This window comes from Pantherophis guttatus, chromosome 7 (genome assembly GCF_059756535.1).
Source record: "Pantherophis guttatus breed Tessera chromosome 7, ASM5975653v1, whole genome shotgun sequence".
Classification (NCBI taxonomy): Eukaryota; Metazoa; Chordata; class Lepidosauria; order Squamata; family Colubridae; genus Pantherophis; species Pantherophis guttatus.
The window spans coordinates 2,560,420-2,790,000 of record NC_142069.1 but is presented as its reverse complement, the minus strand read 5'-3'; the positions used below and the strand labels follow the sequence as shown (position 1 = coordinate 2,790,000).

The window sequence follows — 229,581 nt, the reverse complement described above, 5'->3', positions numbered from 1 at the left end:
TTTCTTCTTCCTTTTTCTCTTCATTCTTTCTTTTTCTTTCTTTCTCTCTCACTCCCTTTCTTCCTTCCTTCCTTTTTCTTCCTTCCTTCCTTCCTTCCTTCCTTCCTTCCTTCCTTCCTTCCTTCCTTCTTCTTTCTTTCCTGCCTTAATTTTTACAAATAAATCAAGACAGTGAACATATATCCACACCTTCCTCTTTTCCCCATAAAAGGAGCTTTGTGAGGTGGGTTGGGCCGAGAGAGAGGGACTCACCCAAAGTCACCCAGATGGTTTTTATGGCTAAGGCAGGACTAGAACTCACTGTGTCCTGGTGATTGGCCCAAAACCACCCAGTCAGCTTTAATACCTAATGCGGGACTAGACCTCCCCGTCTCCTGGTTATTGGATCAAAGACACCCAGCTGGCTTTCATGCCTAAATCGGGACTAGAATTCCCCCGTCTCCTAGTGTTTGGCCCAAAGTCACCCAGCCAGCTCTAGAACTCCCGGTCTCCTCTTTCTTATCTGCCATTCCGACCCTGAACTGCTTTCTTTTCCCCATGTAGAACAATTGGCCGCCATTCCTGAATTCAAGAACCTGGGCCCGCTTTTCAAGTCCTCGGAGGCTGTGCAGCTGACAGAGGCCGAGACGGAGTATTTTGTCCGCTGTATTAAGCACGTCTTCTCCAATCACATTGTCTTCCAGGTAAGATAGATAGAAAGATAGATAGATAGATAGATAGATAGATAGATAGATAGATAGATAGATAGATAGATAGATAGATAGATAGGAAGATAGATAGGAAGATAGATAGATAGGCAGATAGATAGATAGATAGGCAGATAGATAGATAGATAGATAGATGATAGATAGATAGATGCATGGATGGATAGATAGATAGATAGCTAGATAGATAGATAGATAGATAGATGATAGATAAATAGATGATAGATAGATAGATAGATAGATAGATAGATAGATAGATGATAGCTAGATAGCTAGATAGATGATAGATAGATAGATGATAGATAGATAGATAGATAGATAGATAGATAGATAGATAGAAGATAGATAGATAGTTAGATAGATAGATAGATGCATGGATGGATAGATAGATAGATAGATGATAGATAGATAGATAGATGCATGGATGGATAGATAGATAGATAGATAGATGATAGATAAATAGATGATAGATAGATAGATGATAGATAGATAGATAGATAGATAGATAGATAGATAGATAGATAGATAGATAGATAGATAGATAGATAGATAGATAGATAGATATAGATGATAGATAGATAGATGATAGATAGATAGATAAAAAGCAAATATGGGGACCTAGGCAAAGTAAATTAATTGGAAAGACTTGAAGCTTGTTGAGTTTAGTTAGTATCTTCATTGTTGCCTCTGTGTAGAACCGGTGTCCAACACTGTCCCCTTTAACACCTGTGGATTTCAATCCCCAGGGGAATTCTGGGAGTTGAAGTCCACAGCGGTTAAAGGGGCCATTATTGGATATCGCTGTCACAGAGCAATGTTTCTCATCCCGAGCCCCTTTTTAAGATGTGTGGACTTCAACTCCCAGAATTCCCCAGTCAGCCAGGTGGAGAGGTATTGTCCGGATGGAAAATTTAGCACCTGGGTCCTGTGCAGAGAGGTCCCCAGGTGAAGGATCCTCCTCCTCCTCCTCCTCCTCTCCACAACTCCCTCTCCCTTCTAGCACTGATGATGTTCCCTAGTTGGGTCATGAAACGTCTGCAAGGAAACCACCAAGCTCAGAGAGCACCAACCTCGAGCTACGAAATATTCTCCTCCATTGGTTCCCTCTTGGCTGCTTGATAAACCCACCCACCTGCGCCTGGTTTTACGTCGAGAGTTCTTGCTTGTCAAAGTTAAAGCCGCTCAGCCAAGTTCTGGAACCAAGGCGTACTAGAAATCCCAACCAGGCGCTCTCCTTTTTTTTTTTTTTTTTTTAAGTTCGATTGCACCAACACCCTCAACGACCAGCTCTTGGAAAAAGTGACGGTTCAGATGGAGCCTTCGGAAGCTTACGAAGTTCTCCGCTGCATCCCGGCACCCAGCCTTTCGTACAACCAGCCGGGCATGTGCTACACGCTGGTGCGCCTGCCTCTGGATGACCCCACCGCAGGTACCGCCAGGAAGGCCTTTCTGCTCCTGATGTTCTGCCAGATGTTAATCCCTCCCTGTGGGTGCATCTCTGTCTTGGGGGTCCACCTTCCATTCCCCCCCCCCCCATTCCTCTCTCCATTTCAAGCTTTCTCGGGCCAAGCTTTCAGAAAGGCGCTAGAATTTTTTTATTTATTTATTTATTTATTTATTAGTTCGATTTATATGCCACCCTTCTCCGGAGACTCAGGGCAGCTTACAATGCTTTAAGCAATAGCCTTCATATTTAATTAATTTAATTTAATTTAATTTAATTATTTAATTTAATTAATTTTATTTTATTTATTTTATTTTTTAATTATTTTATAATTTAATTTAATTAATTTAATTTTTAATAATTTAATTTAATAATTTATTTTATTTATTTATTTTATTTAATAATTTAATTTAATTTAATTTTTTAATTTAATTTAATTTAATTTTTTAACTTAATTTAATTTAATTAATTTAATTTATATGCCACCCCTCTCCAAAGACTCAGGGCGACTGAGTCTTTTGTATATACCTGCTTAGTACGGCTTTTCGTCCCCCCCAAGCGGTGTTCTATTTTTTTATACAAAGTCAGCTTATTGCCCCCACAATCCGGGTCCTCATTTTACCTACCTTAGAAAGGATGGAAGGCCGAGTCAACCTTGAGCCTGGTGAGAATCGAACTCGCAGTAATTGCAAGCAGCTGGCAGCTGAGTGCTACTTTAACAGCAATTTTAGTCCGCTGCACCACCGAGGCTCTTCCCAGCCGCCCACCCAGCTCAGTAGCCCAAAGAGCAAATCTAGCTTAGCAAGACTTTCCCGATCTAGCCGTGGTGTTTTCTGTAACGTGCAACTAAAGAGTAGCAGTTCTGTTTTGCCCTCTCTGCAACACGTAGGGAGCATTGGTTAAGGTCGTTTGGTTAGTTCACACGTTTCCCAAACACAGACATGGCAAGAAAAGTCGTAAAACGGGGCAAAAGTCACTTAAGAAATGTCTCACTTAGCGACAGAGATGTTGGGCTCAATTGCGGTCGTAAGTCGAGGACCACCTGTCGCTCACATTTTTTTTAAAAAAAAGGACCAGTGGGTTAATCGGTCCTCCTTTTGCGCCTTGTCTCTCTGTCGCCCCCTAGTGGCGTGCACCTTTAGCTGCACGATGAAGTTCAGAGTTCGAGACTGCGATCCCAACACCGGCGTGCCGGAGGAGGACGGTTACGAGGACGAATACGTGGTAAGAGCAGGGATGAAATCCACAATTTTTTTTTTACTACCGGTTCTGTGGGCGTGGCTTGGTGGGCGTGGCAGGGGAAGGATATTGCAAAATCTCCATTCCGACTCCACTCTGAGGCCAGCCAGATTCGCCGGTTCTCCGAACTACTCAAAATTTCCGCTACCGGTTCTCCAGAACCTGTTGGATTTCACCCCTGGGTAAGACCCGGGGAGTTTACGGTCATTTGGGGGCGGGGCTTGGATCACGCAATTGCAGCCGCCATCCTGGTTTTTTTTAACCCACTTAACAACCATCTTAGCAATGGGAATTTGAGGCTCCGTTGCGGTCGTAAGTTCGAGGACTACTCGTCATTCTTTCTGGGCTTCCCTTTCCACAGCTGGAGGATCTGGAGCTCGCTCTCTCCGACCACATCCAGAGAATCCTGAAGCCGAACTTCGCCGCCGCCTGGGAGGAAGTGGGCGACGACTACGAGAAGGAGGAAACCTTCGCACTCAGCACCATTAAAAGCCTGGATGGTGAGAGGGTAGCGGCTCTTTCCATTTGGGTATTAAACCAGAAATGGGTTGAGTTTATATTTGATGGTTTTAATCTTTTTTTTATGCTTTAAGTTGCCCAGAGTCACTTTGAAACGAGGGGGGCAGCCAATAAATTTAATAAATAAGTAAACCTTGAACTGTTAGCCAATAGTCCTCGCCTTACGACCGGCTGTTTAGTAACCATTTGATTGATTGATTTATTAAAGGAAGCTGCAAGATGCTCTTTGCAGCTCCCAGCAAGGAAAAAGGGGAGTCTCCAACTGCCCATACAGGTAGTCCTCATCTTACAAGACTTCGCTTAGTGACCGTTTGAAGTTAGAACGGCCCTGAAAAAAGTGACTCATGAGCATTTTTCACACTTACGACCGTTGATCCCGTGATTGACATTCGGACAGCTTGACCACCAATTCACATTTATGACGGTTGCAGCGTCCCTGGGGGGGACGTCCCCTTTTGCAACGAGGAAAACCCAAGGGGGGAGGCCAGGTTCGCTTAATAACCGTGCGACTCATTTAACAACCGAACCAAGGTGTCAAGAAAAGTCGTAAAAAAACCCGGGGCCGAACTCATTTCACAAATTGCTCACTTAGAAACGGAAATTTTGGGCTCGGTTACAGTCGTAAGTTGAGGATTACCTGTCCCATGGACTCCCCCTTGCTCTTCTGGGGCTGCTTGGTCAACCCTCCAGAACCTCTGAATTCCTGTGTCTGGACGACTAACCCCGGGGTGGTATTACCTTTGCTACCGGTTCGCAAATGTGAGCACACGCCACCTCCGTCAAAGCGTCAAAAATGAGACGTGATGACATCCGGGCGGGTGGGCGGAGCCTCCCGCAGCAGCCACTACAGATTCGCCCGAACCGGATAGAACTGGCTGAATCCCACCACTGGACTGTTCTGTCCCGGTCTCACACAAGTACACAAACAGACAGCCGGGGGTTAAATAAACTGGCAGACAACCAATTCTTCCGATAAGAAGCTTGGCAGGAACCCAGTAGCTGCTTGCCAAGAACTTTTACTCAATAAACAAAATACCCACAGTCAAGAATTGTCCGGTTCGTAAAATAAATCCAAGGCCGATAATGTTGTTTCCAAAGATGCAATGTGACTCGATAGTAGTTAGTTTTGTCCGTCACAGAGTCTGAATGGCCACCTCACCCCCTTTTATACCCTGTGGGGTGTGGTCCAGTGACTCAGCCTAATCCCTGGCACGCCTTTTCTTCTGTTGCGCGCGCTTATCTCTGTGACGCTGGCGTGGATCCAGCCAAGACTCATTTCCCTCATCACTGTCCATCTGTGGCTGTGTGGACGTGCTTGGCCCCGGCCCTATCTCTTGCCCTTCGGCGGACACCGAAGGCATTGCCAGAGAGGAGGGTCCTGGAGAGGGAGGCCTTGCCAACTCCTCTCCTTCACTCTCGGAGTCCTCTCCTGCCGATGACACAGGCTCAGGTAACGGAGCCACAACATGGACTAACCCCAGCTGTTGTTTTTTTTTTGTCGAAATGTAGAAGCTGTGAACAACATCGTGAAGTTCCTCGGCATGCAACCTTGCGAGAGATCGGATAAAGTGCCCGAGAACAAAAATTCGCACACACTCTACCTGGCAGGTACGAACCCATCGGGAAATTAGGGGTGTGTGTGTGTGTGTGTGTGTGTGTGAGGATACTGAAGCTCCCTGCAGCTACGCAGGGCTGGGCTTCAAAAATTTTAGCAAGGGGTTCTCTGCACGGTTGCTGGGTGGCGTGGCCTAGTCGGCCTCTTGCACCACGACGGGGCGGGGGGAGGCGTTTTTGCCCTCCCCAGACTCCGGAGGCTTTTCGCGAGCCTCCGGGAGGGCGCAAACGACCTCCCCAGGCTCTGGAGGCCGGAGATGGGCCCGAACTTCCGGTAGGCCCGTTTTTCGCTCTCCGTGAGCCTCTGTGCGTGCCATATGTTTACCTGCATCCAAAATGCGCCGCGTCCATGCCTAAGGAAGAACTAGAACTCACTATCTCTCAGCGATTGGCTTAGTCACCCAGCTGGCTTTTACTCCAAGGCAGAACTAGAACTCACCATCTCCCGGGGATTGGCACAAATGTCACTCAGCCGGCTTTCACGCCTGAGGCAGAACTACAACTCACCGTCTCCTGGTTTCTCGACCTGCACTTTTCCCACTGCGCCCTACAGCCGATATTGATTGATCGATCAATCCCTTTGGGAAGACCGTGGAAGGCCATAAGATAGAGTGGTGCGGTGGCCTAGAGGTGGAGCTCTGGCCTCACAATCGGGAGGCTGCGAGTTTGATCCTAGGTAGAGGCAGATATTTCTCTCTCTGGGCACACTGAGAATAGATCTGCTGAACAAAACTCCGTATTAGTGACAGGAAGGGCATCCGGCCAGTAAACATTCAGCTCCATTTAGTTGCCCAGACTCCGGGATTATAGGGTCATTAAAAGAAGATGATGGAAGGCTCCAAGATAGTACCGTCTCATTTCTTCTGAAATCTTGAATCCCGGCCTACCTTCTCTCATTTCCTCCCTCCACCCCCAGGTATGTTCAGAGGTGGCTTAGACGTCCTGGTCAGAGCCCGACTCGCTCTTGGCGACGGCGTGACGATGCAAGTGACCGTCCGGAGCATCGTCGAAGCCCCCGTGGACGTCATCTTGGCTTCCGTCGGCTAACAGTCGTCACCCGAGCCTGCCCCATCCCCACTGGCGACTCCTCTTCCGGATCTGGGGATGGCGCGTTTATTCGGTTCGTTGCGCGATTCCCTTCGATGGTTATTCTTCTGTCAAGGAATTTTGGCATTTCTTTTGCGCACTCCAGGGTTTCTCAACCTTGGAAGCTTGAAGATGGGTGGACTTCAACTCCCAGAATCCCCCAGCCAGCAGCGCTGGCTGGGGGATTCTGGGAGTTGAAGTCCACCCATCTTCAAGCTTCCAAGGTTGAGAAACTCTGGAGTACTCGGTCGCATCTTCGTTCCGGTTATAAATTATTGCCTTTTGCGAGTAAGTTTAGAGATTGGGGTGGGGGGGTGGGGGGGACAATTTCTTCTTCTTTTTTTTTTTAAATAAAAGAGCAGTTCCTGGATTGGATTTTTATTGGCCGCCAATAAATGAGCTGTTTTCAGCACTTCCAGATGTGTTTTCGTTGGGTCTGAATCAGTGGTGGGTTTCAAAAAATTTTTATTACCAGTTCTGTGGGTGTGGCATGGCTTGGTGGGCGTGGCATGGCTTGGTGGGCGTGGCAGGGGAAGAATACTGTAAAATCTCCATTCCCACCCCACTCCAGGGGAAGGATACTGTAAAATCTCCATTCCCTTCTCACTCCAGGGGAAGGATACTGTAAAATCTCCATTCCCACCCCACTCCAGGGGAAGGATACTGTAAAATCTCCATTCCCTTCTCACTCCAGGGGAAGGATACTGTAAAATCTCCATTCCCTCCCCAATCCAGGGGAAGGATACTGCAAAATCTCCATTCCCTCCCCAATCCAGGGGAAGGATACTGTAAAATCTCCATTCCCTTCTCACTCCAGGGGAAGGATACTGTAAAATCTCCATTCCCTTCTCACTCCAGGGGAAGGATACTGTAAAATCTCCATTCCCTCCCCAATCCAGGGGAAGGATACTGCAAAATCTCCATTCCCTCCCCAATCCAGGGGAAGGATACTGTAAAATCTCCATTCCCTTCTCACTCCAGGGGAAGGATACTGTAAAATCTCCATTCCCTTCTCACTCCAGGGGAAGGATACTGCAAAATCTCCATTCCCTCCCCAATCCAGGGGAAGGATACTGTAAAATCTCCATTCCCTTCTCACTCCAGGGGAAGGATACTGCAAAATCTCCATTCCCTCCCCAATCCAGGGGAAGGATACTGTAAAATCTCCATTCCCACCCCACTCCAGGGGAAGGATACTGCAAAATCCCCATTTCCTCCTGATCAGCTGGGATTTGGGAGGCAGAGAATAGATGGGGATGGGGCCAGTCAGAATTTTTACTACCAGTTCTCCGAACTACTCAAAATTTCCGCTGCCAGTTCGCCAGAACTGGTCAGAACTGCTGAAACCCACCTCTGGTCTGAATGATAAAATGCACTCGGAATATGTCCGCGTTTCTCAGCTTTAAAATATCTGGGTTTTAAAGACTCGAAACTGGCTAGGGAATCCTGGGAGTTGAAGTCCTCTTAAAAGTTGCTTTTAAACAATGGACCAAAAACAGTTTTCTCCACCGTGAGGGGAGACCTTGGAGTGTTTCGGTTTAGGACAAAAGCCGTACTTAACCTCAATTTACAATACCGGGAGTCCTCGACTTACAACAGTTCGCTTAGTGACCGCTCAAAGTTAGGACGGCACTGAAAAAAGTTGAGTTTTTTGTCCATTTTTCACCCTTACGACTGTTTCAGCATCCCTGTAGTCATAAAACGGACATTCGGATACTTGAGAAGTGACTCACATTTATGATGGTTGCAGTGTCCTGGGGTCACGTGATTCCGTTTTGCGACCTTCTGACAAGCAAAATCAACGGGGAAGCCGGATTCACTTAACAACCGGGTTACTCATTTAACAACTGCAGCGGTTCGCTTAACAAGTGTGGCAAGGAAAGTCGTAAAACGATGACGGGGCAAAATTCACTTGAAGAAATTTCTCACTTAGCAACATCAATTTTAGGCTGAATTGTGGTCGTAAATTGAGGATGATCTGTAGTTCATTTAGTGACCGTTAAGTACAACACTACTGAAAGAAGTGACTTATGACCATTTTCCCACTTAACGACCATTGCAGCATCCTTGTGATCAAAAGTTGCTCGGCAACTGACTCATATTTATGACGGTTGCAGTGTGTCACGCAATCCCCTTTTTGCGACCTTCTGACGAACAAAGTCAACGGGGAAGCCGGATTCACTTAACAACCGTGTGACTCATGTAACTGCAATGATTCGCTTAACGACTGCAGCCAGGAAGGTCGTAAAAACGGGGCAAAACTCACCAGTGTCTCATTTCGCGACATAAATATTGGGCTCGATTGTGGTCGTAAGCCGAGGACTACCTGTAATTGGGGTGATTAAAAGGCAGCAGGGATAATTATTCACTCTTAACTCTTACGATCCAAGCTTATAAATTGGGAGCCAGGAGTCGTGGGAATAATCAAAAGAATGTCTTTATATAATGCATAGTTGCGTTCCCAAATTTACAATTTAAACGGGCAAGACCAACTTACAGAAGACGAAGCTCATCAAGGGTGCCATGAAGCGGTCCTCAGCTTACAACGGTTCATTTAGTGACTGTTCAAAGTTATGACGGTACAGGAAAAAACGACCGTTTTTCCACCACTTACGTCTGTTCCAGCATGCCTATTATCAAACTTCAGGCGTTTGGCAACTGACTCATACCGACGACGGATCGTGGCGTGCGGGTCTTGCAATCTTCCGACACGCCAAGTCAAGGGGGGAAAGCCGGATCCACTTAACCACCGGGTGATTCACTTAACGAGAAAAGTCGTAAAAATGGAGCAAAGCTCACTTGACAAATGTCTCACTTAGCAACAAGGGATTTGGGGCTCTGTTGTCGTAAGTCAAGGACTGCCTGGAGCTTGTGCGCCAATCGAGTGCTAAACGGTTGGTCCCGGGGCAAAACATTTTTGCGTCAAAATGCGTCGAGTACCAAATCCGATGCGTTTCAAAGCAGTTTGTACTAAAAGGCGATCGCGTGACCTGGGACACAACTATCTTAAATATGAATCAGGTACCAAGCGTCACTTAACCACGGGGGATGCTGCAACGGTCGTTAAGTGTGAAAAACGCTCACGGGTCCCTTTTTTTCAGTGCCGTCGTAGCTTCCAACCGTCACTAAATGAACTGTTGTCAGTCCAGGACTATCTGTACTGTTATCATCCCGATTCTGATGCACCGTCCTCATTTCTGCTCGCTTATTCACCTGGTCTTCCTCTCCCCCGCATCCTCCAGAGGCAGGATTTTTGGGGGGAGGGGGGGGCTCCCTTCAAACTGCTTCAGACCCCTCCACCACCGTCCCCGCCAATCCGTCGGCTAGATTCTGTCAATTTACTCGCCGACGCAGAGATCGCTTCAAAGGCTGATTCAACGTCGTCCGGAGTTTCCATCCGCTCTTCCCACGCTTCTCCTATTGCTCCAGAGTGCAAAATTCTCCTCAGAAGAGAGGGAACGGTTTCGGTCCGTCGTGTTTGTGGCTCAGAAGGAGTTGATGAAGTTTAAGTACGCGTTCAGAAAACCCTGAGGCTCCTCCAGTTGTGGATAATGGCTGATGTGGTCATCCAGCACCGTCACTGTCGACGTGGGAAGCAGCTGTCTGTCAAAAAAATAAAAGAGAGCAGAGGTTGTGGGGTGCTACCTCCAAGGGGCATGGGGACGAGGGGGACTAGCATCATGTCGGGGCCATTTACATGGGGAGGGTGTCAGGTTTTGAGGTCGTCTCAAATAAATTGCATTTCAAACAAAGTATTTGAAGAAAAACTGCCATTTATTAAGCACGACATTGTAACTCCGACTCCATCGCAGTCAACACTGACTTCCAGACCCAAAACCCTCCCTTTCCGTTCCCCACTCCCCTGCACTCATTGGCCATCTTCCAAGTCACTCTACCCCTAATCTACTGCTCCAGCTCAAAGGAATTTCCCCCCTCCCATCCCATCTCCTAGGGGATATTATCTCCAGGGAAAATAAGTAGGTGAAAAGTCAAACGTCCCTTTCCAGACGCCTCCGCTTCTCCTTCTTATGTCAGCACTAGAATAAATGCAGCTTGAAGTGCTGACAGAGGGTCTCTAAACTTTTAAGACTTGTGGACTTCCAACTCCCAGAATTCCCCCGCCATCCAGCTGTTCTTCAGAACTGAAGAAGCTTCTTGGAGGAGAAGCGAAACCTCTTCAAGGGAAAATTTAAAAAGTCCAGTTGCCTTTTGGGAAAAGCTTCTATAGCTAGTCCTCGAATTACAACCGTAATGCAGCCGGAAGTCGTAACACGGTTGTAAAAGAAGTAAATCACATGACTGAGCCAATTACACATTGTTTTAACGGCGTTTGTTAAGCAAACGTGACCGTCATAAGTGGGGGGCAAACACCAGTCATTAAATAAACTCCCAGCAAAGCTGGCTGGAGAATTCTGGGAGTTGAAATCCGCCAGGCTTAAAGTTGCCAAGGTTGGAGACCCCTGCTCCTGAGGCCTCCTGTTATATAGGCAGTCCTGGACTTATGACCGGCCGCTTAGCGAAGGTACGGCCTACTTGAAAAAGGATTCTTATACGGCCCTGATCTGAAGTTCCCATGGCCAACTTTGGAGGCTGGGCAAGATTGCCGCATTTATGTCTGTTTGAAGCATTCTGCAGTTGTGGGAGTGTGCTATCACAACAGGACCCTTAGAGGTCCTCTAGTCCAACCCCCAGCTCATGCAGGTGACGCTTGTCTATATACCGATGTGCAAAGATGTCGTTTTGCTTCGGATCAAGAAAAAAGAGGAAAGTCACTTTTTTGGGGGGGGGGTAAGTCCTTGAAATGTGACGGGGAGGCCCCACCCCACCCAGCTTACTTGTAAAGCGGAAGAAATTCCAGGTGAGGGTTGACCGGATCCAGTGGTCCATAAATCAGATGCACTGGGAGAGAGGAAGGGCGACACTTAAGACATTTAAGACCCAAATGAAAGCAAACGTCCGATATTTTCCCCCCCTCCCCCCCCCCCGGCTCTTACGAAGCCCGTCAAAGCTCCGAGGAGGAGCCGTTCCTACTCACAGGGAACCGAGGCGGATTGCAATGCTCCGACCCAGCGGTCTCTGTGCTGCTTCCGCTGGCTGATATAGTGTAAAAGGCTGCAAAGCAAAATTTAAGACGTGATAAGACAGGATAACGGCATGGGGAGGGACCTCAAGAGGTCTTCTAGTCCAGCCTCCTGCTCGAGCAGGAGATCCTACTGTACCAGGAGTCTTTCAACCTTGGCAACTTTAAAGGCTTGGGGACTTCCACTCCCAGAATGCCCCAGCCGACCATGCAATTTACAACATTTTTCCCCAGAAACAAATAACTTATTTCCCCCCCCCCCCAAAAAAATGAGTAGAGTAGAGTAGGGTAGGGTAGGGTAGGGTAGGATAGGATAGGATAGGATAGGAAAATGGGAATAGAATAGAATAGAATAGAATAGAATAGAATAGAATAGAATAGAATAGAATAGAATAGAATAGAATAGAATAGAATAGAATAGAATAGAATAGAATAGAAAAATGGAAAATGCAATAGAATAGAATAGAATAGAATAAAAATGGAAAATGCAATGCAATGGAATGGAATGGAATAGAATAGAATAAATAGAATAGTATAAAATAGAATAGAATAAACAGAATAGAATAGGATAGGAAAATGGGAATAGAATAGAATAGAATAGAATAGAATAGAATAGAATAGAATAGGAAAATGCAATGGAATGGAATGGGATGGGATGGAATGGAATGGAATAGAATAGAATAAATACAATAGTATAAAATAGAATAGAATAGAATAAACAATAGAATAGGATAGGATAGGATAGGATAGGATAGGAAAATGGGAATAGAACAGAACAGAATAGAATAGAATGGCAGAGTTGGAAGGGACTTTGGAGGTCTTCTAGACCAACCCCCTGCTTAGGTAGGAAACACTGATATTAGTTTAATGACCCCCACCAAAAAAAAAAAAAAAAATCAGAAAATCGGATCCGGTCGTGGGATGACCCATTACAGCCATCACATCCTACGACCATAATTGGCAGGCTCAATGACGGTCGTAAGTCGAGGACTAAACCTGTACTGCAGTTGGAGATTTAACGTCCTACCTGTCCACCACAAGGTTTCCGTCGTTTGTTCGCAGGGCTGTCCACATGTCCCACAATTCGGCCTCTGAAGGCTGGGTGTGCGGGCCGAAGACTTCAGCCAGGCTGGGGGTGGGGGGGATTCAAGACGAGATGAATCAACGTGAAGAATTCACACAGTCCAAACCCCCCCACCCCCCTCAATACTCTGGACGAGCAGTTCTCCAATCCAAATGGGCTTTCTTTCGGCTTAAATATAATCCGATTTTTTGAAGATTATTTAGGAAGATTATTTGAGCAGCCTTATTTTAGAAGAGTTTCTCAAACTTAAGACACTTGAAGACAGACATGTGGACTTCAACTCCCAGAATTCCCCATCCCAAATGCTTTAACACAGGCGGACTTCAACTCCCAGAATTCCCCAGCCAGCATGCTTTAAGATGGATGGACTTTAAACTCCCAGAATTCCCCAGCCAGTTTGCTTTAAGATGGGCGAACTTCAACTCCCAGAATTCCCCAGCTGGCATGCTTTAAGATGGATGGACTTTAAACTCCCAGAATTCCCCAGCCAGTTTGCTTTAAGATGGGTGGACTTCAACTCCCAGAATTCCCCAGCCAGCAGGCTTTAAGATGGATGGACTTTAAACTCCCAGAATTCCCCAGCCAGCCTGCTTTAAGATGGGTGGACTTCAACTCCCAGAATTCCCCAGCCAGCAGGCTTTAAGATGGATGGACTTTAAACTCCCAGAATTCCCCAGCCAGTTTGCTTTAAGATGGGCGAACTTCAACTCCCAGAATTCCCCAGCCAGCAGGCTTTAAGATGGATGGACTTTAAACTCCCAGAATTCCCCAGCCAGCCTGCTTTAAGATGGGTGGACTTCAACTCCCAGAATTCCCCAGCCAGCAGGCTTTAAGATGGATGGACTTTAAACTCCCAGAATTCCCCAGCCAGTTTGCTTTAAGATGGGCGAACTTCAACTCCCAGAATTCCCCAGCTGGCATGCTTTAAGATGGATGGACTTTAAACTCCCAGAATTCCCCAGCCAGTTTGCTTTAAGATGGGTGAACTTCAACTCCCAGAATTCCCCAGCCATCATGCTTTAAGATGGGTGGACTTCAACTCCCAGAATTCCCCAGCCATCATGCTTTAAGATGGGTGGACTTCAACTCCCAGAATCCCACAGCAAAGCATGCTTTGAGATGGGTGGACTTCAACTCCCAGAATTCCCCAGCTGGCTCAGGAATTCAGGGATTTGAAGTCCACCTCTCTTCAAATGGCCAAATTTGAGACACTCTGTTCTCAAAGAGCCAAAATCTTTTTTTTTAACGCTTTAAAATGCAAACTCACCTTTTGGTGAAGATGAAATAGTTCGTTAGGCGAGTAAGAATGGCCGATAGCAGTCCGCCATCTTTGAGAACCTGAAAAAACAGGAGGAGGACCCTTCAAACGGTTTGCATGGGGAGGAGGAAGAGGAGGAAGAGGAGGAGAAGGAAGGAAGGTTCTTCGCAGCAGCAAAAGGGAAGCTGCTAAGCAGGAAAAAAAAAATGGCTTTCCAAAATTAAAAATCCCTATTGCATCTGGCTCCAGGTTACTAAACTGGCCTCATTTTTGCCGTGTCATTTTGCGGTTCAGGACTTCCAAACATCAAAGCAGAGAAAGATCATTAAGTAACGGAGTTACCGGTTCAGTTCAGAATAAAAGGATAGGCGGGTACTCCTCGACATACGACCACAATGGAGCTCCCAGTTTCTGCTGCTAAATGAGAGACTTGTGAGGTTTGCCCCGTTCAACGACCCTTTCTTGCCGCAGTCGTTAAACGAATCACTGCCCCTCTTAAGGGAATGGTGTGGCCGTTAAATGAATCTGGCTTCCCTCTGGCTTGTCAGAAGGTCTCAACCGGGGCTCGTTTGTGGGTCGTAAATCGATGACCGCCTGGGTCACATATCAATAAATTTAACTGGTTTAATATTTAAGATTCACTCTTTGTGTGAAAAGAGAATATTCAGGAAGTAAAAATCAGCTCGCAACTTTTATTTTTTCTTCCTACGCCGACTATTTATCTACCTTCTAGGTATTTTTACTTAATCTGCTTTTTTTCAAAAAAAATAATCATAATAATAAAAGCTGTCTGTTGCAAGAAAAGTAATTTCGCAGCCAGAGTTTAAGCAGACATAACACAGACACAGAGTATTTATTCGCTAGATTACTGGCTGATCCAAAAAAGGAATTCTTCAGAAAAGAAACCTTCAACTAAACTTGGCGATTTTTCTGTTAAAGAGCACAAATTACCTTCTGGATGAATCTGGGATAATGAACTTCTGGAAAGATGCCTGCAAATTTAAGAGAGGAATGGAAATCATTTGATTTGTTCCAAAACTTTTCCAAGCCACGAAAACAAATCTTTTATCTGGGGGTGGGGGTGGGGATTATGCTATGATCAAGTGTGACAGGAGATGGGGTCGAAACAGGTCTGCGATCAAAAGGCATCGCCTAAAGTTTTAAATTGCATAAGAATCATAGGGCCGGAAGGGACCTTAGAGGTCATGTAGTCCAACCCCTGACACCGAGTAGGAGACCTTATACCATGCCGGACAAATAGCTGTCCGATCTTTTCTTAAAAAGCACCCACAACAACAGGAGGCAAACTGTTCCACTGATCCAACTGTTTTCACTGTCAGGAAATTCCTCCTCATTCTGTTGCGACCTAAGCTCACTTAGTTATTACAAGACACAATTACTCCCAAACAAACCTATTTTATAGTAACAGCTGAGAATTACTTCATTAGTCCAAATTAATTCCAAAACAAGTCCTTCAGAAGAAGTCCTTCGGGCTTCTCACAAACCTTTATCTTCTTTGGCACCCTGCCAAAGGCCTTTCTTGGCAAAGTCCCACAAGGTTCAGAAACAAGAGACACCGACTGGAAACAGATTTAGCAACGTTGCTTTCCTACAAAGAGCCCAAGAGCCTTTGCTGCTCTTTTAAGCCTTATGGGAGGGGCCAATCATCTCTTGGCCTTACTCCCGAGTCGTCCCTTTTGCTTTAGCTGCTCTTGCCTTCTGGCAGCTCTGTGTATGCGTGCACTAGGAACAGGCTCCTCCTGTTCCTCTGCCTCTCTGTTGTCCGACTCTGGGGGCTCCGGAGTCCGCGTATCGCTCCCAGATGGCCCTGGCCCCATCTCTGCCTCTGATGCAGAGCCCTCCTCCGTGTCAGGTTTCGATGCTATCTCAAAATAAATGAATTTCCAAACTGCCGATCTTTGAGGAAATTTTCTCTTTATTGAGCATAGCGATCTGATCCTGGCTCTTTCGCAGTCAGTACTGACCTTTACCCCCCAATCCCTCCCTTTCCGATCCCCAATTCTCTGCGTCTCATTGGCTATCTTCCAAGCCACTTTCCTCATCCCTTCTTCGTCAGATCACAGGAATGTCTCCCCCCTCCCATCTCCGAGGAGACAGAATCTTCAAAGGAATTAAGTAGACAAAAGTTCAAGCTTCTCCTCTCTTTATATATGTCAGTGCTGGGACGCTGACACTCCGGGCCTTCCCCAGACTCCAGGATTGGCCCTTGTTCCTCCCCAGCCTCCTCACTCTCCGACTCTGTTGCCAGCTCCACAGGCTGCTGGTGGACCACAACAGATTCCCAGATTGGATCTCCTTTGGAGATCCACTAATTGCTTCTTGTCCTGTCCCTGGGTGCAACCTCATCTTCTGTGACAGCCCCTCAAGTATCGGAAGACAGCTATCATGTCCCCCCCCCAACACCCTCTAATCCTTCTCTTCCTTAATTGTTTTCATCGTATGATTTCATTGTATTCTTTCCAGCAAGAATATGGAAAGAATCATAGAATCCTAGGGCTGGAAGGCAATCTGGAGGTCTTCTAGTCCAGCCCCCTCCTCAAGGCAGGAGTCCAGGAAATCAATTCTGGATTCAATTGTGGTCGTAAGTCGAGGATTTCCTGATCCTCGACTTGATAAATTAAGTGAGCTTTGCCTCATGTTACGACTTTAAGTGAATGACTGCAGCTGTTAAATTAGTCACACGGTTGTTAAGTGAATGACCCTGGGACACTGCAGCGGTCAAAAAATGAGTGTTTTCAAGAATCTGAATGTAAGTCATGTAACCGCAGGGATGCTACAACGGTCGTAAGTGTGAAAAACGGCCCTAAGTCACTTTTTTCAGTGGCGTTGTAACTTTGAATGGACACTAAGCGAACGGTCATAAATTTGAGGACCCCTGTACCTATAAAAGAGAGTGGGGACTTGGATACTGATGGCATATTGCCCTCTAACTTGACTGACGTCCCCTATGATGGATCCAACTGTCCTCCCACCCCCGTTTACACCCCCCCGCAAGACTCTTATGTTCCGAGTAATTTTTCAATGGGAATTTGCGGGAGATTTTTCCCATCCATCGCTTACCTCCGTTTGACAGACACAGGCTGTTGATGAGGACGCATCCCGTTCTATTCTGCTCATACCTGAAAAGTAGAGAAAACAGTGTTAAATAAGAGTTAAATATAATATAAATACAATGTAAATATAGCAATTCGTCAAAGTAATATTTTGGGAAAGTTCTGAGAACGTTGTTGTTGTGGCCTATCGGCCACCGGACCCTCCAGCAGCCGAATCAGAGGAGGAGGAGGAGGAGGAGGAGGTGTGGGAGTTGGGGTCAGCATCGAGGCAACCTGAGAGCTCCAAGGGGAAAGAAGAAATGGAGCTCTCAGAGAGAGAGAGAGAGAGAGGCGGAGCCTGGGCCGTCCGTCAGCTCTCAGGTGGAGAGTCAACAGCCCCCAGGTCTGGAGGTGGCTGATGAGGAAGAGGAGGAGCAGCTGGGTCTAGTGCCTGATGCGCAGAAGGCAGAGGAGAGGAGAGCATTGGAAATCCATGGGCCGGTCCTCGGGACGGAAGTGTTGTGGCTCCGTTACCTGAGCCTGTGTTATCGGCAGGAGAGGACTCCGAGAGTGAAGGAGAGGAGTTGGCAAGGCCTCCCTCTCCAGGACTCTCCTCTCTGGCAATGCCTTCGGTGTCCGCCGAAGGGCAAGAGATAGGCCCGGGGCCAAGCACGTCCACGCAGCCACAGGTGGACAGTAATGAGGGAGATGAGTCTTGGCTGGATCCTCGGCAGCGTCACAGAGATAAGTGCGTGCAGCAGAAGAGGAGGCGTGGCAGGGATTAGGCTGAGTCACTGGACCACACCCCACAGGGTATAAGAGAGGGTGTGGTGGCCGGTTCAGCTCTGTGACAAGCAAAAAATGGGTATCGGACGAGCTTCTTTGTATTTACTGGACTTTGTTGATTATTGTGTATTGGCTTTGTTCCCGGACGAAGGGAGAAACTCCCCCCTCGCGAGTAAAGAATACACTGGGTTGCTGCCAATTCTGATACAAGATACACTGTTGTCGGCTGAGTTCTTTAACTGTTGCCTGTCTGTGGGGGTGCGTGTGTGAGACGGGGACAGAACAGGAAGAGCCACCGCTGCTAGGGAAGTCCCACCCTAGCTCTGCGGATAAAAGGCAGGGGGCGGAGATGAATAGATGTGGGAGACAACAATTCAATTTCTGCTGGACGGACTTGTTAGCCTGCGGAGAAAGAGAAACTTTTTTGCCGGGGCTGCTGGCGCTCCTAATAAAGGAATTGTCCATCTGTCAGACTGCGGTACTGTCTCAAAATTAAATGAATTTCCAAACTGCCAATCTTTAACGAAATCTTTAATTGAGCTCAGCCACCGGATCATGACTCCGCGCGGACAAGACTGACCTTTTGCCTCCCAATCCCTCTCTTTCCAACCCCCAAGACTCTGCTTCTCATTGGCTGTCTTCCAAGTCATTCTTCAGACTTCTTTTCCCCGTCATTTCTCAGGAATGTGCCCCCTCCCCTGACCTCCACGACAACCGAGCTTCAAAGGGATTTTGCAGGCAAAAGTTTCAGAGTTTATCTTTCGCTCTCCTCTGCTCTCTATGCCAGCGTTGCAACGCCGACAGGAATATTTGAGTTCACTTCAGAGGGTTTGTTGTGTTTGGGTCACAACACTTCTGCTTTTTTTTTAACAGCAATAAGAAACATCAACTCTCAAGGCTACCTGGATTCCAGGTGTATGTATCTTAACTGAGGGTAAGCCTGGTCTCTTGCCCGAACGTTGAAATACAAATTAATAGAGGGAGTCCTCATTTAGTGACCGCGACTGAGACCAGCGATTCGGTCATTAAACAAAGCAGTAGCTCAGCGAACTCCCAACTGCGGTGACCTTCCTCCTTGCGTTGACGGACCTGTGGAGGTCATAAATGCGAGGATTGGCAGTTTTCTTCACCATCCTAAGTCACTAAACGGAGCCGTCGGTATACAAGGACTGCCTGTATTGTGACTGGGCTTGCAAGACTAAAGCCCAACCCAAACTCGAGCTTCTGCACAGGCCCCAAAAGGCAGCTCCGAACCCCAACCACCACGCTGCACAATCTCAGGAAGGTACCTGACAGTTTAAAGGTAGTCCTTGACTTACAACAATTCATTTAGCGACCGTTTGAAATTACAACCGGTTTTCACACTTAAAGACATCCCTGTGGCCATGTGATCAAAATTCAGGCGCCTACCAACCGACTCATATTTATGACGGTTGGAACATCCTAGGACACATGATAAATTATTTGTGACCTTCCCATCCAGCTTCTGACTGGGGGGGGGGAGGCAGACTTGTTTAACGACCGTATGATTCACTGAAGAACCACGGCTTAATAACCGTGGCGAAGAACGGTCGTCAAATCGGCCATGGCCCGCTTAACGACCGCCTCGCTGAGCAACGGACATCCCGCTCCCAATGGTGCTCGTAGAGCGAGGACTTCCCGTCGTCCTTGCGAGAGTTCCCACAACACCTGTAGAGCAGCTCTTGGGCGACGGTGTCTCCGTAGTCGTGCGAAAGGAGGTTGATCCGTTGATTCAGAAGGCCCAGGTGGCGTAACAGGGTTTCCACAATGCTGGCTTGTTCGAAGATGGAGTAGGCGTGAGGCCGCTGTTTGCAATGCAGAGAGAGAGAGAGAGAGAGAGAGGTGAGCACCGAGTTCGAATCAAGCCCTGTTACTTCAGGGGCCAACCTCTGAACCCTAACCTTTCAGGTTAAAACAACTAAGCCAACCACAGGGAGAGCCGAGACAGCCCCAATCAAGATGGAAGCCGCAATCGCCTCACTGAGGTGAGACCCCAGCTCGTGCGTAAAGGCCGGCGGCTTCTATCGTGTCATCATGCTGCCATCTTGAATCTTTTGACCTCCCCGGAGATGCTCCAGGTGCCTGGCAAGACTTTTCTCTCTCCCTTCTGTTAGGCCTAAGTGGGGTTTCCCCCACCTGCAAATCTGTTTTTGTAATGGTATTTATGTATTTATTTATGTCCCGCCTTTATTATTTCGGCAAATAACTCAAGGGAGCAAACATATTCAACACACTTTCTTCCTTTCTATTTTCACAACAACAGCCCTGTGAGGTGGGAGGGGCTGAAAGAGAAGGACTGGTCCAAAATCACTCAGCTGGCTTTCATACCTAAGGTGGGACTAGAACTCACAGTCTCCTGGTGATTGGTCCAAAGACACCCAGGGTCAGGTTTCGATGTCATCTCAAATAAATTGCACTCCCAAACAATTAATCTTTGCTGAGATATTCCATTTATTGAGTACGACAGATCTGGCCCCGACTCATCGTAGCCGATACTAACCCTCTGACCCCAAGCCCTTCCCTTTCCGTTCCCCAATTCTCATCTTCTCATTGGCCATCTTCCAAGTCAGTCTCCCCCCAGCTCCTGACTCCAACCCACAGGAATGTCCCCCCTCCCATCCCATCTCCTAGGAGGTATTATCTACAGAGAAAATAAATAGGTGAAAAGTCAAGCCTCGTCTTCTCTCTATGGTAGCATTTGAATGCTGACACCCAGCCAGCTTTCATGCCTAAGGCGGGACTAGAACTCCCAGTCTCCTAGTGACTGGTCCAAAGACACCCAGCCAGCTTTCATACCTAAGGCGGGACTAGAACTCCCAGTCTCCTAATGATTGGTCCAAAGACACCCAGCCAGCTTTCATGCCTAAGGCGGGACTAGAACTCACCGTCTCCTGGTGATTGGCCCAGACACCCAGCCAGTTTTCATGCCTAAGGCGGGACTAGAACTCCCAGTCTCCTAGTGATTGGTCCAAAGACACCCAGCCAACTTTCATGCCTAAGGCAGGACTAGAACTCCCAGTCTCCTAGTGACTGGTCCAAAGACACCCAGCCAGCTTTCATACCTAAGGCGGGACTAGAACTCCCAGTCTCCTAATGATTGGTCCAAAGACACCCAGTGTCAGGTTTCGATGTCATCTCAAATAAATTGCACTCCCAAACAATTAATCTTTGCTGAGATATTCCATTTATTGAGTACGACAGATCTGGCCCCGACTCATCGTAGCCGATACTAACCCTCTGACCCCAAGCCCTTCCCTTTCCGTTCCCCAATTCTCATCTTCTCATTGGCCATCTTCCAAGTCAGTCTCCCCCCAGCTCCTGACTCCAACCCACAGGAATGTCCCCCCTCCCATCCCATCTCCTAGGAGGTATTATCTACAGAGAAAATAAATAGGTGAAAAGTCAAGCCTCGTCTTCTCTCTATGGTAGCATTTGAATGCTGACACCCAGCCAGCTTTCATGCCTAAGGCGGGACTAGAACTCCCAGTCTCCTAGTGACTGGTCCAAAGACACCCAGCCAGCTTTCATACCTAAGGCGGGACTAGAACTCCCAGTCTCCTAATGATTGGTCCAAAGACACCCAGCCAGCTTTCATGCCTAAGGCGGGACTAGAACTCACCGTCTCCTGGTGATTGGCCCAAAGGCACCCAGCCAGTTTTCATGCCTAAGGCGGGACTAGAACTCCCAGTCTCCTAGTGATTGGTCCAAAGACACCCAGCCAGCTTTCATGCCTAAGGCGGGACTAGAACTCCCAGTCTCCTAGTGACTGGTCCAAAGACACCCAGCCAGCTTTCATGCCTAAGGCGGGACTAGAACTCCCAGTCTCCTAGTGATTGGTTCAAAGACACCCAGCCAGCTTTCATGCCTAAGGCATAAGTCAGATGATCAAAATTCAGATGCTTGATTTCTCTAGACTAGCCAAACCCAATTCCTGTAATCATTCTTCATACGTTTTAGTCTCCGGGCCTTTAATCATCTTAGTTGCTCTTCTCTGCCCTTTTTCCCAAAATCTCAACACCTTTTTTGTAACACGGTGACTAAAACTGCACGCGATATTCCCGTTCGGTGCTTTTGTGTCCCACTTTTGCACTATATTTTGCACTTTCAAACCCGCAAGATTCCAGTAACGTAGCCTCGCCGTTAAGACAGAATTAGCTCGCGCGATCCGTTTCCTATCTGGTCGGCTGACAATATTTGGGGAAAGAAGGAAGTGGAAGAAAGAAATGTCCTTCGAAATGTACTCACAGGCTTGTCGCTGAAGCCAAACCCCACGAAATCCAGCGCGATCACACGATGAAATCGTTGCGTCAGCCCTTCCCAAATCTGCAGCGGGACAAGAAAGAGAAGGAGGGAGGAAGGGAGGGTTGCCAATACTTCCTACGGCATCTCTACAGCCCATCCTGCCCTTATCCAACATGTCTGTCCTCCCCCCCCCCCTCACCTTGTACCAGTCGTAACTCGAGGTCGGAAATCCGTGCAATAGGACCACGATGTCCGAACTTCCGACAGCGCCGGGCGAATCTAAAGAGGCAAAGAGAAATATTCCTTAGAGAAACTCTTGGGTTCGAGCAGAGCGTACCGAAATAAAACAGAAGGTCCTCAATTTAAACGTGAAATCAATCGTGAATTCTTAACAGGGAATTGAAATAAACAGTGCGGGTGTTCGGTTTTCCAAAATTTAACAGTATTTGCAGACGAGCAAAAAGAGAACGCCATCCGAAGACCGAATTTTCAGAGGTGCATCTCTGCGTGAGGCCTCTTGCGTGTGTCAGAAGAGGACAAATTGTCCAACGTTGGGGAAAGAGTTGGCGACACACACCGAAACACGCAAGCATCATGCTCTTAATTTTGCAAAAAAAAGCAGCATGCCCCCTTGTGTTTAAAAGAATCCGCTGAACCCTGGGTGCGTTTCCCCCCCTCCACGGATATCACTGGACCACGACGTCTGCCTCTGCCAGATGTTAAACTGCAAACTTAGCCTCGACAAGCTAAGATTTACTACAAGTCTGTAGAGATTCTCAGTCCTCTAAGCCGTGGTTGTCCCAAAGGTGTTTTTTTTTCAAGAAGCAATTGGACTTTCTGGTTTTTCTTTGAAGAGGTTTCACTTCTCCTCCGAGAAGCTTCTTCAGCTCTGACTGGATGGAGGGGAATGGAAGGATTTATACTCCTTGCAGACAGCTGGTCATTTGCATCCTTTTTAGAGAGTCGTTGAGGCTACTCGGAGGTTCTTACTCGCCCGAGTAAGAAGCTTCTTGGGTGAGAAGCGAAAGGTCTTCAAAGAAAAACCAGAAAGTGCAGTGGCCTCTTGAAAAAAAAGCAACTTTGGGATAAGATTTGCTACCTTTACAGGTATTTTATTTTGCCTTTTACCCCCAAGCCTTTTAATGACCCTGGATGGCAACATGTCAAGAATCAACCTCTTTCTAAATGACGCACACACACACACACACATAAAAAAAATTCCTGGTGCTTTGAATTTAATTCAGCTCAGAAAAAGGGGTTTCGAAACAGCCAGGAGTGCAGCTCCACTCTGCAACCGATTAAAGCAGCTGCCTCAGTTTTACGGCTGTTGCGACTGCAGGAACTTTTCCGGAGAATGCCACGGCTGCTTTAATGAATTTGGGATCGGATGTCTTTAAAAAAAAAAAAAAAAAAAACCCTTCTGAATCGAACGGGCACCTCCATTCAATGACAGGAAGTCCTCGACTTACGACCGTTCGTTTAGTGACTGACGTTACAACAGCCCTGAAAAAAAGGGAGTGGTGACCGTTTTTTCGCTCCTATGACTGCTGCAGCATCCCTACGGTCACGTGATCAAAATTTGGATGCTTAGCAACCGACTCATGAAGGTTGCCGTGTCCCGGGGGGGAGGCATCACATCTTCCCCTTTTGTGACCTTCAGACGAGCTAAGTCCATGGGGAAAGTCAGATTCACTTAACGAACGAGTGACGAATTTAACCACTGCAGTGAATCACTTAACAACTGTGGCGAGAAAGGTCGTAAAACGGGGCAAAACTCCCTAAGTGTCTCGCTTAGCAACGGAAACGTTGGGCTCAATTGTGGTCGTATAAGCCGAGGACTAGGTCTATATCAAATAACCAAATGAGAGAACTGGATTCATGACACAAGCATCTACGCAACCTCTGAAAAAAATGTTGTGGGTTTTGTAGGTGAAGAAACTCCCCGAGGACCGCCAGGAATGCAGAGCCGGAGACAGCTTGGGAGGCGGGATGTGGAGGTAAACGGCAAGCAGGGGCAGCATCAGCAGACCGACTTGGATCCACCACTCTTTCATTCTGGAAGGATAGAAGGGAAGCCCCAAATAAAATGAAAATGAAAGAGAAACCAACTGCCGGCGTTGTAGGAGGAGGAATGGCAGAAGGCTGGAGGCGGCGTCAAAAGAGGAAGCAGCCTAGAATCCCTACGCAGTCACAAGCAAAGGAAGTCCAGCTTCCATTGAATTCCACAGTCCTTCTCTGCCTCCTCCTCCTCCCCACTTCTTTTTCTTCTCCTCCTCCTCTTCCGCCCCTTCTCCTTTGCAAATTCCTTTCCCTTGCAGCACTGATGATGTTACCGAGTTGGGTCATGAAACGTCTGCGAGAAAACCATCAAGCTCAGAGAGCACCATGGACCCCCACAGCCCTCCCTCCCTTCCTTCCTTCCTTTTTTCCTTCCTTCCTTCCTTCCTCTCCACAAACCCCATCTCCCTTCTAGCACTGACAATGTTACCTAGTTGGGTCACGAAACGTCTGCGAGAAAACCCTCAAGCTCAGAGAGCACCCAGGACCCCCACAGCTCTCCCTCCCTCCCTCCCTCCCTTCCTTTTTTTCCTTCCTTTCTTCCTTCCTCTCCACAAACCCCATCTCTCTTCTAACACTGACAATGTTACCTAGTTGGGTCATGAAACGTCTGCGAGAAAACCATCAAGCTCAGAGAGCACCATGGACCCCCACAGCCCTCCCTCCCTCCCTCCCTCCCTTCCTTCCTTCCTTCCTTCCTTCCTTTTTTCCTTCCTTCCTTCCTTTTTTCCTTCCTTCCTTCCTCTCCACAAACCCCATCTCCCTTCTAGCACTGACAATGTTACCCAGTTGGGTCACAAAACGTCTGTGAGAAAACCGCCAAACTCAGAGAGCACCGAGGACCCCACAGTCTCCTCCTCCTCCTCCTCCCCACTCCCTACTATCACTGATGATGTTACCTAGTTGGGTCACGAAACGTCTGTGAGAAAACCGCCAAGCTCAGAGAGCGCCAAGGACGCCCACAATTCAGCCCTGAGCTACAAATATTCTTTATTAGTGAACCCCCAAATCTTACAGAACCCTTTCAACCCCAAACAGTGCATTTTCTAGAGAGGGGGGGTGCAAATAAAACCCCCTCCTCTTTTGTCCAGCAAATGCATCACACCCCCTATTCTCTCTTTTTCTGTGTGTATTTCTTTGCAAGTTTCCACCCTCTCAAAAAAAAATTCCTTCCTTCACCCTAAAAAGAAACAAACCCGCCCCCCCATCCCGAGATTGCAGAGAAAAAAAACAGGGAGGGGGCGTCTATTCTTCCTCCCCCCACTTTCACCCCTGTCCTGGGGAAGGACGCACATGCGCTCTCGCTCACCTGAGCTACCAGTCCGGAAGAAGTCAAGAAGGCAGGCGCGTGGGGCAAAGGCGCATGCGCGTCCCCGGGCTCTCCTGCCCCCGCCCCTCGAGGAGGCTCCCGCGGGTTGCGCAGTGCGAGTTTTGCAACCGGAGGCGCGGCGGAGTTTTTTGCAAGCCGGGCAGGAGAAACGTGTGAACGGGCGGCTGCAGAGGGGGGGAAATCAGGGCTGTGGGGGTGATCCTGGGGGGAGGCGGGGCTGGATCTTTTTCTCTTTCTTTCTTTCCTCCCTCCCTCCATCTTTCTTTCTTTCTCTCTTCCTTCATTTCTTCCTTTCCCTCTCCTTTCTTTCTTTTCTTTTTCCTTTCTTCCTTTCTCTATCTTTCTCCCTCCTTTTCATATTCTTTCTCTTTCTTTCCTCCCTCCCGCCATCTTTCTTTCTCCTTTTTCTTTCTTTCCTCTCCTTTCTTTCTTTTCTTTTTCCTTTCTTCCTTTCTCTATCTCTCCCTCCTTTTCATATTCTTTCTTTCTTTCCTCCCTCCCGCCATCTTTCTTTCTCCTTTTTCTTTCTTTCCTCTTCGTTGTTTCTTTCTCCCCCCCTCCTTTTTTTGCCTCCCTTCCCTCTTCTTTCCTCCTTTCCTTTTTCTTTCTCCTTTATTTCTCTCCTGTCCTTCCTCCTTTCTCCCTCCCTTTCTTTCCTCCCTCCCTCCATCTTTCTCTTTCTCTTCCTTCGCTTCTTCCTTTCCCTCTCCTTTCTTTCTTTCCTTTCCTTTTTCCTTTCTTCCTTTTTCTCCTTTCCTTCTTTCTTTCTCTCCTTCCCTCCTTCCTTTTTCTACCTTTTTCTTATTTTCTTTTTCTTTCTTTACTCCCTCCCGCCATCTTTCTTTCTCCTTTCTTTTCTTTCTTCCTTCCTCTCCTCTTCCTTGTTTCTTTCTCTCTCCCCCTCCTCCTTTCGCTTTCCTTCCTCTTCTTTCCTTCTTCCTTTTCTTTCTCCCTCCCTCTTTTTCTTTCTTTCCTCCCTCCCTTTCTCCTTCCTTCCTTTCCTCTTCCTTCTTTCTCCCCATTCCTTCTTTTGCCTCCCTTCCTCTTCTTTCCTCCCTTCCCTTTTCTTCCTTCCTTTTTCTTTCTCCTTTCTTTCTTTCCTCTCCTTCCTCCTTTTCTTTCTCCCTCCCTTTCTTTTTCTTTCTTTCCTCCCTCCCTCCATCTTTCTCCTTTTCTTCCTTCCTTTCCTCTTCCTTCTTTCTCCCCCTTCCTTCTTTCGCCTTCCTTCCTCCCTCCCTCCCACCCTCCCTTTTCTCATTTCTTTCTCTTCTTTCTTCCTTTCCCTCTGCTTCTTTCCCTTCTTTCTTCCTCCTTCCTTCTTTCCTTTCCCCATCTCAATAAATTATAATATTAAGAGTTGCTCCTTATTAAATTGCTCTTTTTTATTTATTTTATTTTATTTTATTTTTCAATTTATATACCGCCCTTCTCCCTGAGGACTCAGGGCGGTGCACAGCCAGAATTAAAAACATGAAATACAAATATTAAAATTTGTTTTAAAATTATTTTATTTATTATTATTATTATTATTTATTATTTATTTAAAATTGTCTTAAAATTATACACGCACAACTCACTTTGCGTCCTGTCCGGTCATCAATTTATCCTTTCCAGATTCCTCCAGGCATTCTGGATAAGTGACCTTACGCCTGTAGCGTTTCTTACCTTTCTCCAATAGCTTGAAGTCTACCGGACTGCATAAATCAAGTTTTGAGGGTCAGTTTATGAGGGTCTTTGAACGCAAGTCCAGCATACAGGTAGCCCTCGAGTTACAACCCATCATTTAGTAACCGTTCAGTCAACAAGGGCACTGAAAATAGGAATTTGTGTGACCCCTGAAGCTTTAATTTTCATATTATGCATTTCATGTTGTGCATTGACAATAAAAGGTTTGAATTGAATTGCTTCAAAAACCTATAATTGCCATTTAAAATTGCTGGATCCTTTCAGACAGAGAGAAAACAAGAACCCGTGGAATGCAAGATTTGTGATTTATAAATGAAATAAATGAAGTGATTTGGAAATTTAATGTTCATATTTAGGGTTGAAAATGAGAGAATGCCAGTCCAGCACTCCAGATGGAGATGGGGAATCAGGAAAAAAAATAATAATAACCTTGGCAGCATTCACACAACCACATACACACACAAACACATTAGATGGTTTGGGATTCCAGATCCCAGAATGAGCAGCCCATACATGTGGAGACCATTTAAGTGGAAAACATCAAGGTCCTCTCGAGTTTTGAATGCAGCCACGCGGGTGAGCTGCACCCCACAGAACACGTGTGAGCGCAGAAAGGAGGAAAACGCGTGTTGGAACAAAGGCACTACTTCTTCTCCTCCGAGCCCCGCCCCTCCCGTGCAGACCCCCTCAGCGGAAGGACACCGCGGTGAAGCGTCTCCAGAGCCCCTGTTACGTCACAATCCCGCCTCAGCGCCGCTCGGAAAGGAACCCAAAACATTATAAAAAAAAAAAAACCCGAACCAAGGCGCGCGGAGGCGTCTCTCGTCACCCGGGGAAACCGCCGACGCTCGCCTTGAGCCTCGTGGGCCGCAACGCGCACGCGCGAAAAGAGAAAGCCGAACCGGGACTTTTAAAATCCGCGGGCGTGAGGGGGGGGGCGGCGACCGACTTGGCAACAGCGCTCGGAAGGAGGGGGAGGAGAGAGCGCGGATGGGCGCGGGGATCGGCCAATCGGAGGGGAGGGATGGTCTGAAGGCCGGCGCGGATTGGCCTGGCGCGGGCGCGCGGGCCCGGCGGAGGGGCGGGACGTGCGCGAGGCTGACAGTTGGGCAGGATGTCGGCGAGGAGGCGCATCGGCGACCCTGAGGTGAAATGGGGGGTCCGCCGGGGGGGGGTCGTGAGGGGGCTTCCCAGAGGGCGGGGGAGGAGGCACGTGACCCCGGGTTTAACGGGGGGGAGGTCTGAGGGGGTCCCCCAAACCGGGAAGGCCCTGAAGAGGCCCTAGAGAAGCCCCCTCCCTCAGGCCTCGTCGCTGTGGGGGGGGTCCCCAGTATCCTGAGGGAGTCGGTGAGGGGGCTGTCAATCAAACATTGGGCCCCTTTTCTTATATTTATGCGTTTCTAGTGCTTCTGAATGGGGGGGCGGCAATAAACTCAGCCAGAAAAATCGGAATTTAGCGCAAAAAATCGGGATTGGGATTTAAAACAACTATTATTGGGCTTTTTTATATAAATATGGCTCTATTTAGCCCATTTCTAGGGGCTTCAGGCCCATAAGTAGCGCCCCTGGCTTTCTTTGCCATTACAACAACCCTGCGAGGTAGGCCGGGTTGAGAGGGACCGGCTCCAAATCACTCAAAAGAGCCTCCCTGGATGAAGAGGGGGGGAGGAGGAGGAATACAGGCAAATCCTGGGTGTTCGAAGTTACATCGGCACTGTGAAATGGGACTTAGGAGCCTCGGTCCTCGCACTTATGACCGTTGCTGCATCCCCACATTTGCAGGGTTGAATTTTGGACGCTTGGCAACTGCTTCAGACAAGCAAAGTCAGTGTGTGGGGGGGAGAGAGATTCACTTAATGACCCCATTGACTTTACCTGTCGGAAAGTCGCAAAAGGGGATCACATCACCCCCGAGACGCTGCAACGGTCATAAATGTGAATCGGTCGACAAGAGTCTGAATTTTGATCACTGTCGGGATGCTGCGACAGTCGTTAAGTGCGAGGACTGCTCATACGTCAGTTTAACATGCCGGCATAACTTCGGACGCAAAAAAACACGCTCGTGAGTGGGTGGGGGCTTTGTGGTCTCCGAAGCAGAACATCCAGATTTCCGTTGTTAAGTAAAATATTCGTTGAGTGGGTTTTGCGACCATTTTACGACCTCTCTTGCCACAGTTGTGAAGTGAATGGCGGCAGTTGATAAGTGAGTAACCTGGTTGTTAAGTGAATCTGGCTTCCCCCCCGGTGACTTTGCTTGTCAGAAGCTGAAGAAGCTTCTTGGATGAGAAGCGAAACGTCTTCAACGAAAAACCAGTTGCCTTTTGGAAGAAAAAAAGCACCTTTGCGACATTAACTCCAAGGTTAACATCACACCCACAATCACAATCAAGAAACTGCCAAAGAGCCAACAGTAAACAGCCCAACCAAGGAACCTCTAAGATGACTCACACCAACACTGAAAGGGCAAGCCACCAGAATATAAACTGACAGCAAACCACACTCCTTAGTAGCACTGATGATGTTACCTAGTTGGGTCACGAAACGTCTGCAAAAAAACAAGCAAGCTCATAGAGCAGCATGTCAACCCTGAGCTACAAATGTTCTCCTTGAAGAGTAGAAGCTCCTTAGATCCTGCAGCTCAGCTATTTGGGCTGGAGAGCCTGACTTTGAGTCACCTGGTCACTTGCAGCCATTTTAGAGAGTCGTTGAGGCCACTTGGAGGGAGGACAGAGATAAACCTCCAAGTGGCCTCAACGGCTCTCTAAAATGGCTGCAAATGACCAGCTGTCTACAAGAAGTATTAATCCTTCCCTTCCCCACCATCCAGTCAGAGCTGAAGAAGCTTCTTGGATGGGAAGCAAAATGTCTTCAAAGAAAAACCAGCAAGTCCAGTTGCCTTTTGAAGAAAAAAAGAAAGCACCTTCACGACTCCTTTTTATTAATTATTTAATTCATCTGTGAATTCTGTCCTCCAGAAATTGGATGGTGGTAGACATTCCTGAAATTGAAATTCTTAAGCAGAAAGTAGACTAACCTGGTTTGCTTGAAATATGTTGAAATTTAGTTCCCACGGCTGTAGTAATACATTTGGCAGGGTAGTACCAAGTTAGTATAGGTGGCATGAGGCCAGGTATCTCCCTGTGAGAGGCCCTGAAATTACAGTTTTCCTCTTTCTGGGAATGCCTTTTATGCATGCTGATTGGCATCAAGAAACACACTAGATTAACTCAAATAACCAGTTTTTTAGTTGATGCAATATACTGAGCCAAAATTTAACCAAATATACAGCTTTATACAACATATTAGCTACACACACACACAAAAAGGATTAGAACTAACCAAGTTTAGCAATGTAGTCTCCAGTGGTGGAATTCTAATTTTTTTACTACTGGTGGCTTGGTGGGTGTGGTGTGGCTTGGTGGGCGTGGCAGGGGAAGGATATTGCAAAATCTCCATTCCCACTCCACTCTGGGGCCACTGGTTCTCCGAACTACTCAAAATTTCTGCTACCGGTTCTCCAGAACCTGCTGGATTTTACCCCTGAGTCTAACCCCTTAGCTTGATTTGTTTGCACAAATATTGTGAAATCAGGATTGTTAAGCAAATTGTAACAGGGTTTTATTCAACACTAAGCCCAAAGTATCTTAAAAAGGTTAAATCATGGCAACTGGACCAAAGTCAGAGACTTTCTGCCTAACTACATAATTTTTTATTTTGACTGATGAAATTACGTGGATGAGTAACAAAATGTCTCAGATTAACATACTTTGGTCTAGTTGCCATGATTTCATCTCTTTTAGATACTTTTGTCCTGGATGATGTAGTCTTCATTGACATAGGAAGTCCAGAGCAATTAGATACAGGTAGTCCTCAGTTTATGGCCACAGTTGGGAGCAAAATTTCCATTGGTAAGTGAGGTGATTTTTAAATGAGTCATGACAATTTTATTAACTTCCTTTTTTTTGCTGCGGTTGTTAAGTGAATCACTGCCGCTATTAAGTGAATCACACAGTTAAGTGAATCTGGCTTCCCCCGTTTAGAAGATAGTTGAGCACTGTGAGGCAACATTATACATTTGGATTCCCCCGTGAATAAAATTAATCCATTGGAAAAAAAAAAAAAAGTTGCCAATCAAAAATAAAAAAAAAAAACCTGGCAAATGAAACCAAACAGATTGGATTATGGCTTAGTGTAATGTGTGAAAACATAATAGGCTTTCTCTTCTTTTTTTTCCTCAACATGCTGGAATTGTAGACGTTGGGGAGGAACAGCAGATACTGCTTCCCCAAGAGGAAAATATTAGGATGCAACTGAGGGGTGTGTGTGTGTATACACACACACACACAAACACACACAGGAGAGAGAGGGAGAGAAAGAGAGTGTACACAGGTAGTCCTTGACATATGACTACAATTGAGCCCCAAATTTCATTTGCTAAGCAAGAGAGTGTTGCCCATTTTACGACCTTTCTTGCCAATGTTGTTAAGTGAACCACTGTAGCTGTTAAGTTAGTCCCACAGTTGTAAGGTGAATCTTGGCTTGTTAGAATATTGCAAAAGGCCCCCAGGACACTGCGACCGTCATAAATAAATAACTATGAGTCAGTTGCCAAGCATCCCAATTTTGATTATGTCACTTGCAGTGGTTGTAAGTGTGGAACATGGTCATAAATCACTTTTTTTTTCAGCACCATTGTAACTTAGAATGGTTGTAAGTCAAGGACTACCTGTATCAACTTTGAGTGTTTCAGCATCATGTATCTTTTAGTGTGGTGGTTCTGCGGTCTTCGTTTTCAAAAGTTGTGTGCATATCGCAATCATACTATTTTTCCCTTCTTCCTGGGTAATTATCTGATGGTTTTCTTTTCACTTTCTCCCCCTCCCGGTAAGCAGTTCTTGACCAAAAGGATCCCACAGAATCCTAAATACCAGCATGTAAAAACTCGCCTTGACACCGGTAAGTTGAAATCTGCTTTTTTGAGGGGGTGGGGGGAGAGGTTTGAAGGGACAGCAAAATGCTTAAGCGTTTTTCATTTGATAATCCAAGCGCTAAACTTCGTGTGAGAAGCTGTGACTTCACCCAGAGAGTGTGTGCACTATGAGATCAGAGCATGAGGGCCACAATGGCTGCCAGGAATGGGTTGCCCTTGACTGTGGGGTCCTTGGTGCTCTATGACCTTGGACCTTTTCTTACAGGCGTTTCGTGACCCAACTAGGTAACATCATCAGTGCTAGTAAGGAGTGGGATTTGCTCTCACTTTATATTCTTAATGGCTTGCTCTGATGATGTTACCTCATTTGGGCAATGAAACATCTGCAGGAAAACAGCCAAGCTTTTAGAGCACCAAGGACCCCTCATATACTCCTTTACTGGAGACATTTCATTACCCAACTAGGTAACATCATCAGTTCTAGAAGGGAGTGGAGCGTGCAAAGTGGAGAAGGAGGAAGACTGGTCCTTGGTGCTTTGTGAGCTGGTGGTGGTTCCCTACATTTAATTACCCAACTAGGTAACAACATCAATGCTGGAGGGGAGACAGGAAGACAACAACAGCAACATTGACAACTGTGGGGTCCTTGGTGCTCTCTGAGCTTGGTTGTTTTCTTGCAGACATTTCATTATCCAACTAGGTAATATCATAATTTTTGCTGGTCATTGACCGAATAAATATCGATTGGTTCCTGCGTGCGCCTGGCAAAATAAATAACAAGCCCAATCCTGAAGCCGGCTTTCTTTTCTTAGCCTTATTAACATAATCTATTCTTGAGAGGACAAAAATAGGCAAGGGAAAAAAAGTCTTCAGAGGACTTTGGAGAGGAATATGCGAGAAATAAATACATATTTCAAAGCACCCAAAGCCAGACTCGGCAGTTCTGAGGATATTTCTGATTTTCCAGCCCTGCTAATCCTGTTAATTACACATAAATTATTTGGAATAAAAACAGATGGCTGAGCTGAGTTTTTGGTAAAGATTGTCATCTCTTTCCTAAGTGCCTTACTGAGTGTCTTTTCTTCCACAGGTAGCAGTATGACCAAGTACACTGAAAAACTAGAAGAGATCAAGAGAAGTGAGTACCGTAACAAGAACTCAAATGTCTAAAATCAGCTCTATAATCACGGGGTCACAGACTAGTCCAGTGTTTCTCAAACTTAGCAACTTTAAAATGTGTGGAATGCCCCAGCCAGCATGGCCACTGATTTACAAATTGCTTTACAAAAAAGACACTTTTTATTTTTACTTTTATTCATTTATTAGAATTTTATCCAACCTTTCTTACTTTATAAGTAACTGAAGGAGATGAACATACCTAATGCCCTTTCATCCTTCTATTTTCCCCGTCACAACAACTATGTGAGGTGAGTTGGACTGAAAGAGAGTGATTGGCCCAAGTCACCCAGCCAGCTTTTGTGGTTAAGGTGAGACTAGAACTCCCTGTCTCCTGGTGATTGGCCCACAGTCATCCAGCATCTTACATGCATAAAGTAGGACTAGAACTTATAGTCTCCTGATGATTGGCCCAAGTCACTCAGCCAGCTTTCATGCCCAAGGCGGGACTAGAACTCACCATCACCTGATTTCTAGGCCAGGACTTTTACCACTACACCAAACTGGCTCTTTCCCCCTCCTGTTTCCTCCTCATTCATTTACTTTCCTCCTGAGCTTCCACAAGCGCCATGAAGACCCATCTTACAACTTTCCGTCATCTTCCCACAATAATTTAACTCCTGTGCTTTGGTATCATAATCTGGCCACACCTTCATTAATTAGAACTAGAAAATTCCCCCCCCCCTCCACAATGCTAACATTTCCTGCATCGTGAATTTGGGTGTGTCTGTTTTGCGCATGGGAACCGACTTAATGAACCAGGGATGGGCGCTGGGTACTTTCTATCTAGGCGTTACGAGCACCGTTCCTACGGTCTTTTTGCCACCGGCAATGTTGGCTGGTCCTGATGGAATCTGAAAAAAACATCTTAAGAGGTTTCTAAACTGCCTGCTTTGATTTTAGAACTATTGTGTCATATTGGCAGAACTTCAGGTATCCTCGTTTAAGTGTATTTTTCTTTTTAAGTGTTCTTCCTCTGTGCTGTTCATCCTGACTGCTTCGTTCGGCTGAAAGAGCTGGTTTCATAACATCCTCCTTTTAACGGAGGGCTTTTGTGTGCTGAAACACTAGCCGTGGTTGGTTGTGACACTGTCACAATCCTTGCTGTGTTTCTATCCGTTTTTTGTTTTTGCTTTGAACTCTCTACTCCGCACTCCTGGTGTGCCTTTTCTCTTAGCCTTGCATTGTGCTTCAACTCTGCTTAGGTGGCAAAGTGTGCCCTTTGAGTGAATGAGCACCTTGTGTGTGGCTTTAGGTAACTGAGCTTTCTCAGGGATATATGAGACTGTACGAGGCAATCTGAAAAGCCCACACAGGGTTGCTTCTGTCTTCCTTCTGTAACTTGAGTCAAGTCGTAAAAAAGGCTGGAAAATCAAAACCAAGGCGCCCACAGGTGCCGTCCTCACTTGCCTCTCTGACATACAGAACCAAGAAAGAACAAGCCAACGTTATTTCTCTTTTGCAAAACCGGCATTCCCGCTGATCTGAAAGGATTTTTTTTTTTTTAAACCGGCGTTGCATCTTGGATTTAAAATGTCTGAAAACTCAAACGGATCTTCTGAATCAGCTCCAGGTAGACTGCGCTGGGGACTTGGGAGGAACTGTGATTTTTGGGCTGCTGGGATGATGGCTGTTGTAGCGGGCATCTCAGGAAGGTCTCAGATTTGGGAGACATATATGATCGTTGCTAAAATATTGGATCCAAAGGTGCAAAATTTATATGTGATTAGTCAGGAAGCTATTGCTAAATGTATCATTGTGGTTGCTTGCTTGCTTGCATTTTTTATGGGACTTTTAGCAGTAAGATATCTTGGTCTGATTGTCCACATATCTTATATATATATTTGCTGACACTTTATTTAAACTATACACTAAATAAATAAATTATTATTGTTGGTCTGATTTTGATGGGAAATCATCCTTGTTTTCAGGCTAGTCTAGTGTCAGGTGATGAAAGATTTTTTTGTAAATAGTGCCAAAATCCATTTCTGTAATAAGTCAAGTAATTCTTCTTCATTTCTTTGCTCATATTATCTGGAATTCTTATCATTCCTATTCATCAAGCCTTCGCTTGTCAGCCTAGGGAGGGCTTGGCACATGCTAAATTGTGCAATGGGGAGAAACCCTTTAAAAGAGATTGAAAGCAGAGGTGTCCAACCTGGCAACTTTAGGAACTGTGAACTTCAACTCCCAGAATTCCCCAGCCAGCCATACACAAGAGTTGAAGTCCACGGGACTTAAAGTTGTCAAGGTTGGACATTCATGCTCTCAAGGTTGCTTCAAATGGATGAAATTGAGAGCCAGTTTGGTCTAGTGGTGAAGACAGATGCTAGAAACCGGGAGACGATGAGTTCTAGTCCCACCTTAGAAATGAGAGCTGGCTGGCTGGGTGACTTTGGGCCAAGCACCAGGAGATGGTGAGTTCTAGTCTTGCTTTAGGCGTGAAAGTCCATTGAGTAACTTTGGGCTAATCATCAGGAGATGGTGAGTTCTAGTCCTGCCTTAGAAATGAGAGCTGGCTGGGTGTCTTCAAGCCAATCACCAGGAGACAGGGAGTTCTAGTCCTGCCTTAGCCCTGAAACCCAGCTTCCTGCCTTCCTTCTTCCTATTTTTACCACAATAACCCTGTGAGGGGAGCTGGGCTGACAGTGAGATGGGGCCCGAAGTCACTCTGTTGATAAGTTTTCCACCTTGACTTGTTTATAAAAATAATAAAGGCAATATATAACCGAAATAAATAAAATAAATAAATAATACACAAAGAAAACTAGATGCTCTCCTACTGAAGACACAGCTGCACTTTCAAATGACAGCTGTGGTGTAGAGTTTTCTTAAACTGGAGAACTGAGTCAAGATTACAGACATAAAGAATTTGTCATGGCAGATCTCAAATTGGGCTGAAGTTCACTTCCGTGAATTGTACGTATTTCAAAAAGCAAAACAGAGAAAAATATAGCATGTGAACTGGATTTTAGTTGCTGATTTATTTGAAAGATCTATATGGCCACCCCGTTAAAACAACTCTGGGCAGCTCACAATGTGGGACAGGGGTCTCCAAACCTGGCAGTTTTAATAAGACTTGTGGACTTCAATTCCCAGAATTCCATGTATGGCTGGTTGGGGAATTCTGGGAGTTGAAGTCCACAAGTCTTATTAAAGTGGCCACTTTGGAGACCCTGATTGTAGGAGATAAGCAGGCAGAGCCCGAGAGTATAGGGTCAAATGCATCATCAATTTGGAGTCACTGCGTTCCCATAAGAGACCCAAGTCCAGCCCCTCATGAATTCCCTTGACCCTTTTCTAGCACCAATTTGGCTTGACCATCAGCAAATCAGATTCTTGTGTACAGGTAGCATGTAATAAACTTGGGGTGTTTTGAACTCAGCTCCTGTTCCTGGTGACCTGTGCCTGAAACAATGAGTGAACTGTCTGGAAATTCCAGGTTTTTCAAAATTAAAAGCTGGGTCCTCCATTGAGTTGACGATTAACCAAATGCTCCTCTGTGTTTTGCAGATTACAGATACAAGAAAGATGAGCTCTTCAAGAGGCTAAAAGTGTCTACATTTGCCCAACTGGTATGCTCCTGGTTTTGTCCATGAATATTAAATGCTCCCCTCCCTTCCAGCTCTGGCCATCTCAGGGGGGCTGAGTGGGGTCTGTTCAGAAACCGGGTGGGGAGTGGGCTCTGTCCGCCTGCAACTTCTACAGCAGCGTTTCTCAACCCTGGCAGCCTTACATTGTCTGGACTTCAACTCACAGAATTCCCCAGCCAGCATCCCCACCCCACCCCCGCAATCCAGAATTCTGGGAGTTGAAGTCCAGACACCTTAAAAATACCCTCACTTGAGAAACATTTGATTAAGCAGCAGAAGGTTCAGTAAGTCTATTGCTATTGCTAAAGAGACAAGCACTCTTAATGTCGTTAGTTGGGGAATTCTGGGACTTGGGGTCCACACACCTTAAAAGTTGTCATGACTGAGAAACATTGTATTAGGCCACAGGTGTCAAACTCGCGGTGCCATGTTGCCGTCACGTGACATTTCACGACATTTTTTCCCCCGCAGAGCTGGGGTGGGCGTGGTCCGCGCACGACTCATCTGGCCCATGGGTCGCCAGTTTGACACCCCTGTGTAACTAGAGCTAAGCTGATTTTGCCCTTTCTTTCTCCTGCAGGTGATTCAGGTTGCCACTCTGTCGGATGAAACCTTGAAAGGGCCACCTGAAGAAGGCCAAAAACTAGATGGTGTTTATTTATTTATTAAATTTGTTTGCTGCCCATCTTGTTACAAGGCGGCTTAGAAATTAAATTCATGTTATTTTAAATTCCTATAATGGGAGGGGGTTGACTAGAAGCTTTCTGTCTTTCTTTCTTTTCTTTCTTTCTTTCTTTCTTTCTTTCTTTCTTTCTTTCTTTCTTTCTTTCTTTCTTTCTTTCTTTCTCTGTCTGTCCCTATCTATCTATCTATCTATCTATCTATCTATCTATCTATCTATCTATCTAATTTATTTGCTGCCCGTCTTGTAGTTCAAAGCGACTCCGAACAGTTTACAGCAAGATAAAGCACACAAACATTTAACAATTATTCATCTATATTGTGCTACTTTATTTTGGTACTGTTCTGTGTTTCACCTCTATCCCATTCTGGGTTGCATGTCAAGCAACAGCTACATACATTGATTAGATACACAAAATGGTTGCTTTGCATCCTGAGGCCAGAGACACATCTGAGTCCCTCTATGGAACTTGGGGGGATTTTTAAATGGGATTCTCTGTATGCAAAACCTCTGCTCTGCCTCTTATCAGATGCCTATGTAACAATTGATATATCTGAATGGGGGCAGCCAATTGGTTTAATGGTTTAAGACATCAGGCTAAAAACCAGGAGGCTGTGAACTCTAGTCCTGCCTTAGGCACAAATGCTAGTTGGGTGACTTTGGACCAGTCACCAAGAGACAATGAGTTCTAATCCCGCCTTAGGTGCCAAAGTTACTAGCTGGGTTACTTTGGACCCCAGAAGACTGAATTCTAGTCCTGCAGATATGAAAGCCAGCTAGGTGACTCTTGCCCAATCAACAGGAACCTATGAGTTCTAATCCTGTCTCAAAAGCTGGCTGGGTGATTTTGGGCCAATCACCAGGAGGCTGTGAGTTCTAATTCCGATTTAGGCATAAAAGACAAGTAGGTGACTTTGAGCCAGTCTCTCTTTCCCAGCACAATCCACCTCTCAGGGTTGTTTTGTTGTTGGGAAAATAGGAAGAGGAAGCTGTGATGGATATGTTCTTGAGTTTTGTAAATAATAATAATAAAAATAATAATAAAAATAATAATAATAATGGTGGGATACCAATAAATATATTAAAAACCCGGATGCATTTCAAGGCCATTAGTCTTGAAGACTCCATATTCATCTTTGGATCCAGGGATTCCTGTGGCAAGGAGACAGTGGTGGGGAAAGAGAGGGCCACCGACTCCTGCTTGCGAGCCCTCCACAGAATCCTCCTGGGAGGAGCAAACTGAGATGGGCCTTGGGGGTGCTTCCAGCCTCTCGTTGTGAGCCCCGAGAGTTATGTACCCCACTTTCACTTGCCCCCTTTTCAGAAGGCGACGCGGCTCCTGCAGAGACCAGTCTCGAGATAGCAGAGACCAACGGCAAAGGCAGCCCTGAGGAGAAACCAGCCAGTCCCATCTTGTTCATCAACAACACCGGAGCTGGAGAGTCCTATCGCTCCACCTTACAGAGGTATCCGATATGCAGAGGTCTCTCCCCCCTCCCCTCCCCTCCCCTCCCTCTCTCCCCTCTCTCATCTCCTCTCCGCATGTGTATTTCCTTGATGGCTCAGTTCTTAGACAAAACTCAGAAGAGAGAGATTGACAGTACAAGGTAGTCCTCAATTTATGGCCACAATTGGACCCAACATTTCTGTTGCTAAGCAAGACAGTTGTTTAAATGAGTTTTGTCCTCCTCTCCGCAAACCCCGCTCTCTTCTAGCACTGGCGATGTTACCTAGCAAAAACGTCTTCAAAAGGAAAAAAACCCCCAGAAAGTCCAGTTGTCATCTGAAAAAGCACCTTTGGGACAACCATGACCTGGATGGTTGTAGAATCTCTACAGGCCCAAATTCTCAGCCCTTGGGGTGTGAGAATCTCCAACACCTATGATTTGGGGGTGGGGGGTGACTTTGTCCTCTCTGCTGACCACCTGAGAGACTTTCTCTCCGATACCGATAGCTGTAGAAGCCAGCAGTTTAGACCCAGCAAGGAAACCTTATTCCAGGGTTCATAACGTTTCTTCTTTCTCCCAGCGTCATCAGTGGGGTAGGTGAGCTGGACCTGGGCAAAGGCGACCCCAAGGAGACGGAGGGGACAGTTCCCAACAACGGACCTTATCCCGACTGCCCTTACCTGCTGCTGGACGTGCGAGAGCGAGATGCCTACGACCAGTGCCACCTTGTGGGAGGTGAGACAGAGGTGTTGTGGCCCGTTGGCTGCCAGCAGAGCTAGCAGAGTCAGACGAGGAGGAGATTGAGGGAGGGCCTGGGCCACCTTTGGAGCCGTTGGAAGGCTCTGAAGCAGCGGCAGAGGCAGAGCCGGGGTTCCGTCCTCCACCAGATGGAGAGGCTGCTGTCTTGGGGGCCTGAGCTGAGTTGAGCGAGAGGAACAGATGGGGCCCATCCCAGATGCACAGGAGAGGAGAGGAGAGCAAAGGAAAGCAATAAGCCGGCTCTCAGGGAAAAGCAAAAGTAGACGCTAGCCAGCCCCTCCCTGGGTGGGAAATAAATAGCAGGAGTTTGGGAGGGGCCAATTGTCAGAGAAAACCATTCATTTTCTAGTATACACCAAACAATTTGGATTCCTTGGCGAGAACCAGTTTTTCTTGGAACTAATTACGTTAGATTTTTTGTTTATCCACGTGAATAAAAGACTGTTACTGCCTTGTTATAAAAAGGGGTTTGTTTTACTCGCTTATCACTACTTGCGAAGGCTGGGTCAGAACAAAAGGCGTAGGAACTCCTCACTGTGTCCCCGCGGGGGCACTTTGTGGGAGGACAGAAGGGGCAGCCCTCCCTGCAACAGGACACTGCAATCCCGACTGAACAGGCTGCTCAGCCCCTTGTTAGAACTCCCAGCTGGCTGAGGAATTCTGGGAGTTTGAAGTCCACAAGTCTTAAAGTTGCCAAGTTTGGAGCGCCCTGCTATAGAAGCTCGGCCTCCATTTCCGTATAAGAACCTATTGCTGTGGACTCGTCCTCTGTTATTTGACCCAGGTTCCTTTGTGCCTTTTTCTAGCCTATTTGTCTTTCCTTTCAGCTCACTCCTATCCCATCGCTACTCTCTCCCGAACGATGAATCCCTACACCAACAGCATTTTGGAATACGTATCCTTTATGAAGTGATGATGTTCCCTAGCTGGGTCATGAAACGTCTGCAAGAAAACAACCAAGCTCAGAGTGTGCCAAGGACCTCTCAGAAACAGAGGGAGGAGGACTCGGGGAAGGCTGCTTCTCTATCTCTCTCTTCTCCCCACTGTTCTGCCCCAGCTACGGACCCCAAAGAACGCAGCACACACAAAATCCGTACAAACCTTAATTTACTAATTAAAGACTACTAATGAGCTTTCTTAGTAGTTGTTCGAACACAAGTACAGTTTAAATCAGTCTTTTCTGAACAAGGGCTGTTAATTTAACTTCATTAACAGCCGACAAGAATCCAAAGAATAATAACTCAATTCTGAGGCACAGTATTCCAGATAACTGTAATTTTACTGTGGTTGGCAGAATGCCCAGAAGCAATTTGCAGGAAAACTGACAAGAGAGAAACAAGAGCCAAATCAAACGTTTCTGGAATCAAGACACGAAGGAATGTGAACGAAGTTGTTCCCTGCAAATTGCATTAGTCGTCATCCTTCCTTAAATAGGCTAGGGGAGTGGCCAATTAGCCCCAAGCCTTACTCTCGAGGAGAGCTCCTCCTGAGGAGCCACTCCTGCCTTTTAACAGCTCTGTGCACTCGTGCTTCGAGAAGAGGCTCCTCCTCTTCATCCTCTTCACTTAAGGGAGGTTCTGAAGGTCCTGGCTGAATCCCTGCCTCTGGCACCACATCTTCTCCAGCCTCCTCATTGTCCGACTCGAGCGCCAGCTGCACAGGCTGCTGGCGCAGCACCACACCAGCCTCCTCACTGTCAGAATCAGCTAGTAGCTGTACAGTCCGCTGACGGGCCACAACCCCCACAGAGCTTTGGATCCTTAACCCCCTCCACCCCCTAGAAAAATGCTCACGGGAAGATTATCATCCTTTATGACGATGACGAGCGGGTGGCCAGCCAAGCAGCCAGCACCATGTGCGAGAGGGGCTTCGAGAACCTGTTCATGCTTTCTGGAGGTAGGAAGGCTCGGAGGCCTTAGGATCCACCTCCTTCCCAGCTGGGATCCACTGAAGCACAGAGAAGAGAAAGGCCAGGAAGTTGGCATTAGGGGACCGACTCTTCTCATTCCATCCCTGTAATTGGATGGAGTTTTTTAGAGTGAGAAAGAATTAGAATTCTTAGAATTAATAGAATAGAAAATAAAATAGAAAATAATAATAGAATAGAACCGTGATGGCGAACCTATGGCACGCATGCCCGAAGTGGTACACGGAGCCATGTTGCCTGGCACCCACGGCATCACCCGTTCCTCTTCTGGGTTTCTGGCGCACGACGATCAGCTGGCCATTTTGTGTGCAGCAGTGCTGGAAACTGAAAGAAGAGCTGGTCTTCTGTTTTCCTGCGTGAGCATGAGTGCCAGCTAACTGATCGTCACACGCGCATGTGCACCAGAAACCCAGAACATTAGCTTGCCAAAGTTCATTTTCGGGTGCAGACATGCGCCCTGGGCAGCTCCTCTTCCAGGTTGCGGCCCAGACATGAGCGCGTGCGCTCCCATTTCAGCAAGCACTTGGTGCCGAAAAGGTTCGCCATCATTGGAATAGAAAATAAAATTAGAATTAGAATTAGAATAGAATTCTTTATTGGCCAAGTGTGATTGGACACACAAGGAATTTGTCTCCGGTATAGAAGCTCTCAGTGTACATACAAGCAACAAGTGATAAATCATGATCATAATCATAAGATACAATCATCATAAATCATAAGATACCACACCCAGTGATAGTCAGAGGCTACCAAATAAACAGTCAACACAAATCATAATAGGATACTAAATAAAAGCAGTCAACATAAATCATGAGACACAAGCCACAAATAGGTAATAGGAAAGATGAGAAGGATAATAAGTTATACAGCCCTACTAGGTGGTTTGACATCCCAGGGCATAAGACAAGGGTTGTGAGATGTAGTTGTTTAGCCGAGTGATGGCATTCGGGGAAAAACTGTCCTTGTGTCTAGTTGTTCTGGTGTGCAGTGCTCTATAGCGTCGTTCTGAGAGTAGGAGTTGAAACACTTTATGTCAAGGATGCGAGGGGTCTGTAGATATTTTCCCAGCCCTCTTTTTGACTCGTGCAGTATACAGGTCCTCCATGGAAGGCAGGTTGGTAGCCATGGTTTTTTTCCGCAGTCCTACCTATCTTTATTTTTTGAGTCTTTCCTACCATCTTATTATCCTCCCATTCTCTCAGGTCTCCGAGTCATTGCTCAGAAGATCCCCGAAGGCCTGGTGACCGGCTCCTTCCCCGCCTCCTGCCTGGTCTCCAGTCAGCCTGGGAACACCCGGAAGAAAGCCACCCCACAGCCGCCCCTCCCCCAAACCGCCGAAAACAAGTGGAGGTTTACCGCAGAGGATCTGCAAAAGATACAGTACTACCTGCAGGAGGAACAGCTTCCCAGCGATCCTGCCAGTAAGACATTCTCTCCCCCCTCCCCCCATTTGTCTTCAGAAGCCGCAAGGCCAGAGACAACCCCCTCCCCCTTCCTGAAAGGCTGATCTGGGGGGAACTTGCGCTAAGCTTAAATAGAGTCCAGTCAGGCCACGCCGGGCTCTGCGTTAAAAGGACACATTGTCCCAAAGGTACTTTTCGTAAAGGCACCTGGACTTTCTCAGGTTTTTTTCAGTTTTTCCTGAAAACATTTTGCTTCTCATCCAAGAAGCTTCTTTGGTTCTAACTGAAGAAGAACTGGAAAATCTTCGATTAGAACTGAAGAAGCTTCTTGGATGAGAAGCGACACGTCTTCAAGGAAAAAAAGCCAAGAAAGTCCAGTTGCCTTTTGGAAAAAGCACGACTGAGCATCTCCAAAGACAATGAAGGACAAATTGTGATTCAGAGCGCACGCAACCACCCACCCAGGAGCAGATAACATGGCTGCTGTCAAGGGTTCTCAACAAATGGTCCTGGCACACCCACCCCATTGCCCTCGACAAGACCCTCATGGCAGGCCTGGCTACAGTGCTAGGCGAGCGGTCTGGTGTGTAGCTGCAATAACTTCAGACAACTGGCACATACATTGGGGCTGCCCTTCCCATCGACCCAGAGGTAGCACTGCCATGGAGCAAACGGGGTAGTAGCTGGCACATGGGGGTAGGGCTCAATTTGGGAAGGCTACCCTGTTGTCGTTCATATATGACAGTTGCAGTGTCCCTTCTTCTTCTTGTGCCAAATCCGTCATCGGACGTTGGCAATCCTATTTTTATCAACAGCAGCACGAAAAAGTGCTGAGTTTTGTCCAAACCGGTCCCTTAGATTTTGAAGCCATTAAGGTTGCTTTTCTGCCTGGACCTCCTTTGCCTTCAATCTTCCCTTGGAGGATTAAGTGAAAGATGCCGTATTTTTCCGGGTGTCGCATCCCATGTCCAAAATATTCTAACTTTTGCTTTTTTTTACGCTTTTGATGATTTCCCTTGGCTTTTCCCAGGCGGCTTATCCCCTCCTCCTTTCTGATTTTGTCAAGCCAGCTTATAGGTAACGGCCGCTCGTCAATCCACATTTCAAATGCTTCTAAGTCTCTTCAAGGGGCTTTCTGGTCAGAGACCCAACTCTCCACTCCATAGAGCAGGATCGAAAAGTGGTACAGAAAAAAAGATAGAAAAATTAGCAGTGTCCCTAATGTGGCTTTTTAATTGTGCGACAAAAGCAGAGAGCCTGGGGTCTCCAGAATGGATTGTTACTCTGGCTGGTTCGTGCGTGCGTGCGTGCGTGTGTGTGTGTGTGTGTGTGTGTCAAAAAAAGGGTGGTGCCTTCTAACTCCTGCCTGGTACTTTGTTAATGAGAGGTGATTTCTACAGATAATCCTTGATTTAACAACAGTTCGCTTAACAACCATTCGAAGTTACGACAGCACAGGAAAAAGCGACTGATGACCGTTTTCCACACTTACGACCGTTGCAGTATCTCCATGGTCACGTGATCCAAATTGAGACGCTTGCCGACTGACTCGTATTTATGACGGCTGCAGTGTCCCGGGGGTCACATAACCCAGCTTCTACTGCTAGACGGGCCCGTTGCCCTGATCGCTTCCTTCCTCTTGGTCCTTTCTCCCTAGGCCGTCTCAGCCGCGGATCGTCCGCCCGGGATTGCAAAGCCGTCGCCGTGAAGAGCAGCCAGAACCTGCCCAGCACCAACCCGGCTACGGCACCTCTCACCACCCGCTCCCTCAGCAGCAGCAGCCTGCAGAACAGGCCTTGGCGGTAGCCCGGCACCCTTTCACGAGAATAAAAGAGGGCCCGTTTCCTCAGGGCCGTTTAACCTGACAGGCCCGGCCCCTCTTTGCTTTTTAGGAAGGTAGCTTGGACGGGGGAGGGAGGAGCCTGTAAAGCACGTTTTGGGGGAGCTGAATCCCGCTGAGGGTTCCCACGTCTTTCCTCTTCCCCAAAAAACCGAAGAGGGAAAGGTACGATTTAACTCTACCCAGGCAACCAAGAACTTCTGGAGAGACCCACAGAATAACTGAACTGCACTAGAGGAAAATTAGTCCGGAGGGTGGCAGATGCAATTGGACCAGAGTTTGGGTCGAAGCAGCTGGAGAATTTCAGGGTTCAGCAAAAGGGGTTCAGAAGCTGTTTACCCCTCCCCCGCCCCCGCCCCCCCAAGGGAACTTCCCCATAATCCTTGGATATACCAGGGAAAGAGCAAAATTTGCTCCCTTCCCTGGTTTGCCTCCAAAGCTATTTGGGGCCTTAGAAAGAGAACGGGACGATCACAAAAGTCAAGCTAAGGGGATTGGGACTGTGCAATGAGAAGCCCACCCCTCTTTTTTACGCCTGGCACACTTAACAAGCAGGCAGGGCTTGGGATTCCCCATCTTGAGTTTTTTCACCCCGATGCCCCCAAACAAAAGGCAAGAATAAGATGAGGCTAAAATAAGTGGTGGTGCCAGGAGCCATCTTACGGTCTTGCTCTTTGGCCTGCTGGGATTTTTCAAGGAAGGGCCCATCCTGGTGATGGAAAAGCCCATTCCATCCACCCACTGCCCGTCCTGGCTGATTCCCTGCCCCCTTAACAATGGTACCAACGGAAAAACCCACTTGTACCACCCAGGAAGAACTGGGTGAAGGAAGAAACTGCACCCTGTATCATCCCCAGCTGGAGGGCACCAGAGCCGGAAGGCTGCTGTGGGCAGCCACAGAGGGGAGATGGGTATGGCTGAGGGGGAGCACGTGCTCCTGCCTTCCTCCTCCTTTGATGGGCCAAACTGGTAGGCGGGCAAGGAAGGGCAGGCACAATCTCCCAGCTGCTCTTCCTCCCCCAACCCCACTGGAAAGCAGCATCAGGGGCCGCATCGCAGAACAGCCAGACGGAGACTAGGGGAAATGGGCATTGCCCCCTCTCCCCACCTCACCCCAGCCCGGCCCCTTAAAAAGATGAAAGAAGCTGTGCTTCAGAGAGCAATTTAGAGCCGAATTGCACAATCCCTTCCCATCTTCCTCCCTTCTCTGCTCCTCCTTGTTGGCTGCTGAATCAGGATGAGGAAATAGCAGCCAGAGAGCCAGGTTATTTCAGGCATGGCCTGCTTTGTGCCTGGGATTAGCTCTCCAGGGTGCCAGCTAGCCTTGGTGGGGCAGCAGGACAAAGGGTCCCCCCTGCAAAGGAGCCACAGCTGACTATGTCAGAGCCTCTCTCCCCTCCACCCCCACCCACCCCCCGAGAATCCTGGCCATTTATCAGTATTTGTCCGATGCTGGAGCAATGCTTTGGGGGCTCAGAATCTGAGAACCTAAGAGGCCCCCATCAGTGTTGGGGCTGTCTCTGCTCCAGAGGCCACCCAAAGGCATCGTAATGCTGTAATTTGGATACTATCTTCATAGTGTCTTTGCTCTCTGCCTGCTCAGCTGAGCTCTTTCCATACTAGAAGCTGGCATGCACCCCTCCCTTCCTCCCTGCCATCCAATCCCTGTCCCCCTTACATTTGCTGCTGGATTCATTCATTCCCTTTGCTTAACCCCCTCTGGAGCTGAAAAAAACGTGCATCCGCTTACAGCAGGGGTCTCCAAACATGGCCACTTTTAAGACTTGTGGACGTCAACTCCCAGAATTCCCCAGCCAACCATGAGGAATTCTGGGAGTTGAAGTCCACAACTCTTAAAAGTCACCAAGTTTGGAGACCGCTGGCTTAGAGGTCAAAAATGGAGAGTCTTAACTTCCCACCTGAGAGATTTTTCCTGGATTAAAAGTTTCCCCATGCAATGATCCAAATAGATTCTTTGGAGATAAAAATATCCCCATTTGGATATCCGGGGAAATCTCTGTCTCACACCTGCACCAGGTGCTCTCTGCCCGGAAGACTCTCTTGGCCATTGCTATGAGGCTGCCCTTGTCTTGCTAAGCCAAGCTTGCTGAGTTTCAACCACCTCAAGTGATTATTTTGTTTTTGTAGAAGTGATGAACAAGAATGGACAATTCCTCCTTCAGTGCCCTTTGGTTATCATACCTGGGTCTCATTCTCCAGGACAGTGGGGTTTTTTCCCCAACCTTGGCAGCTTTAAGATGTGCAGACTCCAACTCCCAGAATTCTGACTGGGGGAATTCTGGGAGTTAAAATCCACACACCTTAAAGCTGCCAAGGTTGAGAAACTACTCCAGGATCTTCTAAAGCAGATCCAGAGACAAATCACTGGAAAACCCCAAATTTAGACAGCAAAAAAAGCCCAAAATTCAAAAAAAAATACCAGCCCTATCACCCCACTTCCCACAAGTTACTCCAAGTGTTTGCCATCCTTGGAGAACAACATCGCAGTCCTTTCGGTGATGCCCAGACCGAGTGGTATTCATGGTTTCAGGAAAAAATATATTTAAAAAGGACTGAGGCTTTATACCTTCCGATCCTATTTATCTCCCACCAACACTGATAAGCATCCCTGTATTTTTCCTCTCTGTACAGATTTGTGTAAGATGTCTATTTTTATATTAACTTAATCGTGTGGTTTTTGAAAGACTGAAGAAGGTTTGCAGGGTTTTGTTTTGGGTGTCGTTGGGTGTTTTTTTGGGGGTCCATGTTCCTGATTTTGTGCTGCGTTTCCTTGATTTGCAGACCCCAACATCTCTTGTTTGTGAGATTTTATAATTTTTAGCTACAGAGATATTTGCTTCTCAGTTATCGTAAACCGGGCTCTGCTTGGAGACACCACCCATAAATGATTGCCTGTTTCTTGCTTCCATTCGGTTATTTGAATTAGAGCCCGGGGCAAATGCTTCACGAATAGATGAGCGGCTGGCTGTAATGGTATCCCAAATCGGGGCTTCCGGGCTGTGGCCGGCTCCTTTGCAGGACAAGTCACCACAAGTTGTGAAGTTGAGATCCCAAGGATGTCTCCCCCCCCTCAACCTCGCGATTCCTCTTCTCCAGCTTCCTGATCCCACTGTCCTTCCATCCTGACCCAGTAGCAATTTCTTGGCTGTTTGAGACGAGGTTTGTGTAAATATTGTGTCTTTATTACGACCAGGTTTGCGGTTTGATGCCGGTTTTTGTTCTGTTCCCTTCTTGTTTTTAAATGTACTCAATCCACTTCTGTAAATTGTTTAGGTGAATTAGAATCCACATGTGTTTTATTCTTTAGAGTTTTGGTGTGCCTATGTTTTTGCTTTTGTTTTTAAAATGTGTGTTATTTAATGTAAATTGTTAGCACAGGTGTAACCGACCCTCAATAGGTCCTGAAAGCAGATTAGCAATGCAAGGAAAATGACCCTTCAAAACTCCGGATTTCAGGACTGTTGGGGAAAAACGGAGAAAACTTGATCGGAATCGTTGCATACGCTTCTCTTGCTTGGTAAGCCAAAGTAAACGGCTCTTCATCCTTGGCCGGTGATTTTTTTTTTCTTCCCACAATTTCTTGGGAGGGAAAAAAAAAAAAAGAGGCTGGTTGAAATCAATTCAGAAAAAACGCCGGGTTTCATCCTGTGGTTGTGGCTTTACCTGAGTAACTGTGGATCTTCTACAGAGGTTTGAAAAGAACGTTGGACGCTAAAGACTCACAATCTCTCTAGAAGCCTCGAGCGTTGGGCTCGTATCCGGAACCTTTTCATAGAACTAAGCCTGCTCTTTGGTGTGACAAATGGGCGGGATGGTGTGTTTTGAAGTTTGCCCAAAAGGACTGAACCATCCGGTGTAGCAGAAGGACGGATCATGCTACCGCCCGGATTCCTTGACCCCAAGGGACCTTGGCTGTTGGAAGATCTGACCTGCTCAGTGGATTTTGTATGCTTTATGCTCATTTAAGCTAATTAAGGCGGCGTCGGCTTCCATTTTTGTGCTGTGCCTGGCTTGCCTTTTATATGATTTGCCTCTTAATAAATACAGAACGGTGTGCTTTTCTTTTTAAGCAGGTTCATCCAGTTTCCCCAGACAAGATGCTGACACAGGTGTGAACATCTATCGCCTCTTTTAACGACGTGGACTTTAACTCCCAGAATTCGTGAGCCAGCCATCCTGGCTGAGGAATCCTGGGAGTTGAACTCCACAGGTCTTAAAAGTTGCCCAAACTGAAAAACTGTTCTAAAGCTGGAATATCTTTTTTTATTTCGGCATTGAAATAAAAATGGAGACAGCTCTATATAGGTAGTCCTCAGTTTACGGTAGTCAATGATGGTCAGGAAGCAAATCACCCAAGTGACTGACCCAATCTTAACAACCATTTCTGCAGCAGTTGTTAAGGGAATACAGCTGTCCTAAGGTAACCGCCATGGTTGTTAAGCAAGCACGCCAATCGTTAAGCGAAGTCACTGTTCGTTAGGATCAGTTTTTGCTGACAAACTGAAAGCAAATGTCAGTTTTCAGCAAAAAATGTCATGAGTCAGTTGACTAGGATGCTGCAAACGGTCGTAAAAGGAGGTCAGTTGCCCAGCGTCCAACAGGCAGTCATGTGACTTGGGGGGAGGAGGAGGCCATAGTAACCTTGGAACCGGATCATAAGTACCTTTAAGGAGGTCCGTCATAACTCTGAATAGTCACTAAGCGACCAATCGTAAGTCAAGGACTACCTTTAAAAGTCATCTGTCTGTCATACCAAAAAGTATTCCCTTCTATGGCCAGAAAGTGTCAAGTAAATAGTCCCAAAACACCACTAGAAAACTCAACCTTCGTGAACTAATCAAGGTTATCTTAACTTTTGTATTGAGTCCCTTTTGGGAGAAGGGTGGTATACAAATTAAATTAAAATAAAATAAATTTAAAAAAAAGAAAATAAAGGTGAGAAGCAACCTAGAACTAAGGAGAATTTATGTGGGGTCCTTGATGTTCTCTGAGGTTGCTTGTTTTCTTGCAGACATTTCATGACCCAAACTAGTGCAGTTTGCCGTTAGTTTATATTCCAATAATAGTCTAATAAAATAGAATATAAACTTGACAGCAAACTGCACTCCTTACTAGCACTGATGACGTTCCCTAGTTGGGTCATGAAACGTCTACAAGAAAACAAGCAACCTCAGAGAGCATCAAGGACCCTCCCCCCTTCCCCCCCCATGTCAACCCCGAGCTACAAATATTCTCCTTTATTAGTAAGGAGAAATTTCTTGGCAATGAGAAGGAATCTGTCAGCGGAACTCCTTGCCTCCAGAAGTTGTGGGTGCTTCAACATTGGAGGTTTTCGAGAAGAGATTTGTCTGAAATGCTGTATGGTTTCCTGCTTTAGGGGGTTGGACAAGAACAAGGGTCCCAAGCCCCCCAGTCTAACAAGCGAAGCCCCATCGGTGGGATGCAGGCAGCACACAAAACCACACCCGCTCCGGTCCGTGGGAAAACCGGTCCCTGGTTCCCAAAAGCTTGGGGGCTGCTGGACTAGAAGACCTCCAAGGTCCCTTCCAACTTTATTATTCTGTTCTAAGCTACTGAATCCTGAAAGGAGACCTTGTTCGAGTACTTCATAAAAGGATTTAATAACCTTTTATCTCCCGTCGCTTGGACTAGCTTAGTTCAAAAAGTGCCAGGCACAAAAAAAAAAAATAGGTCACACACACAACGGTCCAATTAAAACTGCTTTATTGCTGAAAACCCGATGCACAGGAATCTTCTCGCCTATCGGCACCTGCTAGGAGTTCAATACGGGCCGGTGAAATTCAAGGGAGGTTAAATTTAATTCGCTTGCGACTACGTAGGGATGCTAGGCTGGTCCCTCCTTTGACTCCACCTCCGGCTTCTGCCACGCGACAATTACAACAAAGGCAGCACGAGCCAATGATGCGCAAAGGGGGTTTTCGTAGGACTCAGACGCCCCTGGGTGAATCTCAAATGCGGGCTGAGGGCGGTGGCCGTGGTCGTAAGCCCAGCCCCTCCGGCTTAGTAGGGGTGGTCCCGCGTGTGCTCCATGATGACCATCAGGGCAAGCCAGGTCTCCTCTGCCGTGGGGATGATCTGGTTAGCCGGGAGCAGGAACCCGTATCGGCCCTTGTCTCTCAGCTCAAAGGTGTAGGAGTATTTAATGCCTTGGTCGTAGGTCCAGTCAACGGTGCCTCCGCTCGCTTGGTCTAGAGCCAGGAAAGAGGGGACGCAAAAGAAGACGAGCTCGTGAAAACCGTCTCTGCTATCGTAAGCCCTCTCCCTTCGAGCCCTGATGACGCTACCTAGCTGGGTCATGAAACGTCTGCAAGGAAGCACCCAAATTCTCAGAGCACAATGGATTCCACAGTCGTCGTCCTTCTAACGCTGATGATGTTTCCTAGTTAGGTAGTGAAACGTCTGCAACCAAACTCGGCACCAAGGAGTTCACACCAGTTCCTCCTCCCGCTTTCCTTTCTCCCCCTCCTCTTCCTCTTCCCGTTTACTCCATAAAGCCTACTCTCTTCTAGCCTTGATGACGTTACCTACCGGTAGTTGGGTAACGTAACGTCTTCAAGAAAACAACCAAGCTAAGAGAGGATCAAGGACTCCACCGTCCTCCTCCTCCTCCTCTCTGCAAACCCAACTCCCTCCTAGCACTGATGACGTTACTTACTTAGGTAGTGAAACGTCTGCAACCAAACTCCGCACCAAGGAGCTCACAGTAGAGCCTTGGTAGTACAGTGGTCTAAGGCACCGTGTTATTAAGCTGGTTATTAAGACCAGCTGCCTGCAATTACTGCAGATTCGAATCCCGCCAGGCTCAAGGTTGACTCAGCCTTCCATCCTTTCAAAGGTGGGTAAAATGAGGACCCAGTTTGTGGGGGCAATAAATTGATTTTATATAAATATACAGAAGTATGAAGGCTATTGCTTAACGCATTGTAAGCCGCCCTGAGTCTTCAGAGAAGGGCGGCATATAAATCAAATTAAAAAAAAAACTAGTTCTTTCTCCTCTTCCTCCCTTTCTCCTCCTCCTCTGCAAACCCCACATCCTCCTAGCGCTGATGATGTTACCTAGTTAGGTCATGAAACATCTGGAAGAAGAGCACCAAGGGCCCCAGACACCAGATTCCCAACCCAATCGAGGAGCCTCCAAAGACCCCACCAATACTAACAGAGCAGGCCTCTTGTGTGTAAACAACTACAGTGAGCACGGAGAGGGCCATTTATTTTTTCACCGAGTCTTAAAATTGCACTGGTCCTGTTGCATAACACACCTAACTGGGTTGCGGAGAAGGACGCGACGTCCTACAAGCCAGGAAACCGGATCAATTCCCCGACTCAATTAGCCGTAAGTCCAGGACTCCCTGTAATGCATCGGCTGGCCGACGGCCTTCTCCCCCTTCCCGTTTTTTGGTCACTTACAGATTGTGTTGATGATGCTGCCGTATCGGTACTTGGTCCCGTGGAGAGACTCCAGAGCGGCGACGGCCTTCTTGGCCAGGGCATCCTGGGAAAAGAAAGAACGAGAAAAAAAGGAGAGGACCGAGGAAGGGTTGAGGGTGAAGTTTAGAAGGCTTTTTTTTTTTTTCTGGCTTGACTTAGGGATGAGCAGCCGGCAGGAGAGAAGCCTTGGGGAGGAGAAATGAAGACGGCCCGTTGGGTCGTTCTACAGGTCATCCTCGACTTACGACCGCGATGGAGCCCAGCGTTTCTGTGGCTAAGCGAAACATTGGTTCAGTGAATTTTCTCCCCCGTTTTCGTCCCACCTTTCTCGTTGTTAAGTGAATGACTATAGTTGTACGGTTGGGACAGCAAAACACATTCCTTACTAGCACTGATGACGTTACCTAGGTGGGTCATGAAACGTCTGCCAAAAAAAAAAAACGCTGCCAAGCTTAGAGAGCACCCAGGACCCTTCCTCCTCCTCCTCCTCCTCTCTCCCTTTTCCCCTCCACAAACCCACTCCCTTCAGCACTGATGATGTTACCTAGCTGGGTCATGAAACGTCTGCAAGAAAAGGGGCACGCTCAGAGAGCACCAAGGACCCCTCCTGCCAACCCCAGGCTACAAATATTCTCCTTTATATATTTTAATTTTCTGAATAAAATTATATATACATACATACATACACATATATATATATTTGTCTTTTTGCATATATATATATATATATATATATATATCGGGGTGAAGTGTAAAATTTGTTACTACTGGTTCTGTGGGCGTGGCTTGGGGGTGTAATGTGACTGGGTGGGCGTGGCCAACTTTTTTTTTTTTTTTTTTTTTACTTTTCAAAGCATTTTTTCTAATGCTTTGAAAAGCCTCTGGCGATCAGGCAACTCTGCTGGGATCGTCAGAGACTTTTCAAAGCAATTTTTTTTTACCACCTCTTCGGCCAAGAGGTTGCAGAAAAAAATGCTTTGAAAAGCCTCTGACGATCCCAGCTGAGCCGCGTGATCATCAGAGGCTTTTTTTTTTTTAACTTTTAAAAGCATTTTTTCGTCGGAAGAGGTTGTAGAAAAAATGCTTTTAAAAGTTAAAAAAAAAAGCCTCTGATGATCCTGCGGCTCAGCTGGGCATAGTGGGGGTGAGGGGGGGGTGCAGGGATTTTTGCTACCGGTTCTCCGAACCACCTGCCGCCATTGCTACCGGATCAGGCAATCCGGTCCAAACCGGGAGCATTTCACCCCTGATATATATATATATATATATATATATATATATATATATATATATGCAATACGTTTCTAGTCAAGGTTTTTCCTACGTAAATCAAGATATTTGTATTGCCATAGTTCGGTGACATCTCAAATCACCACTTTCAGGCTTTATCAGACATTTTGTGTTGTCTGCTGTGAGACTTAAGGTGGTGACTTATGGTGATTTGAGATGTCACCCAACTATGGCAATACAAACATCTTGATTTACGTAGGAAAAACCCTGACTAGAAACGTATTGCATATATAATCCTACGAATAAAAGAACAATTTATATATATATATATAAAATTTTATTCAAAAGATTAAAATACAAAATCCACAGGAAATCAAAAGAAAACTAGAGGAGAACATTATATTTTTTTAAAAAATTGTGAATTTTCAGTTGCTTCTTCCGCGGAGGCTTACCAGTTCCTGGTGATCTGCCGCTTGCTCCTTGGTGTAACCGTAAGGGTAAAGGAGCATCTGGGAGTAACTGTGGATGGAGATGAAAGCCTTGATGTTGCCATGTTGCTGCACAAAATCCACAATCGCTTTCACTTCTGGTTCGGACTCCGCATACGGCCCACGGTAGGTCTCCGAGCAAGGGTTCCCACTGGCGCCAGGTCCTGCAAAGGACAACCAAGCGTGCCTTGAGGTTTTGTGGAACTGCAGGTGGTCCTCGACTTACGGCCACAATCGAGGCTCCAATTTCTGTTGCTAAGCGAGACAGTTTTGCTCCATTTTCCTGCCCCTCCCTTTTCTGGCCACGGTTGTTAAGTGAATCACTGCGGTTCTTAAGTGAGTCACTGCAGTTCTTAAGTGAGTCACACGGTCGCTAAGCGAATCCAGCTTCCCCGTTGATTTTCAGAAGGTCGCAAAAGGGGACACCCCCACTCCTTCCTGACATTGCAACAGTCATAAATACGAGTCAGGTGCCAAGGGTGTGAATTTTGATGATCTGAACACGGGGGATGCTACACTGGTCATTAAGTGTGAAAAATAGTTATTTTTTCAGTACGGTAACGACTTTGAACAGTCGCTAAATGGATGGTTGTAAATGGAGGACTAACTTTACCATGTCTGGAGACTTGAAGATGGGACAGATTAACAGAGTTGGAAGGGACCTTGTAGGTCATCTAGTCTGACCCCCGAGCTCGAGCAGGAGACCTAGCCTAGACCATTCCAGACAGGTAAGTTCTGGTGGCAAGCTGTTCCATGGGTTAATTGTTCTCACCGTCACAAAATTTCTCCTTATTTCTAGGTTTAAACGTCTCCTCGATCAGTTTCCAACCCTTGTTCCTTGTCTGGCCTTCTGGTACTTTGGGAAATGGGTTGTCCCACTCTTTTTTTTTTTTTTTTGAGTGACAGCCCCTCAAATATTGCAACCCTGCTATCATGTAATTAATTTAAGAAATTAAATCAGGGAAAATTAATGCAGATGCATCTGGGAAATCATTACATAATGATTTAGGATTTCCTGGGATTTAGGAGTCCTATTTTTCCTGAGGCAGTTTAAATTTGTATTTCTCTCTCTCTCTCTCTTTTTTTATAGCTACATCATACTGCTGGCTTCTGCAGGTAGTCCTCAACTTATAACTGCTCATTTACTGACCAGTGGTGGGATTCAAATAATTTAACAACTGGATCTCTGCCCTAATGACCAGCTGGGTAGGTGTGGCTTGGTGGTCATGTGACCCTGTGGGCGTGGCCAACTCAACGTCACTCAGGTCGATGGGCGCTTCGCTTTAGCTGTTACAATGTAATAAGGGTTAACCAGAGAGGCAGTTTCTGTAAGCAGGGCAATAAAGATTAGGCTAGAAACACCAGCAGAATGTTTCCTTCCTTACAGGATTAGCCCTGTAAAGTGGAAAAAACAAAACAAAATAAGATTTCTTCCAACAACCGGTTCTCCCGAATAGGTGCGAACTGGCTGAATCCCACCACTGCTTATGATCGTTTTCCCCACTTAACGACCGTTGCAGCATCCCCGTGGTCACGTGACCAAAATTTGGGATGCTTGGGAACTGACTCATATTTATGACGATTGCAGCATCCCTGAGTCACGTCATCCGCTTTTTGCGACCTTCTGACAAGCCAAGTCAATGGGGGAAGCCAGATTCACTTAACAACCGTGTGACTAAGCTAACAACAGCAGCGATTCCCTTCACAACTGGGGCCAAAAAGGTCATAAAACGGAGCAAGGTTCACTTAACAATGGTCTGCAACCGTCATAAATACTTGCCAGTTGCCAAGAGTCTGAGTTTCGGTCACGTGACCATGGGGGGGGGATGCTGCAACGGTCGTAAGTATGAAAAATAAGTCATAAGTCTCTTTTTTTCAGTGTCATTGCAACTTTGAACGGTCCCTAAGCGAAAGGACGTAAGTCGAGGACTACCCGCAATACTTTTGAGCTCTGTCCTGGTTTCTGAGTCCTTCCACCTGATTACTGGCTCTCTTCCCATGGATCTCCAGAGGTTGTCTCCAACTTCTTGGAGTGATGAAGTCCCCCCAGAGTTTTACCTCCAAAGCCTGCTGCCCAATTCCGGTTAGGGTCGACTCCGATGCAAGTTGACCCCTCTCGCTTCGATCTGGTCTTACGCCACATGCGGTTCTGCAAATCAGGAATGTCCATCAATAGCCACAGCCCTTCCTTCCTTCCTTCCTTCCATCCATCCATCCATCCATCCATCCATCCATCCATCCATCCATCCATTCTTTCTTCCCCTTTAGACTTACATATCCCTTCACAGGGCTTTACAACCCTCTCTAAGCAGTTTGCAGAGTCGGCATGTTAACTCCAACCATCTGGGTCCTCATTTTACTGACCGCGGAAGGATGGAAGGCAGAGTCAACTTTGAGCCGGTCAGGATCGAACTCCTGGCTGTGGGAATGCAGAATTGGCCTGCAATACTACATTCCAACCACTGCACCACCATGGCCCTTCCTTCCTTCCTTCCTTCCTTCCTTCCTTCCTTCCTTCCTTCCTTCCTTCCTTCCTTCCTTCTGCTTTCTCCTTCTTTCCTTTGTTTTTCCTTCTCTCATCCTTCCATCTCCTTCCTTCCTTTCTTCCTTCTGCTTTCTTCTTTCCTTTTTTCCCTTCTCTCATCCTTCCATCTCCTCCCTCCCTCCCTCCCTCCCTCCCTCCCTTCCTTCCTTCCTTCCTTCCTTCCTTCCTTCCTTCCTTCCTTCCTTCCTTCCTTCCTTCCCACTTAGCACTAGCTCTTATATACCGCTTCACAGCCCTCTCTAAGCGGTTTAGAGAGTCAGCCTCTTGCCCCCAACCATCTGGGTCCTCATTTTACCGACCTCGGAAGGATGGAAGGCTGAGTCAACCTTGAGCCAGTGAGATTCGAACTGCCAAATTGCAGGCAGCCGGCAGTCAGCAGAAGCAGCCTGCAGTACCACATTCTAACCACTGTGCCACCACGGCCCTTCCTTCCTTCCTTCCTTCCTTCCTTCCTTCCTTCCTTCCTTCCTTCCTTCCTTCCTTCCTTCCTTCCTTCCTTCCCAAGCAATAGCATTTAAACTTATATACCGCTTCACAGTGCTTTCCAGCCCTCTCTAAGCAATTTTCAGATTCAGCCTCTCACCCCCAACAATCTGGGTCCTCATTTTATCCACCTCAGAAAGTTGGAAAGCTGAGTCAACCTTGAGCTGGCCAGGATCGAACTCCTGGCAGCGGGCGGAGTTAGCCTGCAATACCTCATTCTCACCACTGCGCCACCACGGCTCCAATGAACATCAGAAAGAACCAGAACCTAAGGCGTTTTCATAGTGCATCTCACATTTGCCACCGAAGTCCCACCACCATAAAGAGGTACCTTGGTGTGTGTGAAAGCATAACCGTCTGGATTGGTGGCGATCTCTAAGAAGATATCGAACTGATTCAGGATGGACGTGAGAGAAGGATCCTTCCCGTTATCTTCAAAGATCTAAAGAGGATCAAAATGGGTTCAGTGGCATCCACAGAAGTGCCTTAACAGTGTGTCAGGTTTCGATATCGTCTCAAATAAAATAAATTGCATTTCCAAACAGATAGTCTTTGAAGAAATCTTTCATTTTATTAAGCACGACAATCTGCCCCGATCGTGGCGTAGCCAACTCTGACTTCCTGACCCCAAACCCTCCCTTTCCGTTCCCCAAATCTCTGCTTCTCATTGGCCTTCTTCCAATCACTCTTCCCATATCTACTACCTAAGCTCCCAGGAATGTCCCCCTTCCTCTCATCTCCTAGGGAATATTATCTTCAGGGAAAATAAGTAGGTGAAATGTCAAGCGTCCTCTTGCCAGCTGCCCCCTCTTCTCCTTCTTATGTCAGCACTAGAGGAAATGCAGGTTGAAGTGCTGACACAGTGCATTTTTGGCAGTGGCCCCCAAGTTTTTGGGCACCAGGGATCGCTTCTGTGGAGAGGGATTTCTCCGCGGACTGAAGGGGGTATGATTTTGTGTGCTGCCTACATCCCGCAGATGGGACTTCGCTTGTTTGCACGGCCCGGTTTCTGGCATGCCGTGGACTGTTATCAGTCTACAGACCGGAAATTAGGGACCCCCGATTTATGGGATCACTATGATGGGACACCCTTCACCAGGCAGCTTGTTTTAGGAGTGGAAAAATTGGGAGTGGAAAAAAAAATCTAGAAAAGATCACATTGGCAAAGTCTTTTAATTTTTTTCTTTTAGGACTAAGTGGGGGACAGGAGTGGAACAGCCATGAAATGGGGGGGGGTACAGATGTGCTGGACCTTCCCCATTTTTCCTGCATTTGGGGCAGGGGTGGGTTCTAAATTTTTTTACTACTGGGTCTGTGGGCGTGGCTTATTTTGTGGGCGTGGCTTGGTGGGGGTAATGTGACTGGGTGGGCGTGGCCAATTTTTTTTTCTTTTTTACCTTTAAAAGCATTTTTTCTATAACCCTTAAGAGGTTGCAGAAAAAAAATGCTTTTAGAAATCTCTGGCGATCAGGCAAGTCAGCTGGGATCTCCAGAGGCTTTTAAAGGCATTTTTTCAGCCGAAGAGGTTGTAGAAAAAATGCTTTTAAAAGTTTTTTAAAAAAAAAAAGCCTCTGATGAGGTGGGCGGGGTAAGCGAGCAGCGACCGGGCTGAGGACCTGTTTGGGGGCGTGGCCAGCCAATGTTATTACCGGTTCTCCGAACTACTAAAAATTTTTTACTACCGGTTCTTGTGAACCGGTGCGAACCGGGAGCAACCCACCACTGTTTTGGGGGAAATTACAGGAGTATCACCATCATCTTCTAATGACCTCATAATCCCTTGTATCGGGGTAAAGTCTGGGCAACTGAATGGAGGTGAGTGATTCCTGGCCGGATGCCCTTCCTGTTGCCAGAGCGGATTTTTGTTCGGCAGATCTATTCCCACTGTGCCCAAAGAGAAAAAAATATCTGCCTCTATCTAGGATCGAACTCACAGCCTCCTGAATGTGAGGCGAGAGCTCCCCCTCTAGGCCACTCGGAAAATTACAGGAGTATCTCTAAGAAAAAACAAGATGGTATACGTAGTTCTTTCGACTCACGATCACAATTGAGCCCCGGATTTCTTGTTGCTAGGCAAGATATTTACTAAGCAAACTTTGTTCCATTTTATGACCTTTCTTGTCACAGTGGTTAAATGAACCATCGCAGTGGTTGAGTTGTGAAATGCATCTGGCTTCCCAATGACTTTACTGGTCGCAAGAAGTGATCCTGGGACACTCATCAATAGGAGTCAGTTGCCAAGCGTCTGAATTTTGATCCGGTGACTGCAGTGGTCGTAAGCGTGAAAAATGGTCATAAATCAGTTTTTTTCCCAATGCCGTTGTAACTTGGAATGGTCACTAAATGAACTCAGCTTAGAGGACTACCTGCAGAGCCACCGTCAAGCCGCTAAACTTGAGAAACCCTGATCTAACCAAGATATGATGGTTTAGCTTTCCCCTCTCCGGTTTACAGAATGTTTGCGGCTCTTACCTTCTTTGCGAACCAAACTCCGCTGGCCTGAGTCACCCACTCGCGGGAATGGATGCCGGTGTCAATCCAGATCGCTGGCCGGTTGGTTCCCCCGGTGCTAAACTGTGCCAAGCAAAGAACAGACAGGGGCCTTAAATCCAAGCAACCCTCTTGGCTTGCGACTTGCAGGCATTTCATGACCCAACTAGGCAACATCATCAGTGTTAGAAGGGAGTGAGGAGGAGGAGGAGGAGGAGGAGAAGGAGAGGAGGAGGAGGAGGAGGAGAAGAGGAAGAGGAAGGGAAGAGGAGGGGAGGAGGAGGAGGAAGAGGAAGAGGAGGAGGAAGGAGGAAGAAAAAGAGGCGAGGAGGAGGAGGAGAAGAGGAAGAAGAGAAGGAGGGGAGGAGGAGAAGGAGAAGAGGAGGAAGAGAAGAAGAAGGAGGAGGAGGAGGAGGAAGAAGAAGAGGAGGAAGGAGGAAAGAAGAAGAGGGGAGGAGGAGAAGAGGAAGAGGAGAAGACGAGGAGGAGGAAGAAAAAGAGAAGAGGAAGAAGAGAAGGAGGGGAGGAGGAGAAGAAGAAGAGGGGAGGAGGAGAAGAGGAAGAGGAGAAGACGAGGAGGAGGAGGAAGAAAAAGAAGAGGAAGAAGAGAAGGAGGGGAGGAGGAGAAGAAGAAGAGGAGGAGGAGGAGAAAAGGAAGGGAAGAGGAGGGGAGGAGGAGGAAGAGGAAGAGGAGAAGAAGAGAGGAGGAGAAGGAGAAGAAGAAGAGGAGGAGAAAAGAAGAGGAGGAAGAAGAGGAGGAAGAAGAAAAAGAAGAGGAGGAGGAGAAGGGAGAAGGAGAAGGAGAAGAAGACTGAGAGGTCCTTGGTGCTGGGTGGTCTTGTAGATGTTTCATCACTCAACTAGGTCACATCATCAATGCCAGAAGGGAGGGTGTTTATATAATTCCCTGATGATGTTCCCTAGCTGGGTCATGAAACGTCTACAAGAAAACCACCCAGCTCAAAGCACCAGTTCAACCTTGAGCCACAAACGTTCTCCTCTCTTGGGACTTCGTTAATACCGGTGAGAAGACACGGCAATTTTTTCCCCCCCATCCATTATTTTTATTATTTATTATTTTATTTATTTGTCAAGCATGTATAAGATAACAGATATAAGTATAAACACAATTATGAAAACAGGAAACAGATACGGATCCAGAAGTCCACCCTCCAAAAACCAGCATCCAAAGGAAGACTTGCCTTCAAGACATGAATTGGACGTCCTTCGGTTGTCCGGCCAATCTCAATTTTGCTGACCAGGAAGGGTTTCGCCCGCACCAAGAGGTCCATGAAGCTGTAGATCTAGCAAGCAAAGAGAAGATGCCAAAACGGGGACTCTACTCAGGCGTGGTCTTCTCCAGAAGAACTCAACTATTTGGAATCGTAAAACGGGTGGAGAGACCACACACCGTGAGTTGAATTGTACTTACTGTATCCAAGTCGTGGTAAACAGCGAAGTTAAAATTGGTGAGTGACAATTCTGGGAATTGACGTTGACGCATCATGTGACTCCTCTCCTCATCAATCAGTTTCTGAAGGAGACAACAATGACCATCACAAAAGTCGGGGCAACCAAGGAGCTTTTATCAGATGCGTTCTCCCATCGATCCATCAAAAACTTGGCAGGAATTTCAGGAAAGCCAACACCAAAACCTTGGTCACGTTGGCCAACTCATCTGATGGAAGTTCTAGTGCAGAGGTCTTCAAACTTCAAGCTGGAGAATTCTGGGAGTTGAAGTCCACAAGTCTTCAAGCTGCCACGTTTGAAGACCTCTGTTCTAGCGGCCTAAAACTCCTTTCGAGAACTTCTTTCAATGTTTCGATCCATAACATTGACTCAACACATCTAATGGTCCGTGGAGGACACCCCTTCTTAACCCCCGGTTTTCAACCTTGAGGTAGGGTCAACTTCCTAACACTACATTTCTGGTGACAACGAGCCTAAAACAGACAGAATAACGGAGTTAGAAGTGATTTTGGAGGTCTTCTAATCCAACCCCCTGGTAACAAAGGAAATCCTATCTCCTTTGGCTTACCCAATCTCTTCTTGAAAACCTCCAGTGGTGGAGCACCCATAACTTCTATTCCACTGATAGTAGTTTTCACTATTAGGAGATTTAGGAGATTTCTCCTTAGTTCTAGGTGGGATCTCTCCTTGATTAGCTTCCATCCCTCGCTTCTTCTTCTACTACCTTCAGATGTTTTGGAGAATAGACCGAGCCCCTCGTTTTTTGGTGGCATCCCCTCAGAATTACAGTTCAATATGATTCTGTAGACTGTAGAGCTTCTCGGCCATCCAGAGGTGCTTTTTCAGGAGGCACCTGGACTCTTCCAGTTGCCTCCTGAAAAAGCACCTTTAGGACAGTTCAATAGGATCTTCTCCAAGGTACCTTGGTTCTGATTTCAGAACTTTTGAGATTACGAGAGTGGTTCTTTCCAGGACCAACACGTCCACCTGTTCGCCTTCTCAGAGCACTCACCTGAACGTTGTCGATCATGATGGAGTATTGGATGTCATTGGTCTCCAGGAAGACCTTGACCCCTTGAAGGCTGGGGAAGGGCACACGGACATCTATGGGGAGGTCGGGATGTGCCGGTGCTCGCCAGAAATCCAGCTAGGCATCAAAATGAGAATGAAGATAGATGATTATTGACATTGTCATCTTTTTTTAACGACCCCATAATAATCCCTTGCATTGGGGTGGAGTCTAGACAACGGAATGGAGTTGAGCGTTTACTGGCCGGATGCCCTTCCTGTCACCAATGCGGAGTTTTGTTCAGCAGAGATGAACTTTGGAAACACCTCCGATATAGCTCAAGAACAATTTCCTATTTCTTCGTTATTAAGGAATAACTTCGTTATTCCCTCCAGGAACCCCTGATCGTCGGCGAGGTTCTCGTTTTATCAGTACCTGAAGGTTCTCCAAAGCTTCCAGCTCCTTCAACGTCTCCACCTGAGCTTCATCAGCAGCCGTGATTCTGAGCACCTGATGTCTGCAGAGACAGGACAGAATAACAAGAGTCGGAAGGGACCCTTGGAGGTCATCTAGTCCAACCCCCCCGTCCAAGCAGGAGACCCTGCACCATTTCTGACAGATGGCAGTCCAGTCTCTTCTTGAAAACCTCCAGTGATGAAGCTCCCACAACATCCGAAGGCAACTTCTCTTCTATGGGTTGATGGTTCCCACTGTCAGAAAAGTCCTCGTTTCCAGGTTGAATCTCTCCTTGATCAGTTTCCATCCATTGTTCCTTGTCCGGCCTTCGGGTGGTTTGGAAAATAGCTTGACCCCCTCCTCTCTTTGGCAGCCCCTCAAATATTGGAAGACTGCTGTCATGTCTCCTTCTTCAATGAGTGGGTTTTCATATTTTTACATCAGTTAGGAAAAGCCAATAGACTTCTGAAAACAGGTCTAGCAAATACGGATTTAGCAGGGATGGGATTGGGGGAGTCCCTGCAATTATTGCCTGGGCCCAAGAGCCGGGACCTGGGGGATTGGTGGCAGCAGGAAACGGCCAATGAGAAGCTGGGAATGTGCGACTCAAAACAGCGCACCTTCTGACGATTGGGTATATGGGTGCCGGAGCAATTTTTGAGAATTTTCCGTTTTTCTTGCACAAGGGATGCTGTAATGCTTGCTTTCTGACACTAGGTGTCACTAGAGTGCTTTTTTGCATGGAAATGTACTCTCTAAAGCAGGGGTGGGGAATGATGGGCCTTTTATGACTTGTGGACTTCAACTCCCAGAATTCCTGAGCCAGCCATGTTAGCTCAGGAATTCTGGGAATTGAAGTCCACAAGTTATAATTTATTTATTTATTTATTTATTTTTCATATTTGTATACCGCCCTACTCCCGAGGGACTCAGGGCGGTGAACAGCCATAAATAAATACAAAGACATACAAAAGTTAAAAACTATTAAAAACTATTAAATAATTTAGGATTAGGTTCAAAGATTAAAACATCCAATTTAACTAAAAGAGATTTAAAACCCAATTTAAAGGCCAATTTAAAGGCCAATTTAAAAGGGAGAGTTAGGCCAGACCAGCCTGTTGGAATAAAAACGTTTTTAGGGCGCGGCGGAAAGTGCGTAAGTCTTGGATCCTCCGTATCTCCGGGGGGAGCTCGTTCCAGATGGCAGGTGCCATTATTATTTATTTATAATAAATAAGTACAAATACAAAATAAATCAGTACAAAATAAATAAGTACAACATTATGCATATATCCACATACGTTCTATGACCCAGAGAAACACCACAGTCTAGTCTGGATGTATCCATGAACATGGCGAGAAAAACGAACCTTGCGAGTTTACCAGACTGACGGCATAGGGAACAAAACTGTTACAGAATCTAGTCGTTCTGCTTAAAAATACTTCAAAAATCTCCTCCCAGAAGGGGAGCAACAGAAACAGACCGTGAAGTTGAGTGTGTGGGGTCTCTAACAATGCTTCAAGCGCTAAGCACAGAGCGCTTAGGAGCAGTATCCTGAATAACTGGAAGCAAATATATTATTATAATAAGTGGATATTATTATAATCTCCACTGTCCTCACCACTCTCTGTAGGGGTTTTCTATCTGAGGCGCTGCGGCCACCAAACCCAACAGGGATGCGGTTTGTTAAAAACGCTCTCCATCGTGCCTAGGTAAAAAGTGGCCAGGATAGAAGGAGAAAGATGTGGCATACATGGCAGGGGCTTTGCTTAGAGGCTGGGAAGAGAAACCCCCCCCTCAAATTATCAAACTGTCCAGCGACCGATGCTGCTAAGAGTCCGAATGTGGCACCAAGTGAACTCTTCCCCCTGTCACTGTGTCCTTTCCTATCCAAGGCCCGTTTCTACCTACCCGTCAAAGGTGTCGGTGGCAAACGCCACCGCTAGCAAAGTCGCCAAGATCACCAGGACCCTCATTGTCACCGAACGGGACACCAAATGGGAACATCTCCTCTTCCATCGCTTTTTTATACGCCCGCCTAACCCGGCCCTGTGTTGCCTTGACCATCCACAGAGGACACAGTGGCCGGCTGTCGGCTTTCTCACGGCTCTGTCGGAAAAGACACACAAATGCACACACACACACACACACACAGGGCTCACCTGCAACTCACCTGACAGGTGTTCGGGGAACACACCAGCTGCCTTGATAGGAAGGGAGGGGGGCCTCTCCTGCTTCTCTCTGCCCAAACCAGTGACGATTTCTTGCCAACACAAACCCAGCGTTACTGTACAGGTAGTCCCCGACTCACGACCGTTCGTTCAGCGATTGCTTGAGGATAAAACGGCTGTGAAAAGAAACGGGAGTTATCACTGGTCCCTGTGTTTAAAAGGGTCACAACATCGCCGCGATCAAGTGATCACCGCGATCAAGTGTGGGCCTGTATTTACAAGAGTTGCAGAGCCCTTGAATCACGTGGGCGCCAGTTGTGATCTTCCCAGCGGGCTTGCCGCAAACAACAGCCATGGGGGAAGCTGGATTCGCTTAAAGGCCGAGCGATTCGCTTAACAGCTGAAGTGATTTAGAACATAAGAGAAACAGAGCTGGAAGGGACCTTGGAGGTCCTCTAGTCCAACCCCCTGCTCAAGCAGGAAACCCTATACCCGTGATGGCGAACCTATGACACGCGTGCCACAGGTGGCATGCAGAGCCATGCCATCTGGCACGCCAGCTCAGCTCTCTAGGAGTCTCTGGAGGTTGGGGACAGCAAAAAACCGAAAGTTGGAAAACGGGCCATTTCGGGTCTCCGGAGGGCCTCCAATGGGGTGGGGAAGGCTGTTTTCACCCTCCCCAGATGCATAGAGCCAGATGAGAAAGAAAAACGGGCCTACTGGGCCATCACGTGCCAAGAGCGCGGGGGAAGGGGTGGTTGTATGCGGATGACATTAAACAGTAACATGCGCGGGGTGGGCCGCATAGAATTATGGGTTTGGGCACACACGCGCATGAATGTCCCACGCCCCCCCCCCTTCCTGGCATGCGATGGCAAAAAGGTTAGCCATCACTGCCCTATACCATTCCAGACAAATGATTGTCTCTAGTTTCTTCTTTAAAACCGTCCAGTGATGGAGCACCCACAACTTCTGGTGGCCAGCTGTTCCACTGGTTAATTGTCCTCACTGTTAGGAAGTTTCTCCTTAATTCCAGGTTGCTTCTCTCTTCCTTCGGTTGCCATCCGTTGCTTCTTCTCCTGCCTTCAGGTGCTTTGGAGAATAGGTGGACCCCCTCTTCTTTGGGGCAGCCCCTCAAATAGCGGAAGACAGTGTGATAGAATAACAGAGTTAGAAGGGTCCTTAGAGGTCTTCTAGTCCAACCTCCTGCCCAAGAAGGAGACCCTATACCATTCCAGACAAATGGATGTTCCTATGTTGGTATGGTTTATTCAATTTATTTGCTCCTAGGTTTGCCACTATTGCACAAGCTGCAAGGCCTCCCTGTTTCTTTCCATGCGCAATTCAAGGTGCTAGTCCTCATCTTTAAAGCCCTGTACGGCACAAAGACCAGGTTATCTGCGGGATCACCTTTCCCTTAAGGACCTCTCCTGGACCTATAAGATCAGATCCAGTGGGCACACCCTGAATCCCTGGGGAATTGTGGGAGTTGAAGTCCACGCCTTGCTAAGTCTGGCTGGGGAATTGTGGGAGTTGAAGTCCAGACACGTTTCAAAATGGCTGAGGTTGAGGAGAGAGCCCCTGCTCCATCGCTGAAACTTCCAAGGTCTCTCAATTTAAGACGGCAGCCCTGATTAATGATGAGAAAATCGCTCTCTGGTGCAAGGGAAAGTTTCCCAACCACGTCATGGCGGTTAATGGTTAACGGGTTGATTAATTCCCACCCAGCTCATGTGACATGAACAGATGCTCTGAATCCGAAATCTCCTGGCTCAGCATCTCTCTCTTCCTCTCTTTTTCTTTCTTTTCCTCTCTTTCTCTTTTTTCTCTCTCTTTTTCTCTTTCTGTCTTTCTTTCTCTCTTTCTCTCTTTCTCTTTTTCTTTCTTTTCCTCTCTTCTCTTCTCTCTCTTTTCTTTCTTTTTCCCTCTCTTTTTCTATTTCTCATTTCTTTCCTTTTTTTCTCTTTTTCTATCTTTCTCTCTCTCTTTTCCTCTTTTCCTCGCTTTCTCTTTTCTTTCTTTTTCCCTCTCTTTTTCTATTTCTCATTTCTTTCCTTTTTTTCTCTTTTTCTATCTTTCTCTCTCTCTTTTCCTCTTTTCCTCGCTTTCTCTTTTCTTTCTTTTTCCCTCTCTTTTTCTATTTCTCTTTTTTCTCTCTCTTTTCCTCTTTCTCTTTTCTTTCCCTTTTTTCTCTTTTTCTATCTTTCTTTCTCTCTTTTCCTCTTTTTTCTTTTTCTCTCTCTTTTTCTATTTCTCTGTCTCTTTTTTCTCTTTTTCTATCTCTCTTTCTTTTCCTCTCTTTTCCTCTGCCTTTCTCGCTTTTCTTTTTCTCTTTCTCTCTTTTCCTTGCTTTTCCTCTCTCCTTATCTTTCTTTCTCTTTTCTTTCTTTCTTCTCTTTTTCTATTTCTCTCTCTTTCTTTTCTTCTTTTCCTCTGTCTCTTTTTCTTTCCTCTCTCTTTCTCTCTCTTTTTCTTTTCCTATCTTTTCCTCTGTCTTTCTCGCTTTTTCTTTTCTTTCTCTCTTTCTCTTTCCTCTCTTTTTCTCTCTCTCCCTCTCTTTCTTTTTCTTTCTTTCTCTTCTTTTTCTTTTACTATCTTTTCCTCTGCTTCTTTCTTTCTTTCTCTTCTCTTTTCTCTTTCTCTTTTTTTCCCCATTCTTTTTCTATTTCTCTCCCTCTCCCCCCACCCCCTCTTTGTGAAGGAACACAGACACTTCTATCACAGGGCAGGGTGCCCTATTTTTAAAATGTTCCAAAGCCAGAGGCCATATTGAATTTGCCATACCAGCAGTCTCCTGATGAAATCTCTCTTTGGAAGCAGCCGATACAGAGACAGGTGGCTTTGCTGCAGGGGTGAAATCCAGCAGGTTCTGACAGATTCTGGAGAACCGGTAGCGAAAATTTTGAGTAGTTCGGAGAACCAGCAAATACCACCTCTGGCTGGCCCCAGAGTGGGGAGGGAATGGGGATTTTGCAATATCCTTCCCCTGGAGCGAGGAGGGAATGGGGATTTTGCAATATCCTTTCCCTGGAGTGGGGTGGGAATGGAGATTTTGCAGTAACCTTCCCCTGCCATGCCCACCACACCACACCCACCAAGCCACGCCCACACAGCCAGTAGTAAAAAAATGTGGATTTCACCACTGCTTTGCTGGAAATGTGCTGGATGCAAATCCCTGCATTAAAATATAACATATTTCCAAGGGATATTGGACAGCCATTTTTCTGAAATGGTCTAAAGTCTCCTGCCTGAGGAAGGGGTTGGACTAGAAGATCTCCAAGGTCCCTTCCAACTCGGTTACCCGGTTATTCTGTTCTGCTTTTTTAAACTTGTTTTGTACAGAATAGAAGTTTGCTTTCCAGGGGAGTGAACCAGCAGGGAGCGGGCCTGGCCTAAGGCAGAGATAAAGGGCTCACAAAATCCTGTGATTTTGTCACAGGAGACCCTTATTACGGCCTCTGATCTGACCCTCAATTCTCAGGGTTGCAAGTGTGCAAACAGCAGCCAGGAGTGTGAAACAATTAGGGTGCATCACTTGATAAAGTTGTGTGCAAATCGATAGATAGATTGGTCGGATGGGGGGGCACAGGGTGTGGGCAAAAAAGTCAAGATGGCAGCCATGACAATGCAATCTTTGTGTGTGTGTGTGTGTGTGTGTGTTTTATATACTGTGGCCATCCTTGGGCTTGACTGTTGTGACTTCGACCCCCGAGGCCGACTTATCGGAGGGAGAAGGCTCCGAACATGAAGGAGAGGAGTTGGCCAGGCCTCTCTCTCCAGGACCCTCCTCTCTGGCAATGCCTCAGGTGTCTCCCGAAGGAGAAGAGATTGCCTAGGAGCCAGGTATCTCCTCGTAGTCGGACAGTGACAGAGATAAGTCTTGGCTGGATCCACACCAGCGTCAGAGAGACAGGCGCACGCAGCAGAAAAGGAGGCGTGCCAGAGATTAGGCTAAATCACTGGACCACACCCACAGGGGATAAAAGGGGGTGAGGTGGCCATTCAGACTCTGTGACGGACAAAACTAAACTACTAGCGAGTCACATTGTATCTTTGAAACAACGTTATCTGCCTTGGATTTAATACGGACTGGACTTGACAATTCTTGAACTGTGTGTATCTTGTTTGGGTTTATCTGTCGGAGGAACAACCCCTCCCTCTATGAGTAAAGTTCTTGGCAAGCAGCTACTGGGTTGCTGCCAATCCTCTTATCGAAAGAATTTGTTGTCTGCCAGTTTTATTTAACCCCTGGCTGTCTATTTGTGTGCGTGTGTGAGACGGGGACAGAACATTGACCTTCTAAAGCGGGTTTCTCCATCTCTGCAACTTTTAAAATGTCTGGACTTCAAGTCCCAGAATTCCTCAGCCAGTGTCAGATGCACTCCAACTCCCAGAATTCCCTTTCCTCAGAAGCAGCCCGTTTCCTATTGGGCACATCCATCCTGCAGCTGTTTCTGATTTTTTTTTTCCTTCCTATTCCTCTGGCACAAAGGATATTGTAATACTTGCTTTCTGACACTAGATGGCACTAGAGTACTGTTTGCATCAATATGTTTTTTCTAAAGCAGCCTTTTTCAATTTATAGAATAGAATAGAATAGAATAGAATAGAATAGAATAGAATAGAATAGAATAGAATAGAATAGAATAGAATAGAATAATTTTATTGGCCAAGTGTGATTGGACACACAAGGAATTTGTCTTCGGTGCATATGCTCTCAGTGTACATAAAAGAAAAGATATGTTCATTAAGAATCATAAGGTACAACACTTAATAATAATTGTATGATTTCAAGGGCCTAGAAATCCAGAGAGGTGGCAATATGAAAGCTACATAAATCATACGCGGAAACTAAATAAAACAATATAAATCGTAAAGATACAAGCAACAAAGCTACCTCCTTTTCTACTTGCGACTATAACTTTGCTGTTTGTATCTTTGCGATTTCTATTCTTTTATTTAGTTTCCTAGTATGATTTGATTGCTTAGTTAGTATCCTATGACTGTCACGAAGTGTTGCATCTTATGATTCACGATGAATGTATTTTTATGATGGCGATGATCGTGATTTATCACTTATAGCTTTTATGCACAATGAGAGTTTATGCACCGAAGGCAAATTCTTTGTGTGTCCAATCACATTTAGCCAATAAAGAATTCTATTCTATTCTATTCTATTCTATTCTGTTCTGTCCTGTCCTGTCCTGTCCTGTCCTGTTGTTCTCTTCTCTTCTCTTCTCTTCTCTTCTCTTCTCTTCTCTTCTCTTCTCTTCTCTTCTCTTCTCTTCTCTTCTCTTCTCTTCTCTTCTCTTCTCTTCTCTTCTCTTCCCTTCCCTTCCCTTCCCTTCCCTTCCCTTCCCTTCCCATCCCTTCCCTTCCCTTCTCCTCTCCTCTCCTCTCCTCTCCTCTCCTCTGTCCTGTCCTGTCCTGTCCTGTCCTATCCTATCCTATCCTATCCTATCCTATCCTATCCTATCCTATCCTATCCTATCCTATCCCTATCCTATTTCTATTTTCTATTCTATTCTATTCTATTCTATTCTATTCTATTCTATTCTATTCTATTCTATTCTATTCTATTCTACTCTACTCTACTCTACTCTACTCTACTCTACTCTACTCTATTCTAATTATGATCTCTGATATTTTAGGGTTGTTATTTGTGACGTTATCTGTTATCGTTCCCCCATTAAGCTTCTGGAGCAGCCAAGTAAAATATCTGAACAATTCCAGATGCCAAAGTCAGTCTGAGAGCAATGACCCAATCAGCACTTCTGCTTTCTTCCATAGTCATCCATCTGGATCTTAGCAGCCATAATTTGAATATTTCCTTTGCTTCCGTATCAGGGGCATTTCCCCCATGGTCTCCACCCCACCCCCACCCCCAAAAGATCTGGGGGAATGACCTCATTTTTAAGCTGGAGTAGCCATCTGAAGGCAGACACAGGTGGACATGATCGTTGGGACACAAATGTGTTGATTGTTTTCATATAATGTCCTCGAACACGTCTTCTGATTTCTTCCAATGTATTGAACTTGGTTAGAAGTAACCAAACCAGCTGCCTTCCCTCAATTTACTAAATTACAAATAAAATTAATCAGTAAAAGGTCATTGTTGGATACAAGATGGGCGGCAAATAAATTTTATAAATTAATTAATCAACCAATCAATCTCTATAGCTCAGGGTTGACTGATGGAGTCCTTGATGCTCTCTGGACTTGGTTGATTGGGTTATTGTTTTCTGCTTGCTTGCTTGCTTGTTTGTCTGGTGTTAATCCCTGCTTTTCTATTGACTGCTGGAGAGGATGTCTTTTTTTTTGGTTGGCTTTTCTATTGTCTCTTTTGAATGGTGTGTAAATGTGACTTCTCTCTATGTGTCTGTTAGCACTGATGATGTGACCTCGTTGGGTAATGAAATATCTGCAACCAAATATCTGCAACCAAGCTCAGAGAGCACCCAGGACTTCACAAAACGAATCAAAGTTACAGGTGTTCCTCGACTTATAAATAGTTCATTTAGTGACCATTCAAAGTTACGATGGCAGTGGAAAAAGTGACTTATGACTGTTTTTCACACTTACGACTGTTGCAGCATCCTCCCATGGTCACGTGATTAAAATTTGGATGCTTGGCAACTAACTCATATTTATGACGGTTGCAGTGTCCCCGGGTCACACAATCCCCTTTTGCGACCTTCTGACGAGCAACGGGGAAGCCAGATTCACCTAACAACCATGTAACTTGCTTAACGGCAGTGATTCACTTAGCAACTGTGGAAAGGAAGTTCGTAAAATGGGGCAAAGCTGACTGAACAACTGTCTCGCTTAACAGTGGAAATTTGGGGCTCAATTGTCATCGTAAGTCGAGGACTAGCTGTATACCCAGGGCCACAAGTCACATCATTAAGAGAATCCATAGTGAAGAAAAATGAAGACAAAATCTAGAGGACAATTGGAAGCAGGATTTATTGATAAAGTGCTGAAGGAACATCTCAAGAAGGTTTAATCTACAATATTCATGTCTAGTTGTCACAGAAACCACATGAGAATTATAACAAAAAAAAAGGGAAAATTTAGGTCTGGACAACATTTGCCTTCATTCCTTAACTGCTAAATATGCTAGAACATCATTGCTCGATGACCTTCAGACAAGCTAGGATTATAACTCCCAGAATTCTCCACTGCAGTCTGGGGATGCTGGGCAATGCAGTCCCAATCCATTCAAGTAAGAAGCTTGCTGTTAAATTCGCCACCCTGTCGGGTTAGAGGATTCTGGGAGTTGTAATCCAAACACATCAGAGGCCATCACGATGAGACTGTACTGTATTTAATAAGTTTAGGCATATCAGATCCGGACTGCAAAAAAACATAGTGACCACTAGGGGGCAGCAACTGCAAAGAGATTTCTGCACCTCTGCTGCCCCCAGTGGCCATTATTTGAATTGACCTATTGATGGTTATTGAAAATCTGATTTTTCCCCCCTCTCTTTTATGGGCATCTAAAGGGATCTGTCGATCCTATCATCAGATTCCTTCTAGAGTAAGAATATGAAGCCAAAATCCTGTCTTCTCCCGGATCTTCTAGTCCTCAGTAGGGATTATCTCGCACGTGCTCCATGATCTTTTTCAGGCCCAACCACGTCTCCTGAGCAGTGGGGATGATCTGTTTGGCCGGCAAGAGGAAACCATGGCGCCCCGTGTCTCTCAGCTCAAAGGCGAAGGAGTACTTGATCCCGTAATCGTAGCTCCAGTCAATGCTTCCACCGCTGGCTTGGTCTAGAAGGAAGGCGCACGAGAACATGGGTCTAAGCAAACTTGGTTAGTTTGCATCTCTACTAGGCAGGGACAGTAGAGACCAGGGGACTTCAAACTTGGCGACTTTTAAGACTTGTGGACTTCAATTCCCAGAATTCTGCAGCCAACATGGCTGGCTGAGGATTTCTGGGAGTTGAAATCCACAAGTCTTAAAGTTGCCAATTTTGGAGAGCCCTGCTTAGACAAATCTAGAACATCTGCACCATCTACCAAATGAGCAGACTGTGGTTGTCCCAAAACACCTGGAGACCATGCGGTTCTACACCCCGGGTTTCCATTCGCACAACCTCCTTAACACGGTTGTTGAATTAATGCTTGTCCTGGATTCAGAGAATCCATTGGATTATAATGTTTTTCTGATTTCCTCATGCAGAAGACGAGGGACCCACGCAAACGATCCAGATTAAAACTAACCCAGTTTAGTATTTTTAATTTCATTACCCTATAGATACCCTATGGATTGTAGGTGATGATAGATGGATAGATAGGAGAGAGAGAGAGGGAGGGGAAGGGAGGGGGGGAGAGAGAAGCATAGATAGATAGATAGATAGATAGATAGATAGATAGATAGATAGATAGATAGATAGATACTGTGTTTCCCCGAAAATAATACCCTGTCTTATATTTTTTTGAACCCTGAAATAAGCGCTTGGCCGTATTGCCATGCGCTCAAAAGCCCGATTGGGCTTATTATCAGGGGATGTCTTATTTTGGGGGAAACAGGGTAGATAATGATTGATAGATAGATAGATAGATAGATAGACAGACAGATATAGAATGATAGAGTAGATAGACAGATATAGAATGATAGAGAGAGAGAGAGAGAGAGAAAGAGAGAGAGGTGATAGAGATAGATAGATAGATAGATAGATAGATAGATAGATAGATAGATAGATAGATAGATAGATAGAGTAGATAGACAGATATAGAATGACAGATAAGATAGACAGACAGAGAGAGAGAGAGAAAGAGAGAGAGAGATGATAGAGATAGATGATAGATAGATGAAAGATAGATAGATACAGAGAGAGAGAGAGAGAGTGGTATATAGATAAATATACATGCACATCTTCCTGCAATACGGCAAGATCTGAATATCTTCTAAAGGTACTACACTGTCCATAATCCTCTAAAAACGTGACTTCAATTCCTGGAAGAGGACTTCAACTGCATAGAACTAGTGTTTCTAAACCGTGGCAACATGAAGAGGTATGTTCTGGGTGTTGAAATCCACACCTCTTCAAGCTACCAAGAGGGAGAAACGCTGCCCCAGACCCTAAACCCTAGAACCCCCGAGCCCCCCACCCCCAAAAGAGTCCCCCCATCTGAAATACATCCCCAAACTTACAAATGACCGAGCAGATGGGCCCCACTCTATACCGGGTACCGTATAGCGACGTCAAGGCATTGGCGGCTGATTTTCCCACCATATCCTAGGAAGAAAATCAGAAATTAACCCCTTGAAAGCAGAGAATATATGCAATAAAGGGAGAGAAAAACGGGGATGACTGGACACCATAGAAAAAAAATGAATTGAAAATGAACACAACAATAGAGAGAGATAGAAGAAGGAGTAGGGAGATTGAAGGAAGGGAGAAGGAGAGAGAGGAACAGAAGAAAGGGAAGAGGAGAGGAAGAAAGGAAAGGGGAATAAGAGTAGGAGGGAAGGTTAGATGGGGGGAGGAAAGGAGGAGGGGAAGAAAGGAAGGGAGAAGGAGAGAGAGGAACAAAAAAGGAAGAAGAGAGGAAGAAAGGAAAGGGGAATAAGAGTAGGAGGGAAGGTTAGATGGGGGAGGAAAGGAGGAGGGGAAGAAAAGAGAGGAACAGAAGAAGGAAGAGGAGAGGAAGAAAGGAAAGGGGAATAAGAGTAGGAGGGAAGGTTAGATGGGGAGGAAAGGAGGAGGGGAAGAAAGGAAGGGAGAAGGAGAGAGAGGAACAGAAGAAAGGGAAGAAGAGAGGAAGAAAGGAAAGGGGATTAAGAGTAGGAGGGAAGGTTAGATGGGGGGAGGAAAGGAGGAGTGGGAGAAAGGAAGGGGAAGTAGAGAAGGAATAGGAGAGAAGGGAAGAAGAAGGTAGGAAGGACAAAAGAAGAGAGGGAGAGGAAGAGAAAGAGAAGAAAGATTGCTGTAAAACAAAAAAGATGAAATGGAAGAAAGGCGTCCCCGAACACGTTTAAATATATTAAAATAAAGATTGAATTAATAAAAAATAAAATTAAGGAGAATGCATACGATTAAGAATAGAAAAAAAAATAGAATTTGAAGGTGAAAGAAGATACTGTTTAGAAAAATATGAATAGAAAAATTAAGATTCGATTAACAAATATGGAAAAAGAACACTTTGGCAGAAATTGTAACTAAGTAAAACATATTTGGATATGATGAATTATATATGATAGGATACGATATGGTCAATACTCTATTTCAAACAATATGTATTGGGGGGGACAATAAAACTTGTCAGAAAAAGAAAGCAGAGATACGCACACAATGGGGGTCAAAAAAAAGGCAAGATGGCAGCTAGGACGATGCAACTGAAGCACTGCCGGTCGTGGGAACGCAGCCACTCAGCCGAAGGCAAGCGAACCCCACGAGGGTCACCTTCCGTGAACCCGGAGCCTTACCAGTTCTGCTGCGTCTTTAGGCTTGGTGCACTTATAGCCATAGGGGTACATCAGGAACTGGGAGTAGCTATGGATGCTGATAAAGGCCTTGATGTTCCCGTGTCTCTTGACAAAATCCACCATAGAGCGGACTTCGACTTCCGAGTTGGCGCTGGGTCCGCGGTAGGAATCGGAACAGGGGTCGTTGCTGGCGCCGGGTCCTGCCGGGGTGGAGGGAAATGCAAATGAACCCGGTCAAAACACAACTAGAATCCAAAGCAATGGCTTGGTTGTCCCCGGTTCGAACCGGTTTGCAAGAACCGGTAGTAAAACCAACGGGAGGCCCCACCCCCCGCCCCGGATGCAGTGGTGGGATTCAAATAATTTAAAAACCGGTTCTCTGCCCTAAAGACCAGCTAGGTAGGCGTGACTTGGTGGTCATGTGACTGTGTGGGCATGGCCAACTCAACGTCACTCACGTCGATGGGCGCTTCGCCTTAGCTGTTACAATGTAACAAGGGTTAACCAGAGAGGCAGTTTCTGTAAGATTAGGCTAGAAACAACACCAGAATGTTTCCTCCCTGCCTTCCTTACAGGATTAGCCCTGTAAATTGGAAAAAAACAAAATAAGATTTCTTCCAACAACCGGTTCTCCGAACTGCTTAGAAAGTTAACAACCGGTTCTCCCGAATAGGTGTGAACTGGCTGAATCCCACCACTGCCCGGATGTCGTCATCGGCAATCTGCACACACGATCCCATTGCGAACCGGTAGTAAAACCCACCCCAAGGTGCTTTACTCAAAGACCCCAATTTTCCCCAACTGGATAATAAGATGCATATTAGCACTTATCCCTGTCTAGGGTCACTCGAGAGAAATGCAGGCACTTCTCGACTTTCAACCGTTCGTTTAGCGATGGTTCAAAGTTGCAACAGCAGTGTTTCAAAATGACTGAGAACCGATATTCATGCTTATGACCCTCGTGGAGTTTTTCTTATTTCCCCCCCCCCCCCACCTCCCCAATTTTACTGGCACAAATGAAAAGAACAGAATAACAGAGTTGGAAGGTAGTGGAAATTTGGAGTAGTTCGGAGAACCGGTAAATACCACCTCTGACTGGCCCCGCCCCCATCTATTCTCTGCCTCCGGAGTCCCAGTTGATCAGGAGGAAATAGGGATTTTGCAGTAACCTTCCCCTGCCACGCCTACCAAGCCACGCCCACAGAACCAGTAGTAAAAAAAATTTGAAACCCACCACTGGTCATAGGTCACCTTTTTCAGTGCGGTTGTAACTTCAAACGGTCACAAAAGGAACTGTTGTAAGTCAAGGACTACCTAACACCAGCATCAGCCAATGCAAGAACTCGCTGCAGACAAAAGCAATGCCTAACTTACCTCCAAAGCCGGCATCCCAGTTTCGGTTGGGATCGACACCAACACACTGGCTGCCAGGGATTCTGGACCGGGTTTTTCGCCACATACGATTCTGGATCACGGAAGGGAAAGGGGTGCCGTTAGAAGCGACAACAAACCAACAATAAAATGTCATTGCGTCGAGAGGTTCTAGATCAGAGGTTTCCTCAACGGTTCCAACTTTGTGGACCGGTGGAGGGGAGAGAGGGTGGTACCGCACGAGCAGCGGACAAGTACACCCACGTGGAGCTCCATTTGTGCAAGCGGTGTGCACAGCCGGTGACGGTGCACGCACACACATTCTCACTTCTGCGAGCAGCGTGTGAGCGAGTGCACACTTCCTTTAAGTGAGCAGCAAGCAAGCGTGCACTTAAATGGAGCATGCGCGCACTCACCCGCTGCTCGCACAAGTGAGGATGTTCGTGCATGCACCTGCTCGCCGGCCGTTTCCACGACCCGGTTTCCCAACTCTTTACAGCCCATTCGTGGGCCGCAGCCCACAGGTTGGGGATAACCCTTCTTCTAGATTAATTCCCACAGTTGGCTGGGGAATTCTGGGAGTTAAGGTCCACCTATTCTGACCCAGCTCCCCAAACACGACAAACCCTCTGAAGTGAACTCAAAAGATTCCTTTATTAGGAGCGCCGGCAGCCCCGGCAAAAGTTTCTCTCTCACCGCAGGCTAACAAGTCCATCCGGCAGGGAGATGAATTGTTGTCTGCCCCATCTATTCATCTCCGCCCCCTGCCTCTTATTCCCAGAGCTAATGTGGGGCTTCGCTAGTTCTTCCGTCCCAAGGACCGGCCCATAGATTTCCACTGCTCTCCTCTCCTCTGCCTTCTGTGTGTCAGGCACCAGACCCAGCTGCTCCTCCTCTTCCTCATCAGCCACTTCCATTAATGGTGGCTGTTGACTCTCCATCGGAGGGCTGATGGATGGCCCAGGCTCCACCTCTGTCTCTCTCTCTGCCAGCTCCATTCCCTCTTCCCCCTCGGAGCTCTCAGGTTGCCTTGATGCTGACCCCGACTCCCAGGCCACCTCCTCCCCCTCCTCTGATTTGGCAGCTGGAGGGGCCAGCGGCCAACAGGCCACAACCCCGCCCCTCTTAAAGATGCCAAGGTTGGCAAATATTGATCAAGACGAGGAAAAACGAGATCTCCTGCTGCAATTCGGGATCAGATACTCACTGTGGTGTGAGAGTAGACGTATCCATCAGGGTTTGCAACCACCAGCAGAAAAATATCCATTTGGTTGAGGAGGGAGGTCAGCGACGGATCTTTCCCAAAGTCAGAAGCGATCTGGGGAGACAAAAAATTAAAAAAAAAAGTGGGGTGCAACTCCAGGGCCCACACTTTCTTTGGGGGGGAAAGTCCCCCATCTCCCCCGCAAGCATTTTTCTTTTTTGCAGCTGTTGATCCTTCCCAGAAGTTCCTTGTGGCTTCATACCCAACTACCACAAATGGCCTCCCACCGGTATCATAGAGAGGGGCTCCTCCAGGTGCCGTCGGCCAAGCAGTGTCGACTGGCGGTCCCCAGGGGGAGGGCCTTCTCTGTGGGGGCACCCACTATCTGGAACGAGCTCCCCCTGGAGATACGGAGGATCCCGGATCTGCACACTTTCCACCGTGCTCTTAAGACCCTCCTATTCCAGCAAGCCGGCCTGGCCCAATTTTCTCCCCTGTTTTAAAAATTCTTTTAAATCGAAATTTTAATCTGTTTTAAATTATTGGGATTTTTTAATTGTCTCGGGCTAAATTATTTTATCTGGTTTTAATTATGTTTCTAACTTTTGTATCTATGTATTTTATTTTGTGCCTGTTCACCGCCCTGAGTCCTTCGGGAGTAGGGCGGTATATAAATTTAATAAAAACAAAAAAAACAAACAAACAAACTTTCATCCGCACGCAGTTCGCATCCAGCTTGGGAGGGGGGGAGGGTGTCCTTCCTGTGGGGGTCAGCCCCCCCACAATAACTCTATGTCTCTGCATGGTTAAAGCCTGAAATCCTCCCGCTTCCTTGTACACAAAAGGGAGTTTTGTTCCATCCTTATTTTTGCACTTTGTTTGAGGAATAGTGCCGTGGGTATATACACCAGGAATCGGCAACCTTAAACACGCAAAGAGCCACAAAAGTCCTAACCGGAAGCCCCCCCATTCAATTCTGGAGCCGACCGGAAGTCCAGTTCCCCCACCATAGAGTCTCCTCCTAGCGCAGCGTCCTTTTTCTTCTGCTGACCGGAAGTCCGGATCCCCCACCATAGAGTCTCCTCCTAGCGCAGCGTCCTTTTTCCTCTGCTGACCGGAAGTCCGGTTCCCCCACCATAGAGTCTCCTCCTAGCGCAGCGTCCTTTTTCCTCTGCTGACCGGAAGTCCGGTTCCCCCACCATAGAGTCTCCTCCTAGCACAGCGTCCTTTTTCCTCTGCTGACCGGAAGTCCGGTTCCCCCACCATAGAGTCTCCTCCTAGCACGGCGTCCTTTTTCCTCTACCTTTCCTAACCGAAAGCTCTATCAATTGTGGAGCCAACCAGCAACAGGGAGCCGCAGCAGAGGGATGAAAGAGCCACATGCGGCTCCAGAGCCGCAGGTTGCTGACCCCTGGTATACCCCAACTTTTGGAAATTTTGCAACCTCAGCTAAGAAGCTGATCAGCCCCGCTTTGCACCCCGATATACAGGTGGGTGGTTCTCGACTTAGAACGGTTAATTTAGTGACCGTTCAAAGTGACAACAGCACTGGAAAAAAAAGCACCATGACCGGTTTTGTGTGACCGTTGGCATGGCAGCATCCTCATGGCATGGTCATGTGATCCAAAATTCAGAGGCTCGGCCACTGGCTCATATCAATGACGTTTACGGTGTCGTGCGATTCCCTTTGGCGACCGTCTGGCAAGCCAAGTCAACGGGGAAACTTGATTCACTTAACAACCGCGTTATGAACTTCACAGCTGCGGTGATTCACTTAACAACTAGAGCAAGAAAGGTCACGAAACTCACTTAAATGTTTCGCTTAACAACAGAACCGTTGGGCTCAATTACGGTCATACGTTGTGGATGACCTGACGGTGTTACCTACTTTGGGTACTGACACATCTGCAAGAAAAAAGCAAGCTCAGAGGGAATCAAGGACCCCACAGTCCTCCTCTTCCTCCTCCTCCTCCTCCTCTCCCCAACCCCCCCTTCCCTTCTAGCACTGATGATGTTCCCTAGTTGGGTCAGAAAACATCTGCGAGCACCAAAAGACCCCCTCATGAGGACTACCTCCCATCATGTGATGCCTTTAATAGTTGCCCTGCCTTGAGTGGGCGTGGCCAGTCCCTAAAGTGGGCGGAGCCAGAGAGAAACCTTCCCACCACCGCCATTCCATAGCCGCTGACCTTTTTAGCTGTCCAGAGGGCCGTGGCCTGGGACACCCATTCTCGTGCGTGAATCCCAGCATCGATCCAGATGGCAGGTCGTCTGTTTCCTCCGGTGCTGAACTGTTCGGACAGAATGTGGACTTTTACCAATAATCCGGTTTTTTTGGAAATTATTTTGCAATAAAACACCACAAAACAGCAATGCAGAATGACAGCCAACGATAGACACGATCAAATAAAAAAACAATCAAATCTAAAACTAATAGCCTAACTAATGGCCTAAATCTTCCCCCTTTTTAAATGTGGAAATTTTAAATTTTTAAATTTTAAATTCGTCTTTTTATAGGGGTATGGGTAAGGCATTTTAAATTGGGGAGCCATTTTAGATTTAATTCTGTTTTAAACGTATTTTAATTGTTTATATTGTATGTTTTTAACTTTGGCTGTTCACCGCCCCGAGTCCTTCGGGAGAGGGGGCGGTATAAAAATCTAATAAACTAAACTAAACTAAACTAATAAAACAATAAAATCTAAATTTAAAAAGCGGTGGCGCAGTGGTTAGAGTGCAGTACTGCAGGCTATTTCTTCTGACTGCTGATTGCCAGCAGTTTGGCAGCTGAAGTCCCACCAGCTCAAGTCGACTCAGCCTTCCATCCTTCCGAGGTGGGTAAAATGAGGACCCAGATGGTTGGGGGCAAAAAGTTGACTCAATAAAAGCACTGGAAGGAACGAAGGAAAGAAGGAAAGAATGAGAAAGAAGAAGGAAGGAAAGAAGGAAGGAAAGATGGAAGGAAGGAAGGAAGGAAGAAAAAGATGGATGGAAGGAAGGAAGGAGAGAGAGGAAGGGAGGAAGGAAGGAAGGAAAGAATGAGAAAGAGGAAGGAAGGAAAAGATGGATGGATGGAAGGAAGGAAGGAAGGAAAAGATGGATGGAAGGAAGGAAGGAGAGAGGAAGGAAGGAAGGAAGGAAGGAAAGATGGATGGATGGAAGGAAGGAAAGAGAGAGGAAGGGAGGAAGGAAGAATGAGAAAGAGGAAGGAGGAAAAGATGGATGGATGGATAGATGGATGGATGGAAGGAAGGAAGGAAAAGATGGATGGATGGATGAATGGAAGGAAGGAAGGAAGGAAGGAGAAAGAGAAAGGAAGGAAGGAAAAGATGAATAGATGGAAGGAAGGAAGGAAAAGATGGATGGATGGATGGATGGATGGAAGAAAGGAAGGAAGGAGAAAGAGAAAGGAAGGAAGGAAAAGATGGATAGATGGAAGGAAGGAAGGAAAAGATGGATGGATGGATGGATGGATGGATGGATGGATGGAAGGAAGGAAGGAAGGAAGGAAGGAGAGAGGAAGGGAGGAAGGAAGGGGCAAGGTGGCACAGTGGTTAGAATGCAGTATTATAGGCTGACTCTGCCGACAGCTAGCAGTTCGAATCTCACTGGCTCAAGGTTGACTCAGCCTTCCATCCTTCCGAGGTGGGTAAAATGAGGGCCCAGATTGTTGGGGCCAAGAGGCTGACTCTGTAAACCACTTAGAGAGGGCTGTGAAGCGGTATATAAATCTAAGGGCTATTGCTAATCTAAAATGGATTAGAAGTCTTCCGTGATAAGGACAGGTTGCCAAATTTATTATAGATAAGCAGTATACATAATAATAAGTTTCATTATTAAAATAATATAAAAATGGCCAGGAAAAATTGCAACAATACGAAATAATTTGTGCTTTTTCAGAGTCAGCATCTCAACGTGTACAGCAGTGATTTTTCAACCTTGGTCACTTTAAGAGGCGGGGGTGGACTTCAACTCCTAGAATCCTCCAGCCGGGGAATTCTGGGAGTTGAAGTCCACCCCTCTTAAATGCAGCCAAGGTTGAGAACCATTGGTACAGAAAATAGTTCAGTGCTAAAGTAAATCCATTTAAATCCAAATATCAGTTTAATTGCATTTAAGCCTGTGACAGATGATGATTTGTTGAATAAAGCCTTTGGAACCTGCAACGCAATAAATTAACCACTTTAAAATGTGTCTTAATAAGCATCTGAATATGATTTGCAGTTATTCTGCATTAATTTGCAATTGTAGTTATCCCCCATTGCTTTCTGACGAGCACAGTTTGAACCTGTAACCAGTTTTGTTAGCGTTTTTTTTTAATATCCTTCTAAGGCAGCCATTTCCCCCTTTAAAATACACACCCTCTCTTTGTGAATATAATACGTGTGTTCATTCTTAAGATGCTGTGCATACCAAACTGTTATGCATCTTTTTTTCAAAGATGATCTTGGTGATTTAATTCCTGGAATTGTCTTGGTCAAAATGCAGCAGTCAAAATGCAGCAATTCCTAAATCGGACCTAGTTTAATTCCCATATTATTATTTTTTTTAATTCACTTTTTAAACGCATGTGACAGTGATACTGTCGGGGTACTTGGTACCATGTCCAAGAATTTTACAAAACACATCAAGAAATTGCAGCTTTCATCATCAGTGGAACTGCAAAAAAACTGCGCTACTTGGAACATCGTACATCTTAAGAAGGTACTTGGTTGATACCTGTTCTGTCCCCGTACCACGCACGCACCCCCACAGATGGCCCAGAGTTAATAAGCCACATGACAAAACTCTTTGATGATAAAGCTGGCAGCAACCCAGTGGCTAGCTGCCAATTCAGACTTTACTCACACAAAATAAAGATTAGACTGCAAGCATTCTGATAAAGCAGGCAGAATGTCAACAATACAAGGATTAGTCCAAATGCAGTCCGATAAAGCAGGCAAAGTCCAGTAACGCAGAGATCATGGAGTATTTCCAGTTTTTGCTCATCACAAACTGAACCGGCCACCACACCCACATTTATACCCTGTGGGGTGTGGTCCAGTGACTCAGCTAATCTCTGGCACGCCTTCCCCTCTGCTGCGCACGCTTCTCCCTGCGCCTCTGCCGAGGGTCCAGCCAGCACTTATCTTCTTCATCGCTGTGCACCTGTGGCTGCGGGGACGTGCTTGGCTCTGGGCCTATCTTTTGGCCTTCGGTGTCCTCTGGAGGCATTGCCAGAGAGGAGGGTCCTGGAGAGGGAGGCCTTGCCAACTCCTCTCCTTCACTCTCAGAGTCTGCATCTGTCGATAGCCCAGGCTCAGGCAATGGAGCCACAACACTACCTAGGATGCTGGCAGCAACCCAGATCAGCCATTAGCACCAGTCACTGGTATTTGTGACACATTTTTAAATGTCCAATTGACTCATGTTTAAAGAATAAAAGTGATAATAATAATAGTGAAAATAATAACCCGTATCAACCATCAGCGCCAGTCAATAATATTGGTGCTACATTTTTAAATGTTCAGTTGACTTGAGTTTCATGTCTAATGAATAACAATTTATAATAATAATAATAATCCTCTCAAGATTTTAATACACAGACACAAATACTGTATATTACCTTGAGGACAAACATAGGTCGGTTTTCATAGGTCTTTCCAATCTGGAGTTTGCTCACAATCTCGGGGTGCTCAGTCACAATATCATCCATCGCTCGATAAATCTAAGCAGGAGAAAAAGGAGAAAAAAAGCTGCCAAAAAAGCCAACGCAGTTTTGGGCTGCATTAACAGAGGGACAGAATCAGGATCACGTGAAGTGTTGATACCACTTTATAATTCCTTGGAAAGGCCACACTTGGAATCCTGCATCCAGTTTTGGTCGCCACGATGTAAAAAAGATGTGGAGCCTCTGGAAAGAGTGCAGAGAAGAGCAACAAAGAGGATTAGGGAACTGGAGGCTAAAACATATGAAGAACGGTTGCAGGAAGTGGGTATGTCTAGTTTAAGGAAAAGAAGGACTCGGGAGGACATGATAAGCAGTCTTCCAGTATTTGAGGGGCTGCCCCAAAGAAGAGGGAGGCAAGCTATTCTCCAAAGCACCTGAGGGCAGGACAAGAAGCAATGGGTGGAAACTAATCAAGGAGAGAAGCAACCTAGAACTAAGGAGAAATTTCCTGACCGTTAGAACAATTAACCAGTGGAACAGCTTGCCACCAGAAGTTGTGAATGCTCCAACACTGGAAGTTTTTAAAAAGAGGTTGGATAACCATTTGTCTGAAGTGGTGTAGGGTTTCCTGCCAGGGCAGGGGGTTGGACTAGAAGACCTCCAAGGTCCCTTCCAACTCCGCTATTCTATTCTATTCTATTCTATTCTATTCTATTCTATTCTATTCTATTCTATTCTATTCTATTCTATTCTATTCTGTTATTAGAGAAGACAGACAGAATTTGGGGAGCAGATAGAAAAGGATACACCTTTTCAGTTAAAGTTAAATTCACCTGTTTGCTGTATAAATTGCCTTTTTAGTCCAAACCAGTGTTTCTCAGACTTGGCAAATTTGAGATGAATGGACTTCAACTCCCAGAATTCCCCAGCCAGCCTGTTTAAGACAGGTGGACTTCAACTCCCAGAATTCCTTAGCCAGCATGCTTTAAGATGAATGGACTTCAACTCCCAGAATTCCCCAGTCAGCATGCTTTAATATAAATGGATGTCAAGTTCCAAATTCCCCAGTTTTAAAATATCTGGACTTCAAGTCCCAGAATTCCCCAGCCAATATGCTTTAAGATGGGTGGACTTCAACTCCCAGAATTCCATGGCTAGGCTGGGGAATGCTGGGAGTTGAAGTCCACCCATCTTATAGTTGCCAAAGTTGAAAAAAAACACTGTTCTAGAACTACAAACTTTGAAGTCACCCGTCCAATCAGGTGTCTCTACAGAGGGAAGGTCCCCAAAATTCGAGGCAATGGCCGCAAACATGCGACTGAAGGCAACACGGGTTAAAAAAAAAAATAGACGGTTATTTGCCGGTAGAGTTATGGACGCCATCTTGACTTTTTTGCCACCTCTGGGCAGGAATTGTCACCCCATCACATCCCTGAGTGATGGACACTTGTGATTCATCCCTCCCCACCCCAAAAATGAGGCCATCTCCACCCAAACTGCGAAGGAACGTGTTTATTTATGCATTTCTCAAATTTATAGAGTCAGTCGTCTCACCGGAAGTGACTCTTGCTGTAAAGAGCCATCTTGCCTAGTGGTTAGCTAATTGCCACCTTCGGTTCTCCTCCGTCCGTGTTTTTGAGTAACCGTGTTTGCTTCATCTTCGAGCCGACGGCCTAGATCAGTGATGGCTAACCTGTTTGCCAAAAGCGGGGGTCGCGAGGAAGGGGTTGCCCGTGCCCACACTCATAATTCAATGTGCCCCACCCTCCGTGCTCCCCCCATTTTTGGCACACGATGCCACGATGGGACTGGAAGTCCCATTCTTTCCCCTCCCGTGGCTCCAGAGCCTTTCTTGGTGCCTGGGGAGGGCAAAAACAGCCTTCCCCACCGCCCCGAAGAGCCTCCAGTCAAAAACGGCCCATTTGCTGACTTCCGGTGAGCCCGGAAGGCCCGAAAATCAGGTGGCCGGCGTGCGCATGCGTGCCGGAGCTGAGCTAGGGCAATGCTCATGTGCCCATTGATATGGCTCCGCGTGCCACCGGTGGTACACACGCCATAGGTTCACCATCACATACCTAGATACAGCTGGTCCTCGACTTACGACCACAACTGAGCCCAACCTTTCTGTCGCTAAGCAAGACATCGGTGGAGTGAAAATTTGGCCCGATTTTACGACCTTTTGTTTAAGCGAATCAGTGCAGTAACCTGGTTGTTAAGTGAATCTGGCTCCCCCCCACCATGGACTTGGCTTGTCAGAAGGTCAGAAAAGAAGATCAACTGACCCCAAGTTGCAACCATCATAAATAGGAACCAGTTGCCAAGCGTCTGAATTTTGATCATGTGACCGTGAGGAGGCTGCAACGGTCATAAGTGTGAAAAACAGTTTTCAGTGCCATTGTAATTTCGATCGGTCACTAAATGTACTGTTATAAGTTGAGGACTACCTGTGCTTGAGGGGTGTGATGTGTCATCTCCTCTGACCGTCGCACATGGATGACAGCTGAATTAAAACCCATGGGCCTTGTTTGTGCACCATGGACCTTGCTGTGCTCATTAAATTCCCTTTCGGTCACTAAATGAGGACCTTGAGTGCCAGCGCTGAATATCCTGCAATGCTCACCACCAACAGTGCACAAAGCAAGCCTTTAAATCATTGCTTGTTAGATTCTCATATACTGGTGGTCCCTAACTTATGAATATTCATTTAATGTCCATTTGAAGTTACAACAGTACTGGGGAAAAAAATTACTTACTCCTCACACTTACAACCATCCCGGCATTCCCCACAGTTACATGATCAAAATTTGGAGGATTGGCATGTATTTACAACGGTGGAGACTTCCCACGATTGTCTTTTGCAATGTTCCCAGCTGGCTCCTGACGAGCAAAGTTAACGAAGGTCACTTAACAACAGCACGATTCATTTAACAACGGCAATGATTCGCTTAACAACCATCCCCTTGTAGAAAGTCAGCACCCACCCACCCTCCTAGAGAATGAAATATTTGGGGGAATATCAAAAAGGCAGGATAGAATATTTCCCCTAAAGGAGAAATGGGGAAAGGCAGATTTGATAATCCATTCAGAAAGACTGGGTCAGACAGAAACTCCTGATAAGCAATACAATTAGGCAAGCCAAAGTTGACAAGATTAGCTCAGAAAAACACCTAGGATTTGCATTTCCCTTTTTGCCTATAGAGCCAGCCATGACCCCTACATGACCCCTTAGGAATCAAAAAGATACTCTCAAATCTATTTTGTCAGTTATCCCAGAACTGCACACTCTGTGTGTGTGTGTGTGTGTGTGTGTGTGTGTTTGTTCTGCTCATCGATAAATGGACCTTTCTTTCTTAATCAGCCTCCATTTTATTCCTGGCTTGGAACTGGATTTTTCTTCCAACACCACCCCAAAAAATTCATAAAACCGGGTTTGGTTCACTTAACAACCACCTTGCTCAGCGACGTAAATTCTGGCCCCCATGCCAGTTGTAAGTCAAAGACTCCCTGTATATAACGGTTCCTCTGAGTGAGAGATTCAGGCAGTGGTGGTATTCAGCCAGTTCAGTGGCAACCTGGCCCAGCGCTATGCCGTCCTATTTAGCCACGCCGTACGCATACATGCTCACATTTTCAGTAGTAAACCAGTAGTAAAATTCTGTGAATAATTGGATTCAGGCCCCATGCAAGCCAAAGCATTCTGAAGCGACTTACTGCATCCAAGTTATGGTAAGCGCCGTAGTTGAAATTCGTGCTGCCGTATTCCCTTTGACGGTTACAGCGCATCTCTCGAGATTCTTCATCCAGCAGGGCCTACAAGAAGAACGTGGGTCACAGGGATTAAAATCAGATTTGTTCGCCTGTTGTTTGTCACTGGGGAATTCTGGGAGTTGAAATCTACCTATCTTAATGCTGGCTGGAGAATTCTAGGAGTTGAAGTCCATCTATCTTAAAGCTGGCTGGAGAATCCTGGGAATTGAAGTCCACCTATCTTAATGCTGGCTGGGGAATTCTGGGAATTAAAGTTCACTTAATTTAACTCTGGCTGGAGAATTCTGGGAGTTGAAGTCCACCTATCTTAAAGCTGGCTGGGGAATTCTGGGAGTTGAAGTCCACCCATCTTCAAATTGCTAAAACTGAGAAACCCTCATCCAGAGGAACACATGTAAACCTCTCACAACTCAACACATCAACCTACCCTCACCCCCTACTCCCCCACAATGCCCCGAACCAAACATGATTGTTATTGTACTTCTTAGGAAGAGGACCGATGGGACGTGTGGTCCAAATATGTTGCACGGAGAATATTTCCATATAACAATCCCGTTTATTGATATATTTTTTTGCCCCACTTCCACCATACCTGCACATCTTCGATCAGGATTGAGTACTCGATCCGGTGTGACTCCAGAAGGACTTTGACAGCTTGGAGATAAGTGAAGGGGACCTGGAGATCAACTGATTCTCTGGGGTACGAAGGAGACCGCCAGAAATCCAGCTGAGAAGAAGAAGAAAAAAAAAAAGCCAGTGAAAGAGGCAAGGTCGTCTCAAAATATGCCTTAAAAAAGAGAAAAATCCACATGTTTAAAGGAAAGGGCTATAAGTAGTCCTCGATTTACGACCATTTGTTTAGCGACTGATCGAAGTTACAACGGCACTGAAAAAAGTGACTTACAACCATTTTTCACACTTACAACCGTTGCACATTCTCGATGGTCACGGGGTCAAAATTCGGACGCTTGGCAACTGATTTGCATTTATGACGATTGTAAGTGTCATGTGATCCCCTTTTGTGACCTTCTGACCTCAATGGGGGAGGCCCGGATTCACTTAGCAACCGTGGTACTGCCTTAAAAACTGTGGATGCTACACGTTTTTTTTGGGGGGGGGGCGGTTGATGGTAGGAAAGTGAACGCGGATAGTCCTCGACTTATGACCCCAAATTGAGCCTGACATTTATGTGACCAAGTGAGACATTTGCTAAGTGAGTTTTGCCCCATTTTAAGCACCTTTCTTGCTTCGGTCGTTAATGGAAGCACTGCGGCTGTTAAGAAAGTCACACAGCTGTTCAGTGAATCTGGTTTCCCCATTGACTTTGCCTGTCAGGTCGCCAAAAGGGAATCACATGACCCTGGGACCCTTGCAACCGTCATAAGTACATGCCAGTTCCCAAGCGTCTGAATTTTGACCCTCTGACCCTCGAGAAGTTGCAACGGTTGTAAGGGTGAAAACCAGTCATAAGTCAACTTTTCAGTGGGATGGTCACTTCGAACCGTCAATAAACCAATGGCTGTAAATCAAGGACTGTGTTGTCGCCTATCGACCGCTGGCCCCTCTGGCAGCCGAATCAGAGGAGGAGAAGGAGGTATGGGAGTCGGGGTCAGCATCAAGGCAACCTGGGAGCTCCGAGGGGGAAGAGGGAATGGAGCTGGCGGAAAGAGAGAGGCGGAGCCTGGGCCATCCGTCAGCCCTCCGATGGAGAGTCAACAGCCCCCAGGTCTGGAGGTGGCTGATGAGGAGGAAGAGGAGCAGCTGGGTCCTGTGCCTGACATGCAGAAAGCAGAGGAGAGGAGAGCAGTGGAAATCTATGGGCCGGTCCTCGGGACGGAAGAGCCACCATTGCTAGGGAAGTCCCACCCTAGCTCTGGGGATAAAAGGCAGGGGGCGGAGATGAATATGTGGGGCAGACAACTATTCATCTCCCTGCCGGACAGAATTGTGTTAGCTTGCGGTGAGAGAGAAACTTTTTGCCGGCGTCCCTAAAAAAGGAATCTTTGAGTTCACTTCAGAGGGTTTGTCGTATTTGGGGATCTGGGTCAGAAGAAACTGGCTAAACACTAGGTGAGGATGGATCTATTGGAAATATTGATCACTCCTCTCTCTTTATCCACGACTTATTTTGGGATGCAGGAGGCTAACTCAACCAACACTTAAGAGAGGCACACCTCCCCACTAGCAACCTGTTGGGCAACTTGGCAGGAAGTTAAACCACAACCGTCCTACTCTTCACCCCATCCTGGGAGGGTTCGACTCCTAGGGGTAGGAAGGTCGCATGAGGTCAGAATTATTAGTTTAATTAGAATACAGGCAGTCCTCGATTTACGACCATTCGTTTAGCGACTGTTCAAAGTTACAACGGCACAGAAAAAAGAGACGTACGACCAGTTTTCACACTTAACGACCATTGCAGCATCCTCACAGCCCCGTCATCAAAATTCAGAAGCTTGGCAAGTGACCCGTATTTACGACGGTTCCAGTATTCCGGGGGTTGTGCGATCCTCTTTTACAAGCAAAGCCAATGGGGGGGAAGCCAGGTTCACTTAACGACCGTGTTGCTTACTTAACAACTGCAGTGATCCACTTAACAACGGTGGCAAGAAAAGTCGCAAAATGGGACAAAAACTCACTTAACTAATTTCTCGCTTAGCAACATACATTTTGGGCTCAATTGTGGTCGTAAGTCGAGGATTTACCTGTACTGGGATTGGTACCCTGGGTGAATTCACACACCTGGAGATGTTCCCGGCCTCCCAATTCTTTGAGCAACTCAATCTGTTCCTTGTTGCACGGCTTCATACGAAGAACCTGGTGACTGAGAGAGCCAAAAATCAAAATAAGCATTAATGTTTCATCCAGTTTGACCCATTGCCGGGCCTTCATTGAGTGTCATTGAGTGTCACCTTTTAGAAGGTAAAATCCAACTGGTTGTGGGAGTTTTGGGGGATAATTACACCATGAGCAAAACAGGGGGGCCTTTTGCAAATGTATTAGAGAGTTGGAAGGGACCTTGGAGGTCTTCTAGTCCAAGCAGGAAACCCTATACCACAGGTGAAATCCAGCAGGTCCTAACAGGTTCTGGCGAACCGGTAGCGGAAATTTTGAGCAGTTCAGAGAAACGGCAAATACCACCTCTGGCTGGCCCCAGACTGGGGTGGGAATGGAGATTTTGCAATATCCCTCCCCCAGGAGTGGGGAGGGAATGTGGATTTTGCAGTATCCTTCCCCTGGAGTGGGGTGGGAATGGAGATTTTGCAATATCCTTCCCCCAGGAGTGGGGAGGGAATGAGGATTTTGCAGTATCCTTCAACTGGAGTGGAATGAGAATGGAGATGTTGCAGTATCCTTCCCCTGGAATGGGGTGGGAATGGAGATTTTGCAATATCAGCCGAGTCCCCTGCAACACCCTACTATAATCTACAAACAAGCAAACCATGTTACGGTTTAGCCTCATGCGGGGAGCCAGCAGGAAATCTACCGCATTTGAAATCCTAGAGTTGGAAGGAGTTCCTTGAAGGTCATCTAGTCCAACCCCCTGATCCTTGTTGAAATCCTCATCAAAGCGTCTTCCGAAAAGGCTTGCCCGGTTTCAACAAATCCAGGAAAGAAAACCCCACCAACACACGAGGCCAGGAGTCTTCAAACGTGGTAACTTTGAGACCGGGGGACTTTAACTCCCAGAATTCCCCAGCCAGCAAAGCTGGCTGGGGAATTCTGGAAGTTGAAGTCCCCCCGGTTTCAAAGTTTCAAATTTGGAGACTCCCTACACTAGACATCGCCAAACCACGACGCAAGCTAGCTAGCTCACCCTTCAAACGTTTCCAGGCTCCAGGCGACCCCGAGCAAAACTCCAAACCACAGGATCAGCTTCATGGTGGAAAGATCCAGGAAGTGGATCCTCAAGGGTCCAGGTGAGCTGTATTTATGGGAAACGGATCCCCAGCTAATCTACTCTTAGGTCATATCCTAAAGAGCTCCCATCTGCTACAATTCCCAGAGACGAGCAAACTTCCTTGCTAAGAGGCGGCCAAAAACAACGCAAGAGTGATAATCATTTCAGGGTAGAGGTATTGTTTGATTAGTAACCTACGTGTAGCTACACACCCTGATTCTCGCTTCACGAAATGGCCCAAGGCTGTTTTGGCAAGGGTGGATGTGACTCAGAAATTCGTTGTTTTTTTCTCCTGGGGGCGTGGAGTAGGGGGAGAAGGCACATTTTTAAGGGAAGTTGTAGGATCCACCTCGCTTCACCATAAGGTGATAGGAAAGCTGAGTTGGCTTCCTTCTTGTCTTCTTTCAAGGTGGACATTTTTCTCTTCCTTTCTTCTTCCCGCTTTCGGATTCCAGAGAATAACAGAGTCGGAAGGGACCTCGGAGGTCTTCTAGTCCAACCCCCAGCTCAGGCAGGAAACCCTACACCATTTCAGAGAAATGGTTGTCCAATCTCTTCTTGAAAACCTCTGAAGATGGAGAAGGAAGGAAGGAAGGAAGGAAGGAAGGAAGGAAGGAAGGAAGGAAGGAAGGAAGGAAGGAAGGAAGGAAGGAAGGAAGGAAGGAAGGAAGGAAGGATAATACAATATCCTTTTAATTAATTTTAAATTTTGTATTGTTATGTATTTTAGTTCTGGCTGTGCATCGCCCTGAGTCCACTAGGAGAAGGGCGGTATATAAATTGAATAAATAATAATAATAATAATAATAATAACACAACTTCTGGTGGCAAGTAGTTCCACAGTTTTAGTGATTGTTCAAAGTTACAAGGACACGGAAGGAAGTAACTTATGACCATTTTTCCACACTTTGTGCGTTCGTCAAAATTCAGGGGCTTGGCAACTGGTTCATCTTTATGACGGCCGCAGCGTCCCAGGGTCACGCAATCCCCTTTTGCGACCTTCTAACAAGCGAAGCCAACAGGGAAGCCAGATTCACTTTAACAACAGGGTTACTAACTTATCAACTTCAGTGACTCACTTAACAACCGAAGCAAGAAAGAGCAAAACTCACTCAAACAAATGTCTTTAACGACAGAAGTTTTGAGCTCAATTGTGGTTGTAAGTCTAGGACTACCTGCACCATTTCAGACAGATGGCTGTCCTGTCTTTACTTAAAAGCCTCCAGTGATGGTGCACCCACAACTTCTAGTGGCAGGCTGTTCCACCGGTTAATTGTTCTCACTGTCTGGAAATTTCTCCTTAGTTCTAGGTTGCTTCTCTCCTTGATTGGTTTCCATCCGTTGCTTCTCGTCCTGCCTTCAGGGACTCTGGAGAATAGGTTGACCACCTTTTTGGGGGGGCAGCCCCTCAAATATTGGAAGATTGCTGTCATGTCCCTCTTTAGTTCTGAACGGGGAGATTTAATCCCCTGGGCAGCATCAGCTCGTAAATCTTTTTATATATATATATAACTTTTATTTTGTTTTATAAACAAACAAACATACAATACATAATCAATCATTCAGTGTATCTTCTCGATGTTTCTATTGTGTCTTCATCTTCTTCTTCTTACTCCTCCGATCTTCATCGTTCCTTTATTTTTCCCATTTCTTTATTATAACATTCTCCCCATACTTCATTTATTATAACATTTTCTTGTTTACTATTAATACATTTATCTACATCTCTTCTCTAACCCATTGTAAAATTGTCTCCATACCTTGTAATATTCCGTATCCTCGCTCGTAAATCTTGAGGTTCCTCAGGTCAGGTGGCCTTTGGGTCAGGAGAACATGTAGAGTTTGTTATTTGGCTTTTGTTTATTAAATATGGGCAGGTAATCCTTCACTTACAACAGTTCCTTTAGTGACCGTTCTAAGTTACAACAGCATTGAAAAATGTGACTTGTTATTTTCTCAGTAGCAGCCATTTTAAGATGTGTAAACTTCAACTCCCAGAATTCCCCAGCCAGACATGTTGAGGTTGAGTTGAGGTTGAGACATCTTTTTAAAAAAAAAGCTTTCCAGGGAATTCTGGGAGTTGAAGTCCCACCCGTCTTAAAGCATGCTGGCGAGGGAGTTCTGGGAGTTGAGGTCCAGCCATCTTAAATCATACTTGCTGGAGAATTCTGGGAGTTGAAGTCTACCCATCTCAAAGCATGCTGGCTGGGGAATTCTGGGAGTTGAGGTCCAGCCATCTCAAAACTGGAGAATTCTGGGAGTTGAAGTCCATTTATATTAAAGCCTGCTAGCTGGGGAATTCTGGGAGTTGAAGTCCACTCATCTTAAGTGACTCAATTTGAGAAACGTGGCTCCTTCATTACTGAGTTTTGAAAAGATCTGGCTTTTTCAGCATGCTTTGAAGGTCTGAGAAATTTTTTTATCCATCCTGCTGGATCAAAATCCCTTTATTCTGGGATTGGTTGCTAATTGTGTCTGGCATTATTGTGACTAGACATTTTCTATGTATTTTATTTTTGATCCAATTAGAGCAGAGGTCTTCAAACTTGGCAGCTTTAAGACTTGTGGACTTCAACTCACAGAATTCTCCAGCCAGCATAGCTTGTGAGTTGAAGTTCACAAGTCTTAAAGTTGCCAAGTTTGAAGACCTCTAAATTAGAGTATCGGTTAATATTGTTGTTCAGTATGCTTGAAGCAGGACATAAGCTCAGCAGATAAATGTGCAAAGAACAGGAAACTGAGGCTAAACCAAGTTTTTGACGGCAGCCCTGTGAATTTAACCTGGGAAGGAAGAACAAACAAGCTGATTTCAACTGCAAAAGGAAATATAACCAGGATGAGGTATGCAGAATTGCCTTTCTGTGCTTTGATGAAAAGAAAACACACTGGCAAGGATTATGCATCACGTTAAACCACAATGGGACTTGTTCGTTTGGATCAGAGACCCCAGAGCTCTTGTGGTTTACAAACATGGCATTTACCGTATTTTGAATGAATCCATCGTAGTTAACAAGCCACGATCCAGGAAAGTGTGCAAATGCAGTCCTGCACATACACTCAGATTTCAAATATTTTGGCAGCCTGAACCTACTGCTTTCCAGGGTGTGCACATTTTTCTTTTTCTTGAGAAAATATATATACATATATATATTTTTTTTTAAAAGGAAGGAACGATGCATGCATGGTGTGACTTCTAATAAATGCAAAACCCTTCGGAGTGTATTGGCATTCTTTTCCAATGATGAAGTTTGTTCAGTTTATTTAACTAAACACTGAGCTTAAACCAAAGGCATATGCTGTACAGCTGTCACAATTCACAGCTTGTCCGGCCTTGAACGGGGTCTGGCTGGGAAATTCACACCCACAAAACACACGTACACATACTTCAAGGTCAGGGTACGGAGTCTCGCAGGACTGTTAAAAGCAAAATGTTTGCCTCGCATCTAATGAACGTGACGCCAAACCAGCAAGATGAATGACCCTGCAGTATAAATAGACCATTGTAAAGTCAGACAATGTACCTCAGAGGTCTCCAACGTGGCCCCTTTAAGAGTTTTTGGACTTCAACTCCCAGAATTCCTCAGCCAGACTGAGGAATTCTGGGAGTTGAAGTCCTCACATCTCCCTGTCTGTCTGTCTGTCGTCTGTGGAATTCTGGGAGTTGAAGTCTTCACTTTATATGCCGCCCTGAGTCTCCGGAGAAAGGCGGCATATAAATTGGACTAAATAAATCTCCCTGTATGGCTGACTGGGAAATTGGGGAATTCTGGGAGTTGAAGTCCTCACGTCTCCCTGTCTGTCTGTCTGGGGAATTCTGGGAGTTGAAGTCCTCACATCTCCCTGTATGGCTGTCTGGGGAATTCTGGGAGTTGAAGTACTCACATCTCCTTGTCTGGCTGTCTGGGGAATTCTGGGAGTTGAAGTCCTCACAACTTCCTATATAGCTGTCTGGGGAATTCTGGGAGTTGAAGTCCTCACATTTCCCTGTCTGTCTGTCTGTGGAATTCTGGGAGTTGAAGTCCTCACATCTCCCTGTCTGTCTGTCTGTGGAATTCTGGGAGTTGAAGTACTCACATCTCCCTGTATGGCTTGCTGGGGAACTCTGGGAGTTGAAGTCCTCACATCTCCCTGTATGGCTGAGTGGAGAATTCTGGGAGTTGAAGTCTTAACATCTCCCTGTATGGCTGAGTAGGGAATTCTGGGAATTGAAGTACTCACAACTTCCTATATAGCTGGCTGGGGAATTCTGGGAGTTGAAGTCCACAACTCTTAAAATGGCCCAAAATTCACAACCTTTGCAGCTGTGTCAAAAACAACGCCATGATTTACAATCCATCTCTATCTTTTATTGATACGCTTTATCTGTCCCTCCATCCCAGCAGGCCCACCAAACCACCTCCGCAGGTGGCAGGCGGGGCCTCCCCCACCCCACCCCAAAGTGACTTGGCCAGCACGGGAGGGGGGGGGTTCCCCGAACGGCGGCCTCTTTGGCCCGGCCTCAGTTTTACTTGTTTTGCAATGGGGAATCTTGGTTGTAGAAGTGCCGGATCAACCATTCGCGCGTCCGTTTGGCTTTGCAACGCAGGCAGGGCTGCTGCCTCAACCAGGCGGTCTCGGGGTTCCTGGGGGTCTTGGCTGCTGTCCGCGGCTGCTGCTTCTTCTTCATCCGGCTGGCCATGCTGACGCTGTCGCCCGTCTGGCTCCACTTCCAGGAGGATAACTGGGAATCGGGGCTGCCGGTGCCGGAGGAATCGCTGTCGCAGAAAGTCTGCTGGCTGAGCAGGGAGAGGCGCTTCTTCAGACGCTTTTTCATGGGGGGCGAGACGGGGGGGTCCCCCGTTTCTTCGTTTCCTTTCCCCCCAAAGATCTTCCTGAAGAGGCCGCAGAGGGTGATCTTGCAGTGACATTGGCAGCTGCACCCTTGGCCGCCTAAAAGCAGGAAAAAAAATGTAACAAATTGCTAATCCTCGTTTAGCGACCGTTTAGAGTCGACGGCACTGAAAAAAGCGACGGATGTGCCGTCTTCGCACTTACGATGGTTGCCGTATGGATCACGGGATCCACCTCCAGGCGCTGGGAGGTACAGGGTAGTCCTCGGCTTATGACCGCAACTGAGTGACCGTTCAGATTTACAATGGCCGTTACGATTGACTTGTGACCGTTTTTCACACTTAGTGACCGTTGCAGCGTCCCCATGGTCACGTGATAAAAATTCAGAAGCTTGGCAACTGACTCACAGTTATGACGGTAGCAGTGTCCTGGGGTCACGTGATCCCCTTTTGTGACCTTCGGACAATCAAAGTCCAATGGGGAAGCCAGATTCACCTAACAAACTTTCTAGCCGCAGCCATTAAGTGAATCATTGCAGCCATGAAGTTAATCATGTGGTTGTTAAGTGAATCTGACTTCCCCCATTGACGTTGTTTGTCAGAAGGTCACAAAAGGGGATTGCGTGACCCCGGGACACTGTGACCGTCATAAATATGAACCAGTTGTCGAGCATCTGAATTTTGATTGTACGACCCTGGGGATGCTGCAACGGTCGTAAGTGTGAAAAGCGGTCATAAGTCACTTTTTAAAGTGCCGTCGTAACTTTGGATGGTCACTAAACGAACTATCATAAGTAGAGGACTATCTGTGTTCGTCAGTCCTCAACCTACTGGTCACTTAGCTATTGTTCAAAGTGACAACAAATCCCCCAATTCCTAGTTAAGACCCAAATTTGAAGCTCTGACAGCTGGAGGCACCTCGCGTGACAACATTGCCCTAATTTGCAACATCACAATGAGTTTGCTTAACAAGTGCCTTGTCTTGCTTTACAACCGCTGTGTTTGCATAACGACCACTGCGTTCACTGTATAACCACGTTCGCTTAACAACGGCTGAAAAATAGTCATAAATCTTTTTGGTCGTGTGTTGGCAATGCTTAGTTGTCTAGATTTACAACTGTATCGGAGGGCTCAATTATGGTCGTAAGTTGAGAACTATCTCTATCTCTATATCATCTATCTATTTATCTATCTATCTATCTATCTATCTATCTATCTATCTATCTATCTATCTATCTATATTTCTATATCTCTATCTCTGACTGTCAGTCTGTCATGTGTCTATCATCTGTCTGTCTATTTATCTATATCTCTATCTGTCTGATTATCTATCTATCTATCTATCTATCTATCTATCTATCTATCTATCTACCTACCTACCTACCTACCTACCTACCTATCTATCATCTATCTACCTATCTATCTATATCTCTATCTATCTATCTATCTATCTATCTATCTATCTATCTATCTATCTGTTTCATGAAGGAATAAAACTGCACCAGCTCAGTTCTAACATTGCGCAGAGATGTTCCCAGAGCAGTTTGCATTAGTCCAGCCCTGCAGATTTTAGCACAGTTTGTTCTAAGAATTTGGCCCTGGATTCAAGCGAGTGAATCGTTTCATGTGCCTGGAAAGTGAGTGAATGGATCAAGCCACGGGAGGGACAGTGAACTCTAGATAAGTAAGCTGTGAGAAAACGAAACTGGTGTTTAGCATGCTACCCCAAAACTTCCCCCATCCCAGAAAGAATGCACAGAAATCCTATTTTTCTTTGGGATCTATCCCCAAATGCTTTGTTGATTTATGGTAGAGTAGAGTAGAGTAGAGTAGAGTAGAGTAGAGTAGAGTAGAGTAGAGTAGAGTAGAGTAGAGTAGAAAATAGGAATAGAAAATAGAATAGAATAGAATAGAATAGAATAGAATAGAATAGAATAGAATAGAATAGAATAGAATAGAATAGAATAGAATAGAATAGAATTCTTTATTGGCCAAGTGTGATTGGACACACAAGGAATTTGTCTTTGGTGCATATGCTCTCATTGTGCATAAAAGCTATAAGTGATCAATCACAATCATTGTCATTATAAAAATACATTCATCACAAATCAGAAGATACAACACTTAGTGGTAAGAATCAACATAAATCGTACTAGGAAACTAAATAAAAGAATATAAATCATAAAGATACAAGCAACAAAGTTGTAGTCATAAAGGAGGTAGGTAATAGGAAAGATGAGAAGAAGAATATTAATATAGCCTTACTAAATAATTGGACAGTGTTGTGGGAATTAGTTGTTTAACAGAGAGATGGCATGGGGGAAAAATTGTCCTTGTGGCTCCTGGTATTTGTGCAGTGCCCTATAGCATCATTTTGAGGGTAGAAGTTGGTAAAAAAACAGGGTTGTCCAACCTTATTAAAGTTTTAACTTTAACTTGTGGACTTCAATTCCCAGAATTCCCCAGTCAGCTGGCTGGGGACTTCTGGGAATTGAAGTCCACAGGTCTTAAAAATTGACAACGTTGGACACCCTTGGTGTAAAACATGCTGCTAGGAGGAACTTACCTTTCGAATGGACCTTCCAGTTGCAAGACAGAGTCCCACAAGGTTGTTTCTGGAAAAACTGCGCCGGGAAACATGGAAACTTTGAGTTAGCGGTTTCGAAAGGAACATGCAAAAATGCACAGGAGAAAAACAGATCAGATCGTTGATGGTTTATTAAACTTTAAAGTTTAAGGATCAATCTCACGTGAAGGGGGTGTTGAAGAAACGTAGGCCGCATTCACACAACATTCTAGACTAGTGATGGCTAACCTTTTTGCCATCACGTGCCACAAGCAATGGGGAGCGTGGGGGGGGGGTCGAGCATGCACATGCCCATACCCATAATTCAATACGCCCCGCCCCCCATGCATGCATGTGGGACCCCCCTGTGCAACCCTGCTTTTGGCAAGTGATGGCATGGTGGGCCATTTTTTTGCCCTCCCCAGGTTCCAGAGGCTTTCTAGGAACCTGGGGAGGGCAAAAACAGCCTTCCCCACTCCCCCGAGGCCCTCTGGTGGCCAGAAATGGGCTGTTTCCCGACTTCCAGTGGGCCCGAAAGGCGCAAAAGTCAGCTGGCCAGTGCACACATGCGGGCTGGAGCTGAGCTAGGGCAATGCTCGCATGCCCACAGATATGGCTCTGTGTGCCACCTGTGGCACGTGTGCCATAGGTTTGCCATCACGGTTCTAGACCATTGTTCCATCAATGACGACCTTAGCATGTTGTGTGAACACGGCTTATGGATTTGAACCAGCTCCTAATATGAAATTGGAAGCCATGGAAGTTCCCTTTGGGAGATTGTCAAAGGAATGGTGACAAGATTGGTCGACAGGTATTCCTTGATTTATGATCACAACAGAGTTCAAATTTCTACTGGCAAGCCAGACATTTGTTAAGTGAATTTTGCCCCTGTTTTACGACCTTTCTTGCCACATGAATCGTTGTAGCTGTTAAATTAGTAACATGGTTGTTGAGTGAATCTGGCTTCCTCGTTGATTTTGCTTGTCAGAAGGTCGCAAACGAAGATCATGTGATGCCCGGGACATTGCAACCATCATAAATATGAACCAATTGCCAAGCATCCGAATTTTGATCATGTGACAATGGTCATAAGTGTTTTTAAAAAATGGTCATGAGACACTTTTTTCAGTGCCGTTATAACTTCGAACCGTCACTAAGTGAACTGCTGTAAGTCCAGGACTACCTGTATTATTTTCAACTCATCACAATGGCTACCATAAGGCTTCGCTTGCAGGAGCAGTCTATCTGCATATTGATACAACCATAGCAGCAGATTTTAGCTTTTGAGTGCTGGTTGCATGTATCTTCTTTTGGATGTTTTGGTTGCCCGTTATGGGGACAACATGGTCGAGATGATCCAGGGGGAGATTTTTATGGCTTGAGGTCCCCTCCTCAAATAACAAACTACAATGAAATACCATCTCTTACCCTCTTCGCCGCGAGGGAACCGAGTTTTAGAATGAGGATAGCCAAACAGTAGAAAAGCAGCATTTCTCCCATGAACCAGCAGATTTCTTCATCCTCCTCCTCTTCCTCCTCACAAGGGATTTCCTTGTGGTGGGCAGAGGCCATCTGCCCTTGATCGGAATAATGCCACCAGGAATAAAGAAAAGGGAAGGCCATTAGAGAAAAAAAATCTTGCTTTGCAGAATTGTCCAAAATGCTGTGCTAAGTTAGATAAGGCTCCCTTGGAAAATGGGATCCAAGGCAGCAGTCCAGTGGCCAAGCAACGGATTGTGTTGACACGGCCAGTTTCCCAAGCTGTCATCTGCAAGACCTAGAACCCTGATTCTGGAGCATTCTTGTAGCCATGGAGACCACCAAGCTTTCTTTGAATAGCCTGTCTGCTTTTGGAGTCTGCAACAGACTTGCTGCGTTCGGGTATCAGAAGACATACCCTTGCTGGAACAGGTCAAGGTCCAGCTTGGTAGCAGGAACTGGGAGAGGGATCTTGGAGTCTTAGTGGACAACCAATTAAATAAGAGCCAGCCGTGTGCTAAAAAAGCCACCGCAATCCTAACCTGCATTAACAGAGGGATACAATCAAGATCAAGGGATATACTAATACCACTCTATAAAGTCTTAGTAAGACCACACCTACAATTCTGCATCTAGTTTTGGTTGCCACACTATAAAAAGGATGTTGAGACTCTAGAAAAAGTGCAGAGAAGAGCAACCAGGATGACGAGGGGACTGGAGACTAAAGCATATGATGAATGGTTGCAGGAACTGGGCATGGCTAGTTTAGTGAAGAGAAGGACCAGGAGAGATAGCAGTCTTCCAATATTTGAGGGGCTGCCACAGAGAGGAAGGGATCAAGCTATTTTCCAAGGCACCCGAAGGCCAGTCAAGGAATAATGGAGAGAAACTGAACAAGGAGAGATTCAACCTGGAAATAAGGAGAATTTTTCTGACAGTGAGAAAAATCCACCCATGAAACAGAAGTTGCCTTCAGAAGTTGTGGGAGCTTCATCCCTGGAGACTTTCAAGAAGAGATTGGACTGCCGTTTGTCAGAAATGGTGTAGTAGGGTTGGACTAGATGACCTACAAGGTCCATCCAACTTTGTTAATCTGTAAATCTGCTTTCTCGCAGGGGGTTCTGAGATGTTTTCAGCCAGGAAATGGAGATCCATCTCTCATACACTGTTGGTCTTCTACAGTTGATATTTGGAGACATGATGCCCCCAACCTAGACATAATACGGAGTCTTCAAAGCACAATTGACCGGTCCTTCATGAACTTGTCCCATCTCTAGTTAAAAGCTATCCAAGATACGATCTTGAGTGGTCTTGAGTGAACGGAGCTTGTAGATAAACCATGATTGGGGTGATGGCTTCAGACTGTGTGTGAACACTATTATGGTTAGAGAAGGCATGGTTTAGGTCCTAAATAAACCAGCTTGTGGTTGAACCATGATTGGATTGATGGTTTCAGACATTGTGTGAACACTATTATGGTTAGAGAAGGCATGGTTTAGATCCTGAGTGAACCAGCTTGTGGTTGAACCATCATTGGAGTGATGGCTTCAGACAGTGTGAATGTTATCATGGATTAGACAAGCTATGGTTTAGGTCATGTTGTGTGAACTCAGCTTGTGATTGTAAACATGATTGGATCAATGGCTTTCAATATGGCCTGAATGCTATCATTAAAGAAGCCAGGGTTAAGATCCTGTATGAACACAGCTTGTTGTAAACCACAATTGGATTGACAGAATTTTAGAACTGTGTGAACACTATCATGGTTAGACAAGGCATGTCAGAGTAAACCCAGTTGCTGATTGTAAACCTCAGCTGTATTGATGGCTTCAGATATTGTGTGAATGCTATCATGGTTAGTCAAGCCATGGCTTAGGTCCTGTTTATTTCCTTTGTGCTTGTATTCTACTCCTTGAAGATCTATCATAAGGGTGGATTCCCCTTGGATCCCTCCCCTTCCATGAATCCAGCCAGGATCCCAAACTCAGCGCCTCATAAAACATTTTGAGGAAATCAGAAAAATCGCCTCAAAACCCCAGCAGGCATTTGATGCTTTGAAATTCTCCCGCCAAAACGTCAAAAAGAGAAGAGGCTCGGCCAATTGGCACCGAACACGAGAACGACCGCCAATCCCCTCCTTCGCGCCCGTCGCCCCGGCAACAAAACCCGCCTTCGCCGCCTCTTTCCTCTCTTGCCCATACTGGAGTAGGGAGGATAACCCCGCTGCGCAGGCGCAGTTCGGGCAAGGAAGGCGAATCCGTGCTGGTAAGCGAGAGAAAGGGTGAGGGATAATTGGTGGGGGGGATCGGTTGATTGTATGTTTCTTACACATTATAGGGAAAGCGCATGCGCTTTAAGCCCCGTTTTGACGTGGGGGGGTGTCCTAGCCGCGCAGCCCCCTCCCTCCAACCGGCATCGTGAGGTTAAAGAAGCTAATCCACGTGAGGCTCCGCCTCCCAACATGGCGGCCGCGAGAGTTGGACCACGACTCCCAGAATCCCTCGCGCCACACGGACCGTTTTCCCACGCCGCGCTTAAAGGGGCCGTCCCGATTCTGCCTTGCGTCATCTAAACGCGACGCGTTTGTCTTTGCAGCGGGAGCATGCCTGGGTCAGATCCGGCATCTTCGTGCACGGAACGTGTGAATCCGGGGTAGGCACAATGTGTGGTTAGGTTTTGTGGGGCTGAGCTTGCGGGGTGGGGGGGGGAGGGAAGACCCTTCCCCATTGAATCAGATAACAAGCATTCATTCATTCATTCATTTCATTGATTTTTCCCTGTGAAGCCTCAAGATGGCGCTGTTGATCCCAACTTGGGTGAAACACTCTCAAACGCTCACTTAGTCCTCAATTTACCACCACAATGGAGCCCGAAATTTATGTTGCTAAGTGAGAAATTGGTTAAAGTGAGTTTGCTCCATTTTGTGACTATTCTTGCCACTTTTGTTTGTTTAGAAATTTTACATTGCCGCCTATTCGCACGTGGTGGATAGACTAGAATAAGAATAGGAATTGAATTGAATTGAATTAATTGAATTGAATTTTTTATTGGCCAAGTGTGGATTGGACACAAAAGGGATTTGTCTTTGGTGCATATGCTCACATTGTACATAAAAGAAAAGATACGTTTGTCAAGAATCATAAGGTACAACACTTAATGATAGTCATAGGGTACAGATAAGCAACCAGGAAACAATATCAATATAAATCTTAAGGATACCAGCAACAAGGTTACAGTCGTAAATGGAAGGAGATGGAACGATGAGAAGATTAATAGTAGTGCAGACTTAGTCAATAGTTTGACAGTGGTGTGGGAATTATTTGTTTAGCAGAGTGATGGCATTTGGGGAAAAACTGTTCTTGTGTCTAGTTGTTCTGGTGTGCAGGGCTCTATAGCGTCGTTTTGAGGGTAGGAGTTGAAACAATTTATGTCCAGGATGCGAGGGGTCTGTAGATATTTTCACAGCCCTCTTTTTGATTCGTGCAGTAGACAAGTCCTCCATGGAAGGCAGGTTGGTAACCATTGTTTTTTCTGCAGTTCTAATGATCCTCTGAAGTTTGTGTCTGTCTTGCTGGGTTGCAGAGCCAAACCAGACAGTTATGGAGGTGGAGATGACAGACTCCATAATTCCTCTGTAGAACTGGATCAGCAGCTCCTTGGGCAGTTCGAGCTTCCTGAGTTGGCGCAGAAAGAACATTCTTTGTTGTGCTTTTTTGATGATGTTTTTGATGTTGGGTGTCCAGTTTAGATCTTGCAATACAGTAGAACCTAGAAATTTGAAGGGCTCTACTGCTGATACTGTGCTGTCTAGTATTGTGAGAGGTGGAAGTTTGTGAATAACTGCGGTTGTTAGGTTAGCAATAACGGTTGTTAAGCAACGTGGTTTCCACGTTGACTTTGCTCGTGAGGCAACGACAACTTTACTTCGATGCGGCAACGGTCGTAAGGGTGAAAAATGGTCATAAGTCACTTTTTTCAGTGCCGTTGTAACTTCGAACATACACTAAGAGGACTGACTACCTGTAGTAAATACAGGATGTGTCACTTCTGACTTCTGTTTCTCTTCTCTCCCCCCCACCCCAAGTTTTGCTTGTCAGAAGTCGCAAAAGGGGATCACACAAACCCCAGAGACACGGCGACTGTCATAAATATGAGTCGGTTGCCAAGCGCCTGAATTTTGATCATGTGATCGTGGGGAGGCTGCAACGTTCGCAAGTGTGAAAAACGGTCCTAAGTTCCTTTTTTTTCCAGTGCTGTCACTAAAGGAACCATTGTAAGTCGAGGACTACCTGTACTCAAAGAGACGGCATATGAATGGAAGGAATAACCATTTTTATTCTCTTCTTACTCTTTCTAGACCATGCAGGGGGAACCAAATCCATCCGAGTCCCTCATTGACCGGACCATCAAGATGAGGAAGGAAACGGAAGCGAGGAAGGTCCTCTTGGCCTGGGGATTTCTCAACCTGTCACTCGCTGGCATGATCTACACGGAAATGTAAGCTGGAGAAGAAGCTTGCTTGAGTGAATAACAGAATCACAGAGTTGGTTATACTTGCAAGAAGTAAAGCAGAAAAAATATATTGGTAAAAATATAAAAAGGTAAAAAAATAAGGTTGACTCAGCCTTCCATCCTTTCTAAGGTAGGTAAATTGAGGACCCAGTTTGTGGGGGCAATAAGCTGATTTTGTATAAAATATACAAAAGTATGAAGGCTATTGCTTAACGCACCGTAAACCGCCCTGAGTCTCTGGAGAAGGGCGGCATATAAATCAAATAAAAAAAAAAAGATAAGAGATTAGAAAATTGTTTGAGTAAAGATTTGAAGGACAAAAGAGAACAAGATGAAATATATTGTTAATGATTAAAAAGATAAGGGATCGGGGTTGCCTGAAACGCCACAATGGAAAACATTACATTGAAAACGAATACTGCAATAGAGAAAGATGAAGGAATTGGAAGGGAGGAGGAAGGAGAGAGAGGGATGGAAGAGTAGGGAGGAAGGAAGGGAAGGGAAAGTAGAGTAGGAGAGAAGGTAAGACGGGGGGGGGGAAGAGAGGAGGAGAAGGAGAAAGGAAGGGGAAGTAGAGAAAAGAAGAAGGTGGATAAAGAAAGTTGGAAGGAGAAGAGGGAGAGGCTAGGTTTGAGGAGAAAGATTGCTGTATAATAATAAAAAAAAGATGAAGTGGAAGCAGGGGGGATTTGATTTAAATTGAGTTGATTTAAATCACAATTTAAATCATGATTTAAATCACTAGTAAAAAGGCTTGATTTAAACCAACTCGATTTAAATCGTAATTTTTAAAGAGCAACTGTCATCTCTGCTACTCCTTTGACCCACTGTTGACTCACCGATAGTCCCAGTGTTGCAGAATATACAGCCTCCTGCTACATAACTAAGCTCCATTTCATGCTGAATAAACTAAATTATTTATGTATCTTAAATAGAAAACTATCTTACGATAGATTTTTACCTCAAAAGTTTTTTATTAAAATAAATTCGATAAAAATCAAAAAAATCTGATTTTTTTTATTTTTTAAAAAAAATCATTGATTTTTATCCACCCTGAGTGGAAGAAAGGCAGCTCTGAACAAACAAATATAAATAGTAGTTGAATTAAACATTCTGTTTTCTTCTGAAATTTTTCTTGGATTTATCCCATGGTTGGCCTACCGGGGTGAAAAAGCTCAATAAATCACATGCCGGCAGGTGTCGCACATTGGCAGTTGTGACACATTTTGAGCGACAGGGAGCCGCAGCAGAGGGGTGAAAGAGAGGCACATGCGGCTCCAGAGCTGCGGGTTGCTGACCCCTGCCCTAGATCATTCCAGACAAATGGCTGTCCAATCTCTTCTTTAAAAGCCTCCAATGATGGAGCACCCACAACTTCTAGTGGCAAGCTGTTCCGCTGGTTAATTGTTCTCACTGTCAGGAAATTCCTCCTTAATTTCAGGTTGCTTCTCTCCTTGATGAGTTTCCATTCATTATTTCTTTTCTTGCCTTCAGGTGCTTTGGGGTTCCATTATGTCAAGGACTGTCTGTATTTTCTGGCTAACAACCATTCATTTATTGACTGTTTGAAGTTATGACGCCACTAGGGAAAAAAAGTGACTTACCACCGGTCCTCACACTTATGACTATCCCAGCATCCCCAACAGCAGTCACATAATCAAAATTAGGGTCAATGGGGGAAGGACCATACCATTCACTTAACAACTGTGGCTATTTGTGCTTCATAATGATAGTAAAAAATAGGCCATAAATTGGACACAATTCCCTTAACAACCACCTTCCTTTGCGACATAAATCTAAGTCTCAATTGTGGTCGTAAGTCGAGGATTGCCTTATGGTGTTGTGAAAGTCTGAAAGCCAGAAATCTGAATGCCAACCTCTGCCTTTCTCTCGTTCTAGGTCTGGAAAACTGATAAGTTCCTATTACAATATCTCGTGCTGGATCCTCTGGTATATTGGTGAGTATCCAGCAAGAAAATGATGGTTAATTTCAATGCCTTAGGATGCCTGCCTTTATCCCCGTTTGTTTGTTTTTTTTAAGCAAGTTACCAGTCCTCTGTGTTTAACATGTTGCTGTGTTTGAAGACTTCCATTCCATGTTGCTACCCTCCATCCTTATTACACTCGGCCTAATGTGTTAAGTTTAGGTAGAAACCTGGCAGCCTGGGCGTCCTTCCACCCCTCTTCCTTTTCTGATGAAATTCCCTTTCTACTAACTTGTTTTTTTCTTTTGAAGACGTTTCGCTTCTCCTCCAAGAAGCTTCTTCGGCTCTGACCGGATGGTGGGAGACGGAAGGATTGATACTCCTTGCAGACAGCTGGTCATTTGCATCCTTTTAGAGGGTCTTTGAGGCCACTTGGAGGTTTATCTGTGTCCTCAGGGTCACCTGAGTGGTGCAAATGGTTGTGTAACAAAAGGACTGTGCAGTTTCTAGAAGGCTCCATGCCCATTTGCACCACTGAGGACACAGAGAAACCTCCCAAGTGGCTTCAACGGCCCTCAAAAAGGATGCAAATGACCAGCTGTCTGCAAGGAATATCAACCCTTCCGTTCCCCACCGTCCAGTCAGAGCCGAAGAAGCTGCTTGGATGAGAAGCGAAACGTCTTCAGAAGAAAAAAAATAAGAAAAGTCCAGTTGCCTCCTGAAAAAAGCACCTTTGGGACACCCATGACTTAGATGACGGAGAATCTCTATGAACTTTCGACTAACCTTATTTCGCACCCATAGAAGAGAATAGGGGCCTGGTGGCTCAGCAGACTAAAAGCACTGTGATTAACACCAGCTGTCTGCAATTACTGTAAGTTCGAATCTCACCAGGCTCAAGGTTGACTCAGCCTTCCATCCTTTCTAAGGTGGGTAAAATGAGAACCCAGTTTGTGGGGGCAATAAGCTGACTTTGTATAAATATACAAAAGGATGAAGGCTATTGCTTAACGCATTGTAAGCCGCCCTGAGTCTCCGGAGAAGGGCGGCATATAAATCAAATTAAATATATATATATATATTTGTAGCTCAGGGTTGAACTTTGGAAGGCCTCCCCACCAGCAAACAATGGCCCGCTAAACAGAGATTAACACCGAGGTGTAAACAATACCCCAATCAAGAAACTACCAACTCAGATGAACAATCGAACAATTGATTACACCGAGGTGTAAACAATACCCCTGATAAAGGAACTACCAAGGACATTCCCAGCAACCTTGACAGCCACCAACATATAAACAGAATTTAACCTCCCCTCTACTTCTATCACGTTCCCTACCTGGGTCATGAAATGTCTGCAAGAAAACAGCCCAAGTTCAGAGAGCAACAAGGAACCACGGTCCTTCCCTCCTCCTCCTCCTTCCCCTTCATTTCTTCTCCTCTTTCCTCCTCCCTTCCTTCCTTAGCACTGATGATATTAACTAGTCAGGTCATGAAACGTCTGCAAGAAAACTCTTCCTCCTCCCCCTTTTCCCTTCCCCATTGATGATGTCACCTAGTTGGGTCATGAAATGTCTCCTTCACCACCACCATCTTTTCTCCTCCTTTTCCTTCTTCTTCCCCTTCTCCTCCTCCTTCTTCCCCTTTCCCCATTCTTCTTCTTCTTCCCCTTCTCCTCCTCCTCTTTCTCCTCCTCTTCCTCCTCCTCCTCTCCTTCTTCTTTCCATTCTCCTCCTTCCCCTCCTTCCCCTTCCTTCCCTTCTCCTTCTCACATTGATGATGTTACCTAGTTGGATCATGAAATATCTCCTCTACCACCACCACCTCTTCTCCTCTTCCTCCTCCTTTTCCTTCTTCTTCCCCTTCTCCTTCTTCCCCCCTTCTTCTTCTTCCCCTTCTTCTCTTTCTCCTCCTCCTCCTTCTCCTCCTCTTCCTCCTCCTTCTCCTTCCCCTTCTTCCTCCTCCTCTTCTTCTTTCCATTCTTCTTCTTCTCCTCCTTCCCCTTCTTCTTCTTCCCCTTCCTTCCCTTCTCCCTCTCACATTGATGATGTTGCCTAATTGGGTCATGAAATGTCTCCTCTACCACCACCACCTCTTCTTGTCCTCCTCTTCCTCTTCTTCCTCCTCCTTTTCCTTCTTCTTCCCCTTCTCCTTCTCCTCCTTCCCCTTCCCCCGTTCTTCTTCTTCTTCTCCTTCTCCTCCTCCTCCTCCTTCTCTTTCTTCTTCCCCTTCTTCCACCTCCTCTTCTTCTTCTTTCCATTCTTCTTCTCCTCCTCCTCCTTCTCCTCCTTCTCCTTCCCCTTCTCCTTCCCCTTCTTCCTCCTCCTCCTCCTCTTCTTCTTTCCATTCTTCTTCTTCCCCTCCTCTTCCCCTTCTCCCTCTCACATTGATGATCTTGCCTAATTGGGTCATGAAATGCCTACAAGAAAACCCCCAAGCTCAGAGAGAGCACCAAAGACCCCACAACCTCACCTTAACCACGCATTTCCTTCCATCGCCAACCCAACTGATCCTTTGTTTTTGAATGGTTCCCTCTAATTTCCTGTTATTGTTGTTGTTGTTTTTTAAATGCTAGAACTTGGCTTTGCCTCTCTGTTCAGCCTCAACGCCTTGTTCGATTTCTGGAGATACTTCAAATATACCATGGCCCCTACCAGCTTAGTGATGAGTCCTGGCCAACAGACGCTTCTGGGGTTGCAGAACGCAGGTGGGCCTGTTTTACGTGTCTTAAGATTTGTGGACTTCAACTCCCAGAATTCCCTAGCCAGCCAGGGGAATTCTGGGAGTTGAAGTCCACTTTGATTTTATTGTACGCCAGTAGCCCCCAACCTTTCAGGCACCAGGGACTGGTTCCGCGAAGCAGAGACGGGCGTGGTTTTGCAAGCTGCCTGCATCCCGTGGATGGGGCTTCACCTGTTTGCACGATCCGGTTTCTGGCATGTCTCGGCCCAGTGCCGGCCTACAGACCAGGGGTTAGGGACAGGTGGGCTTCAGATCCTTCAGCAACGGGTTCACTGCCCTGGTGCTGGGTGGGTGTGGCCATGGTGGGCAGGGCCTAGTCAGCCGCCTGCACCATGGCAGGGGGGCGTTTTTTGCCCTCCCCAGGCTCCAGAGGCTTTTCTCGAGCCTCCGGGAGGGTGAAAACTGCTTCTCCCAGAGGCCAGAAACAGGCCCATTTCCGGCCCTCCGGAACCTCCGGTAGTTTTTTGTCATCCCAGACTCTCCGCATGGCTTCACTTGTCCGAAATGGTATAGGACTGTGATGGCTAACCTTTTTGCCATCATGTGCCAGGAGCGGGGGTCTCACGGGGGCATGGGGGTCGCGCACGTGCCCACACCCAGAATTCTATGTGCCCCGCCCCTGTGCATGCGTGCACAACCCCCCCCCCACTCTTCCCCTCCTGGCACACGATGGCCCAGTAGGCCCGTTTTTCTATCTCCCAAGGCTCCAGAGCCTTTCTAGGAATCTGGGGAGGACAAAAACGGCACTCCTCACCCTCCTGGAGGCCAAAAATGGCCTGTTTGCCAACTTCCAGTGAGCTCATGTGCCCACCGATATGGCTACGCATGCCACCTGTGGCACACATGCCATAGGTTTGCCATCATGGGTATAGGATCTCCTGCTTGAGCAGGGGGCTGGACTAGATGACCTCCAAGGTGCCTTCCTGCTCTATTCCGATTGAAAGATGATTCCCAAGGGTCCGAATTTTGACCACATGACCACAGGAATGCTGCAACTGTCATCAGTATGAAAAATGGCCATCGGTCACTTAATTTGAAGCGCCGTCGTAACTTTGAGTGGTCACTAAATGAAGTGTTGTAAGTCCACAGGTAGTCTTTTAAATTCCTTGTTTCCTATCATTGGAAACGGCTGAACAGTTCTGCTCCGGCTTCATTCAGAAAGTTTTATTTTTTTTCCCCCCTCCCAATAATTAACATTTATCTCGTTCGTCTGTTTTTGCGCTTCTTTCTTAACCTTCGAAAACGGGGTTTAATTTCAGCGGTCCAGACTACGCCGCCCCGCGAGTTGGTGCCCAAGAAGACGCCCCCTTCGACCCCCTCCCCTCCCATCCAGGGCCAGAGCGTCCTGAGCTACAGCCCTTCCCGCTCACCCAGCACCAGCCCCAAATTTGCAACCGGTTGCATCTCCGGATACAGTCCTCAGCTGCAGGCCATGTCGGGAAGCAGCGGGTCCTACGGTACGGCGGCGAGTTACTCCCCAGGAAGCAACTACAGCAAGGTAGGAAAGCCAAGGATTTATTAGCTATGGTTCTTCCAAAGAGAACTGTACTCCCAAGAGCCTTGGTAGTACAGTGGTCTAAAGCACCCTGTTATTAAGACCAGCTGCCTGCAATTACTGCAGGTTCGAATCTCACCAGGCTCAAGGTTGACTCAGCCTTCCATCCTTTCTAAGGTAGGTAAATTGAGGACCCAGTTGTGGGGGCAATAAGCTGACTTTGTATAAATATACAAAAGGATGAAGGCTATTGCTTAGCACATTGTAAGCCACCCTGAGTCTTCGGAGAAGGGCGGCATATAAATCAAATTAAAAAAAATAATAATAATAATAAAAAAAAGAGGCAACTGGACTTTCTGGTTTTTTCTTTGAAGATATTTCGCTTCTCACCCCAGAAGCTTCTTCAGCTCTGACTAGACGGTGGGGAATGGAAGGATTGATACTCCTTGCAGACAGCTGGTCATTTGTGTTAAGGAATTCGCAAAGTAGCCCTTAAATAGCAAGGGTGTGCACATGAAAGCGATTGAGAGTAGTTACGAATAAACACAGCCAACACAGAGATACACTGAGTTGTATTTACTTTCAGGAAATAGTAAGGCACAGTCCAATAAACAGTCCAGGTCATACACATATAAAGCAGGAGATAGCCAAAACGACAGTCCAGGGATAATCCAATAACAACGTCTTCTTACCAGTTGTCGTAGTCATTCACAATAAACAGTTCTTCTGGCTTTGCAAACAGTAGCATACAGAGATATCAGAGAGCAAGAACAGCAAAGAGAAACAAACCAGGTTTTTAGCTCCCTGTTAAAGAGATTGGCTACAGAGCTAACCAATCAGGACACAGTATGATGCAATACAGCAGTCTTAAAGCTATATTGAGGGTTTATATATTGCCAGCCCAACAAGTCCGGTAATAATCATTTCCTAACAATTTGCATCCTTTTAGAGCCATGTTTCCCAACCGTGGCTATTTTAAGATGCATGGACTTCAACTCCCAGAATGTCCCAGCCAGTATGGCTGGTTGAGGAATTCTGGGAGTTGAAGTCCATACATCTTCGAAGGTTGGGAAACACTGTTTTAGAGGGTCGTTGAGGCCGCTTGGAGGTTTGTCTGTGTCCTCAGGGTCACACCTGAGTGGTGCAAATGGGCGTGGAGCCTTCTTGGAATTGCACACTCCTTTTCTTCCACACCCATTTACACCACTCAGGTGACCCTGAGGACACAGAAACCTCCAAGTGGCCTCAACGACCCTCCAAAAGGATGCAAATGACCAGCTGTTTGCAAGGAATATCGATCCTTCCACTCCCCACCATACGGTCAGAGCTGAGGAAGTGACATGCGACTGTTTTTCACTCTTACGACCGTCACAGCATAACCCGTGGTCCCATGATTAAAAGTCAAGACACTTGGACTCATATTTACGACGGTTGCACTATCTCCGGATCATGTAATCCCTTTTTGCGACCTTCTGGCCAGCGAAGCCAGATTTTCTTTTTAACAATCTTTTTACCAACTGAACAACCGCAGCGATTCACTGAACAGCTGTGGGAAGAAAGGTCGCAAAATGAGGCAAAACTCCCTTAGCAATTTTCACACTTAGCAACAGAAATTTGAGGCGCAATTGGGGGTCGTAAATTGAGGATCACCTGTATTATAATAAACTTGAATGATGATTCAAAATGGATTCCCGATAGACGATTGCAGCTTTTCATTCTGTCCCACTTAGGTTCCCCCATTCAGTCCTTCTCCGGGGCCCTTGATGTACCCCACTAGCATTGGGCCCATGGATAGCAGCGGGATGAGATCCAGATACCGCTCCTCGCCCACCGTCTACAACTCTCCCACGGGAAAAGCCGACTACATGACGGATTTGAAATCGCTCGACAGCTTCCTTCGAAACGAGGAGGAGAAACAGCACAGGGTGCAGCTGGGTGAGTAGTTGCCTGAACGAAAAGCGGGGAAGATTCGCACAGCGCATTCACCGAAGTTACTCAGAAGATAAGTTGCTTGCAGTTCAGTGTGTATTGTGGTCCATTGGTTTAAGGCATTGGGCGAGAAATCGGGAGATGGTGAGTTCTAGTACCGCCTTAAGCGTGAAAGCTGGCTGGGTGACTTTGGACCAATCACCAGGAGATGGGGAGTTCTAGTAGGCATGAAAACTGGTGACTTTGAGCCAATCAGCAGGAGACGGTGAGTTCTAGTCCTGTTTTAGGCATGAAAACCGGTTGGGTGGCTTTGGGTGAGTCATCAGGAGACAGTGAATTCTAGCCCCGCCTTAGGCATGAAAGCCAGCTGGGTGACTTTGAGCTAATCACCAGGTGATGGTGAGTTCTAGTCCTGCCTTAGGCATGAAAACCGGTTAGGTGACTTTGGTCCAATTACTAGGAGTCAGTGAGTTCTAGACTCTTTGAGTGGTTAGCTCAGTCACCCAACCGGATTTTGTGCCTAAGGCAGGACTAGAACTCACCGTCACCTGGTTTCTAGTCGCCACGACATCAAGCTAGCTCTCTAATTTAGCCACCCAGCCCTAGGAGGCTGTAGTAAGATCCAGTACCTGTGTTGTAGTCCGCCAGCAGCCTGTGGAGCTGGCAGTGGAGTCGGACAGTGAGGAGGCTGGGGAGGAACATGGGCCAGTCCTGGAGTCTGGGGGAGGCTCAGACGAGGGCTCTGCGTCAGAGGCAGAGATGGGGCCAGGGCCATCTGGGAGCGATGCGCGGACTCTAGAGTCTCCAGAGGCGGATAGCAGAGAGGTAGAGGAACAGGAGGAGCCTGTTCCTAGTGCGTGCATGCGCAGAGCTGCCAGAAGGCAAGAACAGTTAAAACTAATGGAACAACTCAGGAGTAAGGCCTGGAGATGATTGGCCCCTCCCATAAGTCTTAAAAGAGGAGCCAAGGCACATGGGCTCTTTGCAGGAAAGCAACGTTGTTAATTCTGTTCCCAGTCGGCATCTCTATTTGATTCTGGACTCCGTGGGGCTTTGCCAAGTAGGTCTTTGGCAGCGTGTCAAGGGAGATAAAGGTTGGTGATTATTCCGAAGGACTTCTCCCGAAGGACTTTTTGCACAAAAAGTCCTTCGGGAATTGGGACTCAGCTGTGAATGAACGTAATTCACAGCTGTTGCAATAAAAGAGGTTTTTTGCATTGCTCAAGTAGGCTCATTTCTGTGTGTGTGTTTCTCTGGCTCATTGCAGGCAGTTCGGATTCGGGCTCTCCTTCAAACAGTCCGACTTTTTGGAACTACGGTCGCTCCATGGCTGACTACGCCCAGATGCTCCGGAAATTCCAGTACCAGCCGGCCTGCAGGTCCCAGGCCCCCTCGGCTCACAAGGACGAAGCCGATCTGAGTTCCAAGCAAGCCGCCGAAGAGGTAAACCACGTTGGCGGAGACAGAAAGGGTTGGTTCTCCGCAGGTGTTGATCCGGGTGACACCTTGTGAGTTTTGCCCCATGTTACGACCTTTCCGGCCACAGCTGTTCAGCGAGTCGCTTCAGTTTTTAAGTGAGTCACAGGGTGGTTAATTGAATGTGGCTTTCCCCATTGTCGTTGCTTGTCAGAGATCTTGGAGATCTTCTAACCCAGCCCTCTCTACTCAAGCAGAAGACTCTGTACAAACTCTGTCCAGACAAATGGCTGCCCAGTCTCTTCTTAAAAACCCCCAGTGATGGAGCAATCACAATTTAATGGAGGCAAATCCATAATCAATTAAATGGATGAATTCTTCTAACTGTTGGGAAATTTCTCCTTAGTTTTAGGTTGCTTCTCTCCTTGATGAGTTTCCATCCGTTGCTTCTTCTCCTGCCTTCTGGTGCTTTGGAGAATAGCTTGACCCCCTCCTCTTTGGGGCAGCCCCTCAAATATTCGAAGACCGCTGTCATGTAATAGATAGATGATCAGAGATAGAGATAGATACGAGACAGACAGGCAAACAGACTGGGTGCTGTGGAATTGATTTAAAACCTGAGTTGTTCCTACTGGGTATCCTACCAGAGAAAATTAGTAAAGAAAATGTATATTTGATTATACGTATAATAACTGCAGCAAGAATAGTATTTGCACAAAGATGGAAAGCAGAGAAAATCCCTTTAGAAGGGGAAGTAATTAGAAAAATTTTGGACTGCGCAGAGATGAATAGATTAACTTTAACGATTAAAGAAAAAGAGGATGCGGAATATTTTAAGATAGGGGGAAATTTTATGATTGGATAGAAAAGAGATATAGATAAAGAATTTGATAAGCAGGAAAAAGTTACATTAAATATACACTGCTCAAAAAAATAAAGGGAACACAAGCAGAAGACATCCGAGATCTGAATGAATGAAATAGCCTTATTAAATACTTTGTTCGTTACATACAGTAGTTTTGTGTTCCCTTTAGTTGTTTGAGCAGTGTATAAACTACTGTTATATAAAGAACAAAGTATTTAATAAGGCTATTTCATTCATTCAGATCTCGGATGTCTTCTGCTTGCGTTCCCTTTATTTTTTTTGAGCACTGTATGTATTTTGGGGGAAATATTGAAATAGAGAAATGGGATTTATTAAGGAAGAAATAAGAAGAGGAGGAGTAACAAAAAGAAGAAGTCACCGAAGAAATACCGAGATGACACACAGAAGGACTGATATGTTTATCTTTATAAAAAAAAAAACCTTTTTATAAAAAAAAAAAGACTGGTGCTGTGGCCTGGGGGGGGAGCTCTCGCCTCACAATCAGGAGACTGTGAGTTCGATCCTAGGTAGAGGCAGATATTTCTCTCTCTGGGCACAATGAGAATAGATCTGCTGAACAAAACTCTGCATTGGCGATAGGAAGGGCATCCTTCCTTCCCTCCTTCTTTCCTTGTCTTTTCTGCCTTGTGTCTCCTTCCTTTCTTCCTTCTTTCTTTCCTTCCTTCTTTCCTTTTCTTCCTTGTCTTTCCTCCCTTGCTCCCTTCCTTCCTGTCTTTCTTTCCTTCCTGTCTTTCTTTCCTTCCTGTCTTTCTTTCTTTCCTTCCTTCCTTCCTTCCTTCCTTCCTTCCTTCCTTCCTTCCTTCCTTCCTTCCTTCCTTCCTTCCTTCCTGTTTTTTCCTCTTTGACCCTCCCTCCCAAGTTCAGGAGGCTGTGAGTTTGATCCTAGGTAGAGGCAGATATTTCTCTCTCTGGGCACAATGAGAATAGATCTGCTGAACAAAACTCTGCATTGGCGATAGGAAGGGCATCCTTCCTTCCCTCCTTCTTTCCTTGTCTTTTCTGCCTTGTGTCTCCTTCCTTTCTTCCTTCTTTCTTTCCTTCCTTCTTTCCTTTTCTTCCTTGTCTTTCCTCCCTTGCTCCCTTCCTTCCTGTCTTTCTTTCCTTCCTGTCTTTCTTTCCTTCCTGTCTTTCTTTCCTTCCTGTCTTTCTTTCCTTCCTTCCTTCCTGTCTTTCTTTCCTTCCTTCCTTCCTTCCTTCCTTCCTTCCTTCCTTCCTTCCTTCCTTCCTTCCTTCCTTCCTTCCTTCCTTCCTTCCTTCCTGTTTTTTCCTCTTTGACCCTCCCTCCCAAGTTCAGGAGGCTGTGAGTTTGATCCTAGGTAAAGGCAGATATTTCTCTCTCTGGGCACAATGAGAATAGATCTGCTGAACAAAACTCTGCATTGGCGATAGGAAGGGCATCCTTCCTTCCCTCCTTCTTTCCTTGTCTTTTCTGCCTTGTGTCTCCTTCCTTTCTTCCTTCTTTCTTTCCTTCCTTCTTTCCTTTTCTTCCTTGTCTTTCCTCCCTTGCTCCCTTCCTTCCTGTCTTTCTTTCCTTCCTGTCTTTCTTTCCTTCCTGTCTTTCTTTCCTTCCTGTCTTTCTTTCCTTCCTTCCTTCCTGTCTTTCTTTCCTTCCTTCCTTCCTTCCTTCCTTCCTTCCTTCCTTCCTTCCTTCCTTCCTTCCTTCCTTCCTTCCTTCCTTCCTTCCTTCCTGTTTTTTCCTCTTTGACCCTCCCTCCCAAGTTCAGGAGGCTGTGAGTTTGATCCTAGGTAAAGGCAGATATTTCTCTCTCTGGGCACAATGAGAATAGATCTGCTGAACAAAACTGCATTGGCGATAGGAAGGGCATCCGGCCAGTAAACACTCAGCTCCATTCAGTTGCCCGGACTCCAAGGGATTATGGGGTCATTAAAAGGGGATGATGATTGATAGAGATAGATGATGGATGGATGGATAGATGGATGGATGGATGGATGGATGGATAGATAGATAGATAGATAGATAGATAGATAGATAGATAGATAGATAGATAGATAGATAGATTTCAAAACTTCTTTTCTCTTCCTGGCCAGGTCTGGGCACGGGTGTCGATGAGCAGACAGCTGTTCGATCATATGGATTCTTGGACTGCCAAATTCAGAAATGTGAGTTTTGCCTTTGGCCTGGTGTGTGTGTGTTCAAATGTGACACAGTCCTGGAAATTCCCTCCTGAGGTTGGGGCTTAGGGAAGGGACTCAGGCTAAATAGGGATGATTGAACCCAAAGTGCACCTAGTCCTCGCCTTATGACCCCTCGCTTAGCGAAACCTAGAAACGTAGAAAAGCGACATCAGAAAAACATACAGAACGTGTCGCTCTTCTAACTTCTGTTGTCTTTCTTCCCTCCAAATCTTTTTGGATCCGACAGTGGGTCAACGAGACAATTTTGGTGCCGCTGGTTCAAGAGATTGACTCTGTAAGCACTCAGCTGCGGAGAATGGGGTGTCCAGAGCTGCAGATTGGAGGTATGGTGACCCTTCGCAAAAAAACGTCGTGCCGTAATCATGTGCTCCCAAGTAAAATATATGGATTAAAATCGTAATTATTTTTTTTAAAAAACGAGCTTAGAATTTAGCAGCGTTATAGAGAAAAGGGCTTTTTCCTAGCTGGAAGCATCTGAAGTTGTCAACCCTGTAGGAAAAAAAACCAATTACGATAGAACATTTTATAGAGTTGCATTAATGTAAGATTGAAGATGGATAGACTTCAACTCCCAGAATTCCCAGCCAGCAAAGCTGTCTTTTAAATGCAGATGGACTGCTGAATCTTTTTCCTGATAGGTACCCCCAAAGGTGATTTTTCAAGAGGCAACTTGGACTTTCTGGTTTTTCTTTTGAAGACGTTTTGCTTCTCCTCCGAGAAGCTTCCTCAGCTCTGACTGGATGGTGGGGAATGGAAGGATTGATACTCCTTGCAGACAGCATTTGGTCATTTGCATCCTTTTTAGAGAGTCCTTGAGGCCACTTGGAGGCTTGTCTGTGTCCTCAGGATCACCCGAGTGGTGCAAATGGTTCCTGTAGTTTGCAATTTTTCCTCTGGAAATCCATTCCTAGTCCCTTCATGGATGAAGCTTCTTGGGCGAGAAGCGAAATGTCTTCGAAAGAAAAAAAACCCCAGAAAGTCCAGTTGCCTCCTGAAAAAAGCACCTTCGTGACAGCCACGACCTGGAGGACTGAGAATCTCTACAGACCTTTAGCTCTATACAATTTGGGATGGAATACCAGTGGTGAAGTGTAAAATTTGTTACTACCGGTTCTGTGGGCGTGGCTTGGTGGGTGGGTGGGTAATGTGATTGGGTGGGCGTGGCCAACTTTTTTTTTTTTAACTTTTAAAACTTTTTTTTTTTTAATTTGATTTATAGGCCGCCCTTTCTCTGGAGACTCAGGGCGGCTTACAGTGCGTTAAGCAATAGCCTTCATGCTTTTGTATATTTATACAAAGTCAGCTTATTGCCCCCACAATCTGGGTCCTCATTTCACCTACCTTAGAAAGGATGGAAGGCTGAGTCAACCTTGAGCCTGGTGAGATTTGAACTTGCAGTAATTGCAGGCAGCTGATGTTAATAACAGTGCTTTAGTCTGCTGCGCTACCAGGGCTCTACAACCGGCTGAAAAAATGCTTTTAAAAGTAAAAAAAAAAAAGCCTCTGATGATCGCACGGCTCAGCTGGGCATTGGGGGGGGGGCAGGGATTTTTGCTACCGGTTCTCCGAACCACCCACCGCCATCGCTACCAGATCGGGCGATGCGGTCCGAACCGGGAGCATTTCACCTCTGATGAACACCCTTTGAATGGTGTGGGAGTAGGAATGGATTTCCAGAGGAAAAAATTGCAGAACTACAGGAACCATTTGCACCGCTCAGGTGGCCCAGAGGACAAGACAAAGCTCCAAATGGCCTCAACAACCCTCTAAAAGGATATAAATGACCAGCTGTCTGCAAGGAGTATCAATCCTTCCATTCCCCACCATCCAGTCAGAACGGAAGAAGCTTCTGGGATGAGAAGCCAAACGTCTTCAAAGAAAAATCCAGAAAGTCCAGTTGCCTCTTGGAAAAAAATAAAGTGTCAGCACCTCAGCGCTGTCATAGAAAAAGGGAGATAAGCCCTGAACTTTTGCCTGCTAAATCCCTTTGAAGCCTGGTCTCCGTGGAAATGAAGAGGGGGGGGAACATTCCTGTGAAATGACAAGACAAGAAGTCAGGAGAGTGACTTGGAAGACAGCCAATGAGAAGGAGATAATTGGGGATCGGAAAGGGAGGGATTGGGGGGCAAAAGGTCAGTCTTGTCCGCATCGAGTCATGATCCGGTTGCTGTGCTCGAATAAAGAGAAGATTTCCTTAAAGATTGGCAGTTTGGAAATTCATTTATTTTGAGATAGCATCGAAGTCTGACATAAAGCCTCTTTGGGACAACTGTGACCTGGAGGTCTGAGAATCTCCGCAGACTTTTAGACGTCTTGAATGTTTTGCGCTGCAGAATCGAGAGCTCTCGGTTGCAGCTGCTGCTGCTGCTTCCGTTGGTGAGGTTGTCGCTTGAGTGAAAGGAAGTCTACAGCTGTTACCGAGACCCGAAACGGGGTTTTTTTTCCTGATGACGAAGGTTGCAGTTTCTCTCTCTCTATTTGTTGTCTGCAGAGGCCGGCCTGAGTAGCCTGAAGCAAGCTGCTTTGGTGAAAGCTCCCCTTATCCCGACCCTGAACACAATAGTTCAGTACTTGGAGCTGACCCCAAATCAGGAATATTTAGTAGAAAGGATCAAAGGTAAACGGCTACTTATTTCTATCCTGCCTTTAATGTCGGTTTATGAATCATGCAAGTCAGCAAACGTAACCTAATACTTCCCCACTCCTCCTGTTTGCCTCGCAACGACAACCCTGTGAGGTGGGCTGGGCTGAGAGAGAGAGCGATAGGACCAAAGTCATCCAGGTAGCTTTCGTGCCTAAGGCGGGACTAGAACTCTCAGTCTCCTGGTGATTGGTTCAAAGTCACCCAGCCGGCTTTCATGCCTAAGGCGGGACTAGAACTCACTGTCTCCTAGTGATTGGCCCAGAATCAGTCAATTGGCTTTCGTTCCGAAGGTGAGACTAGAACTCCCAGTCTCCTGGTGATTGGTTCAAAGTCACCCAGCCGGCTTTCGTGCCTAAGGCGGGACTAGAACTCCCTGTCTCCTAGTGATTGGCCCAGAATCAGTCAATTGGCTTTCGTTCCGAAGGTGAGACTAGAACTCCCAGTCTCCTGGTGATTGGTTCAAAGTCACCCAGCCGGCTTTCGTGCCTAAGGCGCGACTAGAACTCACTGTCTCCTGGTGATTGGCCCAGAATCAATCAATTGGCTTTCGTTCCGAAGGTGAGACTAGAACTCCCAGTCTTCTGGTGATTGGTTCAAAGTCACCCAGCCGGCTTTCGTGCCTAAGGCGGGACTAGAACTCACTGTCTCCTAGTGATTGGCCCAGAATCAATCAATTGGCTTTCGTTCCGAAGGTGAGACTAGAACTCCCAGTCTCCTGGTGATTGGTTCAAAGTCACCCAGCCGGCTTTCGTGCCTAAGGCGGGACTAGAACTCACTGTCTCCTAGTGATTGGCCCAGAATCAGTCAATTGGCTTTCGTTCCGAAGGTGAGACTAGAACTCCCAGTCTCCTGGTGATTGGTTCAAAGTCACCCAGCCGGCTTTCGTGCCTAAGGTGCGACTAGAACTCACTGTCTCCTAGTGATTGGCCCAGGATCAATCAATTGGCTTTTGTTCCGAAGGTGAGACTAGAACTCCCAGTCTCCTGGTGATTGGTTCAAAGTCACCCAGCCGGCTTTCATGCCTAAGGCAGGACTAGAACTCCCAGTCTCCTGGTGATTGGTCCAAAGTCACCCAGACAACTTTTCTGCCTAAGGCAGGACTAGAACTCCCAGTACTACAGATATACAGTTAATAAATAAACCCCCCTTTCCCAATTGCTGTCGTAACCTGAGGACTATCTGTAGTAGAACTGGCGATGAAACCAATGAAAAAGAGCTGGAAAAAATGATTTCTCCCCATCTTGGCCATTCACAGTATTGCTTTTCGCTCACTGACAGAGCTTTCCCAAGGCGGCTGCATGAGTTCGTTCAGGTGGAACCGAGGCGGAGACTTCAAAGCGCGCACCTGGGATACTGATTTACCCACGGATTCCGGAGTAAGTCCGCCTTAAGTTGGTAAAAGCAGGTGTATCTGGTTCATTCTCCCTTTTCTGTTGCTAGCAAGGCTGCTGGCAGAGTTATTTATTTATTATCCATTTGTATCCTGCCTTTATTATTTTTACAAATAACTCAACCTCATAGAACACGTCTTCCTCCTTCTGCGTTCTTCCCCACAACGACAACAACCCTGTGATTTGGGCTGGGCTGCAAGAGGGAATGATTGGCCCAAAGTCACCTGGGCATGCTTTCATACCTAAGGTAGAACTAGAACTCACCATCTCTTGCTAATTGGCCCAAAGTCACCAAGACAGCCCAAGGCAGTACTAGAACTCACCCTCTCCCGGTGATTGGTCCAAAGCCATCCAGCTGATTTCCATACCTAAGGCAAAACTAGAACTCACTGTCTTTTGCTAATTGGCCCAAAGTCACCAGACTTGCTTTCGCACCTAAAATGGAACTATAACTCATCAACTCCTGCTAATTGGCCCAAGATCACCCAAGCAGCTTTTATGCCTAAGGTAGAACTAGAACTCACAGTCTCCTGGTGATTGGCCCAAAGTCACCCAGCTGTCTTTCATGCCTAAGGTGGGACTAGAACTCACCCTCTCTCAGTAATTGGCCCAAAGTCACCCAGGCGGCTTTCATGTCTAAGGAAGAACTAGAACTCACCCTCTCCCAGTAGTTGGCCCAAAGTCACCCAAGTGGCTTTCATGCCTAAAAGGGGAACTAGAACTCGCCCTCCCCTGGTGATTGGCCCAAATCACCCAGGCTATCATATCTAAGAAGGAACTAGAACTCACCCTCTCCCAGTAATTGGCCCAAAGTCACCCAGCTGGTTTTCATGCCTAAAGAGGAACTAGAACTCACCATCTCCTGGTGATTGGCCCAAATTCACCCAAGCAGCTTTCATGCCTAAGGTAGAACTAGAACTCACAGTCTCCTGGTGATTGGCCCAAAGTCACCCAACTGGTTTTCATGCCTAAAGATGAACTAGAACTCACCATCTCCTGGTGATTGGCCCAAATTCACCCAAGCAGCTTTCATGCCTAAGGTGGGACTTGAACTCACCCTCTCCCAGTAGTTGGCCCAAAGTCACCCAAGTGGCTTTCATGCCTAAAGAGGAACTAGAACTCACCATCTCCTGGTGATTGGCCCAAATTCACCCAAGCAGCTTTCATGCCTAAGGTGGGACTAGAACTCACCCTCTCCCAGTAGTTGGCCCAAAGTCACCCAGGCGGCTATCATGCCTAAAATGGGACAAGAAATCGCCGCCGTTTTTTGGAAGTGTCCGACATGGCGCTAAATCCCAACCCCCCCTTCTCTCCCTCCAGATCCTTATGCACGTATTCTGCACGTATCTTGACTCCAGGCTGCCTCCCCATCCGAAGTATCCCGACGGGAAAACCTTCACCTCCCAGCATTTCATTCAAACCCCTGATAAACCAGGTAACGCAGGCTGTCTTTTTCTTCTTCTTCTTTTTTTTTTTTAAATGAGCGCAGCCTCAACTTAACAACCACAAACGTGGCTCCAGATTTCTATTGCTAAGCAAGACCATTTTGCCACCGTTGTTAAGCGAATCGCTGCCATTGTTAAGTTAGTAACCCGGTCGATAAACGAATCTTGGCTTCCCCACCGACTTTGCTTGTCAGAAGGTCGCAAAAGGGGTATCATGTAACCCTGGGAAACTGCAACCGTCGTAAGTATGAGTCAGCTGCCAAGCGCAGCACCACACCAGCCTCCTTGTTATAGGAAAAGAAATGGAACCAAGCCAAGCTCTTCGATGCAAGAAAAAGTTTATTGTGCACGGTTCAAACAGTCCAAAGACGAGCAAAGGGTCTGAACATTGATGGCTGCTTTTGGCCATGTATTTATACAGTTTAAAGGCAAAATTATTACAGAGAGTGATGGATTTCACACGTAGAAGCTGCCCTTTCATCTATCTCTAGGAAAGGAAGTAACAATCCCGTTCTCACAGGGATGAATAGAATAGAATAAAATAAGGAATAGAATAAGGAATAGAGTAAGGAATAGAATAGAATAAGAGATAGAATAGAATAAGAAACAGAATAGAATAGAATAGAAAAAGGAATAGAATAGAATAGAATAGAATAGAATAGAATAGAATAGAATAGAATAGAATAGAATAGAATAGAATATAGGAATAGAATAGAATAAGGAATAGAATAGAATAAAATAAGGAATAGAATAAGAAATAGAATAGAATAGAATAGAATAGAATAGAATAGAATAGAATAGAATAGAAAAAGAAATAGAATAGAATAGAATAGAATAGAATAAAATAAGGAATAGAATAAGAAATAGAATAGAATAGAATAGAATAGAATAGAATAGAAAAAGAAATAGAATAGAATAGAATAGAACAGAACAGAACAGAACAGAATAGAATAGAATTCTTTATTGGCCAAGTGCGAGTGGACACACAAGGAATTTGTCTTTGGTGCATAAGCTCTCAGTGTACATAAAAGAAAAGATACGTTCGTCAAGAACCATAAGGTACAACACTTAAATGATAGTCATAGGGAACAACTAAGCAATCCGGAAACAGGAAACGCTTTACTTTTCTGTATAATATTTTATACGTAAAATATATTTTATGTATAACCAGCTGGACTCCCACCAACGGTAATCTGGAATTTCGTTTAATTTCGTTTTAATCGGGCTGTTAACAGACGTGGCTCTTCTCATTCACAGATATGACGAACGAGAATTTGTTCTGCGTCTATCAGAGCAGCATCAACCCTCCCCATTATGAGCTGATTTATCAACAACAGGTCTACAATCTTCCTAAGGTAGGAGTATGTGCAGCTTCTCCGTGGCTTTTCATGAACAGAGAGGTTGCTGCTCACGGGGGGCCACCAGTGAAGATGGATAGGTCTCTGGGGCCCTGGGTGCTCACTGAACTTGGTTCTTTCCTTATAGACTTTTCACAACCAGACTAGGTTATATCATCAGTGCTAGAAGGGAGGAGGGAAACGTCTAGTTACTGATATTACCTAGTTGGGTTGTGAAATGTCTGCAAGAAAACAAAGTCAAAGAGTACTAAGGATCCCACATTTGTCTTCCTCCTCCCCGCCTCCCTTCTTCTCCTTCACTCCACAAATGCCACTCCCTTTTAGCACTGATAATGTTGCCTAGTTGGGTCACAAGACGTCTGCAAGCAAAACCCCAAGCTCAGAGAGCACCAAGGATCCCACAGTCCTCCTCCTCCTCCTCCTCCCGCTTCTCTCTGCAAACCCCACTCCCTTCTTGCACTGATGATGTTACCTAGTTGGGTCATGAAACGTCTGCAAGAAAACCACCAAGCTCAGGGAGCACCAAGGGCTCCATAGTCGTCCTACCTTCTAGCCCTGATGATGTTACCTAGTTCGGTAATAAAATGTCTGCAGGAAAACAACCAAGTTCAGAGACCACCAAGGACCCCACAGTTCTTCTCCTCTTCCTCCTCCTCTTCCTCCTCCTCCCCCTCCCCCTCCTCCTTTCCACAAACCCCACTCCCTTCTAGCACTGATAATGTTGCCTAGCTGGGTCATGAAACATCTGCAAGAAAACCACCGCAGCTCAGAGAGCACCAAGGAAGCCATCCTCCTCTTCCTCCTCCTCCCTCTGTCATACCCATAGCAATGTTTCTCAACCATGGCTGTTTTAAGACGCGTGGACTTCAACTCTGACGCCCTTTTTGTCATTCTTTAGCAACGCCAAATAGTTTTGGGTAAAAACAAAACAAGGCACACCAGGGAAGGAGAGAGAAAGACACACCTTGTTGCAAGTGTAAGCTAGTCGGGTTCTTTACCTGTTCGCCTTCTTTTCATCCCTCCTGTTTAGGGCAGAAACAACCTGTTTCACACTCTGCTTATGTTCCTGTACATCATCAAGACCAAGGAATCGGGGATGCTTGGGTACGTATGATTATTCGATATATTTCTGTCCCCACATATAATACAGGAAATCCTCCGTTTACAACCGCAATTGAGCCTAATATTCTATTCTGTTCTCTTCTCTTCTTCATTATTCTGTTCTGTTCTGTTCTATTATTCTATTCTATTCTATTCTTCATTATTCTGTTCTGTTCTGTTCTATTATTCTATTCTATTCTATTCTATTCTTCATTATTCTGTTCTGTTCTGTTCTATTTTATTTTATTCTCTTCATTCTTCATTCTGTTCTGTTCTATTATTCTATTTTATTTTATTCTATTCTATTCATTATTCTGTTCTGTTCTATTATTCTATTTTATTCTATTCTATTCAATTCTATTCTTCATTATTCTGTTTTATTCTATTCTATTCTATTCTTCATTATTCTGTTCTGTTCTATTATTCTATTCTATTCTATTCTATTCTTCTATTCTATTCTATTCATTATTCTGTTCTGTTCTATTATTCTACTTTATTTAATTCTATTCTATTCTATTCTATTCTATTCTATTCTATTCTATTCTATTCTATTCTATTCATGTTTGCTGAGTGAGAAATTTGTTGAGCGGGTTTTGCCCCGTTTTACGACTTTCCTCGCCACAGTGGTTAAGCGAACCGCCGCCGTTCTTAAATTAGTCACGGTCGTTGAATGGATCCGGCTTCCCCCGCACGGACTTTGCTTGTCCGATGGTCGCAAAAGGGGATCACGTGACACCCCTCCCCCCACCCCCAGGACACTGCAGCCCGTCATTAAGTATGAGTCGGTTGTCAGGCATCTAACCTAATCCATCTGATCAGCTTTAGATCGAATTTGTTCATGATCCGTCTAATCGGTTTCAGGTTGAATTTGAACAGGGGCAGGAGGCGAAGGAGGCGCAGTGAGGGAGGCTGAACACAGCCGGCCACTTAAAAGACGTGTGGACTTCAATTCCCAGAATTCCTCAGGCTCCCATCTTTCTCTCCCCCCCCCTTTTTTTTCTGCTGTCTGGTGTTAAAGCAAAATGAAATTGAAACCATCTACAACAGAGGTGTCAAACTCAAGGCCCGTGGGGTCCAGCCTGGAAATAGCAAAGGACTGGCCCATGGTGCATCTGCCAGTCAAAACGGGGTGTGAGGGGGGCTGCACAGGGTGCCCCCCACCCAATTTTCAGCCTGGACAGCCTCCTGCCAATCAAAACGGCATGGGGGGGCCCACATGAACCCCGTGCCCCGTTTTTGCTGGCAGGGTAGTGCAGGAGGCCGTCCAGGCCAAAAATGGGGCACGGGGGGGCACATGTGCCCCCCACACACCCCATTTTGGCCAGCAGGGTAGTGCAGAAGGCATCCGTCCTGTCTCTGCCCCTCCTCCTCTCCCGGCCAGCCCACAAAGGAGAACTACAATGCTGACTCGGCCCTTGATGAAATCCAGTTTGACACCCCTGATTTACAACTTCGGTGGGCCAGTGTGCAAGCATGCACCTCGATTCGCGTGAGTGGTGGGCCGGCATATACACACACACACACACAAGTGCCCACCAGCCCGATGCACTCACAAGTTGTGCTGCCAGTGCAGGGTTTCCGATCAGCAACTCGCAGGGCCCAATTCCGAATAGGCCACAGCCCGTTAGTGGGCCGCAGGAATTGTGGACCCCTGATCTACAACTAAACAGATGGCTTTTTCAAACCTATTCTTTCCTAATAGTTCTCCAAATAATAATAATAATAATAATAAATGTGATTTTTGGTGCCTATGTTCTGTCCCCGTCTCACACACGCACACAAACAGACAGCCAGGGGTTAAATAAAACTGGCAGACAACAAATTCTTTCGATAAGAGAATTGGCAGCAACCCAGTAGCTGCTTGCCAAGAACTTTACTCATAGAGGGAGGGGTTGTTCCTCCGACAGATAAACCCAAACAAGATACACACAGTTCAAGAATTGTCAAGTCCAGTCCGTATTAAATCCAAGGCAGATAACGTTGTTTCCAAAGATACAATGTGACTCGCTAGTAGTTTAGTTTTGTCCGTCACAGAGTCTGAATGGCCACCTCACCCCCTTTTATCCCCTGTGGGGTGTGGTCCAGTGACTCAGCTTAATCTCTGGCACGCCTCCTTTTCTGCTGCGTGCGCCTGTCTCTCCGACGCTGGCGTGGATCCAGCCAAGACTTATCTCCATCACTGTCCGACTGCGAGGAGATACCTGGCTCCTAGGCAATCTCTTCTCCTTCGGGAGACACCTGAGGCATTGCCAGAGAGGAGGGTCCTGGAGAGGGAGGCCTGGCCAACTCCTCTCCTTCATGTTCAGAGCCTTCTCCCTCCGATAAGTCGGCCTCGGGGGTCGGAGTCACAACACCATAACAAGATTTTAAAAAATACAGCAGCTAGTGGAAAAAAACCCGGATCTTGTCTCCGGCTCTGAAATTCATCACACACGTCTGATTTTGCACGGTTTATTTCTAGCTGGAGAGAGAATTCGTGAAATCCTTGATCTCCGACGAAACCTTTGTGATCTCATAATAAAGGCTGTCCTTCTCTTCGCAGGCGAGTCAACCTCGGGTTATCCGGCGTGAACGTTCTCTGGATTTTTGGAGACTAGTTGGTTTTTTTTTTCCCACCCAGTCACGAACTCTTTTTTTTAACTCCGAGAGGATAAATTCCATCCCTAGGATGAGAATTTAGCTCTGTACTGCCTTGAATTTCACTGCCGTACGAAGAAAAAAGGTGCTTTATTTTTATTTTTACAACAACAGAAGAGTCGCGAAAAATCATATTTTTCATGCTGTTTCTGCTCAGGAGGTTTAAACTGAAGGAACGTTGAATTACCTTACTCGATAAACGGAATTGCTTTTTTTGAAAAATTTCGGAGTAAATCAGCCTGAAGGTTTCCTTCCTTCCATTGATCAGAATCCCAAATCACACTTTTGAACCAAATCCGGACTCCCTAAATGCCCTTAGGATTTATTGCTTCTCTACAACCGATACTTTAAATAATAACACTAATCGGAAAAACCCGAAAAGGATATATTTTAAAAATCAGGATCCTGTGCCGTTTGGCTTCTCCTTTTCACCTGTGCTTTTGGACGGCTAGCAAAGAAAAGTTGTAATGAGATTGTCTTACTTAGTGGGCATGGTTTTCAGTGAAAATATTCCTTATTCCCAGAGCCGCCGTTTAGATCTGGTTTCGCTTTGAGAACACTCCAAAACATGATTTAAAAAAAAATTTTTAAAGGTATTTTTGAACAGGATTGGAGTGGGGTTTTATTTTGTTTTTTTGCAGGATTTTTGAAAAATTGAACTTCACGCCGTCAATTCCATCAAGAGATCTTTCTGGGGGAAAAAAATATGTTTTTTTTTTTCCTTCCTTCTAACCGGACAATGGAAGAAGAAACGTTGTTAGAATAATGTATATATATATATATTTTTCAATAGCTATAACAGTATTTCTCAAGTTTAAGATAGGGGGACTTCCAGATCCCAGAATTCCCCCTATCTTAAATTTGCCAAAATTGACAAAGGCATACAACAGTGTTGGTGAACCTTTCCGGCACAAAAATGGGAGCGCATATGCGTGTGGGGGGGACCACCGGAAACCGGAAGAGCAGCTTCCCGGCGTGCATGAATGCGCTGGGAAGCTGAGCTTCCGGTTTCTGGCGTGGGCATGCACGCCGATCACCTGGTTTTCCAGTTTCTTGCACGCATGCACATGTGAAGACCAGCTGGCTGGCACGCATGTGTGCACCAGAAACCGGATAGCTCAGCTTCCCGGTGCGCGCATGCGCAACAGGAAGCTGCTCTTCGGTTTCTGGGCGTTCCCGTGTGTGCGAACACCAGCTGGCCGGCGCGCATGTGCACGCTGGAACCTGGAAGAGCGACGGCTGGCGTGCCCGGAGAAATGGCTCTGCGTGCCACTTCTGGCACGCGTGCCATAGGTTCGTCATCACGGGCATATAAGAATGCCTGCCATACAAGCATTCACACCCGAGGCTGCAGGAAAAAAATTACCGCAATTAATTTTACTCCAAAATAACACCCGAGCGGAAAAATGAATTGCATCCTTCGTCACCCCGCGATGAGCGAAAGGTTTAAAAACTACCTCTTTACTATGGCGGCCGTGAGACTCATAAAAGCGATATAAATCTTACCCGCTTCTCTTCAAAGCAACTTTTTAAAAAGGTGATTTTTTTTTTTTGCTAATATTCCGCTGAAAGATTAGCAACTGCAATGCTGTGCTTTTTTTACAAACTTTTTGCTCCGCGTCTTAAGACGTCCTGCGCTACCAAACGTTAACCCGAGTTGTGTTTCTCGCTGGGTTGCAACCTGATTGTAAAGCAAGGCAAGTTGCCTTAACGCTGTTTGTGTGTTGTGTTACACTCAAGTACAAGCAAGCTAGTGTGATATTGGCCAGGGATGTGTCTTGCAGCTGGGGGAAATGATATTTTGTCATTGTGGGTCTTCCTTGTCAGTGCCGAGATATTTTGGGGGGAGTGGGGGAGTCTTGGTACTGATATTAAATGGAATTATTTTGGTTAATCCTGTCTCGACGTCTGTTTGAGTCCCTGATTTTCCAGCTGCTATTTTTCTGGTCTTTTTGTCCCGTCTTCTTTTCGACGTAATTCAAAACAAGAAGTGAATTGCTCTGCCATCTTTAGCCCAGACAGGCGGTCCTTGACTTACAACTGTTTGCTTAGAGACCAAACTTACAACAGCACTGAAAAAAAAGGTCACTTATGATGGTTCTTCACACTTAACGACCGTCGCAACATCCCCACGCTCACGTGATCAAAATTCGAGCAACTGGCATGTACTTAACGACGGTTGTACTGTCCCGGGGGGGGTCACGCGATCTCCTCTTACGACCCTCCCAGCCGACGTCCAACAAGCAGTCAATGGGAGAAGCCAGATTGCTTAACAGCAGTGTGATTCAATTAACAACTGCAGTGGTTCGCTTAACGACGGTGGCAAAAAAAAGGGCTTACTATCATGTTCACTTTATGACCGCCGTGAGAAAAAAAAGTCATAAAAACAGGTTAGTTTTCTGGGTGATCTGCGTTGGGATTTACAACCATCGTTGGCAGGAATCCATTACGGTCGTAAATCGAGGATTACCTGTGTGTGCTGCCGTTTTGAACAGACATCCTGTAGCTCCAGGTGGCCGAGCCATAAATGTTGGGAGACCATTCCTGGCAGTCCTCGACTTACAACCATCCGTTTAGTGACCGTTCACAGTGGAAAAAGTACTTAGGGCCGTTTTTTCACACTTACGACCGTTTCAGCATCCTCATGGTCACATGATCAAAATTTAGACAATTGGCAACTGGCATGGACTTACGACAGTCGCAGTGTCCCCGGGTTACCGTGATCCCCTTTTGCGACCTGACAAGCAAAGTCCACTGGGAAGCCGGATTCACTTAACAACCACATGACTAATTTAACTGCGGTGATTCACTTAACGACAGTGGCAAGAAAAAGCCATAAAATGGGCCAAAAATCATTTAATAGCTGTCTTGCTTAGCAATGGAAATTTTGGTCTCCACTGTCGTAAGTCGAGGACTAACCTGTAAAATCCAGCGATCCCATTCTTAGGACTCTCTGCCCCACCTCAATTTAAAAAAAAAAAAAATGCTTAAAATTCTTTATTATAAAGGGGAAGATGGGATGATTGGTGCTCTTGTGATTTGCGTCAGGAGATACGCCGCTGCCATAAAAATTAAAAATATTCGGTGTCCGGATGGAATGTTTTGAGTCCTGTCAAATCCATTATCTATACATGAACTTTGAATGACGACACCTCCCATTTTGTACAATAAGCTCCATGCAACTTTTTTAAAAAGGGGTTTTAAAATAGAAGTATAAATATAAAATATCAGGCGCCGTCCATCTCGTGGTATCTCGCAGTCCTCGACTTACAACCGAAATGGGGACAGTCGTAAATTGTGACGGTTGCAAAGCCAGTCGCCCGCGCGAACGACCTGACGTTACGATCATTTTTTTTTTTTTTAGCGGCCGTCATAATGGCGAACCCTGATAGTCGTTAAGCAAATGACTAATAAGGTTGGCAGGCAAAAAAAAGTTTTGTGTGTGAATTGGCTCGATTTATTAAGAATAAATCGAATTTATTAACAAAGAAGGTTGTTAACGCAAACCGATTGGACATCGGGGGGGCATTTTTGAAGGAAACCAAAAGTGCCAATTTTCTGTACTGTTTGGAGGATTTTGTCATAACTTTTGATTTAAGCAACTGGTGGTCGTATGTTGAGGACTGCTTGTCTCAGACTTCTGGTTCGCACCTTTCAAAAAAAAGAGAGAAATTAAACTAGGTTAGATGGTGGTTGTGGGGTTTGTATCAGAGCAGTAGTCACTACCTCCAAAAGTTGGCTAGTGCCGCCCGAGTCTTACGCCCCAAACCTTTTGCAACAAACTCAGTTGAACTTCATCTTGGCTTTGTGGAAATAAAAGAGGAGGAAAAACGGATCTTGGCAAAGGTGTGAAGCAAGGAGTGTCCAACCGTGGTCACTTTAAGACCGGTGGACTTCAACTCCCAGAATCCCTCAGCCAGCCAAACATCTGCAAGGAAGCAACCAAATTCGTACTCCAGTCCTCCTCCTTCCTCTCCACAAACCTCCCTCCCTGCTAGCTCTGATGATGTTCCCTAGTTGGGTCATGAAACGTCTGCAAGACGACCACCGAGCTCAGAGAGCAACCAAGGACCCCACAGTTCTCCTCCACCTCCTCCTCTGCAAACCCTACTCTCTTCTAGCACTGATGAAGTTCCCTAGTTGGGTCATGAAACGTCTGCAAGGAAACCCCCAAAGCTCAGAGAGCACCAAGGACCCCCACAATTCAACTCGGAGCTGCTGCAAAGCTCTATAGCACAACTGCAAAGGTTGTTAACACACTGACCCAGTTAACAACTTGGGCTGAGCAGTAAGGATTCCAGTCCTCCTCCTCCTCCCTCCTTCAGCTTCCTCCCCTCCCTTTCATTCCTCCTCTTCCTCCTTCTCCTTTCCCCCACAAACCCCTCTCACTGATGAAGTTCCCTAGTTGGGTCAAGAAACGTCTGCAAGGAAACCCCCAAGCTCAGAGAGCACCAAGGATCCCTACAGCCCATTCTTTCTTTCTTCCTTCCTTCCTTCCTTCCTTCCTTCCTCTTCTCCCTCCCTCCCTTTTTCTCCTTCCTTCCTTCCTTCCATCCTCCTTCCCTCCCTCTTCTCCTTCCTTCCTCCCTTCCTCTTTCTCCTCTTCCTCCCTCCCTCTTTCTCCTCTTCCTTCCTTCTATCCTTCCTCCCTCCCTCTTCTCCTTTCTTCCTCCCTTCCTCTTTCTTCTCCCTTCCTTCCATCCTCCCTTCCTTCCTCCCTCCCTTCCTCTTTCTCCTTCCCTCCTTCCCTCCTTCCATCCTCCTTTCTCCTTCCTTCCTCCCTCCCTCCCTCTCCTCTCTCCCTCCCTCTTTCTCCTTCCTTCCTCCCTCCCTCTTCTCCTTCCTTCCTCCCTTCCTCTTTCTCCTTCCTTCCTCCCTTCCTCTTCTCCTTCCTTCCTCCCTTCCTCTTTCTCCTCCCTTCCTCCCTCCCTCTTTCTCCTCTTCCTTCCTTCTATCCTTCCTCCCTCCCTCCCTCTTCTCCTTCCTTCCTTCCTCCCTTCCTCTTTCTTCTCCCTTCCTTCCATCCTCCCTCCCTTCCTCTTTCTCCTTCCTTCCTTCCACCCTCCCTCTTTCTCCTCTTCCTTCCTTCTATCCTCCCTCCCTCCCACCTTCCCTTTCTCCTTCCTCCCTCCCTCTCCTTCCTCCCTCCCTCCCTCCCTCCCTCCTCTCCACAAACTCCTCCTCCTCAGCACTGATGAAGTTCCCTACTTGGGTCATGAAACGTCCGCCAGGAGACCCCCCCCCCCAAGCTCAGAGACCCCCCCCTCCCCAGTCCCACCCCTGAGCTGCAAAGGTCTCCCTCTCACCTCCTCCGCAGAGGGGCCCTTGGGGGAGAAGGCGAGGCGGGGCAGGCGAGGGTCTCCCGTCCCCCTCCGTCCTGGGACCCGCCGGGCTGCCCTCCGCGCGGGGGCGGCGCCTGCCACTCCCCCCCCCCACGCCCTGCCTTGAAAGCCCCCGCGCACGTCCCTGCCTCGCCCGGCTCCTCCGCAGCCTCCGCAGCTCCCTCCGGCCATGTCCCGCGAGTGGGAGCTGGGCAGCCGCCGCCGCCGCCGCTCCACACAGGACGGCTACGGTGAGTGAGGGGCTCCCCTGCCCGGCTTTCCCCCGCGCCCTCCGCCCCGACCACGCAGCCCGCCGGCTGCCGGCTGGGGATGAGGGGAGAGGGAGTCCGGCCCCAGGGATGGGGGGGATTGCGAGACAAGTGGTCCCTGGCTAGCAGCAGGCTGGGGTGGGAGGGGAGGAAGGGGGAGTCCTGCCCCCGACTGGGAAGGATGGGCATGGGAGTCCTGCTCCCGGTTGGGGGGGGGGGAAAGGAGGCTGGGAAGGATGGGGATGGGAGTCCTTCTTTCAGTTGGGGGGAGGGGGCTGGGAAGGTTGGGCATGGGAGTCCTGCACTCAGCTGGGCGGGGAGGGTGGCTGGGAAGGATGGGCCTGGGAGTCCTGCACTCAGCTGGGGGGGAGGGTGGCTGGGAAGGATGGCCATGGGAGTCCTGCACCCAGTTGGGGGGAGGAGGGCAGCTGGGAGGGATGGGCATGGGAGTCCTGCACCCAGCTGGAGTGGGGAGGGCGGCTGGGAGGGATGGGCAATGGGAGTCCTGCACCCAGCTGGAAGGGGGAGGGTGGCTGGGAAGGATGGGAGTCCCACACCCAGTTGGGACGGAGGGGATTGGGAGTCCTGCCCCCAGCTGGGAAGGATGGACATGGAAATCCTGCCCTCAGTTGGGGGGAGGGCAGCTGGGAAGGATGGGCATGGGAGTCCTGCTCCCAGTTAGGGAGAGAGCGGCTGGGAAGGATGGGAGTCCTGCCCCCAGCTGGGAAGGATGGACATGGGAGTCCTGCTCCCAGCTGGGGTTAGGCAGAGTTAGTTTTTCCTGCGTTCAGGGGAGGGGGGGGCTTGGGGAAAGGTCTTTCTGAACGCACCCCAGGGTCGCTCAGGGCTGGCCACGGCGTGATGGGGGCAGGCAAGGGTCCCCCAAAATCCAGCCCTGAAGGAAACCTCGTCTTGCACTCCAGAAACTACCTGCAGCGCAAATGACAACTTTAGAAAGCACACGAAGCTCAAAACTTTTCCTTTGAAAAACTTTGGGTTTCTGTGAGCATTGATTGATTGGAAGGAGGAGGAAGAAGAAGAAATGGACTATGGGTTCCTGAGTGTTCTCTGAGCTTGGTTGTTTTCTGGCAGACGTTTCATGACCCAACTAGTTAACATTATCAGTGCCAGAAGGGAGTGAGGTTCGCAGAGAGGAGGAGGAGGAGGAGGAGGAGGAGGAGGAGGAGGAGGAGGAGGAGGAGGAGGAGGAAATGGACTATGGGGTCCTTGGTGCTCTATGAGCTTGGTGGTTTTCTTGCTGATTTTTGATTGCCAAACTTCACATCATCACTGCTCAGGACGCTGATAATGTTACCTAGTTTGGTCGTGAAACGTTCGCAAGAAAACCACCCAGCTGAGGGAGCACCCAGGAACCCCACATATTGATAGTGGAAATGCTGTGTTTGGCCTTTTATTTAATGTTACTGATGCTCATGACTGGTTGTGTTTCAATCACGTTTTAACCATCAGCCATCCAGACTCACGGATGTGAGATAGCAAAAATGTTGAATACAAAACCAAAATAAATAAATTGGTCTGACATTTGTCAGAAACGCTGAATCTCCCAAACTGTTGGCCTAAACTAAGAATATATATTTTAAAAATCTAATCTAAAGCGTAAAGATAATTTACTGATGGGCTAAAATCCAATATCCGTATTTTGAAGGCAGATAGGAAAATCACATCCTGTGATGCCTCTGTATTTTGACAGTTTTAACCAGGCGTTAAAATTAAGCCAGTGAATAAATTAGCGTAGAGAAAGTAGTAGAAGAGCAGAATTTGGAGGAAGTAGAACTCAAAAAAAGATCAGTTTTGGGGAGGAAGTTAGAATAACAAGAGATGTCGGTTTCTAAGAATGATTTTAATGTGCTTTTTCACACACGATGAAGACTTTGGTTAGGATTGATTGATTTTATTTTATTTTATTTTATTTTATTTTATTTTATTTTATTTTATTTTATTTTATTTTATTTTATTTTATTTTATTTTATTATTTTATTTTATTTCTATACTGCCCTTCTCCCGAAGGACTCAGGGCGGTGTACAGCCTAATTAAAAACACAAAGACGAACAAAATTTAAAAAATAATTAAAATTATTAAATGATAGGCCCAATTTGTAAAACCCCAAAATTTAAAATCCCATTTAAAACCAATTAAAAATCTTTACATTTATCAGCCTGCTCGTTTCGTTTGGACTAAATTTCGCTTCTACTGTCTTTAAAATATCTTTATTCAATTGTGGTCGTTAGTTCAAGAACTTTTATCAAATATTAAATAAGTGTTTTTTATTCAATATACTGGGTGAAGTACAAAAAAGAAAGCTGGGATAAAGAACAGGCAGTCCTCGACATATGACCACAATTGAGCCCAACATTTCCGTTGCTGAGACATTTTGTTAAGTGAGTTCTGCCCCGTTTTACGACCTTTCTGGCCACTGTCGCTAAGTGAATCGCTTCAGTTTTTAAGTAAGTCACACGGTTGTTAGGCGAATCTTGGCTTCCCCCTTTGACTGTGCTTGTCGGAAGGTCGCAAAAAGGGGACTCCGACTGTCGTAAGTACATGCCAGTTGCCAAGCTTTTCCATTTTGATCACGTGACGGTGGGGATACGGCAACGGTTGTTATGTGTGAAAAACGGTCGTAAGTCCCTTTTTTCAGTGCCGTTGTAACTTCGAACGGTCACTAAATGAATGGTCGTAGGTTGAGGACAACCTGTAGGGCTGTGAAGGCTCATAGGCATGCACGCACGCACATGCATAACTTAAATTGGGGGAGAAAAAATAGGAAAATAGTTGTATTGCGTGCATTTTTTTTTACATTTGATTTCTAATTTCTGATTAACCTGACAAGGGACAGCCAAAGGGCCGAACGTGGCCCAGGGACCATAAAATGTCCAGGTCTGATATAGAATCCTAGGGCTGGAAGGGACTTCAGAGGTCCTCTATTCCACCCCTTCGCTAAGGCAGGAGACCTTATACCATCTCAGAATTCTCCTTCTCCTCCTCTTTAAACCTATCCCTATCCTCTTCCTCCTCCTTCTTCTTCTCCTTCCTTCTTCCCTTCCCTTCCTTCTTCTCTTCCTCCTCTACTCCATAAACCCCATTCCCTTCTATCACTGAGGATGTTACCTAGTTGGGTCATGAAATGTCTCTGAGAAAACCACCAAGCTCAGGGAGCACCAAGTCCTCCTCCTCCTCCTCCTCCTCCTCCTCCTCCTCCTCCTCCTCCTCCTCCTCCTCCTCCTCCTCCTCCTCCTTTCTGCATGCCCTACTCCCTTCTATCACTGATGATGTTACCTAATTGGGTCATGAAATGTCTCTGAGAAAACCACCAAGCTCAGGGAGCACCAAGTCCTCCTCCACCTCCTCCTCCTCCTCCTTTTCCTCCTCCTCCTCCTTTCTGCATGCCCTACTCCCTTCTATCACTGATGATGTTACCTAATTGGGTCATGAAATGTCTCTGAGAAAACCACCAAGCTCAGGGAGCACCAAGTCCTCCTCCACCTCCTCCTCCTTTTCCTCCTCCTTTTCCTCCTCCTCCTCCTTTCTGCATGCCCTACTCCCTTCTATCACTGATGACGTTACCTAGTTGGGTCATGAAATGTCTCTGAAAAAACCACCAAGCTCAGGGAGCACCAAGTCCTCCTCCACCTCCTCCTCCTCCTCCTTCTCCTCCTCCTCCTTCTTTCTGCATGCCCTACTCCCTTCTATCACTGATGACGTTACCTAGTTGGGTCATGAAATGTCTCTGAGAAAACCACCAAGCTCAGGGAGCACCAAGTCCTCCTCCACCTCCTCCTCCTTCTCCTTCTCCTCCTCCTCCTCCTTTCTGCATGCCCTACTCCCTTCTATCACTGATGACGTTACCTAGTTGGGTCATGAAATGTCTCGGAGAAAACCACCAAGCTCAGGGAGCACCAAGTCCTCCTCCACCTCCTCCTCCTTCTCCTCCTCCTCCTCCTCCTCGTTTCAACCCTGATCTACAAATATTCTGCTGTTATTGGGTACATAGAGGTGTTTTGCCACAGTTCGGCGGCGGATCCTGGAAAAACATCCTTACCCGGTCCTTACTCCCATGTTGTGAGTGACCTCATCAAGGGAGAGGCCAGGCGTGGAGTTTTCCACCCAGACGTGCAGTTTGGGACCTTTCCCGATAACGGTGATCTTAATCTCGATCACGTTCCTTCTTCAACAATCCAGGCTAAGCCCCCCGCTGGGTCCCTTCCCCCTCCATCAAGGTGACCAAGCCTAAAAAGGACCATCACCTTACAGGCTTCTACAAATGAGATCACCGTTGTGTTGTTCCCGCTTGCGTTTTCTTGTTTTCACACCTTATCTACAAAACCAGCCTCACCTAAAAGTCTGTAGAGATTCTCAGTCATCCAGGTCAGGGAGTTTCCGCGAACCTCCCTCCCTCCTAGCAGGATGATAGTGCCTAGTTGGGTTATGAAACGTCTACAGGAAAACCACCAAGTTCAGAGAGCATCACGGACCCCATAAGTACATCCATGCGATCTAGGGGTGGGTTATACTTACCTTTAGTATCGGTTTGCATTACGCGTAGTTCATCTATGATGACATCCGGGTCAGTGGGCGGAGCCTCCCGCCGGTTTTTCTACCGGTTCTTGAGAACCGGTCCGAACCGGGAGGCAACCCACCACCACTGAAAAAGGAACATTTTGAAGGCTTCCAAGTCCGCAAAGGTAAGTAGAACAGCGAGGGGGGTGGAATCCGCTGCGCCACGTGATTTAGATTAGCAAGAAAGTAGGAAATCCGACGAGTCTAGCTAATATAAATCGTGCGTCACAGCTGATCGTCGACCAGCTGATCGTCGGAAATACCGGTTCGCCCGAAGTGGTAGAATTTGTTACTACCGGTTCGGGAGAACCGGTCCGAACCGGTAGCATTTCACCCCTGAAAACCACCGAATGCACTTAATACCACACATTAAACTGGAGTTCTTCTAACCTGTACATCTGGTTTATGACTAGTGACTAGTCCTCAGTGTTTTCACTGAATTTTTTTTCTTTTTCTTTCCCGCAATACCGTACTAAGGTATATTTTCCCTGGCCATTTTCTCTTCTCTTTCTTTATCCCTCAGGTCTCCTGAAAATATCTATTTTAGGAAAGATTTAATTTTGTTCAGGATCCTGGGCCCATCAATCACTCGGCTGATGGGCTTCATTCCTCTCACCTCCTGTACAAGAAAATGTAACTATTTGGCACTTAGTTGTGGCAGGCAACACAACTTGGCAATCAGCTGCTAAACGGCGTGGTGTGGCTCTCGCTACCTTTTAAGTGGTATTTTTGCAAGAATAATAAAAAAATGGCAGTTCAAAATAAAAGACCCAATCAAGAGTTTATTTAGATTGAAATCTGTAACAGGGAGTCTTTGTTTAGTGACCACAATTGGAAATGGTTGCTTGGTCATTAAGCGATTGCTTAAACGAAATCATGACTGCGCTTAGGCTCTGACTTCAGTTTTTCGTCGCTTTACAGGCGGTCCTCTACTTATGACCATAATTGAGCCTGAAATTTCTGTTGTTAAGTGCGACATCTGTTAAGTGAGTTTTGTCCCATTTTACGACCTTTCTTGCCTCTGTTGTTTGTCCCTTGTTTCAGTGCCGTCATAACTTTGAATGGTCACTAAATGAACCGTTGTGAGTTGAGGAGTACCTGTGCAGACCAGCAAAGGTCGCAAATGCGAGGAATGGTTACGCAGGGACTTTTCCATCACTGTCATCATTTCAAATGGTCGCTAAATGAGACAGTTGCTAAACGAGGATTATCTGTATATACAGAGACTGTCCTATATAGAGGGGGAAAAAAATCATAAGAACAAACACAGGAGATCCTTGACTTACGACCACCCATTTAGTGACATTTGAAGTTACGACAGTGACGAAAAACTCCCTTTGTGACCGTTCCTTGCATCTGCGACCTTTACAGAGATACTTACAACCGAATTTTCAACTTCTGACAGCTTCCTCTCTTTGCAGCATCACGCGGTGAAGTGATCAAGTGGGTTTTTTTTTTTGCCAGAAACCATGTTTGCTTCCAGTTTTTGGCCAAAAAAAACCACCCATTAGGGACAAGAGTTTTAGTTAACGACGGGCAGTTTGCATAATGACCAGTACGTTTGCTTAACAACGACCATCTTGGTTAGTAACAACCACAAGAAACGTTGTGAAATCAGACACAGTCACTTGGTGAGCCCCCTGAATCTCCTATTCTATTCTATTTATTCTTCTATTCCTATTCCTATTCTATTCTGTTTCTTATTCTATTCTATTTCTTTTTCTATTCTATTCTATTCTATTCCTTATTCTATTTCTTATTCTGTTCTATTCTATTCTATTCTATTCTATTCTATTCTTCTATTCCTATTCCTATTCTATTCTGTTTCTTATTCTATTCTGTTTCTTATTCTATTCTATTTCTTATTCTATTCTATTCCTTATTCTATTCTATTCTATTTTATTCATTTATTTATTGGTTTGATTTATATGCCGCTCTTCTCCAGAGACTCAGGGCGGCTTACAATGCGTTAAGCAATATTCTATTCTATTCTATTCTATTCTATTCTATTCTATTCTATTCTATTCTATTCTATTCTATTCTATTCTATTCTATTCTATTCTATTCTATTCTATTCTTTTATTCCCTATTCTATTCTATTCTATTATTTCTTATTCTATTCTATTCTATTCTATTCTATTCTATTCTATTCTATTCTATTCTATTCTATTCTATTCTATTCTACTCTATTCTATTTCTTATTCTATTCTATTATTTCTTATTCTGTTCTGACCTCTATTCTGGCCGTAAATTGAGGATTACCTGTATTTTGAAGAGCTGCACTCCTTGCTTATCTCTTAGGTAAACACTGATGCCGATAACAACCTGTGACCGAATTTGGCTGGGTGTGTCTGTGTTTTTAGTTTTTCCAAAACTGTTTGCGGCCGTGTTCGTTTTTCTCTTTGCAAAGGGCAGGAGACGATTATTTTTTTTTGCTGGAAAATAACAAAAGAGAGGTGGCGTTTTGCAATCGAATTCCAGCGATTCTCAGCCAGATGCTCCTGGGCAGCTCACCAGCAGGACATAACCTGAAATACAGGATATAGAATATTTCTTTCTTTCTTTATGTACAGGTAGTCCTCGAGTTACAAGAGTTCATTTAGGGACCGTCCAAAGTTACAATGGTACTGAAAAAAAGGACCATTTTTCACACTTACGACCTTCGTATCAGCCCCATGGTCATGTGATCAAAATGCGGCAACTGATTCATACTTATGACCACTGCTGAGTCCCACAGTCACATGATTCCCTTTTGCGACCTTCAGACAAGCAAAGTGAAAGGGGAAGCCAGATTCACTTAACAACCGGATTGCTATTTTATCAACGGCAGTGACTCACTTAACAACTGTGGCAAGTAAAGTCGTAAAGGGTGGCAAAACTCACTTAACAAACATCTCACTTAGTGACAGAAATGTTGGGCTCAATTGTGGTCATAAGTCGAGGACTACCCGGTATCGAATATTTATTTATTCATCTCTTTTGCAGGTAATCCTGGACCACAATTTTATCCCAACATTTCTGTCGCTAAACGAGACGGTTGTTAACTGAGTTTCACCTCATTTTTAAGACCTTTCTTGCCCCCGTTGTTAAGTGAATTGCTGCCGTTGTGTTACATTAGTGACCCAGGTTGTTAAGTGAATCAGGCTTCTGCATTGACTTTGTCGGAAGGTCGCAAAAGGTGATCATGTAACCCCGGGACAGTACAACCGTCGTAAATATGAGTCAGTTGATCACGTGACCATGGGGCTGCTGCAACGGTCGTTAACTGTGAAAACCGGTCATAAGTCACTTTTTTCAGTGCTGTTGCAACTTTGAACAGAACTGAATGAACTGTCGTAAGTCGATGACTTCCTGTATTGCAAGCTTAAGCTCTCTACAAGAATCTGGCCAACTCGCGGTCAAGGGAAATGAGCGGGAGATAAAAAGGCACTGAGGGCGAGCTAGATTTTAGTTTAGTTTAGTTTAGTTGATTTAATAGATTTAACAGATTTAACAGATTTAATAGATTAACAGAGTCGGAAGGGACCTTGTAGGTCATCTAGTCCAACCCCTCGCCCAAGCAGGAGACCCTACACCGTTTCTGACAGAGGGCAGTCCAGTCTCTTCTTGAAAGCTCCCACAACTTCTGTAAGGTCACTAAGTGAATGGTTGTAAGTCGAGGACTGCCTGCCCTGCCTGCAAAATGGGCGCCTGGGGGGGGGATGAGAGAGAGGGACTCATCGGGAAAGACCCATTTTGTTCCGTCCTCGCCCCCTGCTTCCGATCCAGCCAGTTTCTGCTGACTTTTCTCTCGACAGGTGGACAGATTTCTGAAACCTAATTCTGGATTTCCTGTGGGTTTTCTTTTTTTAAAAAAAAAATTCTGAAGGGTGTCGGGTGGGCGAGCTGCTTCCTGTTCATTTCTTTTTTTCCTTTTTAAAAAAATAGCATCAGAAGAAGAAACAACTTCACAGTTTTTATTGAGTTCTTAAAGATCCATCTCATCCTGGGCACCCTTTTTATTTTATTTTCTTTTTTTTTTGAACTATTACCATCTGGCAGACGGTACAGGGCAATAAAAACAAGGACAAATAGGCTGCTATTACAGAGCAGTAACTATATTTAATTCTACTGTATAGTGCAATATTCATGCAATATCTGGTTTTCAATCCAATTATAGAGAATGTGTTTTTGTTTTTATATTTTTTTTATGTATCATGTACACTGAATATGGCATTTAATTTCGTTCTACGAGGTGCAATGGGAATAAAGTAAACTAGACTAAATAAAATACTATAAGATACAAAATACCAAAGTGAATAGACAAGCTTCCCAGGAAGCACTAAGACCTTCAGCTCCTCTGCCCACTGCCAGCAGTTCGATCCTGACCAGTTCAAGGTTGACTCAGCCTTCCGTCCTTCCGAGGTCTGTAAAATGAGGTCCCAGATGGTTGGGGGCAAAAGGCTGACTCTGTAAACTGCTGAGAGAGGGCAGGAAAGCATTGTGAAGCGGTATATAAGGCTAAGCGCTATTGCTTGGGAAGGAAGGAAGGAAGGAAGGAAGGAAGGAAGGAAGGAAGGAAGGAAGGAAGGAAGGAAGGAAGGAAGGAAGGAAGGAAGGAAAGGCCGTGGTGGCGCAGTGGTTAGAATATGGTACTGCAGGCTGCTTCTCCTGACTGCCGGCTGCCTGCAATTTAGCAGTTCGAATCTCACTGGCTCAAGGTTGACTCAGCCTTCCATCCTTCCGAGGTCGGTAAGATGAGGACCCAGATGGTTGGGGGCAAGAGGCTGACTCTCTAAACCGCTTAAAGAGGGCTGTGAAGCACTCCATCCACCCATCCACCCATCCATCCATCCATCCATCCAATCATCTATCCATCTGTTATATCTCCTATTATCCATCCATTCATCCATCCATCCATCCATACTTACTTACTTACTTACTGTTTGACTGTCTATCATCTATCTATCTATCCATCTATCATCTATCTATCTCTAGCTATCTATCCATCCCTCTACCTCTATTGTCTAACAACCAGCCATCCAGTCATCCATCTGTATAAATCCATCCATCAATCATCTTATCAATCTATCCATCTGTTATATCTACCTATCATCCATCCATCCGTCCATGCTTCCTGTCTACCTGTCTTTCTGTCTATCATCCATCCATCCATCCATCCATCCATCCATCCATCCATCCATCCATCCATCTATCTATCTACCTACCTATCTATCTAGTTATTTATTTATTTATTTATTTATTTATTTATTAATTATTATCAAATTTATAGACCGCCCTTCTCCCGAAGGACTCAGGGCGGTGTACAGCCAAAGTAAAAACAAATACAAACATTAAAAACAATTTAAAAAGATATATATAAATTTGGCCCCAAAATTAAAAAGCAGTAACAAAACATATTAAAAACATTTAAAAAGCATTAAGCCAGCCCGGCTTGCTGAAAAAGGAAGGATCTATCTATCAATCAATCAATCAATCTATCTATCTATCTATCTATCTATCTATCTATCTATCTATCTACCTATCTATATCTATCCCATCAATCCATCCATGCTTTCTGTCTTTCTATCTGTCTGTCAGTCAGCCAGCCAGCCATATGCAGTCATCCATCCAACCATCTTATCAATCTATCCATCTTTTATATCTACCTATCATCCATCCATCCATCCATGCTTCCTCTGTCTGTCTGTAATCAATCTATCTATCTATCTATCTATCATCTATATCTATCCCATCCATCCATCCAAAAACTATCGAAATTCTTTTATACTTTCTGCCATGGTGGACACCTTTTTTCCTTTATGGGCCTCCTCCATCGAAGAGTTGAGTAAAAACCATTTAAACCTTGGATAAGCTGGAGATCTGTGCTGCAGGGAAGGCAGCAAATCCCTGAGGCCTCCGTGCCGAGTGTCCGTAAATATTCGGAGGAGCTGCGGTTGTGCAATTGATTTACCTTGGCGTGCATCACATGAGCCTCAGAGGAGCCGTGCGTGTTCTCCTCGGCGTCATGTGGTGGGTTTTCTCGTGCTCTTTTCCTGGATGGTGACTTTGCTGGTTTCAAAAAGAATCTTCTGGCCGCAAAATCGGGCCAGGAGTTTCTTTTCGGTGGGTCCATGGGAATTTCAAACCATCGCTAACTAACCGTTCAGCAGTTGTGGGGGCTCCATCACCGGAGGTTTTTAAGAAGAGACCGGACAGCCATGGAATGGTACAGAGTCTTCTGCTGGAGCAGGGGGTTGGACTAGAAGACCTCCAAGGTCCCTTCCAAGCTCTATTCGGATGGTCTGGTGGTTGCAAGTCAAAAACGGCCTATAATAGCATCCGGGCTCAGCTGAATTGGAGCAACCTCAGTGCTGTTTCCGTAAGTTACTTCAACCCAAATCTTGACAAATAATGCTGGTCTGTTTTGGTGCATCTTGGAAATGTGCGCAGCCTGCAAGGAGCATCTCTGAGCTTGGGGGGTTTTTTTGCAGACGTTTCACGGCCCAACTAGGTAGCATCATCAGTCTAGAAGGGAGTGGGGTTTTGTGTAGGAGGAGGAGGATGACGACTGTGGGGTCCTGGGTGCTCTCTGAGTTGGTGGTTTTCTTGCAGACGTTTCATGGCCCAACTAGGTAGCATCATCAGTCTAGAAGGGAGTGGGGTGTTGTGAAGGAGGAGGAGGAGGAAGAGAGGGAGGAAGAGGAGGAGGATGACGACTGTGGGGTGCTGGGTGCTCTCTGAGCTTGGTGGTTTTCTTGCAGATGTTTCATGACCCAACTAGGTATCATCATCAGTGCTATAAGGGAGTTGAGGTTTGCAGAGTGGAGGAGGAGGAGGGCCGTGGGGTCCTGGGTGCTCTCTGAGCTTGGTGGTTTTCTTGCAGACGTTTCATTACCAAACTAAGTAATATCATCAGTGCTTCAACAGAATGGGGTTTGCAGAGAGGAGGAGGAAGGGGACGGAGGGTGGAGTCCTCTCTGAGCCTGATGGTTTTCTTGCAGATGTTTGATTACCCAGCTAGGAAACATCATCAGAGCTACAAGGGGAGGAAGAGGAGGACCACCCGTTGGTGCTCTCTGAGCAGACGTTTCATGACCCAACTAGAGAACATCATCAGTTCTAGAAGGGAGGAGGATTTGGAAGGGAGGAGGAGGAGGAGGAGAACAATGCTCTCTGAGCTTGGTGGTTTTCTTTTCTTGCAGACATTTCATGACCCAACTAGGGAACATCATCAGTCTAGAAAGGAGTGTGTTTTGTGTGGGAGGAGGAGGAGGAGGAGGGTGGATCTGGGAGAAGGAATGAAGTGCAGCAAGAAGGAAGGCGGAGGCCGAAGCCATCAAAGGCTTATTATTGTCTACATCGCAGGAGCGTGTGAGATTCCAAAGGTCCCTTCCGCTTGCGTTGCCGAAAGACCTTATTATGGGTCACTGTGTGGGACCCACAATCCCCCCCCCTTCCTTTTCAGAGTTCCCCAAAGAACTGGGACACAGGAGTGACCCTCACCGGAGAGGCTCCCTCTGCGACCGACACTGTGCGGCCATTAGCAACCTCCATGGGGACCTGACGGACATGCATTCGGAGTCCCACCAGCTCCTGCCCCTCCGGATCCCGTCAGGTAAAGGGGGGGTCTCAGCCGCGAGAGACGTGGGGGGGCATCGCAAGAGGAGAAGATTGAAGTCGCCTCTATTTAGTCAATACGGGGGAGTCCTCGACTTACGACCGCAATAGATTTCCGTCGCTAAGCGAGACAGATGCCAAGGGAGCTCTGCCTCGCTTTGCCTTTCTTGCCACCATTGTTAAGCGAGTCACTGCTGTCTGATTCGGTAACACGGTTGTGAAGCGAATCGGGGTTTCCCCGTTGACGGAGTTTGTCGGAAGGTTGCTTATAAGCAGGGGGTTGGACTAGAAGACCTCTGAGGTCCCTTCCCACTCTGTTATAAAATAAAATATATAGGGAATCACATGACCCCAAGACACCACAACCGTCATAAATACGAGCCAGTTTTTATGATCGTGTGACTGTGGGGATGTTGCAACGGTCGTTAAGTGTGAAAAACGGTCCTCAAATCACTTTTGTCGGTGCCGTTGTCACTTTCGGATGGTTGTCACGAAAACGAACAGTCATAAGTCCAGGACTAGCTGTATCTCCAAATGAATGGGACCCACGGAGAGCAATCATTGAAATTCTTACTTGTATTTTCTATTCTTTATCATTTATTCTTAAATCATTTAAAAGCAACAATCGAAATTCTTATTTATATTCTCTATTATTTATTCTTAAATCATTTAAAAGCAATAATTTATATTCGGACAGATGGCAGGAATACGCTGTCAGGCATTAGAAGCGTGAAAACAAGAGGATTTTATATTTCAAAGCAGCCTTGAAAATCAAATTATCCACAGCGATTAAATGCATTTTGGGAAGAATAGAGGCATTGAGGGGCTGACCCAGGAGTGAAATGCTCCCGGTTCAGACCGGATCACCCGATCCGGTAGCGATGGAGGCGGGTGGTTCAGAGAACCGGTAGCAAAAATCCCTGCCCCTCTCCCCATGCCCAGCTGAGCCGCACAATCATCAGAGGCTTTTTTTTAACTTTTAAAAGCATTTTTTCTACAACCTCTTCGGCCGAAAAAAATGCTTTTAAAAGTAAAAAAAAAAAATAGCCTCTGATGATCGCGCGGCTCAGCTGGGATCGTCAGAGGCTTTTGAAAGCATTTTTTTACAACCTCTTAGAGGTTGTAGAAAAAATGGTTTAAAAGTAAAAAAAAAAAATGGCCACGCCCACCCAGTCACATTACCCCTTCCCTCCACCAAGCCACGCCCACAGAACCGGTAGTAACAAATTTTAGATTTCACCACCGCTGACCTCCCCACCTCATCCAAATGTAAGGCCAGTTTAGGGAAGGGGGGGCATCTTTGCAGAGAGGGGGGTTCAAGTCCAGGCCTCAGAAGACCTCCTCACTCCCAATGAGGGGTTTAAAACATGGGTTATGTTGCAGGCAGTCCTCGTTTAGCGACCGTTCAAAGTTGGCAACAGCACTGAAAAAAGCGACTGTTTCACACTTACGACCGTTGCAGTGTCCCTTTGATGACATGGTCAAAATTCGGACGCTTGGCAACTGACTCGTATTTATGATGGTTGCGACCTTCAGTGGGGAAAACCAGATTCACTTAACAATTGTGTGACTCGCTTAACAACAGTATTGCCTCACTTAACAACTGCAGCCAGAAAGGCGGTAAAATGGGGCAGAACTCACTTCACAACTGTCTCGTTTAGCAATGGGAATTTGGGGCTCAATTGTGGCCGTTAAGTCGAGGACTAGCTGTATTTCTCGATACCAATATCAGTCCTCAATTTAATGACCGCCATTGAGCCCAAAATTTCTGTTGCTAAGGGAGAAATTTGTGAAGTGTGCCTTGCTCCCTTTTGTGACTTTTCTTGCCACGGTTGTTAAGGGAATCAACCCTGTTTGTTAAGCAAGTCACATGGTGGCTAAGTGGATCTGATTTCTAAGCGAATCCCTCCAGTTGTTAGATCAGTCCCATGGTTGTTAAGTGAATCCAGCGTCCCCATTGACTTGGCTTGTCAGATAGTCGCAAAAGGGGATCACGTGACTCTCCCCCCAGGACACTGCAACCCGTCCTTAAGTTGAGTCAGTTTTCAAAAAACGGTCATACGAAGCCGAAACTCTGAAAAATGGTCTTACGAAGCTGTTGTAGCTTCGAACGGTTACCAAACGGGCTGTCGTAAGTCGAGGACAAGCTGGGGTATCAAACTGGCGGCCCACGGGCCAAATGTGTCCTGTGCAGGCCACGCCCACCCCAGCTCCGCGAAGAGGTAAAACGTCACGAAACATCACGTGACGACCACGTATCGTGGCGAGTTAGATAGATTAACAAGAGTCGGAAGGGACCTTGTAGGTCATCTAGTCCAACCCCCCGCCCAAGCAGGAGGCCCTGCACCATTTCTGACAAATGGCAGTCCAATTTCTTCTTGAAAGTGTCCAGGGATGAATGTCCCACAGTTAGTTTGACACCCATGCTGTAATTCGTGTTCGTGAGGATTTCAAATCCACCATCGGCAGATTAAGCTGTAAGAGTGGTGCGGTGGCCTAGAGGTGAAGCTCTCGCCTCACAATTGGGAGGCTGTGAGTTCGATTCTAGATAGAGGCAGATATTTCTCTCTCTCTGGGCACGATGAGAATAGATCTGCTGAACAAAAAACTCTCCATTGGCAACAGGAAAGGCATCGGCCAGTAAGGCTCTCTACTAGCTCCATTCAGTTGCCCTGACTCCACCCCAATGCAAGGGATTATGGGGTCATTAAACAAAGATGATGATTGTCAGATTAAATTGTGGTTTAGCAAGCCATGGTTTGTTGAAAAGAATGGGATGCCAGGCCGAGGTGTCCACCAGCTTCTAGCCTCTTTCTGTTCTCTACCTAGTGGTCTCCAGCTTGGGCTGCTGCCTGCACCACTCCGAGGAAGTTCAGACGTGCGATAGGTGCCTGCGGAAGATGACTCTTACGGCCGAGAATGAGGTGGAAGCCCATCGTCTCTCCAACAACTACAAGGTTGGTGTGCGAAGGTCTCCTTGGGTTGGGAAGGAGGAAGAACGGGGTGTGTGAGGGGGTCACCGTAGCCATCTTAGCAACAGTCCTGGAGAAAGGAAGATTTTTTTTACAATGCTTCATTTAGTGACCAAAGTGAACAATGGCCCTAAAGCAGGGACTTAAAACCTGGCTCTCACCCTTGCGACCGCTGCAGCGTTCCCACGGTCACATGATCAAAATTCAAAGGCTCGGCAACTGGCATGGACTTATGACAGTTGCAGCATCCTAAAGTTATGGGATCCCCATTTGCGAACTTCCAACCAGTGAAGTCAACGGGAGGGGGGAAACCAGATTCATTTAACAACCGTGTTACTAACGAGGCGATTCCCTTAACCCCTGGGGCAAGAAAGGTCGTAAAACGAGGCAGAACTCCCTTAACAAATTGCATAGAAACCGAAGATGTCAAACCATGTCCATTGTTTTTTAAATTTGAATTATTAATAAAAAAACTTAAAACAAAAACAAATTCCTCACCTTTTTTAAAAAAAAAACAGTTTGTTTACACATTTTGATTTAACATATGTAAGTGCTTTGTGAAGAGTGTATTGTCTGGATCAATTTTGCTTACATAATAATATTTTTCCCCACTCCTAATTTCTACCTCTATGATCCAACCATTTATAAAATAAACCCCATGTTCAAAAATACTCTGTATCTTCTTTTTCTTTTCTCTTTAACGTCAATCTATCCATTTCTGCACAATCTAGTATTTTTTTTTTAATTACATCATCTTGTCTCGGAGTTTCCTCATTTTTCCAATACTGTGCAAATACAATCCTTGTTGCTGTCAAAAAAAAATGCAGTATTAAATACAAATTCCCCTTATCATGCTTTTCTGGTATTATACCTAACAAAAAATATTTCAGGTTTATAATCTATATGCAGCTTCAACATTTTTTTTCTAACCACGTATGTATTTTTGTCCGATATTTCTTTGCTTCCCACACATGTCCACCACATGTGATAATAGGTGCCCGGGGTCAGATTATTTATTTATTTATTATTTATTGGTTCGATTTATATACCGCCCTTCTCTGGAGACTCAGGGCGGCTTACAATGCGTTAAGCAATAGCCTTCATACTTTTGTATATACTTGCTTTAGTAGGGCTTTCGGCCCCCCCTAAGCGGTGGGGGTCTTTTTTATACAAAGTCAGCTTATTGCCCCCACAATCCGGGTCCTCATTTTACCTAACTCGGAAGGACGGAAGGCTGAGTCAACCTTGAGCCTGATTATATTTCCAGCAACAAATTCCTTACTTAACCAGATGAATTCTGGGCTCGGTGGCAGTCATAAATTGAGGACTACCTGTATATAGTCAACATTCAGATGATTAACAACGGGCTCGTATTTATGACGGTTTGTGGTGCGCCGGGGTCACGAAATCCCCCTTTTGCAAACAGAGTAAGCAAACTGTGTCACTTAGCAAGGGAAAATTTGGACAGCAAGTCGAGGAATGCATATATGCATGGTATAAAGAGAAATCTCTTTTGGTATTCCTTTAGTAAATTCGTATTAATTTACATTTTTCGTGCTTCTTCACACAGTTTGGATTTAAGAAATGGAAGAGTCACGTCACGGCTCGGCCTTGGGAAGACCGGTCAGAAATTGTCAAAGAACTCTACTCGGACCTGACTATCGTTAAAAGTCCAACAGGTAAAGCTGAGGCATCAACTGCTGCTATTCTAGGATTAGATCATCTGAACAGCCTTGAGCAAACAGCTACAGGCCATCTTACAAAATCATAGAATAACAGAGTTGGAAGGGACCTTGGAGGCCATCCAGTCCAACCCCCTGCTCCAGCAGGAGACCCTTACAGAACGACAGAATAACCAAGTTGGAAGGGACCTCAGAGGTCATCCAGTCGAACCCCCTGCTCAAGCAGGAGACCCTTAATGTAGTATTTCTCACGACAACCGATCAAATGCCTCCAAATCAGTATTTTTTCAACCTTGGCAACTTTAAGAGGTCTGGACTTCAACTCCCAGAATTCCCCAGCCAGCCGGTGTTTACTGGCCGGATGCCTTTCCTGTTGCCAATGTAGAGTTTTGTTCAGTAGATATATCCTCATTGTGCCCAGATAGAGAAATAACTGCCTCTACCTAGGATCGAACTCACAGCCTCCTGATTGTGAGGCGAGAGCTTCGCCTCTAGGCCAACTCACCATTCTTACAGCTTAATCTGCAATAAAAATGTTGGGTTCAGTTGTGGTCGCAAGTCAAGGACACCCTGGATCCTTGAATCAAGGATGGACTTGGATCTCAGTTGAACCAGAGTGTCCAAGATTTCCAATGTTGAAGGACAGGTGGTGTCCAAATTTGACTTGTGGTCTTTCTCTGCGGTTGTGTCTTCTCCAGGTTCTATGTTGACCTGCGGCAACCTCTTCTACCTGCTCTTCTTTGGATGGTGGCTCTCCCTCCTCTACGTCTTGGTTTCCCTTCTGATGTTCCTCACGGTGCTGGGAGCTCCATACGGTGAGGATGTTGATGCCAAATATCCTTGGAGAATGGGAGGAATCAGAGCATTGAGTTAGGAGGAACATGGCGGCATATGTGTCCATGTGTGTGGAAGCGATTGTCCATCCAAGGAGGAATATCTCCCATCTTTTGCCTCGATTCTCTTCCCAATTTTAGGAAAACTCTGCTGGAAGCTTGCCGGATATTTTCTCTGGCCGTTCGGGAAAGTAATTCAGAAGGTAAGGATGAAAGTTGGAGGCCTACCTCGAAGGAAAGGCATTCTGGGCTGGTTGAAAGATCTTTCTTCGCCCTGGTGGGGTGGCTTTCTCCAGATCCTAGACCAGTGATGGCTAACCTTTTTGCCATCGCGTGCCAGGAGAGGGGGGGGCGGGGGAGGGTCGCGCACGCACGAGCCCACGCGCATGTGTGTGCAACCCCCTCCCCCTCCCGCTCCTGGCACATGATGGCCTGGTAGGCCCGTTTTTCTTTCTTACCTGGTTCCAAATTCTCTCTGTGTATCTGGGAATGGCGAAAACAGCCTTTCCCACTCCCTTGGAGGCCCTACGGAGGCTGAAAGGGCCCATTTCCCAACTCCCGGTGGGACAGGAAGTGACATTTTTTGCTGTCCCCAGCCTCCAGAACCTCTCTCGGAATCTCTAGGAGCCTCTCTAGGAGTCTCTAGGAGCCTCTCTAGGAGTCTCTAGGAGCCTCTCTAGGAGTCTCTGGAGGCTGGGGACAGGAAAAAATGTCACTTCCTGTCCCACCGGGAGTGGGGAAATGGGCCCTTTCAGCCTCCGTAGGGCCTCCAAGGGAGTGGGAAAGGCTGTTTTCACCGTTCCCAGATACACAGAGAGGATCTGGAGCCAGGTAAGAAAGAAAAACGGGCCTTCCTCACCTCCCCCAGGCCCTCCAGAGACAGGAAACAGCCTGTTTCCCTACTTCTGGTAGGCCCAGAAGGCCCGAAAATCAGCTGGCCGGCGCGTGCATGCACCCCAGAGCTGAGCTGGCATGCCCACTAATATGGCTCCACGTGCCACAGGTTCGCCATCACGGTCCTAGACTTCCCCAGTCAGCATGACCTTCATCTCAGCTGATTGGGGGATTCTGGGAAAGCTGGAATCAAGTATCTCCCAACTTGCGTTTCCGTTCTGGATGACCACATTGGCAGACGGCAGGAAAGAGGTCCGGAAAACCACAATTCTTCACCGGATCATCCTCCTACTCCAGATCAGGTAGCCCAAATTTCGGAGGGAGGAATCCCATTGGCTCTTCTCTCCCTCTTCCAGATGAAAACATCCGGTCCAGATTGCCAGATGCCGTCGTCTGAGATCAAGGTGCTGAAGGACACCATTCCGTTGCTGCCCCGGCAGGATTCGTGCAAGATGGGTGGCTGTGGATACTGGGTAAGGGTCTTGGGGTCCTGGAAGCCTCCATCTTTGCTTGGCTAGAGAAGAAGCGAGGGTGTTTTTCGGAATCGTTCCAAGAAATGCTGGTGGTGGATCCATGCTCATTCCAAGAAGCTTTGTAGCTTCTTTCTGGATTGGTGAGATAAGATGCCACGTTCAGGTTTATCATGGTGTAATGCGGAAATCTCCATACTTGGTGACTTTAAGACTTGTGGACTTCAATTCCCAGAATTCCAGAGGATAAACCAGAGGTCTCGAACATGGCGAGTTTAAGACTTGTGGACTTCAACTCCCAGAATTCCATAGGTCTCAAACGTGGCAAGTTTAAGACTTGTGGACTTCAACTCCCAGAATTCCAGAGAATAAACTAGAGGTCTCAAACTTGGTGACTTTAAGATTTGTGGACTTCAACTCCCAGAATTCCAAAGGATAAACCAGAGGTCTCGAACATGGCGAGTTTAAGACTTGTGGACTTCAACTCCCAGAATTCCCTAGCCAGCATGACTGACTAGGGAATTATGGGAGTTGAAGTCCACAAGTCTTAAATTCACCATGTTTGGAATCTTAAACTTGCCAAGTTGAGAGATCCCCCCGGGGTAATGTACAGATAATCCTCAACTTAAAACGGTTCGTTTAGTGACCAAAATTACAATGGCACTAAAAAAGGGTGACTTATGACTGTTTTTCACACTTACGACCTTTGTAGTCCCCTGATCAAAATTAGGACGCTCGGCAACCGGCTCTTATTTATGACGGTTGCGACGTCCCGCGATCACACCATCCCCGTTTGCGACTTTCCAACATGCGAAGCCGGATTCACTTAACGACCGCCGCGATGCCCTCAACCCCTGTGGCAAGGAAGGCGGTAAAAATGGGATGAAACTCACCTAACAATGTCTTGTTTAGCAACACGAACGTTGGGCTCAAATGTGGCCGTAAACTGAGGACTACTTAATCATGGTTGTTCGTAAGCCATCCGTGGTATCAAATTCTGCTTCTGAGAAGTGTGTTTCTCCCCATGGGGGATACTCCACCTCGTCTGCTCATAACTCTTACTCTTTCCCACCCTACGTAGCAGCGTAGTAGCACTTACGTCTGGCTCCTGGCCGGCTTCCCTCTCCTGGTCTTGGCCCACGCTCTGCTCTGCGTCGTCTGCTGGCTTCTGGTCTTCTTCATTCCTACGGCCAAAATGAGCCTGCGTACCATCACCACGATTCTTCTCCTGCCCCCCGAGTGCGTCCACATTCAGCGCCTACGGAAGGTGAGAAGGGGGACGGGGACTTTCCAGACGGTCCTCGAATTACAACGGTTCGTTTAGTGACCGTTGGAAGTTACGACGGCACGGGGAAAAAAGGGACTTTTAACCGTTTTTCATGCTTAAGACCATTGCGGCCTCCCTCCCCCGGAGGTCACGTGATCGAAATTCAGAAGCTTGGCAACCGACTCGTATTTATGACAGTTGCAGTGTCCCGGGGTCACGTGATCCCCTGAAATGGTACAGGGTTTCCTGCCTAAGCAGGGGGTTGGACTAGAGGACCTCCAAGGTCCCTTCCAACTCTTATTCTCTTATTCTATAAAGACTCATATTTAAGAGTCGTTATAGATTGCAGTATCCTGGGGTGTTATGATCCGCTTTTGCGACCTTCCAACAAGCCAAATCAACGAGGAAGCTGGATTCACTTAACAACCATCATGTCAAGACTTCCAAAAAACATCCCCAACGAAAATAAAACTCCCAAGTTTTATATGTGGCAGTTAGGAAGCTAAAAAGAAAAAAAATGGCTTCCAAAACTCACACATTTATTTTATTTATTTTATTTATTTATATTTATATGCCGCCCTTCTCCGGAGACTCAGGGCGGCTTACAATGCGTTAAGCAATAGCCTTCATACTTTTGTATATTTTATACAAAGTCAGCTTATTGCCCCCACAATCCGGGTCCTCATTTTACCCACCTTAGAAAGGATGGAAGGCTGAGTCAACCTCGAGCCTGGTGAGATTCGAACTCGCAGTAATTGCAGGCAGCTGGATGTTAAATGCTGCCTTAGTAGGAGGCATTAGCCTCCTACGCCACTCAGGCTCCTATTCTTCACATATTCTTCATTTGAACAAGTGCAGTGATTCACTTAACAACAGCGGCAAGAAATGTCAAAAAACGGGGCAAAACCCACTTAACAACGATGTCGCTTAGTAACAGAAATTTGGGGCTCAATTGTGGCCGTATATCAAGGACTACCTACAGTAAAACCAAAAATGAGCGGCGGCAGCAGCATCTTTTAATGAGCCCATAATCCCTTGCGGGGTAGAGTCAGGGCAACTGAATGGAGCTAGCAGAGTGTTTGAATGGCCAGATGCCTTTCCTGTCACCAGTGCGGAGTTTTGTTCAGCAGATATATTCCCATTGTGCCCAGAGAGAGAAATATCCTAGAACCAAACCACTCCTATAACCAAAAAATGAGCATAATCTGGTTTATTCTCCTCTTCTCTTCCTTCTCCGCTCCAGACGGAAGTCCCTTTAGATGCGGAAGTGGTCCTCTGCTGTTACCGGGCGGTCAGCGCGTATTATTACAAATACGCCGTGGATGGGATCAACGTCTTCGCCGTCAGTATCCTTTTGGATGGAGGGAGGGAGAGGTGTGGACATTTCCCGTGGCATCCACCTCATGTCAGCACTTCAAGTTGCATTCACTCCAGTGCTGACATAAGAAGGAGAAGGTGGGGGGCATCTGGCAAGAGGACGCTTGACTTTTCACCTACTTATTTTCCCTGGAGATACTATCCCCTAGGAGATGGGTTGGGAGGGGGGAAATTCCTTTGAGTTGAAGTAGTAGATAACAGCAGAGTGACTTGGAAGATGGCCAATGAGAAGCAGAGCAGTGGGGAAAGGAAAGGGAGGGTTTGGACCAGGAAGTCAGTGTTGGCTGCAACTGAGTCGGAGTTTCGATTGTTGTGCCTAATAAATGAAAGATTTTGATCAAGGACTATTTGTTTGAAATGCAGTTTATTTGAGACGACACCGAATCTTGACACCTCAACCTCTGGGGTCTTCAGAGACCTGCTGAGCTGGACGTTAGCCATTCCTCTCTTTGACCGATGTCCGTAAGATGAACTGTCGGTCAGTGGTGGGATTCAAAATTTTTTATTACTGGTTCTGTGGGTGTGGCTTGGTGGGCGTGGCAGGGGAAGGATATTGCAAAATCCCCATTCCCTCCCCACCCCACTAACCTGCTTTTCACCAGCTCCGTTCTCCTGTGCAGGGCAGCAAAAGAAAACCCAGCCAATCAGCTGGGAGGCAGCAAATAGATTGATTGGATCAGGGGTGAAATGCTCCCGGTTCGGACCGGATCTCCCGATCCGGTAGCAATGGCAGCGGGTGGTTCGGAAAACCGGTAGCAAAAATCCCTGCCCCCCCCCCACCATGCCCAACTGAGCCGCGCGATCATCAGAGGCTGTTTTTTTTTTTACTTTTAAAAGCATTTTTTCTACAACCTCTTCGGCTGAAAAAATGCTTTTAAAAGTTAAAAAAAAAACAGCCTCTGATGATCGCGCGGCTCAGCTGGGATCGCCAGAGGCTTTTATAAAAGCATTTTTTTCTAGAACCTCTTCGGCTGAAAAAAAAATGCCTTTTAAAAAAAATGCCTTTAAAAGCCTCTGACGATCCCAGCTGAGTTGCCTGATCGTCAGAGGCTTTTAAAAGCATTTTTTTCCTGCAACCTCTTAAGGTTGTAGAAAAAATGCTTTTAAAAGTTTTTTTTAAAAAAAAAAAGTTGGCCATGCCCACCCAGTCACATTAAACCCCCCCCCCCACCAAGCCATGTCCACAGAACCGGTAGTAACAAATTTTACATTTTACCACTGGGTTGGATGTCCCAGCCTTACAGGCTAGGCCTCCCTTCAGCTCCCTGGGAACAAAAACGGGCTGTGGGGGGCCTACGCCACACCCTCCTGCCCCATTTTGGGCCTAGTGGGCCTCCCTGCACTTACCTGGGAGCCAAAATGGGGCGCGTGGGGACTCCTGGAAGGAGCGGGGCAGCCAGGGCCAGGGCCAGGGCCAGCCAGAGGTGGTATTTGCCGATTCTCCGAACTACTCAAAAGTTTCCGCTACCGATTTGCTAGAACCGGCTAAATACCACTTCTATTGCCAGTCATACAATGCCCCGTTCCAGGTGTTTTTTTCCTGACCCGCGAACCTTCAGATCTCCTTCCGTTGGTCATCGTGACCCTGATTTTGGGCTACGCCGATACACACAACTACTACACCAGCTCCGTGACGAAGTTCACTCTGGCTCTGCTCTCCATCATGCCTCTCTCCTACTACATCGGCATGGCCATTGCCAGGTGAGCCTCTTTATGGGGACCTCTCGTCCGAAGGAGTAGAAGTGCCGGTCTCTTTAAAAAAATAAAAAACTAGAGCTCTCAAGATTCCTGACCTCTCTCTCTTTTTTTTATTTTTTTAATATTTATACATTTTTACACAAAAGTATTTAGTCAACAGTGTGTTGTTCAATCATAATAGTCATGTTAGTAGTGATAGTAATAATAATAATAATAATAATAATAATCTTTGGAGTCTTCGGAGAGGGGTGGCATACAAATTGAATTAATAATTTATTTTTATTTTTATTTTTTAAATTTGATTTATATGCCGCCCTTCTCCGGAGACTCAGGGCGGCTTACAATGCGTTAAGCAATAGCCTTCATACTTTTTGTATATTTATACAAAGTCAGCTTATTGCCCCCACAAACTGGGTCCTCAATTTACCTCCCTTAGAAAGGATGGAAGGCTGAGTCGACCTTGAGCCTTGGCGAGATTCGAACTTACAGTAATTGCAGACAGCTGGTGTTAAATTACAGTGCCTTTGTCTGCAGAGCTATCCAGGCTCTATATTATTATATTATATTATATTATATTATATTATATTATATTATATTATATTATATTATATTATATTATATTATATTATATTATATTATATTATATTATATTATATTATAATATTATAATATTATAATATTATATTGCATTATATTGCATTATATTGCATTATATTATATTATATTATATTATATTATATTATATTATATTATATTATATTATATTATATTATATTATATTATATTATATTATATTATATTATTATATAACCTTGAGCCTGTCGAGATTCGAACTTGCAGTAATTGCAGGCAACTGAATGTTAATAACAGGCTATTAGTCTGCTGCGCCACCAGGATCTTGCTATATAAATAATGAATAATGATGATGATGATGATGATGATGATGATGATGATGATGATACTTGCTTATATATAGTAATAATCTTTCCTCATTTACTTTTCCATAACAATAATCTTTTCTAATTTCTACCTCTTTTATCGAGCCGCTGATAAAATAAGTCCCGTGTTATAAAATGTTCTGTTTCTTCCTTATCTTTTAATTTGAATGTTAGTCTATCCATCTCTGCGCAGATTCCTGATCTCTTCATTGGCTTCCAAACTGAATCCAAAGTTCAAATAGCCCTCGGCTTATAGCAGTTCATTTAGTGACCAGATGCATTTTCCTGACACATGAACCGTCAGATCTCCTTAGACTTAAGAATAGAATAGAGACAGAAGGGGACCTTGGAGGTCTTCTATTCCAGCCCCCTGCTGAAGGAGGAGAACCTATAGTGTCCTTCCGTTGGTCATCGTGACTCTGATTTTGGGCTACTGAAAAAAAGGGATTTAGGACCGTTGTTCACACTTACGACCACTGCTGTCTCCCCATGGTCAGGTGATCAAAATTCAGACGCTCGGCAGCTGACTCATACTTATAACGGTTGCATGTCCCGGGGTCAAGTTGATTCCCATTTGCGACCTTTTGAGAAGCAAAGCCAGCAGGGGAAGCCAGATTCATTTAACGGCCGGGTTATTATTCACTTAACAACGGCAGTGATTCGCTTAGCAACGGCAGCAAGAAAGGTCGTAAAAATGGGGTAAAATTCACTTAACAACTGTCGCGCTTAGCGGCAGAAATATGGGGCCTCGATTGTGGTCGTAAATCGAGGACTAACTGTATTAGGTCCAGTTTTGCTAAGCAAGGGTATCGGATTATCTAGTCGTAGAGCCGAAGGACTGGATGTCAGAGTAACCCTTAAAGGTTCCTTTGAGGTCAAAGGTCAGGGACCTTTTGTCCGCACGAATGGCCATCGGTCTTCTCCCAGTCTAGAGAACTCTAGAGAAATTTCCTGGCAATGAGAATAATTAACCAGTGGAACTCCTTGCCACCAGATGTTGTGGCTGCTCCAACACTGGAAGTTTTTAAGAAGAGATTGGACAACCATTTGTCTGAAGTGGTTGTAGGGTTTCCTGCCTGAGCAAAGGGCTGGACTAGAAGACCTCCGAGGTCCCTTCCGACTCGGTCATTCCGTTATTCTCTTCCTTGAGGAGCCTAGGAAGACCCTCAAGATGGGCTCCTCGGCTCTATCCGTGAGACACCCCCCCCTTCGCCTTTCTCCTCCAGCATCTCGGCCCAGAGCAACTTTGCGGTGGGGGCCGTGGTCAACGCCACCTTTGGCTCCATCACGGAGCTGACCTTCTACATCACGGCCCTCATCAAGGGGGCTCGCGAGAAGAACAAGTGCTACGAGGAGATCGTCAAGTCCGCCCTGACCGGGACCCTCTTGGGCTGCGTCCTTTTCGTCCCGGTGAGTCTGAGCCTTACCGGCCCGTTTCCATGGGGTCTCCAAGGTCCATTTTTGGCTTTGGGGGTTGGGTTGGGGGGAATCCTATGTAAGGATTCCCCCAAGAGATCGAAAGCGCTTCTCCTTCTCTCTCTCCCCCTCTCTCTCTCTCTCTCCTTTTCCCTCCCTCCCTCTCTCTGCCTCCCTTTCCGTCTCCCTCCCTCTCTCCTCCCTCTCTGTCTTCCTCCTTCCCTCTCTATCTCTCCCTCTCTCTCTCTCTCCTCCCTCCCTCCCTCCGTCTCCCTCCTCTCCCTTCCTCTCTCTATCTCTCCTTCTCCCTCCCTCCCTCTCTCCCTCCCCCTCTCTCATTCTCCCTCCCTCCCTCTCTCTCTCTCCCTCTCCATCTTCCTCCCTCCCTCTCTCCTTCTCCCTCCCTCCCTCTTCCTCCCTCCCTCCCCCTCTCTCTCCTTCTCCCTCCCTCCCTCTCCCTTCCTCCCTCTTCATCTCCCTCTCTCTCCCTCCCTCTCTCTCTCTCCCTCCCCCTCTCCCTCCCTCTCTCTCACCTTCTCCCTCCCCCCTTCTCTCGCAGGGCCTCTGCATGGTGATTGGCGGCATCCGACATCAAGAGCAAAGGTTCAACAGCCGATCGGCCGGGATCAGCTCCGCTCTCTTGTTTCTGTCGGTGGGGGGTAAGCTCTGCGGGGGTCCAAACCCCACTTCACACACTCATTTTTTTGATAAGGAAGCACAAATTATTTCAGGTTTGATGAATGCGGAGCTGAAACATCGCAGTTTTGAGCTGACAAGCCCTTTCTGCATCTAATGGAAGAGTTTCTAGAGGGATCTGATCAATCCCGAATCATCCCTAATAGAAATACATATTGGATGGATGGATGGATGGATGGATGGATGGATGGATGGATGGATGGGTGGATAGACCATCCGGCAGGGAGGTGAATAGTCGTCTTCCCCACATATTCATCTCCGCCTTCTGCCTTTTATCCCCAGAGCTAGGGTGGGGCCTCGCTAGCAGCGGTGGCTCTTCCATCCCGAGGACCGGCCTATAGATTTCCACTGTTCTCCTCTCCTCTGCCTTCTGTGCATCAGGCACTAGACCCAGCTGTTCCTCCTCCTCCTCATCAGCCACCTCCAGACCTGGGGGCTGTTGACTCTCCATCGGAGGGCTGAGGGACAGCCCAGGCTCCTCCTTCGTCTCTCTCTCTCTCTGCCACCTCCATTCCCTCTTCCCCCTCGGAGCTCTCAGGTTGCCTTGATGCTGACCCCGACTGTTCTGTCCCCAACCACACGCACACACACCAACAGACGTTCAAGGGTTAAAGACCAAACCAGCCGGCAAAATCCTTTTCCTTATGATAACAGAACTTGGCAACAACCCAGTGGCTGCCTGCCAAGAGTTTATTATTTACAAAGAGGAGAGATAACTTCTCCCCACTTCTGGTACATCAAAAGAAACAGCTCAATAATTACGGAGTCAATCAAGTCCAGAGATAATCCAGCAAAGTCTATAGCGAAAGTCCGGCAATGCAGAATGGCGTGGAAGCTTTCAGCGTTGTTCGTCACAAGGTTTGACTGGCCACCACGCTCCCTTTTATACCCTGTGGGGTGTGGTCCAGTGACTCAGCCTAATCTCTGGCGCACCTTTTCTTCTGTTGCGCGGGCTTATCTCTGCGACGCTGGCGTGGATCCAGCCAAGACTCATTACCCTCATCACTGTCCACCTGTGGCTGCGTGGACGTGCTTGGCCCCGGCCCTATCTCTTGCCCTTCGGCGGACACTGAAGGCATTGCCAGAGAGGAGGGTCCTGGAGAGGGAGGCCTTGCCAACTCTCCCCTTCACTCTCAGAGTCCTCTCCTGCCGATGACACAGGCTCAGGTAACGGAGCCACAACATGGACTCCCCCACCTCCTCCTCCTCCTCCTCCTCTGATTCAGCTGCTGAAGGTGCCGGTGGCCGACAGGCCACAACAAGGAACTGAGATCCAGACTACGACCTATAAGGGATTCTCTGTACTGTGCCAATCAGCCACTGCCCTGTGACCTGGATGGTTTTGCCCTCCAGGGTGGCATCGCATGTGAACGCTCCTCACCGTATTCCTTTCCCTGCCAGGTGTGTTTGCCCCGACTCTCTTCTCCAAAGTCTACGGAAGGCTGGTCTGCGGGGAATGCCAGAATTTTACCCAGGAGCTACCCGGGCACTACGTCTGCCAGAGCTGCCACTTCGATTTGGTAAGCAGGATGAGCTTCCCGCGGGTTTCAAAAACGGCCCGTTCAGAGCAAGCCATTCCTGCATCCTTTCAGCCGCGGATGAAACCCGATGCCTCGGAGCCTTGGCACCTGGGTTGGCGGTTCCCAGGTGGGCTGGGGAGGCTTGGATTTGTAGTCCCGACACACCTGAGGATCTTAAGGTGGCATTGTTCTGTCTTGGTAGATGGAGAACAATGGGACTCTCTACTACAGCCATATTGAGTGAGTAGCTCTTGCGGAGAAGATTTTATATGTTTATGTTTATGTTATGTTATGATTTATTTTATTATTATTTTATTTATTATTTCTTTTAATATTTTATTTTATTTTTATTTTATTTGTTATTTTATATTTTAGTTTGTTATTTTATTTTCATCTTCATTTTTATTTATTTGCATGCCGCCTTCATTGCATTTACAAATAACTCAAGGCGGCGAACGTATTTATGTATGTATTTAAATTTCTGTGCTGTCCCTCTCGCTTACAAGATGTCTCCAGGCAGATTACAAATCATCCGACACAACGTTCTCCTCCGGTTTTCCTCACAGCAACTATCCTGTGAAGTGGGCTGGTGTGTGTGTGTGTGTGTGTGTGTGTGTGAGAGAGAGAGAGAGAGAGAGAGAGAGGGAGAGGGACTGGCCCAAAGTCACCCAGCCAGCTTTCTTGCCTAAGGCAGGACTAGAACTCCCTGTCCCCTGGTGATTGGACCAAAGTCACCCAACCGGCTTTCATGCCTAAGGCAGGACTAGAACTCCCTGTCCCCTGGTGATTGGCCCAAAGTCACCCAGCTGACATTTATGACTAAAGGCAGGACTAGAACTCCCTGTCCCCTGGTGATTGGCCCAAAGTCACCCAACCGACTTTCATGCCTAAGGCAGGACTAGAACTCCCTGTCCCCTGGTGATTGGCCCAAAGTCACCCAACCGGCTTTCATGCCTAAGGCAGGACTAGAACTCCCTGTCCCCTGGTGATTGGCCCAAAGTCACCCAGCTGACATTTATGACTAAAGGCAGGACTAGAACTCCCTGTCCCCTGGTGATTGGCCCAAAGTCACCCAACCGGCTTTCATACCTAAGGCAGGACTAGAACTCCCTGTCCCCTGGTGATTGGACCAAAGTCACCCAACCGGCTTTCATGCCTAAGGCGGGACTAGAACTCTTTGTCCCCTGGTGATTGGCCCAAAGTCACCCAACCAGCTTTCATGCCTAAGGAGGGACTAGAACTCCCCGTCTCCTGGTGATTGGCCCAAAGTCACCCAGCCGGCTTTCATGCCTAAGGCAGGACTAGAACTCCCTGTCCCCTGATGATTGGCCCAAAGTCACCCAACCGGCGACTCACCATCTCCTAGTGATTGGCTCAAAGTCACCCAGCTGACATTTATGACTAAAGGCAGGACTAGAACTCACTAACTCCTGGTGATTGGCCCAAAGTCACCCAGCCGGCTTTCATGCCTAAGGCAGGACTAGAACTCCCCGTCTCCTGGTGATTGGCTCAAAGTCACCCAGGCGGCTTTCATGCCCAAGGCAGGACTAGAACTCCCCATCTCCTGGTGATTGGCCCAAAGTTCCCCAACCAGCTTTCATGCCTAAGGCGGGACTAGAACTCCCTGTCCCCTGGTAATTGGCTCAAAGTCACCCAGCTGACATTTATGACTAAAGGCAGGACTAGAACTCACCAACTCCTGGTGATTGGCCCAAAGTTACCCAGCCGGCTTTCATACCTAAGGCAGAACTAGAACTCCCCGTCTCCTGGTGATTGGCCCAAAGTCACCCAGCCGGCTTTCGTACCTACGGCAGGACTAGAACTCACTGTCACCTAGACCAAACTAACTGTCCACGTTGATATGCTCCTCCCTTCCAATGATTGGTCAGAGGAGTTGGGGATTTCTTTGTGACCTTGTTCTCACAAAACACTTAGCTAGCAAGCCATCAGATTCCCTCAATAGTGCTAATAGCATGCTGGCTGGGGAATTATGGGAGTTGAAGTCCACACGTCTTAAAAGTGGCCAAGGTTGGACACCCCTAGTCTAAGCCCTTTCAGATAATCTTCCTGAGCCAACCTTCTCCAAAGTGGGAGTCTCTAAATGGGTGGGATTACAAATCACCAAATCCCAGCTGTCAAGGAATATGGGAGCTGTAGTCCCAGCCCATCCAGAAGGCCCCCGATCAGGAAGTTAGTCAAAACTTCAAAACTTTCCTGGCCTGGAGGACAATCCCAGGGGAAGCTTCTCCAAAGCCCCAGAAGGCAGGAGAAGAAGCAACGGATGGAAACTCATCAAGGAGAGAAGCAAGCTGGAATTAAGGAGAAATTTCCTGACGGTGAAAACAATTAACCAGTGGAACTCCTTGCCACCAGAAGTTGCGGGTGCTCCATCACTGGAGGTTTTTAAAGAAGAGACTAGACAGCTACTTGTCTGAAATGGTATATAGGGTTTCCTGCTTGAGTAGGGGGTTGGACTAGAAGACCTCCAAGGTCCCCTCCGGACTCTGTTGTTCTGTACTCTTGCGTATTGCTTTCCACATGGCAGACCCCTGGTCTACACGGTGTCCTTGATGCTCCCGGCCGCGTATTTCATCGGGCTCGTCTTCACCCTGAAGACCCACTCCCACATCTACGACATCCACATCAGCGACTGCCACAGTAAGTTGTCTCGGCCGCGATGGTTCCACGTCGCTAAGCAAGACAGAGGGTTGTAAAGTCGAGGATTGAATCGGCTGATTTCGGATTCGTGACCGTGGGGACAGGGCAACGGTTGTTAAATGTGAAAAACGGTCCCAAGTCAATTTTGTTTCGGGGCCGTGGTAAACTTCGAACGGCCACTAAACGAATGCTTTATAAATCGGGGACTTGCTTCTCCTTTTGGGCAGGGTGTCCATCTTGTGCAGGAAATTTTTCAGTCGGATTTTCCTCTTGACCGCAAACTAGGACCTCAGCCCCATCTTTCCTTCCACCTTGCCGTAGAAATAAACTTTTTTTGGGGGGGGTCCACGTTGAGCCAGAGATGAGGACAGGCCCCCCTCATCCCCACCACTGAGGACCCTTTTCTGGCTTTCTCGTAGTGCCTGGTCACCACCACAGCGCAGTAGTCCACTGGTCCCGCTGGAGAGCCGTGGTCATTCTTCTGGTGGCCACCCTGGGCATGTCCGCCTGTGCCGATCTGGCCACCGAGCACATCAGCCCCATTCTGAACAACTCGCCCGTCTCTCAGGTAAGGAAGGGAGAAGGGGGGGGCGGCTGGGCGAAGTCCCTGAGATGCGTCTTCAGAAGGTGCCCAACGGGGTGGCGGGGAGATCGGGGAGGGGGGAGGATGACCGGTGGGTGGGAAATTCTCGTCGTTTCCAGGTAAATGGATGACCTGTGGGGTCCTTGGTGCTCTCTGAGCTTGGTGGTTGCCTTGAAGATGTTTCATGAGCCAACTAGGTAACATTATCAGTGCTAGAAGGGAGTGGGATTTGGGAAATTGAGGAGAAGAAGAAAAGGTAGAGGAAAAGGAGTTGCAAGAGGAGGAGGAGAATCTGTGGAGGGTCCTTGGTGCTCTCTGAACCTGGTGGTTTTCTTGCAGACGTTTCATGACCCAACGAGGTAACATTATCAGTGCTAGAAGGGAGTTGGGTTTGCGAAGAGGAAGGGGAGGAATCCTTTGTGTTCTCTGAGCTTAGCCGTTTGCTTGTAGACGTTTCATGACCCAACTCTGTAACTTCATCAGTGCTAGAGCATTGATCATTGCAACATCTGCAAGAAAACCACAAAGCTCAGCACCAAGGATGCTTGCAATTGTCATCCTCCTCCTCCTCCTCCTCCTGTCCACAAACCCCATTCCCTTCTAGCATTGATGATGTTACCTAGTTGGGTCATGAAATGCCTGCAAAAAGACTACCAAGCTCAGAGAACACCAAGAACTCCAGAGTCATTGTCCTCTTCCTCTTCTTCTTCCTCCTCCTCCTCCTCCTTGCAAGCCCCACTCCCTTCTAGCACTGATGATGTTACCTAGTTGGGTCATGAAACATCTGCAAGAAAACCATCCAGCTCAGAGAGCACCAAGGACCTCACAGTAGTCATCTTCTTCTTCTTCTTCTTTTCTCCTTCTCCTCCTCCTCCTCCTCCTCCTTCTTCTTCTTTTCTTCTTCTTCTCCTCCTTCTTTTCTTCTTCTTCTTCTTTTCTCCTCCTCCTTCTCCTTCTCCTCCTCCTCCTCCTTCTTCTTCTTCTTCTTCTTCTTTTCTTCTTCTCCTCCTCCTCCTCCTCCTCCTCCTCCTCCTTCTTCTTCTTCTTTCCTTCTTCTCCTCCTCCTCCTCCTTCTTCTTCTCTTCTTCTTCTTCTTTTCTCCTCCTTCTTTTCTTCTTCTTCTTTTCTTCTTCTCCTTCTCCTCCTCCTTTTCTTCTTCTTCTTTTCTCCTTCTCCTTCTCCTCCTCCTCCTCCTCCTCCTTCTTCTTCTTTTCTTCTCCTTCTCCTCCTCCTCCTCCTCCTCCTCCTCCTCCTCCTCCTCCTTCTTCTTCCTTCTTCTTCTTTTCTCCTTCTTCTCCTCCTCCTCCTCCTTCTTCTTCTTTTCTTCTCCTTCTCCTTTTCCTCCTCCTCCTCCTCCTCCTCCTCCTCCTTCTTCTTCTTTTCTCCTTCTTCTCCTTCTCCTCCTCCTCCTCCTTTTCCTCCTCCTCCTCCTCCTCCTCCTTCTTCTTCTTTTCTCCTCCTCCTCCTCCTCCTCCTCCTTCTCTTCTTCTTCTTCTTCTTCTTTTCTCCTTCTTCTCCTCCTCCTCCTCCTCCTCCTCCTCCTTCTTCTTCTTCTTTTCTCCTCCTCCTCCTCCTCCTCCTCCTCCTCCTTCTTCTTCTTCTTCTTCTCCTCCTCCTCCTTCTTCTTCTTCTTTCCTTCTCCTCCTCCTCCTCCTCCTTCTTCTTCTCTTCTTCTTCTTCTTCTTCTTTTCTCCTTCTTCTCCTTCTCCTCCTCCTCCTCCTCCTCCTCCTCCTCCTCCTCCTTCTTCTTCTTCTTCTTCTTCTTTTCTCCTTCTCCTCCTCCTCCTCCTCCTTCTTCTCTTCTTCTTCTTCTTCTTCTTCTTCTTCTTCTTCTTCTTCTCCTCCTCCTCCTCCTCCTCCTCCTCCTCCTCCTCATCCTCCTCCTCCTCCTCCTCCTTCTTCTTCTTCTTTCCTTCTTCTCCTCCTCCTCCTCCTCCTCCTCCTCCTCCTCCTCCTCCTCCTTCTTCTTCTTCTTCTTCACTCACTGCCTTGTCCAGCCCTTTGTTGAATGGCGGTGATCGATCCTGTCTGCCGAGGTGGATCTAACCTTGAGTTCTCTCCTCGTCTTCCAGTATTTCATCGGCGTGACCGTGCTGGCCATGGTGCCCGAGATTCCGGAGCTGATCAACGGAATCCAGTTTGCTTTGCAGAACAATCTCAGTTTGAGGTAGGTGGGTCCTTCTGCAGAATTTTGTTGATCTGATAAGGATTGGTTGTGAAAGTCCCCGTTGGAAGAATATCTTAGTTTTGAACGTCTTAGTCTTTTGACGTTGGAGTAGATCATTGTTTCTCAACCTTGGCCTCTTTGAGTAGACATCAGCAGCCAGAAGTAGATGTGGAGATGCTAAGGTTCATTAAGACAACTGATATGGCTACCCAACTGACTCATCGTGACTCCAGGTGACTTGGAGAAATAAAACCTCAATACAAACCCCAATCAACCCACATCCCAGTGACAACATTCAAACTTGATGGGCTCCACATTCTCCCTGCCCATTGCAAAACCAAGTCTTCAGGGCCAGAATATCAGAGTTGGAAGGATCCTTGGAGGTCTTCTAATCCAACCCCCTACTCAGGCAGGAGAGCCTATAGTACCATTTCAGACACATGGTTGTCCAATCTCTTCTTAAGAACCTCTAGTGATGGAGCATCCACAGCTTCTGATGGCCAGCTGTTCTCACCATTAGGAAATTTCTCCATAGTTTCAGGTTGCTTCTTTCCTTGGTTAGTTTCCATCCATTGCTTCTTGTCCTGCCTTCGGGTGTTTTGGGGAATAGTTTGACTCCCTCTTCTTTGGGGCAACCCCTGAGATATTGGAATGCTGCTATCATGTCTGCTCTAGTCCTTTTCTTCATTAAACTAGACATACCCAGTTCCTGCAACCGTTCTTCATATGTTTTAGCCTCCGGTCCCCTAATCATCTTGGTTGCTCTTCTCTGCACTCTTTCTAGAGTCTCAACATCTTTTTTACATTGCGGCCACCAAAACTGGCTTGCAAATATTCCAAGGGTGACTTTTTGGAAGGATGTCAAAGTGCCATGTCAATCTGATTGATGATGTTCCACAGGGAGGGAGCCACCATAGAGAAGGCTCTTCTTCTTGGTCCCATCAGATGGACCTCCTTAAGAGAGGGCCTCCCCAACATCCCCTGCCTCCCCACTCTGGTGGGTTGAGTAGATCTAACTGGGAAAAGTTGGTCCTTTGAATAATAGATTCAAGCAACTACTCATAAGGAAAACTTGTACAATTTTTTTTAATTTTATTTTTATTTATTTAAATTTATATACCGCCCTTCTCCCGAAGGACTCAGGGCGGTGAACAGCCAAAGGTAAACACACAGACTACAAAAATATAAGAACAGTTTAAAAAAACATATTAGACAATTTTGGCCCAACAATTAAAATACCCCTTTTAAAATTAAAATTAAAATTAAGCAATTGGAGAAGTTAGGCCAGCCCGGCTTGTTGAAATAAAAAATGTTTTATAGGTGGCATCCGTCACCAGCAAGGTTAGCAAAGATGCTCCAAAACATGTCCGCCAAATGTTGGAAATGCAATCTGACACCGGGCACATATTAGCACATGTGGTGGACATGTGCAAAGGCAAAAAAAAAAAAAAAAAGAATTGGATGAAAACGGCTAGAAAAAAGGTTAAAGCAACACATAGATTATAAATCAGAAATATTTTTGTTTAGGTATAGTACTAGGATTAGTACTAGTATGATAAAGGGAATATGTACTTAATACTGCATGTCTTTAACAACTGCAAGAATTGTATTTGCACAGCGCTGGAAAAATGAGGAAATACCTACAGGAGAGAGTAATTAAAAAAAAAATACTAGAATGTGCAGAAATGGATAGGTTGACATTAAAAATAAAGGATAAGGAAGATACGGAATATTTTTTCTAACATGGAACTTGTTTTATCAGTGGCTTGATAATAGAGGTAGAGATTAGAAATTGGATAAATATTATTATGTGTAAGCAAATTGACCCATATAATACACAGTTTAAAAAGCACTTATGCATGTATAAGAAAAATGAATGAATGAATGAATGAATGAATGAATGAATGATAGGCTCAAGTTCCCCATAAACCACATTTGATTTTGAGCCTGTCACTCACTCTCAGCCCAACACGCCTTACAAATTTCCTTTTATGGGGAAAGTAGGTCTTATGCTACCCATAGATGTCAATGCATGCCCCCATCCAAATGCTGAATATGGAAATGGTTGGGAAGTGTACAAATCCAGCTGGGGGATGTCTCGGGTGGCTGGGGATTATGGGAAGCAGGGATGTCCAGCGTTCCTGAGCTGCACCTCACCTATATCCCTCTTTTTGTCCTCCTCTTGAAGCATTGAGATCGGCAACTGCATCGCGGTTCAAGTCTGCATGTTGCAGATACCCATCCTGGTGCTCTTCACCGTGTTTTACGTGAGTAACCGAGGGAGAATCTGCGGAGAGATCCACCGTCTTCCAGAGAGGGGTCTTTCCAGTTCCTGGGAATGGGACCCATCCTTCTGATTCTCAGCCTGGGTCTCCCCTCGGGTCACCCTGGAATAGAGAATATCTAGTTCTGGATTCCCAGGAGGGAGGGGCTGCATTCCAGGGGAGCAAGAGACAATGAAGGTCAGATAAGTTTGTGTGTGAGAAAGAGGGTGAAGACAGTTCCTCCTCAATAGTTCCCAAAGAATATGTTTAGGCGGGGTATGTGTGTCGTATGTCCCCTCATTCAGCATCATCATAATTTTGAATGGTCATTGAATGAATGGTTGTAAACAGAGGACTATCCATATTATCTATCTATCTATCTATCTATCTATCTATCTATCTATCTATCTATCTATCATCTATCTATCTATCTATCTCCATCTATCTCTATCTATCTATCTCTATCTCAATCTCTCTCTTTATCTCTCTCTCTCTCTCTCTCGCTCTGTCTCTCTCTCTCCCTATATCTCTCTCTCTCTCTCTTCATTCTTATATATATATTCCTTTGACAACTTTCATAAAAAATATTGTAAAAAAGGAGGCCGTTGGGATTTCAGCTGTTCGTCCTTGTGGCTGTTTGGAGGTTGATTCGTTCTTTTCTTTTGGGGCAGCCCACCGACTTCATTCTGGTCTTCAGCGACCTCCATGTCTATGCGAGCATGTTCAGCGTGGTCCTCATGAATTACATCTTCATGGATGGCAAGTGTGATTACTTCCAAGGTGAGAACTTTGACAGACGTTGATTGCAAGAGAAGAGAATATTGGTAACTCAGGGTGGAGCTGTGGGGTCCTCGGTGCTCTCTGAGCCTGGTGGTTTTCTTGCGGACGTTTCATGACGCAACTAGGTAACATCATCAGAGCTAGAAGGAAGGGGGTTTGCAGAGAGGAGTGGGAGGAGAAAGAGGAGGATTCTAGGTTCTTCCGAGGTCGGTAAAATGAGGACCCAGATTGTTTGGGGCAACAGGCTGACACTGTGTAAACCACTTAGAGAGGGCTGTAAAAGCACTTGTGAAGCAGTATATAAGTCTAAGTGCTATTGCTAAGGAAGGAAGGGAGAAAGAGGAAGGAAGGAAGGAAGGAAGGAAGGAAGGAAGGAAGGAAGGAAGGAAAGAAGGAAGGAAAGAAGGAAGGAAGGAAGGAGATGAGAAGGAAGGAAAGAGATGAGAAGGAAGGAAGGAAGGAAAGAAAGATGAGAAGGAAGGAAGGAAATGAGAAGGAAGAAAGGAAGGAAATGAGAAGAAAGGAAAGATGAGAAGGAAGGAAGGAAATGAGAAGAAAGAAGGAGATGAGAAGGAAGGAAGGAAGGAAAGAAAGATAAAGGAAGGAAATGAGAAGGGAGGAAAGATGAGAAGAAAGGAAGGAAATGAGAAGGAAGAAAGGAAGGAAATGAGAAGGAAGGAAGGAAATGAGAAGAAAGAAGGAGATGAGATGGAAGGAAGGAAGGAGAAGGAAGGAAGGAGATGAGAAGGAAGGAAGGAAATAAGAAGGAAGAAAGGAGATGAGATGGAAGGAAGGAAGGAAGGAAAGAGATGAGAAGGAAGGAAATGAGATGGAAGGAAGGAAGGAGGGAAGGAGGGAAGGGCCATGGTGACCCAGTGGTTAGAATGCAGTATTGCAGGCTAACTCTGCCCACAGCCTGGAGTTCAATCCTGACCTGCTCAAGGTCGACTCTTCCTTCCATCTTTCTGAGGTCTGTAAAATGAGGACCCAGATTGTTGGGGAGCAAGAGGCTGACTCTGTAAACCTCTTAAGACAGGGTTCGAAAGTCTTGTGAAGCGGTATATAAGTCTACGTGCTGGATGGCTGCTCCAAAGTCAGCCAGTCCATGTCCATGGCTGCGGAGGGACGACTGCTCTCCTGTAACCGTCCATCTTGTTTCCTCTCTCCCGCCAAGGTACCGTGCTGGTGATGGTCTATTTTATCCTCATGGCCGTGTATTATTTTGCTCCTTCTCCTGCCGGCTGCTGAGTCGACGGTCCGTTGGGCGTCCGTATTCCTGCCTCTCGGCCAGGCAGTCGCTTCCCGCAAGTCCTTCTATCCGAGCCATGACCGTCTCGTCGGGGAGGCGCTCAGGACAAAACCTTTTAACGCCTTTATAAGATTTATCTCCAAGGCAGCCATTGACTCTTCCAGCTCACAAGCTTCTCGGGGGTCTCTTTGTGACCAACAAAGAGTTTGGGTGCAGACGAGCCGCGATGCCGTTGACTCCTACGGAGAAGAGTGCCTGGTGATTTCGAACACGGATTCGGGGACGGGGTCCGTTTCATCGTAGCTACCTCTCAAGCCTTTGCCATGCAGCCCCCCACCCTGCTGCGGGTAAAGACAGCCCCCCACCCCAAAGCCGAGCCGCCCCTGATCTCGAGACAGAGCACAAAAATAAAGGAAGCCGATTTTGAACGTATCCTTTGGAGTGCGTTGGTGACGGTATCTTTCGCTTCGTAGCCGTCGTGCGAGAATACGACCGGGGTTTTCAACCTTGCCCTCTTTACATTGGGCGGACTTCAACTCCCAGAATTCTTCAGCAAGCATGGCTGCTTGCTGTACCAATGGATGGCACAGGAATTCTGAGGAAGGCCCACCAATGGCTGGCTGAGGAATTCTGGGAGTTGAAGTCCACCAGTGGCTGACTGAGAAATTCTGAGGAAGGCCCACCAATGGCTGGCTGAGGAATTCTGGGAGTTGAAGTCCACCAGTGGCTGACTGAGAAATTCTGAGGAAGGCCCACCAATGGCTGGCTGAGGAATTCTGGGAGTTGAAGTCCACCAGTGGCTGACTGAGAAATTCTGAGGAAGGCCCACCAATGGCTGGCTGAGGAATTCTGGGAGTTGAAGGCCACCAATGGATGGCTGAGGAATTCTAGGAGTTGAAGGCCACCAATGGATGGCTGAGGAATTCTGGGAGTTGAAGTCCACCAGTGACTGGCTGAGGAATTCTGAGGAAGGCCCACCAATGGCTGGCTGAAGAATTCTGGGAGTTGAAGTCCACCAATGGATGGCTGAGGAATTCTAGGAGTTGAAGGCCACCAATGGATGGCTGAGGAATTCTAGGAGTTGAAGGCCACCAATGGATGGCTGAGGAATTCTGGGAGTTGAAGTCCACCAGTGACTGGCTGAGGAATTCTGAGGAAGGCCCACCAATGGCTGGCTGAGGAATTCTGGGAGTTGAAGGCCACCAATGGATGGCTGAGGAATTCTAGGAGTTGAAGGCCACCAATGGATGGCTGAGGAATTCTGGGAGTTGAAGTCCACCAGTGACTGGCTGAGGAATTCTGAGGAAGGCCCACCAATGGCTGGCTGAAGAATTCTGGGAGTTGAAGTCCACCAGTGGCTGACTGAGGAATTCTGAGGAAGGCCCACCAATGGCTGGCTGAGGAATTCTGGGAGTTGAAGGCCACCAATGGATGGCTGAGGAATTCTGGGAGTTGAAGGCCACCGGTGGCTGGTAAAATTATTCTGAGGAAAGTCCACCAGTGGCTGGCTGAGGAATTCTGGGAATTGAAGTCCACCAGTGGCTGGCTGAGGAATTCTGGGAATTGAAGTCCACCAATGGCAGGTAGACACGCCACAATCAAATTGAGCATGTCAAATTAGCATAAAATGGGTCACAGAAATACAGCAAATGTTAAAAAGTATGTAAAATAAATAGGATTAAAACGAAAAGACATTCGGTCAGTAGAGGTAGGTTTCGACTTACGACAATTGAACCCAAAATTGTGGCGTTGTTGAGTGGATTTTGCCTCCTTTTGCAACCATTCTTACCACAGTTACTAAGTGAATCACTAACGTGGTTGAAGTCATGTGGATGTGAAGCGAATCTGGCGTCGTTGACTTGGCTTGTCAGAAAGTCGCCAAAGGGGGATCACGGGAACCCAGGACGCTGAACGCGTCATAAATCTGAGCCAATTGCCAAGCATTTGAATTTTGATCATGTGACCACGGGGATATTGCAACGGTCTTGTGAAAAACGTCGCCAGTTGCTTTCTTGAGTGCCGGTGTAACTTTGAACGGTCATTAAATGAATGTAAGTCCAGGCCTACCTGTAAAATCAGGCGTGACTCACTTAACAAACAATCCTTGCTTACCAACAGAAATTCTGATTCCATTTTTGGTTATAATTCGAGGACTACCTGTATTGGGGGAGGGGGGGATGTCCTCCCAACCCACTTATCCTGGTTAGTGAATCAAGCCATGTTCGGAATTTGGCCATTGCATTCAATCGTAGCGCAGGCAAACAGGATTGGTTGGCATGAGAGAGTTTGGGTTTGGGTGAGGGTTATTATTTTGATCCCGTGACCACGGGGACATTGCAACGGTCGCTAAGCGTGACAAACCATCGTTCAAGTTGCTTTCTTCGGCGCCGCTGGAACTTCGAACCGTCCTTAAACGAAGAGAGAGCCGCTGATGCCCCTTTCCCGCAGCCTCACCGGTTCCAAAAACAGGGGCAACATTCCACTCTCAAACTAAGAAAAACTGTGAACTAACAACCATTAACAGTTTCCAAGGATATTTTAAAAAAAACACCCACACACAAACCAGCATCATTTCTCAAGCTACAGTTTGATGCCGGTTAGGGATAAAATTTTTACAGAATTATTTCCAACATACAGTCAAGACACAGGGAACAATGCTTTTTCCAGCGTGTTTTTTTTTAAAAAAAGGCAACTAGTGTGTGCAGCAATGCGGGTAGTCCTCGACTTACGACCACAAGGGAGCTCATAATTTCTGTCGCTAAGCGAGACGCGAATCTTGTCCCATTTTATGGCCTGCCTTGCCTCAGTGGTTAAGGGAAGTGGTTCACCGCGGTTGAATTAAGTTAGTAACCCGGTTATTAAGTGAATCCCCCTTCCACATGGACTATGTCAGGTCGCAAAAGGGGATCGTGTGATAGACACACACACACACACCAGGATGCTGCAACCGTCATAAATATGAGTCAGTAAATAAGCGTCTGAATTTTGATCACGTGATCCTGGGGAGGCTGCAACGGTCTTAACTGAAAAACGGTTGTCATTTTTTTCAGTGGTGTTGTACTGAACAGTCACTAAATGAATTGTTGTAAGTTGAGGACTACCTGCAGTTCATGGTTTGTGGAGATCCTGGACTTAGAGAAAAGTTCGCTTAGTGACTGAAGCTACAACGGCACTGGGAAAAATGACTTAGGACCTTTTCTCACACTTATGACCATTGCAGCATCCCCATAAATCACGTGATTTAGATTGAAACACTTGGCCACTGACTCACATTTATGACCGTCGCAATGTCCCGGGGCCACCTCATCCCCTTTTGCGATCTTCTGAGAAGCAAAGTCAAGGGGGAAAACCAGATTCTCTTTTAATGACCGTGCTGCTAATTTAACAATGTGGTGGGAAAAGTAACGTAACAAATTTTTCACTGAACAACAGAAATTCTGGGCTCCATTGTGGTCGTAAATCAAGGACTCCCATTTATTGGGGATTTTTGATTTGAGACACACCACAGCTACGACAGGGGCCGTTCTTGGGAACGAAGACCTGGCTATTGACAAGGTCTTTTTCAGAGAATATTCCCCTCCATCCAGCATTTCAGAATTTTATTTAAAAAAAAAAAAATGGACAGAAAACGAGAACTTCAAAGAAAGGCCAATTGGTCGGAAGGAAAATTCGTTGCCGATACAGCTGCAGTACGGAGTCTGGGGTCCTACCCCCACCCCCATTTACACACGCAAACACACTTGCAACGGGAGAAAAAATAATAGCGTTTTCACGATTTTTTCTTTTGAATACAGGTAGTCCTCGAGTTACGACCACCGCCGAGGCCAATATTTGTTGCTAAGTGAGGCAGAGTGAAGTGGGGTTTGCCCCATTTTACCACTTTTCTTGCCACAGCTGTTAAGTGTCTCGCTGCGGTTTCATTAGTCACACAATTTGTGAATCTGGCTTCCCGTGGACTTTTGCAAAAAGGGGGAGTGGCATGACGCTGCGCCCCGTCGTAAATGCGAATCCGTTGCCCCAGCGTCTGGATTTTGATCACGTCATCGTGGGGAAAGCTGCAACGGTTGTTAAGTGTGAATAACGGTCGTTAAGTCCTTTTTCCAGTGTCATCACTCTGAACTGTCACTAAACGGAACTGTTGTAAGTCGAGGTCTACCTGTATCTTATTCTATTTTTTTTGAGATATATTCTATATATCTTATATTTCAGTCATTTTTCTAGTGTGGGAGGTTGGTAGGAATGGCAACTTAGCAAGGATCTTTCCTGGTCAGGCAGCAGCATATCAGAAAAAAATCAATATTTGCGGTATTTGGGTAGCAAAAGGACCCCTTTCACACAGTCACAAGGGGCAACATCTGTTGTCACCTACTGTAAAAGAAACACACACACAAAATGACAAAAATTGTGCAGAGTTTCCCTAATTTCCTGCCAGGAAGCAGGAAAACGGCCTCACCGGATTCCAGAGGGAGCCAAGGCCGTTTTGCAGTGTGTTGAATGAAGGACACCACGTCTTACCGAAGGGGAAATCGAGGCCTGAAACCGGAAGGCGGTGACCGGGTCCTCGCCTTACGACGCTATAAGCATGTGACAAAAATCCAGTACAGGTAGTCTTCAACTTACGACCACAATTGAGCCTAAAATTCCTGCCGCTAAGTGAGACAATGAGTTTTCCCCATTTTATGAGCTTTCTTGCTACGGACATTCAGCGAGTCCCATGTCGTTAAGTGAATGTGGCTTCCCCCGTGCTTGTCAGAACGTCGCAAAAAAGGGACCCCCCCCAACGGGACACTGTAACCGTCATAAATAGGAACCAGTTGCCGAGCATCCGAATTTCTGAACACGGGAGACCGCGAGGACGCTGCAACGGTGTGAAAAAAACGGACGTTAAGTCACTTTTTCCACGGCCGCTCTAACTTCCAAAGGTCACTAAATGAACGGTTGTAAGTCGAGGACTACCTGTACAAATTCTCTCAGCCACAGCAGCTTTTTCGTTCATGATGTATTTATAGGTCTCCATAAATTAAAAAAAAAAAAAGCACAGAGTTTAATAAATTCTCAAATCAAAATAGAAAAAAATTATATATATATATATAACGGGAAAGGCATCCGAAGTTCTTGGCGAGTAAGGCTTGGAGAAGCGGGGATTTTTTTTTTTTTTTCGCGGCCTGCTCCTCCGTGGCGTTCTCGGCGGGACCATAAATAAGAGAGGAAATGAGAACGGGCGAGAGGGGAGGGCCGGAGGGGAGGGGAGGGATTTTGTTTAAATTAGCGCGCCGGCCTGCGGGACGTTTTTTTTCATTTCAAACGTTCGATGAGTCCCTGCGTCAGTCCCAGGTGCAAAAGCTGCGATCGGCTGAGGTTGGCCAAGTGAGGGAAAAAAACCAGCACCTTCTCCCAACAGAGTTCCAGCAGGCTGGGTACCACGAGCCACATCTTAAAGAGAGACCCAGTCCGTCTGTTCCGGTGAATGTCCACCACGCCTCCGTGGACGTACATGCAGCCGGCCTGTGGAGCAGCAGCAGCAGCAGAAGAAAAAAAGAATATATATATATATATTAGAATTGTGTCTTGAAAAGCTTCGAAGCTCTTTGCCTGACCTCTTCTGGCAGCCCCCCCACTTCCAAGAAGATAATGGACAAAGTTGGAAGCGACCTTAGAGGTCTTCTAGTCCAACCCCCTGCTTAGGCAGGAAACCCTAAACCACTTCAGACAAATGGTTATCCAATCTCTTCTTAAAAACTTCCAGTGTTGGAGCATTCACAACTTCTGGAGGCAAGGAGTTCCACTGGTTAATTCTTCTCACTGTCAGGAAATTTCTCCTTAGTTCTAAGTTGCTTCTCTCCTTGATTAGTTTGCTTCTTGCTTGCCTTTTGGTGCTTTGGAGAAGAGCTTGACTCCCTCTTTTTTGGGGCAGCCCCTGAGATATTGGAACACTGCTTTCATGTCTCCCCTAATCCTTCTTGTCATTAAACTGGACACACCCAGTTCCTGCAACTGTTCTTTGTATGTTTTAGCCTCCAGTCCCCTAATCCTCTTTCTTGCTCTTCTCTGCACTCTTTCCAGAGTCTCCACATCTTTTTTTACATCGTGACATCCAAAAGTGGATGCAGGATTCCAAGTGTGGCCTTACCAAGGCCTTATAAAGTGGTATTAACCCTTCACGTGATCTTGATTCTATCCCTCTCTTAATGTTAAAGAAGTGGGGAAAGAGAGTGGGCTGCAAAGGCTCCTGTCCCACCGGCACTGGCTGTGGGAGGAATGACTTCAAGCTATCTTTGGGGGGGAGAGCTATTTCCGGAATCACAGGATTCAAACTTTGGAAAATCTGAAAAGTCATAACTCTTTGGAACAATATATATATATATAAATTCTGGAGATTGTGATATCTGTCTCTTCTTTTATAGCTACATCTGGAACTCATATTTTTAGGATAGTTTGCAATATAGATATATCTATATAATAAAACTGCAGAATGCCAAATAAGTAAATATATCCATATATATCCATATATGTCTATAACTATAACCAAGAGCCTTGGTGGCGCAGCGGACTAAAACTGCTGTTAAAGTAGCACTTAGCTGCCAGCTGCCTGCAATTACTGCTAGTTCGAATCTCACCAGGCTCAAGGTTGACTCAGCCTTCCATCCTTCCGAGGTAAGTAAAATGAGGACCTGAATTGTGGGGGCAATAAGCTGACTTTGTATAAAAAAGAACACCGCTTAGGGGGGGGCGAAAGCCCTACTAAGCAGGTATATACAAAAGTATGAAGGCTATTGCTTAACGCATTGTAAGCCGCCCTGAGTCTCTGGAAAAAGGGCGGCATATAAATCGAACCAATAAATAAAATAAATAAATAAATAAATAAACTCTATCATCTATATCTATCATCTATCGAGAGAGAGGCAGGGAGGGAGATAAATATTTGCCATTCTGCAGTTTTATTAGCTGCCCAGGAACGGAGGCACTTTTTAAGATGTGTGAACTTCAACTCCCAGAATTCCCGCCAGCCAGCCATGAATTCTGGGTCTTCGAAGTTGCCAACGTTGAAAAGCACTGGTCTACATACAGGGTGTGGAGGAACAGGCTCGGGTCCAAGCCTGAAGGTTCATGGATGTCCCATTCGCCCTCCTTCTGAGGGGCTGACATTACATCTACCTGACCCACCAGAGGGAGGAGGCAGGGGGTATTAAAGGTCCCCCCTCTTAAGGAGGCCCATCTGGTGGGATCGAGAAGAAGGGCCTTCTCTGTGGTGGCTCCCTCCCTGTGGAACATCATCCCTGCGGAGATAAGATCAGCTCCCACTTTAATAGTTTTCCAAAGGCCCTGAAGACCCGGTATAGCCAGCGGGGCTGGAGACCCCAGGGTGATAGGGAGCACTTCAAGGGGTCAGCCTGATTGCGGTCACCAGGTGGGTCAGGGGTGGGGAGGGGCAACCTCTTACCGGAGTCACAGCAGCACAGTGGAAATAAACAGGCTCGGGCATCACCGCAGGGAGCTTCACCCATTGAAACGTCTGCAGGCTGAGTTTCCAGATGTCGCCTAAAATCACCTCTCCGTTGTATCCGCCGCAGACAAAGACATCTGAGAGAAGACGGAAGGATTTTTCCCCCCTCATCAATATATATGAATTATGGAATGAGAAATGAGTTTCCTGAAGGGTTTCTTTCACTGGCAATTTCCCAATGTTTCCCCAAGGCTTGCGAGTTAAATTCCCCAGTCAGCATGCATTTTAGCCCTCCGTTGGCAGTGAAAGCCGTCCCCCTTCCTCACACAGGCAAGCGTAATACCAAGCACGCCTGCCAATATTTTATTAGGTAAACAGATTAGAATTCTTGGCAGACCAAGGTTTTGGCAGCAAACTGCCGAATGCCTGCCAAGACCGTTTTCACTCCCATAAAGCAGAAGAGGACTTATCTTCAGTCCGTTCCAGGAGCAACAAATTATCCACCAGACAAGAGTTTAGTCAATGTTCAGTCCAAAATATATCCAAGCCGAATTTCAGAGATCACGATGTGACTTTCAGGGTTTAACGTTGTCCATCACAAAGCCTGAAGAACAATCCCACCCACTTTTATTCCTGGTGGGGCGTGGCTCCGTGACTCAGCTCAATCTCTGGCCCTCCCACGCCTCTTCCGTTGCTGCGCACGCTTCTCCCTCCGACGCTGCCTGGGATCAAGCCAGGATTCATCCTCCTCGCTCCCTATCAATTGGTGCTCCAATATGCCTTCCTCCTGGGAGGAACATCCCAGGCTGTTCCTCCTGGCCTTCGGAGGGAACCTGAGGCATTGCCAGAGGAGGGTCCTGGCAGTTCCTCCCCATCACCTTCTGAGTCCTCTTTCTCTGTTAGGACAGGCTCGGGAGTTGGGGTCACAACAGCCGGGTGGGTGACTGGGAGTACTAGTCTCACTTTAGGCATGAAAGCCGGGTGGGTGACTTTGGACCAATCACTAGGAGACAGTGAGTTCTAGTGTCGCTTTAGGCATGAAAGCCAGCTGGGTAACCTTGGCCCAATCACCAAGAGACTGTGAGTTCTAGTCCCAACTCAGGCACCAAGTCGGCTGAGTAACTTTAGCCCAGTCCCTCTCTTTCAGCCCAACCCACCTCACAGGGTTGTTTTTGTGGGGAAAAGAGGAGGAAGGAGGAGGATTAAATATGTTTGCCGCCTTGTGTTATTTATAAAAAAATATAATAAAGGCAGGATAAATAAATAATAATAAAAAATATGCAGCATAAACCTGTCAGAATTCCACCCACCCCAAACAGGAAATTCTGTTGTTGCACAAGTTCCAAAATTAAACTATTTCTTACCATTTTTTATCTGTACGCAGCTATGACATCTTCGGGCTGCAGGGTAATCTGTGGGTCAGAAGCCTGAATGTGAGTTATTTAATCCATAAGATGCTTCTTTGATTTGACTTGTGGACTTCAACTCCCAGAATTCCCCAGCTAGCGTGGCTGGCTGAAGAATTCTGGGAATTGAAGTCCATAAGTCTTAAAGCTGCCAAGGTTGGATATCTCTGCTCTAAAATATCAGCTACTTCCCCATCTTTAGAAGTGGAAAAGTAGAGTGCCATGACAGAAAATTTCCCATTTCTCTAAAACATGATTTTAAAAAGCCTTATAGACCTCTGGAAAGCTTAACTGATGCAGACAGCAAGAGAGTAAAAATTGGGATACAGACCACCGACATGAGCTTGAAATATATGCAGAAATTACTCCGAATTAATCGCTAACCTAAATAAAGTCTATGTCAGCGCTTCAACGCTGGCATAGAGAGAGAGAGAGAGATAAGCTCTGAACTTTTGCCTGCTAAATCCCTTTGAAGTCGGGTTGTCATGGAAATGAAGAGGGGGGAACATTCCTGGGAAATGACGAGACAAGAAGTCTGAAGAATGACTTGGAAGATAGCCAATGAGAAGCAGAGATTTGGGGATCGGAAAGGGAGGGATTGGGGGGCAAAAGGTCAGTCTTGTCCGCTGCCAATCTTTAAGGAAATCTTTTCTTTAATTGAGCACAGCCACCGGATCATGACTCGATGCGGACAAGACTGACTTTTGCCCCCCAATCCCTCCCTTTCCGATCCCCAAATCTCTGCTTCTCATTGGCTATTTTCCAAGTCATTCTTCAGACTTCTTGTCTTGTCATTTCCCAGGAATGTTCCCCCCCCTCTTCATTTCCACGACAACCCGACTTCAAAGGGATTTAGCAGGCAAAAGTTCAGATCTTATCTCTCTCTCTCTCTATGCCAGCGTTGAAGCGCTGACATCCTATTTATGCAGTGGATATTATTCTGGAAAGAGGGATAAGATTCTAAGTATCAAATTTATTAGAGAACAAAGAAACTGAAATAATTCACTTTAAATTCTGAATTAATAATTGGAAGAAAAAAATCTGACGTCAAATTTTCACCAAGAGACTAAATCTACATTCTAAATAAAGCTTTTTATAAAACATTTTATAACGTTATAAAACATTATTATTTTTTTAAATAAAATATCTTATAACACAATAGAGAATGATACGCCCAAAAATTAGTTGAAGATCCAGCTATTTGGTACAAGTCATTTTCACAAATTAGATAAATAAATTCATGAGTTCAGTTTCAATTTCTGCTGGCTGCACAAATAGAAGAGAATATTTATGGCCTCAGGGGTTGAACTGTGGAGTCTGTGGTGCTCTCTGAGCTTGGTGGGTTTCTCGCAGATGTCTCATGACCCAACTAGGTAATATCATCAGTGGTAGAAGGGTGTAAGGTTTGCAAAAAGGAGGAGGAGGAGGTCTGTGGAGTCCGTGGTGCTCTCTGAGCTTGGTTGGTTTCCTTGCAGACGTTTCAAGACCGAACTAGGTAACATCTTCAGTGCTGGAAGGAGTGATGTTTGCTCTCTTTGTGTAGCTATATGCTGAAAGCAAACTTCACTCCCTTCTAGCACTGATGACGTTACCTAATTGGATCATGAAACGTCTGCAAAGGAAACCAACCAAGCTGTTCTGTCCCCCGTCCTCACTCAGACAAATGCAATATCCAACACGCCTGCCAATAATGTATTGTATAAACAGACCAGAATTCCTGGCAGACGAGAGTTCTGGCAGCTACTTGTAAAATGCCTGCCAAATCCAATTAGTACTCCCAAAAAGCAGTAGAGGCTTTATCTGCAGTCCGTTTCCAGAGCGACAAATTATCCACAAGAGTTTAGTCCAAAATATATCTAAGCCGAAGTGCAGGATTCATGAAGTGACTCTTTAGAGTTTAAGCGTTTGTCCGTCACAAAGCCTGCCGAGCAATCACGCTCCCTTTTATCCCTTGTGGGGCGTGGCTCAGTGACTCAGCTCAATCCCTGGCCCTCCCACGCCTCTTCCTTTGCTGCGCACGCTTCTCCCTCCGACGCTGCCTGGGATCAAGCCAGGATTCATCATTATCCCTCTCTATCAATGGATGCTCCGATATGCCTTCCTCCTGGTACATCCCAGGCTGTTCCTTCTGGCCTTCGGATTGAACCTGAGGCATTGCCAGAGAGGAAGGTCCTGGAGAGGGAGGCCTTGCCAGTTCCTCCCCATCACCTTCTGAGTCCTCTTCCTCCATGAGGACAGGCTTAGGTGTCGGAGTCACAACACAAGCTCAGAGAGCACCCAGGACCCCCCAGTGTCCCAGATAAATGAAGATTTTTGAAAACAAAATTAGAAGACTCGATGGTTGTGAACGATGCGGCACGATTTACAAGATATTAAAACACATTCTCATCTTCCTTTGGGCTTCAAAGGGGCCCCCTCCATCCTTGCCAACAAACACAGATCGTAAGACCCCCCTACCTTTCTTCTTATGAGGCTTCGTGGCGATTTCTTCCCAAGTGTTGGTTTCCAGATTGTAGGCGTGAATCTTAAGCAAGAGGGAAACACAATTCAGTTACAATTTTTTTTTAAAAAAAAATCAAAGGCGGCCATGGAGCCCGGGGTGAAGGCTCAGCACTCCTCAGTCAGGACAAGCTGCCTCTTCTCTGACAGATGTCAAAGGTTGCAGGATCCAATCTGGACAGAACAGGACAACTGGCCACAGCCAATTTGTTGCGGCCAATTCGCCCTGGGACAACTTCACACAATTCTCCTTAATTGTTTAAAACTTGAGTGGTGTGTTGGCCTAGAGGGGGAGCTCTCGCCTCACAATCAGGAGGCTTGTGAGTTCGATCCTAGATAGAGGCAGATATTTCTCTCTCTGGGAACAATGAGAATATATCTGCCGAACAAAACTCCGCATTGGTGACAGGAAGGGCATCCGGCCAGTAAACACTCGGCTCCATTCGGTTACCCAGACTCCACCCCGATGCAAGGGATTATGGGGTCATTAGACGACAAAATTATTTAAAATAAGTAGAACATTAAATTTTTGCCCTTCGCATTTCATTCTCTCCCTCCTTTCTCACGCTTTCTTTAATGATTCTATGCCACCATTTCTTTGGTATTAGTGTAACTCTCGTCCTGCAAGTGAGTTGGCTGCGGCGAATTATCATCGATCCCAATCTGGGTCGAGGTTTTGTCTTCCAGGTTTTCGGACTCGTGCTGGGGGCCATCTTCAGGGAACGTCTGTCTAGCCGAGTGTGTGTGTTTTTCTGTGCGTGGTGTTTATGTAACACCTGTTCCATGTGGCTTTTTAAAGAGGTCGCTTGGGGTGTTGTGTTGACGGCAGGCTCTGGAGCTGTTGGCTGTCGTTTGCTTGGGCTGCCCAGCACCCGACCTCACTTGAGCAATCCGCTGACTGATTGCTGAGCACATTGTAAGCCGCCCTGAGTCTCCGGAGAAGGGCGGCATATAAATCAAATTATAAAAAAAAAAAAAAAAGAAAGAAAAGAAAGGTGTCCCAGGTGCTTTGACACCTGTTTTGTCTCGACCACCAAGCTTGTGTCTTTTTCTGTTCACCCCCTTTCGGATTTTATTATTAATTCAATTTGTATGCCGCCCCTCTCCGAAGACTCAGGGCGGCTACACGATTACACGAACCCTCTTACGGGTACCCTCTGCTCACGACCGTTCGTTTAGTGACCGTTCGAAGTTATGACGGCACTGGAAAAACATGGCTTAGGGCCATTTTAAACACTTTAGCAGCGTCCCTGTGGTCAGGTGAACAAAATTCGAACCCTTGGCAGCTGACTCGTATTTATGACGGTGGTGGTGGTTGGGGGAGAGCTACAGAAGCCCAAATAAAAAAATAAATAAAAATATCAATAAAAGGCCTTTGAAGAGGTCACCTTGTCCAAGGAGTAGGCCGTCCAAGAGGTCCCGCCTCCCAAGATGTAAATTCTCTGCCCGTCATGCGCGATTTCGTGCCTGTACCTGAAAGGACAAGGCCGGAGGTCATAATTAAAATTTTCTATGTTATGTTATGTTATGTTTATTATATTTGTATACCACCCTTCTCCCGAAGGACTCGGGGCGGTGAACAGCCAGCAGATAAAATACAAAAAATACAAACTTTAAAACAATATTAAAATCCAATTAAATTAATTTGGCCCACAGTTAAAACACTCCTATATTAAAACCCATAATTTAACTATTTAAAATTAAAACAATTTTAAAAAGTTAGAACAGGTCAGCCCGGCTTGATGAAACAGAAACGTCTTTAGTATTACCGTTATCCTTAATAGGTAGAATAGCCGTGATAAAGATGAATGGATTACCTAAATAAGAGCCTTGGTGGCGCAGCAGACTAAAGCGCTGTTAAGTAGCATCCACTTAACAAACGTTTCACTTTTAGCAACAGAAATCTGGGGCTCCATTGCGGTCGTAAGGCTGGGACTACCTGTACTGCATTCTTAACACCGCAACATCCCGGCTCTTGCTTTGCAATTGAATAACAACATCCTTGTTTCTATGGTCCCTCGATAGTGAGATTGCAGAAGTAAAAATGTCATAAATAAAATGGATAAATGGATGACATTGTTTCAGCAGTGAACAATGAGGTGTTTTTTTTTAAAGGAAGAGTCGCCATGTTGCATCTCCCAGGGGACATTCTGAGCATAAAGGAGCCCCCCCCCCGACCACAGATTTTGGCCCCGCTGACCTTTCCTCTGGCATATCACAGTGCAGGCTGTTTGGCTTGAGCTGCGTCCATTCCCTGGTGTTGAGGTCCAGCTTATGCAAGTCTGTGCTGTAGATATAGCCAGTCGTTCCTCCAAAGACGTACAAGGACCCGTTAATGATGGCCATAGCCTGACAGGGAGAAAAGAAAAGGTCGTGTGAAAATAGGTGGCATTTTATGTGAGCTACATCAGGGGAAACCTGGTGGACAATCACTTAAATATGAGCCAGAAATCTGTGGCAGCAGCCAAAAAAAGCCACTGCAATTCTAGGTTGCCTTAACAGAGGGGTAAAATCAAGATCACATGAATTATTGGTACCGCTTTATAATGCCTTGGCAAGACCACACTTGGAATAGTGCATCCACTTTTAGTCTCCATATAATAAAAAAGATGTAGAGACTCTGGAAAGAGTGCAGAAAAGATGATTAAGGGCCTGGAGACTAAAACATATGAGGAACAGTTTCAGAAATTCAGTATGTCTAGTCTAGTGAAAAGGACTAAGGGTGAAATAATAGCAATGTACCAATACTACATGTATCAATACTTCTCAGAGTATTGGTACATGTAGTACCAATGAGAAGGACCTTGGGAGTTCTGGTGCAGCCAAAAAAAGCCAATACAATCCTTGGTTGTAGAAACAGAGTCATAGAATCAAAATCATGTGAGGTGTTAGTACCACTTTATAAAGCCCTAGTAAGGCCACACTTGGAATGCTGCATCCAGTTTTGGTCACATTACAAAAAAGATGTTGAGACTTTGGAAAAAGTGCAAAGAAGAGCAACTAAGATAATTAAAGGCCTGGAGATTAAAAACATATGAAGAACGGTTGGAGGATTTGGATTTGGCTAGTTTAGAGAAAAGAAGGACTAGGGGGGACGTGATAGCAGTCTTCCAGTATTTGAGGGGCTGCCCCAAAGAGGAGGGGGTCCACCAATTCTCCAAAGCACCCAAAGGCAAGACAAGAAACAATGGATGGAAACTAATCAAGGAGAGAAGCAACCTGGAATGAAGGAGAAATTTCTTGACATTGAGAACAATGGAACAGCTTGCCACCAGAAGTTGTGGGTGCTTCATCACAGGAGGTTTTTAAGAAGAGACTGGACAGCCACTTGTCTCAAATTGTGTAGGCTCTCCTGCTTGATCAGGGGGGTGGACTAGAAGACCTCAAGGTCCCCGATAGAAAAATGTTGGGCTCAGTTGTGGTCGCGAGGATTAACTGTACCATTTTTTTAAATCTTTGTTAATGTTACTATTTATGATTTTATGGTAAAGCCGCCCAGAGTCTCTCTGGATAGTCAGATGGGGGGGGCATATAAATTTAACCACTAAAGGAATGTTCAGTGGGTTTCTCGAGAAGCCCGTGGCTGCCTTTTTACCTGTCCGTAGATGCGGTTCGGCTTCTTCCCTCGGCAATTGAAGAGGGCCCACCGTTTGTATCTCACGTTGCAGACGTGGACGTCGTTGCCGTTGCTCTCCCCGAAGGGGATCCCGGTGCCGCCAAAGACTAAGAGGTTATTGCCGTGCAGCACAACTGTGGAAAGACAACACAGAAAGGGGTTTGGTGAACAAGACGAGCAAAGAGGAAATTGATCCAGCTGCAAATACTGCTATGTTGCAAAGAGCAGGTTTAGTCCCCGGCTTACAAACACAACTGGGCCAAACATTTCTGTTGCTAAGCGAAATAGATGCGAAGTGAGTTTTGTCCCATTTGTTGTGGTCCACCCGCAGCCTGCGGAGCTGGCAGTGGAGTCAGACAGTGAGGAGGCTGGGGAGGAACATGGGCCAGTCCTGGAGGCTGGGAAAGGCCCGGACGAGGGCTCTACGTCGGAGGCAGAGATGGGGCCAGGGCCATCTGGGAATTATGTGCTGACTCCAGAGCCTCCAGAGTCAGACATCAGAGAGGCAGAGGAACAGGAGGAGCCTGTTCCTAGTGAGCTGCCAGAAGGCAAGAAGAGTTAAAACAAAAGGGACGACTCGGGAGTAAGGCTTGGAGATGATTGGCCCATAAGACATAAAGGCAGAGCAAAGGCACATGGGCCTTTGCAGGAAGCAACGTTGTGGATGGTGTCGGTTTGTACTTTGAAGCTCCGTTTTTGACTCTGTGTTTCCTTGTGGCCTTGCCAAGATAATTGCCAATTAGGTCTTTGGCAGCGTGTCAAAAGAAGATAAAGGTGGGTGTTTACCAGCCTGTGGCAGACTTCTGTTGGGCTATTTAGAAACTCTGTGTGATTCAGCACGTGCTGTGAATGAAAGGAATTCACTGCCGTTAAAATTAAAAGAAAAAAAAAAGGGGGGGTTGGGGACTATTTGTGTGCTTTTTACTATATCAGGAAGCCTAGGTCAGAACACCACTTTACGACCCTTTTTGCCACAGTTTTTAAGTGAATCACTGCAGTTGTTAAGTTAATAACATGGCTGTTAAGTGAATTTGGCTTCCCCGTTGACTTTGCTTGTCAGAAGGTTGCAAAAGTGACCTCACGGACGCTGCCACCGTCAGATGTATGAGTCCATTGCCAAGTGCCTGAATTTTGATCATGTGACCCTGAGGATGCTACAATGGTCATAAATATAAAAACTGGTCATAACTGTCACTTTTTTTCAGTGGCGTTGTAAATTTGAACAGTCACTAAACAAACTGTTGTAAGTCAAGGACTACCCGTAATTATGCATAGAGGAGTTGCAACAAGAAGCCGAATGTAACAGTTTCATTCTCAATCTTATTCTAATATAGTTTTTGCATAGTGAAACATGCTGGGTGTTATATTTAACTTAATTTAATTTAGGCACCAGCCGTCACCAAATTGTGCACTGTGGGAAAACAGAACATAATTATTTAGAAGGGTAAGAAAAGAAACACAAGAAGGAAACAAGCAAGAATACCTGGTTTATTTCATTCTTGTTTCTCCTTTCTTAACCTTTTTAAATAATTGTATTGTGTTTTCTTTCCCATTGTGTTTGGTTTTATTCTTTTTTTTTGTATAAAAGTTTTTTATTTTATAGACAAACATATAATACATAATCAATCATTCAGTGTATCATCTGAGTACATCTTTTGTGTCTTGTTACTCCTCCATTATTTATCATATTTTAATATTATCATTCCATTTATTATAACATTTCTCCCATATATTCTTGCTTTTCTCTTTTTTTTAATTTTAAATATTTTATTTATTTTAAAAGTAAAACAATGGACATTGCTCAACGTCTCTGGTTTCTAACATTTGCATCTAAATCAAGTTAATAAGTAATCTATTCCTTGATCTATATACAAATTTACATATCTCCCATTTCATTATAAATCAATTATGCAGTATTTTACTTCCTAAACAACTATGCATGTATTTAATAAACCTATATTAAATTCACAAATTCAATATACATTGATATATTGATATACATTGATATATACATTTCCAGACATTCATTATCCCTTGCTTTTCTCTTAATACATTTATCTATCTCCTTTCTTTTCTTCACTCATTTCATTACATTACCCTATATATGTCTCTTCTCTAACCAATGATAAAATTGCCCCCACCCCTTAAAATATTCCGATTCCTCTCTTTCTTTAATTGTCAAAGTCAATCTATTCATTTCTGCACAATCCAATATTTTCTTAATTACTTCTCCCTCTGTAGGGATTTTCTCTGCTTTCCATCTTTGCGCAAATACTATCCTCGCTGCAGTTATAACATGTATAATCAAATATATATTTTCTTTACTAAATTTCTCTGGTAAGATACCCAATAGGAACAATTCAGGTTTTAAATCCATATGTTGTTGTATCATTTCTTCTAACCATGTTTTAATTTTAATCCAATAATTTCTCGCTTCTGGACACGTCCACCACATATGATAATACGATCCTGGTGTCTGATGGCATTTCTAACATTTAGCTGATTTATCTTTAAACATTTTTGCCAATTTTTCAGGTGGCATTTGTGTTTGGTTTTATTCTTAACCTTTTAAAACAATTTTGAGATCCATTTTGAGCTAGTCATCAGTAATTCATCCGCTTGCACTTACGCGACATGGATGCCAACTCGCGAGGCATGTAGCCCTCGGTGCCCATCTGATGCCAGGTGCCAGTAGCAAAGTTGTATCGCCAGAGTTCCCGGAACAGCGGGTAATCTTCATTCTCCGGCCCTCCAGATTCATCGTAGTCAGGATTGTATCCTCCAAACACATATAGGTTGGCATTGTCTGCCACGCAGCGGTGGCCGCTTCTGGCTGGCGGCACTCGGTGGCCTAAAGCAGAATAAAGACCTTTTTTGTCACTCAGAGAAGACACAAAATCACTGGGGCAAAACTGGGTGATGTAGGAAATGGAGCGCTAAGGCTGTGGGGCAAATGTCACAACAGATAAAATTTCAGCATCCAACAAAATTTTAAATTGGATTTTAATGGGATCTTTTTAATTGTGGGCTAAAGTATTTAATCTGGTTTTAAATTGTTCTTAACTTTTATTTTTATGTATTTGATCTTGGCTGTTCACCGCCCTGAGTCCTGAGGTATATAAATATAATTAATAAAATAAAATAAATAAATAAAGTATGTGGGACAGTCAGTTTAGTGTAGTGGTTAAGTGCTGGCCTAGGAACCAGGAGACGGTGAGTTCTAGTCCCCCTTTAGGCATATAAGCCAGCTGGGTGACTTTGGGCCAGTCACTATGAGATGTGGGCCAATCACCAGGAGACGGTGAGTTCTAGTCTTGCCTTAGGCATGAAACCCAGATAGGTAACTGTGGGCCAGTCATTCTCTCTCAGCCCAAGCCACCTCAGCTGGCTGTTGCTGTGGGGAAAATAGGAGCAGGAAGTAGTAGTATTATGTATGTTCTCTGCCTTATTTATAAAAATAATAATAAAAGCCAGGATATTGATCAATCAACAACATATATAATGCTGCATCAGAAAACATCTCTGGAGAATTTTAACCGATATCTAGCTGGGATAGCAAGGAGGACAAGAGGAGTGGCACGAGGCCAGGAATACAGCATTCGACCTGCTGGTGATGAATTACTTAGAACGTCTTCCTCAAAGTAGCAAAAAGTTCTCCTCGTAGCAACCACAGAGCTGAACTTTGCACTACTTAAGGTTTATTTAGGGTTGTGTGCAGCGCTTCAACCACCCAAAAGTGCACTAAAATAGAACTTCTCTGCAATACAGCGCCTTGGAGAATCGAAGCTTTCCTCCCGTACGGCTGAAATTCAGGCTCCTGTACATTTCATTAGACTTTTGGGGATTTAATCTACACAAATGGGCAACTCCACTATTTATAACCTTTTCGGTACCGAATGGGAAAACAGCTTCTGTTAAGGGCAGCCCCATTACCTGGGTTTGAACAAGTGCAAAACACAATTTGTTTTGGAAAAGAATCGTAGCCAGCTGGGTGACTTTGGGCTAGTCCTCCTCTCTCAGCCAAACCCAGGTTGTTGTGTTGGAAAAAATAGGGGGAAGGAGAAGTCTGAGATATGTTTGCCGCCTTAAGTTGTTTAGGAGAATAAAGATGGGATATAAAATAACATCATAAGTTATTCTTAAATTAGCTAGTAGACAAAACCCAACGTCTTTGACAAAAATGTAACTGAAGGCCTAGCCAAATCTCCCAAAATTTCCCTTCATCCCCTTCATCCTGACAGCGATGATGCTCGCACAGCACACCAAACAACTGAGTTGCCCATCGTGTCCCAGCACAAGCTTCCTGAGCAAACTGGAAACACTGGGAAATTTCCTGTGGCCATTTTCCAAATTCCTTGTAGCCAACCAAAACTGCTGAAAAAGAACAGCATGACTTCCTATGACGGTACTTCACAGGGTTAGTAAATCCCGGAAGATGCAAAAAAAGCACAATTTTCTTCAAGCTGAGGTCAGCTCTCTCCGACTGCCAGGAAACTCCACACGGTTTCTCTGCTATCAATAGAGAAGTGAGGCTTCATGGCCTTCTTTTAGGCCTGCTTTCAAGGTCTATCTTTAGCTACACTCTAGGATTTATTTAGAAGAGAAGGTTCGTAGCTCATGGTTGAACTGTGGAGTCCTTGGTGGTTTGTGAGGTTGGTTGTTTTCCTGCAGATGTTTTATGACCCAACTAGGTGACATTACTAGGGAGTGGAAGTTGTTGGGGGGGGGGAGAGGGGAGGAGGAAGAAGGGAAAGAAAGGAGGACTGAGGGATCCTTGGTGCTCTCTGAGTTGGGTTGCTTTCTTTTGCAGACATTTCATGACCCAGCTAGGGAACATCATCAGTGCTAGATGGGAGTGGGGTTGAGGAGAAGGAGGACTGTGGGGTCCTTGGAGCTCTCCGAGCTTGGTCGTTTTCTTGAAGTTTAATAACCCAACTAAGTAACAGAATCAGTTCTCAGTCTGGTTTCTGGAGTGGGGGAGAAAAACTGTTTAGTCCTTGGTGCTCTCTGAGCTTGGTTGTGTTCCTGCAGACATTTCATGACCCATGGAAGTAACCTCATCAGTGTTAGAAAGGGGGGGGGATGATTTACTTTCTGTTTATGTACAAGTAGCTTGTCCCATCAGTGTTTGGTGGGAGGGGTCTTGCGGGTTCCTTGATCAAGAAATCCCTTGATTGCTTATTGTTTGTCTGTCTGCGTTGGTAGATCCTTGACTGGGGTATAAACAGAGAGCCAACCTCACTCACTCCTAGCACTGATGATGCTACCTAGCTGGGTCATGAAACACCTGCAAGAAAAAAACAACTTCAGAGGGCAGCACAGACTCCATTGTTGTCCTTGTCCTCCTTCTCTCCACTACAAACCCAACTCCCTTCTAGCACTGATGCTGTTACCTAGCTGGATCATGAGATGTCCGCAAGAAGACCACCAAGCACAGGGAGGCACCGGGGACCCCACAGTCCTCCTCCTTTTCCTCTCTGCAAACCCCACTCCCTTCAAGCACTGATGATGTTCCCTAGTTGGGTCATGAAACGTCTCCAAGAAAACTACCAAGCTCAGAGAACACCAAGGACTCCACATCGTTCTCCTCCTCCTCCTCCTCCTCCCCTTCTATTCCACTCTGCAAACCCCACTCCCTTCTAACACTGATGATGTTACCTTGTTGGGTCATGAAACGTCTGCAAGAAGACCACCAAGCTCAGAGAGCACCAAGGACCCCCAATTGTTCTCCTCCTCCTCTCCACACACCCCACCCCCTTCTAGCACTGATGATGTTGCCTAGTTGGGTCGTGAAACGCCTGCAAGAAAACCACCAAGCTCAGAGAGCACTGAAGACCCCCCCACAGCCCTCCCCCCTCCTCCTGCTCCCCTTTTTCTTCTCCTCCTTTTCCTCCCCTTCTCCTCCTCCATTCAACAAGCTACCCTCCCTCTCTTCTAGCACTGATGATGTTCCCTAGTTGGGTCACAAAACGCCTGCAAAGCCCCCCCCCCCACCAAGCTGAGAGACCACTAAAGATCTCCCCCCCCGCCCCACAGGGATTTCCTGGTGGTCCCCCATCCAGGCCCTACCCTAACCCTAAAAAGGACTGAGTGTTTCCCTCCCCCCCCCCTTCCTGAGAACCATCCCACCCGCCAGGACCTGCAGTCCCAACTCTGCCCCAAACTTTTAAAGCCCTTGTCCCTCCTCAAGGGGGCGTCCTTCCCAGATAAAGTGCCCTGGAGCAAGGAAGCTCCACTCCCCGCCCATTTTTCTTCCTCTTCCAGGAGGCAGGAGCAGCCTTCACGGGGCTCCGCTGGAGGCCGGAGGCCGAGCCGGATATTCCCGCTCTCCGGGAAGGGGGGGGGAATGGACTCTAGGCCGGTCACGCCCAGCCCGGCCTACCTCGCAGGGGTGTTGTGCGAGGCCTAGAGAGCCAGGAAGGGCCCTCCCGCGGCCAGGGCCTCCCTTTCACTCACCGACGCGTCCGGGGCCGGGCGGGAGTCGGACGAAGCGGTTGAGGAGCCCCCCGGATGGGGCCTGAGCGGCCGGCCCGTCGCCGCTACCCCCTCCGCGTTGCCCGTTGCCGTCCCAGCCTTCTCCGTCGGCCGCAGACATGCTCCCCGCCGGCCCGGGCTTGGCCTCGCCCCGCGTCCCCTCAACGGCCGACCGGCGGAGCCCCCCTCAGCCGCCTCAAAGCACCGCGATAAGCGGCGTTTCCCCTGGCGGGCCAATCAGCGTCGCCCTAACTCCGCGCCAGCCAATAGGAGGCGCGCTTGTTGCGAGGCTGCGAGGGGAGGGCCGGATGATCATAGAGAGCCGTCGGTCGCAGCGACCGCCCGGCGGCACCACGTGATCGGCAAGAGACGGCGGATGGCCGATCCGAGCCTTCGCTTTCTGGCGGCCTTGCGTCAGGCAGAAGCAATCGAAGCCGGAACAACTGTCCCGCGCGACCTCTTCGCAAGGGCTGCTGGGGGCGGTAGTTCAATTGTAGGCAATTTTCAATAGACTCGGCGGCCAATCGACCGCAGTCGTGAAATTAACGGGAAATGGGTTGCATTTCGGAGTTTTTTAAGCCTTGCCCTGTCTTGTCTTCCGCAGCCAGTGGCTGGGGATGATGGGAATTGCAATTACCACCATGGAAAGGCAACAGGTTCACATGACAGAAGTCTTCCAATATTTAGGGGGCTGCCCCAAAGAAGAGATTTATTTTATAAATGAAATAAAAGTAAAGTAAAAGAGGGGGTCCAAAGCACCCGAAGGCAAGACAAAGAAACAATGGATAGAAACTAATCAAGGAGAGAAGCAACCTGGAATTAAGGAGAAACTTCCTTACAGTGAGGACAATTAGCCAGTGGAACAGCCTGCCACCAGAAATTGAGGACTAATTGCATTGGAGAAATGCTCTCGTGTGTCATTAGTTTTCTGTCCAATGCAATGTGTAAATCCAAAAATGAATTTAAGTACCTGCAAGCAACTGCCCCCCCCTCAAAGAAAGATCCTTACCAATAGAAGAAACTAGATAAGTAGATACATATCTTTATCCCCCTTTTTTTAATGTGAGTTTGTGTTTGAAGGTTTATGAAACAGAATAAAAATATTTGCAAAAAAAAAAAAAAAAGTATGGCTGGTGGCTTGTACTAAACCAGGGACTTTCCCCAATCGGGCGCCCTCCAGGTATATTAAGCTGTCAATCTCAGAAATTAGTTGGCAGGGCATTGGCATTCATTGGCACGTACAATCAGGCATCGGTGGGATCAACTGAATTGGAGGACTTTTTTTCCCCCAGTCTATAGCCCCCCCTCCTCATTTCCAGACCCAAGCATTGTTTTGTAAGGGGGCAGAAAAGGAGACTTTTTTTCAGTCTATAGCCCCCCTCCTCATTTCCAGCCCCAGGCATCGTTTTGTAAGGGGGCAGAAAAGGAGACTTTTTTTCAATCTATAGCCCCCCTCCTCATATCCAGACCCAGGCATCGTTTTGCATGGGGGCAGAAAAGGAGACTTTTTTTCAATCTATAGCCCCCGCTCCTCATTTCCAGACCCAAGCATTGTTTTGTAAGGGGGCAGAAAAGGAGACTTTTTTTCAATCTATAGCCCCCCCTCCTCATTTCCAGCCCCAGCCATTGTTTTGTAAGGGGGCAGGAGACTTTTTTTCAGTCTGTAGCCCCCCTCCTCATTTCCAGCCCCAGGCATTGTTTTGTAAGGGGACAGAAAAGGAGACTTTTTTTCAGTCTATAGCCCCCCTCCTCATTTCCAGACCCAGGCATTGTTTTGTAAGGGGGCAGAAAAGGAGACGTTTTTTCAATCTATAGCCCCCCCTCCTCATGTCCAGCCCCAGGCATTGTTTTGTAAGGGGGCAGAAAAGGAGAGGATTTTTCAATTTATAGCCCCCCCCTCCTATTTCCCGCCCCGCCCGAGGCATTGTTTTGTAACGGGCCAGTCAAGGACGTCTGAATCAAGCCGTTGAGCCAGGTAGGAACGAAGATTCCCCGGAACTTCCGCTTCCGGTCTTCGGTTGGCTGGGGGAACGCTTTCTAAGGACGGACCAAGATGGCGGCGCCCAGCCCCGCGGCGGTTGCTGCTGCTGCTGCTGCTGCTGTTGCCCCGGACAACGAGAGCGGCGCCCTGGCGACCCCCAAGCCGAAGTCCCCGGCCATCACGCCGCAGAAGGTGCGGGAGCTGATCGACGAAGGGATCGCCCCGGAGGAAGCCGGGCAGCAGGACAAGTGAGCGCGGAAGGACGGAGAGATCCCCCCCACCCCACCCCCGACTCCCACCGCCCAATGGCTTCGTCCCAGGCGGATGGGGAGGAGAGGCGGGTTGTGGGCCTGGGAGGTCGGGGGGGGGACGGGATTGGGTGAGGGGAAGGGGTTGGGGGGTTGATGGGGACGCCGTGGACCATTGTTTTCATTGGGGTTCAATTAGAGTAGGGGTCCCCAAACTTGGGCCGCTTGAAGGCTGGTGGACTATGCTGGCTGGAGAATTCTGGGAATTGAAGTCCACCAGCCTTCAAGCGGCCCAAGTTTGAAGACCTCTGAATTAGAAGGACGGCTTGGGAAAGTGCTGGGATAGAACCCAGGTGACGGTGAGTTCTAGTATTGGCTTAAGGTAGGAAAGGTGGCTGGGTGAGTTTGGGCCAATCGCCAGGAGACGGTGAGTTCTAGTCCCACCTTAGACATGAAAGAAGCTGGGTGAGTTTGGGCCAATCACCAGGAGACGGGGAGTTCTAGTCCCGCCTTAGGCATGAAAGCAAGCTGGGTGACTTTGGGCCAATCACCAGGAGACGGTAAGTTCTAGTCCCACCTTAGGCAATACAGAGGGGACTTTGGACCAAACATCAGGAGACAGTGAGTTCTAGTATTGACTTAAGACAGGAAAGCCAGCTGGGTGAATTTGGGCCAATCACCAGGAAACAGGGAGTTCTAGTCCTGCTTTAGGCATGAAAGAGGCTGGGTGAGTTTGGGCCAATCACCAGGGAACAGTGAGTTCTAGTCTTGCCTTAGGTATGAAAGCTGCCTGGGTGAGTTTGGGCCAATCACCAGGAGACAGGGAGTTCTAGTCCTGCCTTAGGTATGAAAGCTGGCTGGGTGACTAGGGGCCAATCACCAGGAGACGGGGAGTTCTAGTCCTGCCTTAGGCATGAAAGAGGCTGGGTGACTTTGGGCCAATCACCAGGGAACAGTGAGTTCTAGTCTTGCCTTAGGTATGAAAGCTGCCTGGGTGAGTTTGGGCCAATCACCAGGAGACAGGGAGTTCTAGTCCCACCTTAGCATGAAAGAGGCTGGGTGACTTTGGGCCAATCACCAGGAGCTGGTGAGTTCTAGTATTGTCTTAAGACAGGAAAGCTGGCTGGATGAATTTGGGCCAGTCACCAGGAGACAGTGAGTTCTAGTCCCGCCTTAAGCATGAAAGCTGACTGGGTGACTTTGGGCCAATCACCAGAGGACAGTGAGTTCTAGTCCCACCTTAGGTATGAAAGCCAGCTGGGTGTCTTTGAGTCAGTCACCAGGAGACTGTGAGTTCTAGTTCTGCCTTAGCCATGAAAGCCTAAGAACTAGGACGAAGCAGCCTTTCATTTGGGGAGTTTCCATTCCAATTCTGCCCTGAGCAGGGGGTCAGACTGAATGGCCTCCAAGGTCCAAGCCCAATTCAAAAATTCCATCACTGTATTCCTCTACCACAGGTTAATTTTACACACTTTTAGGGGTCCCTGAAAGAAGGAGGTGGGAGAGAAACTACTACTTCTCGCTCTTGTGAATTGAAAATCATTTCTCTGAATCCTCTCGCTTGCGTTTCAGAAAAGATGCCTCTGTCTTCGGTGAGGTGGCCAATGGATCTCCCCAGACCAACGAGCCGCATTTTGAATCCACTAGCAAAGATGCTTTCTACAGCCGAGTCGAAACATTCACCATATCCTTTGAGTCCCAATTATTCTAGAGCTGCTTCCTTTTGGCGGGAGGGGTGTTGCCTAGAGGAAACAAAATATACAGGTAGTCCTCGACTTATGACCACATTGGAGCCCCAGATTTCTGTTGCTAAGCGAGACGGTTAAGTGAGTTTTGCCCCATTTTACGTCCGTTCTGGCCACAGTGGTTAAATGAATCACTGAAGTTGTTAAATAAGTCACGTGGTTGTTAAGTGAATGTGGATTCCCCATTGACCTTGCTGGTCAGAAGTTCGCAAAAGAGGATACAGGACCCCAGGACACTGCTACCGTCATAAATATGAGTCAGTTGTTAAGCTGTCTGAATTTTGATCACGTGACGGTGGAGCTGCTGCAACAGTCATGTGAAAATCAGTCACCAGTTACTTTTTTCAGTGCCATTGTAACTTCGAACAGTCACTAAATGAATGGTTTTAAGTCAAGGACTACCTGCATTTAAAGTGGGAGGTGCTATTCCCAATAAAAAGTGGTTTTTCTCAATTGTTTCTCTTCCCCTTCCAGCTAGGAGCTGTCCAGATACAGGTAGTCCTCAACATACGATCACAATTGAGCCCAAAATGTATGTCGTTAAGTGAGAAATCTGTTAAGTCAGTTTTGCTTCATTTTATGACTTTCCTTGCCCCATCTGCTAAGGGAAACCACTGCAGTGAATCCGGTTTCCCCATTGACTTGGCTTGTCAGAATGTCGCAAAAGGGGAATCACATGACCCCAGGACACTGCGACCGTCATAAATGTGAGCCGGTTCTTAAAATATAGAAATAAACTATTAAAAAAATAAATGTGAGTCAGTAGCATCCGAATGTATATTGCGTGGCCCTGGGGCACAGTGATTTTAAGTGTGAAAAATGGCCCTCTGTCATTTTCTTTCAGCGATATTGTAACTGAACTTTGAGCGGTCACGAAATGAACTGTCGTAAGTCGAGGACTGCCTGTATTGAGAGCTGGGAGGATTGGGTAATATTTCATGCTGGCCTATAGAAGTTGATAGGAAGGCCAGATTTTTCATAACACCCCCCCCTCCCCCAAATCTCGAGTGGCTTTCCTTTTTTTTTTTTTTTAATTTGATTTATATGCCGCCCTTCTCCGGAGACTCAGGGCGGCTTACAGTGCGTTAAGCAATAGCCTTCATCCTTTTGTATATTTATACAAAGTCAGCTTATTGCCCCCACAAACTGGGTCCTCAATTTACCTACCTTAGAAAGGATGGAAGGCTGAGTCAACCTTGAGCCTGGTGAGATTCGATCTTACTTTAATTGCAGACAGCTGGTGTTAAATTACAGTGCTTAATCTGTTGAGCTATCCAGGCTCCTTAACGCCAAACACTCCCTCAAGTGGGCAGGCAAACCCCACGAGCTGTCGCCCCTGATCTGCGCCAAGTACGGATGGACCAACGTGGAGTGCGACATGTTGAAATGCTCCAGCTGCCAAGCGTACCTCTGCGCCAGTCTGCAGCTGGCGTTCGACTTCAGCAAATGTAAGTCTGTTGCGGGGCCCAGACTCTTAACATCTGGAAGGCCAATGGAAACGGGATTTGTTGGTTGGCAGGTTTGCAAAATGAATTGCCCATCTTGGCACGCGGTAACTCTGGATGGGGCGTTTTGCACCACCTTGTGATTGTGACTTCACAGATGGGGCGTTTTGTTTTAGAGATTAAAAGAGACTTTTAATCTCTTTTAGGGACACCCCCCCCAGACCACATCTGGCCCTTTGGCTGTTGTCATGGCCCCCTCAGAGCCTGGTTCGGAGGAGGATAACAGATTATTGGAACGGACCTTAGAGGTCATCTAGTCCAACCCCCCGCTCAAGCAGGAGACCCTACACCATTTCTGACAAATGGCAGTCCAATCTTTGCTTGAAAGTCTCCAGTGATGAAACTCCCACAACTTTCGAAGGCAACTTCTGTTCCATTGGTGGATTGTTCTCACTGTCAGAAAATTCCTCCTTATTTCCAGGTTGAATCTCTCCTTATTCAGTTTCCATCCATTATTCCTTGTCTGGCCTTCAGGTGATTTGGAAAATAGCTTGACCCCCTTCCTCCTCTCTGTGGCAGCCCCTCAAATATTGGAAGATGCTCTCCTGTCTCCCCTGGTCCTGCTCTTCACTAGACTAGCCAGGCCCAGTTTCTGCAACCGTTCATCGTATGTTTTAGCCTCCAGTCCCCTCATCCTCTTGGTTGCTCTTCTCTGCACTTTTTCTAAAGTCTCAACATCTTTTTTTAATAGTATGGGGACCAAAACTGCATGCAGTACTCTAGGTGTGGTCTTACTAAGGCTTTATAGAGTGGTATTAGTACTTCATTTGATCTTGATTATATCCCTCTGTTAATGCAGTTGAGGATTGCGTTGGCTTTTTTAGCTGCCGCTCCACACAGCTGGCTCATATTTAGCTGACTCCAAGATCCCTCTCACAGTCACTGCTATTAAGCCTGGTTTCCCCCAGTTTATATGTGTCCTTTTGGTTTTTCTTAGCTAGAAGTTGGGAGTTGGAACTGGGACTGTCCAACAGGGAAGGTACACCAGGGGGCTGAGGACGATGCTGTCCCAGGACCCTCGGGCATTGGGGGAGAGCTGCCTGCTTGCACCAACACAGAGGAGGATCTGCTGACTAACAACACCACTGCTGGTCAGCAGCCGATCCTCCTCTGTGTCTGTGATGGGTCATGGAACGTCTCCAAGAAAAGCCCCAAGCTCAGAGCATTAAGGACCCTACAACCATCCTCCTCCCCCCTACTCCTTCTAGCACTGATGATGTTATCTAGCTTGGTAATGAAACATCTCCAAGAAAAGCCCCAAGCTCAGAGCATTAAGGACCCTACAACCATCCTCCTCCCCCCTACTCCTTCTAGCACTGATGATGTTATCTAGCTTGGTAATGAAACATCTCCAAGAAAAGCACCAAGCTCAGAGCATTAAGGACCTGTTCTGTCCCCAACCCCACACACACACACCAACAGACGTTCAAGAGTTAAAGACCAAACCAGCCGGCAAAATCCTTTTCCTTATGATAATGGAACTTGGCAACAACCTAGTGGCTGCCTGCCAAGAGTTTATTACTTACGAAGAGGAGAGATAACTTCTCCCCGCTTCTGGTACATCAAAGGAAACAGCTCAATAATTACAGAGTCAGTCAAGTCCAGAGATAATCCAGCAAAGTCTATAACAAAAGTCCGGCAATGGAAGCTTTCAGCTTTGTTCGTCACAAGGTTTGACTGGCCACCACGCTCCCTTTTATACCCTGTGGGGTGTAGTCCAGTGACTCAGCCTAATCTCGGGCACGCCTTTTCTTCTGTTGCACGCACTTATCTCTGCGACGCTGGCATGGATCCAGCCAAGACTCATTACCCTCATCACTGTCCATCTGTGGCTGCGTGGACGTGCTTGGCCCCAGCCCTATCTCTTGCCCTTCGGCGGACACCGAAGGCATTGCCAGAGAGGAGGGTCTTGGAGAGGGATCCCCTTCACTCTCGGAGTCCTCTCCTGCCGATGACACAGGCTCAGGTAACGGAGCCACAACAGGACCCTACAACCCTCCTCCTCCTCCTCCTCAAACCCCACACCCTTCTAGCATTGATTAAACATCTTTTTAAAAAAACCCACCAAGCCTAGAGAGCCCCAAGGTCCGTGAATTACAAATATTTGCTTGATTAATTGCCGGACGAGATGTTACTGTGACTTGGTTTAGAGACATCTTTAAAAATGTTCTGCCTTGTGCCGGTCGGATTGTGATTCTGCTGTTCATCAGGCATCTTTGCATCCTAGATAAGGAGAGGTGTCTGGAGCTGCAGAAGGCCTTGCTGGGAGCTCACGAAAAGTTCTGCTTCTGGCCAGACAGTCCTTGCCCAGGTAAGAAAGGAGAAAGGAACCGCAAGGTTGGGTCACACCTGGACACGAGGTCTTCCAGGTGTGTAGGCTGACTCCACCATTTTCTGGGGGGCATTCTCACTTAGCCACAGAAAATGTCAGGCTCCATTGTGGTCGTAAGTCGAGGAAAACCTCTCGTTTGCTTCTTTCGGACCAGATCGGTTTTCGGTGCTGCTGGTGGAGGAACCCCGGGCTCTTTTCAGCGACTTCCTGGAACGCTTCCAAAATCTGTGCCAGCTGCAGCTCCAGCTGCCCTCCCTGAAGCCAGACAGCCTCAAAAATGTGGTAAGCTCCTGGGGATGAGATAAGGTAAAAAGATAAGGTAACTTTTATTGTCATTTTTTACTTTGAGCAGACTGGCACACATTGAAAATGAAATTCTATTAGCCTGCTCTCAAAAGAAGGATATATATATCTACCTATACACATACATAACACACATGTATCCACATGCTACACACACATGTATGTGTGCATATGCATGTATGTATATGTACATATGTATGAGGTAAAGTTTCCCCTTGCACATACGTGCTAGTCGTTCCTGACTCTAGGGGGCGGTGCTCATCTCCGTTTCAAAGCCGAAGAGCCAGCGCTGTCCGAAGACGTCTCCGTGGTCATGTGGCCGGCATGACTCAACGCCAAAGGCGCACGGAACGCTGTTCCCTTCCCACCAAAGGTGGTCCCTATTTTTCTACTTGCATTTTTTTTATGTGCTTTCGAACTGCTAAGTTGGCAGAAGCTGGGACAAGTCACGGGAGCTCACCCCGTTATGCGGTGCTCGGGATTCGAACCGCTGAACTGCTGACCTTTCGATCAACAAGCTTAGTGTCTTAGCCACGGAGCCACCGTGTCCCTTTATACATATATATGTGTGTGTGTGTGTATATACATATGTATACACATACACAAATATTTGTTTTTCTTTCTTTTTCGTAGCTTTATGTGTCTTTCTCTTTAACCTTTTGCTGCCATTCTAGTCTCCCAACAGGCAGCCAATCTGGGCAACTGAATGGAGCTAGCAGAGTGTTTTAATATGCATACCCATATACACACACACATGTATATACATATTTTTACATATGTATGTGTGTATGTATGTGTATGTATGTATGTATATGTGTGTGTGTGAGTGTATATACATATACATACATACATACATACATATACACACATATGTATATATACATACTGTATTTTTCAGAGTATAAGACACACCTTAGTTTTTGGGGAGGAAAATAAGAACAAAGCTGATTGGCAGGTGGATCGGCCTCCCGGAATACCCCCAATCAGGTGTCCCCAGAGATGAATTTTAGCAACAGGTTTTGTTGGTTGTGAACTCTGTGCCTTGCTTTCTTTTTGCTTTTTTTTCTGCCTCTGAAACTGGAAAACTTTTTTTCCTGCCTCTGAAAGCCTCCGAAACAGCTTCAGAAAAAAAGCCTCTGAAGCTCTGTTTGGAGGCTTTTTTTCTGAAGCTGTTTGGGGGCTTTTTTTTTCTGAAGCTTTGTTTCTGATGCTTTTTTCAGCCTCTGAAACCTCCGTTTGAGAAGCTGGGCAGGGCTACATTCGGAGTATAAAACGCACCCAGATTTTCACCCTCTTTGACTTTTAATGTTTGTATTATCTGTATTTTATCTTGGCTGTTCACCGCCCTGAGTCCCCTGGGAGTAGGGCGGTATAGAAATTTGATAAATAAAAATAAATAAAAATAAAATAAAAAGGTGCATATGTGTGTGTATACACACGTGCACACACAAACACACATATATCCTCCTTTTGAGAGCAGGTAATAAAATTTTTAATGTGTGCCAGGGTGCTCCCAGTAAAAAAATGACAATAAAGGTTATCTATCTTACCTATTTTATCTTATCTTTGCCTACGCCTGTACATAATATATACATGTTTATATATGTATCCCAGTCCCTTAATCAATCATCCTGTCCAGAAAGGTGACGGGAAGGGAGTTTCCAGCATCCCATTCAAGGGCCTGATCTATCTGGGGACAATAAACTAACCACAGCCACAAGAGTGAGCATACAGGTAGTCCTTGGTTTACGACCGTTCACTTAGTGACCGTTCAAAGTCCCGACAGACCTCCCTGGGGGTGATTTTCCACCCAGATTCCATGTTTCAACAGTCCCTGTCCATTGCCCCCTCCCCTTGCGATCATGTGACCATTCTTTGAGCATTTAGCATCTGGGCCAAATTTACCTTTTGCCGCATCCGGTCGTCACCTGATCACATTTTAGGACAGTTTTGCACACACATCCTCCCAAAAAAATGGTATTTAGTTCTGGTTTCCACTTAAAAGAAAATGCCCTTTGGGGGAAACGGATTCATTTTGTGACCGTGGCCTTTGCTTCATGACCAGATTGGGCCGGTGGACGCGACTGAATATTTTGCGATCCTCATGAGTTATGACGGTTGTAACGTGAGGACTATATTATGCGTTAAGTGAGCTGATGTTGGGTTTAAAGATTTATGGAAGATGCTGCCCTGGGATTTTTGCTCTACTGAGTTTTGGAGGGTTTTTTAATAGTTTTATTGGTTTTTTTTTTTGGATACTTCCGTGATCAACTCGGAGTTACATCTGTGAGATAGGCAGCTCTATAAATTTAAGGAAGAAATAAAATACAGGCAGTCCTCGACTTACGACCACAACGGAGCCCAACGTTTCTGTCGTTCAGTGAGGCGTTTGTTAAGCGAGTTTTGCCTCATTTTTACGACTTTTCATGCCACCGTTGTTAAGTGAATCGCTGCAGTTGATATCAGTAGCCTGGTTGTTAAGTGAATCCGGCTTTCCCCCCTTGACTCGGCTGTCAGAAGGTCGCAGAAGGGGATCGTGTAGCCCCCGGGAACAATCCCACCGTCGTAACTATGAACCAGTTGTCTAGCATCTGAATTTTGACCCCACCATCCTGAGGAGGCTTCCAAAGTCATAACTATGTAAAACGGTCAGAAGTTACATTTTTGACTTTTAAAAAGTCACTAACCGAACTGTTGTAAGTTGAGGACTATCTGTATTTCCAAACCCTCTTTGGAACATCAAAGTGGTGACAGAACATTCTGGATTTCTCCAGAATGTTTCATTCCCGGAACAGCAGGTTGGGCATGAGTGGTGCAGTGTGGCCTAGAGGTGGAGCTCTCGCCTCACAATCAGGAGGCTGTGAGTTCGATCCTAGGTAGAGGCAGATATTTCTCTCTCTGGGCACCATGAGAATATATCTACTGAACAAAACTCCTCATTGGTGACAGGAAGGGCATCCGGCCAGTAAATACTCACCTCCATTCAGTTGCCCAGACTCCACCCCGATGCAAGGGATTACGGGGTCACTAAAAGACAAAAACAACAACAACAGCAGGTTGGGCATCTCTCTTAGCCTTGAAACTTCTGGAAAGTTCTGGAAATCGTGTTCGCCTACCAAGAAGAGGCCATTTTGGGGGGGAGATTGAGAGATTGATTTAGTCTGTTTGCTTCTCAGTCCCTGACGGAAGAGAAGGTCAGCTTCCTCTTGCAGTTGATCGAGGAGGAGGAAGAGGAAGAGGAGCAGGAGAGCTGCAAAACCGAAGGCGAGAAGACGTCAGCCAAGCAGCCTTCCGACCTCCTTCAAGTCCACATCACAGCTTCCATCCTGGCCCTTTGCGGCTGGTCCGGCAGGTAAGTGGAAAATTAGAATCGGGAAAAAGAAAATTCCAATTTTTTTGTGTGTGTGTGTGCCCCAAAATATCCTTTATTTTTAACCTCTGGCAAAAAAAACAACAACCCTCCGACGGAAACTGGATTCGTCATCATCTTTTAATGATCCCATAATCCCTTGCATTGGGGTGGAGTCTGGGCAACCCGAATGGAGCCGAGTGTTTACTGGCCGGTTGCCTTTCCTGTCACCAGTGCCGAGTTTTTTTCGGCAGATCTATTCTCACGGTGCCCAGAGAGAGAAATATCTGCCTCTACCTAGGATCGAACTCGCAGCCGCCTGGTTGTGAGGCGGGAGCTCCACCTCTAGGCCACACTGCACCACTCCACCTGCGGAAAACGGATTGATTTTATCATTTATTTATTATTTAGAAATTTTACATTGCCGCCTGCTCGCCCACGGCAACTCAAGGAGATGAAAGCACAATATAAGAGAAAAAAAATAAAAATAATAAAATAAGAATGGAGACAACATACATTCACACCACGATTCTCTTTAACGCCTGGCAGATTTGCGTTAGGGCCACCGTCTTCGCTTAACGACCACCACGAAACAGGTGGTAAAATTGGGGGGGGATGTCACATGATGAACCCACTTAAGGATCATCACAACTTAACAACTCTACAATTCCGGGCTCAGTCGTGGTGTAACAAAGTATACCAGTGTTTGAAAAATGTACACAATACAGTTAGTTCTCGACTTACAAACAGTTCGTTTAGTGACCGTTTGAAGTTACAACGGCACTGAAAAAAGGGACTTGGGATCCCTTTTTTCACACTTGCGACCATTGGTCACGTGATCGAAATTCAAAAGCTTGGCAACTGGCATGTACTTAAGACGGTTACAGTGTCCCAGAGTCAAAGCCATCCCCTTTTGCAGACCTTCTGATGAGCCGAGTCGATGGGGAAACTAGATTCGCTTAACAACTGGGTTACTATGCAAGTGCAAGTGCTTCGCTTAACGACGGCAGCAAGGAAGGTTGTCAAATGGGCCAGCACTCCCCGAACAGCTGTCTTGCATAGCAACCGAACATGTTGGGCTAAGCCCGTGATGGCGAACCTATGGCACGCGTGCCCAAAGTGGCACGTGAAGCCATGTTGCCCAGCACGCACGGCCTTGCCTGTTTGTGTTTCTGGCACGCATGCCCGCTCGACGATCAGTTGTTCTTCGCCCGTGCGGCAGCACTGAAAACTGCTGTGTGCATGCACACCAGCCAGCTGACTGTTGGGTGCACATGCATGCCAGAACCAGGAAGTTTGGCTTTTCCAGAACGCGATCCCTTCATGCATACAGCAGTGCCGAAAACCGGCCTGTGCATGCCGCCAGCCAGCTGATCGTCAGGCGCGCATGCACAGTAGAACCTGGAAGTTCGGCTTTTCCGGAGCATGATCCCTTCGCGCATGTGACAATGCCGAAAACCGGCCTGTACATGCCTCCAGCCAGCTGATTGTCAGGCGCGCATGCACAGTAGAAACCGGAAGTTCGGCTTTTCCGGAGCATGATCCCTTCATGCAGGCAGCAATGCCGAAAACCAGTCTGTGCATGCCGCCAGCCAGCTGATCATCGGGCACACATGCACAATAGGACCTGGAAGTTCGGCTTTTCCGGAGCACGATCCCTTCGCGCACGCGGCAATGCCGAAAACCGGCCTGTGCATGCCGCCGGCCAGCTGATCATCAGGCATGCATGCACAGTAGAAACCGGAAGTTCGGCTTTTCCGGAGCACGATCCCTTTGCGCACCCGGCAATGCCGAAAACCGGCCTGTGCATGCCGCTGGCCAGCTGATCATCGGGCATGCATGCACAGTAGAACCCGGAAGTTCGGCTTTTCCGGCGTGTGGCCCCCAACGAGTGCGCGCACGACATTTCCATGTGACCTTTTCGGTGCTCAGTGCCGAAAAGGTTCACCATCACTGGGCTAAGCTGTGGTTGTAAGTCGAGTTCTTACTGTGACGTAGGTGGTATTTAAATTGTGCTTTGCGTGAAGCGGATTGGCTTTGGACCCTCAGTTAATTTTGGGGGGGCGGGGTTTTATCTTTTTCCTAGACCTCCCTCTGGATCCGTCCATCTCCCCTTGATCAGCTGCTGCCGTTGCATAAGGAAAGTGGGGCTGTGGAGTTTTCACCAAATGGAGTCGACGGAGACCGAGCTGGAGAACCCCTCCAACGTTGCCCTTGCGGCCGAGAAACCCTCCCTGGGGCCCACCTCCCCACGACGCATGATCACCCGGAGTCAGGATAACAGTGTCCCTCTGGGCTCGGAGCAGGTAACGTTTGAAGCTGGAGGAAGGGTCAATTTTTGAGGAAAGATCCTGAGGTGCGGAGCCTCGATTCTTGAAGTCTATGGAGATCCTCAGTCTTTCAGGTCAGGGTTATCCCAAAGGTTTCTAAGTAGAGCAAAGGCACATGGGCTCTTTGCAGGAAAGCAACGTTGTTAATTCTGTTCCCAGTCGGCATCTCTGTTTGATTCTGGACTCCGTGGGGCTTTGCCAAGTAGGTGTTTTGGCAGCATGTCAAGGGAGATAAAGGTTGGTGATTATGCCGAAGGACTTTTTTGCAACTAATTGGGACTCAGCTGTGAATGAACGTAATTCACAGCTGTTGCAATAAGAGGTTTTTGGGACTACTCCTGTGTTTTAATGATTCAGGAAGCCTAGGTCACAACACCAGGTAACTTCACTCCTCCTCTCTCCGACCCCCTGTGGGAATGACCTTGGTTCCCAGGAGAAAGTATTTTGTTTTGGCTACAAAACCCCATCTATCTGAATTTCCCGCTCCCTTATCCCCCAGCTCCAATTGGTAACGCTGAAGCCTCAAAAGGGCCTCGGTCGGGCCAGTTTCAGGGTTGACACTGTCATCTTCCTTTTCCTGCAGCGTGAGAAGAGTCCGTCCCCAGTGATCAGCCGCACGCGGGGCGGGGACAGCTTCAGTGAGCGCCCCGAGGCCGAAGCAGCCAGCCCCACCACCCGGAGCCGGCCTGTGACTCGCAGCATGGGCCACGGGGAAGTCTGCGGCCTGGGGGCCGAAGTGCCGTCCAGCCCCCACCGGAGAGCCAAGCGGCCACGCCTGTACTCCTCCAGCAGTTCGGTGAGTGTGCCTAATTCTTTCACTTATTTATTTGTATCCCACTTTCGTTACTTTTATAAACAACTCGAGGTGGCACATATATCGAATCCGCTTTCTTCTTCCTCTTTTCCCCACAACAACAATCCTGCTGGGGTGGGTTGGGGTGATAGAGTGGGAGGGACAAGTCACTCAGCTGGATTTCATAGTTAAGGTGGGACTAGAACTCCCCTTCTCCCGGTGATTGGCCCAAGCTCACTCAACTGGATTTCATAGTTAAGGTGGGACTAGAACTCCCCTTCTCCCAGTGATTGGCCCAAACTTACTCAGCTGGATTTCATAGTTAAGGCGGGACTAGAACTCCCCTTCTCCCGGTGATTGGCCCAAGCTCACTCAACTGGATTTCATAGTTAAGGTGGGACTAGAACTCCCCTTCTCCCAGTGATTGGCCCAAACTCACTCAGCTGGATTTCATAGTTAAGGCGGGACTAGAACTCCCCTTCTCCCAGTGATTGGCCCAAGGTAACTCAACTGATTTTCATAGTTAAGGCGGGACTAGAACTCCCCTTCTCCCGGTGATTGGCCCAAGGTCACTCATCTGGATTTCATAGTTAAGGTGGGACTAGAACTCCCCTTGTCCCGGTGATTGGCCCAAGCTCACTCAACTGGTTTTCATAGTTAAGGCGGGACTAGAACTCCCCTTCTCCCGGTGATTGGCCCAAGGTCACTCAACTGGTTTTCAGGGTTAAGGCGGGACTAGAACTCCCCTTCTCCCAGTGATTGGCCCAAGCTCACTCAACTGGATTTCATAGTTAAGGTGGGACTAGAACTCCCCTTCTCCCGGTGATTGGCCCAAGCTCACTCAACTGGTTTTCAGGGTTAAGGCGGGACTAGAACTCCCCTTCTCCCAGTGATTGGCCCAAGTTCACTCAACTGGTTTTCATAGTTAAGGTGGGACTAGAACTCCCCTTCTCCCGGTGATTGGCCCAAGCTCACTCAACTGGATTTCATAGTTAAGGCGGGACTAGAACTCACCTTCTCCCGGTGATTTGCCCAAGCTCACTCAACTGGTTTTCATAGTTAAGGCGGGACTAGAACTCACCTGGTGATAGAGCCAGGAACACTCGGCTTTCATGCCTAAGGCGGGTCTCGAGCTGATGAGACCATGACCATGGCAAGTCCCTTTTTTCAGTGCCGTTGTAACTTTGAACTGTCACTAAATGAAGGGTTGTAAGTTGAGGATTACCTGTAGGAAAGCCGTCCATAAAGACTGGAATCGAAGCCTCAGCTCTTCTAAAGGAGGAGGAAGAAACTCAAGATAGCCTCACCTTGATTCTCTTTGGTATAAGAGGGGACGGCAGGAAACGTTAGCGGCTCAAGCTCCTCTTTTTATGCCCCCAAAGCCTAAGCTCCTCGTAAAGTATGTTTCCTGGCCTGACCTACCTCCAAAGGCTAAAGATCTAATACAGGATTCTCCAAACTTGGCCACTTTAAGACTTGTGGACTTCAACTCCCAGGATTCCCCAGCCAGCATGGATAATTGTAACTTTGGACATTCACAAAACGGACGGTCATAAGTCCAGGACTACCTGTAATTAAGACAAGTTAAAAAAAAAATCGCAAAAAAATTCCTACTGTGCAACAAAATGGGAAATTCCTAGAATGATACAGGGAGATAATCTGGAGAGCTTTCTAAAACATGGGAAAAAAGGGGAAAGGGAAAAAAAATAGAACGGGTGGAAGAAATGGATGTAGAAGAAGATAACTGGGGAATGAGTCACTCGTTCATCGAAACGGGTGCTACCGGATTCCTGATGGACTAGGTCACCCTGGAGATCCAGGTGAGCCAGTGGGGTGATTCAGCCAAAAGACAAATAAGATTTAGGGATTACGAAGAAGAACGTAAAGCATCAGATATCACCAAAATCGGCAGTCCCGTTCTGTTTCACCTGGTCAGATCTCACTTGGAGTTCCATGTCCAGTCTCTGGACACCTTAATCTAAACAGGGTGTGAACAAACTGGAGCACATCCAGAGAAGATCCACCAAGATGGTTCCAGGTTCTATCAAGCAAGGTGAAAAGAGGACCTTAGTCTGCAGAAGAGAAGATGGAGGAGAGATAGGATGATACGGTCTTCAGTAGCAATCAACATCTCACCCATATGGTCCTAACTGGTCAGTAGCTCCATCAGGTTGTTCCCATCAGATGCCTACAGTAGGCTTTGGACTTCAACCCCCAGAATTCTCAGCCAATTAGAAGTTGAAGTCCCAAGACAAGGATGTCAGTTTGAGGAAAGCTAGGTAGATACCTTCTCGTTCATCTCCTGTTCCATTTTTCTTCACTACGTCTTAGATCGAAAGCTTGGTCAGGTCCATCCAAGAACTAGTGGTCCCATTAAAGATCATTTCTGGAGCCTTGAATGGAATATATGAACATCTGAATCTACTTAGCTTAGGTCAGGGGTCTCCAAACTTGGCCACTTTTTAAGTCTTGTGGCCTTCAACGCAGCACGGCTGGATGAGGAATTCTGGGAGTTGAAGCCCACAAGTCTTAAAAGTGGCTACTATTGGAGACCTCTGGCTTAGGTGAAGTTGAGTTCATTCCTTACCCGACTTAATCTGGTTGGTTTTCTCCCCGAACAGGATTCATCGACCCGGGTTTTCTTTGACCCCCTGGCCCAGCACCGTGACTGGTGCCCATGGATCAACGAAGTGAAGGAAGCAACTGGGCTTGGGACCAAAGGGGACTCCTCGGAGGAGAAGGCAGACCGTGGCTGGCAAGTGGTCCTGAAAGTTCTCCAGGCTTCCAAGCAGTCGGAAAAGCCAGCCCATCTGGAGTCGGAGGTGAGTAGGACCACCAGTGGTCCTCTACTTGGCCTACAGCAGCAGTCTGGCCTACACCAGACGTTGGCAACTTTGAGACTTATGGACTTCAATTCCCAGAATTCCCCCAGTCTAACTCCGCCCCCCCAGTTTCTGCCACGCCTACAGATCCATATTGTAAAATTGCAAACCCTCTTCGCAGTTCCAACTAGCCCCAACCCTAGTCCAGTTTAACTTCTACATTCAGACAAGTCCACACATCTTCAAGAGGTCAAGGTTGAAAAACACCGGACCAGAAGACAAAGTTTGTCCTACTCCTTCTGATCCAACTCTGGGAGGTACATCAAGAATTGGTTAGATGCCGCCTTTTGCAGATGCCAGTCACAAAGTTGGATCAGAAGGATTTGGATGACATTTCTCAACATGTCTTGGTCTCTTGAAGACATGTGGACGTCAATTCCCAGAATTCCTCACCCAGCTCTTGCCTAAGGTGGGACTAGAACTCACCATCTCCTAGTCATTGGCCCAAAGTCACCCAGCCAGATTTCATCCCTAAGGCGAGACTAGAACTCATCACCTCCTGGTGATTGGCCCATAGTCACTCACTCATCTTTTATGTCTAAGATGGGACTACAACTCGCCATCTTCTAGTGATTGGCCCAAAGTCACCCAGCTGGCTTTCATGCCTAAAGTAGGACTAGAACTCACCATCTCCTGGTGGTTTTCGCTGAAAAGCGTCCAGCCAGGTTTCATTCCTAAGGTGGAACTAGAACTCCCCGTCTCCTGGTGATTGGGTCAAAGTCACCCAGCTGGCTTTCATTCCTAAAGTGGGAATAGAACTTATAGTCTCCTGGTCATTGGCCCAAAGTCACCCAGCCAGTTTTCATGCCTAAGGTGGAACTAGAACTCCCCGTCTTCTGGTGATTGGCCCAAAGTCACCCGGTCATCTTTCATGCCTAAGACAACTAGAACTCATAGCCTCCCAGTTTCTAGCCTGCTGCCTTCACCACTAGACCAAACCAGTTCTCTCTTAGCTTTTCTTTTCAAAGTCACCCAGCTGGCTTTCATGCCTAAGGCAGGACTAGAATTCACAATCTCCTGGTCATTGGCCCAAAGTCACCCATGCCTAAGGTGGAACTAAAACTCCCCGTCTCCTGGTGATTGGCCCTAAGTCACCCAGCCAGTTTTCATGCCTAAAGTGGAACTAAAACTCCCCGTCTCCTGGTGATTGGCCCTAAGTCACCCAGCCAGTTTTCATGCCTAAGGTGGAACTAGAACTCCCTGTCTCCTGGTGATTGGCCCAAAGTCACCCAGCCAGTTTTCATGCCTAAGGTGGAACTAGAACTCCCCGTCTCCTGGTGATTGGCCCAAAGTCACCCAGCCAGTTTTCATGCCTAAGGTGGAACTAGAACTCCCTGTCTCCTGGTGATTGGCCCTAAGTCACCCAGCCAGTTTTCATGCCTAAGGTGGAACTAGAACTCCCCGTCTCCTGGTGATTGGCCCAAAGTCACCCAGTCATCTCTCATGCCTAAAACAGAACTAGAACTCATAGCCTCCCAGTTTCTAGCCTGCTGCCTTCACCACTAAACCAAACAAGTTCTCTCTTAGCTTTTCTTTTCAAAGTCACCCAGCTGGCTTTCATGCCTAAGGCAGGACTAGAATTCATAATCTCCTGGTCATTGGCCCAAAGTCACCCAGCCAGTTTTCATGTCTAGGGCGGAACCAGAACTCCCCGCCTCCCAGTTTCTCTAGCCCGCTGCTAGACCAAACGGCTTCTCTCTTAGCCTTTCTTTGCCATCCATGTCACTCCACTTTCTCAGTCGTCCCTCTCCATCTCCTCCCCGCTGCAGAGTCTCTCGACCAAATCCCGCAAAGTCTTCCAGATTTTCCGCCAGTGGGAAGCCGCCTGCTCCTCCTGAAGACAGCGTCGGGGCGGTGCAGAGTCGGCTCCGCGGAACACTACCCGTACGGTTAGCCGGAGGGACGTCACATAGGAGAAGAGACCCAGGGAGAAGCGATTACACACCACCTCCCCATGTCCAGTCTCACCTTCTCCCCCATCCTCGGACAGAAGCGTCGGGCAGTCGCCCCTCTCCCACCGAAGAAGATGCCTTCCCAAAAAAAAAAATCTTCCTGCCCCCTTCGGAGGTGGGCAGGGACCCCTGAGCATTTCTACAACTCTTGTGCTGGTTCCCAGTTGCCTGGCGACCTCTTGCAGCTGAACCCAGAGAAATTCCCAGTTTAAAACTGAGCTCGATCCGTTCGGCAACAAGGTGGAGAAGATCCCTTCCCCACGCGACGTCTTGGGTTCATCCTCCGAGTTGCATTTGGGTCTTCCTTGCTCCTGCTCCTCTGCAAAGGAGGAATTTGTTGAGGGGGGAGGACCTGATTTGACATTCTCGGCACCAGCACAAATATCGGCCCCTGGCACTCCACCAGGGCCCGACACCACCACCCCCCCCCCCCCCGTTACGTGCTCCGCGTGAAAATCCGTTGACTCCCCAGGGTTCAAATTGAATCCAAACTTGGCCTGTTTGGAGCAACTAGGATGGAAGTGGGACACTGGTTGACTTCTTATTTTTAGATGGAGAAGAGAAAGGCCTCCCAGAATTCCCTCTGACGACATTCACATCAAAAAAATTAATGAATTAATGAATTAATTCCCCATTCTGTCATTCGAAACGTCAAAAATCGCCTTTCCTCTGGAGACAGGTGGGAAAAATCGGGGAGAGCTTGCCTCAAAGTCAGGGGTGTCCAACGTTGTCAACTTTTAAGACGGGTGGACTTTCAACTCCCAGAATTCCCTAGACAGCTATGCAGTTTGGACTTCAATTCCCAGAATTCCTTAGCCACCCGTGCAGGATGAACTTCAACTCCCAGAATTCCCCCAGGCAGATAGGCCAGCTGGGGAATTGTGGGAGTTGAAGTCCGCCAGCTTTAAAAGTTGACAAAGCTGGACACTCCTGCCTTAAATACTAAGTTGTGTATGTTGGCAACCGCCTAAAACACCAGAGGTCGTAGATACACCGGCGAGAGCCGTATCGCAGCTGGACAACAAGTCCGTTTCTTGCATAGCTGGAACCCTTTATTAAGAAAAACCCACATTCTAACATTTTGTGCGGTTTGTGTATAAAATAAATAACAGAATCTGGGCCTATTTAATTTGCGCTTTGTGATGTGTGTCTCACTTTTCTCACGGGAGTTGTGGGGCAGGCTAGGCAGAGAGAGGGGCTTCACAAAGTCATCCCGTGTCTGAAGATAGATTTGAATCCGGATCTCCCTAGACTTAATCCAGCATTTTCGGCACCGTGCCACTGTCTCATGCCAGGGTAGAAATTATGAAGAAAGCAATAGAAACCAAAATTAAACGTTTCGCTTCTCATCCAAGAAGCTTCTTCGGTTCAGATCAAAACCTTTCCCGAAAGGCAACTGGACTTTCTCATTTTTTTTTCTTTGAAGACGTTTCGCTCCTCATCCAAGAAGCTTCTTCGGTTCTGATCAAAACTTTTCCCAAAAGGCAACTGGACTTTCTCTCTTTTTTTTCTCTTTGAAAACATTTCTCTCCTTGTCCAAGAAGCTTCTTCGGCTCTGATCAAAACCTTTCCCAAAAGGCAACTGGACTTTCTCTTTTTTTTTTTCTTTGAAAACATTTCACTCCTTGTCCAAGAAGCTTCTTCGGTTCAGATCAAAACTTTTCCCAAAAGGCAACTGGACTTTCTCTTTTTTTTTTTCTTTGAAAACGTTTAGCTCCTCATCCAAGGAGCTTCTGATCAGAACCAAAGAAGCTTCTTGGCCAAGGAGCGAAACATTTTCAAAGACAAAAACCCGAGAAATCCCAATTGTCTTTTGGAAAAAGCACCTTTGGATCACCTGGGGGCCGTTTGCCAGGTGAGTCGCAGGATGAGACATTCAGGAGGGAGGCTCCCTCGGCCGGAAAGGGAATCAAAACAACATAACATCCAGGCCACTCACTCCTTGCTTCGTCGCCAGAGGACAATTTTTCACGGCGTGATAATGAGACACACCTTGGCACAGGAATCCCGACACGTGGAACATTTCCCTAAGAGCGTTTCATGTCAGCCGCAACCCCGGAAGTCCGACGGATTAGCACCAGGCAGCCTGGCAGCCTCAGCCCACGCAGCTTTGGCACTTTGCCAGGCATCACGGGACGCCCACTGAGGAAACTGAGTCAGGAGGAGGTTACAGATGCCCCGAAAGGGGAATCACCTGAGCTGGAGATGAACCGGGGTTCAAGCATGCCAAAGTTTGGGAAAGACATCATGGGAAGAATCTCAAAAACCGGGAGGTTCTTCGCGAATCCGACTCAAAAAATTGCATCCTTTAGTTTTATAGATATTGTATGTGTTTGTTTTTATCAGCGAGAATAAAATGCAATACAGAAAAATCTGCATAACAACAAAAGAAAAAAAAATTGTGTACAAAAAAAAAGGGAGGGGAAGTCTCAAATATTAAATAAATCTAACATTAAACATAAAGAGTCCATCCCAGCTGGATGCTGATAAAAATATAGAAAAACCTTGATAAATTTTCCTTCCCTTGCATAACGGGTCTACAAATAGTTATGTTTCCCCATCCTTATTTAATAAGGATACCATATCACTACCATGTAAAATAAACCAGTATTCCAGATGGGGGGACTTCTGATAATCAAATTGACCCAAAATCTAATAATTATATTTATTATATATTATGTTATTAATAATATTCTATGCTATCCTAATATAATCAATATAGCCCAAAATCTCTTGTTGCAAAGCAAGACATTTAGTGGGTTTTGCCCCATTTTACAACATTTCTTGCCACCGTTGTTAAATGAATCACTACAGTTAGTAACATGGTGGTTAAGTGAATCTGGCTTACCCATGGACTTTGCCTGTCAGAAGGTCGCAAAAAGGGATCACATGACCCTGGGACACTGCCACCGTCATAAATAGTCAGTTGCCAAGTGTCTTAAGTTTGATCATGTGACCGTGGGGATGCTCTAATGGTCGTAACTCTGAAAAATGGTCATAAGTCACTTTTTAGTGCCGTTGTAACTTCAAACGGTCACTAAACAAACTTAAGTTGAGGACTACATATATATAAGTAGATGGATATAGATGGATGGATGGATAGTAGATGATAGATAGATAGATGATAAGATGGATGGATAGATAGATGATGGATGGATGGATGGATGGATGGATAGATGGATGATAGATAGATGATAAAATGGATGGATGGATGGATGGATAGCTAGAGGGATGGATGGATGGATGGATGGATGGATAGATGATAGATAGATGATCGGATGGATGGATGGATGGATAGATGGATGGATGGATAGATGATAGATGATAAGACGGATGGATGGATGGATGGATAGCTAGATAGATGATGGATGGATGGATGATAGATGATAGATGATAAGACGGATGGATGGATGGATAGCTAGACATGATGGATGGATGGATGGATGGATGGATGGATGGATATATAGTAGATTATAGATGATAAGACGGATGGATGGAGAGATAGATAGATAGATAGATGATAAGATGGATGGATGGATGGATAGATGATAAGACGGACGGATGGATGGATAGATGATGGATGGATGATGGATGGATAGTAGATGATATATAAATAGATGATGGATGGATGGATAGTAAATAGATTATAGATTATATGGATGGGTAGATAGATGATAGATATAGAAATATACAAATTATATAGAGAGAAATATATAGAGACACACATGTATGGAGACATACATAGATGTAGAGATAGCTGTAGAGATAGAGATATATACGTGTGTGTGTGTGAAAAATAGAAAAAGAAATTATCATAAATTGTATCCAAAGGCTGAGGCTGTTGCGAGTGGCTGGATGCACAATAAAAACAACAAAATATGGACTATTATACTATTGTATGACTTGCAAACGAGGAGAAAGCACCTGTTAGCAGCTCTTCCAACTCGTAAACTTTTATTCAAAGGCGTCTGCGAAATTTGTGAGTCGGAAAAGGTGCTAACAAGTCCAATGTTTGTGCCACCGCAAGACGAACGCAACTCTCTTGTCATTTCTGGGCTGGAATAATTAAGGGTATTTATTATTCATGGCAATGATTACTCCGTTCTCCATCCTCGTGTAATTACAAACATAAGTATAATGTATATAATGATGATGCTCGTGAGTAACTCGCCGTGAGTTGGTTTAATTCGACTTTTCATGCCGTAATTATGACCAGCCTCCGTGGCTGGTTGTTCACCTGAGCATTCCAGGTATTCCTCGACTTACAACCTTCGTTTAGTGACCAATTGAAGTTACAACGAAGGAAGGAGGATAGACGTCTCCAGAGGTGGTATATTCAGCCGAGCCGGTTCGAAACGGTTCAGGCGAACCGCTAGCAGCCACATGCGAGAGGGCCCAAGAATGCCCACTCACCCGGGCACAATCCCGTCCTATATTGCTGTGTTTTTGATGCCACATGGCTGTGCAGACGGCACACACGCACGAATTGCCGTTAACAATCGGGTTAACTAATTTAACAACTGCCGTGATTCCCTTAGCGACGGTGGCGAAAAAGGTCGTAAAAGGTGGCAAAAAACTCACAGAACAGTCACTAAATGAGCTGTTATAACTTGATGCTTATCCGTGCAATGTTTTGTGCTGGAAACCGGTGATTACAACTAGAAGTAATCACCGGTTTCCAGCACAATGCCAGAGCAAACAATGGGTTCATTTAATGACAGCTGCATTCCCTTTACCAACATGGTACTCGCTTAATGACAGATGCAAAAAGGTCCTAAAAGCGGTCACGGTTAGGTGATAGCATGCTTGTTGACCATTGTTACGGCCAAAAATTGCAGGCTCCATCACGGACGTAAGTTGAGCTACATAACATGGCCCTTAATAGAAAAATTGGCCTTCCCTTGCTTTAAACTACGAATTGTGGCTTCACAAACCAGAATATCAAGCACAAGGAGTTGGATCCTGGCGACTACCAGTAGTCCTCGTCTTACAACAGTTCACTTAGTAACCATTCAAAGTTACGACGGCCCTAAAAAAGGGGACTTATGACTGTTTTTCACACTTACGACCATTGCAACATCACCATAGTCATGTGATTAAAATTCAGATGCTTGCTTCGTATTTGTGACAATTTGCAGCGTTCCAGGGACTCACGCGATCCCCTTTTTGCGACCTTCTGACGATTCACTGAACAACCGTGTTCCTAATTTAACAAAGGCAGCGATTCACTTAACGAAGGTCGTAAAATGGGGCAAAGCTCACTTCACAATGTCTCGCTTAGCCACAGAAATCTCGAGCCCAATTGCGGTCGTAGGTCGAGGACTGCCTGTATTTCCTTTCTCTTTCTCTTTGAACCTCTCTCTTCACAACAGCTGCTTTCTATCCCTTTTAACCCAATTAAAACTTAGTTGATTAATCACATAGCTTAATTAACCGATGGCTCCTGGATAGCCTCTGCATATGGAAAAGTCTGTTGCTATTATGGGATTATTCCTGCAAAAAAAAAACAACCACATTTCTGCAAAGAAAAGAATGCTTTTCCCTAAATTTCCACTTCAGGTATATAAGCTGATTCTTTTGAAATCTTTTTTTTTTTTCCTGGTATTCAAGTACTGTAATCAGGAAACGTGGAAAGAATTCAAATCATCGGGCATTTTTGAGGGCTTACATGAAATCAAAGCTCTTTTGTAACCATGCGATGACAAAAGGAGAACCTGTCAGCTACGGAAAATCTATAGAAAATAATTTGTTTTAAAGTATTTTTTTTTTCTTAATGGATTGTGAATCAAAAGGGGCTAGGTTGCATTATAAAGCTGGAACAAGGACTAATAGCATAGCCCTTAGACTTATGTACCATTTCACAGTGCTTTTCCAGCCCTCTCTAAGTGGTTTACAGAGTCAGCCTCTTGCCCCCCAACAATCTGGGTCCTCATTTGACCCCCCTCGGAAGGATGGAAGGCTGAGTCAACCTTGAGCCGGTCAGGATCGAACTGCCAAATTGCAGGCATCTGGCAGTCAGCAGAAGCAGCCTGCAGTACCACATTCTAACCACTGCGCCACCACGGCCCTTCCTTCCTTCCTTCCTTCCTTCCTTCCTTCCTTCCTTCCTTCCTTCCTACCTTCCTTCCATCTACCCACCCATCTACCCATCCTTTCCTCCTCCTCCCATCCATCCATCCATCCATCCATCATCCATCCATCTTTTCCTTCCTTCCTTCCTGCCCTCCCTCCCTTTCTCCTTCCTTCCTTCCTTCCTTCCATCCATCTATCCATCTACCCACCCATCTACCCATCCTTTCCTCCTCCTTCTATCCATCCATCCAACCATCCATCATCCATCCATCCATCTTTTCCTTCCTTCCTTCCTGCCCTCCCTCCCTTTCTCCTTCCTTCCTTCCTTCCTTCCTTCCATCTATCCATCTATCCACCCATCTATCCATTCTTTCCTCCTCCTTCTATCCATCCATCCAACCATCCATCATCCATCCATCCATCTTTTCCTTCCTTCCTTCCTGCCCTCCCTCCCTTTCTCCTTCCTTCCTTCCTTCCTTCCTTCCATCCATCTATCCATCTACCCACCCATCTACCCATCCTTTCCTCCTCCTTCTATCCATCCATCATCCATCCAACCATCTTTTCCTTCCTTCCTTCCTGCCCTCCTTCCCTTTCTCCTTCCTTCCTTCCTTCCTTCCATCCATCTATCCATCTACCCACCCATCTATCCATTCTTTCCTCCTCCTTCTATCCATCCATCCAACCATCCATCATCCATCCATCCATCTTTTCCTTCCTTCCTTCCTGCCCTCCCTCCCTTTCTCCTTCCTTCCTTCCTTCCTTCCTTCCATCCATCTATCCATCTACCCACCCATCTATCCATCCTTTCCTCCTCCTTCTATCCATCCATCCATCCATCATCCATCCATCCATTTTTTCCTTCCTTCCTTCCTGCCCTCCCTCCCTCTCTTTCTCCTTCCTTCCTTCCATCCATCTACCCACCCATCTATCCATCCTTTCCTCCTCCATCCATCTTTTCTTTCCCTCTCTCCCTCTCTCCCTCCCTGTCTCCTTCCTTCCTTCCTTCCTTCCATCCATCCATCCATCTACCCACCCATCTACCCATCCTTTCCTCCTCCATCTTTTCCTTCCCTCTCTCCCTCTCTCCCTCCCTGTCTCCTTCCTTCCTTCCTTCCTCCCCAAACAATAGCACTTATGTACCACTTCACTGTGCTTTCCAGCCCGCTCTAAGCATTTTACAGAGTCAGCCTTTTGCCCCCAACCATCTGGGTCCTCATTTTACCGACCTCGGAAGGATGGAAGGCTGAGTCAACCTTGAGCCTGGTGAGATTCGAACTGCCAAATTGCAGGCAGCCGGCAGTCTGAGCAGAAGGAGCCTGCAGTACTACATTCTAACCACTGTGCCACCCGGGCTCTTAATGGATAGGATGGGACCCCTTACCTTACCGCCCAGTCTTTTAAAGCTTGTCAGCTTTAAGATGAATGGACTTCAGTTCCCAGAATTCCCCAGCCACTAAATGACCGTGTTTTTAGTGACGGTTCAAAGTTACAACGACACTGGAAAAAAAGTGACTTGGGACTATTTTTCACAGAACTGTTGTAAGATCTCCCGGATCCCATGATCAAAATTCATATTTATGATGACTGGAGTGTCCCAGGTCACGTGATCGAAGTTTTGCAACCTTCTGATAAAGCAAACTCAATAGGGAAGCCAGGTTCACTTAACATCTTCGGCGATTCGTTTAACAACAGTGGCAAAGAAGGTCGAAACAATGGGACAAAACTCACTTAAGAAACATCTCGCTTAGCAAGAGGAAGTTTGCGTTCCGTTCTGGTTGCAAACCGAGGGCTGTCTATAATGAAGTTAGTAAAACGGTCGCTAAGTGAATCCAGCCTCCCCATTGACTTGGCTTGTCAGAAGGTCACAAAAGGGGATCACGTGACTCCGGGATGCTGCGAATGTCATAAATATGAGTCAGTTGTCAAACATCCGAACGCCAATCACATGACCCAGGGGGGACGCCGTGACGGATGTTAACTGTGAAAAACAGTCCTAAGCCTCATTTTTCAGTGCCGTTGTATCTTCGAACAGTCATTAAACGAACTGTCATAAGTAGAGGATCACCTCTATCACCATGGGGATACTGCAACGGTCATAAGTGTGAAAAACGGTCTAAAGTCCCTTTATTCAGTGCCGTTGTATCTTCGAACGGTCACTAAACAAACTGTTGTAAATGGAGGACTACGTGGACCACCATGGGAGATGCTGCAGAGATCGTAATGTGAAAAACAATCCTCGGCCCCTTTTTACAGTGCCGTTGTATCTTCGAACAGTCACTAAACAAACTGTCGTAAGCCGAGGCCCACCTCTATCACCCCGGGGATGCCGCAACGGTCATAAGTGTGAAAAACGATCTAAAGTCCCTTTATATTCAGTGCCGTTGTATCTTCGAACGGTCACTAAACGAACTGTCGTAAATCGAGGACTACGTGGACCACCATGGGGAATGCTGCAGAGGTCATAAGTGTGAAAAACAATCCTCGGCCCCTTTTTACAATGCCGTTGTATCTTCGAACGGTCACTAAATGAACTGTCATAAGTAGAAGATCACCTCTATCACCACGAGGATGCTGCAACGGTCGTAAGTGTGAAAAACGGTCTAAAGTCCCTTATTCAGTGCTGTTCTATCTTCAAACGGTCACTAAACGAACTGTCGTAAATCGAGGACTACGTGTACCACCATGGGGGATGCTGCAGAGGTCGTAAGTGTGAAAAACAATCCTCGGCCCCTTTTTACAATGCCGTTGTATCTTCGAACGGTCACTAAACGAACTGTCGTAAGCCGAGGACCACCTCTATCACCCCAGGGATGCCGCAACGGTCATAAGTGTGAAAAACGGTCTAAAGTCCCTTTCTTCAGTGCTGTGGTTAACTCCGGTCGCTAAACGAACGGTTGCAAGTCGAGGACGAGCTGCCGTGGTGCAAAACATCTGGCGCATTGAGCCGCCCGGCGTAGCTGCGTGACGCCAGCAGAGGCCACCAAGCCGGTTCTACAGGTTGCCGTTTCCCCATCCTTTCCATCCTCCCCGTTTCCTGCAGGGCTGCACCCTGGCAAAGGTGGCACATCAGTGCCTCCCGTGCTCTGGGCAAAGATCCAGCCACACCTGCCCGCCCATCTACTTGGCACCTGGGTGGCCAGGTGAGGCAGGTCGTGACCTCGTCGCTCGTGGCAGGATGTCCTAGACAGGTGGATGACAGATAGATCTATTACTGCACGGGTCAAAATCCCGGGGCCGGTCCATTAATTGTGCTCCCTTGAAAGACAAAGCTGAGTAAACACTTCCAGCAGAAGAAAAGGCTGGTTTTATTCCACTTACGACAGTTCGCTTAGTGACCGTTCGAAGCAGGGGTGAAATGCTCGCGGTTCGGACCAGATCGTCCGATCCGGTGGGTGGTTCGGAGAACCGGTACCAAAAATCCCTGCCCCACCCCCCTGTCCAGCTGAGCCGCACAATCATCAGAGGCTTTTTTTAATAATTTTTTTTACAACCTCTTCGGCCAAAAAAATGCTTTTAAAAGTAAAAAAAATAAGCCTCTGGTGATCGCGCGGCTCAGCTGGGATAATCAAAGGGATTGTCAGCTGATGATCCCAGCTGAGTTGCCTGATCGGCAGGTGCTTTTTTTCTTTTAAATGCCTCTGACGATCCAAGCTGAGTTGCCTGATCATCAGAAGCATTTTTTCTTTTAAATGCCTCTGACGATCCAAGCTGAGTTGCCTGATCATCAGAGGCTTTTTTTCTTTTAAATGCCTCTGACGATCCAAGCTGAGTTGCCTGATCATCAGAGGCTTTTTTTCTTTTAAATGCCTCTGACGATCCAAGCTGAGTTGCCTGATCGGCAGAGGCTTTTTTTCTTTTAAATGCCTCTGACGATCCAAGCTGAGTTGCCTGATCGGCAGAGGCTTTTTTTTCTTTTAAATGCCTCTGACGATCCAAGCTGAGTTGCCTGATCATCAGAGGCTTTTTTTCTTTTAAATGCCTCTGACGATCCAAGCTGAGTTGCCTGATCATCAGAGGCTTTTTTTCTTTTAAATGCCTCTGACGATCCAAGCTGAGTTGCCTGATCATCAGAGGCTTTTTTTCTTTTAAATGCCTCTGACGATCCAAGCTGAGTTGCCTGATCGGCAGAGGCTTTTTTTCTTTTAAATGCCTCTGACGATCCAAGCTGAGTTGCCTGATCGGCAGAGGCTTTTTTTTCTTTTAAATGCCTCTGACGATCCAAGCTGAGTTGCCTGATCATCAGAGGCTTTTTTTCTTTTAAATGCCTCTGACGATCCAAGCTGAGTTGCCTGATCATCAGAGGCTTTTTTTCTTTTAAATGCCTCTGACGATCCAAGCTGAGTTGCCTGATCATCAGAGGCTTTTTTTCTTTTAAATGCCTCTGACGATCCAAGCTGAGTTGCCTGATCATCAGAGGCTTTTTTTCTTTTAAATGCCTCTGACGATCCAAGCTGAGTTGCCTGATCATCAGAGGCTTTTTTTCTTTTAAATGCCTCTGACGATCCAAGCTGAGTTGCCTGATCGGCAGAGGCTTTTTTTTCTTTTAAATGCCTCTGACGATCCAAGCTGAGTTGCCTGATCGGCAGAGGTTTTTTTTCTTTTAAATGCCTCTGACGATCCAAGCTGAGTTGCCTGATCATCAGAGGCTTTTTTTCCTTTAAATGCCTCTGACGATCCAAGCTGAGTTGCCTGATCATCAGAGGCTTTTTTTCTTTTAAATGCCTCTGACGATCCAAGCTGAGTTGCCTGATCATCAGAGGCTTTTTTTCTTTTAAATGCCTCTGACGATCCAAGCTGAGTTGCCTGATCGGCAGAGGCTTTTTTTTCTTTTAAATGCCTCTGACGATCCAAGCTGAGTTGCCTGATCATCAGAAGCTTTTTTTCTTTTAAATGCCTCTGACGATCCAAGCTGAGTTGCCTGATCATCAGAAGCTTTTTTTCTTTTAAATGCCTCTGACGATCCAAGCTGAGTTGCCTGATCATCAGAGGCTTTTTTTCTTTTAAATGCCTCTGACGATCCAAGCTGAGTTGCCTGATCATCAGAGGCTTTTTTTCTTTTAAATGCCTCTGACGATCCAAGCTGAGTTGCCTGATCGGCAGAGGCTTTTTTTCTTTTAAATGCCTCTGACGATCCAAGCTGAGTTGCCAGATCGGCAGAGGCTTTTTTTTCTTTTAAATGCCTCTGACGATCCAAGCTGAGTTGCCTGATCATCAGAGGCTTTTTTTCTTTTAAATGCCTCTGACGATCCAAGCTGAGTTGCCTGATCATCAGAGGCTTTTTTTCTTTTAAATGCCTCTGACGATCCAAGCTGAGTTGCCTGATCGGCAGAGGTTTTTTTTCTTTTAAATGCCTCTGACGATCCAAGCTGAGTTGCCTGATCATCAGAGGCTTTTTTTCTTTTAAATGCCTCTGACGATCCAAGCTGAGTTGCCTGATCATCAGAGGCTTTTTTTCTTTTAAATGCCTCTGACGATCCAAGCTGAGTTGCCTGATCATCAGAGGCTTTTTTTCTTTTAAATGCCTCTGACGATCCAAGCTGAGTTGCCTGATCATCAGAGGCTTTTTTTCTTTTAAATGCCTCTGACGATCCAAGCTGAGTTGCCTGATCGGCAGAGGCTTTTTTTTCTTTTAAATGCCTCTGACGATCCAAGCTGAGTTGCCTGATCGGCAGAGGTTTTTTTTCTTTTAAATGCCTCTGACGATCCAAGCTGAGTTGCCTGATCATCAGAGGCTTTTTTTCTTTTAAATGCCTCTGACGATCCAAGCTGAGTTGCCTGATCATCAGAGGCTTTTTTTCTTTTAAATGCCTCTGACGATCCAAGCTGAGTTGCCTGATCATCAGAGGCTTTTTTTCTTTTAAATGCCTCTGACGATCCAAGCTGAGTTGCCTGATCATCAGAGGCTTTTTTTCTTTTAAATGCCTCTGACGATCCAAGCTGAGTTGCCTGATCGGCAGAGGCTTTTTTTCTTTTAAATGCCTCTGACGATCCAAGCTGAGTTGCCTGATCATCAGAGGCTTTTTTTCTTTTAAATGCCTCTGACGATCCAAGCTGAGTTGCCAGATCGGCAGAGGCTTTTTTTTCTTTTAAATGCCTCTGACGATCCAAGCTGAGTTGCCTGATCCTCAGAGGCTTTTTTTCTTTTAAATGCCTCTGACGATCCAAGCTGAGTTGCCTGATCATCAGAGGCTTTTTTTCTTTTAAATGCCTCTGACGATCCAAGCTGAGTTGCCTGATCGGCAGAGGGTTTTTTTCTTTTAAATGCCTCTGACGATCCAAGCTGAGTTGCCTGATCATCAGAGGCTTTTTTTCTTTTAAATGCCTCTGACGATCCAAGCTGAGTTGCCTGATCGGCAGAGGCTTTTTTTTCTTTTAAATGCCTCTGACGATCCAAGCTGAGTTGCCTGATCGGCAGAGGTTTTTTTTCTTTTAAATGCCTCTGACGATCCAAGCTGAGTTGCCTGATCATCAGAGGCTTTTTTTCCTTTAAATGCCTCTGACGATCCAAGCTGAGTTGCCTGATCATCAGAGGCTTTTTTTCTTTTAAATGCCTCTGACGATCCAAGCTGAGTTGCCTGATCATCAGAGGCTTTTTTTCTTTTAAATGCCTCTGACGATCCAAGCTGAGTTGCCTGATCGGCAGAGGCTTTTTTTTCTTTTAAATGCCTCTGACGATCCAAGCTGAGTTGCCTGATCATCAGAAGCTTTTTTTCTTTTAAATGCCTCTGACGATCCAAGCTGAGTTGCCTGATCATCAGAAGCTTTTTTTCTTTTAAATGCCTCTGACGATCCAAGCTGAGTTGCCTGATCATCAGAGGCTTTTTTTCTTTTAAATGCCTCTGACGATCCAAGCTGAGTTGCCTGATCATCAGAGGCTTTTTTTCTTTTAAATGCCTCTGACGATCCAAGCTGAGTTGCCTGATCGGCAGAGGCTTTTTTTCTTTTAAATGCCTCTGACGATCCAAGCTGAGTTGCCAGATCGGCAGAGGCTTTTTTTTCTTTTAAATGCCTCTGACGATCCAAGCTGAGTTGCCTGATCATCAGAGGCTTTTTTTCTTTTAAATGCCTCTGACGATCCAAGCTGAGTTGCCTGATCATCAGAGGCTTTTTTTCTTTTAAATGCCTCTGACGATCCAAGCTGAGTTGCCTGATCGGCAGAGGTTTTTTTTCTTTTAAATGCCTCTGACGATCCAAGCTGAGTTGCCTGATCATCAGAGGCTTTTTTTCTTTTAAATGCCTCTGACGATCCAAGCTGAGTTGCCTGATCATCAGAGGCTTTTTTTCTTTTAAATGCCTCTGACGATCCAAGCTGAGTTGCCTGATCATCAGAGGCTTTTTTTCTTTTAAATGCCTCTGACGATCCAAGCTGAGTTGCCTGATCATCAGAGGCTTTTTTTCTTTTAAATGCCTCTGACGATCCAAGCTGAGTTGCCTGATCGGCAGAGGCTTTTTTTTCTTTTAAATGCCTCTGACGATCCAAGCTGAGTTGCCTGATCGGCAGAGGTTTTTTTTCTTTTAAATGCCTCTGACGATCCAAGCTGAGTTGCCTGATCATCAGAGGCTTTTTTTCTTTTAAATGCCTCTGACGATCCAAGCTGAGTTGCCTGATCATCAGAGGCTTTTTTTCTTTTAAATGCCTCTGACGATCCAAGCTGAGTTGCCTGATCATCAGAGGCTTTTTTTCTTTTAAATGCCTCTGACGATCCAAGCTGAGTTGCCTGATCATCAGAGGCTTTTTTTCTTTTAAATGCCTCTGACGATCCAAGCTGAGTTGCCTGATCGGCAGAGGCTTTTTTTCTTTTAAATGCCTCTGACGATCCAAGCTGAGTTGCCTGATCATCAGAGGCTTTTTTTCTTTTAAATGCCTCTGACGATCCAAGCTGAGTTGCCAGATCGGCAGAGGCTTTTTTTTCTTTTAAATGCCTCTGACGATCCAAGCTGAGTTGCCTGATCCTCAGAGGCTTTTTTTCTTTTAAATGCCTCTGACGATCCAAGCTGAGTTGCCTGATCATCAGAGGCTTTTTTTCTTTTAAATGCCTCTGACGATCCAAGCTGAGTTGCCTGATCGGCAGAGGGTTTTTTTCTTTTAAATGCCTCTGACGATCCAAGCTGAGTTGCCTGATCATCAGAGGCTTTTTTTCTTTTAAATGCCTCTGACGATCCAAGCTGAGTTGCCTGATCATCAGAGGCTTTTTTTCTTTTAAATGCCTCTGACGATCCAAGCTGAGTTGCCTGATCATCAGAGGCTTTTTTTCTTTTAAATGCCTCTGACGATCCAAGCTGAGTTGCCTGATCATCAGAGGCTTTTTTTCTTTTAAATGCCTCTGACGATCCAAGCTGAGTTGCCTGATCGGCAGAGGCTTTTTTTTCTTTTAAATGCCTCTGACGATCCAAGCTGAGTTGCCTGATCGGCAGAGGTTTTTTTTCTTTTAAATGCCTCTGACGATCCAAGCTGAGTTGCCTGATCATCAGAGGCTTTTTTTCTTTTAAATGCCTCTGACGATCCAAGCTGAGTTGCCTGATCATCAGAGGCTTTTTTTCTTTTAAATGCCTCTGACGATCCAAGCTGAGTTGCCTGATCATCAGAGGCTTTTTTTCTTTTAAATGCCTCTGACGATCCAAGCTGAGTTGCCTGATCGGCAGAGGCTTTTTTTCTTTTAAATGCCTCTGACGATCCAAGCTGAGTTGCCTGATCGGCAGAGGCTTTTTTTCTTTTAAATGCCTCTGACGATCCAAGCTGAGTTGCCTGATCGGCAGAGGCTTTTAAAAGAAAAAAAGCCTCTGCCAATCAGGCAACTCAGCTGGGATCATCAGAGCCTTTTGAAAGCATTTTTCATCAGAACCGGTAGTAACAAATTTTAGATTTCACCAATGTTTCGAAGTTACGGCAGCACTGAGAAAACCGACGGCTGTTTTTCACACTTACGACCCTTCGCAGGATCTCCATTATCATAGGATCGAAATTCGGACACTTGGCAACTGGCTCATATTTATGACAGTCGCAATGTTCTGGGGGTGGGTGTCCCGTGATCTCTTTTTGCGACCTTCTGACGAGCAAAGTCAATTGGGGAAGCTGGATTCGCTTAACAACCGTGTGTCTCATTTAAGAACGGCGGTGATTCCCTGAACAAACGTGGGGAGAAAAGTCGTAAAACAGGGCGAAACTCACTTAACAAACTTCTCTAACAAGTTTTTTTTTTTTTTTTACTTTTAAAAGCATTTAAGGAATAGAATAGAAATAGAATAATAATGGAATTGGAATGGAATGGAATGGAATAGAAATAAAAATAGAAATAGAAATAATAGAAATAGAAATAGAAATAATAGAAATAGAAATAGAAATAGAATAGGAATAGAATCAGTTGGAAGGGACCTTGGAGGTCTTCTAGTCCAACCCCCTGCTCAGGCAGGAGGCCTTACACAATTTCAGACAAATGGCTGTCCAGTCTCTTATTAAAAACCTTAAGTGTTGGAGCATTCATAAATTCCAGTGGCAAGCTGTTCTACTGGTGAATTGTTCTCACTGCCAGGAAATTTCTTAAGTCAGTTCTTAGTTCCAGGTTGCTTCTCTCCTTGATGAGTTTCCATCCGTTGCTTCTTGTCCTGCCTTCAGGGGCTCTGGAGACCCTGGACGGATCAGAGATCATCTGCAGTGGTTTATAATGTGCATGGATTAGAAACTGCTTTATTTATAATGCTTATTATAAATTTATAATGTTTATCAATTGCAGCGGTGATAATGTGCATAGATTAGAAACTGTCGTGGACTATCTGCGAGTTAAATACAAGAATAGATTGTGAACAAAGGGCTTGGAAGTTTAATTTCGCTGTTGGCTTTACATGTTAACTGTTGTCCTCGACATACAACGGTTCGTTTAGTGACCAAAATTACGACGGCACGGAAAAAAAGCAACTTGTGACCGTTTCTCACACTTACGACCGTTGCCCCATCACCATGATCATTCACATGTCATGAACATTCAGAAAGACACTTGGCAACTGATTCACAGTTATGACGGTTGCAGAGTCCTGGGGTCATGTCATTCCCCTTTTGCGACCTTCTAACAAGCAAAGTTAAAGGGCGAAGCTGGATTCATTTAATGACCGTGTTACTAACTTGCGCAGATTCACTTAAGAACTGTGGCAAGAAAAGTTGGGGGAAACTGTCTCACTTAGCAACATAAATTCTGGCTCAATAGTGGCTGTAAATTGTAGTCCTCAACTTATGACCACAATTAGGAACAGAAGCCGCCTTTCAAATGGGGGTCACGTGTTCCCCCCCCCCGGATGTTGCAACCATCGTATATATTGTAAATGCTAGTTGCCAGGTGCGTTCAATTTTTGATCACGAACCTGTAATGAGGCTGCGACGGTTGTAAGTTTGAGGACTGGTCGTAAGTCATTTTTTTCAGCGCTGCTGTTAACTTTGGTCACTAAGCGAATCGTTGTAAGTTGAGAACTAGCCGTAGAGCAGACTCCCACACCATTTCTAGCAACCCTGTGACAAGGAATTCTGGGAAGTGGAGTCCGACATTGCTGCAAGGATTGTAGTAGAGCAGACCAGGGGATTCTGGGAGTTGAAGTCCAGACATCATACAATTGTTGCGTTTGAGAAAGAACTGCTGTAGGTAAAGATTGCAAACATTAACAAAACAATATCTGGAAACAATGCAAGACATTCTTGTCCGAATGACCCAAGGACTCCTGTTGGAAAACAAACATTAAACCAACATTCGTGGTAAGCCACGATAGCCCCCCCCTCCTTTCTGGTTTAGAGTATCATGTACGGCTGCAAATTGATTCATATTAGCCGCCCTGAGTCTTCGGAGAGGGGCGGCATACAAATTGAATTAATAAATAATAAATCAATATTGCCGCACGTTTTCTACTTTATTAAACGGTTCTCATCCACGGGCCACAATCAGAGATAGAATCCTGGCTTCCGCAACCTGGTGATTCACAAACCAGGTTTGTTAGTTTGCTCTCTTTCAGACCGATCCGAGAGAGAGAGAGATTCGGCTTCCAATTATCACTTCGGCAAGCAGCTTGGAGGCCCCGCTGTGAAGAGAAACCCTGCGAGGGAGTATTGCAGATGTTCAGCTTATGGCACGGCAAGATAACAAACCTGCATTTATTTTCCCCTCTTAAACCTACATCCGGGTTTAGAATTGCCTAGCCCTCCAGCAGTTCACAAACAAGCCTTGTTCGTACGGCATTTTGCAAAGGTTTTAAGACTCAGGCAGGTGCTTCTCTTGTGGTTTTAATAAGACATCCCTTCATTTCAACCAAGGTTGCCTTCCCACCACACCCCTTGCTAGATGTCTCCATTCCTAAAAGAGGTTTATCCAGATCTATCTAGCACCTGTTGGGAGATTTCTTGATTTGGGCCTGCAGAGGTGCCCAAGGAATTAATTTTAATTTTAATTTTATTTTTTTTCTTTCTCCCCAGGCTTTCCGAATTATGTAATTTTGATAAAGCATTCATTTCCTGCTTATATTTATCCTTTTGATTGTTCATCCATCATCCATACTGGGCAGGGAGTCCTCGACATACAAACAGTTTATTCAGTGACCAAAATTAAAACGGCACTGAAAAAAGCAACTTGTGACCATTTTTCAAAGTTTATGACCGCTGCGGCATTCCCCATGATCACGTCTGATGAAAATTCAGACGTTTGGCCACTGACTCGTATTTATGACGGTTGCAGTTTTCCAAGGTCACGCGATCCCCTTTTGCGACTTTGCAAAGCCGGATTTGTTTAACAACCGGGTTACTCACTTAAACAACAGCAGTGGCAAGGA

The 229,581-nt window shown here is 46.3% G+C and overlaps 10 protein-coding genes across 18 annotated transcripts in view; 5 read left to right on the top strand and 5 right to left on the bottom strand.

The window, feature by feature from the left end:
- Positions 1-7,024, top strand: part of COPG2 (coat protein complex I subunit gamma 2) — a 37,907-nt gene extending 30,883 nt beyond the window's left edge. For both annotated transcript variants that reach the window (XM_060689388.2, XM_060689385.2), the window contains exons 19-24: positions 544-683; positions 1,962-2,133; positions 3,275-3,372; positions 3,749-3,887; positions 5,416-5,514; positions 6,437-7,024. In XM_060689388.2, the coding sequence (XP_060545371.2) occupies positions 544-683; positions 1,962-2,133; positions 3,275-3,372; positions 3,749-3,887; positions 5,416-5,514; positions 6,437-6,567 (779 nt within the window). In that variant the 3' untranslated portion in view covers positions 6,568-7,024. The remainder of the gene's footprint in view (positions 1-543; positions 684-1,961; positions 2,134-3,274; positions 3,373-3,748; positions 3,888-5,415; positions 5,515-6,436) is intronic.
- Positions 7,025-9,025: 2,001 nt separating this feature from the next.
- On the bottom strand, positions 9,026-27,166 carry MEST (mesoderm specific transcript). 5 transcript variants are annotated; one of them, XM_060689363.2, is made up of 12 exons: positions 27,096-27,166; positions 24,031-24,185; positions 22,330-22,409; positions 22,134-22,211; positions 19,557-19,693; positions 17,110-17,168; positions 14,980-15,020; positions 14,038-14,108; positions 12,714-12,815; positions 11,642-11,718; positions 11,442-11,505; positions 9,026-10,209 (listed from the first exon to the last, which is right to left on the bottom strand). In XM_060689363.2, exons 1-12 carry the CDS (start codon positions 27,113-27,115, stop codon positions 10,092-10,094), a joined length of 1,002 nt encoding a protein of 333 aa, XP_060545346.2. In that variant the 5' UTR covers positions 27,116-27,166; the 3' UTR covers positions 9,026-10,091. The 5 variants fall into 5 exon arrangements, with proteins under 5 accessions (XP_060545346.2, XP_060545354.2, XP_087730528.1 ...); XM_060689371.2 differs by lacking the exon at positions 27,096-27,166 and adding an exon at positions 25,498-25,927; XM_087874402.1 differs by lacking the exon at positions 27,096-27,166 and adding an exon at positions 25,482-25,517.
- Positions 27,167-28,096: 930 nt separating this feature from the next.
- On the top strand, positions 28,097-44,987 carry CEP41 (centrosomal protein 41). Of its 2 annotated transcripts, XM_034407110.2 has the most exons (11): positions 28,097-28,351; positions 32,097-32,160; positions 33,225-33,272; positions 36,824-36,885; positions 37,484-37,553; positions 38,910-39,051; positions 39,614-39,768; positions 40,620-40,687; positions 41,574-41,688; positions 42,922-43,140; positions 44,780-44,987. In XM_034407110.2, the coding sequence occupies exons 1-11, from the start codon at positions 28,319-28,321 to the stop codon at positions 44,926-44,928; spliced, it is 1,125 nt and encodes a 374-aa protein (XP_034263001.2). In that variant the 5' UTR covers positions 28,097-28,318; the 3' UTR covers positions 44,929-44,987. The 2 variants fall into 2 exon arrangements, with proteins under 2 accessions (XP_034263001.2, XP_034263002.2); XM_034407111.3 differs by lacking the exons at positions 28,097-28,351; positions 32,097-32,160; positions 33,225-33,272 and adding an exon at positions 34,298-34,883.
- A 5,741-nt stretch (positions 44,988-50,728) lies between these two features.
- Positions 50,729-64,580, bottom strand: LOC117657263 (carboxypeptidase A1-like). The gene is made up of 11 exons (XM_060689359.2): positions 64,516-64,580; positions 62,583-62,664; positions 62,151-62,285; positions 61,101-61,202; positions 60,871-60,972; positions 59,651-59,752; positions 57,510-57,620; positions 56,209-56,299; positions 54,115-54,314; positions 52,412-52,496; positions 50,729-51,192 (listed from the first exon to the last, which is right to left on the bottom strand). Exons 1-11 carry the CDS (start codon positions 64,578-64,580, stop codon positions 51,005-51,007), a joined length of 1,263 nt encoding a protein of 420 aa, XP_060545342.2. The 3' UTR covers positions 50,729-51,004.
- Positions 64,581-71,717: 7,137 nt separating this feature from the next.
- On the bottom strand, positions 71,718-91,288 carry LOC117658993 (carboxypeptidase A2). The gene is made up of 11 exons (XM_060689357.2): positions 91,021-91,288; positions 89,946-90,027; positions 87,799-87,933; positions 87,150-87,248; positions 83,394-83,495; positions 79,978-80,079; positions 77,792-77,902; positions 76,588-76,678; positions 75,214-75,413; positions 73,939-74,023; positions 71,718-72,551 (listed from the first exon to the last, which is right to left on the bottom strand). Exons 1-11 carry the CDS (start codon positions 91,083-91,085, stop codon positions 72,364-72,366), a joined length of 1,260 nt encoding a protein of 419 aa, XP_060545340.1. The 5' UTR covers positions 91,086-91,288; the 3' UTR covers positions 71,718-72,363.
- Positions 91,289-95,428: 4,140 nt separating this feature from the next.
- SSMEM1 (serine rich single-pass membrane protein 1) lies at positions 95,429-101,979 on the bottom strand. The gene is made up of 3 exons (XM_060688751.2): positions 99,928-101,979; positions 98,500-98,557; positions 95,429-96,033 (listed from the first exon to the last, which is right to left on the bottom strand). The coding sequence occupies exons 1-3, from the start codon at positions 100,120-100,122 to the stop codon at positions 95,609-95,611; spliced, it is 678 nt and encodes a 225-aa protein (XP_060544734.1). The 5' UTR covers positions 100,123-101,979; the 3' UTR covers positions 95,429-95,608.
- TMEM209 (transmembrane protein 209) lies at positions 100,333-145,290 on the top strand. Of its 3 annotated transcripts, none has more exons than XM_087874398.1 (15): positions 100,333-102,243; positions 104,336-104,475; positions 106,390-106,448; positions 108,991-109,122; positions 110,417-110,655; positions 112,383-112,587; positions 113,849-114,024; positions 116,933-117,004; positions 117,267-117,363; positions 119,532-119,657; positions 120,963-121,060; positions 122,396-122,510; positions 123,778-123,875; positions 124,909-124,982; positions 145,230-145,290. In XM_087874398.1, exons 2-15 carry the CDS (start codon positions 104,339-104,341, stop codon positions 145,258-145,260), a joined length of 1,659 nt encoding a protein of 552 aa, XP_087730524.1. In that variant the 5' UTR covers positions 100,333-102,243; positions 104,336-104,338; the 3' UTR covers positions 145,261-145,290. The 3 variants fall into 3 exon arrangements, with proteins under 3 accessions (XP_087730524.1, XP_060545339.2, XP_087730523.1); XM_060689356.2 differs by lacking the exon at positions 145,230-145,290 and adding an exon at positions 127,522-129,510 and having other exon boundaries at positions 100,345-102,243; XM_087874397.1 differs by lacking the exons at positions 100,333-102,243; positions 145,230-145,290 and adding exons at positions 102,420-102,630; positions 127,522-129,510.
- Positions 132,692-171,277, top strand: LOC148112744 (uncharacterized). Its single transcript, XM_087874396.1, has 20 exons — positions 132,692-133,188; positions 145,230-145,379; positions 148,211-148,338; positions 149,924-150,032; positions 150,734-150,850; positions 151,010-151,071; positions 152,119-152,235; positions 153,314-153,499; positions 154,743-154,845; positions 156,436-156,577; positions 158,739-158,922; positions 159,488-159,587; positions 161,026-161,144; positions 161,347-161,384; positions 163,690-163,802; positions 164,222-164,370; positions 166,458-166,552; positions 168,741-168,819; positions 169,488-169,596; positions 170,771-171,277. The coding sequence occupies exons 1-20, from the start codon at positions 133,128-133,130 to the stop codon at positions 170,842-170,844; spliced, it is 2,235 nt and encodes a 744-aa protein (XP_087730522.1). The 5' UTR covers positions 132,692-133,127; the 3' UTR covers positions 170,845-171,277.
- A 3,150-nt stretch (positions 171,278-174,427) lies between these two features.
- KLHDC10 (kelch domain containing 10) lies at positions 174,428-192,514 on the bottom strand. The gene is made up of 9 exons (XM_034407098.3): positions 192,267-192,514; positions 188,440-188,661; positions 185,790-185,944; positions 184,395-184,543; positions 183,583-183,667; positions 182,153-182,219; positions 179,654-179,701; positions 178,287-178,426; positions 174,428-176,350 (listed from the first exon to the last, which is right to left on the bottom strand). The coding sequence occupies exons 1-9, from the start codon at positions 192,403-192,405 to the stop codon at positions 176,141-176,143; spliced, it is 1,215 nt and encodes a 404-aa protein (XP_034262989.1). The 5' UTR covers positions 192,406-192,514; the 3' UTR covers positions 174,428-176,140.
- Positions 192,515-194,002: 1,488 nt separating this feature from the next.
- On the top strand, positions 194,003-212,833 carry ZC3HC1 (zinc finger C3HC-type containing 1). The gene is made up of 10 exons (XM_060689351.2): positions 194,003-194,513; positions 196,086-196,197; positions 197,556-197,706; positions 199,991-200,074; positions 200,250-200,377; positions 203,575-203,750; positions 205,834-206,053; positions 206,661-206,873; positions 209,492-209,692; positions 211,522-212,833. The coding sequence occupies exons 1-10, from the start codon at positions 194,338-194,340 to the stop codon at positions 211,588-211,590; spliced, it is 1,530 nt and encodes a 509-aa protein (XP_060545334.2). The 5' UTR covers positions 194,003-194,337; the 3' UTR covers positions 211,591-212,833.
- Positions 212,834-229,581: the final 16,748 nt, after the last annotated feature.

What these genes read in the sequence shown, in the direction of transcription:
- MEST (XM_060689363.2), bottom strand. Translation starts at nt 27,115, where the DNA reads ATGACCGGACAGGACGCAAA. An exon ending in TTGGCTTCAGCGACAAGCCT is followed by an intron (nt 19,694 to 22,133) that starts GTGAGTACATTT and finishes CATTGCAAACAG; the next exon opens with CGGCCTCACGCCTACTCCAT. An exon ending in GGAAACCTTGTGGTGGACAG is followed by an intron (nt 11,719 to 12,713) that starts GTAGGACGTTAA and finishes TTTGCTTTGCAG; the next exon opens with CCTTTTACACTATATCAGCC.
- CEP41 (XM_034407110.2), top strand. Translation starts at nt 28,319, where the DNA reads ATGTCGGCGAGGAGGCGCATCGGCGACCCTGAG. An exon ending in GGCGCATCGGCGACCCTGAG is followed by an intron (nt 28,352 to 32,096) that starts GTGAAATGGGGG and finishes CCCGGTAAGCAG; the next exon opens with TTCTTGACCAAAAGGATCCC. An exon ending in AAAAACTCGCCTTGACACCG is followed by an intron (nt 32,161 to 33,224) that starts GTAAGTTGAAAT and finishes TTTCTTCCACAG; the next exon opens with GTAGCAGTATGACCAAGTAC.
- LOC117657263 (XM_060689359.2), bottom strand. Translation starts at nt 64,580, where the DNA reads ATGAGGGTCCTGGTGATCTTGGCGACTTTGCTAGCGGTGGCGTTTGCC. An exon ending in AAGCTTTGGAGAACCTTCAG is followed by an intron (nt 62,286 to 62,582) that starts GTACTGATAAAA and finishes TTTGATGCCTAG; the next exon opens with CTGGATTTCTGGCGAGCACC. An exon ending in TCATGATCGACAACGTTCAG is followed by an intron (nt 61,203 to 62,150) that starts GTGAGTGCTCTG and finishes TGTCTCCTTCAG; the next exon opens with AAACTGATTGATGAGGAGAG.
- LOC117658993 (XM_060689357.2), bottom strand. Translation starts at nt 91,085, where the DNA reads ATGAAGCTGATCCTGTGGTTTGGAGTTTTGCTCGGGGTCGCCTGGAGC. An exon ending in GACCTATGTTTGTCCTCAAG is followed by an intron (nt 80,080 to 83,393) that starts GTAATATACAGT and finishes CTGTCCGAACAG; the next exon opens with TTCAGCACCGGAGGAAACAG. An exon ending in GCCCATCTGCTCGGTCATTT is followed by an intron (nt 72,552 to 73,938) that starts GTAAGTTTGGGG and finishes CCTTCCTTCTAG; the next exon opens with ACCAAGCCAGCGGTGGAAGC.
- SSMEM1 (XM_060688751.2), bottom strand. Translation starts at nt 100,122, where the DNA reads ATGGCCTTCCCTTTTCTTTATTCCTGGTGGCATTATTCCGATCAAGGG. An exon ending in GTTCCCTCGCGGCGAAGAGG is followed by an intron (nt 98,558 to 99,927) that starts GTAAGAGATGGT and finishes TTCCCGGCGCAG; the next exon opens with TTTTTCCAGAAACAACCTTG. An exon ending in CTGGAAGGTCCATTCGAAAG is followed by an intron (nt 96,034 to 98,499) that starts GTAAGTTCCTCC and finishes TCCTGCTTTTAG; the next exon opens with GCGGCCAAGGGTGCAGCTGC.
- TMEM209 (XM_060689356.2), top strand. Translation starts at nt 104,339, where the DNA reads ATGCAGGGGGAACCAAATCCATCCGAGTCCCTCATTGACCGGACCATC. An exon ending in CTGGATCCTCTGGTATATTG is followed by an intron (nt 106,449 to 108,990) that starts GTGAGTATCCAG and finishes TTTAAATGCTAG; the next exon opens with AACTTGGCTTTGCCTCTCTG. An exon ending in CCAAGCAAGCCGCCGAAGAG is followed by an intron (nt 114,025 to 116,932) that starts GTAAACCACGTT and finishes CTTCCTGGCCAG; the next exon opens with GTCTGGGCACGGGTGTCGAT.
- LOC148112744 (XM_087874396.1), top strand. Translation starts at nt 133,128, where the DNA reads ATGTCCCGCGAGTGGGAGCTGGGCAGCCGCCGCCGCCGCCGCTCCACA. An exon ending in CTCCACACAGGACGGCTACG is followed by an intron (nt 133,189 to 145,229) that starts GTGAGTGAGGGG and finishes CTTCCTTTTCAG; the next exon opens with AGTTCCCCAAAGAACTGGGA. An exon ending in ACAACTCGCCCGTCTCTCAG is followed by an intron (nt 164,371 to 166,457) that starts GTAAGGAAGGGA and finishes CTCGTCTTCCAG; the next exon opens with TATTTCATCGGCGTGACCGT.
- KLHDC10 (XM_034407098.3), bottom strand. Translation starts at nt 192,405, where the DNA reads ATGTCTGCGGCCGACGGAGAAGGCTGGGACGGCAACGGGCAACGCGGA. An exon ending in TGTGATATGCCAGAGGAAAG is followed by an intron (nt 183,668 to 184,394) that starts GTCAGCGGGGCC and finishes TTGTCCTTTCAG; the next exon opens with GTACAGGCACGAAATCGCGC. An exon ending in CGGCCTACTCCTTGGACAAG is followed by an intron (nt 182,220 to 183,582) that starts GTGACCTCTTCA and finishes CTCTTGCTTAAG; the next exon opens with ATTCACGCCTACAATCTGGA.
- ZC3HC1 (XM_060689351.2), top strand. Translation starts at nt 194,338, where the DNA reads ATGGCGGCGCCCAGCCCCGCGGCGGTTGCTGCTGCTGCTGCTGCTGCT. An exon ending in GCCAGACAGTCCTTGCCCAG is followed by an intron (nt 200,075 to 200,249) that starts GTAAGAAAGGAG and finishes CTTTCGGACCAG; the next exon opens with ATCGGTTTTCGGTGCTGCTG. An exon ending in CAGACAGCCTCAAAAATGTG is followed by an intron (nt 200,378 to 203,574) that starts GTAAGCTCCTGG and finishes TTTGCTTCTCAG; the next exon opens with TCCCTGACGGAAGAGAAGGT.